Source organism: Pelodiscus sinensis, chromosome 3, assembly GCF_052426305.1.
Source record: "Pelodiscus sinensis isolate ZL-2025 chromosome 3, ASM5242630v1, whole genome shotgun sequence".
In the NCBI taxonomy this organism is placed as follows: Eukaryota; Metazoa; Chordata; order Testudines; family Trionychidae; genus Pelodiscus; species Pelodiscus sinensis.
The window spans coordinates 180,339,136-180,627,493 of record NC_143054.1 but is presented as its reverse complement, the minus strand read 5'-3'; the positions used below and the strand labels follow the sequence as shown (position 1 = coordinate 180,627,493).

General features: G+C 42.1%; 2 protein-coding genes across 15 annotated transcripts; one reads left to right on the top strand and one right to left on the bottom strand.

Moving 5' to 3' along the window:
- Nucleotides 1-53,884: 53,884 nt before the first annotated feature.
- Nucleotides 53,885-133,517, top strand: FANCL (FA complementation group L). 3 transcript variants are annotated; one of them, XM_089777519.1, is made up of 15 exons: nucleotides 53,889-54,372; nucleotides 57,152-57,210; nucleotides 58,411-58,471; nucleotides 62,413-62,469; nucleotides 65,796-65,893; nucleotides 77,910-78,006; nucleotides 99,842-99,910; nucleotides 114,107-114,257; nucleotides 117,022-117,105; nucleotides 119,365-119,410; nucleotides 119,494-119,575; nucleotides 127,371-127,474; nucleotides 131,556-131,672; nucleotides 132,252-132,323; nucleotides 132,726-133,517. In XM_089777519.1, exons 1-15 carry the CDS (start codon nucleotides 54,280-54,282, stop codon nucleotides 132,736-132,738), a joined length of 1,203 nt encoding a protein of 400 aa, XP_089633645.1. In that variant the 5' UTR covers nucleotides 53,889-54,279; the 3' UTR covers nucleotides 132,739-133,517. The 3 variants fall into 3 exon arrangements, with proteins under 3 accessions (XP_089633646.1, XP_089633645.1, XP_075781638.1); XM_089777520.1 differs by lacking the exon at nucleotides 99,842-99,910 and having other exon boundaries at nucleotides 53,885-54,372; XM_075925523.2 differs by lacking the exon at nucleotides 127,371-127,474 and having other exon boundaries at nucleotides 54,095-54,372.
- VRK2 (VRK serine/threonine kinase 2) lies at nucleotides 132,675-229,354 on the bottom strand. 12 transcript variants are annotated; one of them, XM_075925512.2, is made up of 15 exons: nucleotides 228,965-229,353; nucleotides 227,865-228,005; nucleotides 226,453-226,518; nucleotides 215,251-215,306; nucleotides 214,670-214,739; nucleotides 213,767-213,854; nucleotides 213,505-213,613; nucleotides 210,028-210,120; nucleotides 184,667-184,799; nucleotides 173,348-173,468; nucleotides 166,987-167,045; nucleotides 153,452-153,633; nucleotides 137,627-137,794; nucleotides 136,719-136,811; nucleotides 132,675-133,073 (listed from the first exon to the last, which is right to left on the bottom strand). In XM_075925512.2, the coding sequence occupies exons 2-15, from the start codon at nucleotides 227,998-228,000 to the stop codon at nucleotides 132,831-132,833; spliced, it is 1,617 nt and encodes a 538-aa protein (XP_075781627.2). In that variant the 5' UTR covers nucleotides 228,001-228,005; nucleotides 228,965-229,353; the 3' UTR covers nucleotides 132,675-132,830. The 12 variants fall into 12 exon arrangements, with proteins under 12 accessions (XP_075781627.2, XP_025039975.3, XP_075781629.2 ...); XM_025184190.3 differs by having other exon boundaries at nucleotides 229,062-229,353; XM_075925519.2 differs by having other exon boundaries at nucleotides 132,936-133,073; nucleotides 136,719-136,792; nucleotides 229,062-229,354.
- Between the last annotated feature and the right edge of the window lie 59,004 nt (nucleotides 229,355-288,358).

Genomic DNA, 288,358 nt, shown 5'->3' with positions numbered 1-288,358 from the left:
GCGGGCTGGCGAGTTATGGTGGACGCCCCGCCAGCCAAACTGGACAGCATAGGCGTTTGTGTCCTTAGGGCCCTGGGCTGGGGTCCGTGAGAGGGGGTGGGCCCGGACCCCCCTCTCCCTGTGGTCGGAACGGGGCCGGCCCCACCTTGGGGGCCAGCGAAGCCCCAACCTAGGGGAGGACCTACGAACCTCTGTTAGGACAGACTCGGACGCCGGAGGGCGCTCAAAAAGGGGTGTAGGAAGCACGGGACCGGGGGAGGAGGGGTGACGTGGTGCCAACGGGGCACCCTATAGACTCGTTTACAGGAACATAGAACACTGAAACTGGAAGGAAGCTCAAGAGGTCATGAAGTTCAGTCTCTTGCACTCATGGCAGGACCAAACACCACCTTCTAAATCAGGGGTTGGCAATCTATGGCTTGCGAGCCAAATTGGCTCACTAGGGAGCCATATATGGTTCTATTGGTGCTCTTGCTCAGCCCTCCTCATCAACTCCACCTGCAGCAGGGAGCCAGCATTGGTGCTACAGACGTAAGGCTCCCTGCAAGATTAGGGTGACAGCGCCAGTTTCATGTGGGGGGCAAAGGAGAGAAAGCCCTGAGCCTCCCCACTGGATCCGGCATGCGGGGAACAAGCAGAGCCAATTATGGTTCCGTGTGCTGCCGTTTTCCTTCCCATGTCTGGGGGGACAGACTCACAGGGACACACTTCTCTACACTTCCCTTTTACTTCCATTGGCCAGAATCCAGCAAATGGGAGCAGCGGGAGGGGATGTTACAGGGTGCCCGCAATGCATTGTACAAGCAAATAAGTGCTCCCCACCCTCTCATGCCCAGACCCTGCATCTCCACCCCCTCACTCAACCCCTGCTGAGACTCCAGACCCACAACCCATTCCTGACTCCTCCCTCTTGGCCAGGCATCCTGCCCCTATCCCATTCCTGCCCTCTCCCCCCAGCCAAACACTCTGCCCCCAGCCTGCTCCTGCACCCTCCCTTGCTCCTGACTCCTCCTTCCTGGACAGATACCCTACCCCCAGCCTGCTCCTGCACCTTACCTGCCATCCAGGCCCTGCGCTCTCACCACCTCCTACATTCCACCTCTCTGGCCCGAAAAAGTTTCCCCACTCCTGCTATAAATAAAAAGAATGTTGAAACCGTTTGTGTTGGACATAATATTTTACTTTATTTAAAAATGAAGCCTGGCCAACAAGCCCCCGGGTGGGGCCCAGCCCCCATCTGGCCACAGTATCATAACACTCCTGCACCCCCTCACACACACCAAACTTGAGCCCATCATACACCTGAACTCCCTACCCTGAGCCCTTCATACCCCCACATCCCCAAACTAGTGCAGCCCCACATCCCTGTCCCCTGCCACAACACTCCTGCCCCCCCCACACCATAATCTTGTGCCCTGAGTCTATCATACACCCAACCTCCTGCCCTGAGCCCCTCTTACTCCACAACCCAGACTCTTGCACCCTCATCCCCAGTTTCCTGCCATAAGATTGACAGAAGACAAGCCTGAATGCATGCATGAAGCTGAATTTGACCAGTTATGATGTAAACATTAAAGCTACTCTCTGGGAACAGCCATGCTTCTTTTTCCACACTGCCCACTCTGCTATGGTGGCTATATGACAGCTATGTCTCCTGTACTTGGGGAAATCCTTCAAAAGCTGGCAGAATCTGATTACTAGGCCTCTTTGTGCCATCAGAGCTGTGGAAAAATCCCCTACTGCAGGGCAGGTTCTTGGCTAAAGTGTCTGTCTGGTGATTAATCCCATCAAGCATTTGCATACCTCTGTAACACCTTTTTAAAATTTTACTCAAGTTATAAACTATTCTTTCCATACCCAACCTAGCTTGTGGCTATCTATCTGTTCAGATCTGTCACTTAGAACTGGTATTCTTCAATGTATTTGAGGACTGTAACATATTCTATACTGAAATAACTTTGTTTTACCCGATAGCTGGAACAAATCAGTTGTCCTCTATTTTTTTAATTTGGTCCAAAGGAGGTTGCAACTTCAGGAATTGTTGCCAGCAAACTCTTTGCTTTGTCTACACCCACAAAAGCAGATTATTGTTCCACATGTCAGATTATCAGATTTGTTGGGTATCGTGATCTAGCCTCCATATAAACTTTTCCCCCCTACTAGAACCTGTGAAGCCTGTTTGAACTTTGTGGGTTTTGTTTTTGGTATAACATTTAGTTTTGCATCATATATTTCTGTTTTCTTCTACCACAAAACTCTTTTCTTTGTCTCTGGGATCAGCGACGTAACATATTAATGCAATTGTCTGAGTGCAGGCACAGTTTTATCTATCCTCTGGCAACCAATATGCTTTCTGTCTGTTGTGTTTCAGAATATGGGACAAATGATTTTATTATATTGCAAATACTCAAATCTACAGTTCTATTTCAAATTAATTTTCTCTTTTGTCTGTAGTTGCATCTTGGAACATTTCCTTATGCACTATAAAATGTTAATAGCAAAATTTAGTGTGACTTTATGACTGCCGTGTCATTTTTTTCTCAGCTTGATCAGCTCTTTCAAATGGCATCATTATGATAAAAGTTGTTTACAGTAATAAAGCAGGAATAGTTTCAATAAAATAGTAGGTGCTTTTACACTTAAAGAGTATCTGGCATTTTAGAATGCGGTAGCTCCTCATTTTGTGGGTGCAGAATCGTAAGTAAGTCCACAACATAAAGGAGTTAATGCATATAATCACAAGATTGCCCCCCACAGGATCTGAAGGCATGGGAAAAGACAACAAAAATACATTATTAAAATGAAGAAAAGAGAGAGAGAGATTGTACATATTGGTGATATACAGGAAAATAACCATGCACTGAAGCCCAGAATTTTAGAGAAACTGAATTATGCAACATCATTCTTCACTGATAAACTTCTACAGATTATCAATTTCTAAAAAGAATGTAGTGACATTTTAAGGTACATTTATAAACATTTTACTAATGTTACATGATTAATAGCAATTACTAAAATATGAATTATTGCAGAGGTGCTCTAATGTGGTGGGAACACATGGATGATTTTTCAAAAAAACATTTAAAATTATATTCTAGCCACCAATCACAAAGCATTAATAAACTGGAGCATATACTATTATTTAGAAACCATCATGCTCCACTAAATTTTAGAGGAGATAATTTAGCAATAGGAAAAAAAGTAATGTTGTAGATTTACATGAACTTTACCCAGGTGAAAGAACAATGGAAAGTACATAACATAAAGTGATGAAGCAAGCCCTATCAATTTAATGGGAATGCCCAGACCTTGCAGAATCAGGATCTTAACATGAATAGAGTGTTTACTGGAAAAGTGTTGGGTGAAATTCATGTTACATTGTAGTAAATAAGATTACCAAGAAAGTAACCAGAATCCATTTATCATAGGTGAGAAAAAAAGGTTGCTGACCTTTGATTAAGACACTGAGCTGAGACTCTGAGATCTGGAATCAATTGTTGGCTCTGTCACAGACTTCCCTGTGATCTTGGGCAAGTCTCTGAGGCCATAATTCAGGAAACTGCTTGAATCATCCCTATTTAGGATGCATTGACTTTATTGGGAGTCAAGCACATGATAACAGAGTGGTTTTCAAAGTTGGGTCTGAGGCCTGCCCGGGTAAGCCGCTGGTGGGCCTGCAATACTTTGTTTATTTAAGTGTCAGCTCTGTGTCTATGAGCAATTCCCACAGTTCCCTTTGGCTGCTAACAGCAAACCGCAGCCAATGGGAGCTGTGAGGCTCTGTGGCTACAGACACTTAGATAAACAAATTGTTGCAGGCCCATCATTGGCTTACCCAGGTGGGCCCAAGAATCAGCTTTGAAAACCACTGTGGTAATGTGCTGTTCTGGACTGAGGTTTTCCTAAATCAGGGCCTTATTTTCCCCGTCAGTTAAAAGGGATAATAATAGGGTTGCCAGATGGTTTCAACAAAAATACCAGACACACTTGACATTACATCACAATCTACATTACATCTTATTTAGAACATTTGTTTCCCGAACAGAAAGCTCAAATACTGGACTGTCAGGTTCAAAACTGGACCCCTGGCAGCCCTAGATAATAACACTTCTATTCTTTGTTTATCTTCTCAGATTGTAAACTCTTCAAAGCAGGAAGTGTTTCTTACTACCGATATGTGTTGTTCCAAGTATTGTGGAACTGTGCTGTCTGCTGGGGCATTCTAATATGAAAGTAAATAGTAAGAATAATGGGCCATAGTTACACTTTTCAGGGACTGGTGCTCCTGCAATTAATGAGTGGGAAGCTGATTTAGCAGGTTTAGTGAAGAACCACTAAATCAATGGCAGAGTGCTCTCTGGTTGACTTCAGTACTCCACCAGAACATGAGAAGCAGGATAAGTTAATGGGACAACATCTACCATTGATGAAGCATGATATAGATACTGTACTAATTCAGCCTAACTTACATTGTCTCCAGCTACATTATTCAGTGACCTAATTAGCATAACTTAGGTCAGCTTACCCCAGTAGTATAGACAATCCCTAAGTAAGAAAAGTCACAGCATAGGCGAAAAATGCCACCCAGCTACATTTGAACAAGGGTCAGTCAAGTGAAAACTCTCTTACTTTTTTAATTATCTTGGTAATAATTTATTAGCAAACACTTCAACTAGCACAGGTGCAGGTAAATCTTGAATTTTGCTTACCTATAGTGTGTACAATAAAATCTACCAACTCCTCTGTATCAGTTTGAAAGCTGTAGTTTAAGACTGCAGGTGTCTGATAGAAAACTGAAAACTTGATTGATTTATATGACACTGTTTTAACAGAAAGTTCCATAAAATAAGTCAAAAATAGTTTGACATCCTAGAAGACAACCTTAGATTAAGAAATGTCAGGTTTCTGGAGCACAGAAAGAAGAGACCATGATATATTTTTTCAATGGATAGCAAAGGTGGGGGAGATGGATGCCTATAAACTTCCCTTACAAATGTGTTGTAACACAGTGTATCCTTGGAAAGGCCAATCAAGTAACTCATTATAGGATACTTGTGCAATGTTGCAACTCTTGGAATGAGGAGAAAAAATCTGAAACTGGCACATAAATCTGAGTCAAGCTGTTAGGGCTGAAGAATTTTCTTTTATCTGGATTACCCTGCTGTTCTTATTTGATGTTGAAATGTGTTTATAACCATTAAACTGGGAATAAGAAATATAAGCCAATATTATGTGGTGCCACATCCACCTAGGATGAAAACTCATTGTGGAAATCAAACTGTTGTCTTTCTCTTCCACATGCTGGATAAAAGGCAAACTGTTCCTAGAAGGTGAAAAACATGTCTTTGGAGGACATTGACATATACAGTATGAAACTCCTATCTTTTTTATTCAAACATACCTTTCTTAAAAGTTAGTTGCATGTTTCTTTTTGTAAATTAATTTTTATTAGGGCCGTCAAGCAATTAAAAAAATTTAATCGTGATTAATTGTGCAGTTAATCGCGTGCACTGCCCCTATGAAACGCAGTGGCAGCATTTCAAAGGGACAGCGCCGCGGGATCCTGGGATCAGCTGGAGTCCCCAGCTGACTCTGGCTCGGAGCAGCGCTGCCCCTTGGAAAGGCCGCTCTGGCATTTCCAAGGGGCAATGCTGTGGAAGCCCGGGATCAGCTGGAGTCCTTCAGCTGATCCCAGGCTCCTAATACATTGCCCCTTTGAAGCGCCAGAGTAGTGCTTCAAAGGGGAGTGCAGCATTAATGCTTGTGATTAACTAGTTAAAAAAATTAACACGTTAATCCTTCCCTGCGTTAATCGCAGGCATTAACGCACATCAATTGACAGTCCTAATTTGTATTACCTTTTGTATTACATTTACATTATGTTTTATTAAACAAATGATCAGCTTGATTCTTCTGTCACACCAGTCTTATTTAAGTGTGACGTAACTGTCTTCACTAATTTTTTACGGCAGTGTTAAGTTTTGTAGCTCAGGCCGGGCCTGATGGGAGTAAACACATGGAAGGAGGCCTTGTTTTTTGAGGGATAGAATTTCAGAGGCAAACAGATCATTAGATTGAAATAAATACTTCAGCAGCCTAAAAAGACAAGCTAAGATAAGAGGCCCGGGGGTCAACTCAGGATAGCTGTGCTGTAAACTTAATAAAGGATATCTGGATGATGAAATCTGGAGACAAACTGAGGTTTTTTGGTATCCCAGAAAACCAGAAGTAGTGTTCTCCCAGAACTAGACTACATGTTTTGGATAAGCAAAGTGAAAAAGCCTTTGGAGGAGAGTCAACACCTCAGGCTACATACTAGGTAATAAATATATTGCACCTTACACATAGACAAGGACAGTAATATGCCTTGTGTTAATAATAACAGATTATTAAAGCTGTCAACTATCTCCCCCCCCCCCCCAACATTAATATTATTTGTTTATTTTTTCCTACTTACTGTCCAGGCCTAGCATGTAGCAGAGGCGGTCTGCTTGCAACTCAATGACTGCAGGTGACCTTAATAGAGACTGTCTGCTTGTGGCTCCTGACTGGCTGAAGAAGGCAGCAGGATGATATTTGAGCACAATAGCAGTCTAGTGGCCACTTAACATATTACTGGTCTGCAGCTGTGCTGGGTTCTGTACCTGCCTCCTCTGTCCCCAACCTACTCCTGATTAGGGTTGCTAGATGGTTTCAACAAAAATACCGGACTCACTTGACATTACATCACAATCTACATTACATCTTATTTAGAAAATACCGGATATTTATATTTTCTCATTTATATTTTCTCAATTTGTTTCCCAAACAGAAAGCTCAAATACTGGACTGTCCAGTTCAAAACCGGACCCTGGCAATCCTACTTCTGATCCCAGCTCCTTCCTGACATCTGACTCCCAGTTCAGACCCTCAGTGCTAACTTGAGACTGTGACTCTTTGATTAGGTTTTGTATCTGATTCCCAGCTACAGTCAGTAGCTTTGCTCCTAAAGGGTATGTCTACACTACAAACTTAATTCGAACTAGCGGAGCGCTTAATTCGAACTAGGTAAACCTCATTCCACGAGGACTAACGCCTAGTTCGAATTAAGTAATACGAATTAAGGGCTGTGTAGCCACTTAATTCGAACTAGTGGGAGGCTAGCCCTCCTCAGCTTGCCCTGGTAGCCACTCTGGCCAACACCAGGGAAACTCTTCTGCCCCCCTCCCGGCCCCGGAGCCCTTAAAGGGGCACTGGCTGGCTACGGTGCTCGTGCCAGGTGCAAGTCTGCCAGCACCCAGCCAGCAGATCCTGCACCTGGCACGGCTCGAGCCAGCCACCCACTGCCACCCAGCCCTCCGCCTCTTCCCGGGACTAGGCTGGCGGCTCCCGGGAGCCTGCCTGGGTCCGCAAGAGGCGGGCGCCCGCGTGGTCTAGTGCAGAGATCGTGGACTTCATCCACGACCTCCGCACTAGGCACAGGAAAGTGACCATCTAGGGCAGGAGAGCTGCCAGCCTGGCCACCCAGGAGCAGGTTTGCATGAAAATCAAGGTGGTCCAGTGAGACCCCCGATCCTGAGCCTTGAGCTTAGAACGTCCGTACTGGGTCAGACCAAAGGTCCATCTAGCCCAATAGCCTGTCTGCAGACAGCGGCCAACACTAGGTACCCTGGAGGGGATGGACCGAAGACAATGACCAAGCCATTTGTCTCGTGCTATCCATCTCCAGCCTTCCACAAACAGAGGCCAGGGACACCATTTGTACCCCCTGGCTAATACCACTCCATGGACCCAACCTCCATGACTTTATCTCACTTCTCTTTCAACTCTGTTCTAGTTCTAGCCTTCACAGCCTCCTGCATCAAGGAGTTCCACAGGCTGACTATTTGCTTTGTGAAGAAGAACTTTCTGTTATTAGTTTGAAGCCTGCTACCCATTCATTTCATTTGGTGTCCTCTAGTCCTTGTATTATGGGAACTAATGAATAACTTTTCTTTATGCACCCTCTCCAAACCATTCATGCTTTTATAGACCTCTATTATATCCCCCCCTCAGTCTCCTCTTTTCTAAGCTGAGAAGTCCCAGTCTCTTTAGCCTCTCTTCATATGGGACCTGTTCCAAACCCCTGATCATTTTAGTTGCCCTCCCCTCTCCCACCTCCTTTTCCCAGTCTCCCCGAGTTTTGTTCAATAAAGACAGTTTCTATTTTTGAACACATGTGTCCTTTATTTTGTACATCAGGAAGGGGGGCTAGGGAGGGGTAAGTGGAAGGAGGTGAGGGAGGAATGGGGTACGAGCCCCCGATGGGGAGGACTGGGGTGGCTATGCGGGCTCCTTAGGGTGGAAGCTCTCCTGCAGCCCCCCGATTGACCCCTCTCCCCGGATGACAGCCTGCAGCAAGTGCAGCCGGGCTGATGGCTGAGTTCTGTGATGTGCCGAGTGTGGGCATTCAGGGCACTCCAAGCCAGGTCTGCTTTGCTGTCCCTCATCGAGTTAGACAAGCGAGCAGGGAACCCCTGAGAACTGTCTGTCCGGGGTGGGGGTCGGGTCCCTTTAAGCACAGCCCTCGGCTAGCCTGAGACAGCAGCTCCACGCTCTGAGTCCTAATCTGATGCCCTGCCAGCACTGCTTCTGGCCATCCTTAACCCCGGTTCAGGGTCCACTCAATGTGGACATGCTAGTTCGAATTAGCAAAACGCTAATTCGAACTAGTTTTTAGGTCTAGATGCACTAGTTCGAATTAACTAATTCGAATTAAGTTAGTTCGAATTAGTGCTGTAGTGTAGACATACCCTATCACTCTCTGACTGGACTCATTTCTAACTGGTAGGCCACATTCTTGCTCCAACAATTAGGCCAGATCACCCATGACTTGGATACTGATATTTACTCCAGCCTGGAGCATGAACCTAGAATAGTCTGTGCATTGTCAGTTTCATATGCCAGTTCTCCTACAGTAATGCTTTGTTGCAACCTTTAGGCTGCAAAGACAGTAGGGAATGTTTCAAAATATATATTTGTTAAAGTTCTGGTTTCACTGAAAGTATTCAAAGATATTTTTTCCTATAAATATTGGTTCAGTGATTTACTACCATTTACTACCCAATGCCCCAATCCTGAAGAGGGAATTAAGTGGGTGGAAGGACCGTGCATTCAAGATATGTCCTGCAGAAGCCAGTGAGGCTGTGCATCAGTGCAGATATGTGCCCACACAGTGTTTATGCACAAAGTCCTCCAGGTGTCTTCTGCTGGAAATATCACCCACCTGCCATTCCTTGTTCTCTTGCAACAGGGATTGCACAGTGGCAGATAAGCTGAAATGTACGGATTGGGAATTTTTTTCACGATTTTTTTGGTAGAAAATGCCAGTCTGATTTAACTGAGGGTTTCTTTCCCACTGGGAAGTTTTCTCGGTCCCCGGCTGGAATTTTTGGTCATACAGAAGGAGGAGCTGACTTTTAAAACAATGTTTTTAAAATTAATATAGAATTACAGTAAAAACAAAAGCATATATTACACATTTAAAAAAAACACCCTTCCCATTCTGAAAAATACTAAGCGCATTTCCAGTAGCAAACCACTAAGCAAACTATAATATCTAAACCCTAAATGAAGGCATAAAAACACTAAAAACCCAATGAACAACCTCAGTGCAAAATAATTTACAGCATCTACTTTTCAAAATGTCCATTTTTGTTTGTCCCACAAAAAACTTCGCAAGATCTGTTTGTAAACGTATATTTAATTGTAAAAACAAACATGTAGGAGAAAATCAAGGAACAATTATTGAAAAATACCCTAAAGGAAAATAAATATTGGCTGTAATCTGGAAGAAAAAAGAAACATGAAAAACAAACTCCTTCATGTCATAAAAAGGACATGACCCAGACACCTTCTGAGTCAAATGATAAACAAACACGTTCATGGCAATAGCTAAATGAAGAATTGTCCTTTGGAGATCACCTATCCTCTTCACTACTGTTTGTATACAGTTTGACAAGCTAGATGACTGAAATCCATCACCAGAAGCTGTCTTCAACTTACTGTACTGAAATAATCAAGTGTTCGAAAATCACAATCTTTACCACAACAATATACAATAACTTATGGGCCTATCCATTTAAAGTAAATTCAGAAGACCCACTGAAGATGATCAGGCTGCCAGAGTTGTCAACTTCCCACTACACAGTAGGAGCAACAGGCAAGAAAATAAACTCGTATTAAGAGAATCAAGAATGGCTCACTCAAAGAGGCAACTGACAGTCTGGCAATAGTGCTCCTAGGAAGGGCTGATTCCACCTCTGATAAATTCAGAGAAACCCAACCAATGGAAGAAAAATCAGTCTCGACATCCAAGATACCAACTGACACCCATGTCTAAAATCAATACATGAACAAGTTTTGTTACACCTTGTATGACAATAAGAAATGAGACAAGTTTCCAAGAAACAAGACTAGGGATCCCCATGGCAGGTTTATAAACAAGGGGTTCAACAAACAGCTCTGGGAACTCTAGCTGCCTATACCACAATTCCAGCTTTAAAAGTCTTCAAGCATTAAAAAGGCTTTGATAAAACTGGCACTCAAAATAAGGCACCCAGTATCTAACGAAAAAAGTTCCCATTCAAACCCTCTACCCAGTGAAGAAAAGCAAAGGCCAGTTGCTTTCAAGGAACAAGCTCAGCCAGCAACAGCTGCTGCAGAGACTGAAAAGTGGCAGTTCTCCTCAAAAGATCAATGATACCTTGATTCCCTTCCACAATGGGCAGATTCAAAATACGTTGCCTCAGCCAATGATGGCCTCCTTAGAAAAAGTCTAAAAGAACCAAGAACCTTCTGAATGTTGTATTAAAGGAGGGCAGGGCAAGGGAATCCAAAACAATACATTTGTGCCACAACAAAGGGGAAATTAAATTATTAATGAATTAGAAGATGTACCTGGCATTGCTCAGGTCCTTAATGATTATTTTTTTAATAAAATGAAAATGTACATGCTTCATTTAAATTATTGCTCTGGGGTGGGGCTGGGAATGAGAGGTTTAGTATGTGGGCTGCCGAAGGGAGAGATGGCCACTCCAGCCCTTTGTTACAACAGCTTGGAACCACTTGAGAAGCACCTCTCCATGGCCACTGCAGTTCCAGCAGGCACAGCCAGGGAAGGGTGCAGGTCCCCCAGCTGGGACAGGACCAGGTTCATCTGCCCCCTGCTCTCCCCAGCAGAGTGAGGAATGCAGCAAAATGTGCACATTCCCCTCGCTCCCTGACAAAGGGGAACAGCCGGCAATGTCCTTGTACGAATTGGTGGGGAGGAGCTTCAGCTCTCCCTGCCCATCCTAAAGGATGCCTGGGAGGCTCCAAGTAGTCCCAGATGGTGATTCTGTCTCTTTTCTGTGTGGCTTTCTGAGGGTATGTCTACACTTGCACCATAGTTCGAACTAGGGATGCAAATGTAGGCATTTGAAATAGTCAATGAAGCAGGGATTTAAATATCCCGTGCTTCATTAGCATGATCTAACCGGCACGTTACTCCGATCAACAGCTGTTCCGAAAGTGAAAGTGTGCACCGGGACGCGTTAGTTCAAACCAAACCTCTTGGTTCAAACTAACGTTACCCCTTGCTTCAAACTAACATTACTCCTCATTAAAGATAGTGATTTTAATAGCAGATGCAGAGAGGGCACTATAGAGACAAAAGCACTCCTGCATTGCACTTCCCTTCACAGCTACCTGCTCAACAAGACTAAGTGTGGCAACAACACAACAGCTTTGCTCATATGGGATGCAAACGTCACATACCTTTTAAACTAGTCACCTTCCCCCTAGCTAGAAAACACTCCTCCACAGAGGCAAAATGTGGAGACAAAATCCACAACTGTTGGCCATGGCTTAAACCCTCCAAATCCACAAAACTGTGGTCTCCCTGTCTCCCTTGGCTGACCAGACATCAGACAAAAGTCTTCAAAGACATACTGAAATTAAACCCACCACAACCACAAAGCTAAATATACAAAAAACAAAATCCCATTTTCCCAACAGAAAGAAATCAAAGCACATTCACTTTCAGACTCACTTTCAAAGTCTGTGTGGCTGTGTCTACATTGCACCCCTTTTCCGGAAAAGGGATGCAGATTAGACACTTTGGAATAGCAAAATCCGCGGGGGATTTAAATATCCCCGCAGTATTTGCATTAACATGGCTGCCGCTTTTTTCCGGCTTGGGGATAAGTCGGAGAAAAGCGGCAGTCTAGACGTGATTCTCCGGAAAATAAACCCTTTTCTGGAGGATCTTTTATTCCTACTTTCAAGTAAAAGTAGGAATAAAAGATCCTCCGGAAAAGGGTTTATTTTCTGGAGAATCACGTCTAGACTGCCGCTTTTCTCCGGCTTATCCCCAAGCCGGAAAAAAGCGGCAGCCATGTTAATGCAAATACTGCGGGGGATATTTAAATCCCCCGCGGATTTTGCTATTCCAAAGTGTCTAATCTGCATCCCTTTTCCGGAAAAGGGCTGCAGTGAGACACAGCCTCTGTGTGTGTGTGTGTGTGTGTGTGTGTGTGTGTGTGTGTGTGTGAGAGAGAGAGAGAGAGAGAGAGAGTGTGTGTGTGTGTGTGTGTGTGTGTGTGTGTGTGTGTGTGAGAGAGAGAGAGAGAGAGAGAGAGAGAGAGAGAGAGAGAGAGAGAGATTCAAGTACATATTCTGAATTTCTCCTGTTGGAACTTTTCCACCAGGTTATTAGCTATTCTTGGATAGGCCTCTTTTTTTTATGAAAAAATTTTGGGGAGCAGGGAAATTTTGTGAAATCTCAAAAAATGTTGTGGGACAGGAATCCATTTCCTCCCCAACTCTAGAAGAGACATTATTACCTAGGGTAGGTCTATTCTACAAGGGTATTTTGAACTAAGTTATTTCAGAATAATAATTCCTTATATAACGATTTTGAAATAGCATGTCCATAATACAGGGAAGCCTCAAAATTAGTCTGAGGCAGGCTCCCCTAATGTGGGTGGATGTGCTACCTTGATTTGGAGCCCCAAGAAGCACTGGGGAGTAATTAATCTGAATGGCCCTTTGGAGGAGCTATTTCAAAACAGCAGTAGTGGAGCATCCACACTACTGCTATTTCAAAATGGCAATGAAATAAAGGTTAATTTTTTTGAAATAAGAAGACTGTTATTTATAAATCATTTCAAAATAATGAGCTTGCTGTGTGGAAGCTCCCTTATTATTTAAAAAAAACCATGAGTTATTTTGAAATAACACTGTAGTGTAGACAGGCCCCTACTGTGGTATTTGTAATCAGACTTAGGAGTTGTACAAAGGGGAACATATTGCTGAGAGCAACTCTTCCCTTGCTCATCCTGTCACATTCCCTGTTCACATTCTCCATCCCCAATGTGGACTTGAAGCAGTTTGTGGTCTATGAAAAATTTTACATAGCTGCTTTTTCCAAGATATTTTCTATCCTCTCCACTGTACAGAGGGTGGAGCGAAAGAGCATATCTGATTAATCCTTTTCACACTTGAAAGCTGTGCAAGTTTATTACAGGATGACGCTATAATGAATAGCTCATGTTAAAATACTCTTTGATATGAAGAAATGTATTTAAAAGTTAGCCTGCAATACAGGGTAAGAGGAGAGCTAGAATATTTGAATAAGTCCTTTGAAGCCTGCAGTTGCCTGAGTTCATTGTCATCCAATGCTCTACTCCAAGATGACTAGAGCTGCTCCAGGCTTTGCAAACTTATTTCAATCATAGGTGAGTTGCTATCACATTGAAGTGTCCATTAAAACTTCAAAGGATAAGCTTGATCTGAGTTTTACTTGTTACAATGTAGAACACTTACTACAGGGAGATTTATTAAACTTTTCTCATTTTATGGGCTGAGTGTAAGGTCATGTACCATATTAAGGGTTTTGACCAGCAGTAAAGAGCTCAGATTTTCATATTTTACTGTTAATGAACTTGGAACTACATAAAATGGCAACCACCTTCAATTCAATCCAGTTGTGCCTAAGCACAGCATCACTTGTACTCCACTGATGTTTCCATACACAATAGGTACTATGGGCTAAATCTGGGGCTAGTTTAGAAGGCATTTTAAGAAGGTTGGCAATGTAACATGGGTGCTCTTAAGAAGAACTGAGCAAGATACATAAGCTAAGATGATAAGGCATCTTATGGTACAATAAATGACATGGAAATAGCCTCAATATGCATGAGAAGTAGGAAGCATGGGACTGATTCTCCTCTCATTCACACGGGAATAAACCAGTGTAAGTGAGAGGAGAACAGACCTCTTAAGACCAAAAAGGGGTATGCCAATATAGACAAGACAATTATTGAGGTTAGAGCATGTAGGGACAAAGTAAGAAAGGCTAAAAGTCATGTAGAGTTGAACCTTGCAAAGGGAATTAAAACCAATAGTAAAAGGTTTTATAGCCATATATATAGGAAAAAAACAAAAAAACAAGTGGGACTACTAATCTCTGAGGATGGAGTGGAGGTTAAGGATAATCTAGGCATGGCCCAATATCTAAAAAAATACTTTGTTTCAGTCTTTAATGAGGCTAATGAAGAGCTTAGGGATAATGGCAACATAACAAATGGGAATAAGGATATGGAGGTAGATATTACCATATCCGAGGTAAAAGCCAAACTCGAACAGCTTAATGGGAGTAAATTGGGGGGCAGATAATCTTCATTCAAGAATATTAAAAGAACTGGCACATGAAATTGCAAGTCCATTAGCAAAAAATTTTAATAAATCTCTAAACTCAGAGGTTGTACCATTTGACTGGAGAATTGCTAATATAGTTCCTATTTTTAAGAAAGAGAAAAAAAGTGATCCGGGTAACTACAGGCCTGTTAGTTTGACATCTGTAGTATGCAAGGTCTTGGAAAAAATTTTGAAGGAGAAAGTAGTTAGGGACATTGAGGTTAATGGCAATTGGGACAAATTACAACACGGTTTTACAGAAGGTAGATCATGCCAAACCAACCTGATCTCCTTCTTTGAGAAATTATTGGTTAAATTGGAAAAGATGGGGATCGATATGAAAATTGAGAGGTGGATAAGCAACTGGTTAAAGGGGAGACTACAGTGGGTCATACTGAAAGGTGAACTGTCAGGTTGGAGGGAGGTTATTAGCAGAGTTCCTCAGGAATCAGTTTTGGGACCAATCTTATTTAATCTTTTTATTACTGACCTCGGCACCAAAAGTGGGAGTGTGCTAATAAAGTTGGGAGGTATTTCCAATTCAGAAAAGGATCGGGATGTCATACAGGAAGATCTGGATGATCTTATAAATTGGAGTGATAGCAATAAGATGAAATTTAATAGTGAGAAGTGTAAGGTTATGCATTTAGGGATTAACAACAAAAATTTTAGTTATAAGTTGGGGACACATAAGTTGGAAGTAACAGAAAAAGAGAAGGACCTCAGAGTCCTGGTTGATCACAGGATGACTATGAGCCACCATTGTGACATGGCTGTGAAAAAAGCTAATACAGTCTTGGGATTCATTAGGCAAAGTATTTCCAGTAGAAATAAGGAGGTGTTAGTGCCGTTATACAAGGCATTGGTGAGACCTCATTTGGAATACTGTGTGCAGTTCTGGTCTCCCATGTTTAAGAAGGATGAATTCAAACTGGAACAGGTACAAAGAAGGGCCACTAGGATGATCCGAGGAATGGAAAGCCTGTCTTATGAAAGGAGACTCAAGGAGCTTGGTTTGTTTACATTAACTAAAAGAAGGGTGAGGGGAGACATGATTGCTCTCTTTAAATATATTAGAGGGATAAATACCAGGGAGGGAGAGGAATTATTTAAGCTTAATACCGATGTGGACACAAGAACAAATGGATATAAACTGGCTATTAGGAAGTTTAGACTTGAAATTAGACGAAGGTTTCTAACCAATAGGAGTAAAGTTCTGGAACAGCCTTCCAAGGGAAGTAGTGGGGGCAAAAGACCTATCTGGCTTCAAAATTAAGCTAGATGGGTTTATGAAGGGGATGGTTTGATGGGATAACATGATCTTGGCAACTAATTGACCTTTCACTATAAGTGGTAAATAGGCCAATGGTGGGATGATAGGAGTTCCTATAGAGAACTTTTTCCTGGGTGTTTGGCTGGTGAGTCTTGCCCACATGCTCAGGCTTCAGCTGATCACCATATTTGGGGTTGGGAAGGAATTTTCCTCCAGGGTAGATTGGCAGAGGCCTTGGAGGTTTTTCGCCTTCCTCTGTAGCATGGGGCACGGCTCACTTGCTGGAGGATTCTCTGCATCTTGGGGTCCTTAAACCATTTGAGGACTTCAACATCTGAGATATAGGTGAGAGGATTATTCTAGGAGAGGGTGGATGAGATTCTATGGCCTGCATTGTGCAGTGGGTCAGACTAGAAGACAATAATGGTCCCTTCTGACCTTAAAGTCTATGAGTCTATAATAAGCTTGCTTCACATGCACACAGCCTAGCAACTCAGCTTAATAACAAAGTCCCTGTTTAAACTGTGAGGACTGTTGATACCTCAGTTACTGTACTACTAACTATGGTCAGTGAGATCACCAACTAGCACAGGGCCTTTGTGATGATGAGGCTAATAAAATAACAACAACAGATACTTTCCAATTAAAAAGCACCTTCCCGCTGAAGTATTCAAAGCATTTTACAAGCATTACTAAATAATTAAGCCTTATAACATAATTGTAAAATTTAATTAAAATCCCCAATACACAAATGGGGAAACTGAAGTGGAAAGAGATTAAGTGACTTGCCCAAATTCATACAGTTAATCAGATGCAAAAGTGAGAATGTACCTCAGATTTCCTGGCTCCCAGGCAAGTTCTATAACCAGAAAACTGTTCTGGTTTTGCATTAAACATGTGCCTGATACAGTATGGAGCTAACATGGTAAAATAGAACATTGCAGAGTCAACTAGTCACCCTAGCCCAGCAGGTCACAAAAGAACTAGGTCAAAACTGAAAACTGGTGATCAGAACAAAGCCACAATACAGTGGGCATCTGCCTCTGCAAGGATCAGGTGGCAATGGAAGGATGAAAAGACAAAAGCTGGTAAGAAAATCATACTTGGCCATATGAAATCAAACAAGTGCCACACCACTGCTCTACCATCAGATTCAAAGCATGATGTTAGATTTCAGTGCTCTACTACTGACAGTTGCCGTTTCAGTCTCTTGGTTACATTCTGCTGCGTGTCACACCAATGTAAATCTGCAGAAACTCCGTTGAGACAGTGGAGACCAATCAAAGACTGGAAAGCCAGCATTTTTAAATATTTCATTCATGGGTTTAGATGCACAATTTGGAATTGCAAGGGCCTGATTCTTATGGTGCTGCACACATGCAGCTCCCATTGACTTTAGATGGAATTGTTATTGTTTAGCATATCTGGAAACTATATCTCTAATCTGATGGACACTTATTAAAATTTGGGTCTAATACATAATCAAGTGGACCGAGTTACTCTTGATTTATACTCATCCAAAGGTTATTGAAATGGGCATCAGGGAGAAAGGCTTCTGCTCTTTTTGGTTTCTTTATATTGTATAGAAAACATGTTAGGGTAGGGATATGTATCTTCAGCTAGCTAGATAGCTAGATGGTATGTTTAAAAATGTTGGCTCTCCAGTCTTTGATAATTGTGGTCTTCAATGTCTCAATGGAGCTACTGCACATTTACATCAGTACAACACACAAATATACAATAATTTGTTTGACCTTTGACGTCATATTACAAGTATGCTGTCATTCTTGTTAGTTAGCCCTTTTATATAATTTGAGCCACTACTATACTCAGGGCGGCTTATTTTTACTTGATTGTAAGAAACATCTACCAAAATATATATAATTTAGGGAGCCAAGTTTGCAGAATTTAGTCAATGTGTAATCTAAAATTCTGATTTACAAGAGTGTAGCTAAGAATAGAATTATAGCAGTTCCTTTACATACACTATTTTTTCACTGGTTGAATACTGTAGTTTCTTCTTCTTCTTCTTCTTCTTCTTCTTCTTCTTCTTCTTCTTCTTCTTCTTCTTCTTCTGTAAAGAACAATGTTTTGTCTATGTGCCTGAAATTTTTTTTTGTTTTGGTTCACTTCAGCCTTCAAGTTCTTGTAACAGTTTTGTGTATTTAATATACAGAGAGTGTTAATATCATGGACATTTTTATAACAACATTACAACATACACTGTTCTCTCCAGCTTTTTATGATCATCTAGGCTTCTGCATTAAACTACTATAGCTTGTAAAGTTTACAGCAGAATTTGAAAGTGAAGCTTCACGAAGTGCCTTTTAAACTGTGTTGTATACTGTTATATATTTCTTTCAAAATAGACTAAAATGTAGGAAACTCTCATGTGATAATTTCTAGCATCCTATCTAAACAAGAGCATAGCATTATCATTCCACTAGACAAACAATAAAGGAGAAAAAATAGTAGTGCAATGGAAAAACTAAATTCATGTTTTTTATTTGAAAGTCAAACAATTACTTGTTTTTAAGAAAAAAGGTGAAAGATCTACATTGTTAGTTTAATAGAGGTGGCATTTCAGATTCTTCTATAGACTAATACAGACAAGCTAGAAAAATAAAAGCTGAAGAAAGCCAGGGCACATCCTTTATGTAATGCAGACCTATGCCAGAAAATAGAGCCAAATAGTAGATCATTTTCCATTAAAACAGACTAATTAATTACTGTAGACTGCAGATATATTATTTCTCAGTCTGAGACTCTCCGCATCATAGTTTTAATATCAGTTTAATACAAGGGGCAGCATTTTTCTAACTCTATAACCAAACATATAAAAGCAGCAACGTCTGGATTTGTCTTTTACCCTTAAAAATACAGAATTACACTGAAAAAGTGATTTACATAGATGATACAAGCTGTACTCCATGTTATCAGAAAATAATACCATTGTATCACACAGAGCCAACTCAAGTTGTCATTTCTGGTTACTATTATTTCTTAGGTAATAAACGACCATCAGTTATTGTGAGCTGATGTGACATGGCAGTGTAAAACCATATTCTAGGTTGTGGTGACCAAGATAATAACATGTGTCACCACTCTACTAAATCTGTGAAAATCCCTTGGAATTCGTATTTGTTAAACCCTACATTCACCACAATAGCCAATGAAGAAGCCCCAACAAGATGCAATGCAGTATAAATTGCTCTCGTGGCTTCATGCAACAGTAGTCTAGTCAGCCTTAAACAAGCTAAGAAAAACTTCACTTGAAGAAACACTAATGAGGATTTTTCAAAAATTCCAGTATATAAAGCCAAGCTTACCAGGAGCAGCTCTTCAGCTGTGTTTCTTATGTATTTTTATATTGTTAAAAAATTCATGAAGGGCCTACCAGCGTACATCCAGTTGTGGCTTACTTCATATGTAGAACCCAAATCTAAACTTATTTTCATCTTGTTACCAATTAAACTGAACTCCAACACAATGTAAACATTATTTTCTTAAACAATTGCTATCCCATACTAAAAGCACATACATACTGGTACTGCTGCATGACATTTGTATTAATATTTTCCATTTTCAATTTCTTTTCCATACTCCTAAACCTTCTTGTCATTTATTGCTGAACTTCCTCTTATTTTGCAATATCCTTTTGAGACAGAGTGACCACTAATGCACCAGATGAGGTTGAACCATTGTTGGTTTTTTCAATAAAGACATTATGTTTTCTGTATTATTCTTCATCCCATTCCCCCTGCATCCTAAAAAAATTTGACCTCAGCTGCACATTGAGCAGAGGTCTTCATTGAGTTGTCAACAGTGGTGCCTATGTCCTTTTCCTGAGCTGAGATAATTAATTTGGAACCCAGTGAGGTCTATAAATAGATTAAAAAATTCTCTTCAAAGTGCATTAATTTGCATATATCAACACTGAATTTCATCTGCCATGAAGTTGCTCATTCACCTAGCTTGTTTATTTCCTTCTGATGTTGCATATAACCCTCCCTGGACTTGATTAACCTGAATAATTTTGTGTCAACTGCAAATTTTACTACATCAGTGTTCATCCCATTTTCCAGATCATTAGTAAATAAATAATACCAATCTTATTACAGAACATGTGGCACTTCAGAGTTGAACTTTTGCCAGGGTGAAAATAGATTGTTTATTCTTAATATTTATTTTCTGTTTTTTAGCTAAAGTCATCTGTAACAATACTTGGATGAAATTATGCTCCATTTGGGAATTTCGCCAGGGGCCTAAATCTCTTACTTCTTGGCTTAGTTTCTTTAGTATCTTCTTGTGGGAAACCTTGTCAAAGACAATATGTATATCTCAACTTCTGTCAAGTGATTCTTCTTTATCCCACACTTTATTTATGTATTTGCTGAATTCTAGTAGATTAAAGAAGCATGATTTTTTTCAGAAGCTATATTGATGTGTGCCTACCATATAAACCATATATACTGTGATTTTATTTTAAATAGTTTTAAACTGCTTATCTAGTATATGGGTAAGTCTTAAGAGTCTTTTCAAATATATAGGTACAACTTTTGCCATCTTCTAATCCTATGACATAGTAGTTGTTTTCAGCATAACAATTTGTTTCACGACTTTTTTCTTGACACCTCAGCCTCTGAAAGCTCTTTGTCTTTGTTCCAGAAAAGAGCAAGTCAGGGGTAGAAATCTCCAAAACATCTTTTGGCTATGTCTACACTGCATGCAAGTTCTTGCGCAAATAAATTTACAGTAAAGCATCAGAAAAGAGGGCTTTTTGTGCAAGAGTTATTCCTCTCCCCACGAGGAATAAGCTATCTTATGCAAGAGCTCTTGCTCAAGAAAGCAGTGTGGATGGGCAACAGGATGTGCAAGAAACTCTTTTGCTAAAATGGTCATCAGAGATTTCTTGCGCAAGAGAGCGTCCACACTGCCATGAACGCTCTTGCACAAAAGCATATCTCTTGTGCAAAAGCACATGGCAGTGTGGATACACTCTTGTGTAAGACCTTTTGCGCAAGAAACCTGCAGTATAGATGTAGCCCTTCTGTATCAAAACTGATGAAAAAAGCAATTTAGCTTCTTAGCCATGTCCTTATCTTTCTTAATTGCTCCTGTTAGCCCCTGTTAATCCACCGGACTTGCCAATTCTTTTGCAGGCTTCTTGTTTCTGATCTAAAGCATGTCTTGTTTGTTTCTATACCTGTAGCTATTTGCTCTCTAAAATCCACCTTAGCACTTCTAATTTTCTTCTTACACAGCGCATGCTGCAGTTTATGCTTCTTTTATTGTCTTTACTAATTTAGATCCTGACAGTTATTTATTTTAATTATAAGCATCCAAATCTTGACCTTTTTAAAGTTTCCCTGCTAGTAGATGTGACTGTAGTTTGGCTGATTTGCCAGAGTTCATTTATGTGTAGTTTGGATATTTCAATATAGGAGGGGCTATGTGTTTTTAAATGTTGCTCCTCCATTGGTCAGGAGAATCAATTATGCCTTAAGTACACTTTAGCATTTTCATGGGAAAAAGAGTTGTTGATCTGCTACACATATTAGCCTTTGGTTAATCATGGCAACAATGAAAACTATGCTTCCAATCTTTTCTTTTTCTCTGGATGCCCTATATTTGAAGGCATATGGTTTTCTTCTTATTCAATTAAGATCCCTGAGTAAGTTAAATGAATTTATTCATGTAAATGTCAAAGCAGAATTTTGAGAAGTCTTCCCAATTGATTGCTAGCTTAAAGCATGCAGCAGCTGATCTTCTAGTGATCTGCAGCACACCAGCTAGCCATCTTACTGGTCATCCTGTGCTACAACGACCTCCTGTCATTCCTTCCACAAGAACTTTCTCAAGTTATATGTGTCTCTACATCTAATGAGACCAAGGTATGCAAGCTTGAGTCTAAGTACCTTAGGCACTGCTAAGATGATCTTAATGAGAATCAGGTCAACATGACTCCAACTAGCCTACACAAGACATAGTAAACAACCACAGTACTTCTGCATTTATCCCTCCAAACCTCTATCTCTACCTGACCTGGTGTGTCTGAATTATCTGACTGTCCCCTGAAGATGAGGCTCTGTTTTTGGACAGAACTCCAAGTACTATCTCCTCCACTTCCTGGTGAGAAGGTGATGAAGGGAACATGGTGGAAAAGCCAATTGACAATGTTGGAACCCCCCACATCTCCCTCTTTTTATGACCAAATGAGTCAAGAGGCTTAATTTTATATCCCCAAAGCTCAAAGATAGTTTGGTTTGAATGAGAAAAGTTTGGCAGGGAACAGTGATGGTTCACTCATCCCTATTGATAACCAACTAGCCAACAACAGCACAAGAATTTACATGAGAAATATATCCACTCTTTTCGTGTCACTAACAATTTTCTCCAAAAACTGGTAGATAGAGCTCCATGGGTACAATCTGTTTGTGCACAATTTTACATATTATATTTTTTTCACTCTAGTACTAGTAACCTTATATACAATACTTGCTTATTCAGATCTCCTCCAACAGATCTTAGGATAGTTTGTTTAGCTCTTTTAACCAAATACTAGATGTTTGATGGAGAAATGTACTTGGAAGCTATGAATATCTCAAAGAAAAATACACTCATATTTTCCTAAATTTGCAATCAGACCTCTAAGATAAATTAATATTCAATGTCATTCTTTTAAGTTTCTTATTATTTTCCCAGCAATAAGGTCTTTTGTTTACTATATGCAAGATCAATGTCTCTGTCTAGTAATTATATATTATCCATATAACACAGTTTAGAGGGGATTTTCCTCATGCCTCAGTGATTTCTGGATCCTCAGAAAAAGCTGTGAATTGCAGCATGCTGAATCAAAATATATTTACAGTGTATCAGACGTATGATGACTAGGTCTTTGGTGGACTACCTGTTTTTTGCAAGTTCATTGGTGAAAAATGCTGATGAATGTATATCACAAATCAAGTTGAACAATTAATACTTCGACTGTTCAAAACCCATTAGCTTAGAAGTTAGATGAATTCAGACTGGATATAAGACTGCATTTTTTAACACTGAGAGCAATTTACCAATGGTCATGGTGAATTTTTCATCACTGTCAGTTGTTGAATTAAGTGTGGATTTTTTAAAGATATGCTCTAGTTCAAAAGGAATTATTTCAGGGAAGTTCTATGGTCTGTGTATATAGGAGATCAGACTAGATTATCACAATCTAGTGAACAAGATAATTAAGTTGAAAAAATATTTTGGGCTAAATCCTACTAATTTTATTCATACAAGACTAGCTTTGATAAATTCCCATTGGACTTTTCATAGGCTAGATAGCTATCTACACAAATGTGACCTTGAGTATCTTCACTGAATTCAGCTGAATTACTCTGGAATTACATTAGTATTACTGAGTGCAGGATTATCATGCATGTAAGTAAAGTGAACAAGTTTTAGAACAAAGTGTTAATAATCTGTGATCATAGTTCTACTATCAGTAGGTACAACTACACTAAAGTTTAGAGTAGCACTGTAACAATCTCAATTACATCTGCAGTCAATTACCTACTCCACAAATTCAACTAAACTAGTCGGCTATATGATTACAGAGAGGAAAATAATATTAACTCAATATTCTGTCTGCAACAGGGGAAAATTAAAACATCTCTTAGCATGCTTCTAACTTCGGAGGAAATTTCTTCCTGATGATTAGCTTAAGCACTGAAGCATCAGAATCATTAGCACTTGCAATTTTACTTTAGTTAGTTTTACTTTTAGAGAAAACATGAGTGTGTAAATATCTGCACATCTCAACTATTCTTAGGCCTTATGATTTTATGTTAGTAAAAATAGTGAGTGAATGTGTGAATATTAGTGTGTTAAGGAGAACAAAAAACACAGATCTGAATAATTAAAAGTTTGGTAAACCTTTGGAAGCTTGATAATCTTAACTTTGTGACTATCTCCTTACTCAGTAACAAAGTCATTGGTCCAAATGTAATTATATGTTTTGGAAAGTTTAGATTCAGATCCCGTATTTACAGCTTGGGCTTCTTCCTTCTGTATGTAGTTAGACCTGGGATTCAGGCTCAGCCTATCTCAGGGGAACAGGACAACTACAAAGTTTAGATGTGATGGGAATTTTGGTGATCTATGTATCTTATGAAGGAGAGAGAAAAGAAAATGTGGTCATTTTGCTGATAAAGCTGAAATAAGATTTCATTCTCTTGTCTCTATGTAGTTAAATTCCCAAGAATCCAATTTTGTTGGTGAGAACATGACAAATGGTTTAATAATGACTATTATTAAAGATAATTGGTAATGTCTGATTTATTTTTCTAGCAAATTCATTAAAATAAGTTATTAAAACCTTATGTTCTCTTGTAAAGACTGTCTTTGTCTGTAACACAAATATGTCATTTCCAAGAACAGCCAGATAAGTCTGTTACTGTAGTGGTATTTGAAAATAATATTGGAAAGAATTCCCAGCTAATTATTTAACATTAAATATGCTTTTTTCTCATCTTTGGAAATATCAGTATTAAGAATAGGAAGATGAGACCTCTAGTTTCTATTTAAGTAAAATGAGGGACATCTTGAAAGTAGAACATCTAAGATAGGAGGAATGTTTAGGAGTAAGAGAGACATGTGCTAGCAGAGCCAACATTATTAAGGTATATCAGATGTTTTTGGTGATAAAAAATTGTCTGTAAAGTGAAATGGGCCATACCTCATTCATTTTATTTCAAAGATAAGATGGAACTTTAAAACCTACCTGGCTCCTTGATGCAAGGACATGCCACACGAGATAATCTCCAGCATGTTACAGTTGGCAATCAGATCTTTCACCCTTTTCTTCTCCAGGCATTACAGAAAATATTAAATCACTTCGGTGTCCATTCAAACTTTTGATCCTAAAAACAGTGTAGGACACTATCATTATCTTCAGGAGAACCATTTGTAGATCTTCAGTAGGCATTACTAATTTAATCTTTTTGCTAGAGAAAAAATGACTGATTTTCTAGATCAATATTTGATTGAATATGTTTGAAATGTTGGCAGATAAAGGACCCTTTTTCTGGTCCAAAGACTTTTTTGAACCACAGAGATATATTGTTCTAGCTCCCCTGGGATCTAAGTGGAAGGAGGTCTCAAAGATCTGTAAGAAACATACCTGCTGTTCCTTGTGTTCTTCCAGCACTTTCTAAAAGGTTCAGATGAGAAGAAAAGAAGATCAAGAACCAAAATGTCTTTATATCATTTTTAATCTTTCTTTATGCTTCTCTCAAATAAAAATAATCGTTTATAACACCAGTTTACGAAACTCCTGTACTAATATTATGTTAGGGGAGAAAAAGTGTGAAGACTAGTCCTTCAGATTTGTTTTAAGAAGATGCTCCAGCAACTATTTCAAAGCATTTGAATGTGTTCCCCCTTTCTTTGCATTAATTAAAGTGGTGTCAATGTATCATCATGTTGAAAGAGATCCATGAAAGCATGAGACCGAGGGTGGAAAAGCTGATATAATGGACATATATATTAGAACTTTAGAATTAAAGTTGTTCAGTTATGCTAGAAAATTGCAGAACTTTAAAATAATTATTTCACAAAAATAATGTAAGAATATATTCTATGATTCTTAAAGACACACCAATGAAAAATATAGAGCTATGAGATATCAACTCGCCTATACCGTATTAAGCCATAGTGCACATACACTACATTGCAGCAGTGGTATTCTTGCTGTTCAAATTAAGGTATCTTTAAATCTTCAGGAATTTTATTAACCATAAACAATTTTAGATTGAGACCTGACATGAAATCCTGAACTGAAATGTGACATAATACAGCACAAACTATATTAGATTAGACATTTTTATAATGCACAATTTAAAATATTTATTGATTTGCTATACTTTTATGTGGTCAAAATGAATAAGGATTATTTTTTAAAAAAATTGAGAAATGCTTGATGCATTCTGTCATACTTAGAGTTTTATTTTAGAAAAAAAGTATTTACAGCTTGTTGGCTGATGTTTATGCACTGTTTTTCAATAAAAAATACTCAGAAAGTGTGTGGGATCATCTTAACTTTATAGACTACAGCTACTACATGAAACTACTACAGTTTTTATAGTCAATTATCTGTCATCCTTGTAAGATGTACATTGTTACACTGGATTACTCTAAAAATCTGTTTTTTATAAGTACTTTGATTTAAATTAGCCAATACTTGAGTAATGTAAGTAACTTGCTTATTTTTTACTTGAAAAGTAGTTAAAATGTACTTCTATGAGCTATGTATTTGTAAGCCACTCAGGGTACATCTACACAGCAGGGCTAAAGTCGAATTAAGCTATGCAACTTCAGCTACGTCAATTGCGTAGTTTAAGTCGAAATAGCTTAATTTGGCTTTTGGAGCTGTTTACACAGAGGAAGTCAAAGGAAGAACACTTTTCCTTCAACTTCCCTTACGCCTTGTGAAATGAGGGTTACCATGAGCTACAGTAAGAAGTCCTCCAGCTCCACATTATTTCGGAATAAAGGTTTGTAGCGTAAACACACATTTTGTTATTTCAGAATAATATCAGTCATAAAACAGGTTGTTGTTTTGGGGTTTTTTTTACTTTTATATGTTGTTTTGTTTTTGTTTCAGTGAACTTGAAAGAGACTTTAAAGAACAGTGGTAAGGCAACTATATTTCTGCCTTGTTGATATAATGGGAAACAGAAAAAATCACTAACACTTTTCTATCAATCATTTTATTTCAAGTGTTGCTAGAATAATGCCAATGTCCATTCTTGCATATAAATTGAGTGTTGAAAGCTTGTTACATCTTGGGAAAAAATTAAAAGTATGCCACCAAACACTTCTGCAAGATGCACAAATTGCTAGATTATTTCAGAAACATCTCATGCAGTTACTGTCCCAGACACTGCTAACTGAAACCAGAAGCACCCAGCAGTGATGTTGGATAGGCAATAGACTCTGCAAGGATCAAAATAAGCCAAACAAAATCTATGTTTTGTACCTGCTTCCAATGTTTGGAAAGCGCTGTTAATGAAAAACGAGCTTGATGTACCCATCACACATTTTTGGATTACTGTTCAGCACCATTAATCTGAAACCTAATGAAACAGAGACCACCTACAGTGGAGGGATATTGTGTCCATCTGACAAACTGCATCCAATTTACTAACTGCATCCAATTTAATAACACAAGCTGCCACTGGTCATATGATTTTTCTGTTTCTGATTGGTCATACATTAAACATTAGTAACAGGATAGTGCCATTCTACTATAGTTCTCTGGCCAGAGTTATAGTACTGCACAGTACTCTGTAATTATGTGACAGTGATATCAGGTAATAAACAGTTTTCCTCCCACCATGGACACAAAATTGTAGGAATCATGGCTTCTCAAGACTTTAGTTATGGAATTAGAAACAAATAATTTGCTGGTCATGGTGTATATTGAATCTTTCAAGTTCATTTAAGGGTAACTTTACAAACTTGATTTATATATGTCACAACAAAACATTGCAGGACAAGATAAACTAATACATACATTGCACAATGAACAACTTAAATTCCAATCTGTATTGCCCAATGGGATATTTTTAAAGAAAAATGTTGACTCTCCAAGCGGAAGATGCTTTTGTTTCTGTGCATGTTTTAGCTAGTAGCTAATGTCAGAGATTCCACTGCAGTGTTCACTTGTACTATATGTCATGCTGATGGAGAAGTAAAATAGAAAGAAATCATGTTAGATATTAGTGATTCTTTTGTGATTGGTGGATATGATTATTGGATTTTCCTGCTCAGGCTCTCTCACTGTCCTCATCACAGCCTGCAGCTTATTAAAAATCAGTGCTGTCAAAGTTTTACTGGCATAACAATCAGTGCTCACTTTACAACTGTTCACAAGTCAATTCGCTAGTCACCTGTCAGATTATGGAATAAATGTAAAGTTTTTTTTAATGAATTTTAAGGTTCATGAGTTTGCTTCATCACTTGTCCACTTATATGTTCATGCTCATCAATTATGCTTAGCAGGTGTTGGTCTGCTATGAGTTTCGAAATGTTTGGCTTCATACTGACAGGAGGACTGGGAAAGAGGGAATGGGTTTTACTGTATTCTGTAAATTATTCCACAACTGTAAAATGGCTTTCCAGCTGACATTCAAGGTACTAGTATGTATTAAACCACAATTTCCCACCCCATTTTAATAATATACCAATGTATGAAAAGAAATTCAGTCAAGGATGATGTTCCATTATTAATTCCCTGGAGTTGTGCCTGTGTATTGTGATATATATTATACAATGTATACCAAGAATCCTATTGTTACAAATGTTCACTGAAAACATAAATATTGGCATTGAAATGCCTTCAGTGATCTCTCCTATAAATGCATACAATACGTGGAGAATTTGTTTTTTATTCACAGAATAAACTGCACTGGTCCATCATGAAAATAGGTACAGGTTGAACCTCTCTAGTCTAGAACTCTCTGATCCAAAAACATCCATCATCCAGAATGATTTTAGTTAGCTGGCTGTCCACTTATGGGTGTGACCAAGTTTCCCATGCCCCATAAAATTTGTTTACACCCACCAGTCCTATTTCTAAGTGTTATGTGCTGTTATTTAGCTCTAATTTACCCCCCAAATGTCCTATAACAGCCCAATAAGCAGTGGAAGTGTTGGTAATGCTGATAGATAGTATTGACCTTCCATGGTCCAGAAAATTCTCTTGTTCACAATCAGTCAGATCCCAAGGGTGCCGGACTAAAGAGGTTCAACTTGTACTGCAAATAGATTAGATTTGCTGTGTTTTAAAATGCATATTACTCACATGATAAACTGTATAAACTGCCAAAATTATGGTCTGTTATAAATATGTATTTTCTCAATTTTTATAGACATGAACATGATAAAAGAAGCATTGCTTTGAAGTGGATTATTATGATTTAATCATAATATAGAGCCTAAGGACAATACTATATCAACACAGAGTATAAAGGATATAATACTCAAAATATTTTCCCCAGCCTTTTCTAGTTTCTGCTGCTTCTGCAATCTCCATGATCCAAATCTTTCTGAAGTCAATGGAAAGATTCCAATTAACTTGAGTAGGCTTTGGATTAGGCTCTAGATAGCCAAAACAGCAATTTTGGATCATACTGTGCAGTACTGCTGAGGGAGAGGGGAAAGGAAAACACAATGGCTCCCTAGCAGCCCCTATATTCTGTTTAGACACAGCATGGAAATGTGTGCAAGGAGCTGCCCTGCAGGAATCCAGGAGCTACTTAGGAAGCAGCTAAAATGTATGATTTCACAAAAAATTCATGCAGGTGTTCTGGATACCATTATATTCTGGTAAGTGCATTTATTAGTAGCACAGGTTGTATTATAAAAACCCATTTTAAGATATTCTGTGATAACTCTCCTGCACTAAGCTTTGTTTCAGACTGATGCTTGAATATCAAGCCAAAGCCCAAAAGCAAATTTGTTTTCAGATGTTTCCAAAAAAGGTCAGATCAGCTGTTTCAAATACATACAAATTCAGAAATGTAAACTTACCATTTAAGATGCTCTTTATGTTTGTGTAACTCATAAAAAACCTAAGCTTTAATAAATAAAAAGTACTAGAAGACTTACTTGGCATTGCTCAAGTCCTTCAGGGCAGAGGGCTGGTAGCATGGGGGGTGCAGGAGTCAGGGCAGGAGTTGAGGAACTCAGGATGGGAGGTTTGGGGCGGGATCAGGGCAGGGAGGTGGGGAGATGCAAGATTCAGGGTAGGGGATGAGGGGCTCAGGCCAAGAGGCTCAAGGCTGGGGCTGGGAGGGGTTCATTGGGGCCACCCACTGTGTTGAGAATGGTGCTGCATCTTCCAGCCCACACCCTCTCCTGGGGGAGGGCTGGGGCTCTGATGCCTGGCCCAGGCCACCAGTGCTGGAGGGGGTACCAGGGAGCTGAGGCTGTCATGGTTGGTTCTGGCTACATGTCGTCAGCCTCCCATGATTCACTTAAGTCCTCCCTTCTTCCCTCCCTGCTTGATAGCAATGGCAAACAATGGTTCATGCCCCTTTTCCCTGGTTATCCATACAGAAGCCATAGCATGGCACGCGTGGATCCCCCTCAGCTGCAAACTGTTGTGGCTTTGTGCATTGTGCTGCAGTTTGTCCAGAGCCTAGCCAGGGTCCTCCTGTGTGAGAGAAAATGAGGAAGTCACACACACAGATGTACAGGAACACACTGAATGGAGTAATTAGCATATGTTGGCAGCAATCAGTCATGCTGACACAGTGGAACACCGATTCTGGTCACAGGATACAAGCACAGACCAATGGAACTGCATAGCTATGCAGTTACAGGATGAGGACCAGTGGCTGCAATGTAAAGCCACTTTCATGGAACTTTGTGAATTGTTGTTCCCTGCCCTGAAGTGCAGCAATACCAAAATGAAACCAGCGATGACAGTTGAGAACTGAGTGGAGATAGTTCCGTGGAAGCTTGCAACAACCAGACTGCTTCCAGGCAGTCAGGAATCAGTCTGGAGTGGGTAAATCTACAGTTGGGTGGCGGGGAGGGATTTGCAATAATCTAAGTAGCCAAAGCAATCAGTACCTTTCTGCTAGTAAGGATAGTAACTATGGGGCACTTGCAGGACATAATGGATGGCTCCCTAACTGGGGTGGGGCAATAGATGAAATGCACATCTTTATCTTCATACCAGACTACTTTGCCAAAGAATATATAAAATCCAAGGGGTACTTCTAAATGTTGTTGCAGACACTGGTTGATCACAAGAGCTGTTTCAATGACATCTACATGGGATGGTTGGGAAAGGTGCATGACATGCGCATCTTTAGGAACTCCACTCTCTTCAGAAACCTGCAAGACAGATTTTTCTTCACAGAGCAGAAAATTACTATTGGAGACATTGAACTTACCAATCGTTATCCTTAAAAATCCAACCTACCCCTTGCTCCCCTGACTCGTGAAGCCATACACAGGTGGCCTGGACAGCAGTAAGGAGCTCAACTTCAGGCTGAGCAAGTGCAGAATGGTGCAGGATGTGCCTTTGAAAACCAGTATAATGAATGACCAGATTACAGGTGTTGCTCTTACCAAGCTATTTCCTGTTGTATAGGTACTGCCTTGTAAACCAACCTGCCTCCCCCAAACACAGTTGGCCCAATGAATAAAGATCCTGTTGTTCTGAAATCATGATTTTTTATTTAGGAAGCACAGGGAACACAGACATAAAATAGAAAAGAAGTTGTAGATCTGACAGGGGGAGCACAAGGACACGTGGCATTATTATAATCGCCCTGCATAGCAAATCAAATTGCTCTGGGGCCCAGCAATTCAAAGGAGGCCAGGTCTCATTGCCACTGCTACCGCTACTCCGGCAGTGGCCGGAGACATAGGCCCTTTAAATTGCTGCCAGAGTAACATGCTGCATGATCCAGGTGGCCCTGAGGGCTGTGGGGCCTGGCACAGTGAGTTGGCTGGGGAGTGACACTGAGGGATGCCTTCCCACCCTGCCCCTTTCACCTGAGGCCCCACCCCTTCCAGGGACACAGAACCCTCTCCTCCCCCCCCCAACACAAACCTTGCCCAGGGGCCCGCAGAAGCTGTTGGCTCTCCTGCCATGGAGGATGGAATAAGGCAATTTCACCCAGAAACCTTATGAGAAAGACTGAAGAGTACCCCAATGAGAGCTTTGTAGAGATGTGCAGGGAGGATTTTTGCTCCATGTCCAGACACATTAACAGACATTTCTGGGGAACTTCTGATGTGTAGATGGACTGGCCCCCACTGTATCCCAATTGCTCAGGGCCCATCAAAGATGAAATCCAATTACATTTAACCGCAGTAGCAAGATTACAAATGTAAACTCTTTAGAGGGGCTCTCCATCAGGGTCTGGCAACAATAGGTCCTGGGCAGGGATTCATTCTAAAGTTAGTAAAAAGTCTTGCCTACCAGTGAGATCCTTTGCTTGCCTGATGAACGTTCTCCTCCTCTTCCTCTATCCTCATCTACAATGTCTTCCTCGTTGTTGCCAGAGGCTGCCTGAAGAGTCACTTGGGAGGTATCCATGGATAGTTTGGGAACAATGGTTGAGTCACTCCCAAAATCCTATGCAGCTGCTCATAGAAATGGCATGTTTGAGGCTCTGACCTGGACCAACTGTTTGCATTCTTTGTCTTCTCGTATACTTGCCTGAGCCCCTTTATTTTCACGCGGCACTGCTTGGTGTCCCTGAAGTAGCCTTTTTCCACCATAGCCAAAGTACATGCCACATTCATGCTGCACTTGTTCAGTGTGTTTTTGAACCATTCCTTAATGCTGTCAAAGTTCCCAGTGTGGCTTCATGAGCCACAGCATTAAGGGGTAGGATGGAGTCTCCCTGGATCACAATGGGAATTGCGATTTCCCCCACCGTGATCTTCTTGCCTGGGAAAAAAGACTCTGCTTGCCACTTCCTGAACAGGCCAGTGTTCTGAAAGATGCGTGTGTCATGCACCTTTCTGTCCCATCCTGCATTAATGTCAGTGAAATGCCCACAGTGACCCAAAGTGCCTGGAGATGGATGGTTTTGCACAGATGAGCTTCTTTAACTGTGGAGGGGCGATAGATGGAATGTATATTCCAATTCTGGCACCGGACCACCTAGCCCCTGAGTACGTTAACCGAAAGTGGTAACATGGGAGGAGGCTAAGTGCTCTGGGGCCAGAATTGGAATATGCAAGCCATCTATAGCCCCTCCACAATTAGGGAAGCCCATCTGTGCAATGCCATTCACAATTTCATGCACATTGCCTAGAATCACAGTCTTTTGGAGCAGGATGCAATTGATGGCCCTGCACATTTCCATCAACACTAGTCCAACGGCTGATGTTGCCATTCCAAACTGATTGGCGACTGACAGGTAGCTGTCTGGAGTAGCCAACTTACACATTGCAATCACCACATGCTTCTCCACCGGCAGGGCAGCTATCATTCTCGTGTCTTTGTGCCACAGAGTGGGAAGCGAGCTCATCATACAGTCCCATGAAAGTGGCTTTCCTCATCAGAAAGTTCTGCACCCACTGCTAGTCATCCCAAACTTACATGACAATGTGATCCCATCACTCAGTGCTTGATTCTTGAGCCCAAAAGCGGCGTTCCACTGTGGTCACTGTGCTATAAGAACTCTCATGTCATACACATATGATGCATGGCAAGTGCAGTTTGTGACTCCTCCTCATCACTTTGCAGCATAAGGAATAACTCGACTGCCATTCATGATGTGTGAGACCTATTAGCATTTTCTTCAACAGTTCAGGATCTGTTCCTACAGACCCAAGAAGGCAGAGTGTGCAGCACAAAAGTCATTGAAAGATGGTGGATGGCCAACAAAAGCACAGGGATTGCCAGGATTCAAAGTGATGTACCACAGGGCATCCTCCTACAAGCCTTATCAGCAGAAGAGGAATAGGTACTCTGTGGAATAGCTGCCCACAGTGCACCACTCCAAATGCTGCTGGAAGTGCCACAAGTGTGGTCACACTACTGCACTGGCAGGTCTCAGTGTGGCCACACAACAGTGGTTTCACTGCTGTGCTGTGAGCAGAGCTGTAACTGAATAGCACTGGTGTAAAACCAATGATGGACTTTGAAATCAGAACCTGAAGTAATATGGAAACTCATGGTAGTAAGTACGTCCTTGATAGAATTTGCAGGACTGGCCCCAATATTTTAAACTTAAAATCAATTATTTTACCTTGAACATATTCTTACACCGCAAGAATCTGAGGAATATTGTTTATGGTTCAGCTATGCAGATGGTGTTTGGGCTGCTACCTTCTAAGTGTGCGCGTGTGTGTCATTTTATTTATCATGTTACTTTCTTTCTTATCATTGTGATATAGAAGAGCTGAGATTGGCTGTCCTTTGCAAACAAGAATTATTATATTTGTTGTCAATGGCCAACATGAGGTTTTGACATAAACTTACATGTGTTTATATAAAAATTGGATTCTGATAATGTACTGTAATGGAAATTTACAAGTCTAAAGTAATGATGCACAGATCATGAGGGAGGGGCTTTTTCCTATGGTATTTGAGACATTTCCCTTTTAAATGCTGCTAAGTGTGAAATTAGTGTTGTCCCGCAAAGTACATGAAATTAATTGTCACAGTTTGGGGGCTAATTATATAAAAATTGATATTAAAACAATATTACTGGATTGAGTTTTGCAGTTCATATTTAGTTTTCAAATTACTTGAATTGAAAGGCAGTGGTATGAAATAATTAAAAAAAACATTAAAAGTTGCTAAAGCAAATTAAGGTATACTAGTCCTTTGAAAGACAAATGATCTAAATGCTGTAAAAATATTTCTAACATTTTAAAAATATCAAATGTTAGGATGACATATGTTGAATATACTTTTTTTTATAGGTGAGAGCTTTTTTTAAAGAAATGTCTTTTCAGCTATATTTAAGTTTTTGCAATATGAGAATCGCTATATTACCGTAGAGAGGCTACTAGAGGCAGTGTGTACTAACATCTAAGATGTAACAGGTGAATATACCATGTAATCATGGTCTCTGTCATGAGAATGAAGCCAGAAAATAAAAAATCGGTCTTTTTATCATCATTCCAGCATGTCTAGTTTTTATTTCATAATACCAAAAGCCAACAGAAAACAAAGCAGACAAAGGCACTAGAATTCACTTGAGAAAGGCACATTATCTTTACAGGAACCAGCAAGGTAAAACAACTGACCAATGTGTTACACAGAAGTGTAATAAAACTAAAAACTTTGGACCTGAATAGTTAACAGACTAATTAGTAGAGATGGCCAACATTTTCAAAACAAAAGGATTTTCATCACAAAATGGATTTGTTTTAATTTATTATTTTGGGGGAATAACGCACCTTTTCCAAAATTATTTGTTTTTAAATTTATTTTATTTTTATTAGTGTGCAGCAAATGTTATGGAAATAGTTAAATTTCTCTTTTAATAAACACAAACAAATAGTAAACAAAGACAGTAATTTCAATAACTTTCAATTAAAATGGGATACAATTTGATTAAAAAGTAGGAGAATGGGTGTTTTGAACTCTTCAGCTTAGAAACAAATGAGAAATTTCAAATAGTTTGACTGGAATTTATTTTGCATTTTTTAACCTGCTGCAATGATTAGAGACTAAATTAATATGCTGTGTTAATAAAAATCAGCTCATCATAATGATGCTGAAATGGATTTAATGCAGCAAAGAATAGTGAATATTTGTAAAAGTAATTAAAAATGATGTGCAAATTGAAGGGTTAACAAGCAGTAAAAGAACTAAATTGCAACTAAGTAAAAATGTATATTATAGGTTGAACCTGTCTAGTTCAGAACTCTCTCATCCGGAAACCTCTATTATCCAGAATGACTTTAGTTAGCTGGATGTCTACTTTTCTTGCGTGTGGCCAAATTTTCCACGGTCCCATAAAGTTTGTTTACAGTAACCAGGCCTTACGCTCAGTGTTTTGTACTGTTATTTAGCTCTAATTTACCCCTAAATGTCCTCTAATATCCAAGTAAGCAGTGGAAGTGTTGATAATGTTGCTACAAAATATTGACCTGTAGTCCAGAACATTCTCTCATTTGGAAGTGGTCAGGTCCCAAGTTTGCTGGACCAGAGAGGTTCAACCTGTACTTCATTGGGAAAATTAGAGGTTAAAGAGACCAGTTTTGCTTGTAACCGATGTAGAGACAATCACAACCTTAAATATTCAAAAAACATGAATAAGACCTCAAATGTTTATGAAATTGGAGTTTTTTCTATTTATCTTTTAGTGTTAGAGATTTAGAATTAAAAAGTCTCAGAGGGGTAGCCATATTAGCCTGTAACTTTAAAAACAATGAGTACTCCTGCAGCACCTTAGAGACTAGCAAAAATATATATACTAACATGAGCTTTTGTGGGCAAAAACCACTTAATCGGATGATCATGAAGTTTTGCCCACAAAAGGTCATGATACTATGTACAGTAAAACTCCAATGGTCCAGCATCTGATGGTCCGGCACGCCTGATGGTCCGGCACTATCAGGAACCCGGAAGTGCTCCGGGCAGACGGAACATTGGAGCTGCTCTGCCCCTAGCTTCCCCGATTCAGCCGCTGCTAAAACTGAGCAGCAGCTGAATCAGGGACGCCTAGGGCAGAGCAGCTGGGGTGCTGCCGGGTTGGTCCCGTAGCGCTGCCCCTCGGGGCTGCAGGACCCAATCCAGCAGCACCCCAGCTGTCCCCAACTCAGCCGCTGCTGAAACTGACCAGCGGCTGACTCCAGGAAGCCCAAGGCAGAGCTGCTCTGCCCCGGGCTTCCTGGAATCAGCCCCTGATCAGTTTCAGCAGCGGCTGACTTGGGGACACCTGGGGTAGAGCAGCTGGGGTGCTGCCGGGTTGGTCCAGTAGCGCCGCTCCTCGGTGCTGCGGGACCAACCCGGCAGCCCCCCAGCTACTCTGCCCCAGGCTTCCTGATTCAGCCGCTGCTGAAACTGACCAGCGGCTGACTCCGGGAATCCCAGGGCAGAGCAGCTCTGCCTCGGGCTTCCTGGAGTCAGCCGCTGATCAGTATCAGCAGCGGCTGACTTGGGGACACCTGGGGCAGAGCAGCTGGGGTGCTGCCAGGTTGGTCCAGTAGCGCCGAGGAGTGGCGCTGCGGGACCAACCCGGCAGCACCCAGCTGCTCTGCCCCAGGCGTCCCCAAGAGCAGCTGGGGTACTTCCGGGTTGGTCTCGCCGCGCCAAGGGTCGGCGCTACTGGACCAACCCAGCAGCACTCCAACTGCTCTGCTGCAGGTGTCCCCGATTCCGCCGCTGCTGAAACTGACCAGCAGCGGCTGAATCAGGGACTCCTGAGGCAGAGCCGGACTATCGGAAGGGGGGGCTATGAGGGGTCTGGGGTGGCATCCCTCCCCACCCCAGACTCCTCATAGCCCCCCCTTCCGATAGTCCAGCAAATCTGATAATCCGGCACCCCCTGGGTCCTAAAGGTGCCGGATTATCTGAAGTTTACTGTATGCATATATTTTGTTAAGTCTCTAAGGTGCCACCAGACTACTCATTGTTTTCAAACTATTATCCACCACCATGAAACTCCTATTTTTTTTGTCTTTTTCATTATTTAGTTAGAAACATTTTTTTTAGGCTCATTTTACTATAGTAGTATCACATCTGCATTTTCTACAGTATGCCGTTTAATCACATTGGGTTATAAAGTGAAACTCTCGCTACTTATTATAATATCCAGTGAAACCCATACATTTGGTCTTTTAGTGTTCCTGATTCATCAACTTATATTTGTTCATCAACATTTTAACAGCCACTCTTAAAAATGTGATTTAGTCGGTAGTTTTCTAAATACCATTTAGTTTTGTTATTCTTTTAAAAAATTTGTGTTTCTCCATATATCTTTCATTCTCTTATTACTGCACCTGAAAATAATTATCTATATTCAGATATACAGAACCAAATCCTTAGGAGTACATCTACACAGCAAGGCTAAAGCCAAAATAAACTACGCAGCTTCAGCTACATCAATTGTGTAGCTTAAGTTGAAATAGCTTAACTCGGCTTTTGGCACTGTCTACACAGTTGAAGTTGAAGGAAGAAAACTCTTCCTTTGACTTTCCTTACTCCTCAAAAAATGAGGGTTACAGGAGTTGGAATAAGATGTCCTCCAGCTTGACATTATTTTGACACGATGTGAAATAACTGTTTGTTGTGTAGAAGCGGACTATGTTATTTTGTAATAATGTCAGTTTCTCCGAAATAACACTGCGCTGTAGATGTACCCTAAGTTGTGTTAACTCAACTGCCCCTATTTATACGACATAAAGCTCTGACTCACAATTTTAAAAATACTTAATTCGTAGATTCGTAAGGTTTTTAAGATCACAGGAACTACTAGATCACTTAGGCTAGGTCTACACTGCAAAGATAAATCAGAAAAAGAAAAGCAATTTGCGGTATGCAAAATGTGTATCTTTTTCCATTTTACTGTCGAAAGAGGCTTTTCCAATAATTGGCACATCTACAGAGCACCAAATTATGGAAAAAAGTGCTCTTTTGACACATCACTTCTTCCTTTTAAAACGAGGTTTACAGGGACGGCGAAAGAGCATGTCAGCTTTTTTGAAAATTTTTCCGAAAAAGTGGACATGTTCCTCGGGGGAAGCATTTGCAAGCACTGCAGTCTAGACATAGCCTTAGTCTGTCTTCCAGCATATCGGAGGGCATCAAATTTTACCCAGTTAAGCCTGTACACTGAGTCCAGTAACTTTTGTATTGTAAAAGCATCTTCCAGTCTTGATTTGAAGCCATAAAGAGATGGAGGAACTAACACTCCCACTGGGAGTATGTTTCAGTTGTTAATTATGCCACTGATAAAAACTAGTGCCTTTTTTTCTAAGTGGAAAAATGTTGTTAGATACCAGGACGTTTTTAAAAATTTTGATACACATTGTGGATTAAAATGTACATATTAAATACACTAATATGAAATAAGAATGCCCAAATAGACCAAAAAACTAGCAGTCAAGGCTCCTGGTTCCAATTCCTGGCCCTAAAATTGACTTTCTCTGTACACGTAGACCGACTTAAATTAGGAACCTACAGCCATATTTAAATGACCAAGTAAGTGGTTTGATTTTCAAAATTACTGGGCATCAATAGCTGTTGAGATTTGATTCATTTGATTTATTTATTCATTTAAGCACATTCTTTACTTTGAACATGTAAGTCCATACTTATTCAGTAAAGCACATAACAACATGCTTAACATTGCTACCAGATCCAAAGATGGAGATCAATGGGAATTTCTCTGTTAACTTCAAGAGACTTTGAATTAGGAAAGTAAAATCCTGTTTAATCGGTTAATCAGTTAGATGTTACTTTTAATTGGTTAACTAAGATCCTGTGGGTGGGAGAGCCGCTCCAGAGTGGTGCAGAGGATCTGGCTGGGCTGCAGCAGCCCCCTACTCATGCTGTGGTGGGGGCTGGGGGCCTGTTCCAGCCCAGCCACGCCAGAGACTGTTCTGGCCAGGTCAGGCCAAGCCCACTGTTGGTAGGAGCTGCTTGGGCTGGACCTGCCACACCGTACCATGGGCAGGGAGCTTCTCCAGTATGCAGTACCGTGGGCCCAGCTGGCCTGCAGCAGTCTGTAGCATGATGGGCATGGCTGGGTCGCAGCTCCTCTCCTGCACCATGGGCCACCAGTTACCAGTAAACATCACTCAGTAAGGGTGATGCTTATCCTGTTAACTAGTTAAATCCCTACTTTGAATCAAGACATGGGCCCAGAATGAGAAAAGAACATAATTAAATGCAGGTGTAGTGGGGTGGTCATTTATTGATCATCCTCTTGTGGCCAGGATTTCCTTTTTCCTTCCTCTTTTAGCACCTCTTGTGGGTACCTTGAGAACTGCACACAGCTTTCATGGTGGACAATACCAACTCAGATTAGGGCTGGTTTCATAACACAAATAATTCTTAATAATTGTAGAGCCACAAAATAAAATCTATCACCATACAACAGCCCATACTTAGCTTTGATACAAAAGAACAGAAGTACATCTTGGAAGGCAACCCTCTCTAAAGCAAATTATTTAAAAAGAAACAAACACTAAAATATAGTTTGTTCTTTTATTTAAGAACTAATTTTGGCTGACTATTCCTTTCCTCTGAGATGCAAAAGCAAAAAACCTCAGCTATATTTAGCAAAATGGCTTTAATGAATAGGAAAACGGCAGCATCTAATCCTTTTTTTTTGTGAATCCTGCACTTTATGAGTAAATTCTGTAGGAAACTGTGTAAATGGAACATAATTATTTTTAAAATAGAAGCCTTTGTTATTAGTTGCATAACTGTCATGTGTACATAAAGCACCCTGCTGTATAGACAAAGGACTGGAAAAGTTACCTGGAGAGTTTCTGCTATTGAAAGAATAAAAATTGAAGCAGTGGGCTGAACTTTTGGTTCACAGACTTAAATACTGAATGTTAAACCTGGCTGAAAGAAAATCACTTTAGTCTGATAACCGGATTACTTAGAACAAAAATAGAGAAAATTAAGAACTGAAGAGCAGAAAATTAAGGTGGAATGCAATTTAAAGAGTAAGTAGATGATGCAGGCTTTCATTTTCATCCCCCCCAGTGTCCATCTAATTAAAATGATAATCAAAATGAAAGATTCTAAACTTAGTAAATATCTTTAGCTAATGATTTTGTCTTTTTAATCATCTTCACATTCAAGACTTTATTTTATTCATTTAGGGCTTTACAATACAAAATTGTTTTTCCTCTAGTAAAATCCTCCTCTTAATTTTTTATGTTTCCTTTTATATTGTATTATGTATTTGTATTTTGTCTAATTTCTGTACATGGTCTCTACTTTTACAGTCTAGGCTCCTATTCCTCCTTAATTACTTGAAACTATTATAAAGTTATAAATAAAAAGGACTTTAGTTTCAATATTGTGAAAAAAATTTTTATTGTAATATACAGTTATAATACCACATCTATTGGATTTAAAAGGTAGTGGACACAAATGCTCTAGCTCATTTATAGACATGTATAAAACATATTATATTACTAACACTTTAATCATATTCAACTCTGAAGTTTATATGGAATATTTCTACTTAAAGTAGGGATTTTACCTCTTTGTTTAGTGTGAAAATACAGTGCATCTTCCCCAGATTTATAGAATAGAATCTGTGAGTAAAGGCTGAATTTTCTAAGTATTTTCAAGTAAATCTGTTAAATAGTTCATGAGTTTAATTAAAATGGCACTTTAAAATACCATCTTGCAGTGTCACACCTTTTTATTTTTTAACCACCAGAATTTGAAGATTTCCCATCCAAAATCTGGGTCTCTTTCACATATCAGCCCATATTTACATTTTAAAAATATAGTTATTTTACTCTATCATGAAGTTCACAAATTAATATAGTCAGTGCCACATTGATGCTCCAGGATCTAACTGGTTAGTATATCAGTTAGTTACTGGTTTCTAGCTTTCATGGGTATAAAGAAAACCTTAAAAATGTGAACTGCTGCTCATTCCTATGACCCTATGTTCTTGCTACATGCTGGTCATTCCTTTTGCCCACATCAAACACTGTATTTTTATATAATAATTTGTATTACTTTGACAACATTGATTCACAATGATTTACCACTATAATTTTAAGGTCACCATAACCTAGCTAATCACAGAATTATATTTTAGCACAGTATCAGTAAAATTTCTGTATGGTAAAATAGCTTACTTCAATTTCATATTGATCTGTCTGACCATGAACCTGAATTATGTAATATGATTTGTGCTCTTGAGCTTTAAAATGTAATACTATTAACTTTCTAAAAAAAAGTTCTCTGATTCATATACTTTCTGCCAATTCAAATGATGTCTCCAACTCTGATTCAGTTGCTTTGATTATACTCTGGACAAATGCTACTCATGATTTTTGAACTTTCACAGAATCAGTTACTTTTCCTCACCTGTAAAAATTCCTCTTATATTTTGCTCCTTTTTTTCCAGTGATTAGAAAATGGTATTCAAAAGTTTGGTAGTCATTGTAGGTAAACTAATAAGCAATACATTCCACACTGCAGTTATTTTAAATTAAATGTTTAGATTTAAAAATGCGTATGCAAAAGTGCAAATGCAAAATGATCAGTACCTATGTACACATAGGAGATATGCAGATACCTTTGCATAAAGACAATTCCAACATGAGTGTTTGCAATCAATGTTTTGTGTACAAAAGTCCATGTGCAATATAAAATTGTAGGTTTAAAGAATAAATGTTACAATAACCTATGTACCTTAAGGATTTATATTGCTACCTGTCACCACATCATCTAATTTTACTTTCCACATAAAATCAATTGGCAATAGAGAAGTCTCTAGTCAACTTCACTTATTATCTTATTCTTTTCTTTTCTGAGTTAAAAGAATTCTGCAGAGGATTTTGGTTTTTTTGCTTGAATTATTAGCTTGGGTTTGGTGTTTTAGGGGTCAAGGGTACAGAAGAAATAGGTCTTAATGTTGTGAGTTTACTCTTCTTATGGAGGAAAGGTTTTGTCGAAGAGGAAGGTTTTGTAGCATTTCCTTAATCTCATCAGATGCCACATATGTCTAATCTTGTTTAGTAGCTGTAGCAATATTTCCAGGCAAGTACACAAATGTGTAACTGTTTGGTGCAATGTGATTACATATATTGGAAAGGATTCAAGTATCTGATACAGAATTATCATATTCATTTAGACACACATAGGGACAAAACCATAGTGAATTCAGTATAAGATCCAAAACTGATGATACAGTTTGTCAGAATTTGATATACTGCTGTAAACCCAAACATCTCCATTAAAATTAGTTGAAATAAGATTGCTTTACACTTGTGTGAGGTCAGATTTTGGTCTAATATCTTCTTTTGGACTCTCAGAACACCACACACCCATGGATTCTGAAAGGCAACTTTCAGCTGGCACTTTGGAAGATCTCCAAGACGTTGTGTTATACAAAGTTTGAAAGGGATTAACTGCATACTCTTGAGCCTTTCAAATCAGTACAACATATGGATGGGCCTGGTCTTCCTGAATTGCCAGTGTCTGTTAAGAGAACATTTATATAATTCACAAAGCAGTAAATTGGGCTTTAGAGCTCCTGTCTTCTTTATGTCAAGAAGCTAATGTGTATGGATACATCAGTGTTCATACAGCAGCCACTTCACAGTGGGTCATCTGACAAATAAAAGGGATTTTTAGGTGCCAACATCCTTTTGCATACATCTGCATAGATAAATGTAGGTTGGCAGAACTCCATAAACCAAAGTATTAGAAATTCTAAAATGCTAAAAATATAATAAGATTATAGTGAACTTTAGGACAGACGAGATTGTCAGCTAATTTATCAATGTGCTTACTTTTGTTGCTGATAACTCTTACATCCTCTTTACTATATATTTTAGAAATGTGTGTCTGTCCGTCCATCTGCGAATGTGCTTGTTCAATAACTCCTCCTAAGCTTCCGCTTATTGTAACTTAAAACCAGGTAAAGATGTGGTTGTACCAGAACAATGGGATGTGCCTGGAATTTGACTGTTTCTCAAATAATGGAAAGGGAGGTGTCTGGCAGGAGGGACAGTTATACTGCAGAATAACCACTGGATGGGCAGTAAGGGTACAGAGATCAGGATCGGGACAGCTATAACCCCATTGGCCAGTTGGGGGAGGAACAGAGAAAGGGACAGCTTGTTACTATATATTTTAGAGAATTTGTCTGTGTGTCCATCTGTCCCCCAGCCAAGGGACATATACAACCTCTCCCAGCTGTAGTGTGAAAATACAGTGGAACTGAGCTCCACTATGCCTGATCTTTTCTGAATTAGACTCTGGATGAAAGCTAGAACAGGCCCCTTAGTGCTCTAATTTCCACCGGGACAAGATGGTGAAGGATCATGGAGCTATATCTAGTTCCTTAAGGCCTATACTCTCTACAGTGCTTGAGTTGTGGACATCTGATCACATCATCTAGAGAATCAGGGTCCAAGAAAACAAAACTGCTTACTTAAAAAAACAGGGCTTACCTTTTATATTTTTTGTCTAAGTCTTAAATAGTAGTTATAGTCTGTCCTGATGAAGCCTGAATAGTGTGGCTTTTGAGAGAGATGTTCCTAATTGATTCTGGGCTTCATTAAAAAAAACCAACATTAAACTCCCAGAATGTCAAAACACTCTTTTAATATTATTTAATTACATTCCATTTAAAAATGCTTTAGACTCTTCAGAATTAACTAGGGTAGAGTTTTATAAACTGGAGCTTTGGCCCTCATCTAGACTAGGTCAAATTTATAAGCAGAGCATCCACACTACCAAGCCCATTATTTTGAAAAAATGGACTGGTTATTTTGAAGTCCGTACTCCTGCTTTCCTTGGGGAACAACGCTACGTGAAATCTGAAATAGTTATTTTGAAATAGCGTTAGTGTGAATGCTCCAGTGATGTTAATTTGAAATAACTGGCCTCCAGAGGTGCCTCTCAGCTGCAGCTCTGGCTGCTCTGGCCTACCTGGCATCTCCACTGCTCCCCTTCTCCTGTGGAGCTTAAAACTCCTGGCAGCAGGAGAAGGGCTTGTGCCACATGGAGAGTTGTGAGAGCCCTATGCAACACAGCAGCAAGCGAGGTAGCCATGATTGACTCCAATGCTCCCTCAGAGCCTCCCACAGCTGCCAACATTCCTTCTGCTCCCTTGGCTGCACCTGGCCAGGGATGCAGGAGACCTGCAGCCTGGACTAGTGCAGAGACCCTGGACTTCATCGAGGTCTGAGGGAAGGAGACCAACCTCCAGGAACTCCACACCAGAAAGAGAAATGCAGAGTTCTATGGCTGGGATTGCTGCCAGCCTGGCCAAGTAAGGCCACGCCCAGACACTTGACCAGTACTAGATGAAAATAAAAGAGCTCCGGCAGGCCTATCACAAGGCCAGTGAGCAAAGCAGATGCTCCGGGGCAGCACTGCACAGCTTCCGTTATTATGACCAGCTAGATGCCATACAGGGGAGAGGATGGGGATTGGTCACGTCCCCCACCATTGTTGTGGAGTCCAGCCAGGACATGCCTGGTGTCAGCCTCCAGGAGGGTGGAGTGGCAGCCAATGTTGAGGAAGAGGAGAAGGAGGAGGAAGCAAGCCAGGTGACCATGCCCACCAGACAGAACCTGCTCCTCACCCTGGAGCTGTCCCTTCCCTCCCCCCAGGATGTCTCTGAGGCTTCGGACAAACCTGGGGAAGGCACTTCAGGTGAGTTCTATAACTTTCCCTACATACAGATGAGGGCAGGTAATGGGCTGCCAGGGGCTGCACGCTCCTCTCTTGGCCTACTCAGGCCAGAGGACTCAGCAGATCTCGGGCTCCAGTGTGGCATTTCCATGGAACCCAGGATCAGCAGAGGAGTACCCAGCTGACCCCGGGCTCCCGGGATCAGCTGTGCAGCGCTGCCTCTTTGGAATGCTGAGGCAGTATTCAACGGGGCCTCGGCATTTCAAAGGGGGCAGTGCTGCTCAGCTGATCTTGGGCTCAGCTGTGGGGTGCTGCATGCCTGGAACCCAGGAGAAGCTGGGTGCTCCCCAGCTGATTCCAGGTTCCAGAGCGGCATTTCTGTGGAACCCAGGAGAAGCTGTGGATTCCCCAGCTGATCCTGGGCACTGTGCAGCACTTCAGCCCAGAACGCAGGAGCAGCTGGGAACTCAGCGTTCAAAACAGCAGTGCTGCACAGCTGATCCTGGGCTCAGCTGTGCGAAGCTGCCTCTTTCAAATGCACCCTCTTCCCCCCCCCTTTTCTGCCTCTATCTGATAGAGGCTGCCACCATGAAGGGGATGATGCACTCGTTGAGGTCCAGAGGGTGAGGAGACTTCCCTTCAAGGGGTCAAACACACATTCCACCATCATGCGGCACCTGCTCATCCTGGAGTTGAAATGCTCCTTGCTGGGGTCCAGATTATATATGGCTTCATGAGCCAGAGGAGCAAAGGGTAGACTGTGTCACTCAGGATGATGATGGGCATGTCCACTTTGATGGTGTGGTTGGGGGGAAAAAGTGCTGGCATGCATCTTTCGGAACAGGCAGGAGTTCTGGAAGATGCGGTCGTTATGTGCCTTTCCCTACCACCTGATGTTGATGTTGGTGAAGCTTCCCTTGTGATCCATAAGGATCTGCAGCACCAAGGAGAGGTTCCCCTTTTTGTTGATGTAGTCCGAAGCCCAGTAGTTGGGGGACAGGATGGGGTTGTGTGTGCCATCTATGTCCCCCGCCACACAGTTGGGGAACCTATGGTGGTAAAGCCATCCACGATGCTGTTCACGTTCTCCAGAATGATGACACTCCATTGATGGCCTTCACTACCTGCAGGAGCACAGCTCTGGCTGTTGTTTGCCCACACTGACAAAGTAGTAGCAGTCAGGCATGGTTAGCTTCCAGAAGGCGATGGCTATGCTACTTGGGAATGCTGGGTCACATGCAAGAGTTCTGTCACCTGGTCAGGGGCGAGCCACTTGCAGAGCTCGAGGAAGGTGGCCTTCCGCATGCAGAAGTTCTGCAGCCAGTTCTGGTTGTCACATCTCTGCATGATGAGGTCCCCCCAGTCAGAGGTGAAGCGGCATTCTGTGGAGTCCAGGGGATTGAGGGGCATGTACAGCGGCAGTAGCAGCAAGACCTGGGTGAGCAGGACCTGCGGGCCACACTAGGGTCCATCCTGCAGGTCCTGATCCTCGTCCTGCTGAAGCAACATGTGGGCAGTCTACAAGTACTGCACCATGAGGCACAGCATGAGGCCTGTAAGCCTGGCACTGCTTTGAAGCAGCTCTGGCTCCATGCTGTGAGTGCTGAGGCATTTGCAACGGCAACCAGAGCATGAGAAGGCACATGCCCACTGCATCCTTTTTATTTCCCATGAGGTGGGAGGCAGTGGAGGAGTGGCGTGTGAGAGGCGGCCATAGAGAGGAGCCCCTGAAAGCACGTGTCACAGCTTGCCTGACCAAGCAGCCACAAGAAGTACCTGCCCTCCTGGTGCCCTTAACAGGGTGCTTCTGGGGGCTCTAAGTCTGAGCCAGGCTCCAATCAGTGTGGACATGCTATTTCAGAATAACTCATTAATTTTGATGCTTTCCCGTAGTGCAGACACGCTATTTCAATTTTGTTAAATCAGGAGTTATGATGTTGATTTTACTTGTTTCAAAATAATTTACTAGCATAGACATTCCCTTATAGAAGGGCTGGCCAAAATACAGCTGGGGGGCCAGATCTGGGCCGCCTAGCCACCGGATCCCAGCTCGCAGCCCACCCTGCTGGTGCCCTGAGGCACATGCAGCTGCCAGGGTTTAAAACACAGTCCCTGCGGTTCTCTGCTCTGCAGGGAGAGGGAGGCTTCTCGCGATCTCTCCGCCTCCAGCCTAATCCTCAGCTCCTATTGGCCAGAATCCACTGGCCAATAAGAACTGACCTCAGTCAATCTCTCAGCTCCTATTGGCTGGAAATAGCCAGCCAATCGGAGCTGAGAGATTGGCCTGAGAGACTGGGGCAGCGCAACCTCCTCTCCCACCCAGAATTGAGAGCCATGTGGAGGGAGCAGCTTGTATTTTCAAGAGGGGTGGGGCTGCAGCAGGCAGGGAGCCCAGCCTGCATTGAGGGTGCGTCAGCCTGCTGGCTACGAGACACTTAGGTAAACTCCTCCCAGCCAGTGCCTGCCTCTGGCATCCAAACTCCCTCCCGCAGATCACCATCCAAACCGTCTGCACCCCTTGCCCCAGGTGACAACTCTCTCCCAGACCCTGTACCCCCTCTTATACCCCTCCCCCAGCCAAGCCAGAAACCTCTCCTGCACCCACACTCCTAACCGTACACTCCAATCTCCTGAGGTCACAACCCCCTGCTCCCTCCAAATACCCTCCCAGATTCCACAGTTTCCTGCACCATAGTCCCTTACCCCATGCGCCCTTCTGCACCCAGCCTCCAACCTAGACCCTGCACCCCCTCCACAGAAAAGTGCAGTCTTTGACCACTTTTCAAAATCTTAGTGCCCCCCCCATCAAATATTAATGCCCCCCCCCTGCTTTGAAGAGGGCTTTCTGGTCACATGCTGCTGTCTCTTGTCCTTGTTTTTAGTTCTTGCATTACATTAAATACAGCTAAAAAGAAAAGGGCACTTGAGAAAGATCAGCAAGATGATACTGGGTTCTGATTAAGTTCAGAAGTAACAATGTTTATAATTTTGCATTATTTTAATTGTTCATTCTATTTTCTGTTTGTAACTTTATGTTGGAGCTACTAATACAGGGAGATTAATGTTACATTTCTACCTTTCTGTCTTCCATAAAATTATTTTATTACATTTTACTTCCATGTTGACCTTTTTTTAGTTACTGAATGGTTTTCAAATTAATCCCAATTTTTTAAAACATATTCAGTGAAGGTAAATGTTTACTGAAAAGTTTTGATGAGTATTTCCCACTCTAGTAGCTGTTTAAGAACTATTCCCTTTGAGTGTCGGGTATTTATATTGTGTACTTTGTCACCCAAGTCACAAAATATTGTCTCTGCTCTTTAACTAAATGAATGCAAGATTTAACTGGGTAAATGATGAATTACAAACTTTCATCATGACTTTTCAGATAAATAATTTATTTGGGATAAAATCTGTGAATTTTTTATGGGAACCAAACATCTGAATGAAAACAGAGTCATTATAAATAACATAACATCACAAGTCTAAGCAAACTGAACTCAATTCTGTGATTCTCAATCATATGTATGTAAATTTTTTTACTGTTTTTTGACGGGCTCTACTTCAGACAAACCGTATTTTTGCACAATACTACATCTTTTTATGATAATCACAAGACAAATAATACAGCAACACATACTATCACTGAAACAAATCTTTTCCCAGCAACAAACATCTAAAGAATCCTTGAAAGAATTAGATTCTTTGCAACCATCAGTCCTTTGGTTCCCAGTGCTGGGGCCCATATTTGCAAAAATGAAGTAACTTTGGCCTCTTGTTGGAATATTTTCGGAATCATAATGATTAAATATGGAAAAATTCATCTCGCTGACAATGAAGAATAAATTTACTTATAGTATATTGCTAGTGTTTTGTTCAGCCTTGTTTTAAAACTCCCAACTAATATCAGTTCTTATGTTAAGTCAAATTCAATGGGTAATTTCCCCTCATATTTGTCACAACTACTTAACACTGTATAGTTTTTACAGGTCTTGATTTACCAAAGCATTTAAGCATGTGCTAAACTATAAGCACATCTTGAAATCCTATTAACTTCAATGAGGCTTAATCAAATGCTTAACTTTACTGCATTGTAGAGCATAAATTAAACCTTTTGGCTATCAATTTAGTAGAGGAAATTAGATACCTCAAAAATTTCTGTACCAGAAATGAAAGATGTTGCTTTGGGACAGTGAAACTGCAGCTTATTCACTGAATTTTTTCAGTGGATGCACTAGCTTTCTTTTCAAGAGTAGAGCATCATGGATTGCAGTCTGAGCCAGTTAACATATCTGGGTGGTCACTTAGCCCTGGTCTACATAAGAGAGTTATTTTGAAATAACTCCCTTTGGAGCATCCACACCACCAAGCACATTATTTCAAAGTAATGGGCTGGTTATTTTGAAATAACAACTCCTGCTTTCCACAAGGAATGCTTATTTGGAAATAGTGTAGATGCTCCACTGCTTATATTTTGAAATAATTACTCCCCAGAGTCATTCAAAGTAAACACTTCCCAGTGTTTACTGAGGCTCTAAGTCAAGGTAGTGTGTCCACATTAAGGAGCCTGCCTTGAACTAAGTTAGAGGCTTCCCTGTAGTGTGGACACGCTAATTTGAAATAGTTATTTCGGGAGTTATTATTTTGCAATAAGTTGTTTTGAAACAATTCCCTAGTGTAGACATACCCTTAGGCTTTTCGTTACATTAATACATGAGAATATTTAATTAGATGAAAGGGTGATCTGTGGTTGTCAGACTGGCTCCCAATGCTTATTTTTCTTTAAGAATAATTTTCTTTCATATCACTTTTGGTTTATTTAATGGAAATTGTGATCTTTATGCCAAATCAACAAGTATGACGTGCGTTATCCTAATTCAGCATGTTTCAAGCCAGTACTCAAAAATAAATTGTATTTATCAAGAAACTTGAGGCTTTAAACTGTAAGGTTTAGAAAATTATGTTTATAATATTGGTCATCAGAGTATACATTTCTTAGAAATTGATTCATTTAAGTTTTTTACTATTAGAGTATTGTATTTTGTGAGTTTTATACAAAGACTATTCGTGATTAGAGACATATTATTTGACATCTGCTATAACCCTGGAGATTGAAAGAATCTGGCCAAAAAGAAGGATGGGGCTTCTTTAGTTTTGTATGAGATGCTATTAATGCTAATACCAACTCTGATAAGGTACACAGGTACCAAGTAATTAAATAAGGTAATTATTAGTGTAACATACACATTGAAAGAAAACAGTTCAAGAGAAAAATGTTTTGATCCAAAGCACATTTTATTTATTAATTAAGGATGCAATTTACTGTGAAGCATCAGATTAACTATTTGAGGTGAGACATTATGTAATGAGATGCTCATAAACATATGCAAACAGAAAGCATCTGGCACAAAGTAAGTTAAAGACAGTATTACATCAATTGTTGGGGGGTCAAAAAGCACATTGATACTTGAAATGGTGAGTAAAATCTCACATTTTCAAGGATCCTCTGAGGCTAGGAAACTGAATAGTCTAAAGCTGTGATGGACCGGGCTGAGTCTGGGCACTGCTGAGGGCATCCGCTCAGGACTAATTGCTCAAACTCGGGGCTCTCTATAGCCCCCAGACTGGAGACCTTCCCCCAAATAGGCCACAAACCAATCCCACATAGCGCTTCAGCTGCCTGCCTGGCCAGCCAGAATCCTCACGAGCAAAACCCCTCCAACACCCCAGCAATATCCGTGCCCAGATGGCCCCGGGTCTCATGCACAGGTTAGGGGTTTTGGGTTTTAGGACCCAATCTCACCTTCCCCGAACAAGTTCTGTCTGATTCCAAGAAACCAGCCACAGATCCCAGGTCAATTTACACTCTGGACCTTACCCACAAGATCACGCTAAGCCAATCCTTTAGAATCTAAAATCTAAAGGTTTATTACTAAAAGAAAGAAAAGCATGAGAGTAAGGTTATTAAAGTATCATATGTTATATGCATCAAATCTCCCAGTTCTCGATGCAGGCTCACAGCAGAGGTTATAACTGTTGACTTAAAAGTCCTTGGTGTACATCCTATGTCAGGATGGGTCCACAGTTCTTTCTGGCTCGTTGATCCCTGCAATGCTGCATCTGGGATGAAGAGCTGAGCTGAGCACCCAATGGAGGATGCCACATGGCCCCTATATACTTCCTTCCTCATCTCTTCTTGGCTGCAGCAAGTCACCTGGCCAGTGGCCTATCCCTGTGTTCCCTGCTGGTAGCTGTTAGGTATCAGTTACCTTCCTTGAGGTGTGTCCCTGGCCTATAGAGGGCTATTGTTCCATAGAGACTTACTCATTAGCATGTCTATGGGCTGAGCATTCCTTGTCTATTGCTCAGCCACAAACAGAGAAGTTTCCAGTATTGACACAGAATACATATTCATAATTCTACACCCAGATACTATTCAAGTATATGGATAGCATATACAGAACCAGTAGAAGGAAAGCTTTCGTTTAATACCTTACATGGCCCCCTTTGATATTTGATATTTTTGGGGCCAACACCCCCCCATGGGTGCAGCAGTGATCTGGCTGCTCCCCTCAAAATCCAGTGATGTGACAAAAGCAAATAAGCATCCTCTTGTAGAAAATGCAACTGCTACTTCTGTTCATACGCAACATGACCAATAAATTGAAGGACTGGTGATCTCTAATGACTTACCTATTTGCAAGTTAACCACCACCAAGATTAAATATAGGAAATCATAGACTGTTGTGAGCACCTATTGTAGAACTGACATAAAGTCTTATAGTAATTCTTAGGAACTAAGTTTTATCTCTCATTTAAAGTTAATCTAATATCCTTTTTGGGCACTGCTTCAATATTCCCTCAGTGAGTTAGGGGCAGAATGGGAGCAAAACACTAGAACCATGACATGGCTGTTCCCATCTCAAACCCAGAGTGCATATGTCCCAGTATTTGTTGTACAGGGGGAAAGGTTGGCTTTGTTGTTAAGGCACAAGACTGTGAGTGAAGAGATCTAAGTTCAATTCCTAGCTTTGCAACAGACCTCCTGAATGACCTAGAGCAAATCATTTTATCTCTGTCTTAATCTGAGAACTGTGCCTCAATTCTCCATCAATAAAATGGGAATAGTACTTCTTCTGCCTCTATCTTTGGACTATTTTGTTGGTTTAGACTGTAATTTTTTGGAAGGGGTGACTTCCTCATAGTTTGGACAGTGCCTAGTATAGTAACAGGTCCCATATGAGGAGAGGTTAAAGCGACTGGGACTCTTCAGTTTAGAAAAGAGGAGACTTGAGTGGGGATATGATAGAGTTATATAAAATCATGAGTGGTGTGGAGAGGGTGGATAAAGAGAAGTTATTTATTAGTTCCCATAACAGAAGAACTAGAGGACATCAAATGAAATTAATGGGGAGCAGGTTTAAAACTAATAAAAGAAAGTTCTTCTTCACACAGCGTGTAGTCAACCTGTGGAACTCCTTGCCAGAGGATGCTGTGAAAGCTAGGACTATAACAGAGTTTAAAGAGAAGCTAGATAATTTCATGGAGGTTAGGTCCATAAAAGGCTATTAGCCAGGGGATAGAATTGGTGTCCCTGGCCTCTGTTTGTCAGAGGCTGGAGAAGGATGGGATGAGACAAATCGCTTGATCATTGTCTTTGGTCCACCCTCTCTGGGGCACCTGGTGCTGGCCACTGTCCGCAGACAGGCTACTGGGCTAGATGGACCTTTGGTCTGACCCAGTACAGCCGTTCTTATGTTCTAACACTGTACTGCAGTATACTGTAATATAACATCAGAAAACTGTAAGGAGCTCTCCTAATCTATGGTCACGCCTCCCCCTTTTAGGTACCACTCTCCCAAGTGTACTGACTTCATCCTTCCCTTGCTACCTTTGCCTGCTACTGGTATTGGGGTAGTGAGAACCAGGGATGAAAGAAACTTAAATTTCTTACAGGTAATTGTCCTATCACAGCCTGGGTCCCTGCCTGCTTTTAAAACAGCTCCCTGCTGGCTTCTGTCCCAGCTCAGCCAGATCTCCTACAGAGAGCCCTGCAAGAGGGGACGCCCCGCCCCTCCCTTCCTGCAAAGCCTCCGTCCCTTATTATTGGGCCCCTGTCCCGCGGGCCCCCTGGCCTCCCCACACTTGGACCCCCAGCCGGCTGCAAAATCTGCAGCCGGTCTGTTTCCGGACCGCGCCCAGGGAACAGCTGTACACGCACGCTCGTGCTTCATGCTTTGCATTTCCCCACCCTCGTGTCCCGCCCCGATACAAAGTGGCGGGACTATCTCAGACCTATAGAGGGCAGGGAACCCCGATGGGCCAGCGTTTATTCCACCTTAATTCCGCGGCCCGTCGGGGACATCAGTTGGCGGCTCCTTCACGGGCATGTACTTGGCACGGTTTACCCCAATCCCGGACACCTGCCCCTTTTGCGGCGTGAGGGAGAACCTGGCGCATGCCTACCTTGAATGCGCCAGGTTGCAGCCCCTATTCCGGCTCCTCCAGAACCTCTTATTGAGGTTCTGGCTGCACTTTTCCCCTCACCTTTTTATTTACACACACCCAATCTGTGATCCCACAAAGCCGCGAGACCTCCTCGTCAACCTCCTCCTGGCCTTAGCGAAAGCTGCCATCTATAATAGCAGGAGGAGGATGTTAGACGGGGGGGGGGGGTTCTCTGCAACTGTGTGTGGGGGGTCTACTTCCGTTCTTCCCTCCTGTCACGAATCCGGGCAGAGTTCTTCTGGGCGGTGACCACTGGCTCCATCGACAGCTTTGAGGAGCAGTGGGCGCTGTCTGGGGTTCTCTGCTCGGTGTCCCCATCCGGTTCCCTTATTTTAAACCTGTGACCCGCACTCCTTGACCCTGTTGTCATTTTTTGTCCCCTGGATTGAGTTGAACATGGGTTCAGTGTCCCTCCCATAAGGTTGGGGAGGGGCTTTGCCCGCCCATCTTCCCAGGATTTCAAATAGGCCCAGCTCAGCCAAAGTTCTTGTCACAGCTGCGCACTCCGCACCCACTTACTTTCACTGCTGGTGAGGACTCTGCGAGCCCTTCCGGGCCAGGCAGCAGAGCTCAATAGCCGGGGAGTGGGGATCCACTGCTCGGCTCCGAGAGGCGGACAGCCCTGGCTGGGCGCTGCACTCAGCGCACGCTCCCAACTGCTGGCTAAACTGGGGCAGTGGCTCGAAGCTGCGCTGCCTGGCCCAGGGCTCTCACCTTCCCCCGGCAGCTGAGGCACGCAGAGCAGGGCAGAAGCTCTGAACTAAAGCCCAGCGCTACAGGTGGCACTTTCCCAAAGCCGTGCAGCGCTGAGCACTTGCGCGCGCCACCCCCGGCACAGCCACGCCCCCTCCACCCGCCCCACCGAACCCGGCGCCTTCGACCGGCGGCGGCGCATGCGCGTAACCCGTCGCGAGGCGGTGGCGCGTGGGATTCGATTCGAACCCGAGAGAGGGAGGCGCGCGCGGGGCGGGGGATGGCCGGCTCCGGGGCGCTACTGCGCCAGTGCCCGCTGCTCCTGCCTCAGAACCGCGAGGGGAGCGTCTACGAGGGGTTCGTCACCGCGCAGGTACCGGCAGCGCCGCCCCAAGGGAGTCAGCCTCTCCCTCCCCCCCCCACTAAGCGCGGGACGGAGTCTCCCCCCCCCTCCCCAAGTCAGCGGAGGTGCCAGGGCCCCACAATAGACTCTCGGGCCACTTCTTCCTTGTTGTCACTGCAGGTCCCGTACTTGACCCGAGTGAAGGTTGACGCGCGAAGCTGACGGCGTTCAGAATAAAGGGGAGAGACCCTGTCCCAGCCCTTCCTCCCACTTCCCCAGCCCGTCCCTCTCCCCCAGTAGCTTTTCCTAGCGGACGTAGGGCTTCCTGTTTCTGCCAAATCATTAGCCGGAGAAATGTGACTTCCAACTTGCCACTGCCCCTTTTAAAGTTAGTTACTTCTTGCTACTTTTCTGGTACCCTAATGAAAGAGTGACTCATCGTTATGTGACCCTTGGAAAGTTCAGGGTTACATTTGCTTTCTTGGAGTAGGGAGGATATTTTAAATGCAATAAAATTCTGAATTGTAATATATGATGAAAGTTAAGGTTATGGGGAGTATATTTTATCGTCGTTCTGTTTTTGAAAAAACATTTTTAGTTTGGAAAAAAGATTAAGGGGGACATGATAGCGGTTTTCAAATATCTTAAAGGGTGTCACAAGGAGGAAGGAGAAAATTTGTTCCTCTTGGTTTCTGAGGACAGAACAAGGAGTAATGGGCTTAAAGTGCAGCAAGGGAGGTTTAGATTGGACATTAGGAAAAAATTCCTAACTGTCAGGGTGGTCAAATATTGGAATAAATTGCCAAGGGAGGAGGTGGAATCTCCCTCTCTGGAGATATTTAAGAACAGGTTAGATAGACATCTGTCAGGGATGGTGTAGACAGAGCTTGGTCCTGCCTTGAGGGCAGGGGGCTGGACTCGATGACCTCTCGAGGTCCCTTCCAGTCCTATGATTCTATGAAACCACTGTAAGACAGTGTCTTTGGAATGTCCGTTTCTTGGAGCAATGTAAATACATAACTTAAAAAACAACATTAGGACACATTTTTTTCCCCCAGACATTATTTTTGTCTTTGCTGATGTTATGGCTGACCAGCTAGTGACTTAAATAAGCAATTAGAGAACCTTGTTTACCACAGAAACTGCAGTAGTTTAACTTAGATATGATGCACCTCTTTATTCAAACCAGTGTAACATTGTAGACTTGTCTTATGTCTTGATGACAAATCAAGATTTTAAGGTGGCCCGTAATTATCCTTTTATTAAAAATGAGCTATTCAGCATGGAAGTGTGTGTATGTTTTGTTTTGATTTAATCATGGCTATGTTCCTCATCTCCGATGCTTTCATAACTATAATTTCAAGTTATATAGATAGTTGCTTTCTTTGAAATGTGTATAATGTGGATTTTTTTGTATAAGGTAATGTAAAGCCTGATATTTCAAACACAGTACTGTGTTTAACTTTAATCACACTGAAATGACTAGAATAGTGATAGAAATGTAGCCGTGTTAGTCTGGGGTAGCTGAAGCAAAATGCAGGACAATGTAGCACTTTAAAGACTAACAAGATGGTTTATTAGATGATGAGCTTTCATGGGCCAGACCCACTTCTTCAGATCAAATAGTGGAAGAAAATAGTCACATAGTATTGTATCCTTTGGTATATATGGTTGTGACTATTTTCTTCCACTATTTGATCTGAGGAAGTGGGTCTGGCCCATGAAAGCTCATCATCTAATAAACCATCTTGTTAGTCTTTAAAGTGCTACATTGTCCTGAAATGACTAGGGCTGTGATGTCTTTATCAGATGGACTTCTATAGTTTGCAGAACAGTGTGTTCAGGTGCGCACACATCTGAGTGATTACTTATGAACTGGTTCCACTTTTTCATGAAGCTGTGTGTTAGCTGGGATACTTCAGAGGCATAGCAGCTATTTCTTCCTAACTGCACATTTCTTCATAAAACAAAATTTTAAGCTAAAATTTTAAAACCACTTGCATGCTAGATGACTTTCAGTTTTAGTCTTTGGAGTCTCTGGTGTATAATTGTACCGTTATTTAACTTAAGAGTTGTAGGGTGGTTTTAAAATAAAAATAAAGTGCCTGTAAGAATTTTGTATGAGACTACATGTCTCTTGGTCCGTGTCTTCACTTTTTGGAAGATCAGCGCTCGGGAGTTCAATTGAGTGGGTCTAGTAAAATTCAGCTTGTTAAATTGAATGCTGAGGGTCCCCTTGTTGACGCTGAAACTCTATTCCCAGCAAGAAGTAAGGGAAGTCGGTGGAGTGTTTCTCCCATCGACTTCCTGCTGTGAGGATGGTGCCAAACTCGGCTTAAGGTTTGTGGACTTCTGCTATGTTTATTACATAGCTGGAATTGCATACTTTAAGGCAAAATGTGTATGTCTACATTGCCATTTTATAGCCCCATAGCCGGAGCTCCAAGTCAACTGACGACAGCCCGCCACAGGTGTTTAATTGCAGTGTAGACACACCTTGAAAGTCTTCACTGTGTGAACTAAGAAAGTTTCAGAGTTCTCTTACCTAAAACTATCCTTTTCTCCCTCTTTCAATTTGTTCAGATGAAATATTGCACACTATACTTTACCTGGTTACAAACAAGAGTATGACACTTATCTGATTAAAGAAACAATGTTTGGAATAATGCAGTTTTTGATGCAGAAAAATGTCCATGTTAAGTTTATTTCTCCATTTTTTGTCATAGCAGCTTACTTTATGAGTTGTTTCTGTATTTCTCTAATTGCTATATCTGCAAACTTGAATCTTAACTAAACACTTATTTCCCAGGATAGAGACTTCCATATAAGGATACTATTACCATCAGATTTTCAGTTGAAAAATGCAAGGTGAGGTAATATTTCCTGATAAATACTTTTAACATTTTGTTCTGATGTACTATGGAGAGATGAGTGAGTGCGCATATATAAATACTAGTTTCACAGAGTAACGGTATATCTACGTAACAGCGCTAAAGTCAGAATAAACTACTCAACTTCAGCTACATCACTTAAGTAGCTTAAGTCGAAATAGCTTATTTCGGCTTTTGGCACTGTCTACATAGGAAGTCAAAGGAAGAACATTCTTCCTTTGATTTCCGTTACTCCTCGTAAAATACAGATTACCATGAGTCGGAGTAAGAAGTCCTCCAGCTCGAGATTATTTCGAAATAAAAACTTGTAGTGTAAATGTTCACTATGTTATTTTGGAATAACATGAGTTATTCCAAAATAATGCTGCTGTGTACATGTGCCCTAGCTGACTTCTGTGGGTTTTTTTCCCTCCTTGTCTAATGATTATGTGAAATTCCCATCCAAAGCATACTGTTTTCATTGAGTTGTAAGTACCTGAAAACAAGTGTGTTTAAGGATGGCAGTGATTTAACATTGATTTTATTGTAGAGTCTAGGAGCCCAAGTAGGGTTGCGTGTCGATTGTTCTAAGAGTTATACAGATATATCCAAGTCATAGACCTTGACCCAAAGAGCATTGAGTAAGATGAAAATCTTTTCAAATATGTTGCTTTGATCAGTATTTCAGATACTAATTTTCAGAAAATGTTAAAATTATTTTCTTATTTTAACTGTCACCAGATTATAATGCAATAACTAATTAACTCTTGTAAGCTCTTAATGCTTATAATTTTTTTGATACATACTTTTGTTGTCTTCTTCAGTATCCCAGCTAAAATGTGTGGCAGTTAACTCTGACATTTTCAAGATAGTGTGGTTTTTTTTAAATTATAGTGTCTATTATGAAGCTATATTAACTTACAAGAATTATGTTGTTGTTTTCAACCTAGAGTAGACAGGCTTATAGGTAAATGTCTACCTATTAATTTTTAAAGAGCTCTAGTTAGAGAAAGTGACATTTAAAAATAAATAACTCATTTTAGTATAAAAATTCAAAGTTGGAAAATATTTTTTCTTGATTTTGGGTGGGACGGGGCAAAAGAACTTAGCCTATAAATTATGATATGCACTTGTTTCATTTGCTGCTTCCTTGTTTTAAGATCACTTCAAGTTAAAACTTTGAAATTTGCATTTCTAGGATACAATGTAGCTGGCATCTAAAAAGAGTATTGCATGGATATCACCAGATTGTGAAACAGGTATAGTATATTATTTTTTTATCAAACAACTGTGAGCTTGAAATACAGGCAGTCCCCGGGTTACGTACAAGATAGGGACTGTAGGTTTGTTCTTAAGTTGAATCTGTATGTAAGTCGGAACTGGCATCAGCCGCTGCTGAAACTGATCAGTTTCAACAGCCGCTGAATCTGGACAGCAGTTCCACTTACATACAGATTCAAGATAAGAACACCAGGCGTCCCCAAGTCAGCTGCTGCTGAAACTGATCAGCAGCTGATTCCAGGAAGCCCAGGGCAGAGCAACTCTGCCTTGGGCTTCCTGTAGTCACCTGCTGGTCAGTTTCAGCAGCGGCTGACTTTGGGACGCCTGGGGCAGAGCAGCTTGGGTGCTGCTGGCTTGGTCCAGTAGCGCGGCTGCTCCTCGGAGCTACTGGACCAACCCAGCAGCACCCCAGCTGCTCTGCCCCAGGCATCCTGATTCAGCCGCTGCTGAAACTGATCAGCAGCTGAATCAGGACGCCTGGGGCAGAGCAGCTGGGGTGCTGCCGGGTTGGTCCAGTAGCGCCAAGAAGCGGTGCTGCGGGACCAACCGGCAGTGCCCCACCTGCTCTACCAGAGGCCCCCGGCTTTGCTCCACGTCTCCCTGGTCTGCTGGGGGGGGCACTAGCTGCGTTCCCCCCAGCAGACCAGGGAGACGTGGAGCAAAGCTGCGGAGGACCCGGGCCAAACCGTGGCGCTTCCAGATCAGCGCCGCGGTCCGGCCCGGGTCCTCCGGGGCTCTGCGCAGCGTCTCCCTGGTCTGCAGATCAGGGAGACGCTGAACAGAGCGGCGGAGCACCGGGGGCTGGACCCTCGCCACTTCAGCTGGAAGCGGCGAGGGTCCGGCCCCCGGTGCTCCGCCGCTCTGTTCAGCGTCTCCTTGATCTGCAGACCAGGGAGACGCTGCACAGAGCGGCGGAGCACCCGGCTGGACCCGCACCGCTTCCAGATCAGCTGGAAGCGGCGCGGGTCTGGCCCCGGGTGCTCCGCCGCTTTGTTCAGCGTCTCCCTGGTCTGCAGACCAGGGAGACGCTGCACAGAGCGGCGGAGCACCCGGCAGGACCCGCGCCGCTTCCAGCTGATCTGGAAGCGGCCGCGGGTCCAGCCCCCGGTGCTCCGCCGCTTTGCTCCCATCTCCCTGGTCTGCTGGCTCCGCCAGCAGACCAGGGAGACGGGGAGCAGCTTTTCTCACCCCGGAGAAGGCGGGCGGCGGGACCAGGCGTCCCGCTGCTCTAGTTCTCTGGGGCGAGAATCCCCGTTCGTAACTACGGATCCGACATAAGTCGGATCCGCGTAACTCGGGGACTGCCTGTATATGAATATTACATTTGAAAAGCTTGTACTCCTCCTCAACATACAAAAGTATTTAAGAAAACATTCTATTAACTGTACAGCAAAGTTGTATTGTTTTGTGGTGATTGGAGAATTACTTTTTAGCCTGAAAAGAGATAAGTGAAGATTTGTAAAAATAACTTTACCATTCTCCTGAAATTTTCAGTCTTTGCAAATTATTAAGTTGTACCAATGCTTTACATCAAAGCAGCTGCCATCTTATGAGGAGCTATTTTTTAAAAGCCCACTACCGAAAATGTTGTATTTTACCTCATTTTTTTTTCGTTCTGTTCTTTGGTACTATTCACAAGAACTTATCCTTATGGACTTTATGTACAGGTGGTATCTCCCTTAACCGGGAGTCTGGTCCGGCAGGGCCATGGATATTCCTCGACCACAGAGCCCAGGTATAGGAAGATTGGGCTGCAGGGGAGGAGCGGCGGGGAGGAAGGATGGCAACTCAGCCAGGTGCTTCATGTTGCGGGGGGACTCAGGGGACAGTGCAGCAGGGAGTTCTGGCCCCTGCGGCTGAGCAGTAGCGGCTGGGCTGGAGCTCTAGCTGGGGGCAGCAGAGCAGCATGGGCCATGATGGGAGGGACCTCCCCTGATCTGGCAAATCCCGTCACTCGGGACTGGTTAGGTCTTAAGGAGGAGGGAGGTCCAACCTGTAGAAGAAGGGTGATCAGAGCACAGAAAGTGAGAGGGCTACCCTGGCTACAAAACTGTGACAGCTACCTTCATTCCAAGATCCCATTAAGATTGTCAAAAAAGCTAGTATAGGGCTGTGTCTGCACTTTGGATCTTATAGTGGCACAGCTGTACCACTGCAACTGTACCACTGTAAGAGCTTGTGTATAGCTGCTCTATGACCATAGGAGAGATTTCTCCTTCAGCATAATTAAATCTACCCCAACAAGTAATGATAGCTGGTGTGAGATGCTTTGCTACTGGTATAGTGCTATCTACAACTGCACTTAAGTCAGTGAAACTTACATTGGTCAAGTGATGGCTTTTTCACATTCCTGATAGACAAAAAAAATTGCCAAAGAAAGTACTCATACATACATAGCATCAGCTAGCAAACAAAACTTACTTATTGCAGCCTGCTCTTTAGGAGCAGAGTTTGATGTATTACTCAGAGGAATGAAATTAGGGATTTAAAGTTTAAATGTTCTATTCCACCCAAATATGAGAGTGTAGCCGGCCAGAGTAAGTCTCAGGTCCGACACTGGGTTCCCAAAGTACAAAGGTATCTGTGAAACACAAGGGCTGTGTTTACACTGCACCCCTTTTCCGGAAAAGGGATGCAGATTAGACAAGTCGGAATTGCAAATGAAGCGGGGGATTTAAATATCCCCCGCTTCATTTGTATAAACATGGCTGCTGCTTTTTTCCGGCTCGGGGCTTTGCCGGAGAAAAGCGCCAGTCTAGACGGGATCTTTCGGAAAATAAAGCCTTTTCCGAAAGATCCCTTATTCCTGATTTTAAGAGGAATAAGGGATCTTTCGGAAAAGGCTTTATTTTCCGAAAGATCCCGTCTAGACTGGCGCTTTTCTCCGGCAAAGCCCCGAGCCGGAAAAAAGCGACAGCCATGTTTATACAAATGAAGCGGGGATATTTAAATCCCCCGCTTCATTTGTAATTCCGACTTGTCTAATGTGCATCCCTTTTCTGGAAAAGGGGTGCAGTGTAGACGCAGACAAGTAGTTTATTTCTTGACAGCTAACAGCTGTGTCCCATAAATGGAAGAACAATATAACAAAGAATCGGCATATCTTACGTCCCTTCCTGCAAGCCTGGGACCCCGGGTAGGCTGCGGACGAAGTGGGAGGTTGTCTCAGCTTCCGAGGCGCCGGTACTCAAAGCCTATCAGTGAAGTCCGATTTGCTAGGGTCTCAGGCAGCCTTAAATCCAATTTTCCCTGCCTTGTTTTGCAGTTTGGAAATTTCCAGGGTTTACTCATTACATGCTGAGGTAGGACTTAGCTGTTAGTTATCAATCTGGTTCTGATCTGGATCATCTTGTTCTTTGGCCTTGTTTACGTGATCAGTACGTTAGGGTAAACAGAATTGTTTATGCGTTCTTGCCCTTTACCCTTATCTTATATTTGTTCTTGCTATACTGGCAACAATGCTTACCTTAAGTGGCGTATGTTCCCAAAGACTTGCTTCTGGCTCGTCAGATAAAGGGAAAAGGGAAAGGGGGGAAAGAATGCAGGCCTTACTACCCCTAAACTAGCATGTACAAAGTTCTTCCACAATTGACCACTACAGGGAGGATGTGGTTTAAATTTAATTTTAGTTGAACGGAGAAGATTTTTAACGGGGCTGTGAATAAAAGACTGCGTGTTCTCATTGTTTGTCAGATTCAGTTAAATTATATGAAAAAATACTTACTTTATTCAGTAAAATTTCTGACCATGACATTGGTTTGTTCTGTTTTTTTAAAAATATAATTTAAATCTGTTTAATTTTTTTCCCTGTTTTACATTCTTTGATTTATTCTAATACCAGAAAATGGATAATGAAACTAAAATTGTTACCAAAGCATATTGGATAAAGGAAATAAAATTGATAATGTTTTCTCTCCAGAGATTGCAACACTGTTCTGACCTGGTCACTTTTATGGTGGAGCTTAAAACTATTTTGGTGAGTAGTATATTTCAAGGGAATCTTCAAGTAGTCTTAGTTTTCTCTTTCTTTTTGTTTGTCTGTTTTTAGAAAGCTATGAGAATTTGTTAGCTTTTTAAAGTTTTAAAATTCATCTTATTAGAATATTGCAATTTTAGTAGTACAGACAGCTAGTTGCTAAATATTTAGTAATTATAATATCTGATAATTACTCATTGGACTGTTTGAGTGAGCATTCTAGAAGTAATAATCCAGTGCTCAGTAAGTGACCTTGTTATTTTAAGCATCTTGATAGAAACTCATGGGCCATGGGCCATCTACAGTCTGAAATATATTAGCTGCTGCCGCTACCCCATGCTAAGGCCCCTCCTGTGCTCCTCTTCCCCTCACCTCCAGTAATCCCCGGGACCGGGTCCCTCGGGAGGCAGGGTACTATGGGGGGGAAGAGAGCAGGGCAGTGACTGGGTTTGGTGGTGGGTTCAGACATACCTTCTGCTGGGTTAGACTGCAAACATGCTCCAACCTGTAGATGGCTTGCGCACTGTGAGTTTGAGACACTGATACAGAAATTACTACCATGATTTTGTATGTTTGGGGTGGATGATACAGAGGATCATTCTCTTGATATCGTCTTCCAGAGCAGGAAGGGGGAGGTTCTACATTTATAAGCAAACTGAACTCTTCCACCCTTCAGCTATACTGGAGTAATGCATTCCACGTAACTTGATTTGGTAAGATGATACAAAATATAGTTGTCTTGTTTACAATCCAGTCTCTTGACTGCTATAGGTTTTTTACAGTATAGATACACCCTTTGGGAATGTTGACAGCTGTATCTACTACACTATTCCTGCTCTACCCCGACCCTCCAGAATCTTCCCATTGTTGCTGCTACGATGGCCTTGTCTGCATTACACAGCTTTGGACAAAAGAAAGCTTGTTGACAAGAAGTGATCACATTACAGTACTGCTGGCAAAACTCTCATACTTTACTGACAAATAAAACCATCTTGACAAGCTATAGACCCTTTTGTGGCAACAAAGTGTCACTGTGGACTCTGCATTCAGTAGGTTGCCATACCTGGTCTGTTCACTGTAGCACTGCTCACTGTTTTGAACTCTACTCCCCTATGTCCAGCTACACGGACATGTTTCCTTCCCCTTTGAGATTCCTCTGCATGAAGAACACACATAACTACTGGCTCCTAGCAGCATGCACTCTCTTGCCTGGACTACAGAGGAATGAATGGATCTCCTTGGTCTCTCAGGAGCCAATTGTTCAATCTATGTCAATTGTTCTGTCTCGGTCTTTGCCTGGCTGGACACCAGGGCAACTGTAGCCAGTTTCTTTTTGCTCTGTATGTAGCTTTTTGCATGTTGGTTACAAACTACTTCCTACACGCACAAAAAGGGCTGGTCGTCTTCTGTGAAACAGCATAATGCTAATAAATGTTTTATGAATATTCTGTAGATTGACTCAGCAGAGTCTTTCTTCATCCAAAGTAATAAACATTTAAATTGAGAATGTTGCAGCAAAATATATGGAAATATCAACCAGAACTTCTTATGTGGCTCCCTGCTCTTTAAAGCCATCCATTGATTTTATTTTATATCTCCTGGGGGGGAAATCTTTGTCAATGTCCTTGAGCGTCCAGATTTTTTCTTCATGAAGCCAAAATTTCACTTATTTTAACTAATGTAAATATAATCTATTAGTTAATGTTCTGTCTGTAAACTAATATGGAGGACTTTGTTTATTAAATGATTTTTCCATTCCTTTTTGTAGAATTTTGCTCCAGTATCTGTTTTAACGTTGCTGTTTCTAGCTCTTATTACAAAGAGACATCTAAAATAGAAATAGGTGCCTATTGCTGCGGATCCAGGAATTCTGTTGTACACTTCAGTTTTAGGTTGCTACAGATATGCTAATAAACACTACTTAAAAGACTTTTGGAAAATCTTTTGTTAGTATTGCGAAAAGGGGACTTTTAGCCAACTTAGAGCCAGAGTGAAAGAGTTATGAGATGATATCTTAACTGTAATAGGCAGTTTTATTAAGAAAATATGGCATTATGACTAAAGACTTTGGTTGCTGCTTTTAATTCACAATCACACATTATGGAATGTTGAATTAATAGCTCGAAAATTCCCACCATATGACTAACATATCTATTCCAAATTGGCCATAGTATACCTCCTCCAAAAAACAAAACCTGGGCCTCGTTTTTGATCCATTTTTGATATTCCCATTTAGAATATTTTAAATAGAGGCGAGGTAAAAATATTTTAAATAACTAAATTAAATAGTAGGGGCATTCTTTCTTTCATTTTCCCAAAGCCACTATTTAGCGCTCTTCATTTGAGTGGATATTTTGTCTTCCTAGCTGAGGTCTGTTTGAGTTAACTAGAGATATGGCTCTGGATTACCTGATGAAAACTTTTGTTTCAATCTGAACTGAAAGGAGTTTAGGCACAGAAACAAATTCTTGGGAAGGTGAACGGGACTTAATGCAATAAGATCTATGCAGTTCTATCATAGAAACTTCACCTGGTGCATCCGTAACTTTCCTGAAGGGTACTGTTTTCTGTACAAATCTGGTCTGCAACTTGGTTGCCTTGGTCTTCCTTCGAACTGGGTTTTTTCTGACTGTTCTGTAGCCAATTCCCATTCATGATTAAGGCCTCAAGTTATGTTTTCACATCTGCATTGATCTCCACTTCTGCCCCATACTCCCCACTCATCTTTCCTGGATTATCATTTCAGCCCTTGACTACTTTCATACATTGCGTGGTGCTATTCATCTATCTTCCTGAGAAGAGTCATTGAACGCCACTGATCAGCTGGCTTGGAAATAGTAAAAAAATAAAATTTGAAGTATACTAACTTAACATTTTAAACATGCTTCTAGGAAATTAGTAGCACTGTTCATGAGCACAACATGGAACATATGGTATGATTTTTTTTCTATGGCCCTTGACTTTGTTATCAGGGAAAATTGCTTGCTAGGACATTGGGAACAAGCACTTGACCAGCTCTTCCTCAGCTTTGTTTCCAAGCTGTGCACTTAACAGAACATTTTACATTTTGAAGTGTTATTTCAAACAAATTTAAAGCATACTTGATATTTACATGTAAAGACTACAGTGTCAATATCTGTTTTTAAAAATGTTAAGTAGTTAACCAAAATCCTTTTATTTGCTTCATTTAGAGGCTAAAACAAACAAATTTATAATTTAATTTTACTTAAACTTAATATTTTGAATGACTTGTATGACTGTGAATAGATTCAAAATACTGAATGGTGTACCATTTATAATGGCGTCTTTAAATATTCTTTTAACAGGAAGCTGCTCTAAAGAATGCACAAGAGCTGCATGTACCCCCGCCTCCAGAATACTACTCATCTCTTGTCAGAGATATAGAAACATTGGGTTGGGATAAGTATGTTTTGGTTTTCGTTACCTTTGGAATATCTATGCTGCTTTTGGATGAATGGACTCAGCATATCTGTTTTAAAAGTACCTTTGGTCAATTAATTTAATCTGTACAGGTCAAACAGTTTGATAGTGAAAATAACAATCTACTGCCTTTTGCTTTTCTAAAACTATTATTAACCAAAAGGCCCATCATGCTATTAAAAAAATGACCTGAAGGGTAAGATGCTACATATTACTATAAAGAAATCAATTTTTATGTGTGCTATAAACTGTCAGCATAGACAATATTTTTAATACAACTTCTTTCTCGTTTTCCCTCCTGCTTTTTCCCTAAGTTGTGTATCATTTGATCGTGACACTTTTCATTAAATAGTGGAAGATAAGTGATGTCACCATATCTGAGTTACATGTAATAGGTAAAGCTACTTTTGTGCCAGCAAATGTTTTATCCTTTCATAAAAGCCTCTATGACACACAGTTGTTCTATCAAACTAGCACATCAAAGTACATTACATTGTCTGAGAGGTGACTCTAACTCCTTTGCAGCCATGGAGGCTTCTGTACAGGGATGCATTGTGGTTCCACAGTGTAGAAGAGGAAGAGTGTGGTTTTGGGGGAGCCTGCGCTGGGCTGCAAACTGTCTGGGTCCATTCCAGCTCTTTCTGAGCCCTGAGTGTGGCAGATGTTCATATTGCTGTGACTAGAGATGGGGAATTCATACAAGCAAAATCAACATCATGGAACTTGGTCTCTTTATGAGCATCTGTTGCATATCAGTTATTTGGAAATGAGTTGGTCAAGTAGTATCCTATAAGGCAGTGTCTCCCAATTTTATTTGTCCACGGAACCCTTTTAAACTCGAAAGAATTTTGCAGAGCCCCTAAAAACAGTCTCATATATGGAGATGAAAAAGTAGACCACTGAGTGTGAGTACGGGGATTTACGGTGGTCTATAACAGGCGATTGCACCACTGACTGACTGCACACTCAGTACTGATAGTTGAAGCAAAATGCAGGACAATGTAGCACTTTAAAGACTAACAAGATGGTTTATTAGATGATGAGCTTTCGTGGGCCAGACCCACTTCCTCAGATCAAATAGTGGAAGAAAATAGTCACAACCATATATACCAAAGGATACAATTAAAAAAAATGAACACATATGAAAAGGACAAATCACATTTCAGAACAGGAGGGAGATGCGGGGGGGGGAGGGGGGGGGAGGAAGGAAGGTAAGTGTCTGTGAATTGATGATATTAGAGGTGGGGAGAGTGGGTACTGATAGTGACATCATCATCCCCACTCTGGCTAAGCTGGCATTACACAGGGACGCTTACCATGGCAAACACAAAAGAAAATTGTATTCAATAAAATTCATAAATGCTTAAATATTAATTTTTTAAATCATAAAATGTTATTGTAATGGAATTTTCTCACTGAATCCTTATTTTCACTTTATGGAACTCCGGGGTTCCAGGGAACACCATTTGGGAAACACTGTTATAAGATATTGATTCAGTTGTCAATCAGACCACCATTTTTTATAATATATTTTTAATGTAACTGTTCCAGACAGGGAGACAGCTGGGTATGCCTTATGTGAAAATAGCTTGCCAGATGAAGGAGGGGGCTCTAATCCTTGAGATGTTCCTGCTTACTGTGCATTTAGTAGCAGAGATGAAATGACGCAAGAACAAATGGATATAAATTGGCTATGAACAAGCTTGAAATTGGACAAAGTTTTCTAACCATTGGAAGAGTAAAGTTCTGGAACAGTGGTAGTTAAAAACCTAACATCCTTCAAGACAGAGCTTGATAAATTTTTGGAGGGGAGTGTCTGAGACCACCTGCAATTGCATGTGGCCTATCTGTGCTAATAGCAGATATCTTCAATGGCTGGAGATGGGACACTAGATAGAGGAGGGCTCTGAGTTACTATGATATTTTTTCACAGGTGTATGAATCTGGTGGGTCTTGCTGATATGTTTGGTCCAAATGACTGCCATACTTGGGGTCTGGAAGAAATTTGCTCCCAGGTCAGATTGGCCCAAAAAAACCCCCCCCTTTTTTTTAGCCTTCCTCTTCAGCATGGGACATGGGTTAGTTTCAGGTTTTAAATTAGTATAAACTGTGAATTCTTTGTAACTTGAAGTCTTTAAATTATAATTTGAAGACTACAGTAATGCATCCAGAAACTATAGGTCTACTACAGCAGTGAGTGGGCAAGGGTTTGTGGAAGAGATCAGAGTAGATCACTATGATGATCCCTTCTGGCCTTAAAGTATATTAATCTAATAGCATGTACACCACTTTAGATTTCAGGACTTTCAAGTTTAATAGGGAAATCAATGTTCCAGGTGGAAATACTGAAATCCATTTTTACATTATTTTCCCAAAAATTCAGACTATGAAAAGAAAACTGAAAATCTATGGATGATATGACTGGGGAGACTTGTGCAGAGATTTTAGTTTCTGCTATACCAAAAAGCCCTAACACGACCTATATACAAGAGGACAGTTTTCCAACTTGATTCCAACCCTTCCCACTGAACTTGGCAATAGGATCAATGTGGTGGCAGCTGCACATACAGTGACAGTGCTCTGTTGTTGCTGTCCACTTCATCTTGCTGTGGACTCAGAGGATCTGCAACTCAAGAGTGGCATGCTCACTCTGAATGGTGAATAGCCCAGCTGGTAGCAGTCAGCAGGAGTAAAGCATACTGCTGTGTCAGTGTTGTGGTCAGGAGGAGAGCTGAGCTAACCTAAGCCAAAAGTGGGTTTTTTCCTACTTAACATTTGTAATCTTGTCCCGTCAAGTTGGAGGACTTCACATCGCTCCCTTCAAGTGGAATGGAGAGGTGTATCTGTATCTGGCTACCTTATCAATGTGTTATGTGGACCTAGGAAGTATCCAAAAGCCTTCAAAAGCATGGCTCTTAGTGAACAACAGGAAAGACCAATTGCAGCTTTCACAAAACTCCCAATTTATTGTCCAAGACAACCCTTTTTTTGGAGGAGAAATGAAAGATACTTTACAAACTTCTCCTATGCTAAAAAACTGACTCGGCTCCTGGTCTTTGGTAGATACCTGGCAAACTTTTAGTTTACTTCTAGTCGGGAATGGCTGCAATTCAATATTTAAAGATTTTGGTCCAGATGTAGTGCTAGTATCTCCTAGTGAGTTCATTCTTAATATTATTTAACAGCTACCTGATATCGGCTCGAGAGAGACTGCTCGAGCATAGCTGGACCCCCATATATTAGTCCTGGGAGAATTCTGCAATTGTTGCATTTGGAGCCATAGCAAAATTGCAGAATTTCTTCAGGACTGATATATGAGAACATATTTGAACTCCTGTAAGACTTGAAGGTAGTGTAATCCACAGAGGAGATAGGGCATATGCCCTGTCTTGTTATGGTCCATAAAGTTCATTACTTAATTCCTGAAGATGCCTTTGCAGAAAAATGGTGTATAGATAATTGCTAAGAAGGCAGAAAACTTTCAGCATTGCTTTGGAGATTTACCCTTGTTAATGTTCTGGATAGAAGTGCTTATTCTATTTCTTAGGGTTCTACAGTGTTGGTTGTTCAGTGAGATGCATTAAGAACAAAGGGAATGTAGTCTGGCCAGTTTAGCTTTTCAGTGCATTGTAGGTTAGATGTTGAACCTATCTACATTCAAGTCCACTTGGAAAGCCAAGAGAAGTATTCTGTAAGGGAGGGATTCTCAAGTGCAAAGGTTGAGGTATCTTTATCTCAGAAGTGGGCTAAATGGCTTTATTTCTTTCACCTCTCAGCTACTAAGAGTGAAGCAATAGACCACAGTAATTATAATCATTTTCTCATTGAGCCTTAGGTCGTTTGTTCTCAAATTTGATTTAAATACGCCTGAAACCTCTTCCAACTCCTGCTCTCATACACACCCCTTGCCACATAGCATAATCAGGGACCTATTCTAAATCAATATCCAGGGTTGCCTGGCTTTTCATCTGGGATATTAGGAGGAAGGAACTAAAGTTACTTGTTCTAAGAAGGTTACAAACATCCCCTTGATCTCTTGGAGGAAATTTCAGAGTTATTTCTATGTATTGCTTGAAGTTTAGATACTGGTATTACAAGAGGCCCATATCAGGGCAAAATCAGTTGAAGCAAAGGATATTCTAGTGTCTTTAAAATATGTCTTGACACTGAGGCTCAAGGTCATTATTTCTGGGGAACATGAAAGGTCAATGTTTCTGGGAAACCTGAAACGTTACTGTTTCTGGGAAACATGAGTTGGCAACTGCAAGTGATTGCAATTTTAAGAAACCCATGAGAAACTCATAATCAGAAAAGGCTCCTGAGAATCACCAGTCATATCAGTCTTATTGTGATATGCAGATTCCGGTCATGATTTTTTATCCTAATACCATCTTTCATCTTCACATTTGGTAACGCTCTTCCTCTTTTCACTGAAACTATCTTTCCTATTCACCATCTCCTGGTGCAAAAGGGTTTCTGAAATTGGTATGCTTTCGGTGAAACGTCAGTTACATGTTTTAACAGACCTGTTGGTTCTGTAAACTAAAAGAGCTTTCATCCCCAATTGTCACTCTGATGAGGTGTATCAATCCCACAGTGGTGAGGCAGGGTTAAGGAGCTGGCAGGCCCACTGATGGAGTGGTGAGTAATAGGAGAAACTGCCCTAGGCCTGTTGTATTGCCACTGGAGCCCAGCATGGTGTGCTCTTGGAGGTTCTGAGGGCTGGCTACAGCAAGGAGGAAGAACACTGTGCATTCCAGGTGGCACAGAGGGCTAGCTGCCTCCCTTCCATTCTGCCTGAGGCCCTAACCCTTTTGGGAATGTGGGGCTGCACCCCTCCACCTTTTCCTGGAGCCTGGCAAGTCTGTCTTCCCCCCGACCTCTGCTGGGCACATTCTCAGTGGTGAGAGCATTCAAAAAAGAGCAGTTTAGCTCAGTATTGGCAGACCCAAAAGGAGAGCAGTTGTTTTTTCTGTATGAATCCAAATATACTGAGGAAGTAAAATGCATATAAGATGTTTACAGACCCTACAAAGTTGAAGATCCTACATTCAAAACCTGAAGTACAACTTTTCATGCATTACATGAAAAGAGCAATGATTTTTGTCGGTGTAGAAATAACATGCCTTATGAGGAGGTGTCTTAAGACTGCAACAGACCCTTTCATCTACACTTCTAAAACACTTTACCATAAAACCTCAGAATCACTAACACCAGAGTTACAAACTGACCAGTCAACCTCACCTCATTTTGAACCAGAAGTATGCAGTGAGGCAACAGCAGAGATCATCACCTTGCCGAAACAAAAACAAAATCAACTGCATTAAAAATCTGTGTTAAACATACACTACTAAAAAAGGGGAAAGTTTAAAACAAAAAAGGACCAAGTAAAGAAACTGTTTCTGTGCTTGCTTGATTTAAATTAAGATGGTTACAAACTGCACCTTCTCCTGCACAATAAAGTTTCAAAGCTATATTAAGTCAATGTTCAGTTGTAAACTTTAGAAAGAACAGCCAAAACATTTTGTTCAGCGTTATGAACATTTCACTTATAAATTAGCTTCATTCTTGAGGTGTCTTTCACTCTGAGGTTCTACTGTAGAATTGGTATCCTCATCCTTTCTTATCCACTGTTTGGTAGAAGGATGTACTGCCTAAGCCTTTTCCTTTTCAATTTTACAAGGGTAAAGTGAATCCTTTCTCTCCTCCTAGGGATGATTTACTGTTTTTATATCCCATTTTGAAGACTGTCTGACATAGAGAACACTGACAGAGAAAATTTACTTTACTGTCCCCCACAGCCACAGGGACTCCCAGGTTGGATTTAAAAAATGCTCCAGACATAGATGGCACGCAAGCCTTGAGTTTGAGACACCTGGTTATAGGCCATACTTGCACAATGGGGGCCTCTATCCTGGGAAGCAGTGACTCTGAAAAGATTTAGGGAGCATCAATAATCAACTGCATGTGAGTTCCCAGTGTAATGCTGTGGCCAAGAGGGTTCAGAATAAAGCCTCAAGAATGACTCAAGGATTAGGAAACATGCCTTACAGCGATGGAATCAAGAAACTTACTCCTTAGTTTAACAAAGTGAAGGTTAAGTCTTGATTGCTTCCAAATCTAAGTACCAACATGGGGAAAAAGCCAGCAAGCAAATGGTCTGGTAGCACTTTATAGACTACAAAATATGTAGATGGTATCATGAGTTTTCGTGGGCACAGCCCACTTCTTCATATGACCAGAGTTATGATTAGAAGATAAGGAAACTCGAAATAAATAGGAGAAGGGAAGGGGGTGGGGAAAGAAAGATGTTCTGTCGCCAATCCTCCTACCTCTATACATAAAGTATCAGGAGAAACGGTGCTAAAACTGAGTCGATAAAGATCAAAGTCAGTGGATGGATAAGGCAGGAAAAATACCATTCAGAAAGTAGTTAGCACCTTCAATGATAAAGGTTCCACCACCCCATATCTTAAGTCCATAATTAATTGAATTGAATTTGCATATGTATTGTAATTCCAAGCTTTCCCTGTGGATTTGGCTTGAGGAACTGGCCTGTGACAAGACCACCACCTTCAGATATGTGAGATTATGGTTAGGTAAACAGAAATGTTCTGCCACTGGCTTCTGAGTATTTTCTTTATGTATATCCAATTTGTATCCATTGATTCTTTCACGTAGAGAACGTCCAGTTTGACCAATATACATAGTAGAGGGGCACTGTTGTCATCGGATATACGTATGGTATCCTTCCTGCCTTATCCATCTACTGACTTTGATCTTTAATCATAACTCCGGTCATCTGAAGAAGTGGGCTGTGCCCACGAAAGCTCATGATACCATCTATATGTTTTCTTAGTCTATAAAGTGCTACCAGACCATTTGCTTACTCTATTTTTTTCTGTAATAGACTAACTCGGCTACCCCCTGAAACTCCTCAACATGGGAAAGTAATACTTAATAGGCTATTCAGTCTAGCAGAGAAAGCTATATCATGACCCTGTGCCTGGAAGTTGAAACTATACAAATTCAGACATGAAATGAGGCTTAAATTTTTAACAGTGAGGGTTACTAGCCATTGGAACAATTTAACAAGGGTCATGGTGCATTCTGGATCATGGACAATTTTCAGATTGGGATTAGCTGATTTTCGAAAAGATATCATCTAGAAATTATTTTAGTGAGTTCTATAGTCTGTTATTCAGGAGGTCAGACTAGATAAACACAGTGGTCCCTTCTGTACTTGACATCTATGAATCTATTGGCATCTCTCAAATTTCTCTGAATTTCAACCAGCTCCAATGCCTTCCAAACAACTGGCCTAAACATTTGACTGCTATGGCTAGGTGGAGTGATAGGGAGACAGAAGTGGGAGTCACTTACTTGCAGACTTTAGGTGCCACAGCCCCCCATGTTCCTGCTAATCCCCCAGAGTTGCTTAACTACATATTGAATAGGAAAGTGACCAGATGGAAACTTGCAGAACCACACATGAGCATTCTGTCAGAGGGAGAAAGCAGATATCCAATAGAAGACACTAGAACCATCCAAAAAATAGCTGTAGCTTCTTCCGGGCTCCAAAAAAAAAGTTGGCAACACTTTGTATCGACAATCTCAGAGCTATCTGAAATCTAATAATAGTATGGAGATGAAATCTTTATCCTCAATTAAGAGATCATCTGCCAGTGTAACTGGTGTTTCATATCTTGGTTGGTGCCAATATCGAAAAGAATTTAAGAGATGTGAGGCCACCAGATATTTAGAGTTGCTTTTCAGTAACCTTAACCAGAAAATACACATGAGATATAATCTGGCCAGGTAAAACTGTCAAATGGTAGTTTCATCAGGAGATGTCATACTTCCTTATGAGACACCAGTAAGGGGCAATTTCTATTGATAAAGGACCCAGTTCTTTTGTACAAATCTTTCATTGGTCAATAAGAACATAGTTTCTGATTGGAAACTTTATCTTGTGAATTGTAAGATGAAGTTGAGCCTGACTAGGTAAAATACAGACAAAGAAGGCATAGAATATTTTTTTAATGTAGAACAACAAAACAACCTTAGGACTCTTCAGTTTTGGGAAGTCTCAGACAATACATTTTGTCTTTTGTTCCCATGTATAATCACAAGTGTATCTAATTTGGGTAGAGAACCACATTTCTACAAGTTAACTCTCTGTGGTTGGTGGAATGTTACCCGAGAGAAACTCTGTCCTGGAACTGAGAGCTACCAGGTGGTTTTATTTTTTTTCAACTACTAAGACACTATATTTAAGACAGTGATGTGAAAACAGTCATGTGTTAAATCAACAAATAAGATGTTCAGTCCCAACACTTTTGCAAGGACTTAGTTCTATGGAACTGATACCTAGCTCATCAAGTGCACCTTACATTTGTACCCAGCAAGCACAGGTAATGCACTGAGAATACTGTGGGCACAGACTTCGGCGACAACATGACTAGTGGCTATGCTATGCTATGGAGATTGGACCAACATAGTTATGTTGGCATAAGTATGCTGCCTTAACATTGTAGCATAGATACAACTTATATTAACAGAAGGGTTTTTTTAACATTCGTATGAAAACATCAACTCTCTAAGTGAAGTTAGCTACATTGGTGGAAGCAGTCTTCCATCAACACAGCTGCTTCTATGCCTATTTCAACCAAACTTTTAAGTTTAGAACATGTCTGGGTCTGGAATCAAACCGATAGATCTTCTGTTTAGGAAAAGCCATTTCTCCACAGCCCTCTTGGACTATGTCCTCATTTCTGATTTGTAGCAGGGCTGTATACAAATAGTTAAGCTGAAAGCACCACAATCTCCCATCTTCTTCCTAATTCTTTGCAGTTTTCCACTGATCCTATTGGTGATCAAAAATATGCCGGAAGATAGTAATTGCTCCAGCATCTAGATCAGGGTTTCTCAATCTGGGTACATCTAGACTGTGGGGATTTAACTCCGCCATGTCCAAGGAATGCATTTGCTCTTTCGCAAAAAAAAAAAAAGCCGAAGAGCAAACGTGCTCTTTCGGGGAGCCCTTTGTACCTCGTTCTATGAGAAATAAGAGCTCCTTCGAAAGACAGGGCACCATCTAGAGTGGGCCAAATGGTGGAAAAGCCTCTTCCGGAAACTCAATTGGAAAAAGCTACATAAATTGCAGAGCGCAATTTGCATAGCTTTTTCCGAAAAAAAGTTATAGTGTAGACCTAGCCTCTAACTACTCTCTTCCAGCTAAGCAGTACACATCTACAGGCACTGTGACATCCTCAGTGCAATACAGGTAGTATATAGTGTGGGTGTAGTGCACAATGGTGAATAGGTTAAGAACCACGGGTATATACTGTTTTTCTATATGAATTTTGTGGGATCCTCAATAACTCCTACTGATGTCATTGCACCTGCTGACTCCCAATCGGTAACTTCCACTTCATAGCCTGGATCCTTGGACATTGACTTTCTGATTTGGCATGCTCTGAAGTGCAAAAGATTCTGCTGGAATTTGAAATTTCACTTCACTATGGGTAGTGTATAACAACTTGCCTTCAAGCTCTGCTTATCTGTTACAAATTAATCTATAATCCAGGTATATCTGTGTGCTCTTTCAGTCTGTCATTCACCAATGGACAGTTCTAGAGGTCAGAGTTCATTATTTTCTTCTTCCCAAGCTCTAAGGGGTAAGGATTTTCAGATTAGTCTTAGGTTCAGCAGTACATCATAGAAGATTAATGCCTTTGTTTTTCTGAGGATATTTTCCAGCATTTCAAACTGTTAAAATGATCCTTTGAATGTTTTTAAAATAAGTTTTTGCAAAGAGATATTGTCAATAAATTCTAGAATAAAAAAGTATGTGTGGAAAAGCAGGTGTTGGGTTTAAACTGAGTTATTTCCTCTTAGATAGTTTTATATTGTAGGTGCCTATAGGTATGTTACTCACATGATTTTTCTACCATAGCACCTTCTCTGAATACATTTTAAAATAAGGTAATTTTTGCAGCGCACCTTGTTTCAAACATCCATGATACTGAGTGGAAGGTCTTTCCAAGCTAAGGATATTGAACGCGATCATGCTACTGGCATAATATTGCTTATTTATAATAGTTTTATATATTTGTTTTAATTTTTGAAGGCACACTAAGGGTTGTTAAGTTATTAAAATTACCTTAACTTGATATTAACCGTTTTTTGGATTTACTGTAAGGATTCTAGTACTTTTAAAATAATACTTTGTCAAAGCAATGAAGATGTGTATCCTGTTGTAAGCCAGTGCGTTTGAGAGAATATCTACTTCTGTTTCCAATGAACAGTAAACCAGTTTGGGACCTTGTTCTGAAATATACAGGGCAACTGTCAATGTATGTTAATCTTAAATCTTAACTATCTTGACAGTGTCTCTCTAATTTTTTTCTTTACTTTTTTGCTATATAATGTGGTGATGCTTTGTGGCAGGCACCAGTTACACTACATATTGGGCATGACAGTATCCATTTTTCTCAAATATCCATTTCCTGATTTAACTATATGAAACCATGTTTTGTTTTTCTTAGCAACTGTAAGTGAAGGATGGATTTAGAACTTCTCAGTCCTCACTGTATAAAAACTTGCTATGGGAATCTGGGTGCAAAGTTTTTGAAACAAATGAGATTAATGATTTTCTTATTTTAAAGTGGAGATGTAGACTAGACCAAATTTATGCCTGGTTTAAATGAATGCAGATCCATTGACTTAAGCTTACTTACACCTTCTTATGCAAGTCCTGAATTCAACTCTTTAATTTCGTAGGGAAAAATGTATATTAGTGTCCAGTTGCCCAACAATAACATGGAGTCATTTGATCTAACACATGAAAATCAGTTATTAATGCTATCCTTTTTTCATATCTCCAATTTATACCATTTTTTCTATTTTTTCCCCCAGTATCTGTATATTTGATGTTGTGCTCTGTGGAGTACAAATGTTTTCCTCATTGTCTTTTCAAAATTTTCTTCTGCTTCTAATCCAATGTGTGTCCTTCAGTTAAGACCTATTTTTTTCCATTGTTCAGCTTCTCCTGAAATAGAGCCATTTTCCCAGTGTGCTAAGTCAGTGTCTGAACTAGCATGTAATGTTTTTTATTTAGAAAACTGTTAGGTCATCAGGTAGAAGCTACTTTTGAAGTCTAATGGGCCTTACTATCAGTCTCGGTGATAAGTTGTGCAACATTCTTAGACTGCTTTTTATCTTTACAAGAGAATGTTATTGTAAAAGCGTCAAAATATCCACATGCCCAGTTCACTAGTAAATATACAGGTAAGTTAAAACATTTTTGGTGATAGTTTAAACTACTCAGGGGACTATATTTCCAAAGAATGATGTATTTTAAAATGCATTGGTTTCTTTCATAGTAGGAAACTTAAATCTGTTGTATCTTAAACAAAATGCCTGTATTTCTTACATGTTTAAAATCATAGCAATTTTCAGTATGAACTAAATACTTGCCTTGGGCATATGTATAGTGTATAAAATTGTCATAACATTAAAAAGAATTGTGTATGATTAGTTTATATACCAATCTCAATTGAATTATCTAAAATAACAGTATTGGTGATAATAAAAGAGAAGTTTGTTAAAGAGAAAAGCAAACAAGATAAAAATCTCATACTGTAAAAAAACTGCATAAATGGATCAAGGAATTTGACAGAAAGTTTAATGTGTACATAAGTAGAGGCTGACAGGAACATGCTGTGTGTGTCAAAGGTTCCAGTGATGGAAAACTGAAACATAGTGCTCACTGACCACAGCATGAGCCTTGACACACATTGTAAATAACCCAGAGATATATGACTGCATTAAGCAGTAAACTGAAGTATTAACAGCAGTAAATCTGCAACAACTGAAGTGGCTGACATGCAGGACTTCCACTGATTAATATTTGTAACAGACTAATTAGGAATCTAACCAAGATTACGCATTATAATTCACTGTTATACTATATCAGAGTTTTCTTCTCCTTCCAGAGTCGTATATATAGATACTGGCCTTAATACCATCAAACTAAAAGGAGAAGACTCTTGTGGCCGACAGCATCTAATCACACTGAAGTTAAATGCAAAGGTGAATTGATTTGGAGGAAAATACTTTAAGAAAATGAAACCAAAATGAATGGATTCCTATTTTATATTGAAGTTGATGAACTGGTTTCTTTCCAGGTTTTTTGTGCTTGTCCTTTTATCTTCATATGGTTTGAATAGTAAATATTGTTCTGAAAACTTTAAGACCACCTAAACTCTTACTGCAAAACAGTATAAATATCTTTCGTTAGAAAGTTGTTCACCCTTTTCAAAATCCTTGGCTGTATCTAGACTGGCCAGTTTTTTCGGAAAATCAGCTGTTTTTCCGGAAAAACTTTCCAGCTGTCTACACTGGCCGCTTGAATTTCCGCAAAAAGCACTGATTTCTTACAGTAGGAAGTCAGTGCTTTTACTATGCTGCTCCCGTTCGGGCAAAAGTCCCTTTTGCGCAGAACTTTTGCGCAAAAGAGCCAGTGTAGACAGCTCAGATTTGTTTTCCACAAAAAAGCCCCAATCGCGAAAATGGCGATCGGGGCTTTTTTGCGGAAAAGCGCATCTAGATTGGCCACGGACGCTTTTCCACAAAAAGTGCTTTTAGGGAAAAGCGTCCATGCCAATCTAGATGCTCTGTTCCGAAAATGCTTTTAACGGAAAACTTTTCTGTTAAAAGCATTTCTGGAAAATCATGCCAGTCTAGATGTAGCCCTTCTGTTACAGGCTAAGAACTAGTGTCATTTGGGAAATCTTCATTTTTTGAGTGCTTGGTCATGTTCATTCCAGTGTAGGAGTGCATGTGCTGCATGCAGTGCTGCTGGAAAATTTTTCCTTCAGTTGTCTTCATCGGGACAGCTCTGGAATTGAACCCACATTGCATGGTATAGAGAGACCTGCCGCCCCACAGTGTCCTTGAGTTCCTTTTTATTTATCATGACAGTTGCTGTAACATACTCATCTCTTGTGTCTAAAAAGTCTTACTCTCAGTGGACTTTAAATAAATTGTAAATAATTATCATTAAGTAAGTATACTCCAGTTCAGTGTTTCTTAAAGTGTGAGGCAGTTGCAGGTGTGCCGCAGAGAACGGAGTTCAAAAGGGCAATGCCTGAACAGAGTTCAAAATGGCTGCCCTTAAAAGGGCAATGCTTGCTCTACTGATAAAAGGGCAAACTTTGTTTGTTTGTTTGTTTGTTTTGCTTAACCACTTATTTTTCCCGTCCTTTTTTGTTTGATTGCTTGCTCAACAAGTTTTTTCGGGGGGCTTTTTCTTTTTCGGTCAACAACTTTTCCCTTGGGAATGGCCGCTTTTAAAGGGGAAAGCCTTTTTTTTTTTTTTTTAAATCCTTGGTGTTCCCCATAAAAAAATAATTGTTTGGCATTCCTCAGTCTTAAAAAGTTTAAGAACACTGCTCTAGTTAGTGTTTCCTGCGTCACACTGAGCACTGAGATATGCCTTGGTCCTAGGGTTTCATACAGTGTGTGGTGTGCCACAAACTGGAGCTGGTGAATAAGTCACCTGATAGCTGTCTTAAGTGTTTGCAAGAGGTCCACCTTCAAGAATGGTGCAAGATCTTTCGGGTTTTCAAGCTCAGGACTAAAAAGAACGGGAATAACAGACAATTATATAAGAACGGCCTGGCCATTGATGGACCTAACTTCCATGAATTTAACTAGCTTCTTTTTGAACCCAGTTAAAGTCCTAGTCTCCACAACATCCTCTGGCAAGGAGTTCCATGGTTTGACTGTGCGCTGAGTGAAGAAAAACTTCCTTTTGTTTGTTTGAAACCTGCTGCCTATTAATTTCATTTGGTGACCCCTAGTTCTTTTACTGTGGGAATAAGTAAATAAATTTTCCTTATTCACTTTTTCCGTACCAGTCATGATTTTATAGACCTCTAACCCCTTAGTCTCCTCTTTTCTAAACTGAAAAGTCCAAGTCTTTTTTTAATTTCTCTTCATATGGGACCCGTTCCAAACCCCTAATAATTTTTGTTGCCCTTTTCTGAACCTTTTCCAATGCCAATATATATTTTTTGAGATGAGGCGACCACATCTGTACGTAGTATTCAGCATGTGGGCATACCATGGTTTTATATAGAGGCAATAAGATATTCTCCGTCTTACTCTCTATCCCTGTTTTAATGACTCCTAACATTCTATTTGCTTTTTTGACTGCTGCTGCACACTGAGAGCATGTTTTCAGAGAACTTTCAGAGAATGACTCCAAGATCTTTCTCTTGAGTAGTTGTAGCTAAATTTAGTCCCCATCATATTGTACATATAGTTGGGATTATTTTTTCCAATATGCATTCCTTTACATTTATCATCATTAAATTTCATTTACCATTTTGATGTCCAGTCACTTAGTTGGGTGAGATCTTTTTGAAGCTCTTCACAGTCTGCTTTGTCTTAACTATGTTGAGCAGTTTGGTATCATCTGCAAATTTTCCCACCTCACTGTTTACCCTTTCCTCTAAATCATTTATAAATAAGTTGAATAGGATTGGTCCCAGGACAGACCCTTTCGGGACCGCACTAGTTGTCTCTCTCCACTCTGAAAACTTACCATTTATTCTTACCCTTTGTTTCTTCTCTTTTAACCAGTTATTAATCCACAAAAGGACCTTCCCTCTTATCCCATGACAACTTACTTTATTTAAGAGCCTATGGTGAAGGACCTTGTCAGAGGCTTTCTGGAAATCTAAGTATACTATATCCACTGGATCCCCCTTGTCCACCTGTTTATTGACCCCCTAAAAGAACTCTAGCAGATTAGTAAGGCATGATTTACCTTTACAGAAACCATGGTGACTTTCTCCCAACAAATTATATCCATTCATGTGTCTAACTATTTTATTCTTCACTATAGTTTCAATTAATTTGCCTGGTACTGACATTAGACTTACCGGTCTGTGATTGCCAGGGTCACCTCTACAGCCCTTTTTAAATATTGGTGTCACCTTAGCTATCTTCCAATCATTAGGTACGGAAACCGATTTAAAGATAGGTTGCAAACCACAGTTAATAGTTCTACAATTTCCCATTTGAGTTCTTTCAGAACTCTTGGGTGAACGCCATCTGATCCCGGTGACTAGTTCTCTGTTCCACCTCGGAGCTTCTGTCAGAATTGGCTCTAAGTTCTTCTGACAGACATCTCAGAGGAAAGGTAAAGTGCCATTCTTCTGGCACTGTGAAAGGATTCTGCGCCAATAGCCTGGTGCGCCCATCACTGTTATCTATTACTGATGCACAGGAAACCAGAACGAGCTGCAGGCACCACTGATGATGGTGCCAAAAGGAGAAAAAAAAAAAAGAGGGAGAAAGACTTCCCGATCCTGAGACCTGCAAGCTATAGGGACTCAGAGTGCAAGCTGTGCTGGGCCACTATGAGGTACCAATATGGGCAAGGAGCTCAATGGCACCTTAGAAGGGTGCCATTGAGTCCAGTACCAATGAATTCCTTACCTAGGGAGAGCCATTGTGGCACATAGGCCCTGGCCGTTGCAGGGCCAATTGTTTGTTGCAGGTCCAGCACCATGGGATGCCTTGGCACCAAAACAGATGGCTTTGAAGGAAAGCCCATAATGATGGTATGGCACCGCTGTCCTTTGTGGCACACCTTTCTGGTGCCAGTCAGCACTCCACCACTATGGTTGCCCAGGAGTAAGTCCTCCAGCTTGGTTTCTGGTTCTTACCAGAGATGCCTGGCATAGGATAGGGGCTAAAAGAACAGATCTCTGTCCCAACCCTCATTTGCCCAGACATTTCCCCCTCTAGAGACTCGGCAGGGCCCAAAGAGACCTTTTGAGGATATGCATGAGGACAGTATACTAAGAAAGCCGCCTGATCCTATTTCCCATATGTCTCTGTACAGATTGTTCCACTCCTACAGGGCATGGACTTGCATTTCCATGGGTTGTTGGGGATTGCACATGGTGGCAGTGTGATATACCCTGCAATTCAGTTGTTTTCCATCCTTCTTCTCCTCCCTTCCTGTGCTCTTCGGAGACCCTTTTCATGAGAGACTTCTAGCTCAGGAGGTGCAGTTGCTTCTTAGGCATGAGGAATGAAGGAGGTTCCAACAGAGCTAAAGAACTGGTGGTTCCACTCCCCTGACTTTCTGATCCCAAAGACCAATGGTTACCTCAGACCAATCTTGGATCTGTGAAACTTCAACAGATTTATGAAAAAGCTGAAGTTTGCATGGTCTCTTTAGCCTCGATTATCCTCTCTCTGGATCCAGAAGACTGATATGCCACCCACCCTTGACTTAGTATGCTTATTTTCACATTGCTATATTTCAACGTCTCAGACAGTACATTATGTTTGTGGTCTACCAAAAATCTTATTCATAAACAGAGCTACACTTTAGTCTGTCAACAGCTCCCCAGGTATTCATGAAGTGCATGGTAGCCTTCCTGAGAAGGAGAGGGGTACAAATATACTCCTACCTGGACCACTGGCTGATCGAAGGTTGATCCAGAGATGAGATGGAGGTGAATGTCAACTAGGTACAGTCAGTGTTCTAGGATCTGAGACAATTGACAAATATGCAGAAATCAACTCTTTTTTTCCTCAGTTCGGAGAATAGAATTCATAAGGGTGATCCTTGGCTTGAACTGCGTCAGAGTGATTTTCCTGAAGAGTCACCTTATAACTGTAAAGACACTCATGTGAAATCTGAGGATTCACCCTCTCGCAACAGTGAGGAACTGCTTAAAATCTTCTGGAACTCTCATGTCTAATTCACCTTGTCTTGGCTGGCATTGGTATATATGCTAGACTGACACCATCTGAACAAGGTTATCTGTTGTCCACCATCAGTGATTTTTTTCTCCTCTATGGTAGTGGCTGGATTCAGAGATGTTGAGTGCAGGCATTCCCTTTTCAAGAATCACACTTATGATATCCCTGATCACGGATGCTTTAGAGATGGGTTGGGGAGCTCGCTGGGGACCCTCAGGACTAAGAATCTCTGGTCATCAGAGGAGTTAGAGCTTGTATAGCAATGTAAGAGACCTAAGGGCAGTACACGTAGCCTGCCAAGTGTTCCCACACCACCTGGAAGGCAGTTTGCATAGTGGTCCTCCCAGACAACATTACAACAAGGTTTTACGTAAATACGCAAGGGGAACCCTTTTCATTTCCACTATGTTAGGAGGCTCTGTTCTTATAGGACTTTGGTATTGCCCATTCCATTCACCTGGAAGCCTTGTAATTACTAAGTTTGCAAAATGAGTTCATGGACCATCTCAGCAAACCTTTTTCCAACCATCAGTAGTTTATTTGTCCAGATATCTTGAAATGGATCTATTTGTACCAAGGCACAACAGGAAGTACCCTCAGTTCTGTTCCTTCCTAGGACACAGTCCAGGTTCACTTACAGATTCTTTTTCCTTCATTGGATAGGATGACTCTTCTATAAAGTCTCTTCCACTCCTCTCGTTCACACCAAAACTTAAGGTCCAGCTTAACATCAGAAGGAATGGAATGCAACTGATGCTCATAGCTCTGGCCTGCTTATGGTTCACCACTCTGCTGGACCTCTCAGTGGACAGACCAGTCAGCCTGCCCACTGTTCCCAGACTTGATCTCTTGGAATTATGGTCACCTCTTCTACCTAAACCTCAAATTTCTTCACCTGAGAGCATTGAAACTCCATGGCTGAACGCGGAAGAGTGATCTTATTTAGCATTTGTTTGTGATGTGTACTTGGGGAGCATAAAGCTGTTGACTAAAGCCACTTGCTTGGCAAAATGGAAGAGATTCTGTCTAGTTGTTTTTGATGCATAAAGGTGTTTTACCTACTGAGTTCTCGCTGTATTTTGCCCTTGGATGAGTGGGTGGCTGATCAGTATTTTTAAACTCAATCTGTGGCCACTTCATGAAGAAGTTGGAACAACTATATTCACATGCATGGGATCTTAAATTAGTTCTGATGAGGTTGATGGGGCCCCTGTTTCAGTCATTGACAAGGTGCTCATTGCTCTGTCCTGGAAAGTGGCTTTCCTCATTGCCATCACCTCTGAGCTCCCATACACAATGTTCTTCAAGGACAAGTTGCAGCTGTGGCCACGCCCATCCTTTTTTCCAAAGGTGATCTCACAATTTCATAATAATCTGGACATTTCCCCCTCAGTTTTCTGTCCTAAGACATATGGAAGCAGGGAAAAAGAGAGGCTTCAGTCGCTGGATGAGAGACGTGCTTTCCATAGAGAGATTGTACCAAGCACTTTTAGAAAGATCACCAAATTGTTTATAGCCATTGTGGATGGGTGAAAGAGAGTCTAATCTTGGTCTAGGGAATCTCATCCTGGATCACGTTGTGTATTCTCACTTGTTATGACCTGACAAATGTACCAGCTCATCATTTAACAGCTTACTCTGAGAGCTCAGGTGTCATCAATGGCATTTGTGACACAGGTACCAATTTGGAATGTCCGCAGAGTGGCAACCTTGTCCTTGATCCACATGTTCACATCAGATTACCCATCAAGCCAGAGATGATGTGGTTTTTGGCCAAGTGGTGTTGCATTCAGCATATCAATGAACTCCAAGTTCTCACCTGCTTAACTACTTTGAAGTCCCCTACATTGGAATGGACATTAGCAAGCACTTTAAAAAAATGGTTCTGACTTTTCAGCAAGCGTTCTTCAAGATGTGTTGCTCATGTTCATTCCAGACCCCATTTATCTACCTCACTGTTGGAGCTGCTGGCAAAAACAAACTAAGGAGGCAGTGGGCGGCTGATTGATATTAGCCACCCACCTATATATTGTCATGAAGGCATGACTCCAAGGGACCCCAGATCTGATCTGATGGATACTATTGAGGGAAAATTTTTCTAGCAACTGGCTATGCAAACTGTGTGCACACCTACATTGGAATAGACGCAGGAGAAATGCATCTCAGAGGACAGTTATAGCCATTGTTTTTCATAATCACTCAGACTAAGCTTGTAATGGGTGTCAAAGAATGTTATGTTGAGTACTGTGTACAGATGTGGTCTCCTCACCTCAAAAAAAGATATTTTGGCCTTGGAAAGGGTTCAGAAAAGGGCAACTAAAATGATTAGGGGTTTGGAACGGGACCCATATGAGGAGAGGTTAAAGCGACTGAGACTTTTCAGTTTAGAAAAGAGGAGACTGAGGGGGGATATGATAGAGGTATATAAAATCATGAGTGGTGTGGAGAGGTACGATAAAGAAAAGTTATTTATTAGTTCCCTAAATAGAAGAACTAGAGGACACCAAATGAGATTAATGGGTAGCAGGTTTAAAACTAATAAAAGAAAGTTCTTCTTCTCACAGCGTGTAGTCAACCTGTGGAACTCCTTGCCAAAGGAGGCTGTGAAGGCTAGGACTATAATAGAGTTTAAAGAGAAGCTAGATAATTTCTTGGAGGTTAGGTCCATAAAAGGTTATTAGCCAGGGGACAGAATTGGTGTCCCTAGCCTCTGTTTGTCAGAGGCTGGAGAGGGATGGCAGGAGACAAATCGCTTGATCATTGTCTTCGGTCCACCCTCTCTGGGGCACCTGGTGCTGGCCACTGTCGGTAGACAGGATACTGGGCTAGATGGACCTTTGGTCTGACCCAGTACGGCCGTTCCTATGTTATGTTCTTATGTTATGTTACATAGTTTCTTCAGCCATTTACTGTGTAATGTGTGGAGATGAAAAGTAGATATGGCAGAGTATAGTGGTGTCTTTGGGTAAAAAACAATTCAAAGTTCCTAGGCTAAATAATTGGCCTGCTTTGACCATAGAGATTGCATGCAAATTCTATCTTGCATCATGAGCTTAGCTATAGATTTACCAAATAACTTAAATTGACTAGATTAAGTGTACACACACTCCCTTCTTTGGTATTCTTTAAGTATGACATTTTGATATTGAAGACCACATTTTAGCTCCTTTATTGGCAGGTGCACCTTATCTATGGTACTGTATGGTTACTTTGAAGATCAAGGGCATCATGTTAATTGCACTACTGAGTATCTGATTACTTTTATGCACTTTTTTTAATACAGAGGTTTTAAAATCTCTGAGACTTTTAGTAGTAAAAGGAAACTTTAGCATTTCAGTAGTTTCATTTGCTAGTAGCTGAAAACATAGTGTAATCACATCATATTATGCCAGTTGTCTATTGTAACTCGTAGTCATCAATCAAAACTTTTTCGGATGATTATAGTGGTGAAATGATCAATTGTGTTTGTCCTTTTAAAATGTGCCTGACATTTAAACTTGCCATAAAAGAAAATTAATATATAAAGCATAGTTGGTAACATAGGAATTTTGATTTTTCACTAGTACACATATTAAACGCATTGAAAAATAATGCTGATTAAGTTATTTAAGGAAAGCTTTGTGATAAACATTCACATAATCCTCTTTGAGAAATTATTTAAAAAATTCTGTTTAATTTTTGCTATGTTGTTTCAATTGGGTTAAAAGTTGTTTGCCTTGTATTTGTTCCTTGAGTACATACTCCCAGTTCTCTCCTGTGATCTATCAAAATGTTTTTAGCTGTCCAATCTTGTCCTGTTTGGAGAACACACGAAGAAATGATTTCATGAGCTCCATTTTGTGCTCATCCCCATTAAATATTGATTATGTAAATAACTGAATTAACTTACCATGTTGCAGAAGAAATTGTATAAAGTGTAAGATGAAAATCTTCCAACACTTCTCTTTCTTTCTGTCTGTCTGTCTGTCTCTCTCTCTCTCTCTCTCCCCTCCCCTCCCCTCCCCTCCCCTCCCCTCTCTCCACATCATAATCTTTGTTTGCACAAACTTTATTTGAATTAGCAATCTCTCTTTATACTCCATTTCCCTCAACTACTATTTTCTTTTGCTGTTTTCATTTGTAAGTACGATGGGTTACCCAAAAGGTGGTAACTAGATTGATGGACGTATTCTTTTGTCAATCCGAACTTTGTTCAGTGAGACTTAGGTGGCTTTAACTATTGTGCTCAGTGAGGTAGATTTTTCACACCCATGATGGACCTAATCAAACTGACCTAATTTTTCAGTGCAGACCAGACCTTATACTTTTTCAGGTTCAGAAACTGCTGCCTTTCTCAAATAAGAATTTGTTTGAAGGGTTGGAGTGGGGGTTTAGGATAGGAAATTGGAAAACATTTTCTTTTCTGAGGAGAAAAGGGAGAAAGGCAGAATGCAAATGAAACCAGACTTTTGCTGGTAAGAAAAATGATTTATTAAGAGCTTGGGGGCTCAGTTTAATTTAGCTTTGAAGACTTAACATAATTGCCAGTATGTGTTGGTTTTCTGTGTTGGGGATCTTTGGGCTCAGGGGGGGTCAGTAACACAGAGATCAGGATACTTAGAGAACTGTTCTCCTTCATCAATTGTAAATTGATATCTAAGTAATAGATTTTAAACAGCAGCAGAAAATAATTTTCAGAAGACCTAGAGTGTATACTTACATGAGTATTCAGTACTTGGGATTTTATGACATGAGAGTCATACAGGACTGAGCTGGATTACTTTAATAATCTTTAAAACAACTAGAAATTATACAATTTTGTGTCTGGTGTTTTTGGATTAAGATTAGAAGGGTGAAATTTTCAAGGGACGACTTCTAATGTAGATGGCTAAGGAGATGTGTATTAAATGTTTTTGCATAAGGTTACCAAGTGTCTTAGCAGAAATCCCTAAATATTTTCTTGTTCATCTGTTTTACAGTTAGGAAAAAGACCTCAAATTCATCCAAGCTCATTATCAGATAAACTGATGATTTCTAAAATATAATATCCTCTCCTGAAAAAACATTTTTAGTTAATATCTACAATAAACCAGATAGCCATTTAAGTAAATATATGACAAACTAGTTCACAGGATATTTTATGTTATTGAAAGGTAGAATGTTGAGAACGAAGTATATAAAGGCACTAGAACTGAACCTGTGGTTTCTATTTGGAAGATGGAGTATAGTTTACTAAAAAACTCTGCACCGAAACTTGTAATAAATAATTAGTATATGCTATATCCCTTTTTCTACCCCTTATCTCTCTTTTTGAAGGTTGCACTCCCCTTTGTCAGGAAGTCTTATGTATTTGCAAATCACTTACCTGGCACATGTTAGCACAAAGCTAGATCCTAATCTTGTGTTACAGAACTTGATCTGGTTCTGTTGAAATGATAGGCCTTATGTCCCTTATTTACCTTTCAGGCATCTGGGTACATTTAAAAAGTTCTAGATAACTAAATGTAGTCAGATGAGTCTTTTTTTTCTTTTTCTGACAATATTTGCTTTAGTTGATCTTACTCAAAACTTACTTAGTAATTTGCATATTTAATTTATATTTCAGAGATGCATTTCTGAGTACAAAACAGGCCTCTTCTGAATAAAGCATTGAAAATATTGGTTTGCTTTCTGTCAATTTTTATTTTCTGTTCTGTTATGGGCTGATGGGTGGATAACAGGAAGTAGATTATCTACTTGATGTTGCAAATCTTGAGAAATTCTGGAGTGTCAAAGCAAGGATTCTATCCTTAAGGCAGATTCTGATGGGGATTCTTTTGGCAGTACTTTGTGGTAGGTTGTTTGTGGCTCCAAATATATTTACATATTAATCATTAGGCAAATACTCAAACTCAGTTAAAGTTTTTCTAAATAGTAATTTAATTTGACTTGTAATATAAGGTGGTAGAGCTATCAAACATTTAAAAAGTTAATTGTGAGATTAAAATATGGCAATCACAGTTTTAATCACGCTGTCAATAGAATACCATTTATTTAAATATTTTGGATGTCTACATTTTAAAATCTGATTTCAGTTATATACCGAATACAAGTGCAAATGTTCACTTTATTTTTATTAAAAATATTTGCACTATAGAATAGATAAACCAAAATAAATAGTGGGTTTTTTTTAGTTCACCTCTTACAAGAACCCCATAAATATAAATAAACATGTTTGTCTTAGTGATTGGCTGAACAAGAAGTAGGACTGAGTAGACTTGAAAATTAAATGTTTATTGTTTGTGTGATTTTTAAAACCGTGATTAATCACAATTAATTTATCGTGAGTTAATTGTTTTGTGATTAACAGCCACATCCTCCGATGTGGTGATATCTAACTTGTATGTACTATTTATAAATGTAACTTAGTGTAATTGAATTTGTGTTCTTTCATTTTGACTAGTTCTATAGCTGCTGGATCCCTTTAATTTAATTTTATATAGCACCTCATCCTGAAAGATACCAACGTGTACTCCTAAGTGATGTTCATTGAAAACAATGGTTCTGTTTAGTAGAAGTGTAGAGGATAGCGGCTGATCATTTGTGGTACACAAAATGCAACCTGAAACTGAAAGGTGAGAAAAGTTTGCCATGACACATGGGCAAAAAATACCATGGGTGTGTGTTAGTTTAAGTTCTCATATAGTAAGTAGAAACCCAGTTTTTACCACTGCATCTGAAAGACCCCTGAAAAATGCATAGAATTAATTTTACTTACCTATAAAGGAGGAAGGGATCAATTAACTAATACTGCTGGGTGGTTTTTTGAGTGCTTGTTCATGTTCATTCCAATTAGGTGTATGTGCATGGATTCCAAAGATTTTTCCCTTAATAGTACCCGTTGGGTCAGCCAGGGAACCTCCTGGAGTGGCGCTGCTATGTTGGCGCATATATACCCCTGCTGGCCCTACACCGCCTCAGTTCCTTCTTACCACCCGTGATGGTAGCTGGGTGCTGACTACATTGTTAGTTCCTATCCTTAGTGCATGTACATAGTTCTTCTTTACCTTTTAAGTAGTTTAGCAATTAGTTTAGATTGTGCTGGTAGTTTAGATAAGACAAGGGAGTCATTGTCCCTCTTAGCCTCTTCCTGGCTGGGGAGGGGATGCCCCGGCCATAGGGGTTCAAGCTGTGTGTGAAGTGCCTGAAGCCTATGCCCTGTGACAACCTGTATGACTCTTGCTTAAAATGTCTGGGAGAGGGCCATTGTACAGAAAATTGCCACATTTGCAAGAGTTTCAAGTAGAGGACAAAGCGTTGGCATACCAGACGTTCCATTCCCAGCTGGAGGACAGGATGATTTCCATGTTGACTGACAACCATATTATATCAACAGACAGGTGGAGCTCAATCCTCTCCCCTTTGCAAGGAAGCCCTATGTCTGTGGGAGTTGTGTATCGCCCAGAATATCCATCTCAGGGTGAACTACCTTCCAGGGACTACCAATATTCTGGTGGACAAGCTCAGCAGGTCCATCAGACCACATATCATAGCAGAGTTTTTTTCTGGGAGTGGGGCTATCCCCATCTGAACCTGTTTGCCACATGAGGGAACACCCAGTGCCAAAGCTATTGCTTGTACATGGGCTAAGGGCAGGAGTCTCAAGGAGATGTCCTGCACATTCAGTGGTCTTAGGAGCTATTGTATGCATTCCCCCCATACATCTGATTCACAAGGTCCTACTCAACATCAGGAGGCTCGGGGCAATGCCCATTATGGTACGTACCTCGGCAGCACTGGTTTACCACTCTGTTAGACCTGGCAGTGGAAGATCCAGTGATACTGCTGCTGGTTCCAGACCTGATTGCTCAGGACCTAGGGGAAGGGAAGCTATGCCACCCAAACCTGTTGGCCCTCTACTCTTAGAACCTTCGTGGTTAACGGGGGCGGAACTCTTGGCCACGTGCTCACTGAAGCACCTATCATTGAAGATGGCATTCTTGATTTCAATCCCCTCATCCAAGAGAATTTCAGAGTTGAGTGCCCTTATATCAAAGCTTTATTTAAGGACTAGGTTAGGCAATGTCCCCATCCGGCTTTCCTCCCTAAGGTAGTCTCACATTTCATATGTCCCAAGACATTTACCTACTGGTTTTCTTCCCGAAACCCCACTCCACACCTAGGCTATGTTTAGACTGCAAGCCTCTTTCGAACGAGGCTCTTTCGAAAGATAAGCCTCTTTTCGAAAGATACTTTCGAAAGAGCCTCTTTCGAAAGAGAGCGTCTAGACTGCACGCGGCACTTTCGAAAAAGCAAGCCGCTTTTTCGAAAGAAAGCACCCAGTGAGTCTGGATGCTCTCTGTCGAAGAAGCCCTATTTACATTCAAGAACGCCTTCTTTCGAAAGAGCACTTTCGAAAGAAGGCATTCTTCCTCATGAAATGAGGTTTACCGCCGTCGAAAGAAAAGCTGCGTTCTTTCGATTTAATTTCGAAAGAACGCGGCTGCAGTCTAGACGCAGGTGAAGTTTTTTCGGAAAAAGGCTACTTTTTCCGAAAAAACCCCTGAGTCTGGACACAGCCCTAGAGAGCAGGCTCTACACTCTCTAGATGTTAGACGGGCACTAGCATTTTATATAGAAAGGACAAGAGAGTTCCATAGATCTCCACAACTTTTTATTTCCCTAGCAGAGAGGATGAAGGGTTCACCGGTATCAGCCCAATGCTTTTATCCTCCTGGGTCACTTCCTGCATTAGAGCTTGTTATGACTTTGCAAGTAGTCCTGCGCCCCTGCTGACGCCTCATTCCACGAGAGCACAGGCGTCGTCCCAGTGTTTATTCACACAGGTGCCCATTCTTGACACTTGTAGAGCAGCTACATGGTTCTCTGCACATGTTTTCTTAACACTACACAATTGTTCAGCAAGCCAGGGGAGATGCAGCCTTTGGGAGGGCTGTGCTGCAGTCTATTGTGAATTAGGTGTTGATAGGCCCCGACCCGACCTCCTAGGATACTGCTAGGGAGTCACCTAATTTTATTTTAACTTGTGGTCCCAAGATTGATGCTTAGTCCTCAGCATAGAAAACTTGTGTTGGCATAGTTCATCACTTCAGGTATTGTGATAAAATTTCTTACCCTTCTAGGACAGCAAATGTACTTTGAGGCAAGCAATGAAATATTTAATGAAAAATGTAATGTCAAATTGCTAGGATAAATGGCAAAATAGATTGCTTCTGCAGGTGAAAGAACCCTGCAAATATTTCTTGCCCAGTTGTTTCAGTTCCCTTTCCCCTTGTTCATTTTTTAATTTATCCTGAAGACATGACTGAGACTGAAACCAGTGTGATTAAAATGGAAAAAGGCAAAAGCTTATTGAAGCTATAAGTTTATTTTAAAAAGTGGAAATCCTGTAAGGAACTTATCTGACGTAGTTAAACAGAAAAGCTAATTGCAAATTTAAACAACAAAGGGATACATACTTTTTAATTTTTTAATAAAAAGTATAGCACAAATCTGTCAGTAGTCCACTAGACTGTAAGGAGAATCATCAAAGAGGATATAATTCTTCAAGTGTTCATGTGCATTCCAATCAGGTATGTGCACATGCCCAGTAGCTGGAAGACTCTTCTCCCCTAGCAATTAGCTGTATGGTTGGTCTGGTTGCCTGGAGTGGGGCTTTCATTGCACCTAATATAGAGACCTTCTGACCAGCCCCTTTCTCAGTTCTTTCTTACCGCTGGTGATGGTTAATTGGAACATCCCTATGCTCTTGTCTCAAAGTGCACTAGCAGTTAGTTTCATCATTTTTGTAATAAGTTGAGTAGTTAAATATGGCTCCTAGGGGGGAGCATCTCCTCTTTCGAGTCCCCGATACCAGAACGTGGCTAGATTGCTTGGCTTCAAAGCCTGTGGGAAGTGCATGCCCAAGAGCGATTCTCACGGGCCTTGAATCTTAAAGGACAGAGTTTAGTGTGTAAAGGGTATTTTGATGGAGGTGGATCTTCAACTACAGTCTGAGCATGCGTTCTTCAGATCCTGCACCAAGCACCTCATCTTCAGGTGCAGAGTACTTGGCACTATTGGTTTGCCGAGCGCTGAACAAGGAAGAGACTTCCCAGCACCGTGTGGGCATCGTTCGAGACCCCCAGGCAATGTGCAGGCACCGATTCCTATCCCCACTGTCTCAGAAAAAGAAAAGACCAGACAGGGATTGATCTCCCACCTCAAAACATGGGGAGTCAGCTACTGTGAGACCTGAACTGGACTACACCACTGCAGCCTCACCAATTCTGGAGGTCATGTAGACTCCCACCAGCACAAAGTTGGAGAATCTGAACCCCGCTCTGTCTCCACGTCAGAACAGGGAGTTACAATGTCCATTGATGCCAGAGGCATTCCATGTCATGCAGGAACTCCCACACATCATGGCGCTGTTCTCTTCACCCAAGGTGTAAGAGGTCGCTGATATGGATCGCTGCCCATCCTTCATCCTTTGGGAAGCCAGCAATGATGACCTACTCCTTGACACTGAGACACCATGATGTCATGCTGGGCTTACGCTCAGCAGCCTTGGTGCTCACAAAGCCCCAGCTAGGACCTTCAGTGCCCAGGAGTATGGCACTTCTATGGTCCTTGGTGTCAGATGCCTCAGAGTTGGAGTCCAAGACTATCAGTCCAGCAGGAGCAGGAAATCATCTTCATCTTAGGGCCGCTCTTCTCACCTGCCACCATGGCCTGTGCAGTGGTAGTCGGCGATGCAATGGCCTTTTTAAGCTCCCTTGGCTACCTCCGGGGTCATGGTCCTCCACTCCCCACTCCAAGTCAACATCGGTGGCTTTAGCTTCATTCACCCCAGCTTCTGCACTGCCTCCACCATCAGCCTTAATTCCAGCTTCCCTGCTGGTGGATACTGGTGCGCTGACTCTTGCACTGATGCAGACAAGGGCACTCTGATGATGATTCTGGCACAGTTGACGGGGTCTTCGGCACCAATTGTGGAAACTCTGGCACAGGTGATCCTGCTATCGACATTGAGGCCGACACAGTTGATTGCAGCACTTGAAGTGGTTCCTCCTTCGCTTTGTATTGATACTGAGAATACTGTCATGTCTATGGGAGTTGATTTCTTTCCATGTTTCCCCAGTACTAACTAATGATTTACCATTGGAGGGAGGGTGTGTGACGGCTTGCATGGGTGCGAACACCCCACCCTCCGCCCCCCCGGAGGGGAGGCGGGGGGGGGGGGGGTTCAGCGGACCCGCCATCTAGGGTCCCCCGTGGAGGGGCCCACAGTTTGAGTGCGATCACCCGGCCGCGAGCCCTGACCGGGGATCTGCGTACTCGCGTTCCCGACTCCTCTCTGGCAGCCCCAGGGTACTAGTCTGTCCGGGTGCTCGGGCGAGGGGACGGGGTCGCCCCCGGCAGCCTGTCCGTGGGCAAGGTCCTCGCCGGGGCGAAAGGAGGGTAAGGGCCTTGGCCCCTGGGGCCTTGAGGCCCCCTTCTCGCCTTCTACTGTACTTTGCGTTGTTCACCCCCGCGGGGGGGGGGGTGATGCGTGCTGGGGTTTCGAGGTGGGGAGGAGATGTGGGGGACCCGGGCGCGCCCTGTCCACCGGGTCCCAGCCCGGGGCCCTAAGTGGGGGAACAATAGCGACGTTCCTCCCACGACAGGTGGGGTCTATCCCCGTAACGCACCTGTCCACGGGCGCCAGAAGGACCCCGCCCCGGGCTCCTTCCACTCCCCGCTGCCCTCTGCCTCGTCGGGGGGGGCCCCGTAGTCGCTTACCCCGCCCGAAGCGTCGGTCTCGTCCCGCGGCCGTCGTGGGGGTTCGGGTTTGCTCCTCCTGCTCCTCCAACGAGGGGCGGGGCTCCCCCTGGCAGCTCTGGCGGCGGCAGCTCCTCCGAATGCCGCCCCTACCTGCTCCGCCCGGCCGCTTTTCAAGCGGCCCGGGCGAGGACGCTGGGGGCGTCAGTTCCGCCCCCTGGGCGTCCTGGCGCTCCCTGATGTCACGGCCGGGGCGTGCCGCCCCGACGCCAGACCTGCGCGGCTCAGCTCGAGCGGCGCGCCGTTCGGGCTCCCCGCACCTCGGGCGCTCCCGGCCCCTCCTTCCCTGACGCGGGGCTGGCCGCTCCTCCTCCGGCGGGGTCTCCCCCCGGGTCCGTTCTCCCCCGCTCCTGGGGCTGCCTGCCGGCCCGCCCGGCAGCCTGAAGGGGGCGCCGCCGGCTCCGGCTCTACTGCGGACCTGCGGGGGTCTGTCACAGGGTGGCCGTACAAAAGTCCCACTTCAGAGACCCTTCAGGAGTGGGTGGTAGGAAGCAACCATCCCTTGTGGGAATGTAATCCCCTAATGAAATGATAGTGGATACAGCAACTTCTCAGGATGGTTGCTCAGGGGCTAGGCATACAGGCAGAGGAAGTACCTGAGGATATAGACCCAATGGTTGACATCCTCACTCCTTTGGGTCCTACTCATGTTGCCCTTCCACTGATAAAGGCCATCTTGGAAATACAAAGTCACTGTAGAAAAACCTGGCCTCGGTGCCCCACACTAAGTACAATGAATGATGCTATTTTGTGTCATCTTGGGCCAATGAGCACCTTTATTCCCACCCTCCCCCTGATTTGCCAGTGGCTAATACAGCAAACCAGCAAGAATATCAGGGCTTCCAAGGTCCATCTTCCAAACAAAACAACAACAAAAACAAAAATAGGGACGCAAAGTGTCTCTACCTTTATGGGCTTAAAGTTTACTCCTTTGGTGGCTTGCAATTTCACAATTTGAACAAGCAGGACATCATAAGTGAATATTTCTACAATGCATCATCATTGATGGCAAAATTTACAGAATTGCTACTTCAAGATTCCTGAGCTGAATTTTCAGCTCTGGTGGAAGAAGGCAAGCTGATCTCCAGGGTGTCTCTACAAGTGACCCTGAATGCAACTAATGTGGCTACTTGTGTCATGGTCACAGTTATTGCCTTCAGAAGGGGCTCATGGTTACAGATTTTGGCCCTCCTGCGTGAGGTCCAACAAATAATTCAGGACCTCCCCTTTGAAAAACCATTGCTCTTATAAAACAAAAACAAAAAAATGCATAAGCAATTATACAGCCTTAAGGACCCGAGACTGACCCTAAAGTCCTTGGGTATCCACGCTGCTGTGACAGAGGAAATATTTTACTCCTTGCCCTCTCCCACACCATGCCAGTTGCAAAACTGACAGGATGGCCATCACAGACAAAGTGGAAGTGGTAGGAGAAACAGTCATCTGGCTAGGGCTCAGGCCAGCAAAAGCCTTTATTTGGACCATAAACAAGCCTTTTGGAGGTGCAATGGAGGACAGTGCAATAGTCCTGAAGCTGGATCCACTCCACCTTCTTGTCCTGACAGCCTCCTTTCTAATGTGAATGGTTCCATATTACATTGGACTGGTGGGGGCTTCGCACAGTTGTCCGCCTGCCATTCCACCCCACTTCCCTGTCCCTCTTCAGGAACCCTTCTCATGCACCTCTCTTTATCCAGGAGGTGCAGTTGCTCCTTGTTCAGGCCCACAGGGTGAGGGTTTTTACTTACAGTATTTCCTAATAGTGAAAGCCAGGAGTGGGCTCAGACCTGTTTTGCAGTTGCGTAAGCTTAACAAGTTCATATTGTAGATGTTACATATGGTCACCCTGGCCTCTCTTATTCCCTTACTGGCTCAGGCAGACTGGTTTGCTGCCCTTGATTTGAAAGACACTTATTTACATGTTGCCATTTATCCACCATACAGAAGGTATCTCAGGTTCATGGTAACAACAGTGCCCATTACTGATTTCCAGACTTGCTGTTCAGCCTATCGACAGCACAAAAAGTATTCACCAAACCTGTGGTGGTAGTCCGTACCTTGATGACTGGCTGATCGAGGGTTGCTCCAACCTAAGTTGATGCCCGCCTCATATTTATCATAGCCACCTTCAACAGTCTTGGTCTCTTCATAAACGATTCCAAATTCACTCTGTCCCATGTCCAGAGGATAGTTTGGGTGAATGATGCTAGACTCCAAACAGACCAGAGCATTCCTTCCAGAAACCAGCCTCCAGGCCCTGACTGAGATTATTCTTGGCTCAGGCAGTTCTCCATCACAACGGCAAGGAACTGCATGAAATAGCTGGGCCATACGACAGCGTGGACATTCGTGTTGCAATATGCCAAATCCTGACTCAGACCTCTTCAGTCTTAACTGGCATCTGTGTACGGATCAGGCAGGGAGTTTGGACAGGGTGGTAACCCTACTTCACTTGGTGCTCGATTCCATCCTATGGTGGCTGTATCTCCATGTGTTTGCTCAGGAGTCCCCTTTGCTGCCTGACAACCATCATTTTCTTCAGTGACAGATGCATCAAACTTTGGTTGGGGAGGTCATTTAGGGAATCTAAGAACTCAAGGATTCTGGGAACAGTTCCACTTGGTTCTCCACATCAGAGCTGAGGACCATCTGTCTGGCCTTTCTCATCTTCTGGTCCTACCTCGCAGGGCACTGTGCTTTGGTCATGATGGACAATACAACAGCAATGTTCTATATCAACCAACGGGGCTGTGTGCTCCTCTTCTCTGTGCCAGGAAGCCCTGTTGCTCTGGCACTTCTGAGTACAGCATTCCATACACCTGAAGGCATTGTATCTCCTGGGGTTACAGAACAGTCTCAGCAGGTCCTTCCACAGTCACGAGTGGATGCGCTTCATCCAGATGTTGTGAATTCAATTTTCCAAGGGTTAGGTCGTTCCCAGATAGACCTGTTCACCATAACAGAAAGTGCTACAATTCTGTTCTTTCCAGAACCACAGTCTGGGCTACATTGCAGATGCATTCAGCCTATATTGACAGGGGGATTGTCTCCTGTATGCTTTTTCTCCCATTCCACTCATGCACAAGGTGCTCCTTGAGATCCAGAGGGGCCAAGCCCAGGTCATTAACATAGCTCCAGCCTTGGCCTTCCAACATTGGTACACCTGCCTGCTGGACATGTTGGTGGAGACCCAGATTCTGCTCCCAGTCTTCCTGGATCTTCTGCACCATCCAAACATCAAGTCACTGCACCTCACAGTGTGGAAGCTCCATGGATGAACCCTTTGAAGTTTACATGCTCTCCTCCTGAGCAGCAGGAAACTCCCCATGAGAGCCACGTACCTTACCAAGTCAAAAAGATTTTTAATTTGGTCAGCACAGCATGGCTCGGTTCCCATACAAGCCCCAATACCTGTCATTCTGAACCACCTATTTCACCTTAAACAGCAAGGTCTCTTCCATGAGGTCCACTTAATTGCTCTATCAGCCTTCTATCCCGGCACAAATGGATGCTCAATTTTCATAACTGTTATTTTTTGAGGAGTGTTGTTCATGTGCGTTCTAAGTCCTTCCTTTCTGTCAGAGTAGCTACAAGAAGGAACTGAGGAGGGAGCAGGTCAGCAGTGCTCTGTATTGGGTGCCATAAAGGTACCATTCCAGGAGGCACCCAGACTGACCCTATGGCTAGCTGCTAGGGGGAAAATCTTACGGCTATTGTGAATGTGTATGCACATACACTTGATTGGAATGGAAATGAACAACACATCTAAAAGAACATTTATGAGAAGATGAGTAACTGTTTTATATTGCAGAGAGACAAAGTTTCTATATACTATTATTTATCATAGAGGTTAGAAAAGATCTGAAATTTGCAGATAATAAAGATAAGGTTTTCTGTCAAACTTCAGATGTTAGAAAAGGGGTTCTAACAAATTGATGATCAGACTTTCAGTAAGTCACCAGGATTAGTGATGAATTTATTGGGGAAGGTAGGAGGAGATTTATATCATCTTTATAAGGCTGAACTTAATTTCAACCAATCTCTTTTTTAATAGGTAAAATAATTAGGGTCTTAAAGAAAATTCTTATAAAATTAATACACAAGAGTCCTTTCTTTTAAAGTTTTGAGCAGCTATCCCAGTACCTCTAGTAGTTTCTGATACTGCCTGTAGTATACAAAGTGACTTGTGTAAGGGTAAGGTGAAGGAGGACAAACATGGTGTTTGGTATCATTGCTTCATTGGATGCAATGGTAGAAGCAATTAAACTTACAATTGCCTATCTCATGTGGGATTAGATAGGGGTCAGAGTATTGTCCTAAGAAAAAGCCCCATTGTACACTTGCTCATCATGATGAGGATACTTTTTCTTTCTTTTTTTTGGGGGGGGGGGTATATGTAATACTTGTATTTTCTCTGAAGGATTTGTACGGTGTGTTGGTAGAACTGGAAAGTTGGATTGAAACATGTAACTTTTTGGGTAATAAAGGTCATGTGATTTTTTTTTTATAGTAGGTGCCTTTAAAATGGGTGTATTTCTATGCAATTTTCCCCTTGTATTTGTATAGCATAATGCTTTCAAAAGCAACTGTGTAAAGAGCGATTAAGTAAAAAACTAAACTTTAAAACTAAACCAGATTTCATACTTCTGTATCTGTGGATTTTCATTCTGGATACTTTTTCTTCTCTTGTGATTTTTTTTTCCCCTTTTAATGTCAATTTTTTTTTTAAAACCACATTAATCCCACACCCAAGTTTGAGTTTTTGAAGCAATATACAGTTGCAATTCAGTTTCATTATGGGAACACTGTGAACATTTGACAATACTGACTTTCAAATATTGGTATCACAGCAAATGTTTGTGTTTGAAAGTTGAATTCTAGGCTTGGAATTGTTAAACATTCTAAATTTAGAAAATAACTTAGGAATGCAAAGGTAGCTAATTGGTCCTGTAGTAATATGAAAAAGTACTAATCCTCCTTTAAACAGGATGGAAAAAAGATGGGAAGAAGCATCCTTCCTGCATTTTTTATTCTCCTCATTTGTCCTTTTTTTAAAAGTGTATGTTTGAAACTTTACAAACTGATAGCTTTCTGGCTTCAGTAAAATCTGCTATGCTGAAGTTTTCTATAAATGAAGGTTTTTTTGTTTAATTACTAACTACTAACATTGTATTAGTGTCTAGGGAAAATAGTTAAAATATTTTCATTGAAAATCCAAAATCTCGTGGTATTTAAGGATCCCAAATTTCATTATCAAATTCTCTGATTTGATATCAGATTTTCTGCAAAAATGCATTAGTTTGACTGGTAAATCACATAAAAGGAGCAACAAATGATTAAAGTATTTTTTCTACAGTATCCTGCAGAACCACCAGATTGCTTTGTAGACTTCCCTGTTGAATTTGCTGTGTCTTGGATTCCACAGGTAAAATCTGTACGATATCTTTTCGTAATAATTTAAGAATATGTTTATTTACCAGCTTAAAGATCATGTTTATGATATGCATGTGTGTGGTAATGGCATATTTTAAAAGAAAACCAGGTCTGACTCTTGAATCCTCTTCCCGTTTGTTTTCTTTGGTACTTTTTCCTTAACACAAGCTTGGGAAATTACTATATTTAGTGCATTCATATTATACAACATTTACAGTTTTAAGTTAATTTGCTTTCATTGGATTACAACTTTTTAAATGTTTCTTCAACCTTGTAGACATACTGTTTGTACTAAGTCTCTACCTGATCTCTTACACCTTGGACTGCTGAGACTCCAAATATTTATGAATGATACTGACACTCTCTCTCTCGCTCTCCCTTTTTCTCTCTGTCTCTCTCTGATACCAGGGAAAGAAACTCCCTCTAACCTTGATGAATATTTTTAAAACACTGGATAAAACAAACAGCAATTCTTTATAATATATGTAACTTAATAAGAGCACCTAAGTGTTATACAGGATAGTAAGAGTAACAGTTTGTTTTCATTAAGAACCAAATGCCATTGCTTTCATTTTTTGTGGAATGCCTGATGTTTCTAAAGGGTTATTTCTTGCTTTGCTACTTTCAGTAGCAGTATGCAGTATGCTGGTACATTTCACATCAGTTACAGAGCCCTCCTAGAGAATGTTATCTACTTATATAAATCAGAATGCTTTTTTCCCCAAAAAAATATGTTTGTGGGTTGGAAACAGGATATAATCCTTCTCAGAAAAATATAAAATGACACATTCTTTTTCAGAATATATGGAATTAACCCTTGTAGGCTTAATTCATGCTCCAGCAAGTTGGTGATTTAGCATAGGAATTGTTGGGATATTGCCTGGAGCTGTATCCAGCAGTTTCTGGTGTGATTGAATATTGTGGTACCTAAGAAGAATAAAAAGAAAGACATACTGAATGTGACTTTTGCCCTACTTTAGATATTTTGGGTATTCAATATGCAGTTCTAATCCTGATATATTTTTAATTTTAACATGTGTAGGTCACCTTTCATAGAAATGGTGACAAGACTCTTAACTGAAGCAGTGGAAATGTCATTTGTTATAATACAAATATAAACTCCTGTTAAAGGGAATATAAATACATTTCAGGTAAATGTGGGGGAGGGGACATTTTTCTGTCATCTTTTGCTTATTTTAAGTTCTGTTAGTGCTCATGGACTTAAACTTGGAAGATCTTTATTTCCCTTTTTTTGAATAATAATAGCCATGGTTTTATGGAATCCATATTAAAAATGGGTAATTTTCCTTATGGTCCCTGTCTTCCTGCTGGGTTGATAATGTTTTGATGTATTTTTCTTTCTCTCTGATGAGAGGTCTGCTGCTGCTGCTTTGACATATTCATTTGGATGAATAATTATAACTTGCATAATGTCAAGCTGAAGATGGTAGGGTTTTGTGCGTCATGACAAGCCTAGTAGCCAGTGCAGGTGTCTCACAGCATGATCAGCAACAGCCAGTGTATTCTGGCTCAGAGGAGACATTTTAGAGTAGTCAGAAATCAGCACCAAGGGCAAGCTGCTGCTGCTACTACTGTTATATGTGCCAAATAAATGCAAAGTGCTTCTCAATGACAAGTGCAAGAGCATCTACTTATTTCAGTTTATATACTTTTTTCTAATTAACCAGATAAATTTGGTCTACACATTTTAGCATACACTTTAAGAATGTTTCTACAGTTATTAGGAATTTGTATTGTTGTGCCTTCATATTAGATTACTATTCCTATATTGACCACTATCCATAGGATTAATTCATGAAGGTTGTAAAATGGAAATTGACTAATGAGGTCATGCCGCTAACAGTGAAACATGTAGGAATGTATATTGTGTGAATGGCATTCTATAGAATTTTGAAAGAAATAGTTCACCATATTAAAAGAATATTGATCATCATTTGGTATTTCTAGTATAGGAGATTTATAGAACTTAACTTTCTATATATCTATCAGATAAATGAATCCCTAACACTATACAAAAACATGAATGGTTGACAATATTTTTCTAAAGATATAAGCATGTTATCTCAATTTTAGATTTAATTTTGGTAGGTGTGTATGGGCAGAGGGGAGATATTCATCTTCAGTAAATAAGAGGGAGTAACAAATTGCAGATGAAATAGATCATTTAATCCCTTCCATTACCAATAAAGAATTGTTCATTACTTTTTTTTTTTTTTTTTCAAGTTTAGTCCTGTCTACTATGTTGGGGAGACTCTACCACATCTATGATACATTTTGAAGAGTTTGTTTGTAGATTTGTTTGTGCAAAATAAAATCATACTTCAGGATTACCTACAGATACCAAATTTTTCATAAACAACCCTACTACTTAAATTAGCTGAATGCACTACTTTTTATACTGGAATATGCTAGGTGAAAAGTTTTAAATGATTATTTTTGTTTTTCATCAGAAAAGTCATGAGAGTTCATAAAAATATTTGCTAACAAAATTAAAATCAAGTCACCTGTTCAACTGTCATTTTAGTGCAAAGAAAATTTTTACAAATTAATTTTACAAAGTAATTCAGATTAGTTACTGAAAGAGTAATAGAAGCTGTATGAGTTTTTTATTCAAATTTACTATGTATGGTAATTCAATAAAAATTAATAATGTTTGAAGTTGAAATCCTACAAATTTAAAACTGTTCTTTTACCTCCCTTTTGCAAGCACATGTAATAGATTTTTTAAAATAAATATATTTAATTTCTTGAACTTTCCTATGTGTAATCTACGCAAAATGACTTTGCCTGGTTAACAGCGGGCCTCACCTGCTAGCATATTATGTTTTCTCTGATATTCAACTGAAACATGTTCTTGATATTTATCTTTTAGTGGAGTTTTGAGTATTCTGTCTTCTAGTTCCACAATTAATATTTTGCATCAGGGCACTGCAACTGTTGAAGCCATCCAGAAAACAGTACATGTTTGGTAAAAACATACATCAGTAGTTGTGTCCCCAAAAACTTTCATTTCATTCTATTTAAAATATCATGGAAAACCTATAAAAGCAAAGATCTCTTCAGAGTTAATGTAGCATCATTTTCTTAACTGATGATTGTTTCAGCAGAATTTCACTCTTGGGAGACTCAGCTCTCTGGAGGGTTGAGTATTTGAATACTGAAAGAATTATACTCAAAATAAGAATCTCACTGGGCTCTTATGTTGAAAGAGAGTAACAAGTATGTACATGTTTCAGCAGAGCTTTATATATCAGCTCAACATATTTCAGAGATAGAGCTATTACTTAAGCATGCTTTAGCACTTGAGAAATGGCTTGTGGGATCTAGTACTGGAGTACTCATTTGGCCATACTCATTTGTAATCTGTTCCGATAGTATACATTGGATTTGTCCCTCCTGATGATAGAGTAGGTTCTGTGACCAACTTGGACTCAGCCCCTCTCCCCTAGCCCAGACATCAGTCTCCAAGCACTCTTTGCTTCCTGTTTGACCTCTGCTGCTTGGTCTCCAGAGAGCCTCATCAGAGAAGAGTATAGGAGGTAACAACAATGTGTAGTTGTATTAGAAGGTCTTCATAAAAAAGAACTGGGTCACCTTAGAGACTGTGATCCTGAGACCTTGGGTCCCAAGGGAGTTCCATGGAGGCTCCAAACTGCTCCTGTATCAGGAGTTCTTTGAAGTTCTTCAAAACACCATGGCTACGTCTACACTGGCCCCTTCTCCGGAAGAGGCATGCTAATTTTGAACTTTGGAATAGGGAAATCCGCGGGGGATTTAAATAAATATGGCCACCGCTTTTTTTCCGGCTTGGGGAAAAGCCGGAAAAGAGCGTCTAGACTGGCGCGATCCTCCAGAATAAAGCCCTTTTCCGGAGGATCTCTTATTCCTATGCAAGTAGGAATAAGAGATCCTCCGGAAAAGGGCTTTATTCCGGAGGATCGCGCCAGTCTAGACGCTCTTTTCCGGCTTTTCCCCAAGCCGGGAAAAAAGTGGCGGCCATGTTTATTTAAATCCCACGGGGGATATTTAAATCCCCCGCGGATTTCCCTATTCCAAAGTTCAAAATTAGCATGCCTCTTCCGGAGAAGGGGCCAGTGTAGACGTAGCCCATGGGTAGAGTCCTACAAATCTGCAGATATCTGCTTTATACCCACAGGTATCCACATCCACCAATGCAGATATCTGTGGCTCATTTTTGCAGATACATATACAGATGTGGATACAAAGTTTGTATCCAGAACCATGCAAATCCACAGATATCCAATTTATATCTCTGGGTATTTGCAGATGCGGATGCAGATATCCACAGCTCATATTTGCAGATGCCAACACAAATTTTGTACCTGTGTCATGGGCATTGCTTACATTTTAGTACCCAAACCAACGTCAGGCACTGTTGAAGCATGAGAGACTTAGTAGATACTCCAATCATATTATTACATGGAAGCCTTTTTCATCTTGGTTCTGGTATGTGAGTAGCAAGACATCTGCAACAACAGAAGCTATCTACAGTCTCCAATCGTGGAGTCATCCAATTGACTTATGTTTCAACTCTCTGTGCCTTTGGATCCTGCTCCATTTTGGAGTTAGGACCTGCAAATTTGACTGTTCCCTCGGTACTAACTCATTTTCAGAAACAGCAAGACTGTAGATGTTCTAGACACTTGATCGAATCAAAAAAGTTGGAATGCCTCTTGTTGACGGGCACCAAGCAATTGTCCTTACCAACAGCTATTGTGTCACCGAGACCATATCTTTCTCTGGTAAGTCCTAACTTTACATTACTAACTTCACAGGACAGGCAATTGCATTTGTCTCAAGTGTCTGCTTCATCTTTTGACTATATCAAGAGTGTCCTTGAACTCCCAGATCTGTGTAGAAGAGATCCCCTGGTACAAAACTACATAAGGTATTCTTCCATTTTTCTGTTCCAACGGGGAATCTTAAGTCAGATGATTTCATGCTAGCATGACCAGCATTGGATGCCCCCAACTTTGCCTTATGATCTACCAGGCTGCCTTCTGCCAGTAACTTTTGAAGCCTCCCAGTTCCTTGTGTGGTGATCATTGAAGGAGACACTTCCTCATCTAATCACTCCTTCCTTAATAGCCTCAGAAGGAGACTTTGGAAGATGAGAGAGCTTGTACAGTCAAGAATATGATACCACAAACTAATATGTTGTCATTCTCATCAGCTTAGGTCATAATATGGCCTCCACCTTCTCTTGCTGATGGCTAAGCAGTTTCAAAAGTTGCTGAAACATATTATTGAATTGTTATAGATTCTGCTGTCAAGGTATAGGAGTCCCAACATAAGATTTTTGATATTTACCTCTATCGATTTAGAGCAGAATAGCTCTCTCAATGAACGAAGAAATAGTAGAACCTGTCAAAACTATTTGTCAAACTCAGCCACTTCTGCTACCTACTTGACAATGGGTTGACCAAAATATTATATCGGAAAAAAAATGAGAATTTTTCTTCTTTCACTGCCCAACAAATTCTTTGGTTGTAGAAGCTTTCAATGAGTGAGGTAGATAACATCAGACCAAGTGGACAATCCTATATCAAGTACCAGCCTGTTTTAACACAAGAGCTACTCATTGGCAACTCTAGAACTGTGAATCGCTAATTACCTAGCCCTGATGGCAAAGTGCAACTACGTTCATTACAATTTAGTAGCTTTATAACTTTCTACTGGAATATCAGGAGCAGTTCAAAGCCATCATCAGCGTGGGTTTTCTCTTGGTCAGAACCTCTCTGCAAGCTTTTCTAGACCTAGCTGACATGGCAGCCCGCTGATGCTTTACATAGAACATCTAGGCTACAACTGTCTTGCTATCCTATAGAAGTCCAAAATACTATAAAAGGGCTTTCCTTTCGATGGGCTAAAATTATTCTCAGAGTCCACAGATACATTTCTTTACCCTGGAAAAGATTCTAGGCCAACTCTCAGGTCTCCCAGTATTTATGCTCCTGAAAATATAAGAAAATCTAGCAGGTTGTGCACAATTCAGAGATCTTGTCCTTTCAGTTCTCTTCCTACCACAAGTCTATTCAGCCACTCAGTAAGAAACCTTAATATCAAAAGAAGAGACTTTCCATCACAACTGCCATCTCCAAGGGAAGAGCAGAATACTGATGGATTATTTTGGGGATGTTCTGAGTTCTCGGCTTAAACATTCTCACATTTTCTCCATCATCAACAGATGGTTTTTTTGAGGCAATACTATTGGATTAATTCGTTCAGAATACATCCATTGCCTTCCCATAAACACTTGCTGAGATAAAAAAGTTATCTATTTTCCACATATAGGGCTCATAGTTGCAGTTGCAATCTAGTACACAGGGGAAGGGTTTCGCTAAGAATGTTCAGGTTTGCAAAAAAAAAAAATGGAGATCTTTATTTGATCTTTGCTTCTGAACAGTCATGTAAAATCACAAAAATTCAGGATGGTCACTTCCTCAGCTGTAACTAAATTGTTAGATTTTAAGGATTCATTTAGCCCTTGATCTTTAGGATATATATTTTCATGACACAATTCACGTCTCCCACTGGAGGATTCTTGGTTTCATGGTTGGCCAGAGTCACTTTCCAGAGTCACTTTTAAAGTACTCCCTTTTGGTCTTTCCACTGCATCAAGAATATTCTCAAAAATCATGGTGGTAGTAGCTTACCGTTTGTATTCCCTGGAAATAATAATTTTCTCTTACCAAGATAATTGGGTGCTGAAGGAAAGATTGCAGAAATACAAAGGAGGACCTCATGATTAAGGCATATGAGTACCATCCTAGAGAATTGAATTATCACTCTTTCTGCCAAAATATCTGTGTGGTACTGGGCAAGTCACGAAAACAAAACTTTTCATAGGTAGTCACTTACTGCATTCTTCATTTTGTAAATGCCAATCTTGAGACACTTGAAATCTGGTTTGCAGCAGTGTTAAACACTCACAGCTGCAACTGATGTCACTGGGAGTTGTGCTTTGAGGGGGAAAACAAAGAAAGTTCTAGAAAATGCTGAAATTTCTGAAAAATCTTACCATAGACCTCTCAAATTGCTATCCAAATGAATGAACATTTTTTTACATTAAAGTTCTGTATAAAGATGTAAAGGACTAGTCGACTATCCAATAAGCAAGTGCTTATCGGATAGTCGACAGGATAGTTGACTAGTCACTTTCCCCTTCCCCTTGTTGCCTCTATCATGTAGAGGCAGAAAAGGGGGGGGTCCCAGGCTCTGTGCAGTGCATTTCAAAGGGGCAGCGCCATCCTATCGACTAATCAAATAGTCGATGCAAAATTGCATCACCTATTTGATTAGTGAATTATACTATACTTAACACCCTTAGTTCTGTGCCTCCATTAGTAAAATGGTAATTTAAATTGTCATAGGTGTAATGGGATGATACATTCAATAATATTTGTAAAGCACTGAGATACTATAATGAATGAAAAAGAATAATCACTGAAGAAAATACAGTAGTCGTGTAGTCAGAGCATGGTTTGAATGAGATGCAACAAATAAGGTATCGGAGGGCCATGCATTGGACAAGGATAAAATGAAATACTGAGGAATTGTTCATTTATCAGGCATCATCCATCCTGTTCATTGAATAAGGGCAGGGATTCTGTGCAAAAATAATTTAATTACATCATTGCATACTGTCATAATGTGTATGTATAATTTAGAAGGTGACCAAACGAAGTTTGCACAGTTAACCTTAATATGCCTTACTTTGGCATATTAACAACTTGTACCAATACTAATTATCAGTAATATTGTTGGAGTGCCCTGTAGTTATAAATAACATAGAAGGCTATATTTTTAACACACAAGTCTCAATTGCATTTTTTTCATGAGTTGTTTCTGAAGCATTTAACTTAAGTAGCATTTCTTATGTCTGTCCTGTATATTTTGCATGGTTGGAATGAAAAACAAAGAGGATGGAGAAACTAGTTTGATCAATTTAATTTTGAAAGTCTACCAGTGATATACAAGTTTAAGTGCCTGGATCATTTCACAGTATATTTATAACAGATTTTACAGAGTTCCATTCTGCAAAGATTCACCAAGAAACAGATAGGTTGGTTGTATTCTTCTTTGAGTGCTCAGCAGGTTAAACTTCTCTTATCATGAGTGGTCTCTGCACTTGGAAGTTGTTCCAGAAGTCTGGAGTTCCTTGAGTGGACCTATTCACTACCAGACAGAACAGAAAGCATCATTAGTTCTGCTCACAGCAAGGCCTTAGAGGCCCATTTTCTGATGCCGAACCTCCCTCACTCGACTTCGCAGCTTGGATGCTGCATGGTTGAATCCAGAGGAACAAATCTGGTACAGCAGGTTCTCTTGAAGAGCAGGAAGCCCTCCTCCAGAGCAACCTACCTGGCAAAGGGGAAGAGCTTCTCCTTCTGGGTAGCAGAGCAAAGTATCTCCCCAATCCAGTTGTCTGTGCAATCCATTCTTAATTATCTGCTTCAAATAAAGCAGCAGGACCTTGGTTTCTCTTCAGTCAAGGTTCACTTGGTGGCTCTATTTGTCTTCCACTCTCATATCCAAGGTAGATTGGTATTCTTTCATGACATGATTATTAGGCTCCTAAAGGGCCTTGAAAGACACTTTTTGCTGGTCTGGGACTCAGTCCCCCAAAGGGACCTAAACCTTGTCCTCTCCAGGATCAAGGGCCCACCCTTTGAGCCATTGGCTTGTTGTTTCCTTCCCACCTGTCATGAAAGGTCCTTATAGCTGTTACCTCAGCAAGATGAAATTCCAAGGTTAGAGCTCTTACTTCAGAGCCCCATACATTATTTTCTATGAGGACAAGGTCCAGCTGAAACTCCAACTTACCTGTCTGCTAAAGGTAGTATCACACTTCCATGTCAATCAAGATATTTTTCTCCTGTTAGTGTTCTGTCCAAAGCCTCACATCACCAACCAAGGATAGGCATCTGCATATACTGGCTTTCTACTGAGAGTCTACCAGGCCCTTCCTTAGATGTAATAGCTGACTGGATGAAAGGCCTCCTTGTGTCCTTAAAGAGGATTTCAATCTGGATCACCACCTGCATCCATATGTTATGAAATAGCACAGACTGTGACTTCTCTGATAATGAGGGATCAGTCAACAGCGGTGCAAGTGCCTTTGGCTGTTTTCCTGGTATAAGTCCCTATTCAGGGCTGCAATGCAATCCTCAGTGCACACATTCACATCTCATTTCATTCAGCAAGCCAGAAATAATGCTGGCTTTGGCAGAGTTGTGCTGCAAATGACACATCCACAAACTCCTAGCTGCCTCTGGTGGTACTACTTGAGTCACCTACAATGGAATGGAATGGACATCAGCAAGCACTTGAACAGAGAGTTGCCTTCTGTAACTGTTCTTCGAGACGTATTGCTCGTGACCATTCCATGATCCACTCTCCTTTCCCTCTGTGGGAGTCCCATCAAGAAGAAACAGAAGGAAGGGTGGAGCTGGCAGTGCCCCTTATACTGGTGCATACACATGACACTCCAGTGAGTTTTGGAGAGCTGGTCTCATATGCATATCACTGTGGGAAAAACTTCTGGCACCAGTGCATGCGGTGAGCACACACACCTATAATAGAATAGACATGAGCAACACATTTTGAAGGACAACAGTTATGGAGAGTGACCTTTTTTTTTTTTTTTTTTTAAAACCTCCATGAGCAGTGCCAACAAGGTGTCAGTAGCACTGTTTTAAAAGAACAATGGTCAGCAGTGATCAAAAATAAACTGGTTAATGAAGTATGAAGGAAAGATACATTTTTTTCCTGGTTGCATGACAAAGTAGTATGATGGATTTAAATAGCTATAGATGCAGATAAGCATACAGGAAAAGCCAGTTGTCAATATCAATGAAGCATGCAAATAAGATCAAATGAACAGAGCATTTAATAAAAAACAAAGGGGAGGAATTTAACTTATGTTTTTAAAAACCATCATTGAAAAATACAATTAGTATTAAAATTAATTGGATTTTAAAATTTATCTGTGGGTTGTAATCCCTTGATGTTTCTTTTTTCTATTGAAATCGTTTGAATTCCCCAAAGATAAAGATAGCAATGATTATTAGAGGATTTATCTGTGTCTGATGTAGGAAAATGTTAAAAAAAAAAAAACCCTCAAAATGGAAAGCAACTGTTGCAAGTACCAGAAAATTAGGCTATTAATTTAAGTGTCATCAGAGCACAAAAGATCACATTCTAGGACTGTATGAAAATTATTAAAATACTGGAAATAATAGTACTTAAGATGAAGATATTATACTCTAAGATCTGGTTAAGTGACTGACATTATTATATCACTTCAGGTATTATAAAAGTAACAAAATGCTTTTAAAGATAATAAGCGTTACATTTTGAGATTGGCAATATTCACACTTTTTTGCTTAAGTGCTTTCCTACTTTAACATAATTTAATAACAGCAGAAAAAAATCCAACATTTTATTTCCAAGCTATACCTTTTCTTTTTGCAATATTTTCTCAGATACAAAAACAAAGAAATGTCATGCTCTCAAGAAAAAAATTCAGTAACCACTATCATTTTTGCTTCCTTTTGTCCGGTTGACTGAGGGAGAAAAATGGTAGATAAAGCCTAAAATAAATAGAATTTGTATATTATATGATTCTATTTACTTTTGTAAATAGTGATCACTGTGTTTGTTTTGTTAATTTGATTTTTCTGAGACCACAATAATTTAACTATTTCCTGGCCAAAATGATGTGTGAGGTTTAAAATCATGTGTCCTTTGTTACAAAGAACATAACACATAATGTTCCTCACCCTCATTTAGGGACATCTTTAGCATCACTGAAGTTCTTTTTTACCATTTGCTCCGCTTGTTTCCCCCAGAAAGTCACATTTCATTTATCACTTCTATCCACATGTTTCCCAAATTTACCTTCAAATTATTCTCATCTCTTCAGTCTCAAAAGTACCACTGCTCTCTAAATTTGCGATGGCAGCTGGGTATCCAAGAGAAGGAAGTCTCTCAAACTGAATTATATGGGTAAATTTACATAGCAAAGAAAACCTGCAGCTGGCTCATGCCAGCTGACTTGTGCTCACTGGGCTATTTCATTGCAGTGTAGACTTTCAGGCTTGCACTGGAGCCTGGACTATGGGATCTTCCCATCCTGCACATTTGTAGAGCCTGGGTTTCAGTCCAAGCCCAGAAGGTTATACAGAAGTGCGTAGCTCACCACCCAAGGGCCCCAAGCCCAAGTCTGCTGGTTTTTATTTGCTGTTGTAGATATCTTTCCATCTTATTCCTTTCCAGTAGTGTCTCTCTAATGTCTTATACAGCTGTTTTTCCTGTCTCTTAGGCTTGCAAGCTTATGATTATCTTTGACTCTTCTTCCCTTCCTTCTTTCCCCATATCCAGTCACCATCTAGATTTCTTTGCTTACTCTTTCAGTGCAGACAAAATACATCTCTTACTTTCAATTGTTACTCCAAAATTTGTATCCATGTGTGGATAAACATTTCTCATATGGATTTTTGCAACCACCTGCTCTCTGACTGACCCATCTCTTTCCCTTAGGGTACGTCTAGACTACCGGGTTTTGTCGACAGAAGTTTTGTCGACAGTACCTGTCGACAAAACTACTGTCGACAAAGAGCGTCCAGACACATTGAGTTCTGTCGACAAAGCAAGCTGCTTTGTCGACAGAACCCTGTAGTCTAGACGCAACAGAAGGTGTTATGCCTCGTAAAATGAGGTATACCAGCGTCAACAAAACTGCTGAGTTCTGTCGACGTTATGTTGACAGAACTCAGCGGTAGTGTAGATGCTGGTATAGTTTTGTCGACAAAAGTCCACTTTTGTCGACAAAACTCAGTAGTCTAGACACACCCTTACATACCTATTATCTTAGTAGGGTCAACCAAAGTGGAGATACAGAGAAAAGCTTTTGCATTTATCTAGTACAGATAAATACTTTCATTAGAATAATTGTACTACTAGATGTAAAAAAATCAAACAAAACTCAAACCAAAGAAACTGCATTTTGTGTCTGTAGTCTTACTGGGTATGTCTACACTTGCAGCCTAATTCGAACTAGGGCTGCAAATGTAGGCCAGTGAGGTTTAATAGGTAGTTCGAACTAGGGCTTTATTTTGAATGCCCGTTTCATTGCTGCGTGTAGATGTGGGCAGTTACTTCGGGCTTGTAAATTTAAAAAATGGTGCCCGTCTGGAAAGATGCAAATCAAGCGCAGGATATTTAAATCCCAGGCTTGATTTGCAATTCCGAATGCCTACATTTTCAGCCCTAGTTCAAATTAGGCTGCAAGTGTAGACTTACCCACTCAGACTAGAAATAGAAAACTATTAAACTAATTAATTAATCAAATCCACAAAGAATTTTTTTTTCTAATGGACTGTTGATCAATTCTATAAAATCTTTATGAAGAAATAGTTCTTTTCATATCCAAATTTATTTTATAAAGTTGTCTAGGTTCAAAATAATGATGTTAAAATGTGTTTAATTTTGTAAATGTGTAACCACTGTAAATCCCTGTGAGCACTGGCTCCCACCTATTTCCCTCCCCCTCCCTTTTCCCTCCATCCTCCGCCCAGGCTTCTTGTGTATCAGAGGTGCAGGGTGCAGGAAGCTCCACAGGAGCTGGTACTTGGGAGGAGCCAGCTTTTAAGATGGTTCCCCATGCGTACTAAATCCCACTCACCCACTCTCTGCTGCCTTTGATACAGAGGCAGCAGGGACTTCTTGTAACAGTTTTTACTATGGTTGGGGAACATTTTCTGGGTCAGGGCCACTGACCTACAGAAAAATCAGTCAGAGACGGCACACAAATGAGAGGGAGAGGGAAACCCTCACTAATGTGGTCCCCAACTAAGGAGAAAGACCATCCCTACATTCCCCTTGAACACCAGAGCCTAGGGGGATGCAGCCTAATAGATTTTGTGAGCTTCAGTCACACGGTAGAGCAGCAGAGATGCTGGAGCTCCAGTGCCAACTCCCCAATGCTAGGGGAAAACCCTGAGCCTCAGGGGCCGTATCTAGTCAAGCTGTGGGCCACATCTGGCCCCAGAGCCCAATGAGTCTGGGCTAAACCGTTAATTGTATAAACGGCTATGCATTCACATCCCTAGTTTATAATTATCACAGCAATATCTATTTGACTGAAACAATGAAATATAAAATAGATATGTTGAAACTGCATATGCTATGTTGAAACTGCTGTTGTAATTTTTATTTACCAATAGAAAGAGTTTAAGAATTTAATTCTCTTAAAATCAACTAAAATTAAACTCAGATCTGTACATTTAATTTTCATTAGTCTTTAGAAATTAAATATTAAAACATTCATATTCTCATTGAAGGCTGGATTTTCTGGTCTGTTAAGAAGTGGAAATTGAATCTGCTATGCCCCTTCGCCAACTTTAATTTACCCCAATACTAGGCAACTAAGTATCACTCCTTTTCCCACAGACACAAACAATGGAGAATTGAGTCCTGAAACCATAGTAGTAGACAACACATTTTAAAAATAGATAAGTCCTTCTAAAAATCACATTTTTGGGATGGAAATTTTTTTAACATACAGTTGTTTCTGAGAAGCAGGATGCATATTATACTACATCTATCCACAGAAGACTGACTACTTACTATTTGATGCAGAATAAAATCTTTTGAAAAGTTTAGGTTGGAGTAGGAATCACTGCATAAGAGTCAAGAAGGCAAACTTGTAATTTATCAACAGCAGATTATGCTGAATTTTACTCCTCATTGAGAATGAAGTTGTTATGAATATGTAATAAAATACTTCCCGCCTTAACATTGATTCCTGAAATTAATATTATCTTTGAGAGTGGCTTCCATCTTCAATAATACTGTACTTTGGATACATCAGAATGTAACAAAATGTGTTAGAAAATTTAACCTTACCTTTGAATGCATTACTGTTATCAGTAGATAATATTTGTGTGGCCCATTAACAAATCAAAAAAGCCTTTTGAGTACTAACAGGAAAAATGTTAACCCTTGCACACTGCAGTATATTTTACAGCGGAGTATGTGCTAGATTTTAAAACTTCGAAATGCTATAGCTTTTAAAAATAATTCTTACACAGCACTCTACCAGTAGTAATACATAACTTGTTAAAATTTCCTTTTTTCATAGAGCTCCTTAATAGACATTTATAGTCAATTCTTGGCAGCATTAGAATCACTAAAAGAATTCTGGAATGCCATGGATGAAATTGATAAAATGACTTGGGTACTTGAGCCAGAAAACCCCACGCGGAGTGCTACAATGAGAAGAATTGCAATAGGTAGGAAAACAGTAGAAGAAATAAAGTATTTTTTAAAACAGAAGTGAAGTTGACTGTTTTGCTGTACTTAATAAAGAACAAGGAGTAGGAAAACAAACTGCTATTTGTTATACAAAACTAAACTGAGGCAGAATATTGAATTTGTTTGGGAGAAAGTATAATTTTACATTTTTAAAAAATATAAAACTGCTCGCTATGCTTGCTAACCCCCCCCCCCCCTTTCTCTGGGGGTAGGTATCTGGCTGAGGCGGAGGGTGCATGAGTGGGCTGGGGTGAGGTGTCTAGACAGTGGGGAGGGAGCAGTAATAGGGTGGAGGTGCAGGGTCTCCGTGGAAGGGTTGAGAGGGCTGGGGGTTAGGCCTGAGGTTTCCTGGCCCGGCATGGGAGAGAAGAGAGCACGCGACTTCCAGCCCCTTTCCCCCCCCCCCCCCCGGATGGGTGAGAGAGGGAGGAGACAGGGCAGTGGCAGGACGCAAAGTGTCGTGATTACATCACTCTGTCATCCTGTGGGAAAACATACATTTATTTATTTATTTATTTGCATAAATATATATGTAAATTTTATTTATACACACACATAATATGAATGAATTCTGATAAATCACAAATACAAGTACAGATCAATTCAAAACCAAGGACACATTTGTGATGATAATAATGCTATAAGTAGTAATTCAGTATAGGATTCTTAAATAGATTGTGTATGAAATGGATGTCTGTTTATAGAATACATGAAAAACTAGTTTACATTTAAAAATTATTCACCACTAATTATAATGAGAAATCTCAGGTAGCAGTGTTAATCTGTAACTTCAAGAAAAGTATAAGCATACTGTGAATATTTTAGTGTGAAACTGTCTTTGGAAGGATGGATATGGAATGGGAAATGTAGCTGTGGGAAAGGGGGGGGAAAAGGATAATTGACATGGGTAAAAAAGACAAAAACAGATATGGTAGCAGATAAAAGGCATAGAATAAACTATAACCATATGAAATAATATAAAATATACCTGAACTAAGATTAAAGCACCCTATTGCTCATCCGAATACATAGAATTACAGCTTAAATACATACAGGCAGTCCCCGGGTTACGTACAAGATAGGGACTGTAGGTTTGTTCTTAAGTTGAATCTGTATGTAAGTCGGAACTGGCGTCCAGATTCAGTCGCTGCTGAAACTGACCGCCAGTTCTGACTTATATACAGATTCAACTTAAGAACCCCAAGCTTCCCCAAGTCAGCTGCTGCTGAAACTGATGAGCGCTGATTTCAGGAAGCCTGGGGCAGAGCAACTCTGCCTTGGGCTTCCTGTAGTCAGCGCTGGTCAGTTTCAGCAGCGGCTGACTTGGGGACGCCTGGGGCAGAGCAGCTGGGGTGCTGCTGGGTTGCTCCAGTAGCACCGCTCCTCGGCGCTACTGGACCAACCCAGCAGCACCCCAGCTGCTCTGCCCCAGGCGTCCTGATTCAGCCACTGCTGAAACTGACCAGCAGCGGCTGAATCAGGACCTGGGGCAGAGCAGCTGGGGTGCTGCCGGGTTGGTCCAGTAGTGCCCAGAGCGGGTGCTGCAGGACCAATCCGCAGCGCCCCAGCTGCTCAGCTCCAGGGTCCAAAACAAAAGCCTGGTCTTCTGGGGGGGGGCACACTATCCGCGCCCCCCCCCCCCCAGCAGACCAGGGACACGGGGAGCAGAGCGGCAGCGGGGTGCCGCGCCTCTGAGGCTTTGCTCTGGAAAAGTCTCAGAGGCGCGGGAACACCCTCCCCCCCCCAGCGGCTGCGGCTTCAGTCCCGGTGCCTGTGGTCTGCTGGGGACCGTCCCCAGCAGACCACAGGCACCGGATCTCAAGCGGCAGCAGCGGCGGTTCCCGCGCTTCTGTGGCTTTGCTCTGGCAAAGCCTCAGAAGCGCGGGAACCCGCCCGGTGCCCCTGGTCTGCTGGAGACGGTCTCCAGCAGACCAGGGGCACCGGAGCAGCTTACGAACGGGGCTTTCTCGCCCCGGAGGTCACAGGTAGCAATCCGCTACCTCGACCTCCGGGGCGAGAAAGCCCCGTTCGTAAGTCGGATCCGCGTAAGTCGGGGACGGCCTGTAGTTTACCTTGGTTATTTAAAAAGTAAGCACATACCACTGTCCATGGTCAAAAATAGAGGAAAAAAATTACCTTTGGAATGAGGATTTGGATTAGTTTAGCATTTCTATAACTGTAGTGTTGCTCAGTTTCAGTCACAAGTGCCAGGAATTTCACCCCATCCATAAGTCTGGATGCCCACTCAGATTGTGACTTTATGCAAACAACTGTTGAACCAACATCTGAAGTGACAGGTCACACTTTTCCTTATTTGCAGCTCAGAGATTCTGGTGAATCTCCTTTTGTGCAGCCTGCTCATTTTCCTTCCAGTACAGTTGGACTGTCTCTCTTGCCTTACCTTGATTCCTGTACAGTGAAACATCTGCAGCTGGCTTGAGTCAAATGACTTGCGCTTCAGAGCTATAAACTGCAGTGTCAATGTTTGGTCTTTGGAGCTGGTACTCTTGCATCCTTTCCCCTGGTGGTTTTTCAACGGGAAGCTAAGACTTGTTCATACTGAGCTGAAAGTTATAGTCGTGAACACCATCAGTTCAAAATTCTAAGCCACATAGCTTACTTTAGCATTATAAAGCTGGTGTGCCCAAAACAACTCATTTGAAAAACAAACACTGTCTCTATTTGTGATTTATAAAGGAAAACTTTACGCCTTTCATTTACATGCATTCTCTCTCATTACAGGAAACAATGTCTCTGTAAACTTAGAGGTAGATCCCAGACATCCAACTACGCTTCCTGAGTGCTACTTTCTTGGAGCAGATCATGGTAAGGTATTTGTATACAAATGCATTTCTTACTCTTAGTCTGTTACGATATGCACCTATAATTGCTTCCAAGCTTTTAAGATAATCTTAATTTAGTGGTTTCAGGCTCATTCTTCTGTTTAAGCAAGTCAGTCTCTCTTGCTTATACTTACAGAAAACAATAAAAGTGAATTCATGGTATTGGGGTGGGGGTGTACAAATTAATAGGTTTGAAATGGCCTTTTGCATTATTGGCCAGGGGTCAGCTACGGCATTTTCCTTAAACATGCCTTTTCCTTTTGTGTTTTTAGTTTGGGATGATAGGGTCCAGTTGAGACCAGTATTATGTTTTGATATATATAAGCTTGTTCTCTCTCTCTGTTCTGTAGCCTAGGAAACCAGATAAGCATGGAGCTACTCTACTTTGTTGTGTCTCTTGCTTATCCTCATTGGCTCTGCATAACATCTTCAGGGTTGGATTCTTTGTAATCTCTGTAACCTGTTAGTTTGTAACATAGGAATGTTGATTTGATTGGAAGTTCTATAAATAATAATTAGGGGCAGGTATAATTGTATTCATTATTTGCTTATTAATATTCATTTTATGGGAGTTAACATTACTAAATAAGGCTTTTAGAAAAGTAGACATGTGAATTAACATACTAAAATAGATAAAAAGGTGTGATTAACACCGGGTTGTTGTATTCGGACATTATGTTGAATGTCCAAGGTAAACGTGTGTAGGCAATAAAGAGGTTCCATTTACCCCATCTGCTCCTGGGTCCCCTGTTTCTTCTCTAACACATTGCATGGTATTGTGCACTCCTAATATGTTTGACAAATTAAGATTAATTTAAAAATATAGTTGAGAGAAAAGTGACTAACTATTCATAACTTATTACTCCTGGGGACATTCTGTGTCAAAAAAAATTTGTTTGCATAATATTGTCGATAAATTCAGCAAATTTTATTTGCCAAAATAACAGAACATAATCCTATCAGTTTCAGTCATTTATTTCAAAACACCTTTTATCAAGCTTCAGAGGTGTTGCCAAGTTAGTCTGTAGCTGGAAAACTTAAAAACAACAAATTGTCTAGCAGCACCTTAAGGACTAACAAAACATGTAGATGGTATCATGAGCTTTCATGGGTACAAACCATTTCTTCAGCTGACTGGAATATTAAAAGTCCAGATCCAAGAATAAATAAGGAAAGGCAGGTAAAAAAAATAATGTATTGGATTGTTCAAGTTACAAGACGCTGATAAGAACAATTTGCACTTCTATAAGTACCCATTGTTTGGTTGATTGGTTAAGTCAGAGTTTCTCAAACTGGGTCCTGTTTCTCAAACTGGGGAGGGGCGGGGTCAGGAGCAATGTAGAGGGTGGTTGCAGCAACTGAGAGGGGGGTTGTGAGCAACTTACAGGAGGGTCACAGTATCACAAGTTTGAGAACCCCTGGGCTAAGTCATTAGGATGTGGAAGGTAGTGTGTGAGCCAGCCAATATCTTTATTCATTCCTCCCTGATAGGAATGGAAGTTAAGTTCCAACCCTTCCCTGTGAATTATGTCTCTAACAATACACACGTGTGTGTGCGTGTGCATGCAGGAGTAGAGTTAAGGAAACCCCTATGACAACCCAGTTCCTGTTACTCTGCCCCCCTCCTGTACACCCAGAGCCCAGCCACTGTGTCCCCCTCACCTAATATAGCCAAGTCCCCTCTCCCAAGAGCTCAGCTAAAGGGCCCCCCCACTTGTTCACATACCTGCACCTTCTCCCTAGTAGAGCCGTCTTTCCCCCCCAGAGGCCAGCTGTAGCTCACCCAGTCTAGACACCTGCTCTCTTATCACCCTAGAGCCCATGGATCCAGAGGAAGAAACAGCCTGCTGAACAACCCTAAACTTGCACAGAGGTTTCCTGCATGCCACTGTCTCCTTCCCTCAAGGCATTTTGGGAACTTCAGCTGCTTGGAACCCTATAGCTTCCTCCTCACAGCAGTGTGTTCTCTGTGCTCCTTGCCATGTCTTGAGAGGAAATCATACCTTTGGTGTATGATATCCCAAAACTTAGCACTATTATCATTATATATGGCTTTTCAAATCTGATAACTGAGGACCAAATTTGTAAATGTATTTAGGTGTCTAATGGGTTTTCAAATGAATAGGCACTTATCTGTGTATTTTGGTGTGTGCATGCCTTTTAAAAATCTAGTTAATGCTGAAATGTGGGAAAAATCTCTTCCTGTGAATAATGTTGTAAATATCTATGTATAATTTTGTAGCGGTAAATCCTTTGAGAACTAAGCTGAACAACAACATGCACTTGTGGTAAGTTTCTTCACTAATAATTTTAATTTAAAATCTACATTTCACAGTTCCATGCATTTAAGTCTCTTTCCTCTTACTTGCAGGGATCCTGATATCACCCTAATACAAAATTTGAAAGATGTTTTAGAAACTGATTTTCCATCTCGTGCTATGCTAGAAAAGACTGTAAGTGTTGCTTTTTGTTGATGCTCAGTTTTATTTCTGAATACTATAGATGGGGGAGGAGGAAAACAACATGCATTCAACCTGTCAGCCATTTTAATCTTGCCCTCGAGTTCCCACTGGGGAGCACGGTTGGGGGCTTCTCCTGCTCCACACAGGTCATGGTTCTATGCGGCTCCTGAAAGCAGCAGCATGTCCTGCCTCTGGCTCCTACGCATAGGGGCAGCCACAGGGCTTCATGCATTGTCCCCACCCCAAGCTAGAGATGTGAGTGGTTAACCGGTAAGCATCACCCTTACTGGCTTACTTAGTTATGGTTAACTAGCAGGGGCTGAAGCCCGCCCGCCTCCTCATTTTAACAGTTAAACATAATGTTAAGTGGTTAACTAATTAAATGGGACTTACATTCCTACTCCAAGTGCCACAGCTCTCATTGGCTGGGAACTGTGGCCAGTGATAGCTGAGACTGTCACCCGTGGACAGGACAGAACACAGAGCTATGCCTCCACATAGGAACAGGAGGAGGATCGGGAGCTACTTGAGATAAGCTCTGCCCAGAGCCTTGACATCTTCCTTCTCTCCTCCCTGGCCATGCTCCAGTCCCAACCCTGATCCCCTTCCTGTTGTCCAAACCCTTCAGTCTCAACCCAGAGCACCCTCCAGTATTTGAAATATCTCAGCCCCAGTCCAGAGCCTGCATCCCCTATCACATCCCAATCATAGGCGTGTACAGCACATTTCATTAGGATGTGCACCCAAAGAATTTTTTTAAAATGTACTTTGACCCCCATTAGCCACACCCCAACCCGTTAACCATGCCCCAGACCCCCATTGGCCACACCTCTAGAGGTAACACTGGGGGCACGATGGGCACATAACCAGAAGTAAAAGGTGTCATGTGACCCCCCCCCAAGGACTTTTCCCACCATCCTCCTACCAACAGGGATTAATTTGGCCCCCACCAAACCCCCCTCACACAACTATCCTGCAATTGCATTAACCCAATGTGTGTGACATTAACTTGGGGGCACAGAGGCTGGGGGAAGTGTTCCCTCAGTTTCCTCCCATGAGCAGAATGAATTTTGTCTTGTGCACCAGTACTGAGTTCATGTGGCTTGTTTGGATGTGCCATTGTAGCACCCAAGTTATTAATAAATATCTCATAAACCTTTACCTTTTCCCTCTGCTGCCAAGTCTCTTCCCCTTGCTCCATCAGCTCCCGTTGCCTGCTGCCCCCCAACCCCTCATCCTCTTCTACTGTCCTGACTTCTGCCCTTCTCACTGCCCTCAGCCCTCCTGAGACCAGCCCCCCTCCACCAGCCCTTCTCTCCCCCCTGTGCCCACTCCTCCAGTAGCCCCACTCTGATCATGTGAGTTACCCCTCCTCATCCCCTCTCTTAACACCTCCCTCTACACACCTGCCCTGCCTCTCTCTTCTGGTGCTGGTCCTCTCCTACAGGTGTCTGCCATTCTGCTTCACCCTCAGAATCCCGTGACACCTGCACCTTCCCTTAGCCCTGCATCCTCCTGGTGCTTCCCCCTTTCCCCCTGGTGCTCACCCCCTCACCACCATCTGCCCCCATTCCCCTCAAGCCCATGCCCTCACACATGCCTTGCTCCATCCCTGCCTTCCTCATGCCCACCCCTTCTTTCAAGCCTTTTCCCAGCACCTTTCCCTTCCCCCTCTAATCCCCAATGCCCTTCCCCTCTCCTCTCCCAGCATCACCCTTTCCCCCCTCCCACTGACACCTCCCCTCCTTCCCTTTTCCTCATTCTGCACTTGGCCCCCTGGCATTTGTCTCTCTTGCACCCTGCCCCTTGGTGTCTTCTCCTTTCTTCTCCTGACCTGCCCCCTCCCCTCAGCACAAGCCCCTTCTTCTCCTACCCCTTTCTCTTTTTTCTCCCTTCTCCTCCCATTCCCTCCCTTACCTTACCTTCGGCTTCTGCCTTTCTATTTGCGGGGCTGGAGTCAGAGCCAGCCCAAACTACAGGCTGGCTGGGCCCTAGCCCAGGGTGCCTAAGGGCTGCCGTGCCAGGCGGGGGCGCTCCCAGGCGCCTCAAGGGCGCCGCGCCGTGCCAGGCGGTGGCGCTCCTGGGCACCTCAAGGGGGCTGTGCCCTGCTGCCGGGCTGGGGCGCCCCCAGACGCCTCAGAGGTGCTGCGCAGTGCTGCCATGCTGGGCGAGGGCGTTCCCGGGCACCTCAGGTCCGCCATGCCGTGCTGCTGGGCTGCCAGGCTGGGTGGGGCCCAGGGCGCAAAAATGGCTCGGGCTAGCCATCCTGAGACATTAGGGTTTACCTGGGCACACCCGGCACACCCGTGTGCACGCCTATGATCCCAATCTCAATTTTAGGAGTATTCATGACCCTCAGTACAATTTCTATACCCTGATGTGGCCCTTGGGCCAAAAAGTTTAAGCTCCTCTGGTATAGGCTGATGAAAGTGCAGTTGTCACCTTATAACTGCCAACAAAAATAAGCATCAGATTTGATTGGATTAATGACTTCTAAACAAAGCTTCTGAATATCAAGCAACAACTGTTAGCTTATTAACAAACACTTAACATTTTCCTATGGTCTCCACAGTATTAAGGTGATTAACAAGGTGGATTTGATTTGATTAAATCACTAGTCAGGAAGACTCGATTTAATCATGGTTTTCTACATAAAAGTGCATTCTTGTTGCTTGTTGTAACCTTAGTGCATATTCTTCGCAACTGATAAGATGTAGGTTTCATTTTTAGAAGGTACACGCTTTACATTTTTAAATGGTGATTTATTTTGAAAATTTTACAGATTAGTTTTACAGCTATATAAGAAAATTAATGATTTTTTGATTATTTAATTTAACAAAGGTGATTGAAGTCATAGGAGACACACTATATCTAATTCAACAGGTTCATCATTAAAATTTGGAGGATTTTCAAATATTTCCCGTTCTTAAGAGGAGAATACCACCAAATATACATTTAATTTATTTAACTAAAATAACAATGTTATGTATTCTGGATTTTTTTTCTTCAACAGCAAACACAATAGTATAACAAAACAAGCATATTAATTTTTTAGTTTAGTTGAACATTCAGGTTTTAAAATCAGGTTTATTTTTGTTTACATTACGTTTAACTAAAATAAATTAAAAAAAACCCCTCCAAAATGAAATCAAATATATCATTCAGGTCAACATGAGAAACTTAAAATATTGGCTTCTATTGCTAACTCCGTCACCTTTATTGTCATTTTCCTGTTTGTTCATAGTCTAGAAAAGAAAATAAGCTTTCTTGCTTTTTCAGGCCCCAAACAATTTCTCAATTTGGAACGTATTAGTCCAAAGGAAGAAAATATTCTTTCTATACCAGAAGTAGTTACTGTTAGAAGTGAGATTATAACTTTAACAGTCTCTGAATGCAAGTGATTAAGTGATTTCCACCAGTTCACTGGTATGACTTTCTTTAAAACAACATCAGCAAACATATTTCTTGAATGGTTCACCCTTTTTGTAGTTGGAATTATGGAAGGATGATTGCTGGATGCCCAGGTCATAGCCAACTCCTCTTCTTCAGCAGTTAAGGTTTGACCCTGGTACCGAGTATTGAGAATATTTGAAGGAAAATTAACTGGAGATAGTGCTTGTCCCATGGGTTTTCTTTTGAATGCTTGTAATTTAACTCTGTCAATTGCATATTTCTTTTTTTTAAAAATCTCACTCAATTCCTTCCAAATTTCAACTGCCTCAGCAATAAAACAGCTATTTCCTTGTATTTTTTTCCCAAGGCTACAGATATAGGCTTCAGAGTACTCAGCGTGTGTTCAACATTTCCCTAAAGTCCATTGTTAAGAACTTTGACTGTGATAGTGCCATCTACTTTTTCACAGTTTTGTTCACAAATGGTCACCAGATTAAGCCAGTTCTTCATATAGTGCCTAAAACAGTCCACTACTGAGTTCCATTGCATATCTTGTAGAAGAGTTAGCTTTGCTCCTCCCACTTTTTTTCAGAGCAGCTGCTGCAAAAGTATTTTGCAATTTCAACGCTAGCTTTGATTTCTGGAACACTGAAGTCTTTGGCTCGTAGGTGCATCAAATGAGAACAGCAACCATATGTTATTAGCTTAGGACTCTCTTCTAAAAATTCCTTCTCATCTTGGATACATTTGCAGCATTGTCTGTTACCAAGCCGTATATTACACATTTGAATTTTTTTCAGTTTGTTGTTCCTTTTACTGCTACTTCTTGTAAATATTCTGCTACGTGTTCATGTCCTTATGTCTTGCTTACAGAAACAATTGATACACTTCTTCCTTCTGTTGTCACATAAGCACATACAACAAAATCATTGTAGACATCGTTCCAGCCACCAAAACTCGGGTTAACAATTTTACTCTCTAGCCTTTTTTTTTTTGTGCCACTGTGGCTATGTGACATACACGATGTGACTGAAATGCTATCGTTGGCAGATAACTTTGAAAATATAGAAAAGGGTGATCTTGAAAGTGGATAGTCTTCAGAATCCTGTCTGTTGAGGACAGTTAATTATTACTATACTGCTGATTTAGTATTATTCATTGCATTCACTGAGATGCAGTACTACTTTGAGGGTGAAGCTCTCTGCCTATTCCAGCTATTTATTTTTATCACAACTGCATCAAAAATGATAGTACCATAGAATAACAGCTATATTTTATGCTCAAACTTGAGAATTCAAGAATAGTCCAGAATGCAGGCAGGCAATCCTTAAGAAATAAGTATGAAATAAAGTTTACAAACCTGAAGATCCTGCATATTCAGAAGTGTTCCTTTCATTATTTTCAATGACGCTTCCTTCCTCCTGAGAAGGAATACATCTCGTGATGTTTCATTTGGACAGCCAGGCCTTGAATTTCTTTGTTGCCCTGTCTACATTTCCATGCATGCCTATCTTACCCACAGATATAGGAACATCATTAAAATATTCCCACACTGGGTCTCTTTTACGGCCTGCTGCCATTATAGGTTTTCCCTTCCAGTGAGAGGATAGTATGGTAGATTTCCAATCAATGAGGCTACACTCAGACCTCATGACTTCTGGAATATGCTACTCAAACAGTTTCACTTTTTTGTTTCTGCTGCCTAGATCTCCCTTCTCACATTTATCCCCAGACTTCTTCTTGTCCAGATCTATTCTGACTCAAATCTTCTATTTACTTTGCACTTTGAAAGAGGTAAGGGATTGATACTCAGTACATAAATTTGCTGAGAGACAATAGCATTGAGGTCTGTTGTTTCTCACTTCTATATATTATTTATTTATTTAAAAACATTTTTGTTAGCAAGCATCCTATCACTGGAGACACAAAACCAGAGTTTGAGAACTGCAAAACTAAGGATATCTTATGGTATCATCTAGACTGAGTCCCACAGGGTAGATACAAATATTAACCTAAATAATCTGTACAGAAGCCTCTGGAACATCATAAGATTTGATCCCTAATCCATGAACTATTAGAACTCATTTATAAAACTTTTCTTAAACATGAATACCGTATATACTCGAGTATAAGCCGACCCGACTATAAGCCGAGGCACCTAATTTTACCACAAAGAACTGGGAAAAAATATTGACTCGAGTATAAGCCTAGGGTAGGAAATGAGGCAGCTACTGGTAAATGTAAAAAATGAAGATAGATACCAATAAAATTACATGAATATTTATTTCAAAGAAAAACAATAACCTAGCTCTGTAAGTGGAAAAGGGGGTCAACAAAAACAATATGGTATCAAAAATACCGTAACTTTAAAAGTACAACAACCTTAGCTCAATAGATCTCACTGGACAATAAACTTTACATGCAGGGTTTTACCTTTTAGGACAAATTCAGTGCAAGTGCTTAAGATTTCTTGGTAGGGGAAATAAATAAATAAATAATGTTAAATATTAGAAGATCACAACACAGTCCTCAAAGTCCTCCCACCAATCCAATGAGCCCCTGAAGGGACCTTTCCCAGGCCAGAGCCCCTCTCGGCTGCTCCCCGAGCCTCCCTGCCGGCGGCCCCGGGGCGAGGCCGCTGGCTCCGAGCAGCACCTGCGGGCGCACCCGCAACCCAAGCGACCGGCAGAGGCTCCGAGCACCCCGCGCGACGGCCCCCGACACACGGAGCCCAGCCCGCTCCCGGCAGCGCCCCCCGCCCCGAGCGCCTCGGTTACCGGGGCCGGAGCTCCGGGCTCACGCGGCTAGACCCGGCCGGCGGCAGAGACGCGCTGAGCCCGCCCGCCTCAGTTCTCGAGACGCTGACTCGAGTATAAGCTGAGGGGGGCATTTTTCAGCACAAAAAATGTGCTGAAAAACTCGGCTTATACTCGAGTATATACGGTATATTGTCTCACACTATAGAATAGAATTTATAATCCCTATTTGATGATGAGATATCTTTGAGCTATAATGTATCTTAATTAAAAACCGTCATTAGATTGGTCTCAGAGGGGTAGCTGTGTTAGTTTGTAACTTTAGACACAATATCTTTAGATACGTTTTTCCTCTGAAAGCAGTTTATCAAAATACTAGATTTAAATAAAATCAGATTTAAAAAAAAATCATTTATTTTTATCTACCCTGGTGATTATTTACAGGCATCAACATTAAATGGGGAGGAAGTTCAAGAGTACTAGTAAGGTGGCAAATTGAATTATTCTGTTAGAGCGGGATGATTTTGAACCCTAATTATGTAGATAGATCAGCTTAGCAGGGACAAAAGGTTTTCCAGATAATAGTACAGTTTCTCTGAGTAGAGTACCCAAAGGAACAGTACTTAGTTCCTGTGCTGATGATCAAAGAACTTTTTGTCTGCATGTGTGCTGTTCCCTGCCTTCCACAAGGCTACTAAGCATATGTGGCAACGCCTCCTTAGTTTTTTCTTAGTTAGTCCTCTGTTGTGTTCTAGACAAGGTGAGAGCAAGATAGTCTATCCCATTCTGCTCCTTCCCACCCTCCTTTCCCATCCTCTGCAGAGATCCCACTCATGAGCAATTTCTCAAGCAGGAGGTGCAGTCTCTCCTTGCACTAGGAGCAATAGAGGAGGTTCCTCCAGAGTTTAGTGGTAATTGGCTTTACTCCCAATATTTCCTAATCCCAAAAGCCAAAGTGGGGCTTCAGCCCATACTGAACCTCAGCGGTCTCAACACTTTTATGAGAAAGACAAAGTTAAGAATGATAACTTGGCTTCCATCATCCCCTTCCTCAATCCTGGGGACTAGTACGCTGTCCTCTATCTAAAAGTCAAGTATTTTCATATATTGATCATTCCTGCTCACAAACAATTCCTCCAGTTTGTCCATGCCTCCTATCAGTTTGCAATGCTCCCATTTGGCCTATTTATGGGAGTTGTAGCTGCATAAACACCTGGACCTAATGCTTTCTGAATCTGGATGACTGGCTTATCAAGGGCCCATAAGAAAGTCAGGTGTTGGAACACATGGAATTGGTGTGAGCTGCATTCCTTGGATTGGGGCGCGCGTTGAACGAGGCCATGTCCACTGTTATCCCCAAGCAGTGGATAGAGTTTGTGGGCGCGTCTTTGGACATGACCTAAGCCGGGGCCTCTCACCTAAGGCCCAGGTTCATATCAGTAGAATGGCTGCACTTATCCCCTATCACGACAGCCAGAAATTATATGAAACTGTTGGGCTGCATGGCGGTACGCACATACATTGTGCAACATGCCAACTCAGGCTGGCCCCTCTACAGGCTTGGCTTGCTTGTATTCACAAATGTGCTCATCACCTTTCCTCCCCACATCATGGATTCCTTGACCTGCTTGCTGCAGGAGGAGGTAGTGTGGAGTGGAGTGCTGTTCACCATTGGTTCAGCTCGCGATGGATGCATTAGTGCTGGGCTGGGTAGTGCACATTGGCAACTTGAGGACACAAGGTATGTGGTCTCAGGGAGAGTTATTGTTGCACATTAATGTCAGGGAACTAAGGGCAATCCATCTAGCGTGCTAGATGTTCCTAGTCCATATGTACAAGGCAGGTGTGTTTCAATCCTGAGAGACAACACAGCAGTGGTATTTTATACAAATAAGGTGGTGCTCGTTCCTCTCCCTTATGCCAGGAAGCCCTGCTACTGTGGGAGCTTTGTGTTCAACATTCCATTCACATATCTTCTGGGAACCTCAGGATACGCTGGCAGACATTCTTTTTAAACTCACAAGTTCTCTCTCAGAGCAGACTAGGTTTAGGCATCTATTACACGTGGCATCTTTTATATGTTATCTGCACCTAGACCTCTTCACAATGAAAGGCAACAGGAAGTGTCTGCTGTTTTGCTCATTCCTAAATGATAGCCTAGGGCCCATAGGAAATGCATTTCAGGTACCCTAGGCATTGCACCTGCTATACACCTTTTCCCCTTTCATAGGAAATGCATTTCAGGTACCCTAGGCATTGCACCTGCTATACACCTTTTCCCCTTTCTCATACACAGAGTCCTCCTCAAGACGTGGCAAACTACAGGGCTGCTCTGATCCTGGCCCCTCCAGCATTGGTTCACCACTCTCCTGGAGCTCTTAGTAAAACCTTATTAAGGGCCCAAATGTAAAGTATTCTGTTGAGTAGGAAAGATAGAAAGTATGGCAAAAGACGGCCTTGACTTGACTAGGAGATCTTGCATGATCTAAAAATCAAAAAGGAGTCGTCAGAAGAAGTGGAAACTAGATAAAACTGTAAAGGATGAATATAAGCAAACAATACAGGTAAGCAGGGGCAAGATTAGAAAGGCAAAGGCGCAAAACAATCTCAAACTAGCTAAAGACATAAAGGGAAGGCATTCTATAAATATATTAGAAGCAAGAGGAAGACCAAAGAGAGGGTAGGGCACACTGATCAGTGAGGAGGGAGAAACAACAGGAAACTTGGAAATGGCAGAGGTGCTTAATGACTTCTTTGTTTTGGTCTTTACCAAGAAGTCTGATGATGAAATGCCTAACATAGTGAATGCTAATGGAAATGGGATAGGTTCAGAAGATAAAATAAATAAAGTTAAACATTATTTTAAGAGTTAGATGTCTGCAAGTCATCAGGGCCTGATGAAATGCATCCTCGAATACTCAAGGAGCTGATAGAGGAGGTATCTGAACTTTTAGCTATCATCTTTGAAAAATCATGGAAGATGGGAGAGATTCCAGAAGACTGGAAAAGGGGCAAATATAGTGTCCATCTATAAAAAGGGAAATAAGAACAATGCAGGAAACTACAGACCTATCAGTTTAACTTCTGTGCCAGGAAAGATAATGGAGCAAGTAATTAAGGAATTCATCTGCAAATATCTGGAAGATAATAGGCTGATAAGTAACAGTCAGCATGGATTTGTAAAGAACAGGTCATGTCAAACCAATCTGATAGCTTTCTTCGATAGAATAACAAGCTTTGTGGATAAGGGAGAAGTGGTAGATATGCTATATTTAGACTTTAGTAAGGCATTTGATATGGACTCATGATCTTCTTACCAATAAACTATGCAAATACAGCTTAGCTGGGCTACTATAAAGTGGGTGCATAACTGGCTGGATAACTGCTCTGAGAGTAGTTATTAACGGTTCACCATCCTGCTGGATGGGTATAACAAGTGGGTCTGTTTTGGGACTGGGACTCTTCAATATCTTCATCAATGATTTAGATATTGGCATAGAGAGTACGATTATTAAGTTGGCAGATGATACCAAGCTGGGAGGGGTTGCAACTGCTTTGGAGGATAGGGTCAAAATTCAAAATGATCTGGAAAAACTAGAGAAATGGTCTGAGGTAAATAGGATGAAGCTTAATAAGTACTCCACTTAGGAAGGAACAATCAGTTTCACACATATGGAAAGGGAAGTGATTGTCTAGGAAGGAGTACTGCAGAAGGAGATATAGAGGTCATAGTGGACCACAAGTTAAACATGAGTAAAAAATGCAGAAGCAGCAGCAGCAGACATGTTTCTTGGCTACATTAACAGGAGTGTTGTGAATAAGTACGTCTAGACTACATGCCTCTGGCGACAGAGGCATGTAGATTAGACTACTAGGCATAGGAAAATGAAGCGGCGATTTAAACAATCGCCGCTTCATTTATATTTACATGGCTGCCGCGCTGAGCCGATCAGCTGTTTGTCAGCTCAGCGCGGTAGTCTGGACGTGCGGGGGTCGACATCAAAGGCATTTGTTGACCACCCAGGTATGCCTCCTGGGATGAGGCATACCTGGGTGGTCGACGAATGCCTTTGATGTCGACCCCCGCGCGTCCAGGCTACCGCGCTGAGCCGACAAACAGCTGATCGGCTCAGCGCGGCAGCCATGTAAATGTAAATGAAGCGGCGATTGTTTAAATCGCCGCTTCATTTTCCTATGCCTAGTAGTCTAATCTACATGCCTCTGTCGCCAGAGGCATGTAGTCTAGACGTACCCATAGATGTGAGGAAAGAGCCTCATTAGTAGGGAAGGCAACTCTGAAGGAGGCAGAGGAATGTAGACTGTCCACCTGCTTGTAGTACAACATAGACACATCATGTCCTCCATGCCAAGTCCTGGATCATCTTAAAGTCATCTGCTATAGATGGTGGAGAGGGCATTACCATCTCATCTACTGACCATGATGAGAAGTGAGTAGGAGCTTTCACTTCTGGTTCCTCCCTTCTTCCTCAAGGAATTCAGAGGCCTTTAAGGCAGCATCTGAAGGACGGTACTTCCTCAACTGTCAGCATGTTATACTAGTGGTAATGGAGCCCTGTTGTCCTTTGGGCCAGCAAAGGGTCCCAGTACCACCCATAGTGCCTGCACCACTTTGCATTCTGGGTTATACTCCTGGTGCACGCTGGGACCAAAACTACAGTGGGTGGTTATGGGTTCATGGCATCAGTGTCCCATAATGCACTCTTCTACTCCCTCCTCCTTGATTGAAATCAATGAGAAAGTCTTTTCGTGCCCTTTTTGGCCCTAGTTGCCCATGTAGACACCATATCAGTGGGAGCATAGATCTACATCAAAACATTGTGATGGTGATGTCTATCTTGATGCACCTAATGGCATAGTTAGCATGGCATTCCAAGAAGAGGATGAAGAATCTCAGGGTCCCACACACATGCTGTGCAGGCAAGTCCTTGCATTGAGTGAAATGGAACCTCAGTTAGCATTCAAATCCTACTGACATAGTGGAATGCCGGTTCTGGTGCTGTGAAACAGGCACAGACTGGTGGAACCACGATGTGATGCAGATATGGGATGATCAGTAGTAGTTGCAAAATTTCCGAATGAACAAGGCCAGTTTTCATCAAACTTTGTGAATAGCTTTCCCCTGTCCTGAAGTGCAAGAATACCGAAAAGAGACCTGCTCTGTCTGACCATGGAGAAGCTACCAGTTAGCTGGGTATCAGTTTGGAGTAGGGAAATCTACAGTGGGTGCTATTGTTATGCAAATAGTCAAGGCAATCAATACCATTCTTCTCCGAAGGGTTGTGACTCTGGGAAACATGGAAACCATAGTGGATAGCTTTGTCAAGGTGGGGCAATAGATGGAACTTTCATCCTCTTCTTGGCCCCCAATCACCTTGCCATGGAATACATTAAACCGGAGTACTTCTTAATAGTGCTGCAGGCACTGGTGGATCACAAGGGCCATTTCACCAACACCAATGTGGGATGGTCGAGAAAGGTGAATGATAGGTGAATCTTTAGTAAGAAAGATCCTGAGGAAGCAATGGATGGATTGCCTTAGAGATGGTCTGCAGGTAGATCTTAATTTCACTTTACAAAGACAAAGATGATGGATGCTTGTACAACATGGCAGGATATAGAGTGGTGAGAAGATGATCACATCTGTTAGCTGAATTCTAATCTTGGAATAGGTAAAATGGATTTTTAATGGAAGAAATACATAATTTAAAAGTAATATTTCATTTTTTCCTCCTTTCAATTCCAAGAACTTATTTTGTACATTCATTAACTTGTCTGAAATCACTTTGTTTTGTATTTGTAAGGATTTCACTATGGACTGTGGTATCTGTTATGCTTATCGACTTGATGGTGCTCTTCCAGACCAAGTGTGTAGCGATTCCCGATGTGGGCAACCTTTCCACCAGGCTTGCTTGTTTGAGGTAAAATTTTTATTTATGACAAATCCACTTGGCTCTAATTCATGGATCCCAGATAACGGGCGACTGTATTTGTGTGACAATATTATGGACACAATAGAAATAAGCAGCTAGTTAGGTGTCTGGTAAAGCAGAACCACTAAGACTTCTTAATTACATGACCTTATTGCTACTTCCCTCGTGTTCTCTCCCATGACTCACTTATGTCTTAAATAATGTCTTAAGGAATACAAGGAACCTGCTTTATTGTGTGTGTACAAGGTCTAAATCAGTGAGTCTCCATCCAGATGGGCTTCTAGGTGCTACAAAACTAGAGTTATTTAATAATACTGCTCTGAAAATCTCAGAAGGAAGTGTGGAGGAAGTCAGAGAGGATCACTTTAGAGTACTTTCAGTATGTAAAGACAGTTAATCTTTGTAGGTAGATTATACAGAAAACAAATCCAGCTAAATTGCATGCTCCAATGCAGTATGAAACCACTACAAATCAGAGATTTATCAGATACTATGAAGAGCACTGTTTATTAACTTCAGACAGGTCATTGCTAAAATGGGCATAAAATTCATTCTCTTATCTTGCAGTGGTTACAAGGTCTTCCTTCTAGCAGACAGAGTTTTAATGTCATCTTTGGTGAATGTCCATATTGTAACAAGGTAAGGAAATATTTTGAAAGTCTAATGGAAATGTATAATTGAATAAAGTACATACAGTACTGGAGCTTAGGAAAAGTAGAAAAAATAAGACCAGCAGATAGTAAATGTTAATTTGATTAAAATCTTGTGAGTTTTATATTTTATTACACTGTAAAAATTAAAGGAAGGTGTTACTAAAAGATGTTACAATGTCTAGATATTAAACCTGTATCAGAATCCTTTATTATGAAAGATACAGGGTATTTAATTTTCCTACAATTTTTAATATTATTCTATGAAAGGACTGGTTTTGGAAAGCATGTGTAATTCTTAAAGTAAAAACAACCAAATAAAAATAGTTTAACCCACATGTAGCTTTGTACACTCCAGATGTTGACGTTTTTATTGAACATCTTTTTAAAGCCAATCTCAGTGAAAATGTCTATGAAGAAACTTTGAAAAAAAACCGTATACAACTCTGACCGAATGACACTTCACGTAAACTTGAAGACATTTTAAATGGTGACATCAAAGAAAACACAATGCAAGGAATATTAATATCAGAAGTACAAGTATGGCCATACTGTATCGATACCTCTCTTCAGTAAATGCAAGCTTTAAAGTTCTGGACACAGAAAAACTACTAAAATCTCTACTACGTTCTTGCAAAGATAGCGGAGAATATGTAAGCCTGTTTTGTTGTTGTTCCTTGTTATCTTCCCAGTAATCGGTTTGGGGACAGTGCCTGTGTAGTTGTCTTACGGGGTTTTCCTGCAAGGGGGAAAAATATACAAATGTTTCCAGTGTTAAACTGAGCGGAAATCTGAATCAGAATAACAAAGATTAAAATATTCTGTTGCACTAAATACCAAAGAACTACAATGAAAGAACAAATTCTGACAAGCTTTCAGCAAGCTTTCCGAGTAATATGCTGAGCTACTAGGAGTAGAGATTTAATGCCTCTAGGTTTTTCTGAACATTCTGTCAGGCAGCTAGCATTCAAAACTTGATTAAACATACAAATGCAGCAGTGGTCCTATCTACAAATTAATGTGTGTTTGGTTTTATAATGTAGGCTAAAGTCTTATGGGAAAAAATCATGTTTAATAGCAACATCTAAAATGTTCTAATACCTTTATCGTTGTCGTCAACATTGAAAATACATAAACATTTACAATGTTATTGCTAATAAACTACTATATACGCATTTTAAAATTGATTGTCAAATTTGTTGTTTATTTAGATTTCATTTCAAGTCTCCATAATACAGGCAGTCCCCGGGTTACGTACAAGATAGGGACTGTAGGTTTGTACTTAAGTTGAATTTGTACTTAAGTCGGAACTGGCGTCCAGATTCAGCTGCTGCTGAAACTGACCAGCGGCTGACTACAGGAAGCCCGAGGCAGAGTTTCTCTGCCCCGGGGCTTCCTGGAATCAGCCGCTGATCAGTTTCAACAGCAGCTGACTTGGGGACACCTGGGGCAACTCTGCCTCGGGCTTCCTGTAGTCAGCCGCTGGTCAGTTTCAGCAGCGGCTGACTTGGGGACGCCTGGGGCAGAGCAGCTGGGGTGCTGCCGGGTTGGTCCAGTAGTGCCGAGGAGCGGCGCTGCGGGACCAATCGGCAGCGCCCCAGCTGCTCTACCACAGGGTCTGCTGGGGGGGGGGGGAAGAGCACACTAGCTGCGCCCCCCAGCAGACCATGGAGACATGGGCGGCGGGACCGAGACGCCCTGCGGTGCCGCCGCCAGGGTCCTCCGCGGCTTTGCTCTGCATCTCCATGGTCTGCTGGGGGGGGCCCAGCAGACCAAGGAGATGCAGAGCAAAGCCGCGGAGGACGCGGGCGGCGGGACCATCCAGATGCCCAGAAGACCAGGGAGAGGCAGAGCAGCTTTTCTCACCCCGGAGGATGCGGGCGGCGGGACCGCGGCGCGTCCTCCGGGGCGAGAAAAGCCCCGTTCGTAAGTACGGATCCGACGTAAGTACGGATCCGCATAACTCGGGGATTCCTCATAGATGTAGATGGTTTTTAATTTCCAGAAGAATCAACTTTATGGCTCTTTTGTCCTGCTTTGATCTTCACCTCTGAACTGATTCCTGCACCCACAATCCCTAACACAAAGCTTTTTCTTCAAAGCATAGTTATGTTGCTTGTATTTTAGTCCTGTGCTTTCTTTTGACAATCACCTCCTTCCTTTAATGTTGTTACCTTCCCATGTCACCTTCCTTCTACAAATTCCCATCTTTAAATATTTCCTGTTCTTACTTCCATATGCCATCCCACTCTCATCTACATTAGTTTCTTTTGCTAAATCCATCCCACACGTCCTCTATCCTGGCATTGTAGTCCTTTGGATGAAAAATTTATAGCGGAGAAAATCAACATGGACCCTGAATTATCTGCCATTTTCCTTCCGAGTCTCCTTCCTAATTAGATATTCAAGTCCATCCATCTCAACCCATTTTTCACTACCAAAATATTAAAACTATCTCATGAAGTCTTCTTTTCCATGGTCTGCAATACAGATGCCATTCTACTTTGATGTTGTCAGCTGCCTTCATTCCTACTCTTTTGGTTTCCTTTCCCTGCTTGTATTTTTTCCTCTGCCTTCATACTTACCACTCTTTATTCTAAAAGCCCTTCTGCCCCTCTAGTTATCACCATTTTACTTCCAAGATCTTCAGCAAGCTTTGAACTTTTGGTTTTCTTAACAGCTCACTCTCCTCCCTCTACTACCTTCTCCTCCAACTGTTGTACTTCCCTCCACTCTTGAACTACATGGTTGTGTTTTTGTTTCCCTTTTCTTTCTTCTTTTCAGGTTGTATCTGTATTCATGGCTACCAAATTACACATACCACTCCTGTTATACTATTTCCATCCCTGATCAGTGTTAAGAATTCTGGTATTTTCCTATTTATTGCCCCCAAAAAACTAAATTGCAGAAACAGACCACCTTATCTATTCCACATGCCAGCCCTGGGGTTACAATGTCATAAATAACTCCACTTCTCACAATTAGGCTGCTGCTGAATTCTGTAACAAGTCAGTGTTTCCCAATATATGTGTGTCTCTCTCCATAACTCCTGCTACATACAACTCTTCACCTGTCTTAAATAAGTTTGATGGCTAGACTCCTGCAAACTCCTTTGTTCTGTCAAACTTGGCTTCCCATCTTCCACTCTGTTCAAAATACCACCAACAAACTCTTCTTCCTTTCCTGCTGTTGTTATAATCATGTTGTACTGGGTCCTCTCTGACACTTCATCATGTTAAGCCTCCTCATCTTCATAGCTGTGAGTGGACTATAATAAGTATATATAAAATCTTACTTTCCCAGCCATCTTTGACTTGAACCTGCAGCCTTTTTTTAACCTATGCCTGATATATCCTTCCTAATACCTATCACAGCCTCTCTCAAATGCACCAAAAAGCACTTCTTTAATCCCAATATAACTCTCCATCAATTTTCCAAATCAGTTATATAAAAGGAATTAGTAGGAAGCATACCATCCAACACAATATTCCTCCCATGGCCTTATTTTGTGTATTCCTTCTCCAACTTCCCTCCCCTTAATTCTTCAATTTGAATTTTTTAACACGCTGACATCCATATTCAACTTGATTCTCTTGTTACTGATGATGTGCTATGAATACCAAGGAACAGCTATAGAGGAAAAACCAGACTAAGAGTCATATTCCCCAATTACTTTTTCCTCCTATAGAAGAATGACTCAAAAATACTAATGGCAATCAAATATTATACAAAAGGCTGGTTGAGTCCATTCTTGTGCTTGTCACCTGATCCTCCTTAAGAGGTGGTTCTACTGCTCGTTCTCTCCTTCTGTCACCCCGGTGCACACATTCACAACTCCTCCCCTCCAACTATACAAAAATGTGCCCTTGCTTTCCAGCTAAGTGCAGCTTCTGGTATCTCCACAAGGAAAGGGAGAAGGGGGGGGGAGAGGAGAACATACATCCCCATATCTCTTTGCAGTACCATGATTTATAATGAAGATGGCACCATGGTACTGGCTGTTTGTGCTAATACATGTGATCAATGGCAGGGACCAGTCTCTATTATTCACAACAGAATGACTGACTACCTGACTGGAGAACCAAAAGCCGCTGTTTCCAATAAGAATCAGGTGCACAGGGGTCTAAGATCTGTGGGCAAGGAGGGATTTGCAGTGAAGCAGTTTGGGGATGGTCCAATTAGATATTTATATTCTAGCATCCAAAACAGAATTTCTTCATAAAAATAACATCTTAATTACTGTTTCCAACTCCTCCTCTGTATTCGCTCTTTATCAGGGAAGGTGATTAAAAAAAATCAGGAGTGTTTTTCAAGACTCAGGGAGGCTTTTTTAGTTTATCCTCCTTCCTATTAACTGGCCATTTATCAGAACTGTTCTGCTCACCACTTGCCTGACTGAAGCAGCCATGGGGCAATGTTGCTGTTTCCTCTTCAGTTTGCTGCCTTGTACTGGAGTCTCTATGCAGTAACCAGAAGACTGTTTGAAGCAAAGATTTTATACTTTTTTAAAAACTGCTTGTAAAGTTTCAAACTGGTGCTTCAGAAATGAGTTTGATTTTCTTATCTAGTAAGAAGGGCACAAACTGAATAAATAGTAATTGTTAAATTAACTTGAAACAAACGGGGAGGAGGGCGAGAAAAGTTTCTCTTACTAAAATTCATTCTTTTCTGAACTATTCCTACTCAAATTGCAAGGAAGCCTTTACAGAATGATTCTTTTCACTCTAGAAGTGTAAAGCTAACCAGTACCGATCCACTTTGGGGGACAGATTATTCAAATTGAAGCTAATGAGGACATTCAAACCTTAATATAATAGAGTAGCCAATGCTATTGAGCTTTGATCAGATAAATTCTGACATTGCCTGAAACCAAGATTTTTATTATTATTATTATTATTATGGGTTAATATTAAATGTAGCTATTGAAGACTGAGCTATTACCAAAGAGTGCTATTAGAGCAGTTTCCCCACTGTAAATTAGAGGAGAAAATTACTACTGTCTTGCAAATGTTTATTTTAATGACAAACACTACACAAGAATGTTATCATAGTACCATTCCTACTACCTGTGACTAGAGAAGAAATGTTCAGCACTAGAAATACAGCACTATTTTTGCACCTAATGCACAATGACGACAGATTATACCAAATTCTGGTGTTACTATGATTAAAATCTACCCTGCTATTTTCACAAATTTGTTGTGCCAATCTTTCATTGGAGAAAAACATGGGACTATTAAAGCAGAACTCTTTCCCCATATACCATATTTACTAGAACATCAAAACTCTCACCAGCAGTGGCTCATTATGCTGAAACTTCTTGTTTAATCCAATCGATTTCTCTTGGTTTTGTCTGTGTATTACCTGAATACCAGCTCTTTTCAGACAGTTATGTTCTTTATCATCTAGCTTGCTTTCATTTTGTTTATACTGTTTTGGTGAAATCTTTGGTAAATCAGCCTGTTAACATACAGTTAATAACATGATATGGTGAAAACATTCAACAATTCAAAATGAAAAATGCTTAAATATAGTACAAAGAATACAAAGGCGAACTTCAAAACCAGTCAGAAGATACTAAAAGTATGTAGAAAATAGTTGTCAAACCTTTCCCATCATCAGGACAAGACTAGTGCTTTTACTTACTAAAAGGAATTTTAACGGAAAAGTATATTTTAGAAATGTCTGTCTGTCCATCCGTCTGTGAGTCTGTCTGTTCAAGAACTCCTCCCTCAGTGGTAAGAGCTAGGACCACCAAATTTGGTATGCTAATTCCTTTTATAATAACTTAAACCAAGGTAAGAATTTGGTTGTGCCAAGACAATCAGATGTATCTGGATTTCGACTGTTTCTCATAAAATAGAAAGGGAGGGATCTGCTAGAGGGAGTTATTACTGGAGAATAACCAAAAGTGGGCAGCAAGGGGCTAGAGATGGGGATGGGGACAGCTGTAACCCCCTTGTGCCAGCAGAGATGGACAAAGGGACAGGTATCTACCATATTTTTTAGAGAGTTTGTGTGTCTGTCCCCCAACTGGAGACATGAACACACACCCTGGCTGTCCACACTGCAGTGGCCATGAACAACACTGTACATAGTGCTTCTCACCTGGCCTCAAGCTGTTGTTGGGACAAAAAGCTAGGGTTGTCCTCTTTCCCTGGGGCATCCTACATACTGAAACCCTCAGCCCTAACTCCACCCCAGAACAATGGCATAAAGGAAGAAAAACAAAACTTATTTGAGTTAAGGACCTGAGCAATGGCAGCTAAATCCTCTGATGTCAATAATTTAGAATTATGTATACATTTAACCTTTTCTGGGAAAGGAAACAGTCACAATTTAAATCCTTACATAAGTTTCCTAGTATTGCATTAAGCCTAATATAATGTTACTGTTTCAAATGAGATAATTACTCCTTTATTCAGGTAATCTAACCTTGGGGTGAGAGAGTTTATCTTTAGCTCCTCTTATAGCTTGTTAATATATATATTGGGAACTATAATCAGGAGTTCATACACATTTTTTCCTAGTCTTATACTCACTCTAAGGCTACGTCTACACTGGCCCCTCTTCCGTAAGGGGCATGTAAATTTCAGCAGTCGTCGTAGGGAAATCCGCGGGGGATTTAAATATCCCCCGCGGCATTTAAATAAAAATGTCCGCCGCTTTTTTCCGGCTTTTAAAAAAGCCGGAAAAGAGCGTCTTAGACTGGCCCCGATCCTCCGGAAAAAGTGCCCTTTTCCGGAGGCTCTTATTCTTACTTCGAAGAATAAGAGCCTCCGGAAAAGGGCACTTTTTCCGGAGGATCGGGGCCAGTCTAGACGCTCTTTTCCGGCTTTTTTAAAAGCCGGAAAAAAGCGGCGGACATTTTTATTTAAATGCCGCGGGGGATATTTAAATCCCCCGCGGATTTCCCTACGACGACTGCTGAAATTTACATGCCCCTTACGGAAGAGGGGCCAGTGTAGACGTAGCCTAAATGTCAAATGTGTTTGGCATTTGTAACTCTTAAGGTAAATGTATCCAAAATACACCCTGTAGGCCACATGCTATCCTTCAGCACTTCTGGCACTGAACAATTTCAGTAGTAACAGTCACTTGTGACCCTCTGCACAGCAGTTCTTGAGTATAGCAGTTACAAATTTAATGTTTCCTTTTGGTGGTGTTGATTAAATAGCTCAAGAATGATAATTACACAAAGAAATATTAAAGAAGAGTATTGTACCAAAGTAGATTATAGGAAAGCTACTTCATCAGCCCCAATCAAGAGCTGAAACACAAAACCTCTATTGTCAGTCTAATGCCAAAAAATTAGCAAGTATAATTTTCAAAAGTGCCTACAGTCCAGTTTTTGAAAGGTGCTAGGTGCTTAAAGGTGCAGAGAGGCACCTAGTATGAATTTTTTCAAAGATAATTAACTACTTTTTAAATGCGATGCTTAAACTCTGAAATTCAATAGGTTGCCAAATCCAATTTTCAAATGGGACTTAATTTGTCAAAACTATTACTATAGCTTTTATCCTGTTTGTGCATGTCAAGAAGAAAAATGAACTACTAGTATGTTACCTGAAATCTATCTGATGGGTACTCTATTTATACTTGGGCAATTCAACCATAACCCTAATAATTCAAGTACATATGAAAAAGCAAAACATCTGATGCTCAAAAATATAGTTAGCAAATAGACATGGATTCTGTCCCAGTTAGTCATTCTAAGAGGGGTGCATCTGTACAGTAGGGCTTAACTCGAAATAAGCTATGCAATTGACAGCTCAATTTGCATACCTTATTTCGAAATTGGGAGTGTCTACACAACACTTATTTCAAAACAGAGCACTCATCCTCTGACTTAGAATCATAGAATCCTAGGGCTGGAAGAGACCTCAGGAGGTCGAGTCCAGCCCCCTGCCCAAAGAAGACCCAATCCCAACTAAATCATCCCAGCCAAAGCTTTGTCAAGCAGAGACTTAAAAACCTCTAGGGACGAAGATTCCACCACCTCCCTAGGTAACCCATTCCAGTACTTCACTACCCTCCTAGTGAAATAGTTTTGCCTAATATCCAACATAGATTCTTTCCCCTCTCTCTCTCCCCCCACCCCCCCCTGTAACTTGAGACCATTGCTCCTTGTTGTGCCATCTATCACTACTGAGAACAGCCTCTGTCCATCTTTGGAAACTCCCTTCAGGAAATTGAAGGCTGCTATCAAATCCTTTCCCCACCCCCACTCTTCTCTTCTGCAGACTAAATAAGCCCAAATCCCTCAGCCTCTTCTCATAGGCCATGTCTTCCAGCCCCCTAATCATTTTGGTTGCCCTCCACTGGACCCTTTCCAGTGCGTCCACATCCTTTCTGTAGTGGGAGGGGGGGCCCAGAACTAGATGCAATACTCCAGATGTGGCCTCACCAGAGCCAAATAAAGGGGAATAATCACTTCTCTAGATCTGCTGGCAATGCTCCTCCTAATGCAACCTAATGTGCCATTAGCTTTCTTGGCTACAAGGGCACATTGACTCATATCCAGCTTCTCATACACTGTAATCTCCAAGTCCTTTTCTGCCGAACTACTTAGCCATTTAGTACCCAGCCTGTAACAATGCTTGGGATTCTTCCATCCCAACTGCAGGACTCTGCACTTGTCCTTGTTGAACACCTCATCAGATTTCTTTTGGCCCAAACCTCTAATCTGTCTAGTCACTATGGACCTTATCCCTGCCCTCCAACATATCTACCCTTCCCCCTAGCTAATGTCATCCGCAAACTTGCTGAGGGTGCAATCCAACCCCTCATCCAGGTCATTAATAAAGATATTGAACAAAACCGGCCCTAGAAACAATCCTTGGGGCACTCCACTTGAAACCAACCGCAAACTTGACATCGAGCTGTTGTGATCACTACCCAGCGGGCCTGACAATCTAGCCAGCTTTCTATCCACCTTACAGTCCATTCATCTAATCCATACTTCCTTAACTTGCTGGCAAGAATATTGTGGGAGAGTGTATCAAAAGCGTTGCTAAAGTCAAGATATATCACATCCACTGATTTCCCCATGTCGACACAGCCAGTTACCTCATCAAAGAAGCTAATCGGATTGGTCAGGCATGACTTGCCCTTGGTGAATCCATGTTGACTATTCCTGATCACTTTTCCCTCTTCCAAGTGCTTCAAAATGAGTTCCTTGAGGATCCCCTCCATGATTTTTCCAGGGACTGAGGTAAGGCTGACTGGTCTGTAGTTCCCTGGATTGTCCTCCTTTCCCTTTTTTAAAGATGGGCACTACATTTACCTTTTTCCAATCATCTGGGATCTCTGCCAATCTCCATGAGTTTTCAAAGATAATGAAAACTTCCCTTACTCCTCATACAATAAGGGTTACAGGAGTCGGCGTAAGAAGTCCTCCAGCTTGACAGTATTTCAACATTATTTCAAAATAACTGCCTGGTATGTAGACACGGACTAAGTTATTTTGAAATAACGTTGCTGTGTAGATATACCCAATGACAGAGATGGAGGAAATAGGAGGACAAGGTTAACATTAAAGAGTAAGGAGGCATGGAGTGAAGTATTTTGTCAGCTGATGACACTGTCTGTCTCATCTGACTTAGACAAGGAGGTTCAGTGCTCCAGCCAAAGTGTAGGTGAGAGCAAGTTGGATGAAATTTAATCCATACAAGATCAAGGTGTCGGGTGTTGTGGAGTGAGCAGCTAGAGATGGCAGATACAATATCAGTTCCTTTGAGTATGTTCATTCACCATTAGATTACTAGGGATAGCAAGTTAGGGGTGACTTTAGATGCCCACTTATCCTTTGACAGTTTTTACATCAGTAACCCAATTGTCTTACTGCCAACTGCAGCTCGCTAGGAGAGTATGATCTCTTAGATATGAACAGTCCACTTTTATTCATACTTATCTGAAGACTAGTCTCCTGAAATGTGTTCTCCCGTAAACATTCAGAGACTACAGCTGGTGCAGAATACAACTTATTAAGAATGGGACATCTTGCTGACAGTACATCATACTGGTGTTCTGACATCTCCACTAGCTGTCTATGGGTCTCCAGGTAGGGTTTGTTATTGGTTATGACCTCCTGTGACAAAACACATCTCCATATTCATACCCTATAGTGTAATAATTTTTTCATACCAAGTATACCTTGTAAGGTATCACTTGACCAGCACATTGAGTTTAATATTGTCCTGCTAAAATGGGTGACTAAAGATTTCCCTGCATTATGTTATTAACACATGTCCCAAACCTGACAGCCCTGTCCAAACAGAAATTGGCAACCAGGTGTCCCAAACAAAAGAATGTATGCTCTTCTTAATTTGCATTTAATCATGAATAGTCACCAAGCAGGAAGGGGGGGAACAAAGGAAGCTAACGCAGGTAAGAAAAAGCCATCTGCGAACATTCTTCTATAAAGACTTTTTGTCTTCTAATGCACAACTGGAAATGTTTTTTTCAAGAGGGATACCGAAACTATAAAAAGGAGGATTGCCCCAAGGGATCCCTATTTCTTCCTGCCCATCACATTCACTGCATCTGAAGAGACAAAGGACATAAGGGAGAGGTCCTAACGTGAGAGTTTGGGCAGTAATCTGCTGAAGCCTATGGTTATTTTTCTTGTAAATATTTCTGACTTTTATGCCTCATTATTTGTATTCAAAATCTCATAGTAATTAATAAACTGGTTTTACTATTATCTAATCCAGTGCGTTTACCTCAAATAATTATTCAGACACTTCAATATAAACTGGTATATTATTCCCTTAAAGGAAAAACAAAATACATGTACTGTCTAGAAGTCAACTGGGCGGTACAGGAAATATATTTCTGGGGAGGGATTTGGGACATGGGGGTGTATCAGGATCACCTTGCAATATAACCAAGGCTAGTGAGAGTCAGAGTCTAACTGAGGTATGGCTGGCAGGCTGCAATTACGCACAAACTCAGGATCTGGTTTGTATGGGGGAAGGCTGTTTGTGACCAGCTCAGGTGGGAGCTACTTCTGTAAGGCATGGGTAACACAGACTCCCACTGATCTGGACTATATACCCTGGTCACACCTATGAAGCCCCAAATGATATCCCCATGCTGTGCAATATAGCCACAGCTGCAATCAGAAATGATGTCTTAGCTAGACCACCTAATTAGGAAACCAGAGCTGGCAGCATGTTCTCTGTGTAGGCTCAAACCTCTGGAACTTGTTCCCAAACTTGTCTGAAATAACACAGAATTTGGTGACCATCTGGACATTCTGCAAAACACATGCATAAAGTGTTTTGGGTTTCTGCCCCCCCACCCCCACCCCCCAGGGAGGGCTGAGGGTATCCTTCCCATAATGAATGAGTTTCTGTAGGTGGCTGAATGGTTGAGTTTGTTAAAGAAATGATTAATGATAGTGGGATGTTATTTATTTATCTTGGTAATGATGTTAGGGCACACAGTCTTGGATAGGTGTCTATCTTAATGAAAAATGACAAATTATTCAACTGTAAGAGGAGTTTGAACAGCCTTAATGTAGATCCATGTTGGCTGGACCATATCCAGAAACTTCTAAAAAGTTCTCACTGCGGGGGGACTGTGCCAACTTTGAAGTCACAGAAATCTCCTAGTAAGGTTGTGGGTTGGGGCTGTGTCTCATTACATCCTTAGTTCCTTCCACATACCACAATCTACTATGCATCTCCAAGAGATGGGCATGGAGGATGAAGGTCAGTAATGACTGTCGTCCCTTATGAAATCCAATTACATATCAAGTTTTCTTTCTCCCAATACTGTCACTACCAATCCACTGCAGGTAGTTGACTTTTACCACAGCCCTATGGCACACCTCAGCAGCCAAGTCAGCTACATAACCTTTGGCACTAGGGATGTGACTCCTGTCAGTGCCAAGGAATCCCTCGAACAGCAATTACTGGCACTGGAGATTTGGACTGCATCTCTACTTGCATCCTTACCTCTTTTAAATACAGAGAGCCTAAGGAGATTTAATAACTTACGGAGTGTTGGTGTTTCCCCTGTCCCTTGCTTCTGAAAAAGAACAGCATAGAACAAAAATAACAGGTTCCTTGGCATTAGACTTCAAGACCTCTAGAGTCAGTACTGTGTAAAAGAAAATGTAACAGATTCTGGCTCCTGGTCCACTCTGGGTACACTCAAGTCCTCCACCATCACAGACTCATGATCTTTATGGACACAAAAACTTCAGGGGTAGCCAAGTTAGTCTGTACAGGATAAACTTAAACATCAAATGGTCTGGTAGCACTTTATAGACTAACAAAACATGTAGATGGTATCATGAGCTTTCACAGGCACAGCCCACTTCTTCAGATGACTGGAGGTTTGAGTTTAGGATGTGCAGACCCAAAATAAATAAATGGGGGGGGGGGGAGAGGGAGGAAGCAGGAAACAAGGAGCAAACCCTCTGCTCCTAGTTTCCTGCCCCCCTCTTTTTTTCCTCCCCCCCCCCCACTTCTCCCCTATTTATTTATTTTGGGTCTGCACATCCTACACTCAAAACTCCGGTTCACAGTCTAGTGGCTGTCAGTAAAAGCCTGCATCATCTTAGGCCTGCTGAATAAGTGCATAGTGGGATGTGAATGTGTGGACAGATAATCAGGGTGGTCACCCTAGAGATGTCCTGGATAGGCACCTGGGCCAGCAAATCTGCTGACGATGGGTCAAATGGGCAGTTATAATCGTCAGAGACGACACCTTTATCCAATCCTAGAAGCAGCAAATGCCGGAAGTGATCCAAGAAGAAATTCTTTGAGCATAGATGGGACAATCTTTCATGCTGTTGGCCACCACAACCAACCATAGCATTCACTTGTGAAATGGCTTGGTCCTTTCAATGTAGGTTAATACTCTCCTAATGTAAATGCAGCTTACGCTCCTCCTCCAACTTATGTGGCTTTGGGGGAGGGGGAAAGAGGCAAGTAAATATCCTAGCCTGCATGAAACTATAAGACTACCTTGGGTAAGAAAGCTGGGTGTGATCACAGTTGGATCACAGTTGAACGCGGGTGGCTCTTGTACATTTCAAAGGGAGAGGCTAAGCAGTCAGTACTGGAATGAGCGGGGATTGCTTCAGTCCCCACTCATGCTTCTTCCCTGCTGTGCCTCTGCCTCCCTGCCCCCCGACAGAGACAGTGTTGGGGGGGAGCCAGCTTTTAAGCTGCCCCCCCCCACCACTGTCGCCTCATCCCCCACCCCTTGCTGTCTCTCTCTGATAGAGGCAGCAGGGGACAGGGAGAAAGTTACTAGTTGAGTCCCTACTTGACGAAGCAACTGTTTGAGTCTCTAGTTGCTTACATCCCTAGTCTGAGCAGTAGCTGCAATGGTGCAGCCACTGAGAAGTTAAGAAGCATGCTGGGACCGGAGCTATAAAGATCACCTTTGCCCTGTCCTGCTTACATTCATAAGGACCCTATGGATGAGTGGAACTGGGGAGAAGGCATTTTGAGCAGAAAATGTAGCATTTCCTGTTCTGTCTGGAAGCAAACAGGTCCACCTGGACCGTCCCCCACTATTGGATGGAGGGACCACTCATAGTAAGACAAAAAGATCCTACGGAGGAAATCTACCAAAGCAATCCTGGCTCTGGGAAGATGTACAGCTATGAGTTGGATGTCATAATGGAGACAGAAGTCCCAGAGCCTCAGGGCTTCCTAGAAAAGGGAAAATTATCTGACTAATTTCTGTCAGGACCTGAACTGCCTTGCTTTTTATGTGAGGGTAGGAAGGCTTTTAGGCAAACTTCTCTAAGCTCCCTGACTGTGGGGCTATGTCTAGACTACACCTCTCTGTCGACAGAGAGATGTAGATTAGGCATGTCGAGATTGCTAATGAAGCAGGGATTTAAATATCCTGCACTTCATTAGCATAAACATGGCCACCGCTTTTTTTGAAATGGAGCTTTTTTGGAAAAAAAAAAAAGGTAGTCTAGACGCAGATCTGTCAAAAATAAACCCTTTTTCAAAAGATCCTGTATTCCTCAAAAAATGAGGTTTATAGGATCTTTCGAAAAAGGTTTACTTTTGAGAGATCCACATCTGGACTGCCTTTTTTTTTTTTTTTTTTTTGAAAAAGCTGCATTTCAGAAAAAAAGCGGCGGCCATGTTTATGCTAATGAAGCACGGGATATTTAAATCCCTGCTTCATTAGCAATTTCAGCGTGCCTAATCTACATCTGTCGACAGAGAGGTGTAGTCTAGACATAGCCAGGGTTGAGAACAACTGTAATTAGACCAATGACCTTACATCCTGAAATCATCCATGTAGGTTTCCCACCCCAGGTCTGATGCATTGGAGATGAGGGTAACCCATAGGGACAGAACCACAAAAAGAACACTTTCCAACACCAATGCAGGATTCTGCCACTAGGTGAGTGACGACAGTTGTAGTCTGGAACCCTGAGTGCATGGTCCATGCTTTGTCTGTTGGGGACACAGATCAACGCTCAAAAAGAACTAGCTAAATTCAGGGAGGTTTGGTCCATCAATACTTATTAGCCAGGATGTGTAGGAATGATCTTCCTAGCCTCTGTTTATCAGAGGCTGGAAATGGAAGACAGTAGAGAAATAACTTGATGATTATCTGTTCTGTTCCCTCCCTCTGAAGAATCTGACATAGGCCACTGTCAGAAGATAAGACACTAGGCTCGATGGACCTTTGGTCTGACCCTGTATGGTTGTTCTTATGCCAGCCATGCCTATAGGGCCATGAGGTGGAGATTTGCATGCAGGCCACCATGTAGCCCAAAATGGCAGGCACATGTTAGTGTTGGTGAGAGTGTAGGCTTGCATGCACAAGTAGTCTGCCGCATGGCTTGGAACTGAGCCTGAGAGAGGAAGGCTCTAGCCTTTGTAGAGTGCAGGCCCACTCTAATGAACTAGGGTTAAGGTTGACTTTTTCTCTTATTAATAGACCCAGCTCACAACTTCCATATTTCTGTTTTCCTGGGGCACAGTCATTTCCTTTGTTTTATGGAAGTGTTCGGATCTGATCCAGGACCAGCTCTTTATTAACCAGTCACTGACGTATGGGTAAATTTGAATGCCTCTGTACCTCAGGTAAGCAGCCACTGGTGCTATCTACTTTGTGAACACTTCCATAAAACAAAGGAAATGCTTGTGGCCTTAGGAAAATATAAATATGGAAGTGTGCATTCTTTAAGTTGAGAGAGGTGTACAACCCTCCTGGATACAAAGGGATGATGAAGGCCTTGCAAAACTTTAACTTCTTGAGAGATAATCCAGGTCCTTTTTACTTTTGATATTAGGTAGCAGAGTGAGTAAAAGCGTTTTTCTTGTCCCAAGGATCTCCTGCACTGCCCCCAGGTGCAGCAGGTTCTTAACCTCTTGGAAACGGAGTTGCTTATGAGAAGGATCCCCAAAGATGGACAAGGAAGGCATGTGAGAGGGAGGGTCATCCACGAACTACAGGTGTAACCTGAGGATATTACTTCAAGCACCCAACGGTCTGAGTTCAGCTGAGACTAGGCTGACTGAAAGGGCAGAAATAGCCGAGGAAAGAGGGTAGATCCAGTGAAGTGACTGAGAGGTCCTCCTCAAAATGTCTGCTTTCTGATCTGCAGAAGAGCCAGACTGAGCAGATGAATGGGAAGATGATATATGTCACCACTTACACCCCTTGTCTTCCTCCTATAGGAACTCTATCTGGGAGTTCCCCAGTACCTAGACTGAAGAAGCGGATGACAAAATGGCTTCCTGTTCCTGCTAATGAGGATGGAGGCCCAAAAAACAGACAGTGACCTGAGAGTCTTTAAGGCCATAGAGCTTTGAGTCTGTGAGCCTGAAGAATGGGAGGTCATGAATAGTGGCCTGCATCTCCTAGGACAATCCAAAAGACTGCAACCAGGAGCTGCATCTCATGGCCACCGCAGAGGCAAGTACTCTGGCTAGTGAATCAGTACCAGAATACCAGGCTATTTGAAGGGTCCGTTTTGCCACCACTGTGCCCTCATTCATTAAAGTGGTGAGCTAGTGGGTTCAGTCCTATAGGAAGGCTTCCCTGAATTTGTATAAATCTGCCAAATAAATAGAGAATCTTGGTATACAGTATTTGACCCACACATGGTCCACCAGTGATACCACTGGAGGATGTCAAACCTGATTACAGGTACGCAATACATCTTTTTCACCTTCGGGAAATGAACAGAATGGAAGAGGGGGTCTCCCACAGCCATTCAGCAATTTTAAGGACCCCGGGTGGACAGGCCGCAGGACCTGATGGAGGTGGATCTAATGCTGAAGAGGTTGGATGCTTCTGCAACCGCCTCAATTTGTAAGTTCAAACTCGCAGTCACCCTTTTAAAGAGGGCTTAGTGTTCCTTAAAGTGAGGGGCCTGTGTGGGAGGGACCTGCCACCATTTCATCCCAGGCTGATGACAATGACTGCACCCCCTGTAAAAGGGAAGATTCCCCCTCTCTCTCCACGGATGGCTCTTTAAGTTGCTGGAGTTCAGTGTGCTGCCCCCACATCTGATTTAGTACTGCATTCCTATTCCAGAGCTGGAGTTTGTTCAAGGTGGTCAAGGAAGACTGGTGGGAATATGGAGCTGGTGTTACTAGCACACCCCTGGAGTTCTAGTATGGCTACTGTGTGGGCTGTTGTCTGTGCTGCCACATTGTCATTACCAATGAGTTATGCTTGGTCTCGTGAGTTGGCATCAAATCACCCATCCTTGCTGAGGGGCTGAACTCCTGGTCTCACTCGGACCGCTGCCCTTCCTGCCTATGTGGAGCCATCTTATGTCTGCCAACCCTGGTTGGTGACCAGCAAGGTGAGGGTGATGAACGGCACCTGCCTGATGAATAGTACCAAGGGGAAGGAGACCAGTTCCATGACAGAGAGCAACCTCCTCCTTCCCCAGGTGAGGATTGATTTCTGGGAGATGGTAACGTGGGCAATGGCAAGCTTGCTGATAGGTGGTATGAGGACAGACACCTCAACTCTGGTGCCTCATGCCCTGTAGAGGAACAGCACATGAGGAACGTGGACCTTCTGATCCAAGACCTAGGATGTGGGGTCAGGGTCCTATGCTGCAGAGATGGAGACAAAGTTATCTCTAAGCTCCGCAGCAGCATGGTCCTGCAGCTGCTAATGAGCCCCATACAGACAAGGGCTCAGGGCTCCATGCACACAGCTGCCTCGTTGGGGGAGGGACACTTCACCCTTGGCTATAGCAGCAGCTCCCTGCTGGGGACAGAGCATTGGGTCTCTTTCAGCCAGCAGGGACACATCCCCTCCCTGTGCCTGTAGGACGGTCCCATGAATAAGTCCTACCCTCAGGTGCTGGGGTCTTAACTCTTCAGACAGCATCTGCAATGCTTATCAGTCTACTTGTTCTTTAGCCACAGAGGATGTTTCGGGCAATGAGAGCCCTAGGAGAGTCTGGGAACATTAGGGGACCCTTGAGTTGGACACCCAGCTGGGCTGGGTGGTTCCATCCACCATGGTACCCCCATGAAGCAGAAGGGCAGACCCATGCCTGGCACTGGTTCCCCCTCCGCCCCAAACCCCTTTCCCTTCCTGAGATGAGGGACCCTTTTTTCTGCTTTTTGGGCACCAGCAAGGAGGAGCAATACTAGGTGGCAATACTAGGTGGCACTTGGTATCAACAGTGTGCTCTGCACTTCTGCCATGGTGCTTGGGGTGGGATCTGAGTGAGAGGGCTCTCTTGCAGGATGAAGTGCCGCTACCATGAGGAGGGCCTTCAAATGAGTATCCTGCTCCTTTTGGATGGCAGGGTGAAAGATTTTACAGCTTGTCCTTTCTATAGGACTCTCTTAAGCACTTCAAACAGCTGCCATGGGGGTCATTAATAGGAATCAGCCTGCTGCATGATGAATATGGTTTCAAGCAGAAACTGACTACCAAACTAACCTAACATTTAATTTAATTTAATGGTTAAGTACCTAAAACTATATGCAATGGCTATAAAGAACTGCTAATGCTTTCGTGACGCAAGACAAGGCACTCCAACCAACCATCGGGGCGGTAACAAGGAACTAAGGGCATAGGGTCAGTGATCTCTAATACAGGCAGTCCCCGGGTTACGTACAAGATAGGGACTGTAGGTTTGTTCTTAAGTTGAATTTGTATGTAAGTCGGAACTGGTACATATTGTAGGGGAAACTCTAGCCAAACATTTCTCCAGAGCTCAGTTTTATTCTCCTGCACCTCACTTCCCTCAGTCCTTTATTCTCAAGCTGAGGTGTCTGCTGAGAAAAGCCGCTCTGCGTCTCCCTGGTCTGCTGGGGGGGGGGGCACTAGCTTCGCGTCTCCCTGGTCTGCTGGGGGGAAGCAGCTAGCGCGGGGTTGCCTCACCCCGTTTGTAAGTAGGGATCCGATGTAAGTCAGATCCATGTAACCCGGGGACTGCCTGTATACTGATGCATGAGCGTGGCACTCAAGGGGACGCTACAACCAACTCTATGGATACTGCTAGGGGAAAAGTCTCTGACAATTGTATACATGGGTGTGCACCCACCTAAGATGAAAAAGACATGAGAAAGCAAAGAAAAATAAAGTTCCTGGGTTTACATAATTTTTCAGTGAATTGGCTTACTTTAATCTTTTCCCTAAAGTATATCTCGCTAGAGAAATACCCTTGAGGAAAGAAAAGTTCTAGTTTGAGGTGGCACAAGTATGCATATTTTTTCAAAAAGGCAAGGCAGGAAATATTTTAAATCCATCTGAAAATTTAAGTGATGACAGGTACTAAGATTAAGTGTTCTGCAAACAGCATAATCCTGTCTCTGACGGAGCTACTGACCACTCAAATAATTCTGCCGGTGTTCAAGGAGCAGAAGCATTGATAATTGACACTTGTCACTAATGGACTTGGAATGGGGGTTCTATTCAGCAAATAGCAAGAGCTGGAGAAACTCTTCAATCTCTCATAATGAGAACAAGTTTAGCAACATCTTTCATGCTACTTTAATATCCAAGTTTTGGGCTAAGTATAAAGTTGAATAGTAGATTTTTGTACATTCAGCTGAAAGGAAAAGTTAAAAATAAAACCTGAAATCCCTTACACAGCCCAGTTGCTTAAATTTGCAAAGCAAATCTTTGTGCATCTAGGTATCTGGCTGTTCATTTTTTTTTACAGTAACAAAATTACATTTACAGAAAAACTGCTGAGTTATAACAAACTGAATTAACAATGGGAACAAAACTTGAGAAATACTGCATTAAAATACTTTCTCAGAGTGGTTTAAAATCTTACATTGCTTTGGTTTCACCTCATATACAAAGTTTCACTAAGATAACATTTTTTGATGTTTATATATTTGATTTTCCTCTGACCCATTATTCTTCTTACTGCAGTTAATTATTGAATGTCAGCTTGAAGCTGACAGGACAAAGCATAAGCTTCACATCATTGCTTCAGCTTCCTTTTTATGAAGAAAAGGGGTTTATGTTTTGCTGTGCACACAAATGAAAAGAATGCATAAAGAACCATAGTTTGGCTTTACTAGTCAATGTCTAATATGTAAAAATCTCAGAGTATGGTGAAGCAAAGATCTAAACATAGATCAGTAAAGGAGATGCCTTTTTAAAAAAACTTATTTCAATTAAATTTTAAAACCTATAAAAACTATAACAATAAAATAAGCTTTTCAAATTAGTGTGAATTAAGTGGTCACCATTATTGCAAGCGAAATACTGTCACTGAAATAGCTTCTTGTTTTGTTGTAAAATGATAAAAACACAAAAGTCAATAAAACTGCTAAAATAAGTCTCTGTAATTACCAAGATCAAAATACAGTGGCTTTTTATTAAACATGAACTTTTGTTCTGCCTTCTGCAATACGTAAATAGTGCTGACAATTGGTTTGTCAGCCACTTGCTACAATAAAATGTAATTGTATCATGAGAGAAAGGTGACAATCAGGAGATCATGAAAAAATTACATATTCTCACTGGTAGTTAATTAGCCATGCAAAACCCCCTCAAACAGATATTCTCGTCTATTAGGAATGATTACTATGCAGGCCTACAGATGTCAATACCACAGTCATTCAAATACTTCTTTCCCTACTAATTGAAGGTTGTAAAGCTCTGGTGCCAAGGTTTTGCTTCCAAAGAGCTAATTTATGACTAGAAGGATATTTTATGTCTTCAGTTGCAGCAGCTACAAAACTCAGCAAATCAGAACCATCTGTGCACTGATACTTGAATCACCATTCATCTAGCAGCCTATCAGTCACATTAGTTTGCATCCTGCATTCTTGGCTCATGTACACTTGCGATGGTCCAAAGTTCACAAGAAATATTAAAAATGAATGAAACTCTGACCCTACCTTATTGCACATGCATCAGAGAAGAAATGGGACTTTTGCATATGGGTCATTTCAAGGCAGAGATATCGTGGGCCTGACATTTCATATAAGGTCCAGTAAGGCTTCTAATTACATCAGTCTAAGTTTATTAAACTTAAGGTTTTATTGACTGTAGAATTTCAGATTTAAAATACAGGGGAGAAATATATATAACCATGATAGCTGTCAACTTTAAATCTGTGTGCTAAAAAGAGCATTATCCAGCACTACATACAAATAAACTACTTAAATCCCAGGATGAAATATCCCCTTCAGAATGGTGACTGTAGGAATACAATGACAAAGGACCCTCCCCCCCCCCCCCCCACACACCAAAAAAAAAAACCCAAACTGGACGACAGAAAATGAATTAAATGTTTTCACTCATCGAAACAACTTTGCTTTTAATCTGGCTAGAAAGAAAAACCTGGCATTCAAGTTTGTCTTCAAGATGTTAGTGAACAAAGTCCTTGACTTCTCCATTATCCTGAAAGTAAATGATTCTCCACAGACATACTACTTTGAAGTGAGAGGTTGTAGGTCAAAAGGACTCATGACAGTTTTTCTTCCTTAAGCGTTGTCATCCCACTTTTTTCCAAAGCCAGGGGAAACAGGAATTAACAAATACAATGCATTTAAAGCCAAACAGTTGCTGTACTAGTCTCACTTGGAGATCTTAAACGACTTCCTCTTGTGCAAAAGAAAAAAAAATACAAGTTTCACAAAATAAGTGCAGACTGCAAAGGATTATGTTACTTACTTTCAGATCTTTAGAAGCACACAGATTTAGAGCACATCCAGCAGTGGAAAATTCCAAAGGGCCGTCATAAAAAGTTTCACTTGATTCCAGTCCATCCACCAAGATTTTCTTTAGTACTTGATACTTTGGCTTTTCCTCATAAGTTAAATCATAAACACATGCCAAAAACTTGGCTATTTCACCTGTGGATTATATTTTAAAAATGAACTTTATCTGATGTGGACCTATACTTTAAGAAAGTTTTAAATCCAAAATGACAAAAATTGTGGGAATGACAATCAAGATACAACAGAATGAAAAGGCAACAGCCAACACACAGAACTATTGAAATACAAAGCTATTTCCTTCTTGGATTAGGAAAAGGAAAAAATCAGACGGATAAACTGCCCATGCCCTAAGCTGTTCATTAGGTTACAATTGTTACACAAAAATCATAATAAATACCAATAAAACTAATCCTAACTAATCCTTTTTACTCCAAAGACTATTTAGAAAGTAGAAGGATTTTCTTGATCTGTGGATCATAACATGACTTTTAAAATGATATTGCTATGTATATTCAATGCTGATTTGCAGATATTTTATCATTTGAATAGTTACTGGAAAAGCAAAATACTTTGATTTCAGGATCTTGACAATCTCTGTATTATATAAATATCCTAAAGTTACTAAATAGTGGTTGTTTTTGTTGGAAATAGATCTTAATAATGCAACCCAGCAACAGCATTATTTTATCACCACCACCACCAATTATCTTTGGAGGTACAGGCAGTCCCCAGGTTACATGGATCCGACTTACATCGGATCCCTACTTACAAACGGGGTGAGGCAACCCCACACTAGCTGCTTCCCCCCCAGCAGACCAGGGAGACGTGAAGCTAGTGCCCCCCCCCAGCAGACCAGGGAGACACGGAGCGGCTTTTCTCAGCAGACACCTCAGCCTGAGAATAAAGGACTAAGGGAAGTGAGGTGTGGGAGAATAAAACTGAGCTCTGGAGAAATGTTTGACTAGAGTTTCCCCTACAATATGTACCAGTTCCGACTTACATACAAATTCAACTTGAGAACAAACTTACAGTCCCTATCTTGTACGTAACCCGGGGACTGCCTGTATTGAGATGCCTTCAAAAACACTACACTTGGGTATTTATAAAAAACTTTTCTTGCAGTTAAGTTTAGTATAATCCTAAAATTAAACTACAGCATGTATTGACATTTATCTTTTCTGATCCCTAAAGTGAAACATGTTAAACTGGATCCACTGTGTGTGTACTATTCTACAGAAGGAGGAGACAGGAAAGCTAAGTTTTAAAATGCAGTATTTTATACTCCCTATTCCAATGACATAATATATGTATTAAGTATGGGAATTCTGTGGATAAAAAGAATAGCATGAGCAAATGCTTCATAACCACCCTACCCTACCACATCCCACAAAGGTCACTGGTTTGCCTTTATACCAAGAGATTCCTGTTTGGGTTACTTTTATACTGTTTCTGAAAATACATAACAAGCTAAGACTCACATTCATTCGCTGCTTCAAACGCGTAAAACGCTAAGCAATTCAACTTTTTATGAACCTGTTGCCTACATTTCCATACTAACTGCACCCATATTTCTTAACATACTCAGTGCTTCCTCACAACCTGCACTGCACGTGACTAAGATATTATAGGCAATTATTAGGCACAAGTTTGTCATACAAGGATAGAATTCTTATTTGACAATTTCCATTATTAAAGTAAAAAAAATTAAGTTCATAACATTTACATGAAGAAACTTTTTCCAGGTGGATCTTGTGCTAGCAGTTTGCATTTGCAGATTTCTCAGAGTAGCAGTTCTCAAACTTTTCTGCTCCACAACCCTCATCTGATAACAAAAATTACTAGAGAGGCTCAGGAGTGAGGACTGAAACTTGAGCCCGTATGATCCCCACTACTGTCAAAGACAAAGGGAACAATGCTGAAGGCAAAGGGCTTTAGCCCTAAGTGGAGGGCTTGTAACATGAAGCCCCGCAGTGAGGCTTCATCTTCAGCCTTGGTCCACAGCAAATCTAAGCCTGCCCTTGCAACCCCATTTTAATGGAGTCAGAGTCGACTATGGGGTCCCAACCACAGTTTGAGAACCCTTGTTGTAGAGGTTAGAATAGCTTTGACAGAGGTATTAGTCATTGCAGCATGAACAAACTATTTCATGTTGAATTCAACAGTTCAGGCTAATGGCCTGATTTGTCACTGGCACTCAACCTGGCCTCCAATTTTGCACCTATAATGAATTGAGCATCAGTAAGTTCCAACTGGAATTGGTAGAATTCAGATGAGTACCCAACTGGTATACACTGCAAAGGAGTTAAATCTGAGCCTCTGTTAAATCTGGGTCTCTGCACCCATAAATTTGCAGTATATTGTTGAAAATTAAGCCCTTATTTTCTGCTTGATTTTTGTTTTATAGAATAATGAGGGAAGCAAGAGCAGATTTTAAACCATTCCATCATTTGTAAAGCTATTTCTATCACCTTAACGTAAACCAAGAAAATCTTCCTGTCGAAGCAGGACATCTACATGGCTAGAGAGGCTGATTTGGTCCTAATTCTAGGATTATCCAGTGGGTGTGCACAAATGCTGTACATATCCTCACTATCTTACTTTTTTCATAAGCAAACCTAGAAGATACAATTTTTACAGAAATATCTGTAAATTAAGGACCTGATCCAGCACAATGGTTGAATTCAGTGGATTTTGGATAATAGTCTAAGTTAGTACAATATATACTGGAATACAGAGAATTAAAAATACTAATTGTTACTAATTAAATAATCAAATCTCTGGAATACATGCACCTTGAAATATAGTGGATCTGATTTTTCTGCTAAGTTACACTGCTGTAAAGAAAGAGTAACTGCTGAACTATGAGTTATGCTATACTAGGAAGAGGTAAATCAGCCTCAATTCATGCAATTCCACTAGCTTTACTAAGTACATGCATTTTTCTCTCTAAATGTACTAATATTTATATATTAAAGTGCATTGTACTTTCTGTAATAGGAATTTCCTGTATTTTTACTGCAGTAACTGCAAAGAGCATGTGTGTGAAAGTTGGCTAAGAGCACAAATCCTAAATTTCTCCACAGACACAATGTTGTACTTATAATGAAACACTAAGAAATGTAGATGTAAAAGAAACATTCATAAATGTGCATGTTAAACTCAAAACATGTTTGGTTTCTAGATTTTTAAAGAAAAGGCCAGAGAAATGAAGCGAGAAAGCAGCAAGTAAACACTAGACACTGCAACAGAACCACTGGTAGCATTCCACTCAGAAAAAGCACTTCAGATACCTGGGTTTAATTTTCTGTTCTGCCGAAGACTTGTATGTGACTTCAGATAAGTCACTTAGGCCTAGCTCCACAAAGGTGTTTAGTCTTTTAACTTCCATTTATTTCAGTGGAAGTTAGGAGCTTAAATGTCAGAAAGTGGATGGCCATGTTTAGTGGTTAGAGCAGTTTTAGTCAGTCCTAATGATCAATCTGGGGACCTGAGCCAGGGGTCAGTGCAGGACTTAAGAGGAGGTTTAGAATGTGGCTGGAGCAGGCACAGGCTGGGGCTAAAATAGTCTAATCCAGTGGTCCCCAACGTGGTGTCCGTAGGCACCATGGCGCCCGCCGGGGCATTTATGTGCGCCCGCCTAGTGACCAGGGCCGGCCCGAGCCATTCTTGCACCCCGGCCCCCGGCACATGCGCAGTACCAGCCCCGGGCACATGCGCGGTACCAGCCCCGGGCACATGCAGCGCATGCGCGGTACCACCCCCAGGCACGCAGCGCATGCGCAGCCCCCACCCTGGGCGCGCTGCACATGCGCAGCCCTGCTCCTGGGTGCCCGGCAGCCCCGAAAGGTTGGGGACCACTGGTAATCAGAACTATCAAGCAGCAAGAGATTCTCCTGACAAGATAGTGACATTGAGCAAGCAAGTGGCTGTTCTTAGTGTGAGCCTATATACCTGTCTTTGGGGTCACTGTCTTAGAACTGAGGATTGCCTGGGCCCCGGTTGATTAACGTAGAGCACTCAGTTGATATCAGGCTCAGGAATGACTCATCAGGCATAGCAACACTAATCAGGCTGAGATGATTCACTGCATTATTGCCCCTGCCCCAAATGATGCCTACCAGAGGTCTTCAGGCTAGGTTTATTTGGTGCAACTGATGGAATCCTCAAAGCTCACTGTGTGTATCCCACAAAATCAACTGGGTCGCAACTCTACCAATCAACAAGATACATGAACTTTCCTTGAAGAATTTTGGCACCCAAGATCTGCACAGAATCATACGGTTAGAAGACTAGTTCTGTCACAGTTTTCTTAGTTTTGTTCTGTGAGTTGTTGGGAACGCCACAAAGATGGAGTACGTATTGGGGAATATACTACTGTGACAACACTATTCTGATCGCAAGGCATCCACTTTGACAATGATGCGTTTAGCCAGGTCAGACTGCATCAAGATGAGTAGTGATGTAAATGTTTCCTTTAATAGGTTAAACGCAGATTAGGCGTCCCCCGTCCAAAGCATTTGGGTAATTGGGTTCACTACCTTCAAAAAGTCCTTGATTAATCTTCAGTTAACAGTCCTTGATTAATCTTCTAACAGTCAAACCCCAGAAAGCACTGGATATAGTGGTCATTCCTTGGGGCTGCCCAGTCTACAATCGTGGAAACTCTTTGGAGCTCCATATCGATTCTATCTGGGGAAATGACATAGCCAAAGAAGAAGTAATCAGAACAGTGATCAAACTCCTCATTTTTCAATTTTTCTATATACCCTGCATATTTGGATGTACTAGATGGTCAGGAAGGTTTTGACTTGAGATGAAAAAGTCATCTAGGTGGATCACCATGAACACATCTAAAAAATCCCTGAAAATGTAATTGAGAAAGTGCCAAAGGACCAAAAGGCATAAACAGAAATTCAAAATGGCCATATTGGTTGCAAACAGTTTTCCATTCCTCACCTTCCCAAATACAGACTAACTATAAACTCCATGAAGATCAAGCTCGGTAAATACCTTGGCAGAACTGATTCTTTCCCACATCTCATTGATGAAAGGCAAAATAAACAAGATTCTATTCAAGGCACACAAACTCAGGTACCAGTGGGAGATGTGGATGGATAGATGAAGTTCTTTGTGCAACTCACATCAAGGCATTCTTGTAGGACTCTGAATTCTGAGTCTCATAAGAGGAAGTTACTCACCTTAGTTCAGTAATGATGGTTCTTCAAGATGTGTCCCCCTTTGGGTGCTCCACTGTTGGTGTTGGGTTGTCCCGGTGCTGCAGATCGGAGTTTTCATGAGCAGTAGTCGGTTATACCGCACATGCACAGCTCGCGCCATTCACGCCCTTTTGATCATGCGTACGGTCTGGCCTCCCGCCAGTTCCTCAAGTCTACCCCAGTTTCTGAAAAACATAATAGGAGACTCTGAAGCGAGGAGGATGGGTAATGGAGTACCTACGGGGACACACATCTCGAAAAACCATTGTTACTACACCAAGATGAGTAACTTCTTCAAGTGATGTCCTCATGGGTCCTCCACTGTTGGTGACTGTGTAGCGGTACTCAAGAGTAAGTGGAAGGTGAGCCTCGGAGTCATGGTTTGACAGCGGTCGATAGAATTGTGGGAGGCCACAGTAGTATCATACGCTTGAGCCTGCGAAATAGCATAGTGCTTCATAAAGGTGTCAATGGTGGATCAGGTAGCCACTCTGCAAATGTCCTTGAAGGGGGACTCTCATGAAGAAAAGCTGTAGATGTCGCGACTGCTCTTGTAGATTGTGTCCTACTTGTCTCAGGAAGTGGCTTATTTCTTAAGGTATAGCATTTTGTAATGCAGGAGACTATAAGCTTGGAGATACATTGCGATGACAGAGGGTCCCCTTTAGTATGCTCCGCTGTGGAGATTAGCAAGCGCTCAGATTTACAGAAAGATTGAGTTCTGTCTATATAGAACACAAGAGCTCTGCGCACATCCAGAGAATGAAACATCGCATTAAATGTGGTTTAGGGTAAAAGGAAGGCAGGACGATTGGTTTGTTTATATGGAAGCCTGAACATACTTTTGGGATGAGGAGGGATGTGGACACAATATCATGTTATTATTAAAAATGGTATATGATGGTACTGCCATTAAGGCTACTAGCTCCCCCAATCTGTGGGCAGAAATGATTGCCAATAGAAAAACTATCTTCAATGTCATCATCAATAGTGAACAGGTAGCTAAGGGCTTAAAGGGGGCTTGGGAAAGAGTGTCCAGCACCATTTCCAAGTTCCACGATGGGGGTGGTAATCTGTGTGGTGGGTATAGGTTGGAGAGACCTTTTATGAATCTTTTTGTTATGGGATGTGTGAAGATTGAACAACTGTCTATTGGTTGACGAAAATCAGTAACAGCTGCCAAATGAACAAGATGAAATCTAGAATTTTTTGTAAGGGTGCTGTGCCAGGGTCCAAATCTTTGTTGGAAAACCACAACAGGAATTTATGCCATTTTTTTAGATAAGTGGAGCGGGTAGATTTCTTTCTGCTGTGCAAAAGACTTGGTTTGAACACTGCAGTTCCTCCTCATGGAACCAACAATGAGCCATGCTGTCAGGCATTGGAGCTGTGGCTGTGGGTGGAATAAGGTTCTGTTGTTTTGTGTTAAGAGGTCGTGATGAATTGGAAGGAGACAGGATGGCTGAGGAGACATCAGATACAGATAGGGGAACCACATCTGTTGTGCCCAAAATGGGGCTATAAGAATAACTGTTACCTCGTCTCTTTTGATCTTCTCCAACACTTTGGGAATGAGTGGAGTAGGAGGGAATGCATATAAAAGGGGGCCTTTCCAGTTGAGGAGAAAGGGTCCCCTAGAGATCCCAGTCCAATGCCAGCTCTGGAACAGTAATGCCGACATTTCTTGTTTTTGTAGGAAGCAAACAGGTCTATTTTCAGATGACCACATAGATGAAAGATGGATTGGAGAACCCAAGGATGGAACTCCCATTCGTGGTCTGGGCAAAGTGTCTGCTGAGGGTGTCTGCTGTTTTGTTCTTGATGCTTGGTAGGTATGCAGTTACCAGGATGATTTTGTTTCGTATGCACCAGTTCCATATATGAACTGCTTCAGTGCACAGAGAATGGGACTGAGCACCCCCTTGATTATTTATATAGTACACTATTATGTTGTCAGTCAATATTCTGATAGTGTTGCCCCAAATGTGTGTAACGAAATGCTTGCATGCATTGAAGACTGCCCAGAGTTCTAATAAACTGATATGTAATGTAGTCTCTGGAGTAGTCCATCTCCCTTGTATTGATGTGGTACCCATGTGGGCTCCCCACCCAATGAGGGAAGCGTCAGTAGTTATGTGTGTGGTGGGTTGATCTCGGTGAAATGGGTCGCCATTTGAGAGATCTTAAGACATTGAGAGGAGGAGATACCAGTCTATGCACTTGTTGCCTGAGGTGGGTGTAAACAGAAGCAAGCCAATGCTGAAGGCATTGAAAGTGCAGGCTTGTGTGGTTGACCACATAGGTTGTAGCAGCCATATGACCCATGAGCTAAAGGCAGGTAAGTATTGGGACCGTGTGATTGGTCGTGAGAACAGTGATGAGGTCCTGGATCGCTTGAAAACTCTGTAATGGTAGTTATGCCCTTGCCGAGATAGTCTAGTTGGGTGCCTATAAACTCTAGGGTTTGTGTCAGTTGTAATGTTGATTTCTGTACATTAATATAAGAGCCAAAAGCTCGAATGTTTGCCTGGTTGTTGATATCATTCCGCATGTCTCTGCTTCGGATGGGCCTTTCACTAAGCAATCATCTAGGTAAGGAAAGAAAATCATGGCTCGTCTGTGAAGATAGGCTGCAACGACAGCCAGTGTCTTTGAAAACACTCTGGGTACGGAAGGAAGGCCAAAAGGTATCACTCTGTATTGATAATGATCTGATCCTACCATGAAATGTAGGAATCATCTGTAAGCGAGGTATATAGTTATGTGAAAATAGGCATCCTGCAGGTTGAGGGCTGCAAACCTGTCTCTCTTGTCCCATGCAAGTCCATGCACTTGCGGTATTTTTCTGCAGTGTTCTTATATTGCGGGAATTTGGATCTGTGTTGGGCAGCATCAACAACTAATGAGCGCAGTTGTGGATGGAAGAACAAAAAGTCGGCTCCTTTTGGAGGAACAAAGTACTTCTTGTCAGCCCGTTTACTGGTTGGTGGTATTGAAGCTGGAGCCTGCCAGATCTCGTCAGCAGGCTCCATAATCTCTATGGAGATTGCGATCTTTGCTTGGTGCGAGGGCTGCAGGTTTTTGAGAAGCCAGTGTTGTTTCTCTGGTACCTCAGTTAATTGAATATTTTGTGTTGCAGCTGTCCTCTTAAAGAGATCCTGAAATTTTTTCAGGTCATCTGAAAGAGATTGGTTGCCAGGTATAACTGCCTCAACGGGAGATGATGAGGACTGATCCGTTGGTGAGACATCTGGTGGGTGTTCCTCAGGATCAGATAGTTGACCCTCATCTGATTCTGACTGTTGCGCCGTATGTGGAGCAGTGGGAGGTGTGACTGCTATGTGCTGTCTACGTGATGACTGAGGAGAAACACAACAAGCTGGGTGGCTGTGGAAACAGGTATGACCGCAATCTGAGTGTTGATGGTGATGCCAAGCACAGGTACGGTGAGGATATTAGTGGTAGTATGTTGGGATGTGCCGCCTGTAGTCAGACCACACAGGGGAAGCATATCTAGATGAGTCTACTCTTGTAATGGGTGTGATAATGCACCGAGAAGTGTGGAGATCATGGGGAATTTGGGGAGCCTCTTGAAGAAGGAGAAGGCGAATGAAAGGTATATCTTCTATAGGGGGATGGTGAGAGATGATATCTGGACTTATGGCGCCTGGTTTGGTCCCGTAAGGCATGACCCTTGTCATCCCCTCTTCAGTGGGGTGAATGCAGAGAACAGTGCCGGAGAGAAAGTTAAAGGCTCTGGACTTATCTGTCTTCCCAAATCATATTTTTGGTTTGCTTTCTTCGGTGCCAACAGGCTGGACGGTGCCGACATTGGCTCATGAAGTGCTTTTGCTGGTGCCGACATCTGAGCCGATGGTGATGAAGCCGAGGTTGATGGTGCCAAGGTTGGCAGTGCCGTTGTTACATGCACCGGGGTCAGCAGTGCTGAGATTGACAGTGCTGTGGTCATCGGTGCTGTGCTGATTGGCAGGCCAGTGCAATCGTTGACGGCACCAATGTAGATTTTTGCCAGGATTTTGGCTCTGAGACCAATTTATGCCTGGATGTCATAGTACTTGATGTCCCAGGTTTGTCACCCACACTTACACAGGCCATGAGGGCCGGTGACAAGGAACAGGCTGGTGAGGCTCTTTTTTGAGCCAGAGCTGACTGTGAAGAAACAGCTTTTCTTTTCTCAGCCCTGCGTGATTGCGGAGTGGAGACTTGCTGTGCTAGCTCCACGGGCTGCAACGCCTTGTCAAAAAGGAACATTTTTAGACTCATTTTTAGCCAGCGCGCGGCAGATACCGACCGCAGGAACTTTCCCCGTGGCTGGGAAGCCGAGCCACGGCCAGCCCGGCTCCTGGCACGCACCCGCCAAGGGCGGGCACGAGGGTTGCCGGGCCGGACGAGGTGGGAGCGCGCGCACTGACGCCGGAGGGGAGGCGTGCTGGCAGTGCGTCATCTCCGGCGGGCCGTTTGAAAAGGGCCCGCTGGCAGCGTGGGGGGGGGGCACCTCGGAGGCCGGCTCCCGAAGGGTTTGGGGCCGGGCGCGGGGAGATGCCGCCCCAGGAAGCCCGGAACCCCGACGCAGACCCCCAGAGACGGGAGGCCGAGGACCCCCCCAGCCGCGGGCTACCGACGGTTCCAGACCCTGCTACGAAGGGCGGACTTCTCCTTCGCCGAGCGGCTGAGACACGGTAGTCTACGGGGACCTCACGGGAAGGGCAACAGGATACGTGGGGGGGAGGAAGCAGCCCAGGGCGGGGCCCTTCTGGTGGCCGTGGGTGGACGTGTTTTGAGGGGACACTCCACGTCTACCGCACAGGGAGCAAGTAGACCCCTGTGCTTAGGGCCCCGAGCTGGGACCCGGTGGAGAGGGTGGGCCTGGGTCCCCCTCCCCTCCCGCCACCATATGGAGTTGAGAGGTGCTCCAGCGCCGGTGAGCGGGAACCTCCAGCTAAGACCGCGGGGGGAAAACCCGCACAAAGGGGCTGGCGACCCCTGGGTCCGCAGATCCCCCAGACTCGGCTGAGTAGGGTGATCGCACCCAAAGACGCAAATCCGGATTAGACTCCGGGATCAACAGGCCAGAATTTGACGATGGGGTCCGCTGAACCCCCCTTCCGGGTGGAAGGGGATGATCACACCCCTTGACGCGGTCACACCCTACATGCCCTAACAGTAGACACATTTCTAAGGCACGTGCGCCTCACTGAGGCACTTAATGCAGTCGTCATGACTGTCCGAAGCTGGCATCGCATCTTGGCATGTGGCGCACTTCTTAAAGCCAGGAGAGCCTGACATAGCAGTTAGCAGTAGCTACTAAGACAAAACTTTTTTAAAAAAAACTATGACTGTGAACTATAACTAACTATAACAACTACAACTAACTATAAGTATGAATTAAAATAAACTTTGATTCCTGACTGGGTTTGTCTGAGGAGAGAAGGCTTGCTCGGTCTGCGACTGCAGGCGGCGAAGAAGGAACTGGCGGGAGCCGAACCGAGCGTGTGATCAAATCAGCACGAACGGCTCAAGGCACGAACTGCACATGTGTTATTCAGCTGACCACTCCTCATGAAAACTCCGGTATGTGGTGCTGGGATGGCCCGACACCAACAGTGGAGCACCCATGGGGACATCACTTGAAGAAAAAGGAGTAAATCCATCCAAATGGAATTTTAGCCTTTAGCCAAACCAATGGGACAATTGTTGTGTCTATGTGGTTGTTAAATACTATCATTCCTTTTATCAAATAAATCAGCAAAGTCTTGCTATTTAGAGAGATGAATAATTTGCTGGGCCAGAAAGCAATGGACTTCTCAGTGCTGGTTCTTGTTTCCTTGACCCCTTACTTAGCAAGACCCAATTGTTGGTAGTGCAGCATCTTCCATAAGATGTGTGGACCATGCCTTGAGAGCCAGGAATACCAAACATTATAAGAAAGTTTGGCAACTTAAACTGTAAAATCTCTAGAAAATCTTGGATTTCAACCTGAAGGGGCATGCTGCTATTGACCATTTATACTTCCTGTGCACTGGAACTTGATTAGCCTTAGCAAATTCAGCATCCAAGAAACTGCTAGCAGTAACACAATCCACTTGCGGAGGCTGGATGTACTTCACCTCAGGTACAATTGGAACACAGAGAGTTGGAGCAAGATCTGTGGATGCAGTGGATGAGAATCTGAGGCTGACAAAATACATGTGAGCAGAAGAGGGGGCCCTCACTAGAAAACTTTGATCTAAGGAACAGTCTTTTAAAACTACCAAGCAGCAGGGGATACTACCCAGGTAAACCACTGGTGGGCCGCAAGATGCTTTCTTTATCTGAGCATCCATAGGCATGAAGCCTCACAGCCAAGGGGAACTACTAGAGTGAGAGTTTTGTTTTGTTTTTTAACCTTCTGCTACCCAGAAACATTTTTAGTACTGGCATGAAGGCCCTGGTCATTTCTTTTGCTCTGTAAGCAAAGGGGACCCTAAACAGAGCTGGGAGGTATGGAAATGATTAGCACCAATGATAATCATCATCCAGTCTCTGTGTCTGCATGGAAGTGCCTCCATTCAAGTCGGGGGAGGGGAGAAGGGGGAAGAGTTTTAGAAGACAGGCAACGTCTGCATTTCCTATGGTGTTTCCCAGCCGGAAATGATTAGCACCAGAACGTTTCCAAGCCGGAAAAAAGTGGCAGCCATGTTTATGCAAATGAAGCGGGGGGGGATTTAAATCCCCACTTCATTTGCAATTGCGATGTGTCTAATTTGCATCCCTTTTACGGAAAAGGGATGCAGTCTACACACAGCCCTTATGAACAAGCTTCCATACACCCCTGAGGCAGTTTGTTCTGCTATCCCACTATTCTTACCATTAGATTATATTTCAGGAAAAACCTTCTAAATCATGAAAAAGAAGGAACATTAACAACTATGGGAAAACTTGAAGGAAAAAAAAAAAGCATTTCCTGAGTGGCTGGCTTTGACGGACGAACAGACAGATGGAGGGACACACAGAGGAATGCTGTAAATTGAGGTGTGCGTCGATGCACTCGTAGAAATAGAACTAGAAGAACTTTATTTGGGGGGTAAGCCAATATCCCGTGTTTATTGTGAAGGCAGAATTAATTTACTGTTCTTATCTACTAAACTTATCCCCCACACATACACAGTCTCACACACACTTCTACAGATGGGCTATAATTACCAGCCTCAGTTGCTCATGCTATTCCACTGGCCAGGTGGTCTAGACATGAATGGGAGGAGCCAGATTGTGTCAGTGCACACCAATGCTCCTGGAGGATGACTGTAGAACTGAAAGACCTAATTCTATAGTTTTGCATCTTCTTCTTATATGTTTTAGTAATCCATAAATCTCGTCCTGTCCTCACTTCCCCAGAGAACTGTATGACAATGAGTCATCAATTAACGGCAGATGGAACTTTTGATCTTTTTCTTGATGGGGCATTTGTCTCTCTTTCTTGGGCGGGTTCTTTTGCAGGGCTCGCCTACATTGTTCTTTGGCTATCAACGTGGTGCTTGCAACTGGTCACCTAGACAGGATGGCTTCAGAGACTTGAACCCTTTACATACATCTTCACATTCACACTTTTAATTAGATTTAAACAGACAGACCTCTAACTTTAAACAAACAGAGTTAAGGCAGTAAAAGTATGAAATGGGGTTTTAGTTACAATATATAAAAAAGTTACAGAAAACTTACAACAGATTCTTCAATGGCAATTCTTAACAGGTCAATAACAAATTAATCCAAATACCATTTATGAAAACTGGGCTGCAATTCATGAGGTTTGCATAATGCCATGTTGGTAGAAATAATTCATTAAAAGGCCAATTTCACTCTTCAGCCCTACAGCGTGAGCTACTCAGAAGTTACTGTTTGGTCTGCTCTTCCCTACCTGTCAGATACTGATGGTCAATTCCAAGCTTATTCTGATCTCTGGTCAAATATTTATATAGATGGCCACAATCCTGCAAAGTTTAGCATGTGGGTTTAGCTTCAAAGAGGTACCACGCAGGTGGACTGCTGTGCCCACACACTACAATTTGAAGAATCAGAACCATACTGGGAAAATGCTGCATTAACCATGCTTGCTTTAGGTAGAGTGGAATTTATAATTTAATTTAAAATATTAATTTTAAGGTTAATTTTGTTTACTTTGTTCTTCCTGTCTTCTTGCCCAGCGGTTGTAAAAACAGATTAAAACAAATTGATAAAACATACAGAATGCAATATATGGTCTAATCATGCTTACCACAACTGCTTCCAGTAGGAGCCCACTTCATCACTGAATCTGGGAGCTCATCCATAAGTCTGAAACAATACAGGAACGCAACAGGTTAAATGTGACTTTTTAGGAGATGATCCTTCACTTGGAATTCTGGATACAGTAAAACCCAATTCCAACAAGAGGGGCTCTCAAGGACAATTAACATGTCAAAATTCTCTTCGAATAAAATCTCTTACAAAAACACTTCTTTTAACCACCTGGAGACTGGACATTTAAGCAAACTCAGAATTCTAACTGGAGAAGCCACTTCATTTCAAGCCTCTTTGCAGGAGCTTATACATATCTGGGAGTAAATAAGTATACCCTGAGCTGAAATTTCTCACTTTGCTCTCATTCCAAAGATTAATTTTGTGTTTTGAAAGTTGGGAATAGTTTTGTCTTGCTGTTTCTCAAATCACTTAGCACCAGATCCTTTCTAGCCCTAATGCAGGGGAAAAGAGACAGCTGTGTGAGGGCTGCCAAGCTTACAGCTGTGAGCATGATGGGGAAAAGCAAGGACTGTGCCTCAGATGCTCCTTGTACCAAATGAGGGGCTACAGCCCTGCCCCTTCTAGATGTTGGTAGAGCGAATCCGATGGAAAGGGAAGGGAAATGAAACTGGCACTATCTTAATCAATTGGTTTAATTAGGTGAGTCAGGAGTGTGATAAATCCACATATCTGAGCAGCATTATTAAGCCAACCTCAAGAATTCTTCTGTAGACTTAGCTACCGCCACCTGGGGAGGCTGAGTACCTACACTGACTACAGAACCCCTCTTATCAGCATAGGTAGTTTCTATACTAAAGCACTATGTGCTGCACAGCTGTGTTCCTCTAGCATTTTAAGCATAAACATCCCACATAAAGAATGGAAAGTGATGGTCTAGGAAGGAGTACTGCAGAAAGGGATCTAGGGATCATAATGGACCACAAGCTAAATATGAGTCAACAGTGTGACATTGTTGCAAAAAAGAAAACATGATTCTGGGATGCATAAACAGGAGTGTCATGAGCAACACACGAGAAGTCATTCTTCCACTCTACTCTGCGCTAATTAGGCCTCAATTGGAGTGTTGTGTCCAGTTCTGAGCATCACATTTCAAGAAAGATGTGGCGAAATTGGAGAAGGTCCAGAGAAGAGCAACAAGAATGATTAAAGGTCTAGAGAACATGACCTATGAAGGAAGATTGAAAGACTTGGACTTGTTCAGTTTGGAAAGGAGAAGACTGAGAGGGGAAATGATAGCAGTTTTCAGCTATCTAAAAGGGTGTCACAAGGAGGAGGGAGAAAAATTGTTCTCCTTCGCCTCTGAGAATAGGACAAGAAGGAGCTTAAACTGCAGCAAGGGAGGTTTAGGTTGGACATTAGGAAAAACTTCTTGTCAGGGTGGCTAAACACTGGAATAAGTTGCCTGGGGAGGTTGTGGAATCTCTATTTCTGGAGATCATTAAGAGCAGGTTAGACAGACATCTATCAGGGATGGTCTAGACGGTACTGGGTCCTGCCGTGAGGGCAGAGGATTGCACTCGATCTCTTGAGGTCCCTTCCAGTTCTAGTGTTCTATAATTCTATGAACATAGTTTAAGCTAGCAGTTCTCAAACTGTGGGTCAGGACCCAAAAGTGGGTTGTAATCCCATTTTAATGGGGTTTTCAGGGCTGGCGCTAGACTTACTGTGGTCAGGGGCTGAATTCTTTGGGCTTTAGTTTTAACACCCCATCTGAGGAAATGGGGCTTAGGGTTCGGTCCCTTTCCTCAGGATAGTGTTGTAATTTTTGTTGTCAAAAGGGAATTGCGGTGCAGTGAGGTTTGAGAAACCCTGGTTTAATCCAACCTAATTTTCTAGTGTAGATCAAACCTGAGTGAATTCTGCCTCACTACTCCTCCTGGGGTGGTGCTGCTATGAACTGCTCCTTGCTCTGGCTGAGCCAACAGCTCAGTTTAGCCCTTAATGTTTTAAAAGGCTAGAACTACAAGTAAAAACCTTTTATTACTATGGGAGCCAGTTAATTGTTTGGGGCCACAGCACCAAGCCCCAGTAACTGGGTTGGGGGAATCCACAGATGCAGGGGAATCCCATCAGTGTAGTAACACAGTTACTACTACGAGGCACCCGCACAGTCACTATTACTGTGAGGATTATGTGCACTGCGGCAGACAGTAGTCCAGGGAGTTACAACAGAGCTAAGCCTTGTAGAACAGGTGCATGTCTCACCTGAAATTGCCCTTGTACTTCAAAATCCTGACTCTCCTTTGTTTGGAAGGAACCACATGGGAACTGCCAGAGCCGCAGGTACAGATTTGCCCCTAAATTCATAAAAGCAAAACACAAGGGCTTTGCTCAGAAGCCAGGTCTACACTAGACCCAGCAGCTAGGTACACAACTCCAGCTATGTATTCCTTAAGCCAACCTTGGCAGCATCCCCACAATGGGTTTGCTCTCATCAGCTTTCCTAACTCCTCATAAGCGCAAGAGTACTGGATTCCGGTGGGGGTGCCCGCTGAGTTCAATTTAGCGAGTCTTAACTAGACTCACTAAATCAAACTCCAGAAGATTGATCACGGCATCGATCTTCCACAGAGTGAAGACATGGCCAGAGAATCTAAAAGAGGATAAACCCATCAGATCCTCATCCAATTGAATGGTTTTGTATGGAATGGTTTCACATGAGCCATAACAACAAGCTAGGATCCTGTTATGAGCCTGTACAGGTGTGGAATGGGCATGTGGATCTGTGAAGCACTGGATGAACTGGCTACATCATGCCCCAAGATCAAGGTGGGCAATAATTTTGGAAGGGAGGGGGCCACCTCACAAATTTCAGAAGTGGCTGCGAGCCTTGGGTAGAAGGGACGTGGCCTCTAGCGGAAGTAGCGGAGTTGAGAACTACCCTGCTGGGTACAGTGACCTTATTTTCTGAACCAGCTGCAGCTAGCAAGAACACTTTCATTTAAATTATGAAACAGACTAAGCGTTTTAACTTTCTCATGTTAGTTTATCAAATTTCATTTTAAATAAAGTAAAATATTATGTCCAGCATAAAAGGTTTCAATGTTTTCTGTATTTATGGGAGGGGTGTGGAACCCTTTTTGGATCTGGGGTCACTGACCCACAAAAATATTAGTTGGGGACCACACAAATGAGAAGCAAAAAAACTTCTCAGAACCCCCACAACGCTCATTGATATGGCCCCAACAGACATCTCACTCCTCTGGTGCCCCAACCTCATGGGCTGAGGGGAAGGGAAAGGGGAAACTGAGATTCAGGGCTTCCCATAGACCAAATTTATTTTGGGGGGGTTCTGGAGTTAGTGGATTTTAAGGATGTCCTTAGGCTCTGGGGTAGGAACAAAAATGAGGGGCACCGTGCACAAGACAGGGCTGCCAGCAAATAGGATAGGGATGGGGTGTAGGATCTGGGAGGGAGCTAGGGTACGGAAGCAGGCTGTGAGTAGGGTGTCTGGCCAGATGGAGGATGCAAGAACAAGGGAGGGTGTCAGAGCAAGTTGGGGTGCTGGGTCTTGGGGAGGGTGGTCTAGGCATGAGGGGGAACGTTACCTGGCTTCGCGCCCCCTTGCGGCAATGGCTGCAGCCACACTATCCCGGTCACCCCGTAAGGAGGTCCTGCCGCCACGGCCACCACGAAGGCTGGAGGTGCCACTGCTGTGGCCACGTGGCCAGGGGCCAGCCAATGGCCTGGAGGCACCCCTACCGCATCCAGGCGGCCCGGCGCTGGCCCCAGGGGTGCCCCAGACCCGCGTGGCCACAGAAGCAGTGCCTCTGAGGCTGGCCCCAGGCTGCGGTAGCGGCACCTCCAGGGCTGGCCCTGTTGAGGAACCTCAACACTAGCACTGCCTCCTCTCCAGTGGCAATGCGGGGGCGGGGGGGATGGAGAGGCAGGGCTGAGCTCCCCCCTGCCCCGGTGGGGCCTGTAATTAGGAGGTGGGCCTGCACCTGCCTCGTGGACCAGATCAGAGCCCAAGGCAAGCCAGATCTGGCCCGCTAAGAGGCTTTTGCTCACTCCTGCCCAAGTCCTACCCCCCCCATGCCAGTAAAGACAGGCACTGTACAGCTGAGTACCACAACATGCAGATGGGAGGGTCCCATAGGGCCTGTCCTTTAAGACTGTCAGGAACTTCCAGCCCATTTAGTGGCAATTGGGAGGGAGGATTTTGTTAGCTACCTCTTTAACAAAACAGCATGTGTTTAAAAAAATGAACTTTCCAAACAGCATACATCATTCTTTCACTTTATCAATGTAATGGATGCAGTAGCAGTTTCAATGGATGGCACCTACCCCATGGTTCATTAAAAGAAGAAAACTCAGATCTGACTACAAAGCATCAGAAATCAGAGCTCCAGAACTAACTTAAGGGAAATTCGGTGTGTGTTTGTTTAAATGTGGTTAATTTCCCAAAACTTACACTTGGAAATTCTATGGCTTCTAGCTGATTCCCTCTGCTTAATCTCCCTCATGAGGCTGCCACGGGAGTAGTTTCCATTTGATTAACTATTCTTTTATTTCAGTCACTTAGTGTTTTGCAGTTTTTTGTAATTAGAGGTAGTGATTAGAATATTTTTATATTACACTGGAGTTTTCCTTTTTGATGTTTTCAGGCGCTTTTTTTGTGAGCATATAACTCAAGACCAGTTTAGTTTTAAAAGTTCATAGTTTGGTGAAAAGCACAAACCATGCCAAGGCTGAGTGACCCTGGTGGAAGAAAAGGGAGGACCAACAACTGAAACAGCCCTCTGTTTCATCTATTTAAAGCAGCAAACTCAGCACCAGGCCTGAACACAAGATAGGTGCCAGGGAGGAGAAATCCCTTCCCCAGGCCATGGATGCAGAAGTTACCTCAGTTACTGAACTAGATGAAGCACTTACTTCTCTGCCCACCTTTATAGCCACAACATAACTATCCCTACTCCCCTGAATCAGAGCTAGCGTTACAGTTTTCCTAAATGACTAGAGAAATGAGGGGAAGGGAAGAGAATGGAACTATCTGTATGGCAGCAGAATCCTAAATCTTGCCTTTGCATCTTGTACATCAACTGTACTCCTGCATGCCGGTCCCCAAAGCAAAGCCACCCTGATTTCACTGCAAAAGATCTATGAGCAGAGAAGGGAGCTGGATTTGTTCATTGCACACCCATCAGCTTGCAGGTAACTGGATATCTACTTGTGCATACATGCAACTTCTCTGGTCTACTACAACATTACCTGGGCATCAAAAACATTCAGACAATTAAGGGAGCTACCTCAGTAAGTGTTTCATAACAAGGGACACAATAGTAATTAAAATAAAATGGCATTTTTACCAAATGAAGTTGTACCATATTTTATGTCTTTCCTCCTAAGAAATCTTTTGGCTGGCAGTCTGGAAAATGCAAGTGCTCAAAGGGTTAACTGTAAGTGACGAATTAGTGAAGCAGCTTGATCAATGAAATTGATTTAGAAGAATTGTGTAAGTGTTAGTTTGGGTACTATACCGATCAGAACTTCTAAAGCAGAAATATTAAACATAACATACGATGTCAACATTTACAGATGCAGTCTGTATTATCCGCAGTCTGCAGGCTAACCTTTTTCTCTGTTGAGAGCTGATGCCATACTGAATTTGCAGATTGATTTCTGTGGCTCGGCTATCCCTATTGTGCACCTCTGTTGTGACTTGTCCTACTTAAAAGTTTGCTGCTTTCTCCATTTGTGATGTTACATCTATGGAAAACTAATGTTCAGCATATGCTTGTACTGAAGAACAGAATATATTGTACTACATGCAATTAACTCTCTCAAGTCCCATCAGTGAGAGCACTGAAAAATGGTAATACACTCAGTTACTTTCATATGATCTAATTAACCATACTAGGCGGGAGTGCAGGGAAATTAAACAGATAAAGTTGTTCTACTTAGTATTTTAATGTTTATATTGTTCTGAAAGCCTAAACCAAAAGATTTCATTCTTTTTTTAAAAAATCTATACGCAACTGAAAGGAAAAGAAACAATGAAACAAACCAAAAGTAAGGATAGCTTGTTCAAATTTTCATCTCTGCCTCTGTGAGGCCGTTACAAAGGTTCAGTGTACAGCAAGCATACTGATACACAGGGTTTGTAAATGCAACTTCCTAGAATTAAGAGAATTCCAAAAATCAGAGATTTGTGTACATCGAAATCTCACATCTGCATGCACATAGATGTATTCAGATGTCTGGACACTCCCAGAGGGGAACATTTTTAGTTTTTAAGTCAGGCAATATTCCACAAGATGTGAACTCCCTCTGAAGTTCACTTTTAGATCTGTATTGGTAAATGATTATTTGAAATTATTATTATTATTATTTACTTTGTTTTAGCAGCCTGGACAGCCACAGGATTCTTCAGGTTCTGTTCCCATGGTAGTTCCCCACATAACCACTGCAGCATGCAGTAGCCAAGGATTTCAAGGTCACTTCTTCTGGATGGGGCTAAAGGAGTAAGAGAGAGGGACATGAAGAATATGAACTGTAAGAAATAGAAAAGCATTGACTGAACTACTGTTGATGAAATATGAAAAAGCCAAATGGGCAAAGTGTTTTGTTTGTTCAGCTGTAATAGAACTAAAACGCCCAGGATTTTGGCCTCAGTCCACAGACAGGCAGTGACTTTTTGCTGCTGAAAGTAAGGGTCAGTTTCCTCACCTCCTCCAACTTCATCCTTCCTTAGTCTGGCCTGTCACATGAACTTGATCCCCATGGCCTCTGACATGATCCAGACAGCCCATAACCCAGTACCAACACTTTCTCAAAGAGCCAAGCAGTAAAACAAAGAAATAAATGTCTGCTGCTAAATTGCTAACACATGTTCCAGGAAGTCCATGGGGTCCACATTGGTCATGCAGAGACCCTTTGAGTGCAGACTAAACACTGATGGCCTTTCCTGTTCTACTACAGAAGCATGTGAAGTTGGAAGATATGACAAAACTGCCATCTAGTGTACATTTACACACCAGATAGGTCTGCTTATGTGTGCCACGAACATTTGTTTAAAGAGAGAGTTGTAGCACAGGCTAAAATACACTGGCTCTTTAATATATCATTCATACATTTATCACAGTGTTGCTTGCCAATAAGAAAAGCACTGAGCTATTTCACAAACACCAAGCTCCCCCCCTCCAAATGAAAAAGCTGACTTTTATGTGAAAACACATACTAATTTTGTTTCTTCACTACTGGTTACAAAAAATACACATCTTATACACAGGGAAACAGACAGTTCTTGAATTCATTCAAAGATTGACTGTTCCCAGGGAAAAAACCCATTGCGATATAATCTAAGAACTATCATTGTCGACTGCTATTTTAAGTAATGTATATTTAAAGAAGAGTTTAAGCAAAGAGGGGCAGATGATCCGTCATTTTGTGTGTGAAACTAAAGCATATCCTATAGTTCACAATACAATATGATAGATAGGCAGAAGTATATGAAAATAAACTGTTAATCAATTAAAATGATTGGGGGAAAAAACCCAGCAAGACCTTTTGAAAATAAATTGCATATTTTCCCAAATTCATTTGAAAACGCCATGAGAACCTGAAGGAGAATGTTTATATTTGCATGGTACTCCATGTCTAAAGTAGAGACACAGACAGACTAGTAGTAGAGTATGTGGCTATTAATCCAGCTGTAGACAGGTATCATATTTTATGAGCTTTCATTAAATACATTCCAAAAAGTTACTCCACAAACTTATCTTTTAATTTAAAGAGTCATCTTTTTAAAAAACACAGTGCCAACTCTTCATAGCTATTTCTTGTTACCATACATATTGTTATGAAAGCATAAAGCAAGATTAGTTCTTACACATTCTCTATCTTTACCACTGTTAGGCGATGGGATTATTAAAGGTTCTTCAATCTTAACAGAAAGCTATGATATCCCTTGGGTATTATTTATTTTCTGCACTAGATTCAACAATGTCCTAATGCAGGACTTGGCTCTCCTATTAAAATAAAAACAATCTCTACCACTTGCTGTTCTTTAGCGATTTCTTCAGTCATAAATCTCCTGTTAACTGTGGAATGATTCCATTCATACACATGTGTTCACAACTCCTTTTTCCATTATGGCAATTCCAGATTACAACCATATAAACCAGCATTTTTTGATGGCAGATCCTCTAATTTTCACAAAATGCTATTCTGGCACATGTTTGTGTAATTCAGGTCACATACAACCAGCCTTTTGAGAAAAATTGTCAGAATTACAATGGAATACTTTTTTCACTCAGGGAATAATTGATATGAAGCTGTAAGTAATGGCAATTCATTTAGATTTCAGAAGCTAACCTAACATAACTGCTCTTCAGATTAAATAGTCCTTAGAGAGTAAAATTTATTCCATTGTTGTAGTTTGACCATGTCTAATTACTCTGAATTCACATTTTAGACCATTCACCTATTTTTCGATCTGCTACTTCCTTTGTGTAGCAAAGTCATGTTGTGAGTAGGCAGTGTGTGTAAAGAGATTTACTGATGTGTTAAACTACACATTGGAACAATTAAAAAGCAAGTAAAAATTATTATAAAGAGATGCTAGATTACCAAAGCTGTTTATGTATCTTCATGTTTGCAAGCCAATCTTAATACACAAATAGATTTACATGTATATTTTAGAGTCATACAAAAGTATCAACATTTTGTTACCTACTTCTTTGTGTACCGTTCTATGATTTCTCCCTACTCTTTCATCAGTTCATTATTAGATATCTTCTTGAAATGAATATATTTATATCATCATCATAATCATCTTTAAAATATATATATTTGGCTAATAATTACTCTACTCCTTAATGACACAGCCATGTAGTTTATGGTAATAACAAGTTGAATAAGTTACAAATGTAAACTGTCTACAAAAAATCCCAATTTTTATCGCAACTATATTTTTAAATCAGAAAAATAAGTATGGTAATAAAAATCTAAGATGAGATTATTAGAGTCCTTGATGATTTAAACAATAAATCTGGTCTTAAAGAATCTTAATGCTTGCTTTATTTTAAAATTTTGACACTTAAAATACAGCAATTCCACTTGATAATTTGTCACTTTTATAAGACTATATTTTGAAAAGAGTCCTTACTTTGAAGCAAATTATATTTGATTTCTCCATAGACTAAGAATTCCTATTCTTTTTTTAAATAGACATTTGAAATTTGATTTTCCATTAGCAACTATAATACTACCATGTTATAGTTTTTAGACCAATACTAAATTCTATATGATGGAAACATTTTAGAAGTAATATATTCCACAATACTTCACAATTTAACTATTTTCACTTGAACATTTAAGGCCTGATTCTATACTCACTTCTGCCAAGATAAATCAGAAGCTATTCCACTTAAGTCACTGGAGTAACACCCACAATAATTAAATCAAAGTTAAGCCTTTAGAATATATTCTCAACATGTAGGAATGGATAAAGATATCTGCTAACCAGAATTCACATGTGGAACTCTCCAGCAATATAAAATGGGCAATTTCCACTATGGCCCTTATTTTGCTATTTTTCCAGGTGCTCAGAATGAGTTAGAAGGCTGATGAATGACAGACATAATGTGGGTTTTTTTATGATACTTTCACTAGTATTACAGGTAGGACCTCCCTGGTCCAGCATCCTCGGGACCTAAGTGGTCCCAAACAAGGGAATTTGGTGGATCAGAGGAAATCTCCTGCCACCAGTTCTCTAGCCTGCTGTCGCCCCTGCTTCTGGCCCCAGCCAGACCCCCCTGTCTCCAGCTGGCCAAGCCACCAGCCCTCCTGCTACCAGGCTCCCAGACAGACAGCTGGACTGCCCCCTACCACAAGGTGCTACGGGGCTCGCGGCCATGCTACCGGCTCCCTGCCACAGGGCGACCACCCCCTGCTTCACGGCTCCTGACCATGATGTTGGTCCACCTCATGCTGCGCTGCTGGCCCACCCCACTGCCATGGGCTTCCTACATCACTGGCCCTTCTGCCCTGAAGTTTTCTGGTCCAGGAACATCTGTGATCCTACCAGACCACAGATGTTGCTGGACTAGGAAGTCCCAGTTTAGGGAAGTGTACACTGTATCACATTATAATTTTATCATTAGTCTTTATTTAGATTGTAAGCTCTTCAGGGCGTGGATTGTTTTATACATTTGTACAAGTGTCTCACACAATGGGACCACCAATCTGAGGTTCTAGGGGCTACCATAATATAAATAGTAATAGTGTTCTTTCATAACACAAAAAGAGGGGAAAAAGTGTGTCAAACTGACTGTGGAGTTAGAAATATAATTTTAAAAATATATTACCCTACAGAGTTATATCTTATGAGACGAGTGTTGTCATCTGTTGGGCACCATAAAGTAACAGAACAGTTCAACTTAGGGCTGAGAATAAGACAAAGAAGATAAACGAGACTGAAATATGAGACTTGACAAAATTAATGGCTGACATATTTCCAAGAAACATAATGAAGTACTACCTCATAGAGGGTATGGTCAGCCTGAGGAATTTACTGCAGCAGGAGGGCAAAGTCAAATATAGTGCATTTAAAAAAAAAAAAGTCTGGATAGCTTTAAAAAACACGTGAAGGCAGTGTACACAAATTTAGGAGAGAGTTATTCACAGAACTGTGTGAACAGCAGATTTTTTCAGTTTGCTAGTAGTTTGGGGAGGGGATGGAGGAAGCATTCTAGGTCAACCTGACACTAAAATTTTTCAGCAAATCAATTTGGATAGAACAGAACAAAACACTGTTTCAATTTAGGACATTTAACCTTTTTTTAAAAAAAAATAAAAGTATAGGAAATTTTAGAAACAAAGGGCTAGTTTTGTAAAATTAGGGTAGAGGTGATCCGACTATATTGACAGCCCAAAGGTTAAGGCCCTGATTTGGGAGGGGGGCCACCCAGCTGCAGTCCCAGTTCCATTCAATAATTATTTATAGAAAGTGGAATGGATTCCAAATAAAAAACAGAGACCCCCATTCCAACTAGTGTATCCTATAGCCTGGTGTTCAGGGAACTAACCTAACTCAGGGAAACATGGAGTGAAGTCTTTGATCTAGAACAGAAATTTGAACCTTGATCACTCACATCCCATCCAAGTGTCCGACTCAACAGACTTGTGTGTAAGGTTCAGAGAAGAGCAACAAAAATGATTAAATACCTAGAAAACATGAGCAATGAGGAAAGACTAAAAGAATTGTGTTTGTTTAGTTTAGAAAAGAGAAGACTGAGAGGGGACATGATAGCAGTTTTCAAGTATCTAAAAGGGTATTACAAGGAGGAGAGAGAAAAATTATTGTCCTTGACCTCTGAGGATAGGACAGGAAGCAATGGGCTTAAATTGCAGCAGGGGAGGTTTAGGTTGGACATTTGGAAAAAGTTCTGAACTGTCAGGGTGGTTAAACACTGGAATCAATTGCCTGGGAGCGAGTTGTGGAATCTCCATGACTGGAGATATTTAAGAGCAGGTTAGACAGACACCTGTCAGGGATGATCTCTAGACGGTGCTTGGTCCTGCCATGAGAGCAGTGAACCGGACTCAATGACCTCTCAAGGTCCCTTCCAGTTCTATCATTCTATGAAAAAAAGGGTGGTATCAAAACTGACAGAGCAAGTTTACAGATCCCAAAATACTTCCTTTTAAACTAGACATCTTTCAAAAGAACAGCTCATTTTCATTTAAAAATGGCCAGTGATGGGGACTCTAACACTATCATTGGTAAATTGTTCCAATTATTAATTACTTACACTGTTTAAAAAAATCAGGCCTTATTTTCAAAGTTTGCTAGCCTCAGCTTCCAGCCATTCAACCTTGTTCCCTACGTATATACTTATATACTTTGTTCAAGTCACCCCTTAACCTTCTCTTTGTTAAACTAAGACTGAGTGCCTTGAGTCTGTCACTAAAAATGTTTTCTAGTCCTTTTTAATCTTGTGGCTCTGAACCCTCCATTTTATCAACATCCTTCGTGAACTGTGGGTAGAAGAACTGGACACAGTATCTGTTAGTCACACAATTGCCAAATACAGCAGTAAAATAACCTCTTTACCCCTACTCAATATTTTCCCTGTTTATGCATCCAAGGATTGCGGGATCATCAGTCTGAATATAACAAATCCAATGATAATAGACAAGAACAGGAGAATGAGAGGGTAACAAGAAAGAAGAAAGTCTCCGAGAGGGTAACCATGTTAGTCTGTAACTAAGCATCTGAGGAAGTGGGTTTTGCCCACTAAAGTTCATGATACTATATATGTTAGTCTCTAAGGTGCTACAGGATTACTTGTTTTTAAGAAAGAATAAAAGAATTGAGAGAATTTAGTTTGGGGTTTTGGTAATCATTGATTCCTGCTAGGCATGGAGCTTAGAGGAGCTGAAGTGCCTTTGCATTTGTGGGCCTATTGGTCCTTTCAAGGTGTTAATCTCTTGAAATGCCAACTTTAGGGCTCCTTTTCCTCCTCCCTGCCCAAGCCTCAGTTAATTCCACAGTTTTCTCTCACTTAAGCTAATCTGACTTCCTGCTCCCTGGCCTCTTTGATGTTCCTCAGCAGTCTACCCAATGCTGGGTAATTCAGAATAACTTCTACTCTCCTGTCTTGCTTATACCTCATTTCATCCCCCTTGCATTTTCTAATCATTTCATCTTGCTTCTTCCTTTGACTCCTGCTCCCACACTTGGCTGCACACTGTTTTCTGAGTGTTTGCTATACCTATAATGACATTCTTCTGTGCCTATCACATTCACTCTTACACTGGTAGTCCCTCCTTGAAATCAACTCCTGGGTTCCCTGCTATAGCTCAATCTCTTCTTACAAATATTAAACTTTACTTGATTCACTTGCTATACTATGCTCCACATCTTTTATTTGAATCTCACTGCCCCTTCCCCTACACCTTGTTTCATGTTCTATGTTTGTCTTATTGAGAATGAAAGCTCTTTGAGGCAGGGTCCATATGTTATGTCTTTTAATCTCTTAAATGCTATCCAAAGCTATAGCGATTACTCATATTATAAACACACCACATGTGTTTTTGTTAAACTACATAAGAACTATTGAAAGTTATAGCGGCAAACACATGCACATAGCGCACAGAATTATATACGTATGTTTACACGTAAGGCACTATACCTTTGATAACACTTATTCAAATGATTACTAAAAAATAAATCATCATCATCACAAACTTAAAAACTGCTTGAAAAAGTACACTCCAAGGAAAGTGCATCAGAAGTGCCAGAATTTTTAGTGGAAACAATAGTGAAACCTACAGTGTTGGCTTCAGGTTTGTGGATAGCATATAAAATTTCCCCACTGCCCATCAATAGTCCGATGACATGAACTGCATCTCACTTATGATGAAGTGCACATAGACGACATGTACCTCCTCATACCGAGGGAAAGGAGACACGGGGTGTGTCTAGACTACTGAGTTTTGTCGACAAAAGTGGACTTTTGTCGACAAAACTATACCAGCGTCTACACTACCGCTGAGTTCTGTCGACATAACGTCTACACTACCGCAGAGTTCTGTCGACAGAAGGTGTTATTGCCTGTAGGGTTGCGTCTAGACTACAGGGTTCTGTCGACAAAGCAGCTTGCTTTGTCGACAGAACTCCATGTGTCTGGACGCTCTTTGTTGACAGAAGTTTTGTCGACAGATACTGTCGACAAAACTTCTGTCGACAAAACCTGGTAGTCTAAACGTACCCACAATGTAAAGGAGAGGACACGCGACCATCCCATGTATTTTCTCTGGGAGGAACTTTCAGCCCCAGCTCACTATGCTAGGGCAGCCAATCCTTCCAACTCCTGGGAAAGATGGGGCCAGAGGACTGGGGAGAGCACATGCCTCTGGGCATGGTCAAAGCCAGCACTGTCCTGGGGAGACTCACAGCACCAGTGTCCCCCTGGAGTTCATGGACCCCTCAATAGGGTATTTCCCCTACCTCTGGTTGAGTTGAGGTCAAGGAACCTGCTCTCAGCATGTTCCCCAGTTGTCCCTAACCAGACACTTTCCCTGCCCCATAAGAGTTACTCACAACTTGCCGGAGGGGGGAAGGGAGAGGTCTGTCCTTCTCCCACTGCCCCCCCAGCACATTCGGCGACTCTCCCTGGCAGCTGGGGAGTAGAAGGGAGCCGCTTCTTGTGCCAATTGAAGCTGGTTGCTCTGGATCACTGTGGAGCACAGCAGTTACCTAGGAAAGTAGTATGCCCCCTGCCAGGGACAAGTGAGTAGGCTACAAACCTGCCGGGAGGTAAGGAGGCCTCTGGCTCCCCTCGCCCCTAACCCCAACTACCACGCCCAGGTGAGGAGCGGAGAGGGCAGGCCACTGGCATACATTAAGGAAAAGTTTTGTTAAACTAATAACATATTTAGAGATGTGTCTCTGCCACTATAACAAAAAGGGAAAGTAATTAATATTAATTATGGAAAGTGTTGGCTTGAAATAGGAACAAGAGAATCATCCTGAAATTCACTGCACACACGACTATAGAGTGGAGGGAATTTAACTTAAGACAGTTCACACTCTTATGTTCATCAATGATGGCAAATTAAAACTGGTCTTACATACTCAATGCACAGGTCTAGAGCATTTAAAAAAAGCTCAATATGTTAAGCACAGTACATCTCCAGAGAAATTAAGTATTGACTGCATGCCTCAGTGAGTAGAAAATCTACAAAAATCTATATGATGCATTGATCCAAATATTACTTTTTAACAATTCTATCTGTTATTTTTAAAACATGCATTTGACGCAGATATAATTCTCCTTAATTATCAAGCAACAAAAATATAATTCTATTTATACAGCATAGACTTTCAATATGATTCACTCAAATTCTATGCCTTTGAATAATGACAAATTTAATTTGGGGAATAATCTCCAGTTTTAAAAAACCCATCTTATAACCGTTCTTTCTTACAACACCAGAGCAAACAAGCACCCAAGAAGACCGAAGTCTATTAAGTTAATGTAGAAACTAACTCAGAAGCTCAAATGAAAATTAAGCACAGAGCAATTCATGTCCCATCCTGAATGATACTGACGTGGAGGGCAGATCTTAGGTTCACAGAGGAATGTCATAAAAATGAAGACTAGTAATTTTACTGTGGAAGGTTTGGAATTCAATACTACATAACTTCCAGGACCTCAGTCTGTTTCCCAGTGGATAACATTATAACAGCCATCACAACTGGGAAGTTTAGCAAAGAGTGAAGGGAATGAATGTGCATGAGGCTAGATTGCTTTCCCTATCCTACTTGTCATAGCAATGTTCATTTAAGTTAGTGGGAAGCTTACAATGAAACTGTGTGGTACTTTGCTTTGTGGAAAGGAGTAATCAGTGTCAAAAACTGTCAAAAGGCACTTTCAAAATCCACAAATTCATACTTTTTTAAAGTGAAAGCCAGACATCTCAATTAAACCACCGCATACTTAAAATCAAACACTGATTGTCTCAAATCGGGCACCCAAAATTAGTGGACACTAATTCTGGCCTTAATCTCTCTCTGCTTCAACTCTGATTTTAAAAAAGGGGTAACTCTTCCGTATTTCACAGTCATGTTGGGCAAATATTCATTTCTTTAAAGTTTGTGAATCATTCAGATTCTAAGGAATGTAATAATTTCTTATTCAGAGCAGGGTCTGAAATGTGTGCAGGATGTATGGCATGGGACCACACACTTAACAAGGAAAATAAAAAGAAATACTGCACAGCTGCCCATTCAGTAAGCAGCATTGATTCAGTGCACTGAATGAGTCTGGGGGCCCTGCTGAAAAACTAGCATGTGATCATGTAGTTAAAGACGATGTCATGACACGAGTGCAAGGGGTCTGAATTAAGGGTGCACAGACAACCATATATTTAGCATTTCCCGTCTTTCAAGCAGGGATGTGAAAGATAAGCATAACCCTCAGCTGGGAGCAGAGGGTGGGCCCAGAAGCAGCAGCAGGAGTGGGGGAGGGCTGCCAGCTCCCAGCTCTCGCAGGCTGGGAGTTGGCAGCCTCATGTAGGGGAGGGGAAAGCCGGAAGTGGCAGCAGGGGCAGTCCAGTCCAAGCTGCTTCCCACAGCTCCCCTTGGCTGCAAACAGCAAACCAGAGCCAATGGGAGCCACGAGGCTCCATGGCTGCAGACCCGGTAAGTAAACACACTGGAGAGGCCAGTTAGCAAGTTTCTCAGAGTGGTTTCGTGGACCACTTTGAGAAACACTGATCTAATCACACAGCTCACACTGTCTATGCACATAATAGAGTTAGATCTTTCATTACTGGGTGTGTCGGGAAGGGACTAGAGCATATGCCCTCTTCACCACAGAATGTTTTCAGCAGGTGAAGCTGTGCAATTGTCTGAGCGGGATATAGTTGACAGCCTTATTTCATTTTTCCTAATGGCCAGTGTTAAACGATTGCAGGTTTTAACAGCACTGGCAAATTATCAAGACCTTCTACATTACATGGTCAATGGTCCTTTTAATAGAAAAAGCAATAATATACAGTTGTTTGTGCCAACTAAAACTCATTAGAAAGTATTAGTTTAAGGTAACAGTTCAACAGCAGCTATTAACAAGCACAAATTTCTACAGTTATCATTTGTGATACTGTGGTCCTAGCACAGCTAGAAACAGAAAGCCAGTCCAGTCTTTCAGGTACATAAAATTTGAGGGGAAGGGAATACTTATGAAAAATATTGTTTTGCATCAAGAGTCAAAGTTTTTCAATAATCACCATTTTTCACTAGCATAACATTAGAATTGACTTTTTGTCTTGCTGACATAGCAACTAAGAAAGTTGTGTTGCATTGACCATATTGATTGTGAACAATGCAGCCATCAGTGGGACTTTGCAACATATATTTTCAATATTGACCTTCCACTCCCTTTTTCCATGGCTCTGTAGGCCTGCTATTGAATTTAGACTGCAGTGTAATAAACAGCTAAGGTTTAATTAATGGTAAATGAATACAAGACATAGGTTATGACTTTAACTAATTAGGGAATTGTTGAATTAAGTCTGCTTTGGAATGCAAGGCAGTACAATCAATATCCAATAAAAGGACTATGTATGTAATTTACCTGCAAATGTGTTTCCAATACCATCAAACTGAGTTTAAATAAGTAAGATATATGAAAGGCTACTGGAAAAGATTTCAAAAAGTTAACACTTTGTAGCTTTAGAAGAGGATTCTCACTTTGCAGGAGGATGTCTTGAAATGGTCTTTTACACAGACTGGAAAAAAAGCATAGATCAGCATAAAGGCATCTTTATCTGGACATAGAAATTCTTCTTGGTTTATGTGAACATGCCAAACATCTCCCCCATCTCTACAGTCTGGCACATTAACAAAACAAACCACTGTACAATAGTATTATCAATATAAACTAATGACCAAGCTAAAATGCAAGATTATTTTGTAGCGTCCTCCACCATCTTCCAGCCTACCCCATCCATTATTCTCTTGATGTTAACACATTCCCCTTTCCCTGGCACATGTAGCAACATTCCCTGTTGTGACAGGTCACCACATAAATTCTTTTTCTTGGCCATCACTAATACTCACCACTGCTCCATAGCGTACACCAGTTTACACAGCCTGATTACTTATTCTGTAGTCACTCTTCTGAAGTAATAGAAAAACCTACCTACTCCCTTGTGAGCATCTAAGCTGGTAAACTCCAGAGTCCCATTATGGCCCTTTTTAGGATTTTCCTTATACTTTTTGTGCTTCCCTTCGGGACAATATCTGTAGGAAAGTCCATAATCTACAAGATATACCTGGAAGACATGAACAGACAAATGAATAATACTTTTGTCCTTTGAAAAATATAACCTTTATAATTAAGTCTTAAGAAACTGATAGGTTAAGAACAGACTTAAATCTACATTTTATTAAACCAAATCATGCCTCTGGATAAAATATGTATAAGTGGGTGTTGTAACAGCTCCCCTCCCTATTGAAATACTTCTACCATGCTCTTATCTTATTTCAGACTCAACAGAATTTGTCTTTATTTTTGTTCTTAAGCTCTCTTCTCTACAGGTGGGCATCTAATCATAAACCACAATATGTCTTATCTGTCCTCATGCTGCCAATGGAACCCCTTTCTCTCTTTACTAAACACACCACATCAGATATTTCAATAATTAAGATTATTATAGAAGTTCACTATTGCAAGCGCTATCTATAAAAGTGTGGCAAAAAGAGTAAAAGTCACCTACTGTCTTTAAAACATAAAATCTCAGTTTGCATATAGAATTTACCATAGATATTAGACTGGTAGTAGCCACATCATTACTATTATCACTGCTGGTAACTCAGTACTGGAAACAGTTTTTTAAACAGAATGTAGAAAATTTAAGAAAAAGACAGAAAGCCATCAGAAAAAAATGTTTCTTGGTTACACCGAAACATTTACATTGAAAATATTGTAAAAGTTTTACGAGCACAGAATCAAACTTTGTTTAGAGTTACATTTGTGCAGATCCAGTGGGGTTCAATGGTGTTGCATCAGTTTTAACAAAGAACAGATTTTGGTCCCCAATGAACTCCAAGAAGAATGCATTTACTATGACACATTTATCTTCACAGACAGGGCTAGCACATTTTTCAAGATTTTTGGCTATCTGTACCCAAGTATCCCAAGAGAGTATATATCCCCATGGGGCTGAATACTGTACCTGGCGTGTATTTTTTAATTTTCTTAACCCTTAGCCATGTGAATAAACATTAATTATAGAAATGATTGAAGATACAATTACTACAGCAAGCTTCACATTTTAAAACAATTTAATTAAGTAGCATTTTTAATGTTAGACCTGCAGACAGAGAGTCAAGAGAACTGTGTTCTATTCCCAACTCTGTTATAGTCAGTGTCACTCTGAGCAAGTAATCTGACTTCACTGTACCTCAGTTTCCCTCCATCTTGTAATGCAGGTAGGACTACAGAAAATGCCTACTTGTGGAACACCGTTTTCATGTGTTTGTCTAACCTTTGCCCTTTACCTATTACTAGAAATCGTCAACCTAAATTACGTTTTGTAAATATTCAAGAGCGCTTCTTATTGTGCAACATGCTGCAAGTTCATAGAAGAAAGGTAGTACAGTCCAGATCCAAAGCCCACTGAAGTCTATGCACACATTCTCTAAATAGGTATTATAATGTAAGAATATAAGAAACTACAGTAAACTTCCGATAATCTGGCACCTTTAGGATCCAGGGGGTGCCGGATTATCAGATATGCCCGAGTACCGGAAGGGGGGCTATGAGCGGCGCTGCGGGACCAACTCAGCAGCACTCCAGCTGCTCTGCCCCTGGCTTCCCCAAGTCAGCTGCTGGTCAGTTTCAGCAGCAGCGGACTTGGGGAAGCCGGGGGTAGAGCAGCTCCAATTGTCCGGCTGGCCGGAGCACTTCCGGGGTCCAGTTGGTGTCAGACTATCAGGAGTACCGGACCACTGGATGCCGGACAATTGGAGTTTTACTGTAATTTTCTTACCACATAACCTTTAGTAACTTTTGCTTTCACTTTAGTTTTAGTAAGAAAAAGTTTATCTGGTAAACAGTGCCAGCAGAAGAGATTTCTGTGCTTTTAATTATATCACTGTTGGTGGGTTTCTCTCCTTCCCACTTTCCTCCCCAGGAAAACACACCACCACTATTTTGTAACACATTCTGTTAAATTACTGATTCCTGTTTGTCCTCCAGGCAGCTTCAGATTTTGGGCTGCTGGTGTCATGGTTTTACGGTTTCTGCTGCACGATCTGTGCTTATTTGGAGCGTGTAAGCTGGGATGCAGCACTCTCTTCCTGCAGGGTGATGGCTTTTAAGATTTCTGATTATGTTTTTCACCTGACAGACTATACAAACTGTGATACAAGATTAAAGACTGTAGGCATCATTAGGAAATCTGGGACAAGGCACAAGCTTTGCTGGGCTGACCCACTTAATTTTTTCCCCTGTGTTCTCCAGTGTATTCTAGATGCTCTGGTACCCGCCCTAATCAAGCCTGAAGTCAATAATGCACTGAGTTAGCATGGCAGAGAACTCATTTGAACTACAGGCAGTCCCCGGGTTACATGGATCCGACTTACATCAGATCCCTACTTACAAACGGGGTGAGGCAACCCCACACTAGCTGCTTCCCCCCAGCAAACCAGGGAGACGCGAAGCTAGTGCCCCCCCCAGCAGACCAGGGAGACGCAGAGCGGCTTTTCCCAGCAGACACCTCAGCTTGAGAATAAAGGACTGAGGGAAGTGAGGTGTGGGAGAATAAAACTGAGCTCTGGAGAAATGTTTGGCTAGAGTTTCCCCTACAATATGTACCAATTCCGACTTACATACAAATTCAACTTAAGAACAAACCTACAGTCCCTATCTTGTACGTAACCCGGGGACTGCCTGTACTGTATTATCAAGCTCAGTGCTATGGAAGGGAGCCTTGCACACATGGTGTGGTCTGTGGTGCAGAGGTAGGTGAGGGGTGGTCTTCCCTGGATAAGTAGGAGCATTTTGATTTTGCATAACTATAGGGGATAATTGGGCAGGTTCAGATGAAATGACACCAAACTGAACCAGACCCCTAAAAAGCATGGCCAACTTTCATATTAAATTTAATTGGTTAATGTCATGTTAGAAAAGCAACAGATCCATACGAGTCAAGAACATCAGGACATTCCCACAATTCCTGCTCAGCTGGAACCACAGGGTATACCTCGACTGCCATTAAGCACACAGCTGGCCTATGTCATTGACTCCAGCTTGCAGGGCTCAGGCTGCAGGGCCATAAAACTGTGGCACATGGGATCAGGGTTAGGCTGGAGCCCAAGTTCTTGGACCCTGCAAGGGGGATATAGTCCCAAAGCCCGGCTCCAGCACAAACCCGAACATCTACACCACCATTGTACAAGCCCAAGCCCCACAAATCAGCTGACACAGGCCAGCTGGTGTATGTAATTACTATGTAGAGATACCCACAGGGTGCTGATGAACTCATAAGTAAGTCTGTTCTAAAAAAAACAAACAAATGTTTTTGAAAAGTATCTGACCATTGGGATCTTTAATAAACCCAACATTTAGGTTCACTCAGTAGTGTGGTTCCAAGGCAAGTTCTAAATGACTTCTGGGAGGAGGCTTCCACCCCTTTCTTTGGGTCACTTCAAAAGCTTTCACTATCCACAGGTTTCTCAAGGATCATGGGACTGATCCTGTACCTGTGAAGTTGATAGAAAGTTCATTTTTTAAGCTTTTTCAGCTTACAAGGGTGTCTTTATGATTCTTTACATACACCACTGGCTTTTTTTTTCATTGTAGAAAAGGGAGGAACCACTGACTATAATGAAGAAAGAAAAATAAATACTGAAGTTCAACATTAGTCCATACCACGGCATAAAACAAGTTTTATCTGATCACTGTTTTAACATTACAAGAACCAAAGAAACAGGAGCAGACTGTAGGAAATGAGAAAAAGACAAGTAGGACAGAATGTAAAACAGAAGAAACACTATGGAAAGCTACGAAGTTGTCCCTAAAAAAGCAAGGGATTACATTTGGTTGGTTTTGTTTAATTTTGTTTGTTTGTTTTTCACAGAATTATGCACTGGACCCCACAGTTCTTAGCAGTCCCTATTATGGATTATGGGTCAGATTTTCAAAGTTTGTCACTTAATTTCATGCATACCTAAGTATGCCTCTCTTTCACACACAAATAAGGCCAGTTATGTGTCCAACAGATCTACGTGATCATTTGTATGCATGAACACCTCAACATAGTGCTTATATTTAATTATTTTAAACAAGTGTTAAACAAAAATATAACCCAGGAGACTTATTTCACCCTAGAGCAATTTTTTTGGATATTCCACAGCACTCTCTTTTAGACTAATGATGGCATATACCAATCCCATTTTGGGCTGAATGGATTAATAAGAACCTATAGGCCTTTCCCTCCTACACCCACTAAAGGGGTCAAGCCTGAAAGGAAGAGTCAAAAGGGCTAACCCTGGGCTGCCCTGCCCTGGCCCTGCACTACCTCCAAAAGTAGCTGGCATGTGCAGCAATGGCTCCATCTCTCCCTGTGCTGCCCCTCCTCTACAGAACACAGGCCATGGCTCTCCATTACTGATCAAAGGAAGCAGAAGGAGCAGTGTCTGCAGGCAAGGACAGTATGTGGAGACCCCCTGCTCTGACTTTTCAGGATTCTCACTCAATGAGAGAACTCTGTCTAGAGTCAAGGAGTAGAGTAGACACCTGATAGGACAGAGTCTCCCTGAAGGAAGGTAGGCTTGCAGGGAGGAGCCACCCTCCTGCTGAAAACTGTCCTGCAGCAGATCCAATTGGGTGGCAGAAAGTGCTAAGAAGCTCTGCAGTGAGTCATGGGCAGAGGTTTGGAGAGGGAGCAGCTGAAATCCTCTGACCCAGGGAAGATTATGTGGGAAAAGGCCAAGACAAGGTAAAGTAGGAAGTGGCCCAGGGAGGCAGTAAAGGATTTGCACAGCCAGCACCTGACTGCTTATTAAAGGGTCTCTGGAGAGGGAGAGCTAGGATTTCCCCACCACCAAGGAAAGTGGAGAGGAAACACTTCCTGACAAGGTATAAGGATTTCTGAAATCCCTGATCCCTGGGATATAGTCTAGTAAGTCAGGACTTGGACTAAGTTGAAGGACTGCTAGTTGCTAGTCTACTGATTTACCCCCAAAGGTGTCGGACTGTATGCATCCTGACCGGAGGGCGGAGTCGCAAGAAGCAGCAGAATGCTGCCAGCCAGGGTGGCTGTCAGTAGAAGGCTCTCAAGGAGACTACAGACTCATTGCAGTGCTTCCTAGCACTTTCTGTCACCGAGATGGTTCTGCTGGAGGAGAGGTTTCAGCAAGAATGTGGCTGCTCCCTGACAGACTATCTTCCTTCAGGGAGGCTCTGTCCCACCAGCTGGCCTAGAGTTACCCCTTTAGACTAACACACCCAGCCACTAGAGGGTACACACTTCAAAGACTCCCTGGGTGCATCTACACAGCACCCTAAACTTGAAATAAGATATGCAATTTGCACTACGCAAATTGCGTATCTAATCTCGAATCTATTTTGAAATAGCTTTTTTTGAAATTAGGCGTGTTTACACAGCCCCAAATTTCAAAATAGCATGCTATTTTGAATCATCCCTTAGCCCTAGTGCAACAAGGTTTAACAGAATGGCAAAATAGCGCACCCATTATTTTGAAAAATATTTTGAAATAACAGGCAGCTTGTGTAGATGCCATGCAGTAGACGTACCCCATGACATTTTTATATTTTAGATGCATACATCTGGTGCGAGTTATTGTGCTCATGATGATGCCCAGATTTCCTGATTTGTTTTCATTTGGCTCCATGATATTAGCACCATAAGTGTACATGGTACTGTATTAGTAAGGGAGCTATCCCAAACGTGATCAATGTGAGGTCATAAGTTGGAACACTATTGTAAAACAATCCATACTGAAAAGGGACCTGGTGTACGGTCCCTGTGTTAAACTACGGAGACCAGAGAGGGAGCTCTCACAGCAGCTATGGGGAAGTGTGAAGTAGCTCGGCAGAACAACCCACCCAGGCCAAAGAAAAAAGGATGTGTGTCCTTTGCTTTTTGTGCTCACCACTTCTGCCCCTTACTTCAATACCTGGGTTCAGTGTCTGTCAGAGTGCTCTGCTTGGCTGGAATGGTGTGGAACGTACAGTGCTCATGAAGGTGCTCTGCATAGCTGGAACGGTGTAGAATTACACACGGGGGGGGGGGTAGAGGAGTGGGTTAGAAGTCAAAGAGAAAGCCCAAATGAAAAGTCTGACTGGAGCTGGGAAAAAGGAGAGTATAACAAGAAACAAGCGTTGAGATGTAGACAAAGACAGAACTGTAGAGAGCCTTGAAGGGTAGTGGAAGGATGAATAGCAAAGAAAGAAATCAGAGCAATCAGAGAAGGGGAAGGAAGGAAACAGTCAGAACAGCAGGTCAGGAAGGTAGTCTTGGCAGCAAAGTTCTAGAGGCATGAGAAAGGAGAGCTGGAAGAGATCAGGAAGAAAGAGGCTGAGGAGTGGTAAGACTACAGGGGAAGTGTTGTGTTGCAGAATATAATTTTTAGGACAGGGTTAACACAGGGTTTACTAAACTATAGGTCTTAATTAACTGTAGTTGATAAAAGGAGACAAAAATGTCATCTCGACTTGTATACACTTTTATATAAACAGCCAAGCGCTAGCTGGCCTCAAAGGAATTTTGTGAATTGAGTTTCATTCGAGTGTAATGACCCTCAAGTACTCATGAGGTCACTGGTGTACATAACAATGAACTAAGAATTCCTAGAAACAGAAAGAAATGCCTGAACACAGCCATCAGATACTTCTTAGATTGAACAAACTGATGTCTCTGGGTATTAAGAGAGGTACCCAGTAAAACCAGTAGCATCTTCATGATCCTAGATGTTCTGGGAGTCCCTGCTCTAGGGGATGACCTCGCCTCCTCAAGGGGGAAATCTTTGCTATATCCAGAACACAAGTGGACCAAAAGTTTCAGAGGGGTAGCCGAGTTAGTCTGTAATAGGAAAAACTTAAAAAACAACAAATAGTCTAGAAGCACCTTAAAGACTAACCAAACACAACACACTTGCCCACGAAAGCTCATTTACATGTTTGGTTAGTCTTTAAGGTACAAGTAGACCAGTAAGAATGTCAAAACATTGCTATCAAATCAGCGGAGTATGAAGTAATTTTGGGGTAGGTGGTTTAAATTCTCTACTCCTCTTCGTTGTATGTCACTTTACCTCCATTCTATTTCCCATCTCTTTTATCTTGGCTTCTGTATAAATCCAATCAAATTGTACTTTTGGAATTAAATGAACTCCATGATATCAAAGCTATAACGAACTAGACCAACCAAGATAGTGCACACAGGCTTGCCCCAATGTGGGAAGAAGACTGGTGGAAGGAATCATGCCAAACTCTGATCACCCAAGATCAGGGAAGCAAGTACAAGTTCAAAGGTTACAACTCAAATTTTTACAGCAGACCTGTTTGTGCACTGTATCTTTGCCTGTAACACATGGATTAAGTAAGCAACAGAGACGGACATTTCCTTTTTCTGTCATCTGTTTTATGAGTTTGTGGTGTTTTTGTGTTAAGAGTAGGGATAATCTTAACAACTCAAGGCAAGTCAAAATGCAACAGAGGATTAATTTCTTCCCCTTCCCACAGAAACAACGAGAAGTCCTGTAGCACCTTAGGCATGTCTATATAAGGAAATAATTTTGAAATTACTAAATTATACTTACAGACTCCTGATTTAACAAACTTGAACCTTGCGTGCCTTCGCTATGGGGAGGCATCAGAATTAGTCCGAGGCAGGCTCCGTTAACATGGACACGCTACCTCACACTCAGAGCCCCAGGAAGCCCTCTGGGGAGCTGAGGGAGGCCTCCCAGAGGCCAACTGGTCAAATTAGCAGCACCAAAATGTCCACACTAACGTTATTTCAAAATTCCAAATTTAGAATTAGTGATATTCCTGATGAAAAGCAGGAATACAAAGTTAGAATCCCACAGCTTATTATTCCAAAATAACAGGCTTGGTAGTGTGGACACATTGCTTACTAATTCAAACTTGGAGGGGGGGTTATTTCAGACTAAGGTCCTACTATAGGCCAGGACTTAGAGACTAAGGATGCGTCTAGACAACACCTTTCTGTCGGAATAAGCTACACAATTTGAGTTACGCAAATTGCTTAGCCTATTCCAAGTCTAAATCGAAAGAGCTTATTTTGAAATTTGGCGATACCAAATTTCAAAATAAGGCACTATTTTGACAAATCCCTTAGCCACTCGTGGAACGAGGGTTACAGGGATGCCAGAATAGCATGCCCGCTATTTCAGGAAATAGTAGATGCTTTTAAAGATGCAGAGTTGCTATTTTCGGGATACTGCCAATATCCTGAAAGATCAACGCAGTCTAGACGTACCCTAACAAAAATATATATAGTCTCATGAGCTTTCGTGGGCATCCGATGAAGTGGGGTATGCCCACGAAAGCTCATGATACTATATATATATTTTTGATAGTCTCTAAGTGTATGACTACGCTGCATTTCTCTTTTGAGAGAGGAATGCAAATGTAGCCGAGCAAAATTGCAAATGAAGCGTGGATTTGAATTTCCTGCGCTTCATTTGCATATTCACGTCCAGCCGCTATTTCAAAATACCCTATTTCGAGATTAAAAGTGCCATGTATACGCGGTTATTTTGAAAGAAACCTCTTCTTTCAAAATAACCCTTACTCCTAAAAAAATAAGGTTTAACGATTATTTCGAAAGAAGGGTTTTCTTTCAAAATAACCGTGTCTACACGGCTTTTTTTTATCTCGAAACAGGGTATTTCGAAATAGCGGCTGGATGCGATTATGCAAATGAAGTGCAGGAAATTCAAATCCGCGCTTCATTTGCAATTTTTCTCAGCTGTATTTTCATTCCTCTCTCGAAAGAGGAATGCAGTGTAGACATACTCTAAGGTGCCACAGGACTGCTCATTGTTTTTAAAGTTACTGTAAGTAACACAGCTACCCCTCTAAGGCCCTCCCACAGTCTGCACCATATATTGCCAGTACCAAAAATCAAACACTTATCTCTGAAAGATTTAATCCACTATAAATGAAAGGTAAGGGAACTTTTCCAGAATCAATAACCACTGTGAAATCCAAATATTTTAAATTTTATGTTATTAATTCCTGCACACTTAATCAATATATAAAAAGATTTCTGTAACACAATCTACAATTAACTTTTTAATACCGTAACACTAATGTGAGAGTTCTAATAGTATTTTTAAGCCATAGACTCTATCGTTACCAGAGAGGGGAAATATTTTGGAGAAATAATTGATTAGGTAGGCTCTCAAAAGTACTGCCAACTCTAAGCATTCAAAACTACAAAACAACCAAAAGTAATGAGACTGGCTGGGGGGAGGGGAGAAGTGTATTTATTTGCCATCTTGTGTTAGAATCTTTAAGGATAATGTTCATAAGGTTTCTTCTGCATCCACCTGGGCTAGAAACTTTTTAAAAAAATGTATTTATCAAAGCTAAGATTCTCAAGTAAATCCTAATTCCAGCAGATGGGACTTTAAGAGAAAAAAAAATATTGAGAGACTTGCAATACAATCGTGAGAGTTGGCAACACTGCAGATGTGAAATGTATGGATGCCTGCCCTAGTAATCCATAAAAATAATGACAGAAATAAAGTGTTTTAAACAGACATCCTCCCAAGGCTTGTTTTACTTAAATCAATCTCTCTTTGATTTTAAAGCATTTGTTTAATAGCAGTCAATCAGCTGTCCCTTTTAATAGCACCAGGATTTGAGGAGGTTAATTGATTCAGTTTTGTCATTTGGGGTCTATATTAATAATGCTCACTCTGCATTACCATCTAAAAAGCTATTGCCATGTAGTGATTGTTTTTAGGATATTGAAATAGTGTTTTGTTCTCTGTTTAAATGTATTAGACTGATCACTACAAGTTTCACGATTCTATGGCCAACTAAGTTCTTCCCTCAGCACTTCCCTCAGCACAATGCTTTGTCAGTCATTATGTAGGCTCCATGTTAAGAAACATATTGACTACAGAACTGCTCTTTTGACATGTAACTCATTGAATGGCCTTGCTCTCTCCTACTGCATGGAGCTGCAGCAAGTTGCTCTTTGAGGTTAGTAGATTCTGATCTTCTGGCCATCTCTAAACATCATTTGGAAGTTACTAAGTGACAGAACCTTTGTTTTATTGATTTCTCTCCCTTGCGAGAACAAATAAGAAACATGGATATGACTTTTAAAAATTATTTGTCTTATTGTTCATTTTAAAAAGTGGATTATGAATTTTGTTGGTCAAAGTGCTAGTTTGTATTTTACCAGGATGCTTTAAAAGAAAAGCATTGCAAAAATGCAAGCTCTAGTGTAATGACCTTTTAAAATAAAAAAGGGAAAGATTCCCATTAAGAATACTATAATGCAGAATAGCAAAAATTTCCAAAATGGAATGTAGGGAATGCAAAAGAATCAGACTAGGTTTTATTAGTACAAAGTTATATATTAAAAAGGTTCTCATAGTACTGTAATAAGCTAAAGGATAAATTTGAGGAACTTGTGTAAGTAGACTGACATGCCATATATGCATGCACAAATCCTAATAACTGCATATTCAACAACAAAATGTAAATTATAAATGTAAATGTACATTTGGTGTTCTGAAAACCTAGACCTGTCTATATCTCTGAAACTCAATGTGGAATAAGAAAAAGCAGTTACCTTTTTCATAACTGGTGTTCTTCGAGATGGGTTGCTCATGACCATTCTATTGTAAATGTGTATACTCACTACATGCACTGATGCTAGAAGTTCTTCCCTCAGTGGATCCATGGGGGATGGCTCTGTTGCCCTCTGGAATGGTGCGCATATCCTGCAGTATAAGGGGGCAGCCAGCTCCCCCACTCAGGGTATGTCTACATTACAGAGTTTTGTAGAGAAAATGGCAGTTTTTCTGACAAAACTTGAGGACATTGCAATTGTGTTCTTCCACAAGAAAACTGAAAGAACAAAGGGGTTTTTCCAGCATTGGTAATCCTCATTCTACAAGGAAGAAGCCTTTTTGTGAACGAGCTCATTCGCAAAAAGGTGTGTGTGGACAGGGAAGAGGGAGTTCTTTCAGAAAAAGAGGAAAGAGGAAAAAGCACAGGTGCACTGGTGGCCACTCCATCCATAGTAATCACAGCTTATATGCAAGAGAACGTCCATTCAGTCTGGATGCTTTCTTTCATCGAAAAAGTAGATTTTTTTTGGATGCACTTTTAAATGCTCTCTTTCAGAAGAAGTTTTTCAGAAGATCTCTTCCGAAAAAAGCTTCTTCCAAAAGAAGCCTGTAGTCTAGAGGTAGCCTCATAGTTCCTTCTTGCTGGAAACTGCAACGGTGGGGAAGAAGGGTGGGTCATGGAATGGAAAAAAACAAAACATTTCAAACAACATCTATTGTGAAAAAAGGTAACTGACTTTTCTTCTCTGATTGCTAGCTGATGTCCAGTCCTGTGTAGGGGACTCCCAAGCAGTACCACTGGAGGCAGAAAGGCGTTCAACTGCAACACAGCTCTGCTGAAACCAGCATAATGGCTGGCCTGCTGAGTAATAGCGTAATGATTCCCAAACGTCTATGTCACAACTCTGCCTATGTCCTGGACAAGGGACTTGTATCAAGAAAGTTGCTGAAGATGCTTGCATCCATGTCAAATGCACCCTCCCTTTTGCTAACTCATAGGTGGTAACCCGAGCTGAAATTCTCTGAGAGGACACTGGAAGACCCTTCATCCTGTTGGCTACCACAACAGTCAACCTGCAGAAGGGCTGGATGTGCCTCTCCCTGATTATTCCCATGAGGTTTGAGACAGAACCTGGGAGAGGAACTTCCTAGCTGAGGTGGAAGTGCGACTCCACCTTTGGTAGGAAAGCTGGATGGGATCACAGCTGAAGCTTGTCTTTGTAGAACGGGGGCGCTGAGATCAGAGCTCTAATCTCAGAGACTTACCTCACTATTGATGTAATGACTACAAGAACTGCAACCTTCCACAATAGGTGGGAAAGAGAACAGAAGCCAAAGGTTCAGAGGGCGGGCTTGTGAGCCTGGAAAGGACCAGGTTGATGTCCTCCTAAGGAACTGGGTCCTTGTCAGGCAGGGTCTTTCAAGGCCTTTCAGGAATTTAACCATCATGTTGTGTGAAAAAAAACAACCTACCTGGGATTCAAAGGTGAAAAGCTGATATGGCAAAACCCTGATGTTTTAAGCGAAGCAGATAATCTAGAATACACTGCAGAGATGACTCAGTTGGGAAGGTATTCTCCTCTCCCACTCAGCAGGAGAACCAGATGTACTTTGCCAGGTAAGTGGTTCCTGTTGAGGGCTTTCTGCTCTCCACACTTGTAACATCACAATGCTGTGAAGAATCTGACCTGAACAGCCTTTTATGAGCCAATCGTCAGGTATGTAAAGATTTGAATGCCTCAACATCTGAGATAGGATGACATTAATGACATGCACTTTGTGAATGCCGTGGCTAAGCAGCAGGGAAGCACTGAAACTTGATAGTCCACTGACCTGAACCATGAAGCACAAGAACTTCCTGGCTGTGTCTAGACTGGCCAGTTTTTCTGGAAAATCAGCCGCTTTTCCGGAAAAACTTGCCAGCTGTCTACACTGGCCGCTTGAATTTCTGCAAAAGCACTGACTTCCTACTGTAAGAAATCAGTGCTTCTTGCGGAAATACTATGCTACTCCCGTTCGGGCAAAAGTCCCTTTTGCGCAAAACGTTTGCACAAAAGGGCCAGTGTAGACAGCTGAGATTTGTTTTCTGCAAAAAAGCCCCGATCGTGAAAATGGCGATCGGGGCTTTTTTGCGGAAAAGCGCGTCTAGATTGGCCATGGACGCTTTTCCGCAAAAAGTGCTTTTGCGGAAAAGCATCCGTGCCAATCTAGACACTCTTTTCCGAAAATGCTTTTAACGGAAAACTTTTCCATTAAAAGCATTTCCGGAAAATCATTCAAATCTAGACGTAGCCCCTGAGACGGGGGGAAATCAAAATGTGAAAGTGTGCCTCCTTCAAATGGAGGGCAGCGAAACACTCTCCAAGATCTGGAAAAGGAATGATGGAGACTAGGGTAACCAACAGAACTTCAACTTCTTGAGGTATTTATTGAGGAGCTGCACATCTGAATGGGGGGCAGGCCACCTTTATGATAAAAATAAAATAGAGGGAGTAAAACCTTTTTCCCCTTCAATACTCTGGAACTTCCTCCACTGCTCCCCACCCATAGGAGGCTTTGCATTCCCTGAATGAGCAGATGTTTTAGAGAAGGATTCCTGAAGAAGGACATAGAAGAGAGGAACAAAGGGCAAAGAAATAAACTGAAGGCAATGTTATATGCACCCAGGCAGGGAGAAAAGTAGATAAATGATTGGAAAAGAATTTTACTGGATCCAGGACACATGTTGGAAGTTCATGCTCAGGACAACCTCAAAATGCTTGCTTGTTGCCAGAACTTCAGTGGGCCGAAGGAGCAGGCTGACCATCACTTGTGGCTCTACCATCACTTGTGGCCCCTCCTCTTGCTTCACGGAGAGGATTAGATTCCAAATTCTATTGAGTTGTAGCAAATTAAACTGCGTCCTTGCCAGTCCTGGTGTACTTTCAGGCCACATAATGTAGTGTCTGTCTCTTCTGAAAACTGGTCCAGACTGTTGAATGGGAGATCCTGGACGGAATGCTGGACCTCCACTGATGGCCTAAGCTAGGACATATGCCTCACTGAAATGGTCAAAGCCATGGTCTGGGCTACGGAGTCCACAGCATCCAAGGCAACCTGGAGGGCTGGTCTGACCATGCTCTTGTCGAAGACAGCTCAGAACTTCTTTCCTGGGGTCTTCCGGCAATCAGTCTGAAAACTTAGATGTCGACTGGCACACAGACTGAGCAAGGTTTGATGGTTAGCCACCCTCAGATGAACACTCAAAGTAGAATAAATGTTATGATCAAATAGACTGAGCCTCTTTGCCTCCTTATTTATAGGCATCAAAGCTCATTAACCCTGTCCTGTCTATAGCGCTCATTAGCTGCTGGCGAGGTTGGGGCAGGGTAAGTATACAAATACTCATATCCTTTAGCAGCAGGAACAAAGTATTTTCTTTCTGCATGTTTGGAGATGGGGGGTGAGAGCAGGGAGTCTGCCACCGAGCCTTAGTTATTTTGCCACCCAACTGTGAACTGGCAGTGCTGTTTTAGCCAACACAGCAGCACTCAGCACATCAAACAGCAAGTCCAAGAGTTCTGCCAGATGATTGGTTTGCAGCCCCAGGTTAGCAGTGACCCTCTAACAGTCCCTGGTAGGCTTTTACATCATAATAGAGGACCATCTGGAAGGGCCCTGTTGATGCCTCAACTGATGAAGACAACAACAAGGTGGTTTCAGGTGGACCTGCAAGCTCCTCTGTGCCTGCTACCCATGTCTCCATGGGGGTTGGCTGGCCCTGTGGAGCCTGCTCTAATTCTACTTCCGAGTAAGAGGGAGGGTGGGTGGGAGACTGTGGCTAACTGTCTATCTGATGCCCCTGAGACCAACCAGTGAGGGGTGGGGAAACCCCCAAGAGTTTGAAAGTTGCCACCGGTCTCAGGGCCATGGTGCCACTGGCAGCTTGGCTGGTAATGCCGAAGGCCCTGGTAAGTGGCCTTAGCCTGACAGCAGATCTTCCTCCTCACTGGTCAATCCCAACAAGGGAGAGGATTCCCTGGGGGACCAGGACAGTACCACAACTACCCGTCTGCACCAGATCTCCCAGCCTTGACCACGGACCTGCCATGAGGACATGCACAAGGGTGATGGCTCTCAATCCTGCATCTCCAGTTACCTGCATGAGCACCTGACAGATTTGCAGCGGTACCCCAGTGATCTACACATTGCAATTAAAGAGTGTTGCCACTCTGCAGATCTGGAGCAGAAATGGGAGCGGGAGGATCGACATTCTGAAAATTGCCTGTGCTCCTGTGGTGATCCAGCACTTCCACAACTACTGACAGGATCCCGGAGACCGACATCCAGATCCTCCGGAACAGTACTTTATACTGGGAGACTGGCTTGGACACTCTCACCATCAAGGCTCTGGGGACCAGCACATCTCCTCAAGTCTGTGTCCAACCACCAGCAATCAAAGCCCATTGCTTGAAGAGCTTTACCTAGAGCCTGGAGACCAATACCGGGAGCTCTAACAGGTAAGCATACCCACATCTTGGTGTTAGTGGTGCTGCTCAGGAGGGGCACTCCCCTCAAAGGGAGAGATGCTGCACAGATGGGGAACGCCAGAAGGGGCCCTTGTTAGGCTTGCCAGGGTAGGTAACAACAGGTGGGACAACATGTCCTTAGTGGTGTGAAAAGACTCCAGTTTGTACTGCACCCTCAGGTGCAAAATGTCTTTGCTAGGTCTTAAGGCAGGTTCCACGGCTCATCTATTGCTGGAGCCTAGCCACCAACTAGAAGGGAAGAGCTGCCCTGTGCAGGTCTATGCTCTCCTACAGCTCCCTCCTTCCAGGGTTCTAAAAGAATGTCTCCTTCCAGCCTTTTTCTGTTTCAGCCAGTTAGGGCTGTTAAAAAACATTTATTTAGGTAAACGTGTAACTGCTCAATTTTCCAGTGGTTTCACGTTTATACATGGGGAGACATGGCTCCCATAGAGCCACCTGTCCTTCCCCCTCACTGCTGCCTCTGTATCATGATATAGAGGCAGCAGCGCCCAGGCTCATCAGTTGATGGTGTGCACGAGTACATGTTCACATCCCTAGCACTGGTTGGATCTGAACCAAGTCCATGGTGCTTGGCACAAGAGTCCCATATCACTGCCCATGACGCTGGTACAAGGGCAGATTTCATAAGCAGTTCTTGGAGATGAATGTCCATTCCTTCTTGGTACTGTATATGGCTTGAAGCTTTTACAAATGCGACATCTGTCGCTTGTGTGCTCTTCACCCACGCATTTAAGACTTCTATGGCGGTCACTGATTGGCATGGGGTTTTGCAGCAGTCAGAGGGTTTGAAGCCTGGAGACTGGGGCTTGCCCATTCCCAGGCTAAGTACCATATGGGACTAGCTAATCTATTACTAACACTAAGGCAGTATAAGTTAAACTACTTAAATTAATATATATGACTAAACCACTACTATGGTGAGGTAGGAAAAGAAGCCTGTCAAAGCAAGGAGATGTACCAGTGCTGCCACTGGCAGTAAGAAGAAACTGAGGATGGGGCTAGCAGGCAGCACCCCTTATACCGCGGCATATGTACATCACTTCAGAGGGTGCCAAAGCCAGACCCCTACGGATATTAGGGTACGTCTACACTAGCTCATTAGTTCGAGCTAGGTAGGGTAATGAGGGCAAGCAGAGTTGCAAATGAAGCCCGGGATTTAAATATCCCTGGCTTCATTTGCATGTTTTCAGGCACCGCCATTTTTAAATCCCCCTTAGTCCGAACTCCATGCCCGCGGCTACACGCGGCACGGAGTAGGTAGTTCGAATTAAAGATCCTAATTCGAACTACCATTACTCCTCATTCCATGAGGGGTAACGGTAGTTCGAATTAGGATCTTTAATTCGAACTACCTACTCCGTGCCGCATGTAGCCGCAGGCACAGAGTTCAGACTAAGGGGGATTTTAAAATGGCGGCGCCCGGGAACATGCAAATGAAGTCCAGGATATTTAAATCCCAGGCTTCATTTGCAACTCCGCTTGCCCTCATTACCCTACCTAGCTCGAACTAACGAGCTAGTGTAGACGTACCCTTACTGAGGGAAAAACCTCTTGCATGGGCATATATAGTGAACATGCTTACCTACAATAGAATAGGCATGAGCAAGCACTCAAAGAAGAAAATAAACTTAACAATTTTTTTTAAAAAAAAGGTATCAAGGCTCCTAACATTACAGTCTTGCCTAATGTGATTTTTAAATAAATTTGCTTTAGACATAAGTGATAATGCAGTTTGACTAATATTGATAAAACTAGATTAATATGGTTTTTTTTTAACTTGAACCTTAAATTTGTGACACATTAACATATTAGTTTTATTCCTTTTGGTGTCTACTCCTGATTTGCCATTACCGTAGCACTTAATAACCTTGTATTTCAGTTCCATCAATTTAGATACAGAGATAACATCATCTACCTTTTTAACACACTTAAAAGGTTGGATGAAACTCCACCCTCATCATAAAAGAGCTAGAGTTAAATTCCACATGAACAGTGCTGGAAAAGGATTATCAAAGAAAGAATAATACAGTACAATGAATGATGTTACAAAACATGCTACACAGGGTGAAATATCACTGTCTTCCTTTTTTGTCAATGGAGCTGACATATAAAACCTCACAATATATTGCTTTGTTAGTTGGATAATAAATTTGGATCACCAGCATATTAGAAAGCTGACTTAATTAGGCCAAAGAACTCAATATGCTATTGTTAGTACAAAAAACAATAAACTACAGTGTAAAACACAAGGTCTGAGCCTGCGAGGCCCCTGACTACTGAATTCTCGCTGACATCAGTTCAAGTGGTGGAAGCAGGCAGCTTTCAGGATCAGGCTGATGGTGATGATTCCATGTGAAGGATTATTTAGTTATGTAATGTATGTACTGCTACTCATTTGAAAATGTTAGACATAATACCATCGAGATGTTACTCTCTGTTTCTCCCACACCAAAAACTGCACTGTATAAATATTTTAAGATATAGAGAAAATTACCTATGGAAGATCCCTTCACATTTGAATGAGCAATAGTCCAATGGCTAGCAAATATTCCAGGCCATCTGTCAGATATAGTAAACATTACCTTAAAATATAATTATAAAACCCAATCAATATAAATACACCCAGATTCAGTAGATGTAAATTATTACACCAAATTATTACAGTGGTTCCACTGAAGTCAATGTACACCATTGAGGATCTGAGCCTATGACTCAAAGGGTGGATAAAAATCAGTTTTTAAATAAAAAAATATTTTTTTTATTTAAATCTGATGTTATTTAAATTGGATGTTTTATTTTGTAAATCAATAAAATACTAAATTTCACATTTAAAAATAACAGTTACAATTAAATCTCATGACAAAAATGCTGCACATACACTTACTGTATCATAAAAATGAATTAATGGTGCTAGTCTGATCAGCCTAACTATTAGCTCTTGCTTCTTAAAAATTCTAGGCTTTCAATTTCTGTTGTTCAGCAGCCTAAAAAAGTAACATGAGCAAAGAAAGACATGCCGGACAGGATTGTTTTTGTTCAGCAACAAAAATGATTAGGGGTTTGGAACGGGTCCCATATGAATAAAGCTTTAAAAGACTTGGACTTTTCAGCTTAGAAAAGAGGAGACGAAGGGGGATGGGGAATATGATAGAAGTCTATAAAATCATGACTGCTATGGAAAAAGTGAATAAGGAAAAGTTATTTACTTATTTCCACAATATAAGAACTAGAGGTCACCAAAGGAAATTAACAGGCAGCAAGTTTAAAACAAACAAAAGGAAGTTTTTCTTCACTCAGCGCACAACCTGCGGAACTCCTTGCCAGAGGATGTGGTAAAGGCTAGAACTTTAACAGGGTTCAAAAAAGAGCTAGATAGATTTTGAAATTTCTTTTGTGCAACACTAATATTGAAGTAGTGTGCGGATGTGTACCATCAATACACACAAAACACATGCACACACACACATATTTTAAACAGTCTATATGTGTGACAGAAAATATCAAAACAAGGGATAGTTAACAAGGAGCAATGCTTACAATATTTCATCAAACATATCAAATCAAACATAACATGTATTAATTAGTTTCAATATTTAAAAAGGGCTCCAGAGGCAATCCTGGCAATTACAGACCAGTAAGTCTAACTTCAGTACCGGGCAAATTAGTCGAAACAATAGTAAAGAATAAAATTGTGAGGTATGTAGAAGAATATAATTTGTTGGGCAAAAGTCAACATGGTTTCTGTAAAGGGAAATCATGTCTTACCAATCTATTAGAGTTCTTTGAAGGGGTTAACAAACATGCAGACAACGGGGATCCAGTAGATATAGTATACTAGATTTTCAGAAAGCCTTTGACAAGGTCCCTCACCAAAGGCTCTTGTGTAAATTACATTGCCATGGGATAAGAGGGAAGGGCTTTCTTGGATTGAGAACTGGTTAAAAGACAGGAAACAAATGGTAGGAATAAATGGTAAATTATCAGAATGGAGAGGGGTAACTAGTGGTGTCCCCCAAGGGTCAGTCCTGGGACCAATCCTGTTCAACATAGTCATAAATGATCTGGAGAAAGGGGTAAGCAGTGAGGTGGTAAAGTTTGCGGATGATACCAAACTATTTAGGATAGTCAAGACAGAAGCAGACTGTACGGGACTCCAAAAAGATCTCATCAAACTGAGTGATCGGGCAACAAAATGGCAAATTAAATTTAATGTGGATTTGTGTAAAGTAATGCACATAGGGAAAAATAACCCCAACTATACATACAGAATGATGGGGGCTAATTTGGCTATGACAAATCAGGAAAGAGATCTTGGAGTTATCGTGGACAGTTCTCTGAAAACTTCCACACAGTGTGCAGCGGAGGTAAAAAAGGCAAATAGGATTCTAGGAATTATTAAGAAAAGGATAGAAAATAAGACCCAGAATATCATACTGCCTCTGTATAAAACTATGGTACGCCCACATCTTCAATACCGTGTACAGCTGTAGTCTCCTCACCTCAAAAAAGATATTTTGGCCTTGGAAAGGGTTCAGAAAAGGGCAACTACAATGATTAGGGGTTTGGAACAGGTTCCATATGAAGAGAGGTTAAAGCGACTGGGACTTTTCAGTTTAGAAAAGAGGAGATTGAGGGGGGATATGATAGAGGTATATAAAATCATGAGTGATGTGGAGAGGGCGAATAAAGAAAAGTTATTTATTAGTTCCCATAATAGAAGAACTAGAGGACACCAAATGAAATTAATGGGTAGCAGGTTTAAAACTAATAATAGAAAGTTCTCCGTCACACAGCACGTAGTCAACCTATGGAACTCCTTGTCAGAGGAGGCTGTGAAGGCTAGGACTATAACAGTTTAAAGAGAAGCTAGATAATTTCATGTAGGTTAGGTCCATAAAAGGCTATTAGCCAGAGGATAGAAATGGTGTCACTGGCCTCTGTTTGTCAGAGGCTAGAGAAGGATGGCAGGAGACAAATCGCTTGATCATTGTCTTCAGTCCACCCTCTCTGGGGCACTTGGTGCTGGCCACTGTCGACAGACAGGCTACTGGGCTAGATGGACCTTTGTTCTGACCAGTACGGCCGTTCTTATGTTCTTATGTAACAAAAGATTTTTTTTTAAAATCATTAAGATCAGAGTTGTATATATCTGCAACCCTCCAAAAAAATCTGTTAAAAGGATCTTTTTCTTTCTGACCTTAAGCCATTAACACCTATGTGAACTTTGTTTGAAATGTAATCATGCAAATATCCTAGCACACACACACACTCCATACAGCCTTCTTTCCCACCACCCACCTCCCTCCAACCCTCCAGACAGAGAAGACTGCAGCAAGTGAATCAGGCTCCTCCTTCCCCCACCATCCACTCACTGCACAGATGACGGCACCCACCCACTTCCTCTCCCTCACCTCTCCCTGTGCAATCTGCTCCCCCCAGCCTAGGTTGGGCCTGGGATAAAATCCTGCTTCTCAGACTAGCAGGCACCATCAGTCTATCCTGTCCTAAATCTCAGATAAAGCACAAACAAATTACCCACACCTTCCCACCTCACAGCACAAACTCCCCAACCCCGTCCTCCATCTCACCCCAATGCTAGCACCCACCCACCTCCTCTTTCCTCCACCAACCCCATGCAGTCAGCCCCTTATTTCCCCCTTTCCAGGAGGCTTGAGAGTGCAGACTTCCTGCCTCTTTCTCCTGGTGCAGACAGGACTCTCCAAATTTCCCTCCCCTCTGACTCCACCTCAACCAATCACTCCCTTCTTTGCTCTCTCCCCCTCTCCCCGCCACCCCTCCAGCCACTTATTGTCTCCACTGTTTACCTGTTCTGGGAGCTGCTCTATTTGAAACATGAGAAGCTCCATCTGGCTGCTTGTTTAGTGAGACAATGCCCCACCTACCACCACACAGCTGAGCTCCCTCCTGTGTGGGAATTTCCAACTTCTTAATGGAGCTCAGAAAACAGCTGTGGGGTCATGCAGCTGCCCAGCTTACAGGGAGCTTAGGCTGGGAGGAAAGTGCAGGGGTTAGAATGAAGGGGACACTGTGCAGAAGTAAGGTGCAAAGGAAGCACAATGCAGGGTTAGAATCATAGAACTGGAAGGGACATCAAGAAGCCATCAAGTCCAGTCCTCTGCCTTCATGGCAGGACCAAGCACTGTCTAGATCATCCCTGACAGCTGTCTGTCTAACCTGCTCTTAAATATCTCCAGCAATGAAGACTCCACAGCCTCCTTAGGCAAAGTGGTAAAGGGTGCACATGATGGGGGTGCAGGGGTAGGAGAGCTCATGGATGCAGAAACAATGGGATTAAGGCTGGGTGGGAGTGAGACTGGGTGCCAAGCTGGGTGGTTTTCAGGGTGCATGTGTGCAGGATCATGCACCTTGTTAATTATCCCTTGTTTTAGTATTTTCACACACACACACACACACACACACACACAAAGGACGTTAAGGACTAGTTGATTCCCACCCCTCCCTTGCTGCCTCTAGAACAGGGGGTACTTCAAAGCGGCAGTGCCACATGGAGCCCGTACCCTTTAAGTGTCAGCACCGCATGGAGCCCGGGATCAGCTCTGTGCAGTGCTGACCCTTTGGAATGCTGCCACGGAGTTTCAAAGCACCAGCGCCACATGGAGCCTCGGATCAGATGGGTACATCCTAATCTGACCCCGGGTTCTGGGAAAATGCCACACAGAACATGGGAACTCAGCCTTTCCAAGGGAACCCTGTTCTATCCTTGTTTTCTCAAAGAACAGATGTGCCAGTAAGTTCAATGGAGCTTATGCAAAAATAAGTACGCTCTAAGTACAACCAGCATTAGTTTTCTTGGTAATTTGATTTAAAACTATGATTTTTTTAGGTGATTTAAAATAAATTATTTAAATTGCCTTAATTTAAATCAACCCACCCATCTAATAAATTTGATTCTTTTTAACTCCTTCTTTATTACAAGCACTCCAAGCCTCTCCATTTGCTTGGGAATTTACAAATACAGAAAACTTCCGATAATCCGGCACCTTTAGGACCCAGGGGATGCCAGATTATCAGATATGCCGGAGTACCGGAAGGGGGGCTATGAGGAGTCTGGAGGTGGGGGGGAGAGTGTCGGCGGGGAACTGCGCAGTGTGGGAGAGGGCGGCATTACGGGACCAATGCAGCAGCACCCCAGCTGCTCTGCCCCCGGCTTCCCCAAGTCAGCCGCTGGTCAGTTTCAGCAGAGGCTAACTTGGGGAAGCTGGGGGCAGAGCAGCTGGGGTGCTGCTGGGTTTGTCCCGCAGCGCCGACCCTCACTGATCAGCGGCTGACTTGGGGAAGCCAGGGGCAGAGCAGCTCCAATTGTCCGGCTGGCCGGAGCACTTCCGGGTTCCAGTTGGTGCCGGACTATCAGGAGTGCCGGACCACTGGATGCTGGACAATTGGAGTTTTATTGTAAAATGTGATCCCTGTTCCACATCTCTCAAGTACAGGCAAGCATTTTAAGTCCCTTTCTCCCTTACATTTGTAAAACAGAAGTTAAAATATTTTCTATAGGTAACTTAAAATGTACGTGCTTCTATATGAGAAAAAAGTCATTTAATGCAACTAGATCTGTCAGCAACAAACATTCATTCTAAGGGTGTGTCTAGACTACCTAGTTTTGTCGACAAAAGTGGACTTTTGTCGACAAAACAATACCAGCGTCTACACTACCGCGGAGTTCTGTCGACATAACGTCGACAGAACTCCGCGGTTTTGTCGACGCTGGTATACCTCATTTTACGAGGCATAACACTTTCTGTCGACAGAACTCTGTCGACAGAAGGTGTTATTGCCTGTAACACTGCGTCCAGACTACGGAGTTCTGTCGACAAAGCGGCTTGCTTTGTCGACAGAACTCCATGTGTCTGGACGCAAATTGTCGACGGAAGTTTTGTCGACAGTATCTGTCGACAAAACTTCCGTCGACAAAACGCGGTAGTCTAGACGTACCCTAAGTTAAATAGCTAAAATTATGTTTTTGTTGGTACATATTAAATTAAACTAAACTTTCATTCAAGCTTCTGTCCATTGACCCAGTCATCTTATTTTGAATTAGAGTGAATTTAGTATTCGTGAAAGAAAAGGATTAATACCAAACAGCATGAGGCATGGAATCACAAACCAAACCTCAGTCTGGTTAAGATAACTAATCAAAGTCTAAGCGATTCAAAATCTTTGTAATCACTGAAGTGACTCAACAACACTAAGTGTCCTCAACACAAATAAAATCAACGCATCCTAGCATTATCCTAATAAAACATGGAAAGCTAAGATGAAAACCAATCTGTGTTGTGTTAATAAGCTTAGGTAGCAGTTAAATTGTTTCTCTAAAACTGTCTGGTGTAAATTATTTCACCAAATTATTAGATTCATTAGTCTGATAAATACTATAAACCGACAATGAACTATTACAGGAGTCTACAAGAAGTTGTTTCAATTATCCATGATAACTTTTAAGACATATATTTAAAAAAAGCTGAAAAACTAAACATATGAGCCAAATACTTCTGAATGCTGAAATACAGAAAGGGAACTGGGAAATAAGAAGCTTTTGAAGTGGCTTTTGCGTTGTTCAATGGCAAAAATCTCCAAATGTAGTGAAATAACCCTTTGGCAACATCTGTCACAGAAGACAATGTCTTAGAAGTTGGAAGAAAATCAAATTGTCCATGAGAGCTGGTTGAATATTTTTCAGGGGAAAAAGTTCACATACAAATGGCCTTCATTCAAAAATGAAAGTTTGTCAAAAACAGTCAATGTTGACAAAAAAAAATTCCCTTACTCTTTTGGTAAGTTTTCCAATTTTGTTATACAAGACACGATCAAAATGGCTATCATTTTTGTTTAAAAATAAAAAAATATGAAAAACAAAAATTAACCCATTTCAAACACTATGGGTGTGTCTAAACTACATGGCCCCATCGATGGAGCCATGTAGATTAGGCTGATCAGCAAAGGGAAATGAAGCCGCGATTTAAATAATCACGGCTTCATTTAAATTTAAATGGCTGCCACGCTGAGCCAACAAACAGCTGATCAGCTGTTTGTTGGCTCAGTGCGCTAGTCTGGACGCTCCCGCGCCGACCTGAAAGCCCTTTATCGACCTCCCCTTTATTCCTCGTAGGATGAGGCTTACTGGGGAGGTCGATAAAGGGCTTTCATGTCGGCAGGGGAGCGTCCAGACTAGCGCGCTAAGCTGAAAAACAGCTGATCAGCTGTTTGTCGGCTCAGTGCGGCAGCCATTTAAATTTAAATGAAGCCGCGATTATTTAAATCGTGGCTTCATTTCCCTTTGCCAAACAAACAAATCTACATGGCTCTGTCGACGGAGCCATGTAGTTTAGACGTACCCTATGAAATGAAAACAATTTTAAAAATTTCAATGTTTCTTGAAAATGGGTTTTCACTTAATAGTTGTCTTTCCATGAGCACCAGCTCCCGCCTGTCCCCCCGCCCATGCACTACTTCCTCTGTAGTGTAACCGTGAAGGTTAAACGATGAGCCAGGCTCATCGGTTAACTGTTTAAACATATATACTATCATATCCATATTTCTAACAGCACAGAACACTGAAAGCCAGGACTGGTAGCTATAAACAAACATTATGGAACCATGGGAAACCCATGAGAAGTGAACATCCAGGCCATGGTTGTTGCTGGACCGGAACATGCTAAATTAGCTAAATTAGTGGTAACATGAACAGGACAGAAAAATAAAAGCCACACAATCGTGATTATAGTATTACCGGAAAGCCAGGAATATCTTCAGAAATTGAATACAGTGGTCCAAATCTTTGACCCTTGTAAGGTTCCTTTGCACCAGGTGGCATAGCACAGATGAGCCATTAGGCTCCTCAAAATTACTCTATGGGCCATTTTCACCCTTTGAGCTACACGATCAGGGTACCTGAAAGGTGATTTAGCAATGCCTATCCTTGCTTCTTTTCTTAAGTGCACTGAGCATAAGCTGAAGAGAACTGAAGATCTAGCCCAAAGACACACACTTGATAAGGTGGGGTCCATACTATAAATTCTCTTCCTTTAATATATGGACACAATGCAAAAAGTAGATAGAACAGAAAGAATGCCAAAAGTGAAAGTGTTATAGCAACAGTAACAATAGGTGTAACAAATTCTGTGTTTACCTCATGTGGATTTGTGTAGCCCAGAAGTAGATTTGCTGCTTTAATGTCACCATGGACATACTCATTTTCGTGCATATATTCCAAGGCATCCAACTAGGAAAGAAGGCCGAAAGAGAATGTTTAATTATTATTATTCTCGCTATCACTTACTCAATGAGCCTCAACTACCATAAAATGGGTTAGAACGCAAGGCAGCATAAAGCAAAGCCAAGACTCCAGCTATTTCCTGCCCATTCTGTCCACTCCTATAATGCAAGCAGCTGGTACAGATTTAAGGGTGTGCCAGGTGGGCCACATTTTATCCCTATATATCTACCTTATACATGTTTGAAAATTCTATCATCTCTTTAAATGTGATTTACGGGTCTTTTCTCTTATGATCTAATAATGAAACAAATATAATACTGGAAGGGCTGGGGGAATTCCTATCTGCAAAGAGATAATATATCTTATTCTGAGAGTTCACAAGATATTGAACCATAAGGGTATGTCTAGATTACATGCCTCTGTCTTCAGAGGCATGTAAATTAGTCTACCCGACATAGTCAATGAAGCCGGGATTTAAATATCCTCAGCTTCATTAAAATAAAAATGGCCGCCGCGCTGTACCAGCTCAACTGATCATTGGCACAGCACGGCAGTCAAGACGCGGATCGGTCGACAGGGAATGCCTTTGTCGACTGCTCCCTTATGCCTCGTGAAACGAGGTTTACAGGAGCAGTTGACAAAGGTGTTCCCTGTCGACTGATCCGCGTCTTGACTGCTGTGCCGTGCCGACGATCAGCTGAGCCGGCACAGCTCGGTGGCCATTTTTATTTTAATGAAGCCAGGGATATTTAGATCCTGGCTTCATTGACTATGTTGGGTAGTCTAATTTACATGCCTCTGGCGACAAAGGCATGTAGTCTAGACATACTCTAAGATTGTTAATAGGCCCATGACTAATTACAGGCAGGACCTCCCTGATCCAGCACCTCATGACCTTACCAGTCCTGGATGAGGGATTTTACCGGAGCGGGGAGGTCATTTCTAGCCCCCCTGCCAACAGACCCGCTAACCCAGCTACCCACCTCTTGCCTGCCCTGATGCCCTGCCAACCCACCTGAGCATCCACTGATGCTGTAGCTCCCAGCCCCACCTGAAAGCTGCACACCAGGGGTCCAGGACCCGCCAGGCAGCCATATGCCGGAGCCAGGCAGCCGCACACCAGGGCTCTGGGCAGTGCCAGGCAGCCGCTACCGCTGCCACAGCTCCCTGCCCCACTGAGTCACCACCATCACAGTTCCTAGACCCTGGGCCAGCCCCGCCATCAGCTTGATGGCGGGCAGCTCATTGCTCTGCCATCTCCACAGCTGCTGCTGCTGACCCTGCCCCAGGACTCTCTGGTCCTGCAAAATCCGTGCCAGACCATGGATGTTACAGGATCAGAGTTCCAGTTTAGAGCGTTTCAAACTGTATTACTCACCCTGTACCCCTTAGGAGGGGTATTTTCATATTTTATTAGAAGAGAAACATGTTTTCAGTGGACTGATTTACACAAAGAAAAAAAGGGCTGTTTGAGAGACACCCCAAATTTTGGAATGCTAAACCCACCAGTCCATTAGTGAAAAGGGATTAGTGACAGAATACAGTCAAGATAGTAAAGGGGCAGTATGCATTAATTTATGGATATAAAAGGCCCACACAAGAATACCTTTTGCAATAGTGACCCTGGGCTATACCAAACGTGTTCCCTGGGTACTGCTTACACACCCGCCTGTGGTTGGGAAGGGGAGGGACTGAGAGCACCTATACTATACAAATGGCTTGGATTCCCAGGGGTTTGTTATAGCAAGGGTACACTATTCTCTCTCAAATCAAATGACATTCCCAAACAACACATTTTGTACTCTGCTACCTTAAAAGAATTTGAAAATGAGGATGCTATATGTACAATCCTATAGGTTTATTGTGGCCTGAACAATGATGAAGTTGTCAAATTAGACTAAACGGTCTTCAGCATAACAAAGATGGCAGTGCGGAAAGGTCAAAATTGTCAAATGTACACGACTAATATGAGGCACCTTCAAAATCTCTGAAAATAAGGCCACTTAATTTGTTTGTCTACATTTGAACATTTTGTTTTATGTTCTGTTAGTGAGTCTGATCGAAAGCCCACTGAAGTCAACAGTTTTTCTATTTACATCAATGGGCTCAGGCCCCTGGACATCTAGGGTGCATCTACACTGCACCGTTATTTTGAGGTAACTAGCGTTAATTCAAAATAACAATGCAAGCATCGACACAGCTATTCCATTATTTTGAAATAATTTTGTAGTAACAAACAGTTTATTCCGAGATTAAATCTGTAAACCTCATTCTACGAGGAATAACGCCTTTTCCTAAATAGCTATTTCAAAATAAGGTGTGTGTAGAAGCTTTACTGCTGTTATTTTGAAATAGCCCCTCACAGGGCCATTCTAAGTTATTTCCCCCCAGTGCTACTGGGGCTCTGAATTGAGATAGTACCTCTATAGTAAGGAAGCCTGCCTCGGACTAATTTTGAGGTTTCCCTGCAATGTAGATGTGCTATTTCGAAATTAGCTATTCTGTAATAACTATTTCTGAATAGCTTATTTCCAAAGAAGCTTGCAGTGTAGACATACTCTTCTGTACAGAGGATCTAGTTCAGGAGCATGGAAGAGATGGCCCACGGGCCAGATCCAGCCTAATATGCTTTTTATATGACCTGTGGTCCGCCTGGCTGGGAGCCTAGGCAGGCTCTCTGCCTGCTGCAGCTCCACACTCCTCAAAACAGCTGTCTGCTCCCTCTAGGCACCGCACACCAAGGGGCAGGAAGGGGAGATGGAACCAACCAACCGAAGCTGCAATGATTGGCCAGGGGTCAGAGACAGCTCATGAAGTCTGCCCTCCCCAGCGCATGGCACAGAGAGGCACATGGAGGGAGTACCCAGCCATTTTGAGCAATCTAGAACTGTGACAGGCAGAGAGCCTTCCTCGGGATCCTGCTGGGCTACTGACCAGGAACTGCCTACTTAAGAGCTTCCTGGCTAGAGCCTACCTCTGGCACCCCAGCATCTCCTGCACCCCAATCTTGTGCCTCAGGTCACAACCACCTCCTTCATCCAAACTCCCAAGCAGACCCCACACGCTCTCCTGCATCCCAAACTCCTATCACAACCTCACTTCTGTACCCAATTTCCATCCCCTCCATAGAAAAGTGCAGACCTTGCCCACTTATCAAAATCATGGAGTGCCCCCTCAAAAAATTATTGCCCATCCCGGTCTAGTTTCTGTCCCTATTCATATAATTTAATTTTAATAGGAAAATTAAGACTCTGATTTAGGCTGATAGTTAAGTGCCTTTGCTTCACACTGAGTTGGGACCTAAATAGATTTCAGCATTTCAAGGAATAGATACATTAGGAGAGTTCAATACACTAAAAACAGGACCATTTCCTTCTCCTCTACACTTACCATTCGGGCCCCAAGTTGCAGAACTGTTTCTTTTTTAAACCGGTGTCCATGCCTGTCCAAGATTATTTGCAGATCTGTCCCTAATCTCTCCATCACCATGAATCTATAACTATTAGAAAATACACAAGTAAGGAATCCTTGTGAGGAATGGGATACAGATGGCTTTACATCAACAAGCTCAAAATATCCTTCATTTCATTGAACACAGATCTTCAGGCAACTATGTGATCAACAACGTTGACTAAATTGACCTTGCTATTACCTTTTTCCATTGTATTCAGCCAAGCCTGATCCCCAGAACACTGGAATACTTAAAAATCTTATTTGTCTGAGCGTCATCCACTTTTTGACTGTCAAAATAATAATACATAAAAGAAAATTTAAGGTAGTTTGAGAATCCACAGTTTAACCCTAGTAATTTAACTATTAGAATCTTTGTTGTTAAAATGAAAACACACACGTTACTATTTTTATATAACAGCCCAATTAAAAAATTCATCAATTAATCTTTTGTAAAAGAAAAGCTCTGTGTTCCTTCAATATATATCTCTGAGTCATAATACTAAAAAAAGAAATCCAATCAGTGGCTGAGAAAAACTAGTTTATTTAAAAACTTTACTTTTAAAATTTATCTTCTTGGATAAACAGTAGATCAACGGAGTATGCAATTAGGCCTCAATCAAGCAGAACATTTAAGTGCATGTTCAATTTTACTCACTTGAAGTCACTGGGATTGCTCCTATGAGTAAAGAGTTTGCAGGTTCAGTGCCTAAATTACTACTAAATCTTGTAAACACTTAAGCAATATAAGTAACTTTATTCTTAGAACAGTTATAGGCAGTACTACCCCGTAGCCTTTGCAACACCTCTGCTTATACTATAAATATGGATTATGGAGAGAGGGTAGTTTTCCCTCAGATGTCTGTGCACATCAAAGGACATAATTTGTCAACCTACCTACCTATGTCCTGATTCCATTTTCACTTACACCAGTGAGAACCAAGATGAGCACTATTTAAGTCAATGGCATTACAGTGATATAAATCTAGTGTAAACTAGACCAGAATCAGTCTCAGTGGGCTTCATATAAAAGCTTCAAGAAATCAATTACTCTAAATGAAAAAAGTACCATATTATTTATTTTTGTTTTGCTGATATTACTTACTGTGCTCTTGTTTTGCAGCTCTCTGGTAAAACTTCAGTTCAGAAAACAAAGGTCCATTTTCAAGATATTCCTAAAGAGGACCAAATAAATTTGCTGTGATAAAGTGAGTAGGGAGGGGAGTGTAGAGTTACTAAATAGTCGATTGGAAGTCCAATCGGGTTAAAATCCACATACAAAAAGATATACTATGACATCTGAAAAATTATTTCAAACAATATATAGGATATAGTTTATGTAAAAAAAACAATAACAAGCTGTTCACTGCAAATGCCCAAAAGAAAACCTGTAATACAGACTAACACAAGTATTATTTAGGAAATTAAATTAATACATTTTACTTCACTGTATATTCTTAAATATGCAGTCTTATTTTTTTCCCCCATTGTAATGTCCATGATTAGCAATGTAAGCAAACTTTAAGGAATCTCAAAGTATTCCTCCAGCAGACAAATTATGCTATGATGGAAGCAAGGCACACACAAAAAACATGCAATGAAACTCAATGCTCAAAATAAGAATAAATAGATAATGCTAAAAATATTAGCACTTTAAATAATTCAGAAGTGAAATACGAACATTACCAATTTAATTACATGCACAGCATCATCTTCTACAGGAATATGAACATGAGAAGAAGCTGTAAAATCAAAGAGATGGTGATGAAACTTCCCCATAGTTACTACAATTGCAACTAAAGAGCAAAACATAGAGTCATGGTCAAAACAAAAAAAAGTGGGGGCAGGGAGGAAATTTTTCAAACTGTTAGAAATGTTTTCCTTTTGAAATGTTTACCGAATTTCAAACTTAAAAGAAACTTCCGTCTATTTTGATCATTCTTGTATGTATTAGGAGACCCTCAGATTTACAAAAAGACCGGTCAGCTAGACACCTAATTTGAAATCAGATCAATGCTATCAGGCAGCAACAAAGACAAAAACAAGAGCAAATACAACACAGTACTGTGTTAAATGTAAACTACTAAAAAAAGGGAAAATTTTAGACAAAGATCTGACAAGAGAGAAAGGAAATGGTTTCTGTGCCTGTTTCATTTAAGATGGCTAAAAGCAGCATTTTTATTCAACATAATATAATTTCTAAGCTGTATTAAGTCAATGTTTAGTTATACACTTTGGAAAGAAGAACCATAACGTTTTAGTTAGAGTTACAAACACTTCAGAGTTATGAACAACCTCCATTCCAAAGGGGTTTGTAATTTTGAGGTTCTACTGTATTCTCAGGGGAATGTTTCAATCCAATCTTAACTACAGACCCACTAGATCACCTCTACTACACACACTCCAAACTTTGGTGCAACTATGTTAGATTACAACAGACTAATCCATTTTCTATTTGCTAAACCATTTGGCTACGTCTAGAATACATCCCTTTTTCGGAAAAGGGATGTAAATTAGACGTATCGCAATTGCTAATGAAGCGGGGATTTAAATCTCCCGCGCTTCATTCGCATAAAAATGGCTGCCGCTTTTTTTTCGGCACGGAGCTTTGTCGGAGAAAAGCGCCAGTCTAGATGCTGATCTTTCGAAAAATAAAGGCTTTTCTGAAAGATCCCTTATCCCTCTTGAAATAAGGGATAAGGGATCTTTCGGAAAAGGCTTTATTTTTCGAAAGATCAGCGTCTAGACTGGCGCTTTCCTCCGACAAAGCTCCGTGCCGAAAAAAGCGGCAGCCATTTTTATGCTAATGAAGCACGGGAGATTTAAATCCCCGCTTCATTAGCAATTGCGATACGTCTAATTTACATCCCTTTTCCGAAAAAGGGATGTAGTCTAGATGTAGCCTTCATGTCAGTTGTGTCTCCATGTATGTTTCCTGTCAATCTGCTATTGTCGTAAGGAGACTCTACTAGAGTTATGCCCTATGTCATGCCACGATATGGGATTGTCCGCTTTCCCTATTTCAATCTGGCCTGAGCCTTGATTCCTACCCTGGAATTACTTATTTCGTTTGGTCCGAGTTTGGCAAGTGCAAATAAAACCCATCCTAAGGGGCGATCAGGGATTCTGCATATTAGTGCAAGAAAATTCAAGGCAGTAGTTGAACACATTTGCCAGTTACAGGTTATAAAACAGAATGTCTTTATACAAAAGGATTCTGTTTTTTTCTGATCCATGTCATTGAAACAGAGTAATAAATTTATGGAGGGGATTGTATGCTGAAATTGCTTAAAATTACTTATAGCCCCACCCACAACTTCTATTAGCAGATAACTCCAACGGCTGGAGATAGTAAATCAAAGGGGGAGGTCTCCGGGTTATTGCAGAGAATTTTTCCCCTGGTGCCCCATTGTGGATAGCATCCACATGCAAAACATATCCATATTGATACAACTGTGCCATCAATTGCTATTAACCAAGGTGGTCTGGCATGCAACCACATGCTCTGGGTGTCCCTAAACCTCTTGGGGATGCCTGGAGCAGATCAGCTGGGGTGCTGCCGGGTTGGTCCCACAGCGCCAAGGGGTGGCACTATGGGACCAACCCGGCAGCACCCCAGCTGCTCTGCCCCAGGCGTCACCAATTCAGCCGCTGCTGAAACTGACCAGCGGCTGATTCCAGGAAGCCTGGGGCAGAGCAGCTCTGCCCCGGGCTTCCTGGAGTCAGCCGCTGATCAGTTTCAGCAGCGGCTGACCTGGGGACGCTCCTTGGCACTACAGGACCAACCCAGCAGCATCCCAGCTGCTTTGCCCCAGGCGTCCCGGATTCAGCCACTGCTGAAATTGACCGGCGGCTGATTCTGGTCAGTTGCTGGTCAGTTTCAGCAGCGGCTGAATCAGGGATGCCTGGGGCAGAGCAGCTGAGGTGCTGCCGAGTTGGTCCCCAAGTCAGCCGCTGCTGAAACTGATCAGCGGCTGACTCCAGGAGGCCCGGGGCAGAGCTGCTCTGCCCCAAGCTTCCTGGAATCAGCCGCTGGTCAGTTTCAGCAGCTGAATCGGGGACGCCTGGGGCAGAGGAGCTGGGGTGCTACGGGGTTGGTCCCGTAGCGCCGCCCCTCGGCGCTGCAGGACCAACCCGGCAGCACCCCAGCTGCTCTTTCCCAGGCATCCCCAAGAGTAGCTGGGGTGCTGCCCGGTTGGTCTTGCAGCGCCGAGGGGCGGCGCTACTGGACCAACCCAGCAGCACCCCAGATGCTCTGCCACAGGCATCCCAATTCAGCCGCTGCTGAAACTGACCAGCAGAGGCTAAATCGGGGACACCTGGGGCAGAGACAGACTTTCGGAAGGGCAGGCTATGAGGGATCTGGGGTGGCATCCCCACCACCCCGCCCCAGACCTCTCATAGCCCCCCTTCCGATAGTTCGGCATATCTGATAATCCGGCACCCCTTGGGTCCTAAAGGTGCCGGATTATCGGAAGTTTACTGTACCATCTCCCTTTTTCTTAGTCTGCAACTGGAAAAACCTGACAAACAACGAATAGTCTTGCAGCACCTTAGAGACTAACACAGCTACCCCTCTGAAATACTGAAGGTTAGGATACTGAGTTAGAAGGGCCATTGGTTTCACTCAATGGTTATTCCTACATTCTTATACTGAGGGTCAAACTGATATTCCTGGGGTCAGAAAGGAATTTTCCCCTAGGTCAGATTTACGGAAACCCAGGAGGGCGAGGGGAGAGAGAGGGAGAGTTGAATTGAGGACTTCAGTAACTTGGGCAAAGGTTATGGGCCTATTACAGAAGTAGGTGGTAAGGTTCTGTGGCTTGCAATGTACAGGAGGTCAGAATAAATTATTACATAGAATTACTTAACAGATTGGAAGGGTTCCGAAGGTTTAACAAACAACCTGATTACATACTCTTCTGTGAGTTTATCTCCTAGGTAATTACTCTATACTCATAATTAGCCATGTGCTAGGCTCATTCTATATGGTAACACAGAGCTATCCATATTACAATCAGGTAAGTGCTAAACTATGGGATAATAAGCAGAGACCCTGTAGGAGTGCAATGCTGGAATGTAGGAACACTCTGATGATATACACCAGGCACACTATATGGGTATACTTCGTAAGCAAAGGTATTCTAAAATAGTATGGCAAATGTGTACTTCTGTGTACTTCAAATGGTATGCATGCACTTCTGTGTACTTCAAATGGTATGCATGCACATTTTAACTACATTAATTACAAGAAAAGAAGAATATGCTGTATTCCAAGAATTATTATTGAAATTTATCATTACATGTCTAGAACTCTTTCCTTCAATTCTTTGGAAAGCTGAGTTATACTGAAGTAAAATAGAGAATAGAACTTATCGTATCACCATTATGGTCTGTGGCCCTGATGTTCCAAAATAAAGGGCATGCATTATGCAATGTAAAATAAGAAAATGACACTCAGTGGCAACTGGCAATTCTATATTTCTCTTACTGCAGCTTTCTGTATTATATACTTGAGTGATGGACTCTAAAAGTAGTTAACTAAATAAAAAATCATAAGGATTAGCTAAGCTAAGCTTTTTTTCTAGCAACAAACAGCTTTGGAATTTACTTGCCAAATCACAGTTATACTAAAAAGCATAGAAAAATAATGCATTGCAAAGTGAATTATTTAAGTTTCTAACCAGCTGATCCACTTAGGCATATCCACATCTTCATCTACATCATTTTCTCCCAATAAGCAATTTTCCTTATGTTTCATTCTTGGTCTGCATCTTCTTGCACTGCTTACTACACTTGACACATTTCATTTTTTTACCTAAAGAACAAATTTCTTCAAAATATTCCCAAATAGGATCCCTCTTAGGTGCAAAAGTCATGACAATTTATCTATGGCAAAATCATGGGGAAATATAAGAAGCTCTGTGTGTGCTGAATAATATCTTCCCCTTTTAATTTCCAGTCCACTCCACTCCTCCTTTCTATGCTGCCTCCATCCTATATATAGTCTCTCTATCTTTAAAACTCCTCTGCCTTCCTTAGCTAAGGTCCCCCCCACCACATAAGCACAGAACAAAAACAATCCTATTCTGCTTGTGTCTTTCTTTGCACATGTTACTTCTTAGTCTGTTGAGAAACTGTGGTGTTTTAGATGCTGCTTGTAATTAGTAGAACTGGGAGCACTGGCTGTTGGGAGTTTGGAAGCACAGGAAACATTAAGGAGGAGGGAGATTAGCCAGGGTTGAGTGAGAGCTACAGAGGGGTGCAGCAGCTTTGTAAAGAGGTTTCACTTTTGGTAAATAAAGTCAAATTTGATTCTTTTTTAAATAATCGATTTTTATGCACCCTATTTAGAATGTAAAAAATACAAGTTGAAATAAGGTCTACATTCTTCACCATAATCTCCAACTTCTGAGCTTAGGCAATGCAGAAAACAAGTTACATCAAATTAACTTGTGTCCAGAATTTTCTAGCTTTGCCCAGCCATGACAAGCAGGGCTAAGGTCTCAGTATCAGCCTTAAGTATGAATTCATGGCATCTGTTGACTTGCAGTACAACCTTTAATTAATCAGTCTGTTTAAATACGAGATTGTAACAACAGAATTTCTGGACGAATTGTGATTCCCTAGGACTGAATGGCAGAACTGCATTCTGGGTGACAAAGAAACATGCCAGTTTTATATGCCAGTTCAAATGTGCCAGCTTTAGTTTTAGCAGTTTGTGGCAATCATGTTTGGAATATCGTGGAGTATTCACAATGGTTCTCATAAAATCAGTTTGTAGATACAATTTACACAGTAGAAAAGAAAAGCAGTGTTATTTGGCAGTGAGAAGAACTATCCCTGTTCCTGTCCACAGCTGGTCTCTCTGCTGCTGCTGGATATTTGGGAAATATAAGCTTATTTTGGAAGCATAAATAAGCTCAAGTAGCTTTTATTACCTTTTGCATACTTTTTCAGAGGATATGAAAATGTATAGTGATATTGTCCTCTCAGTTCTGTTTACATAGAGATAAAACAAAATCCATGATTCAAAAATTAACAAGGTACTCAAAAGCTGTGGCTAAGAACTGCAAGTTAGTTTATGTAAAAGTAATGGCTAGAACAAGTGAAATCATGGTCCAACAGAAGTAGATGAAAATTTAGCCATTTACTTCAACAGGGCCAGGATTTCACCCACTATGTTTAACAAAGGAAGTTTTGATTTATCTAAACATTCTGAAGAATCATTTTCAGAATACTGGTTTGATAATAAATAAAAATAATCAACAGTGGCAATCATTAAAAATAATAAATATTTACCATCTACAGTCATATATTATGGCATTACCTATCAGAAGTACAGAGCATATTGATGTAAATACCAAGCAGAAACAATTTTTAAAGTTTTAGTATAGCTCTTTGTATTTTTCCCCTCTTGTTTTCTTTCAATATCTCACGGAATTTTCATTTCAGTCCTTAAAGCGCTTATTTACATGCTAAGTTTCCTGAGGAAGGACTTCTCTATTTTATCCTATGAACTACCATTTCCTGGCTAGACTAATTTCTAAGAAGCCTTCAGACATGGTCTCTTGTGAGTTTTCCTCCAGCTTCCTTTGTGATTTAGGGTTCCATTAAGCAAATATTATATACACAGGCCTTTACAGTGGATTTGGCTACCAAAGCACATGGGTAAGCAATTCAGCAGAAAACAGCTCTACTGCATAACTGTTTTGTGGGCATCTGCAAATGCTTCCAGTACAATCAAGTTCTGGTGAAAATTTAATTATAATTTCTGTCATCTTATCATGAAACTTTAATACTAATTCACCAGAGCCAAAATTTTGCCTTCCAGAGCTATGAAAGATGCTGTCTGATTTTCAAAGTTACTCTAGCTGTGAGCTGGAGTAGGTGTGACATTTCCTTTAACCTCAGGAACAAAAGCTGTTTCAGCATTCTTAGATGGGAGCCCAGGCCTTTAACTCTTAAACTTGATGCACACACTGGGTTCTGGAATGACTGCACTCTTGCTCATCTGCAAGCCTGACACTACTACCACTCAGATGGTACCTATGCCAATTTCAATAAGGCATAGGCCAATCAAAAATGGGTGTAGAGGGGCATCTTGCATACTGCAGCAAATGCCATATCCTAGGGCAGAAGTTCCTCCTGTTATCATGCAATTTCAATTCAGGAACACATGCTTATCCTCATGAGATCACACTGCATCTATAGATGCTTATGGCCATCAAAGAATGCCTTTCTGTTGGTTCTCCTCCTTCTTCCTCCATCTCCTTCCTTTGTGTACATTTCTCTCATGATTTGCTACGAATGCAACATATCCCTGGTAATCTTCATCATAAGAATCTCAATAGTACAGAGCCATGTTCCTGATAAGCAGGCGCTTATGAGGTTACTCAAGAGATTCAAATGCCACCCAGCTGATTAGCAGAATGCCGACAGCTAGGTTTTTTGTTTCTACTAGTGAACATTCACAAATGCCTCGGTACACATACAATTATTCTGCACATGGATGGAAAAAAATAGAGGAAACATTAATACAGAGTATATCTTTAGCAAATCATATTGTAGGTAACCTATAGCTAGATCTCTTTTCTATCCATATCTTAACACATACAAAAAAAAGTTATACCTAGAGTAACACCTGACCTCCTACTCCTAACTACCATCTAGACAGGGACCAGAAATCTCTATGCCTTCACATCTCATCTTGGGATTGTCTAATGAATATATGCAATGGAAATACAAGCACTGGCAATGGTGGGGAAGGACATTTCTAGGCTGTACACGGATGGTGAAATGCAAAGCAGATTTAAGAGTGATGTTGGAACCTTAACTGAGTATTATGTAATGTTTTTGCATTTACATTTTCAGGCCTGTTTATTAATGGATTCATTGTGATAGAAAACAGAGAATGATTTATCTAAACACCTGCATCAATCACTAGCTGTGATAAGGAGGATAAATGAGTGTCTGGTATTGTTTCTCACTTGTAACCTTCTAAACTCTTGTTTACTTCTCCTATGTACTGCCACTATTCCCTGAAGGGCTTTAAACTGGGCACTGAATCGTGGAAATGCTATATTGTTCCCTGTTTGCTTTGCTTTTCTCCCCCTTGTCAAACAGGTAAGTAAGTAGGAGTTATATCATGGTAAGCCATTAGTTGAGTGTAACAGAAGAAAAGCTCTAATATGGAACAGAATAGGTAGGACAGGTTCGTGAACCATAGCACTCTTTCTTTGGCAGAAGCAGTAGTTTGAAACTGATTCAGAAAAAACACTTCTCGCCATTTTCAAATCACTTCCAGCAATGCTATTCAGGAGCATAAGGGGGAGTCATACTTCTGGTAAGCCTGCTGCTGTTGAGGAGATCTATAGAGACAGATGTGAAAAGAGGAAGAAGGAAGACAAAGAAGGAAGAGAAAATGCAGAACAATGAGGACTCTTGAAAACGAAGGCAAAACTATATAAAAGGGAGAGCATCATGGGCACACACAGGCACTTTTCTATATAGAAAATTTTAGGTGCCATATTCCTGAAAAGACTGAATCCAAGAGCACCACTGAATCTAAGGGCCCAGAGTCAGCAAATAGCTTTCCCTTCCTTTATTTAGTGAACAAAGCCTTCAAAGAAATGCATCTTTGGTAAATATATTTTGCAGAAGCACTGTAAAATTTTTCAAGTACATTGTTAAAGCTTAATGGAGTATGGCATACATTAATGGGAAATTAAGCTGTAACAATACACATCAAAAAGTTTATACCACTGCTATAAAACTGATTAAAAGATACAGCCAGCAAAGTTAACCTTCATTTTTGTAAAACAGCTGTGCTGTTCACATTTTGTAGATATTCAAGCCTAGTATATTTCACTCTGTTGCCCATTTTGTTCATTTCTCTAGGATTTCTTCTGGATTATTCCTCCTTCAAGTTAAGCAGTCACTCCTCAAAATACAGCAACATATATATGAACAGAACTCAAAGGGGGGGGGGGAGGGGAACCTCCCAGTACCACAGGATTACCTAAATGAGAACTAGTTATTTCTAAGGAACTGACCATGTGAAGGGCTCAGATCTCCTGACCACCACTAAATGAGAATGAAGAGTGATCAAATCTCTGCAGAATCAGGTCCCAAATGAGCTGCTGTATGGTGTTATTTCAGCCAGAATGGCTGTCATCTTCTTATGTATTTTAGGAATATACATCTGTCTGTACATCTGTGAGTCCATTTGTTCAAGAACTCCTCCTAAACAGTAAGAGCTAGGACCACCAAATTTGGTATGCAGCTTCCTCTTATCATAACTTAAAGCAAGGTCAAGGTTTAGTAGTGACTGGATAATGGGATATGCATGGAGTTCAATTGTTTCTCATAAAATGTAAAGAGAGGGATCTGGTAGGAGGGAGTTATCCTGCAGAATGACCACAGGGGGCAGCAAGGGGACAGAGATGGGGACCCAGCTATAAACCCACTGGGCCAGCAGGGGTAAAGGATGGAGAAAGGGACAGCTATAGATATCAGAGAGTTTGTCTGTATGTCTGTTTGTCTATCTGTCCCCCAGCTAGGGGACATGCACCCCTCCCCCGGCTGTGCCCAGTGCAACGACCAGGGACAGGCACTTTTCACCTGGCCCCAAGCTGCTACGGTCAGAGAGGGCTGTCGTTGTCCTCTCTCCTAAGGATGCCTGCATATTGAACCCTTCATCCCTAAGCCCACACTAGAACAAGGATTTAAATGAAGAAAAACAAAACTTATCTGAGTTAGGGATCCAAACAACACTGAGTAAAATCTAGAGATGAATATGAGAAATAAGCTTCCTTGTTTTTCACCTTTCTTTATAGCAAAATCAATCTTTGCTGATAATTCTGATCCATTTCCTATTTCAGCTGAGTTATGTACTGCTGAATCAATTTGCTATGTTCCTCTTTCTAATTTCTGTGTTACAAGGGGAACTAAGCCTCCATCTTGGTACCATATCTAGTACTGGGTTTCCTTTCTGAGAGAAAACAGAGGTCATGGAATAAACAACAACCACTTTTCCAAAGAGTCTAACAAACAGCTGGATTTTTTTCCCTGCTACGCTTATCAGGAACATAAAATAGAAATATACAAGGGTCCTAGATTGCAACATCATTCCATCTTATTCCTCTGGCTGCTCTCTGCTTCAGCATGCTGGGATTCAAATGGCAATATACTACAATAGTTGAAGCTGTCTGTAGCCAGAAAGCCAATAAAATATATGTGAAACATGTACCAATCTCTATGTGATATACCATCTATAAGGTCTTGCACGGTTTTCCAGTAATAGGAAAATACCCTACTACATTTGGTACACAATTCTCAATCTAAAGAAAAAAATTGATTACTTCCACTGAATGATTCTTCTTCACTGATGCATCAGATGTTCTAAACATGCACCCTATGAGAATAATCTACAGTGTAGGTTTCGGTGGAGAAATATATTATTACAACACACAAAACAATGTTCCCACTTCAGTTTCCCCTCATCAGTGCATCACAGTCCCATGAATCATTCTCACTTCTCTGTGGGAACCTTAGTACATTCCTATTTCACACAAACCCCCAACAAATAATCCCTGACTAGCAATTGCAGGAGACACCTTGACTTCATTCCATCAGGTGAGGGTATATTTTCTCACAGCAACACTTCCTATATATGCTCTGGAGTAGACACAAGATCTCTTCAAGGCAACTGACTGATGTTTAAGAGGTCATAAAAGATATCATGAACATCAAAAGAAAAACGTAAATATAAACTGTTCTGTCCTTCGCCTCTTCAGTGATTGCACGTTTCTGAGGGGCCTTGGTTATTGATCTCATCCTAGGAAGACTATGAATAGAATTCCATAGATTGGAATGAGACAGAGATATGGGATCTAGAGATTTTTTCCCCCCCTTTCTTGGCCTTGTGCAATAGATGTTAATCAAGCATCTCCCAAAAGAGTATATTAAGATCAATATTAAAACAGAATATTATTGGATTCTGGAGGATTAGAGAAGAGTTTGCCTGCTTCTTCTTTTACTAACTGAAACAAAGGACTAGAGTAAAACATGTCTTAATGTGAATGAAATCGGGTATCTTTTGCAAAAGCATCAAGCACGTACAGCGCCCCAGGCGGAACACACGATCGGCGCCCCCACCTGCACGGCTGTCAATGGGGTGACATCATCATCGGGCGCCCTATGCGCCCGGTGATGTCATCATTGGGTGCCGTTGAAGGCGGCGTCCTAGGCGACGGCCAAGTCGACCTATAGTCAAAGGCCGCCCCTGAGGACATATCAGTTCGTCTCTGTATGCGTGAATGACTGCCAAGCAATACAGGACTGAATGTATGGAGAGAAATCAGAAGCAGTGATATTTAGTTTCTTAATGTAATCACCTTTCTCTCCTCTATGGAGCCACACAGTGGAATGGATTCCATTCTAGAAAGCAAGACATCTTGGTTAATAGCAATCTTTTTCAGTACCATTGCTGATGGTACAGTAGAGTTTTAGGGCATCCATTTTATTTAGAGCACTAACAAACCAGACCTTAGGTAGAACCAGTCTCCAAGAAAAAAAAATGGGCTGTCACAACTTTACACAGTCACTATCCAGCTCTGTGCTTCACCACACCAAACACATGAAAAAATATGGAGGAATTCAGTTCAGTCACACCTGTTCCTAAGCAGTATAGCACATACCTGGAACAAGGTCATTGCCAAACACATGGAACAAAAAACAAACAAACAAAAAAACCAAGACAGACACTACTGCATCTATCATCAAGAAAACAGTGGCATATACAAATGAATATATATACATATGGCTGAACAGAATGTAACACACACCCATAAGTCCTCTATAGAAAGTAAATACTTGTACAATCACCAAGGCTCCAATCCTGCAATTCACTCCATGTGGGAAAACGTCTGTGCCTCTGTTTCCAGTGTAGTGCTGCAAGGGCAAACAGGATCCACTCATGCAGGAGAAGTTGCAGTTAAAATAATAAAGGAACTGAGAAATAAGACATTGGGAATAGGGTGCTTGCTCTAATGAAAATTTGGCTTGTTACAGTGGTCTAGAAACTATGCAACAATGGAAGCTTGGCTATCTCCAAACATATTAGCATGTCGTCTTCTGACAAAGCCATCTGTAGGAGCTAAATGTTAGAGCACAAACAGAAAAAGCAGAAAACAGAAAATAGTAAAAAAAATAAAAGTGGCACAAAAAATAGATGCCAAAAAAGTGCAATTACACTTTCCATGACAAATGGGAAAAAATTCAAAAGATACAGCAGATCTTTGTATGTGCAATACACATTCCATCAATATATTGAAGTGGCTTGATCAGCAGGATTTGAATATTAATACCCCAAGTCTGGAAACAGTCGTTAACATACCGCTATCTAACTTAAGAAGAGCATGTTTGCCTTTAGGGATGATGGGTTGTACTGATGTTGCTATTCAAGATTAATTCTTCACTGCTGTCTCAGTACAAGCTTAACACAGTTCCTGACAGATTTTCATTGTAGACTAATTCTCATGTTTTTTCTGCATGTGTGTGGGATAGGAAAGTCCATCATGCTGCCTTGTTAAAAGATTTTTCTCTTTTATAGAGACCAGCAGTAATAATTTACATTTATATATAAATGATCCCAAAGTGTTTTACAATTATTTATCAGAATCACTTATTCTCCATTGAAAAGCAGCTACCTCTGGATAGAATATTGCATCTGTCGAAGAGCATGCAGCTATACCATGCGATTTTGTACAAGTGAAGAATGCCATTTTCAGCTGAAACTGCTGGGAAAAGCATGGCTTTAATTCGTACATAGAACCAAAGTTAATTTTACTCTTGCTATAAAATGTGTAATTAATTCTCTAATGACCAAAAGCTCTGTATCTTGATTTTATATCTCAGCTGAAAGATGCCACTTTAAACAACCAACACCCCCAACCATACTGACTCAAGAGTTACGGACACATACTGAATCACCAAATCCTGTAGCACTTAGTATTGGTGTTCCTTGGCAATCTTCTACTCAAGTACTGACCCATATGTGCCCAAGTGCTCTACAGTTTATACAAACAGTACTCTGAACAATCCAGGAAAGAATCATATAATTCCTTCAGTAAAACATCTCAATAACCTGGGTATTCAGCTGAGTGCTGTTAAGCCATTCTGGCGCACCTCATTGTTTCTTTAGAGAATTACAAACACGTTTTAGTCTAACCATTTTGTTTTAAAGGACAAAATCAAACAAAAAGTCACAAACATTGTAATTAATGCTCATGATTTACCTAAATAGATTAATCCAAATCCTCCCTGGCCAATGATATTGCCCAGTCTCCACTCTTTTCCTTCAGTGTCTTTCATTATCATTCCTTTGGGAAGGGGAACAGGGAGCTTGCTTTTTCCACGCCCTTTAGGAGGCATCACACCTATAAAGAAAAGAAAATGAATCCATTATGAAAGACAATGGAACCTTCTAATACTCTGTTTCAACAGGCAAATCATTGTTTAGTGTCCCGATTCTTATGACCTAGCATCTGGGCAATACCGTATCCCTGTGCAAAAAGGATATGATGCTACCAAATCAGAGTGGTAGTGTTTTATCCCAGTTTAAGGTGAACGTAAATAACTACACGAGGCAAGTCAGACAATGAGGGGAGTAGTCTCATTTATTTACTGTCTGGGAGAGACAAAGGGGGGGAAGAAAAGTTGAACATGCAACCTGGCATAAGTCCACAGTACTTAAACTGCATGCTGGTTAGTTTAGAAATATGCACCATTGTAACCATCGATGGCTATGGCTAGGGAACAAGGCTGAGACCGCACTCCGTTCTTTAGGAAGTTCAGAGAGTAGAGAAGCATAAGCAGGAATGGCTTGGGGGGAGGGGGGCTAAATGTCAGGTTTGAAATCCCAAGACCCTATTCTGGGCACCACGCGTGAAAAAGGCTGGCAGGCCCCTTATCTCTGCGAGCCACAAGAGCTGGGCAACTCGGGGCACGTCACAGCGAAGTGGCCTTTCACACACCACGCCCCCGAGCCGTCGCGGGGGATTTCCCAGGCATCGCTCCCACAGCACGTTACACGGGTAGCCGGGGCTCTCTGCCCTACGCGCTCCACGTCCCTGGCGCCTTTTCCGGGGGGGGCACTTTGGCCAGGGCGGGTCTTTTCAGTCCCGCGGGCGCAGGGAGCGGCGCTGCAGAGGCGACCGGCTGAAACCCAAGGAGGTGGCATCCCGCCCGCCTGCCCAGTGTGCCTAGCGCCCTCTGTGCTCCCGGGGCTTTCCCGACAACTCCCCGGGCCCCGCCGCCGCAGCCTTGCCCAGGCCGCCCCGCGCTGCCGGCAGCGCCCCACGCACCCCAGGCTCCTCCTCCCCCTCCCTCCTTGCACCTCGCGGCCGGCTCCTTCTCCAGGGCGCCGCCGCCGCCGCCTGGTCCCACACTCGGGCCAGGCCGCTCTGAGCCGCGCAGCGCCCCGCGACACTGACCGGCCTGCGCTCCCGCCCTGCTCGCGTCCCCGGGCCGGCCGGGCAGCAGCAGGAGCTCAGGGCCCGGCCGCCACCGGGAGGCGAGCGACAGCAGAAGGCGCGTGAAGAGCCGGCTGCCCGGGCCGAAGCCGGCTGCTGCTGTGCTGGGCGCGGCTCAGGGAGGGCGGGCACTGCGCCTGTGTCGGGTGACCCCAGTGTGCGGCCCGCCCAGGCGGCTGGCGCTGCGGGGAGGCTGGACGTGCATGGGGAAAGAGGAGACGCGGCTCCGCTCCGCGCGCCAGGGTGCCCGTCTGCGAGGCGTTAAAGGGGCTTGAGTGACAGATAACGGGTGTCGTGCATCTAGGTGGGCGTCGGAGTGGGCAGACGCGCGCTCTGAACATGCCCCACCTCAGCCTTCTCCAGGGCCCGTTTTTCCCACAGGAGAGGAGAGGTTTTCCTTTGGGTTCTTTCTTGCAGGATGCTGGAACTACCCTACTGCTGGCTTCAAGTGGCTGCCTTCATAAACGGGACTTGTTCAGTGGCTTTCAACTCCCCCACTATAAACATTGTTCCACCCGCACTGAAAGTGTGGTGCCCAAAGCTGGACCCAGTTATTCACAGGGCTCGACAAATAATGTAATCTACTCACCCGTGGCGAGGTTACACCCCGGAAGAGCCGGCGCACTCTGCGCTTGCACAGAGCACAGAACCACGTCGCTGGCGAGCGGGGCTCGCTGCTGCTTGGCAAGCCCTGCTGTCATTGACCTTTAGCTGTACCCAGGGGCTATGTCTACACTTGTTAGGAGAATAGGGGACCTCAAAGGGAAAAAGGCCGAGGAGGTATGGAGAGACTGAACTTCCTTAGAACCCCTAGCTCACAGACAATCCTGCCCACCTATTTCCCTTGCAGCCGCTCTCGCAAGATAAAAGTATATAGTTTGGCTTGCACATTTCTACTTGGTGGGAAGCCATAAAATACTGTCAAGGATTATTAGGTTAAAAGGTCGAGTCACATTGCTGCTTTTGCTGCATGTGCTCAAAGTGTGCAATAAGAGGAAGCTAGGTAGATGTATCCTGGTTGTGTAATCAGACTGCTTGTAGCGCAAAAGTAGGCCATTTACTTCATGGTATAAAAGTGTGCTGTATGCTTAATTTGGTGTGCCTTTCCCTCTGGCATAAGTCGAGGGGAGCACCTGCTCAGCTGACCGACAAATAAAGGGCTTGGCGTTTATCCTTTTGTCTTCCGTGCCTCCTTGGGGTAATTGACTAGCTCCAGGGGGAAACGAGCCTGTTTGGCTAACACACTGGCAGCTTCTTGTGCAAGAACATCTTGCACAAGGGTTCTTGTGCAAGAATACGTCCACACTGCCATGTGCTTTTGCACAAAAGCATCCATGGCAGTGTGGACGCTCTCTTGCTCAAGAAAGCTCTGATGGCCATTTTAGCCATAGGGTGTTCTTGCGCAAGAAACCACTGCTATACATCCACACTGTCCTCTTGTGCAAGAGCTCTTGCGCAAGAGAGCTTACACCTGTTAGAAAAGAGCGTAGCTCTTGTGCAAGAAGCCCTCTCCTACCATGCTTTACTGTAAATCTTGCGCAAGAGCGGGTGGGCAGTGTGGATGCTCTGTGGAAGAACAGCCGTTCTTGCGCAATAACCCACCAGTGTAGACATAGCCAGAGAGTACAGGTGCATAACTAGAAGAACCACATTTGCTCTCAGACCTCCCAGGTTCACCCCAGGTGTGAAGTTCCCCAGCTTGGCATGCGATAGCAGAGATCAGGACTGTAGTCTGACACACTCAGCATGGGTTTGATCTTGAGTCGTCCAAAGCCAATGCTCTGTTCTTTCTTGCCCTCAGCAGCACAGCATAGCAGCCCATAACCTGTTCCAGGTGCAGATTTTAGAGATAGTTCCTTTAAAAGGCAAAGTTTAATTCTGTCTCACTTATCACAGAAGTGGGGAATAGCTATGCCAGAGCAGAAATGCTGCTGCTTCCACCTACAGAAGATCATGACATTGAAAACACTAAACTTCTCCCTAACCAAGGGATGAAAAGATCCGGATAAAGGTAGCAGACTGGGAGACAGGAGACCTGGGTCTAATTTCTTACTTTGTCAATGGCCAGCTGTGTGATCTTTGGCAAATCACTTCAGTTTCCTCATTTGTGCAATGCATGCGTGTCCTAGCTCTGTAAAGTCCTTTGTAGTCTACTATTGAAATGGGCTCTATATATTAAGTATTGTTGTACTTAATATTAAGAAGACAAGACCATTGTTCAGTTCCGTGCTCCACCATAGATTTCCTATTTGAGAAGGTTACTTTAGTATCTCTGCTCTTCAGTTTTCCATCTGTTAAATGGGATTAAAAGCACTGCCCTCCTTCACAGGGGCATTGGAAGGATAAATGCATTAAAGATTGTGAGGTGCTCAAATACAGCAATAATGGTGGGGGTAGAAAAGTACCTCAGAGTACCCTCTGCCTCCAAAACAAAAGGGCTACATGTAGACTGGCATGATTTTACGGAAATGCTTTTAACGGAAGTTTTCCGTTAAAAGCATTTTTGGAACAGAGCGTCTAGATTGGCACGGACACTTTTCCGCAAAAGCACTTTTTGCAGAAAAGCGTCCGTGGCCAACGCGCTTTTCCGCAAAAAAGTCCCGATCGCCATTTTCACAATAGGGGCTTTTTTGCGGAAAACAAATCTCAGCTGTCTACACTGGCCCTTTTGCGCAAAAGTTTTGCGCAAAAGGGACTTTTGCCCGAACGGGAGCAGCATAGTATTTCCTCAAAAAGCACTGATTTCTTACAGTAGGAAGTCAGTGCTTTTGCGGAAATTCAAGCGGCCAGTGTAGACAGCTGGCAAGTTTTTCTGGAAAAGCGGCTGATTTTCCGGAAAAAATGGCCAGTCTAGACACAGCCAAGGAGTGACAGGGAAAAAATCCTTCCAGTTCTTTACTACATGAAACTTCCCGCTGGTCTATGCCTCTGCAAAGATCAGTGGATTCCTAGTGTGAACTGAATGAGACTATGTCAATGAGCCAAGTGAATTCCCCAGATCTATCATGTTGGGAGACAGCAGCAGCCACATTAATAAAGCAGGTCCACTGACAGGGTGGGCAAAGGGGGCAACTGCCCCAGGGTGTGGGGATACAAAATGGCCTGAGGCTCCCAGGTGCTGCTGCTGTGTCCTAGGCTCCACCACCACTCCACCCCTTTCACCCATCACCATCTCAACTCTTCCTGACCTCCCTCTTCTCTGCCCCTTCCCCCTGCCTCTTTTGTGGCCTGCATGCTTCTGAAAAGCTGATTGTGGTGAGTGGGATGCATTGGGAGAGAGGGGGAGGCACTGATCCAGAGGGCTGCTAGAAGGTGCTAAGCCCCAGCTAATTTTTTTGCTGGGTGCTCCAGCCTCAGAGCGCCCACAGGGTTGGCCACTTTGGTGACAACAGTAATCTGAGACTGCATAGAGGAATAGCAGGTGAAATTATGTTACACACTTCTGTCAGTGCAATGTCTTCTCAATGCTCTTTCCTTCTCTCTCAACTACATAGGATGTTGTGGTTTTTGAATGACTTGCATTTAAGAGCAAAGGATAGAAACTTAGAAGACTGATGATGGAAAGCTCAGTCCAAACACATTGGTCTTCACAGGCCCTTTAAGAGCTAGGAAAGCCTGGTACATACAAATGGTTTAAATTTCCCTTGGCCTCAAACCCCTTACCTTATTTCTATGCCAAATTCATCTTGGCTGGAACATAGAATGAGACCCTTCCTATCTATTTAAACATGAAACTTATGAAACCAATATTAACACATTAAAGTGCCCGATTCTTTTGGGATCACGTATTCCCTGCCCTCAGAAACCCTGGGTAGGCACGGAAGCCAGGGTGAGAGGAAGAAACATTGAATAATACTGATGTCATAAATGCAAAAACTTCCTAGAAATGTCATAGTTGGTAAATGTAACTATTCACGTACACTGTAAGGAATTCTTACTTCAATGATGTCTAAGGTAGATAGAAAGTGTGACACACACAAGTATTTTTCAAATGGAATAGGAGAAGTATCCTTGTAGAAACCAAAGAGTAGCAGTGAAATTAATATAACATGGAAAAAAATCTTTTTACATTTGAACACGGTGGAATTATAGGTTTTCCCAAGAAACAAAATTTGTGGTTGTGTTGCTGATTTTTTCCTTTTATGGGAAAAAAAAGAAAACTGGGGGGTGATTTCCTTTCACGTCTGTGGAACTAATGACAAATTTATGAGCATCATGAAACCAGTGAATTAGTGGAAAGCTGGGGTTGAATGTAAAACGTTGAACTCCAAAAATATTTGTAAACTCTCCTAAGGTTTTAACTCATGAACAAGCATATTTTCATAAAATGAAAAAAGAGGTTCATGTAGCTCTGGAAAAGAAAAGCTGTATTTAAAATAGTAATTGGAAACCAACAGCAAAAGTGAAACTAGAAGTAAAGACACAAGGATCTGGTTCATTGCTAAAGACGACACTGGCATAGGCAGCCCGCACTATGTACATTCAAGTCAGACTGCATAGACTCTTGAGTCCGTCATTTAGCCACAAAGAGGCTTGCATAGTTGTATATGTAACTGAGGTTTAGGAACTTCATTGGTTTTACATGAAAAGCTTGCTATATAATTTTCTTATAAAACTGAAAGACACTGAAGATTCACGGATACAACTCCATCCAAAGCCAAGATAATTTGAAATCACTCCCATTTTTGGTATCTTGTAAACATTTATTTGACTTATCCAATTTAAGATTAAAGTGCAGTATAAAGAATAGAAATACTTACAAGACAGAGAAGCGTTCCCAATGTTACCGGTTTTTCTTTTTAAACAGGGAACGGGGCTGAGTTTGGATTTAAATGAGACGTATGACTGAAGCTGATTTTAAATAGAGAACAGGACTGATTTTAAGCAAGTTTTTATGTGTTTATCTTTTGGTGGTGCTAAAATAGACCATTCACTACAGCACAATTGTGCATTAGTAAAATTTTTACGACAGAATGTATCCTGATTAATAGCACTACAAGACATACAAGGTCTCATTGAAATGTCATGTTCTTGGACATACCAGCCTATCCCTGAAATGTCACTATGTTCATTTCAGATTCAACCGTGACTGAATAGCTATTGCCATACTGCACCATAATCGTGGTGTCTTAAAGAAGTGCATTCTATGATGCTTCTCCAAAGAGTGAGAGATTTTCACCAATGTGTTTACTGGATAAGGAAAAAATAGGTAAAGACTAAAAATAAGCATATGTATATTTACAAATAGAGAACTGAAAACATAAAAACAAGGATTTTATCTAGTAGTAGTTCTGCTCAAATGGGAAGCTAATGTAAAGGTACACACACAGTAAGTGGTTCTTTGCTGTCTTACGGAGGAGGAGGAGGCAACAGCAAAGAAAAGATTCTTCATCTGGTGCACTAGACTGCAGACAGCCCACTCTTCGACTGCAAGGATCATCATCCCATTAGCAAGCTCCCACATTGGTAGTATCCTGCCTCCCAAGAAATTTGAGGCTCCTTCCTCCCAGCCCCCCGTCAGGTGAAGGGCCTTTACTCCTTTTCCTCTCTACTGTTGTCTCACGCTTTGTTTACACTACAGGATTCTTGCACAAGAAGCTTTTTGCAGAAGTGATCTTCCGCAAAAACTTCTTGGGCCAGAGCACGTCCACACTTCAAAAGTGCATCACAAAAGCATTGTGGCTTTTGCTCAAGAGAGCGTCCAGACTTCATGGACGTGCTCTCAAAAGAAAGCTCTGATTGCTATTTACAGAATAGCCACCAGAACACCTATGCTTTTTTCAATTGGCTCTTTTTGCACAAAACTCCCCTGTTGCCTGTTCAACCACACAAGAAAGGTATTCTTCTTTCTTATTCCTCATAGAAAGAATACCTACACCGCAAAAACCCTTCTGTTCTTTTGATTTACTGTAAATTTACTTGTGCAAAAATGCACTTGAGGTGAACTCTCTGCGGGTTTTTGCACAAAAACAACTGTTTTTGCGCAAAAACCCTGTAGTGTAGACGTAGCCTCAGAGAGTGAACAGCCAACTGTTCAAAGAAGGTTGGTGGTGACTGGGTGCCTAACATAGTGAATGCTAGTGGAAATGGGGTAGGTTTAGAAGTTAAAATAGGAAAAGAACAAGTTAAAAATTACTTAGTAAAGTTATACATCTTTAGGTCACCAGGGTCTGATGAAATGCATCTTAGAATACTCAAGGAACTGATAGAGGAGGTATCTGAGCCAATAGCCGTCATCTTTTAAAAAGTCATGGAAGTTGGGAGAGATTCCAGAAGACTGGAAAGGGGGAAATATAGTGTGCATCTATAAAAAGGGAAATAAGAACAATGCATGAAACTACAAACCAGTCGGCTTAATTTTTGTACCAGGAAAGATAATGAGCAAATAATGAAGGAATCCATTGCAAACACCTGGAAGATAATAAGGTGATAAATAACAGTAAGTAACAATCAGCATGGATTTGCAAAGAACAAATCATACCAAACCAACCTGATAACTTTCTTTGACAGGATAACATCTTGTGGTAAGGGGGAAGCAGTACATGTGGTATACCTAGACTTTATAAATAAATTAGGGGTCTGTGCTTTCTGATCGCTAATCTTCCTCTGGGCCAAGGAGGGACCAGGACTGAGGCCTTCCCTCCTTATCGCCCCTCCCCCCACCAGGGAAGGCCTGGAGTGGCACCAGCTCTCCCCCCGGCTTTTAGGCTCTCCCCTCCTCCCTGCCCCTGGTCGCTCTGAACATGCCCCACCTCAGCCTTCTCAAGGACCCATTTCCCCCCCCACCTTTCTGCAGGACAGGAGAGGTTTTCATTTGGGTTCTTTCTTACAGTGTGCAGGATACTGGAACTACCCCATTACTGCCTTCAAGTGGTTGCCTTCATAAACAGGGATTGTTCTGTGGTTTTCAGCTCCCCCACTATAAAAATTGTTCCACCAGCACTGAAAGTGTATCTTTAAAAAGAGATAAACTTCAGTGGCGATCTAGGTATACTTAATAGTGCCTTGAGACAAGAGCATGGACTAGATGACCTTTTGAGGTCCCTTCTAGCAGTATATTTGTTTGATTCTCTGAGAAAGAGTATCTGAATTGGGACCTGCACTAGAAAGTATTGTTAAACCATACACATAGAAATGTTGGTGATGCCCTAATCAACATATTTCCAACACTCCTGACAAAAGATTTTATTATGTGTTTTAAATTGTCTATTGTAGTATTTTTCCATCTGCGTGGAATGGCCAAACAGTGGCATGCATCCCAGAAGATAGCTTTTCAGTATTACATCTTAGGGATGATCCAACAAACCAATGTTTGGATATTTGCTTTTGGGAGTCCTCATCTATTTAGACCACAAATATGGGTGTCATTCAACAATCCCCACAGCATGTTACCCTCTTTAGGCTTATCTGCCCAGTCTGATGCAAGGGTGAGTGGCTCTCTACAGTTCTTCTGTAGGGCCGGTGCTGGGATAATCATTCTTGTATAACCAGGGGGGAAATGGTGGTCTTTAGATTTTGTGGCAAGAAGGGACAATCATGATCATCTAGTCTTACCTTTTTCACTTTGCAGGCCACCAAATCTCTCCCACTCACTCTTGAAATAGACCCCTAACCTCTGGCTGAGTTACTGAAGCATGATTTAAAGACTTCAAGTTACAGAGAACCCACCATTTACATAAGTTTAAAACCACAAGTGGTCGATGCCTCATGCTGCAGAGGAAAGTGAACCCCCCTAAGGTCTTATAAAAAGCACAGGACTATGAATCAAACAACAAGGCTGACAGCCCTAGAGGCCCCTCTGGGCAAGGCAGGAGCGGGGCCCGCTCCACAGTCCCAGAAAGGCTGGGGCCTCTGGTGGAAGGAGTACTCTAGCAGTGTTTAAAGGGCCCATAGCTCCCAGCCATTATTGCTGCTACTAAAGCTAGGCCCTGGGGCAGTTGCCTTTTCCCTTCCCTCCCCTCTTTGCCCCCACTCTCCAGGCAGTAGGCCGGGAGTCAAAAAATATTTTGTTTGCTACTCTGTCATAATCTTCCTGTCTGACCTTGGGCAAGTCACATCATTTTTCTGTGCCACATTTTCCCTTCTACAAAATGAGAATGTTAATATCCACCCCACAGAACATTCAGTAATTCATGTTTTTTTTTAATTTTTAATAAATCAGCTCCTTTGACTGGGTTGGCTGCAAAGGAACAACCCGGAACTAGACTGCTGGTTCTAAAGGCATAAACATTTACCAATTGAAGTAGAGGACCCAGGTAAACTTTTTGAAGACACCAGAGTAATATATGAGCCAACGTCCCGTTGACTTTCAAACTTCCATGGAAGTTAGGTGGCTGGGCACTTTCAAAAATGTGACTTAGGCTCATATGTCAGTTACAAACTTTTAAAATTGTATGCCTGATTAGCTCAGAGACAGTAATATCCTCAGAAACCTCTGTTCATGGTATAGCTACTCAGAGGTGACAAAGAGCCACGTTTATAAAGTGTTTTGACATTCTCAGGGAGCAATCGCTATATATAAATGTAACACCTCTACCCTGCTTCTATATTTGTTTCTCACTTTGTTTTAAAGTACTGCACATTACAACTTAGATCAATTTTCCATTTATTTCAGTCCTTTCTTTCTTAAAATACTTGCTCAAACCTAAGCTGAGAATAAAAGATTTCAGTCAATTATCTGAAATCTTGCAGTTTTACACACAAAGCCCCTTAACTTTGCTGCAGTATGTGAACAATTTATAACTTCTCACTCTGTTACATTGTAACACCTTTGTGGTATTTAACACTGACATTTTAGCTCTTCCTCTTTTAATGCTGCCTTTCTCCCCCTTCACCACACTTCTACTGCTGCTTAAAATATCATGGCTAGATTTACACTAGAGACATCTCTGTATAAAGAACAACAATGTATCAAGTTTCTGCTGAGAAATGTATTCATGTTCGCACACAGCACTTTTCATGAACTGCTGTGCGCTTACTCAGTTGATGCTATGCTCACTTGGCAGGTTCTCAGAACTTCTCAGGTAATTACTTTTCAGGGTATCAAGGGACCTACAACATTCAGGGGGCATGTCGCTCATCTCAGTCATTGTCTGGGTGCATTGACACCCATTTTAAAGGCTCTGACATTGCTCTGTGTGACTGGCCCAGTGATTGAGATCACATAATTACAATAATTAGCAAGCTCACCTCAGGATATTATCAAAGTGACCCACCCAAACCCAAGTCCATATGGTTTGGTATAGCTAATGAGTCAGTTAATGTGCTATGTCCAGGAGTAATGGATATTCAATATGGATGGTATGGAGGCATAATTTACCAACTTTCTGACTGATTAAGGTTCTTCAAGTAGACAATTTTAGCATTTTGCAACTTGCAATGAGTACAAAGTATTAAAGGCTTTTATATGCTAAACAAAGCAGAAGAAGGCAGCTGAGATAGCTAAAAGACAGACAAGAAAGCAGGCCTCTCTTCAAACAAAATTTAAAAATTGGGGATTTCAGGGCTTTCATCTTCCTAATGATAACTGCAAACGAATCAGTTTAAAAGCTCTATTAACATGCAAGAGTTGGCAACAGCAGCATATGCACTTCTCATTAGTTCTGAGCAGCCTGAGTGAATGAATGACAATTGGTCTGCCATTCACCAGATCAGCAAAGGAGCCATATCAAGAAGGGTGTAGTCTCATCTAGCTGAACTATGGAACTGTTTTAAAGATAACCACTGAGATGTTTATACTTCCCAATTTACCTGTAAGAGGGTCAGTTTGTTAATATGAGATATATAAAATAATTAACAAAAATGGAGAAATTATTGTGTGTGTAAAATCAGTTGTGTATCCTGAAGGAGCTGGAACAGGGGATTAACACATTGAGGTCAAGGCAAGGAAGAGAGGGAAGGAGGGAAAGAATGGTGTTCTCCCTTTTTTTCAGACGTCTAGGGTGTGATCATCCCCACATCAGTTTAACAGATGTATAACTTAATTTGAATTACGTTACTCCCGATTTACATCATTATAACCGAGGAGAATCAGGTCCTTTGTGTATACTGTATTTTGTGAATATTTGCACGTGCCTTTCTAGTGTACTTACATATATATATAAACTACACATTGGCATGGGAAAACATATTTTCTTTAGGCCTGTTCATTAATGGCAGTTAATTCACAATTCATTAAATAAAAATAATTGTGGTTAAAAAAATCAATCATGACTAATCACAGCTTTAATCACACTTTTAAACAATAGGATACCAATTGAAATTTATTAAATATTTTTGGATGTTGTTCTACATTTTTAACTATATTGATTTCAATTGTAATAGAAAACAAAGAGTACAGTAATCACTTTATATTATTATTTTTATTATGATAACTATTTGCACTGTAAAAATGATAAAAGAAATAGTATTTTTCAATTCACCTCATACAAGTACTGTAATGCAATCTCTTTATTGTGAAAGTGCAACTTACAAATATAGATTTTTTAAATTATACAACTGTATTAAAAAAAAGCAATATAAAACTTTAGAGCCTAAAAGTCTACTCAGTCCTGCTACTTGTTCTGCCAGTTGCTAAAACAAACTACTTTTTTTTACATATTCAGAAGAAAATGCTGCTCACTTCTTATTTACAATGTCACCTAAAAGTGAGAAGTGTCATTTATATGGGACTTTTTAGCTGGTATTACATATTTAAGTGCCAGATATGCTAAATGTCCCTTCATGCTTCAGCCACTATTCCAGAGTAGGGATATAAGCAACTAATTGACTATCCAGTAAGCAAAAACTCATCAGATAGTCAACTAGTTCCTCAACTAGTTGCTCCCCCTTCTTGCTGCCTCTTGCAGCAAAGGCAGCAAGGGGGGGAGGAGGAGCCGGTACCGGAGGGGAGCCGGTTTAAAAGCTGCTTTTCCCCAGCACCATCTCCACAAGGGGCAGGGGAGTAGCGGAGACCAGGCACGAGCCAGGAATCAGCTGATTCCCAACTCGCGTCCAGTTCCAGATGCTGTGATTCTGCTTTTTAAGTGTATTAAGAGTCTGCCAGCTCTTAATAAATTTAAAAATCAGAAGCTGAGGGGGGGGGGGGGGACCCAGCACAAGCCAGCCCAGCTGATTCCAGGCTCGTGCCAGGTTCCCCCTGCTGCACTTTAGCTCTTTAAGTGTATTAAGAGCCAAGAGGCTCTTAATACATTTAAAGGGCTATTGAGCAGCGACAGGGACCTGGCGTTAGCCAGGAATCAGATGGCCTGGCTCATACTGGGTCCTCTCCTCCTCCCAATCCTCCTCCCTCCCTCCTCCCCCCCCCCCCCCCCGGGCTATGCACCAGCCCTTTAAATATATGGCTCTTAATAGCTTTAAAAGACTAATAGATTTAAAAGGCAGAGCCACAGCGAGGTTAGCTGCCAGGACCGGAAGCTAACCCCACTGCAACTCCCCTGCTTATCGACTAGTCTATAGAAAATCCATCTACTAGTCGATTAGTTGATTAAACTAAATTTAACATCCCTTTTCTAGAGGATGTGTCCATGCTGATGATTCTCATTGCAGAAAATATACATTAATTAAATTTGTGACTGAACTCCTGGGGGAGTATTATTATACCTCCAGTTGTGTTTTACCTGCATTTTGAGTCTGACATATAATTCATATTATAGTTGTCTTGGAAGATGAGTCAGCACATATTGTTTATTTTTAAGAGCACTTTCACTGCAGATGTGACAAAACACAAAGAAGGTACCAATGTCAGATTTCTAAAGATAGCTACAACACTCTACTCAAGGTTTAAGAATCTCAGAAGCCTTCCAAAATCTGAGAGGCATGAGGTGTGAAACATGTTTTCAGAAGTCTTTAAAGAACAACACTCTCAGGTGGAAATACAGACTATGAATCTTCTGCTGGTGGTATTTGGCTCAGAAGATGAAAATGAAAATGCACTGTTCCTCATTTCTGTTGTTTATTTCTGAGCAGAATCCATCATCAATGCAGATGCATGTCCTCTGGAAAGTTGGTTGAAGCATGAGGGGTCATATGAATCTTTTGCACTTCTGGCATTCAAATATCTTGTGAGTCCAGCTACAACAGGACCATGCAAAGGCCTACTTTCACTTTTCAAGTGAAATAGGGAACAAGAAATTGGGCAATATTTTCTCTTGCAAGTATGAACAAACTTATTTGTCTAAAAAAACCCACCTTTAAAAACAGCAAATAATCCTGGAGCGCCTTAGAGACTAACAAAAAAATGTAGATGATATCATGTGCTTTGTGGGCACAACCAACTTCTTTCATCTGAAGAAGTGGGTTGTGCCTATGAAAGTTCATGATATCATCTAAGTTTTTTGTTAATTTCTAAAGTGTTGCAGGACTATTCACTGTTTTTAAAGTTTTTTCAGTTACTGACTAACAAGCTACTAATCTGAAACTTTTATTTTTCTGCGTGATTGGCTGAATAAGAAATAAGACTGAGTGGACTTGTAGGCTCTAAAGTTATACTTTTTTATTTTTAATGAAGTTATTTTAGTACATAATTCTATATTTATAAGTTCAACTTTCATGGCTAGCACTACAGTACTTGTGTACTCTTTTTACAGTGCAAATATTTGAATGAAAAATAAAGTGAGCACTGCATATTTTCATTCTGTGTTGTAACTGAAATCAATATATTTGAAAATGCAGAAAACATCCAGAATATTTAAATAAATGGTATTCTATTATTATGTAACAGTGCAATTAATCATATAATTAATCATGATTATTTTAAATCACTTGACAGCCCTTATTTTTTCTTATTCATTCAATTTCAAAAATATTCAAAATTATAACATAAAGCTGTTATTGTCATGGGGCAGGGCATCTTTTATTGCATCTGCCGGGAAGGGTTGTTGTCTAATGGTTAGAACAACAGGCTGGTGATTGGGAGTTATTTTTCCTGTGGGAATAATTCTAGGTGTCTTAATTCTGGTTCTTCCACTGACTAATTATGACCTTACACAAGTCACTTCCTAGTTATCTCATTTTTTTCTATTTGATGGGCAATAGGGGGACTTGCTTTAAGTCACTTTAAGATCCCCAGATGAGAGTTATTATTTGGGATTATTACTATTCCTGTTATCTGGTTGGTTGGTGTTGTAACCTTATAATGGAAAGTTCGATGAATTAGAACTAGTTCCTCATATAAGCAGTTAAAAGTATGTTGTTCCCCATTGGCATCCATTGCCCATTATAAGCTAGGAGTGAAACTAAATATAATATAAATTACTGGAAAGCAAGAGGCACATTTCTAAACTTCCATGATGTCCAAGCAATATCTATCATAACAGTTATTTCAAAGGATTGCCAACAAAGGAAATGAAGGAACAGCAAGAGTAGCAGTAATAGCATACCGCTATTCTGGGTCTGCAAGAAGCAATGGCTTCCAATTTTCCTATATAGCATTATTACTTGCAGAGAGTTTTAGGGTCATGAGGAAGAATTTGTCAAAGTGCTCAGAAAGAAAGGTATGTGCACTCACTGAGATCTTTTCATTTCCCATATTATCCATCTATTTGAAAGACAAAACACATCTGTTTGAGCATCCATTGTTCACATATCAATGCTACTTTTATATATCAACTTAATTATTGTGATGGGATCTATTAAATATGACTCATTTTACTTCAAGATTGATTTTTTTCTCTGACCTCAGAATAAATATTGATCTTCATGATCATTAAATGAAGTGAAAGGGTCATTATATTAACAGCATATTAATAAAAAGTAGCCCTGACCATGCAATATTAATATATTTGCATTGTTATTTCTTGGCTCTCATCCAGAACGAAAGAAGTTAGACTCCATCTCCTCTTCTTCCACGAGAAATTAGGAAACTCCTGCACATTAATGAAAGTTCAGTCCACTTTCATTATGGTGAACATTTAAAAACTAGCTATGTAGTGGTAAATAGCCTTGGTAATATGTCCAGCTTGCAGTGTCCCGGTTTCCAGAATGCACATGAATACAGTACACAAGTTGATAATTCAGGAATCAATCCTGTTACTGACTGTACAGATCAGTGCACCCACATCGAGTCAGAAGCAGGAGAGGAGTAGTGAAGATTTTGTTGTGATAAAAGGTAATACAGATTTAACCTCTCTAGTCCAGCACCCTCAAGATCTGACTGGTGCCGAACCAGAGAATTTGCCGAACCATGAGCAGTAAATATTGTCTAGCAGCATTACCAACACTTCCACTGCTTACTGGGCTCTTAGAAGACATGTATGTGTAAATTAGAGCTAAATAACAGCACAAAACACTGAGTGCGAGGATGAGTGGTCATAAACAAACTTTATGGGACCATGGGAAACTTGGCCACAACCATGATAAATGGACATCTGGTTAACTAAATTCATGCCGGACCATGGATTTTACTGGACTGGAGAGTGCCGGACTAGAGAGGTTCAACCAGTAGTAGCGAATAGTTTGCTTTCTTTAGTAGTTCATTTTTAATAGTATCCTTAATGATTTAGTACAAAAACACTAATTTACTCAATCAACTGTCACACCACTCTGTGCTAGGACATAGTGATTTTTTTTTTTTTTTAGCACAGGGCATCCCCGCTATAAGTCACCCTGGTATACATCCATTCCACACTAAAGTCATTGATGCTTGTAGGAACTGATGTGTTTTAAGTGCTCCCATTCCCTGCTCTTAAGTTGTGCCAAAAATATTGCGTAAATGGAAGTCAGCCACATGAAAAAAATTCCCTGTTTTAAGTTGTTTCACTATAAATCCAAGTTTTTTGGAACATATCTTGGACTTCCAGCAAAGATGGCCTGTACAGCAAATCTTGGAAACCAAATTTTAGAGCTACAGTTCCAATGAACAAGATAGGAATATTTAAAAATGTTCCTGCAAGAGTAGCTGAATGTTACTTCCTTATGACAAGCAAGAACAAAAGAGTCACAAATCTGAGGTAGCATTTAAATAATACTGCATAGTGGTAACCAGATAATGAAGTGCCCACTTTAAAAGAGAATGAAAGCTTGTTTGCCTGCACTGTGTCACGAGGTGAGAGTGAAGAAGATCTGGCCAAATTTGTACCTTTATCTCAGTCACTATTTTACTTAGATTCTACCTTTATTATGGAATCCTGGATTTCTGTTTCTGATAATCTTCCAATGGGAATTCTGCAATGCAGTCTTTTAAATTGCATAAGTATGTAATCCTGGACCTGACAATTGATTTCCCATATAAAACAATTCAGGAAGTGTTGGATGCTTTTATCCAATTCTGTTTTGGCAAGCTCAGTTAGCTCATCAAAATGGAGTTAGTCTAAATAATGTGACCCTTTGGCTCCACAGTGGCATATGGGATAGAAAAGGCCTCTAAAACTGAACCAGGTAGGGGATCATAGGGAAGTGGTTCTCAAATAATTGTTTCCCCCAAGAACCATAAAAAAGTATACTGTATAGCCCTTCTGCAAATCAACTGCTGGGAATTGACACATGGAAGATATTATGTTAAAAGGACATTGGGAGGAGAATTATTTTTCCTTGAGGTAAAGTAATAGAGCTACTTTGATTGTCCCTTGACATTTTAGATCCCATAAAGGTCCCTTCATATGAACAATGATGTATATGTTTGGGTGGGAGGAAGTTATATGTTTAGTGTGTGTGAGGGGCTTTTTGGCATCATGTCTACACTAGGAAATTATTTTGAAATAACTTCCTGCTGTGTAGACATGGACTAAGTTATTTTGAAATAACACTAGTTATTTCAAAATAATGTTGCTGTGTAGACATACTCTGAGGATGCAGGCTGAGACTTGGAAGCAACCTGCTCCTAAATTTTTCAGGCTCTGCAGGATGTCAAAATACAGGATTATGTAGCACTTTAAAAACTAACAAGATGGTTTTTTAGGTGATGAGCTTTCGTTGGCCAGACCCACTTCCTCAGATCAAATAGTGGAAGAAAATTGTCACAACCATATATACCAAAAGATACAATTTTAAAAAAATGAACACATATGAAAAGGACAAATCAAATTTCAGAACAGAAGGAGGATGGGGGGGAATGTAAATGTCTGTGAGCTAATGTTATTAGAGGTGATAATTGGGGAAGCTATCTTTGTAATGGGTAAGATAATTAGATTGTTTATTCAGACTCAGGTGTAAAGTGTCGAATTTAAGCATGAATAACAGTTCAGAGGATTCTCTTTCAAGTGTGGTCTTAAAAGGCTTTTGAAGCAGGATGCAGGTAATTAAGTCGTTGCGACAATGTCCCTTCTGGTTGAAATGGCAAGAAACTGTTTTTTCTTTGTGATCCTGTCTAATATCTGTTTTGTGGGCATTGATCCTTTGGCGAAGTGTCTGAGACGTTTGTCCAATGTACATAGCAGTCGGACACTTTCGGCATATGATAGCATAAATTATATTTCTGGATGTCAACAATTTTCTTCCACTATCTGAGGAAGTGGGTCTGGCCCACGAGAGCTCATCACCTAATAAACCATCTTGTTAGTCTTTTAAGTGCTACATAGTCCTGTATTTTGTTTCAGCTACACCAGACTTACACGGCTACATTTCTATCACTATTCAGGATATCAAGGCCTTCAGTCACCTCACTGGACCCGTAAACCTCCTCCACCCTGAGGGATAAAGGAGACAAGAACTGAGGCTGTTTTGAATCACTCTCTTTCCCCCCTCCCCCCCGTGGGTCTTTTACACAGGAAAGGGATAAGTCAGCCCAATAATGTCACTATCAAAGTCAGTTGTGATGTAATTAAATTATGAACAGAGATTATTGGCAACATAGTGTTCAGATACATAAATGTAATAGCATTTAAGTAAATTCCAGGGGTCAGATTCTACATTGGGGGCTTCTTGAAATAACTAAGAGGAAAATTTGGTCTTTGTTTATTTAACTAAACATTTTAAAGAAAACATGACTTTTAAGTTTTGTTTTTCATTGACAATCTCTAAATTTATATATATTTTAATTTGTATATTGGAAATATTACCAGGTTGGGATATTACTCCAATCACTGGGTTGTGTATATACACAATATGCTGCATGTAATATTAACATATTTCATCTGTTTATCTGCCTTTCTCTCTCACACACACACACGCACACACACACATTTGTGTATATAGCTATGTGTGTAATATTTGATGAGAATGTATGTAGTGCTTGAAGAAATTGATTGCCTACTGTGTTTATTTATCCTATACAAATTCTACATTAAATGACATTCATTTTAGAACTATCAAAGAGGCAAGTGTAAGTCCATCCTTTGAATTCCTATTCGTAATTTTATTACTTATTACTTTGTAATGAATTCTGTACTACAGCAGGTGTCAAATCATATCTGTTGTTTTGCAATCGAGTATGAATGGAAGATGTATTGCTATTGCAAATGAATCTAATATGAATCTAATGAGCAGTAATGAGCAACTGTTTTGTCATTATTGAGGCAACCACTGTGATGCTAATAAACTCTCATTTCTGCTCTTTAGAAAAAGCACTGACCAGGATTTATAACATGGCCTTAATGTCCCACAAAGCCCGAGGCAAAAAAGAGAAGTGAAACCCCTAAACTGAGCATAATTTAGTCATTTTCTATATGGCAGTCTTATTTTCTCTTATTAAAATGAACCTGTTTTATGCCTTTCAAGCATTCATATATTTGAAAGGAAAATATGAAGAATGAGTTCCTATTAAAGGAGCATAAAGTTAAGAAGATGGACATTCTGCCTTAATTTTCTTTAATGTAAATACAATAATTCCATACTTCCACACTTGACAGTTCTTTTGTAGTATTAAAGCCAACTATGTGCAACTCTTTAAAAACAGTCACTTTAAAAGTAACAGCCCATTAAATCAATAAAAATTCTAATATGTTTGGGAAGGGAAATATCTCAACACACTATTAATTAAAGGTCTGATTTTGTTGTTCTTGGATTACAGAGAAGCCCACTAAAGAAACAATTTTTTGACAGAATAATACTGATAACTCACTTCATAAACAATATGTAACTGAGTTCTGACTTGTGTGCTGCATCTCTCCTTTCCAAGTATAAATAATACATACAGACAGTGATACATAAAACTATGTAAAAGAGACAGCTGGGTGCACATTATTGTAGAGCACAGAAAACAAACCACAACCGCTTCCTGAAATCTAAGTACTATGCTTCCATCAAAAAATAATACTTCTGTGTGCGCAGTCTTCCTGGAGTCATCTATGCAATAAAGCTAGACTCACCAGCATAGAGATTCATTTTAGTATCTCATTCTGAGGTCTGAATTGTTCTGTGTTGGGTACAGCTGTTTGTTTTACTACAGTATGCTGCATAGACGCTTTAACTACTGAATGGAGAGTATAGTGCTGGGATTTAAGGTACAATGTACACACAATAGTATAATCACAAGTGCAGGTGCCAGGGGAAGGAAATGGAGATTTTGTAGCAGGGTTGTCCTTTGGATTTTTGGGGCCCTATTCAGTGCTATTAAACAGGTTCTCTTATATGTGATGGCAGCCGAGGGTGGGGATGATTTTTTTAAAGATGTGATTTTATAATCTTAAATAACACACCAATGAAATAATCAGTAAAACAAATTTTAAACTAAGATCCCAAGAGTAGACAACACAGTAAATTCTGAAACTGACAGCAAAATGGCTTCATTATCACTTGAAATGCTCTTTCAGGGTTCTTCTAATAGGTCTAGAAGGCTTTTTGACTTTTAAGTTAGCTAGATCCTTTCTGGAGGAAGCAGAGCCACAGAACAGGGATAAGAAGAGGCAGGTGGATGGATGTTAAGACCCAGTTGTGTCCCCAAATTTCTGGGTGTCCTACACAACTGCATATTCTGTGTATGAGAATGGACCACTCTGACTTGTAGCTGCTACCTCCCAGTATTGTAAATCAAGATATCAATGGGCTATATGAAAACCATAAGCTGTTCCTGCTATGTTAAAGTACTAAGGCAGGGGTGGCCAACCCGTTAGAGACAAAGAGCCAAAATAGCAGTGGATAGAGTGCGAAGAGCCACGTAAAGGCTGGGGAAGGGGAGTTGATGAGAAAAAAAAAGAAAAACCGTGCCGGGGGGAAATAGGTGCCAGTACACCGTCCCAGGGCATACCATCACAAAAAAAGCACTGGGAAGGGGTGAGAGGAGCAAGCTCTGGGAGGGAATTTGGGAGCAGGAGGAAGTAGAGAAAAGGATGCTGGCTCAGGGAGGGGACTCCAGGCTGGAAAGTGTTGGGGTCAGGTAGAGGGTTGGGGTGCTAACCAAGGCACAGGCTTTTGGCTATGAGGGTGCAGGAGTTTGGGCTGGGGTGCATGAGGGGCTCAGAGCAGGGAGGCTGGGAGTATGATGGGCTCAGGACACAGATTTGCAGTGTGTGGATGGTGCATGAGTGTTGTGGCAGAAGACTGGGGATGTGAGGGTGCCGGAATTTGGGGATGTGAGAGGCTCAGGACAGGGGGTTCCAGTGTATGATAGGCTCAGGTTTGAGGTCTGGGGGAGTGCAGGAGTGTTATGATGCTGCGGCCAGATGGGGACTTGGCCCCAATTTGGGGCTTGTTGGCCAGGCTTCATTTTTAAATAAAATATGTCAAACACAAAATGTTTCAGCGTTGTCTTTATTTATGAGAGGGGCAGGAAACCTGTTCTGAGTCAGGGGTCACAGAAAAGTCAGTCGGGGCCTCACAAGTGAGATGCAAAAGAAAACTTCTTCAAAACCCGCCAAGCCTCATTAATGTGGCCCCAACTGTGCTGGTGGGGGCAGGGGACAGGCTTCTGCGTGAGGGTATTCGTGGGCATGGGGATCTGGCCAGAGGGAGGGGACAGAGAAAGCTGGGGCCAGTATCTGGGGATCCTGGGTCTCAGGAAGTCACTGGCTGTGCTAATGCTATTTTAAGCAAATTCCAGCCCACTGACCAGTTGATTGCTGAAGAGCAGGTTCATCTGCTGATCTGCTGGTTCACTTCCTTGCTGCATGTCTACACTTTGGAATAAATGACCCAGGGCATGGCCACAGGTGGCCAGGGTCAACTAACAGGCTCAGGGACATTCAACTTGGACTGGAGCCAAGGCTTTGGGACACCTACCCCCATAAAGGCCATAGCTCGGGCTCCAACCTGAGCCTAAACATCTACATTGAGAATTTACAATCCAGGAACATGAATCAGATGATGTAGGCCAGCTGCATGTGTTTAACACCCGAGAGATCACGCTGTTAAAGCAGGGCATTAAGAACTAAGAATATAAAAATCTATTCCTAGCTCTGCCACTGACAAACTGTAATCCAGAGCAAGTCATTATGTCAAACTGTACCTTAGATTCATCATCAGTAAAATGGGATTAGGTTTATCCACCTCACAGGTGTGCGATGTGGTTTAGTCTAATAACATCTGTAAAGCACAACAAAGATTGAGAGCAAAAGCATTATTAATCTAGAAGTCACCAGAGTGCACTGAAGGTACCTGACAGATGGGATCTTAAGAGCCCCATGACTTCTGAGATTAAATATTGCTCCATTTAAATCTGTGGGAACTTGACTTCAGTGGAGCCAGGATTTTATCCTTACCATACAGAAGGATCCCATGGAAATGTTTTTGAGGCACATATTCCCAATTCAAGATGAACTCTATTTCTCCCACAGCGGAGGCCCAAATGTATCCCGCTCTGATGGGGCAACTGACCTGCACTGGCCCTTTAAGAGTTAAAACCCAGCCCTGGGAGAGGGCTGGAGTGGTGGAGTTGTGAAGTTAGCAGCTGTGGCAGGTCTTAGCCAATGAGGTCCCAGCTGAGGGCAGTGTAAGTAAAGGCTCCTGGAGGGAAGGAAACACTCAGACTCACTCTTGCTGTGGGAAAGGTGGGATCTAGCTGCCAGGGAAGCGAGAATCTTCCTGACTTAGAGCAGGGCTGGGGAAAGGCAGACAGAGCTGGAGAAGCACTTGCCAGGCTGCAGGGCCTGAAGCAAGGCCTGAGAGTATTAGGGCTGCAGGGGCATAGCCAGGGTAGGCAAAGACATCAGGTCCGCACCCCTTTCCCAGTGATGAGTGGCCATTTCAGACTGCAGGTTGCCCCCGAGGCAGGGGCTAGATGAAGACTGGCATTAGAGTCACTGAGGCAAGGTGGGCATAGGAGCTTAGGTTCCCAGAGGAGGAGGAGGACCCCAGAGCGTGGGGGCACCGTGGTAGGCCAGTACCAAAGTGGGGAGGATGCCACAATCTGGGAGAGATGTGGGTCCTAACCCAGAGGTGGAGGAAAAAAAGGTAACAGTGGGTGAGACATGAGCTGAAAGGGGGTGCTGCAGAGCTAATTCCCAAAGCAACCAGCAGGAGGTGCTCGTGGCGGTGAGTGGTTGCCCCCTGAGACCCTTTCTCCCTTTTTCTTAAAGTGAGCACATTATGCATGGAGGGGGAAGCAAAAAATGATCTCAGTGGCCCTCCCCAAAGCCATCTTAAAACAAAAAAAGGGAGACAGATTTGTGGAGTCAGCAGGAAGGCAAAACAAGGGAAAGTAAAAGGAGTTGTGAGAAGCATACGAGGCACGCAGAGGGAACAAGATTCAACCAAGGTCACACAGACGTCCATTGGAGAGATTGGAATGGAAACTTGGCCTCCTCCCACTCCTGCACAGAGCTCACTGAAGTGCACTTGTCTCTCCATGTTGAACAGGAAAACCTGCAGGTTACGAATCAATCGTCATGATTTCATATGTCTTTGCTGAGTATCTTTGCTGATATGTCTTATAATGTTTTTGACCTATTAGACGTTGGCTGGTACCAGCCCAGGAAGTACATAATAACTGTATTAGAGATCCAAGAATTTTTGTAAAACACTCATATAAGTTCTAGAAATGCATCTAATCTTATTGAAGGTCTCTGGGGTGACCACGGAGCTAACCTCGGCAGATACCTATGTTATGTATTGGAGGTATCTATTAACACATTATAAAATATCGTAACAGTGTGTTTAATTTTGATAACTATGATTTCCTGCTATTTAAAAGCCTTTCAAAAGTGAGTGGTACTACTAGATAGACTATACTAGAGTTTACATTTCTTTCTGTTTACTCTGATCTCCACGTAAATATTATATGTATAATGGTAGCAACCAGAAGTCCAACCGGGACTGGGACCTGCCATTCAAGACTCTGTAAAAAGAGTACACTGTTACCTATCTCTTACAGAGCCTCTAATCACAAGAACCAAAACTCTTTTGAGGCAGGGATAATCTTTTAGTTTTGTTTTTGCAGCCAACAATAGAGTCTTATTCTAAGACTGGGGCTCCTAATTCTAATTCAGGTCTAGCCACCTATTCGTATTTATACTACATCTATTGGCCATGGCATTTGAACGCCATCCATAACACAGTCTTTACTCCCATACTTAAGCTGCAATTCTATAAAAAGTTCTGCAAGGGTCAGTCTATCCAGAGCAACTTACAAAGGGTCACATGCACCTAAATACAAATATCCATATCTAAAGCATGTGACATTATTTTTCCATTTTAACCACAGATATGCAGTATCATATTCTGCATTATGTTTTTTAATCATTCACAACCATGCAATCTATTGCATTTTTTTAATCAACGGGATATTATAGATATGATTTTGTTTAAGTAATAATGACCAAGATGCAGCTAACATTTGGACTGTAGAATTTAATGCCAGAGGCCACTAAAAACTTCTTTCAGCATAACTGTGTTGATCAGGGGCATGAAGGGATGTGATTCCTGGTTGGCACAAGCCCCAGGCTGGACACAGTTTTATCAGCAAATAGTGTTTTTGCTCATGGGGCCTGGAATAAACGATCCTGAAAAGTGCAGTTTTGTTGGTATAAGCTTTGTCCGCACAAGAACTGATGTGCCAGTCTACTAGTACAGTGGTACTGGTAAAGCACACCTAGTGAAGACATGACCTAGAGGTGCTCAAGCTGAAGATCATATTTACTCTTATAAATGTTGGTAACTTAGGAAAATGAATTAATGACAGCTCCGGAGCCACCTTTTCATGTGTTGTGTTGAAGAGTAAAAAGTTGAATGGCATGTTGTTCTAGAAACAATAATTGGTTTACAATGCTGGTCTTGTTTTACTTAAAGGAACAGAACAGTAGTAACCAATAGGAAAACAGGACTTCATTTTGAACAGTCAGGTGCTGCAGGATTGGGACCACATTTCATAAAGCTGTCACAGTATTGAGAGATGGTAACAGTATTTTAAGTGATTCAGTGCATCTCAGATTTAAATACAGAGCTCTGGGCCAATTATGCCCCAACTAGGGCACCTAGACACTGCTCTGGAAACATGCAGGGGCTATGGAGAATCACAAGTAGCAGAGGGTGACTTCCTGTGTGACAGGAGCTGCAGAGGGCTAATATAAGTGTCCCTACATAATCCACCCTTTCAGCTCAATGTGTGGAGCTACTGCAGGTGCAGGATGAAAAGTGACTGAGCCTGGGATAGGCTGCGGAGAGGTGCAATTTACAGAGCTACAAAGATATTGGGCTATTCTGCAGTTCATACAGAGCCCTGAAAGATATCTGTAAGTTAGATCAGCCTCTTCGGCTCATTTGACTTAAGCTGGGGGCTGCACGGCCGGGGTAGTAGCCACCTATGACCTTTCCCCCTTAGCTGCATAGAATCTGTTTCAATTAATGTCTTGCTGGGACATGAAGGGTGATAAATTCAGTCTAAAATTAAAACATTGGAACTTAAGTAACTGGAAATTCAGCTGAGCTCATTAGATTTTTTCTGTTTGTATCGGAGGATAGAACAACTCCGTTGCCTTATGTAAGTATGCATGTCCCTGACACTGTCATTATATCACTACAGTGACATGCTATAGTTGAGTAGTTCATCAAATTGAGCCTTTGTGGGGAAAAGACTGGCACTGGAGGTTATGTCATGAAGTCCCTTAAGGATGCAAATAGCACTTACAGGAATCCAGAGACATGTCTTCCTTTTTGCCTACATAAGACCTCCAGTCTTCATATACTACAGCTTTAATGCAACAACTATTCTGCACAAATGTTGGTGACCTGCAGCAGCTTTGTTTATACACATACCAATCCCAGACTATCCCGGGAGATGCCACCTCTCCTTGCTCCTGTCTCGGTTTGCTCTCTTCTTTACCCTACCTCATCTTGCTACATGCCAACAGCAAATTAATCCATTGGTTCCAACAGTTTCCCTTGGCCCTTGCCCTTAAAGCAGGCGTGGACAATCATTGTTGACGGGGGGCCACACTCTTTCCATGATCTCTGGCCAAGATTTTGGAAAGTGGTTGAGGGCCACATTCTTCCTGGATATTAATGGAGGAAATGTGGGTTCTGGGATGGAGGTTGGGTGCAGAAGGGAGCTTGGGGTAAGGGATTGGGGTGTCGGAGGGAGACTGGAGTCTGGGAGGGAGTTGGGATGAAGCAGGCGGTTGTGACCTAGGGCAGGAAACTGGAATGCAGGGGTTTGGGGCGTGACCTAGGGTAGGAGGGGATTGTGATCTGGGGCAGGAGATTGGGGTGCCAGATCTGGGAGGGGGTATGGGTGTAAGAAGGGGACAGAGTGTTTGGGTATGTTGAGTGGGGGGCAGAGACTTGGGGCAGGAAAGGGCTGGGGTGCCAGAAGCAGGCTGTGGCCAAGAGACTTACTTGCCAGCTACCAAACTAGCTTGCCTGCCTGCAGAGCTTAAAATGTTTCCCAGCCAGCCTGCCTGCTTGCTGGGCCATGTGCATCATGAATAACTGAGCCCAGGAGAACTGGCATGATTCTTCTTAGCTGCCTGTTATTTCAACAAGCAGCTCCCATTGTCTGGTTTATGCCAGAAACCGGTCAATGGGAATGTGCTGGAGGAGGAGCGGCTCCTAAAACTTTCCCCCTCCCCTACAGTTTTAAAACAGAAACGGAGCCCTGCCAACTGCATTTCTGCACGGCTCACGGGGCTGTGGAGCAAGCTGGGGAGCCTACCTGGGGCTCCCCGCTGCCTCCACGGGCTGGATCCAGTGGCTTGGGGGGCTGGGTGCAGCCTGCAGACCCTATTTTGCCCAGGTCTGCCTTAAATGCACATTACTCTGGGCTCTATTATTTTTCTGTGTGTGGTGGGTTATGCTCCATGCAAGGATGCAGTCCAGCCCTCCTCAAACCTGCCATGTCCACCCAGCCTGCCTCTTCCCACTGTAGAACTTTAAGTTTTGGGAAATGGTGCCAGGGAAGCAGATCTTGTCTTATCTCTTCTGGTGGGGAGATCTGTGTGGGGAGGAGACTCACAGTTCAGCAAGGGAAGCCTGGTTCCCTGTTATTGGCAGAAAAAGGTGGCTGCTTTCTTTTCATAACTTGTTGTCAAATTGACTTGATTTAATCCATCAAACTATCATAAGCAATGTGTGGACCATATAATATCCATAGTTGTATGCTATGTGGTAGTTGTATGCACTGTGTAGCTATAGCATCCTGTGTTAATGGAGGGTTACCATCTCACACTCCTTCTGTGTTAGGGTAGAGGTGGCCTTCCAGTTCAAGAGTGAAGGATATCTGAATCCAAATGAAAGATACAATATATGCATAAAGAAGATGGAGTTACACTCCATATGCTCAGAAAATCCATATAGAAGCTGCTTATACATTTGTTTACAAGATATGTAAAAAGGCAATAAGTCAGCCAAGGAGAACATGCCAGTAAAGAAGTTAAATTTGCAATGGACAAGCCATATTGCAGGAAAGACTACATTTATAGGATGTAATATAGGTCAATGGATGATATGGACAGCAAGTCAGTGACCATGTGGTAGCATTTACAGTAGTGTTTCTTAAACTGTGTTCCGTGGCACACCGGTGTGTCGAGAGGCAGTCGGAGGTGTGCTGTGGAGAACAGAATTCAAAATGGCCGCCCTTAATGGGGCAGGCGATTTTTTTTTTCTGCTCAATAACTTTCCCCCAACCCTTTTTTCCTCGATAACTTCCGCCCACCAACCCTATCCCCCCCACACACACACTTTGTTTGTATTTTTGTATTATGTGGTGTTCCTCATAAAAAAATATTGTTTGGTGTTCCTCAGTCTTATAAAGAAACACTGATTTACAGTATCTTGCTGTCAGCTATGGCTCAAAATAAGGATGACTGGAAATTCTCAGGTGCCAAACCTTGTGATTTAGGAGATCAGATTACATTCAGGAGGCACTTTGAGCTTAAACACCCTGAATCCATGAAACTTGCTAACACTTTAGCCATATAATCTATGAAATTTTTGTGTGTTCACTAAATGTGTCTGGACCCCAGGTTATCACAACAGTTCTATTTAAAGTGAACAGTGGTCCACACCTCAGAAATATGTGCTTATTTTTTCTTACTTGTAGGTACATTAGAAATGCTTACTTTTCATGCCTGACCCCTGCCCATACATTCCCCCCACCTTGGTGGCTTCCTCCCCCCCACCCTCACTCAGGGTATGTCTACACTACAAAGTTAATTCGAACTAACGGACGTTAGTTTGATTTAACTTTGATAGGCGTTACACTAGCGCTCCACTAGTTCGAACTTAATTCGAACTAGCGGAGCACTTAGTTCAAACTAGGTAAACCTCATTGTACGAGGACTAAGCCTAGTTCGAACTTACTAGTTTGAATTAAGGGGCGCGTAGCCCCTTAATTCGAACTAGTGGGAGGCTAGCCCTCCCCAGCTTTCCCTGGTGGCCACTCTGGCCAACACCAGGGAAACTCTATTGCCCCCGTCCCGGCCCTGGACCCCTTAAAGGGGCACGGGCTGGCTACGGTGCCCGTGCCAGGTGCAAGCCTGCCAGCACCCAGCCAGCAGACCCTGCACCTGGCATGGCTCGAGCCAGCCACCCGATGCCCCCCAGCCCTTCCCCTCTTCCCAGGACCAGGCTGGCGGCTCCTGGGAGCTTGCCCAGGACCGCAAGAGGCGGGCCCCCGCCTGGTCCAGTGCAGACATCGTGGACCTCGTCCGCGACCTCCGCACTAGGCACAGGAAAGCGGCAGTCTAGGGCAGGAGGGCTGCCAGCCTGGCCACCCAGGAGCAGGTGTGCATGAAAATCAAGGTGGTCCACTGAGCCCCCCGACCTTGAGCCTTGAGTTTACAATGGCCGTACTGGGTCAGACCAAAGGTCCATCTAGCCCAGCAGCCAACCCTAGGGACCCTGGAGGGGATGGACCAAAGACAGTGACCAAGCCATTTGTCTCGTGCCATCCCTCTCCAGCCTTCCACAAACTTCGGGCAGGGACACCAATCCTACCCCCTGGCTAATACCATTCTATGGACCCAACCTCCATGAATTGATCTCACTTCTCTTTAAACTCTGTTCTAGTTCTAGCCTTCAGAGCCTCCTGCAGCAAGGAGTTCCACAGGTTGACTATTTGCTTTGTGAAGAAGAACTTTCTGTTGTTAGTTTGAAGCCTGCTACCCATTCCTTTCCTTTGGTGTCCTCTAGTCCTTCTATTATGGGAACTAATGAAGAACTTTTCTTGATGCACCCTCTGCACCCCACTCATGCTTTTATAGACCTCTATCATATCCCCCCTCCATCTCCTCTTTTCTAAGCTGAAAAGTCCCAGTCTCTTTAGCCTCTCTTCATATGGGACCTGTTCCAAACCCCTCATCATTTTAGTTGCCCTCCCCCTCCCACCCTCTCTCTTCCCCTCTCCCACCTCCTTTTCCCAGTCTCCCCGAGTTTTGTTCAATAAAGAGAGATTCTATTTTTGAACACAATTGTCCTTTATTTTGTATATCAGGAAGGGGGGCTAGGGAGGGATAAGTGGAAGGAGGTGAGGGAGGAATGGGGTACGAGCCTCCGATGGGGAGGACAGGGGTGGCTCTGCGGGCTTCTGGGGGTGGAACCTCTCCTGCAGCCCCCCAATTACCCTCTCTCCCCAGATGGCAGCCTGCAGCAAGTTCAGCCGGTCTGATGGCCAAGTGCTGTGATGTACCCAGTGTGGGTACTCCGGGCAATCCAAGCCAGGACTGCTTTGCAAGCGGGGCACCCCTGAGAACAGTCTGTCCGGGGTGGGGGTCGGATCCCTTTAAGCACAGCCCTCGGCTAGCCTGAGGCAGCAGCTCCACGCTCTAAGTCCTCCTCTGATGCCCTGCCGGCACTGCTTCCGGCCATCCTTAACCCCGGTTCAGGGTCCACTCTGTGTGGACATGCTAGTTCGAATTCGCAAAACGCTAATTTGATCTAGTTTTTTAGTCTGGATGCGTTAGTTCGAATTAACTAATTCGAACTAAGTTAGTTCGAATTAACGCTGTAGTGTAGACATACCCTCAGTTTCACTGGGCTGGGGAGGAGGGTTGGGATGTAGGAGGGGTGAGATTTCCAGCTGGGAGTCTGGATTCTGGGATGGAGCCAGGTTTGGAGATACAAGACGGGGTGCCAAGCTGGAGATGGGGCTCAGGGTTTTGAAGTGCAGGAGACTGAGACGCAGAAAGGGGTGAAGGCTCTGGGGTGGGAGTGTGGGCTTTGGGTGGAGCCTGGGATGAGAGGTTTCAGGTGCATGAGGGGGGTCTGGATTTGGGGGACAGGGTTGGACTGAAGCAGGGGAGCAGGCTTACATCAGGCAGCTCCCAGTCAACAGAACAGTGAGGCTAAGGCAGGCTCCCTGTCTGTCCTGGCTCCACACTGCACCCTGGAAGGGGCCTGCATCTCCAAGTGATAGGGAGGGGAAGAAGAGTGAGGAGGCTCCGCGTGCTGCTCTTGCCCACAGGCAGAGGCGTAGCGAGGAGGGAGCAGAGGGGGGCAGTTGCCCCTGGGAGCCATGCTAGGGGGGGCACTGGGCTGGGCTGTGGGGGGAGGGGAGGTGTGGGGCGCTGGGCTCAGCTGAGCTGCAGGAGGAGGGAGGTGCTGGGAACCTTGGGCTGGACTCAAGGGGAGGGAGAGAGGCAGGGAATCAGCGCTGAGCTCAGCAGGTTTGTGCAGTTTGCGGGCAGGTGCAAGGAAACTGAGCTCAGCTGGGTTGCAAGAGTGAAGAGGAGTACTGAGCTGAGCTGAGCTGGGCTGGGCTGCGGGGGAGGAGGGGCGAGGCTCGGAGCTCAGCTTGGCTGCAGGGGGAGGGAGGAGCCGGGATCCCCGAGCTAGACTCAAGGGGAGAGAGAGAGAGAGAGAGAGAGGGCGGAGCAAGAAATCAGGGCTGGGCTCAGCAGTTTTGTGGGGCTTGGGGAGAGGTGCAGGGAAACGGGGCTCAGCTGTGCTGTGAGGGGCTGCAGGGAACTGGTGCTGCACTCCCTGGGATTGTGGGGGATGGTTTTGGAGGAGGTGCAGGGAACCAGCAGGGGTGGACAGCTCAGTTGGGTTGCAGGGGATGGAGGCACAAAGAAGCCTAGTGGGGAGGGGGCAGCACCAGGAGCTGTGAAATGACCTCCCCTGGTCCAAAAAATCCTTCATCTGAGATCAGTCAGGTCCAGAGGGTGCCAGACCAGGGAGGTCCAACTCCTACCCAGGTCCCCTCCTTGCACCCTCCCTCCTAGCCAGACACCCTACTCCCAGTCTGCTCCTGCTCCCTCCCCCGGCCAGCCACCCTACATCCAGCCTGCTTCGGTACCCTACTTCCCACCCAGACCTTGCAAACTCACCCCCTTCCTCCGCCCCCACCTCCCTCCCAGATCCTGCACTCTGTCCCTGTCTCGCTCATTGGCAGCCCTCTCACACACACTGAACCCCTTATTTTTGTCCCCACTTTAGAACCTAAGGGGTCCATACAATTCCTCAGAAAAGCAACTCTAGCCTATGGAAAGCCCTGAACCTCAGTCCTCCCTATCCCTTTCCCTCGCTCCTGGAATGCCAGAGGAGTGAGGTGTCTCAGTTGGGGGCCATCTAAGTGAGGGTTGGAGCTTTGGGAGGAGTTTTTTAGTTTCTCACTTGTGCGGTCCCTATCTGATTATTCTGTGGGTCAGTGGCCCTGATCCAAAAACGTTTGCCTACCCTTGCCATAAGTAAAGAAAACATTGAAACCTTTTGTATTGGACATAAATTAATATTTTACTTTATTTAAAATGAAGTTTGATAAACTAACATGAGAAAGTTAAAATACTTAATCTGTTTAATAATTGAAATTAAACCATTCTCCCCAGCTACAGCACTAGCAAAATGGCTTGGGCGTAATTGTGTAATTAAAGGTGGGTTTCCATTCGCAACTGGTTGTCTGTAGAAAGGTTTATATTGAGACACATGGTCCATGGGACAAAAAGCTTGAGAACCACTGCAGTAGAAGCACCTATAGGTCACCCACATCTTCCAGTCATAGCAGAGATTTGGGATTAACGTGGCTTTCTAAACTAAAAGTCTTATACATGTTTGGACATTGTGATTGTGAATGTCTGGCGAGGCAGTCTGCCAAGGGCAAGGCTGGCCTTGAATCTTGATATCTATGGCTTCAGTTGAGTGGCTTGTGTGAAATTTGGAAGAGCAGCTCAGAGAGACCTCTCTCCTTTACTTAAGGATAGAATCTCACAGCAGCCTGAAGGAAAAAGTCCTCGTGGCAGACAGAAAGCCACGCTTGCAGTGTATCCTCAGCCTTAGGCTACTTATTGCTTCAAGTGCCTTCAAGAAAGTGTGGGTTATTCTCCTGTTGTGTGAGTTTTATTTACAAGTTTTTTTCTGAGTGTTATTTTAACGGGTAAATTAATCTCTTACATTCACTGATATAGCAAAGGGGGGGGGGGGTAATTGCCCTTCTGCTCCCCCTATCATATCTCTGCTCACCTGCTCCTCCTCCGCCCACCACCGCATGCTGAAGCCTCCTCCCTGCCTCTGCACCCCTAGCCCGACCCTCCTCCCTCTTCAACAGTGAGATAGTGCCTGCCCCAAACTGGAGGGGGTGGGGAAGACGCAGTACAAGCTCCCCCCCTCCTCCCAGGGTCAGGCTCAGCTGTGCACCAGGTTTGGAGTCCTGTCATGTGGTGGCAGGGTAGGGGTGCAAATTTTGCTTTTGCCCCCGGGCGCATAACACCCTCGCTACGCCTCTGCCCACAGGCACTGCCCCCCAGCTCCCATTGTCTGGAAATGGCCAATGGGAGAGCAGAGCTGGTGCTCAGGATAGGGGCAGTATACTCCATGACCCCCTTGTCTAGGAGCTGGACCTATGGCCACTTCCAGGGCACAGCACAGTGCTGGGACAGGTAGGGAGTATCTTGCCTTATCCCTGCAGAACCACTGAGTAGACTTCTAACCGGCCATCCAGTGGTGCTGACCAGAGCCAGCAGGGACTCTTTTAGACCAGGCGTTTCAGCTGAAAACCAGACAGCTGGTCACCCTGTATGCAGCAGTTTCACAGTGCCTTTAAAAGTCTCTTTCTTGTCATTTAAATGCACATGGGAAGATACTAATTCTAGTCCCTTGGGGTGTGTCTAGACTACATGGCTCCGTCCCATGGGGTATGTTTCTTCTCCCCAGTTCCTGAATAGTACAGGCAGTCCCCGGGTTACATGGATCTGACTTACATCGGATCCCTACTTACAAACAGGGTGAGGCAACCCCGCACTAACTGCTTCCCCCAGCAGACCAGGAAGATGTGAAGCTAGCACCCCCCCCCCCCCGCCCAGTAGACCAGGGAGACGTGGAGCGGCTTTTCTCAGCAGACACCTCAGCTTGAGAATAAAGGACTGAGGGAAGTGAGGTGTGGGAGAATAAAACTGAGCTCTGGAGAAATGTTTGGCTAGAGTTTCCCCTACAATATGTACCAGTTCCGACTTACATACAGATTCAACTTAAGAACAAACTTACAGTCCCTATCTTGTACGTAACCCAGGGACTGCCTGTATTCTGAAAATTAAGCTTTATTCTGGAAAAGAAAACATGAATCAATCCCCAACCCACTCCCTGAGGTTCTTGCTATATTTCTTGATTCTTCGGTATTCTGTTTCTTTCTTTGGCTAATATGAGGCTTTATTTCAAGTACCTCAAAACTTTAAGGATATGCTTTAGCATATTGATTCTTCCTTCTATTTTTTTCAGTAACACGCTTTATTTCACTTCTTGGGTTCTAGTTTCCAGCTATATCTCCGGTCATCTTGATCAAAGAAATTAAAGGGCCTCTATTAAGGCATCGCCTGGCCTTTCAATCCCTCTGAGAAAGACATGCATGTATATCTGGTATCATTCTATACTCAAAAAGTCGCCTGGCTCCTTTCAAACTCCTCTTCTCTTGTTTTCTCTCACCTCTAGAGAGCAATGGCTCTCAGGAACAGCTATTGCTTATGCATACACTCCTAATACAACTGTACTTGTGATTCCTGATCAGCTTCTCTAGGGACTAAACTACAGCCCTCGAAGGAATTAGATCCTTCATTGGAGCTCTATCATTTTGAGCACCATGCTGCCCTGGATGACACTGTGTTGTCAATGTTCGATGTTGTTATAATGTAGCAGTCAGAGAGAAAAATGGTCATTATAATTCTCAGTAAGACTAAACAGAATTTAGACAAGTGTCTAAATGTTAAAGGATGTTCTTCTCAACTGCCAGACTAAGGCATGTTGCGCAAAGCCATTAGATAAAGTGCAAAAATACCTCGGTTTTGAAATATTTGCTTGTACAGAAAGGATAACATGTATATCCTGATCAGTTGAGAGACAGTAAGAGGCACATTCTTGTGAAAAAATTGTAATGGGGGCGGGCTTAACCAAAGTGTTAATTTCTAACTAGGGCAAATATAAAATCATCTCCTCTCAATCCCTTCCTGTTGACCTCTGTGGTTTTGATTATATCTGTTTATGGGAGAATATTACAAATTTTGTCTATGCCAATAGCCCCAATGAGGAATACAGACTATGCTGCTTCAGACTTGCAATAGTGCTACTTATTTTGCTTCTGCCAATGGTCTAGCCCTCTGGAGAATCACCTGACATAGGAAAGTATGTTTACCAGGTATAATTCTTTTCTTCCAGCTATATATGATGTAACTGGTGCCTAACAAAAGACAGGTCATGTTACACTTACTTTGGTTCACTGATCTCTTTTGCAGTCTAAAGGGAACCAAGCAAAAGAAAATATAACATGTGCGTAAGAGCCCGGCTGTTAAAAGTTCATCGTCAGATTTGGATGGGCCATAAGAGAAAACAGATTATTCTGAACTGAATTTTGTTTTGAACTATTCACCACAGACACAGAAATATCAAAGTTGCTTTGCCTCAGAAATATTTATTTGGATGTGTGTGCATTCTTCATAATGTTTTATATTTTTTATTGAAGCAATGGCCATTTCTCCTGCTGTCTAATGTCTATATACTCTTTATGGGTATGTCTACACTAGCCCCCTAGATCGATCTAGGGAGGCTAATGAAATTGCAAATCAAGCCCGGGATTTAAATATCCCATGCTTGATTTGCATGCTCCCGGCCGGTCACCATTTTAGAAATTGACTAGCCCAAAGTAACTGCTCGTGTCTACACATGGCAGTGAAACGGGATTCCGGAATAAAGCCCCTAAATCGAATTAGGTGGTAAACCTCATTGCAGGAGGAATACCAGCTAATTCGAGTTAGGGCTTTAAATCAGAATCCCGTTTCACTGCTGCGTGTAGATGTGGCAGTTACTTTGGGCTAGTCAATTTCTCAAATGGTGACTGACCGGGAACATGCAAATCAAGTGCGGGATATTTAAATACCGGGCTTGATTTGCAATTTTGGTCACCCTCATTAGCCTCCCTAGATCGATCTAGGGGGCTAGTGTAGACGTACCCTATGTTATATCCAGTGGGAGCATGAGGCCAGTGCTACTTATGCATTGTTGCAAGGCACCTGTCTCATGAATATGCATCTGACAAGCTACCACAGTGTCATTAAAGAACACTATCACCTCTAGGTGTTGCCTCATTATGCTTTTCTCTCACTGTTCATTCAATACGCAGGTAACTCTATCTGAAGTGCTTTCATACTCACACTTTGGCATGATTTTAGGCTTAATCAGTGCAGTAATCCTGGCAGGAATGTAGCTTTACTTCTTCAGTCCTCAGCCAGTGTGAATCACTGTAACACCACTGACAACAATAGTGGGATACTGATTCACACCAGATGGAGATCTGGCTCCTGCATCTCCTTTACAAGGCATTATATTCTCATTTATATTTGCATCATGATATATATTTGCATAATATGCTATAACTCCCTACATCCTGCAACCCCCAGTATTTCCTCTCATGGGACCATGTTCACCCGGCTCAGTTTTGAGTGGAATATGTGATATCTTGATCTGTCCCTGATCCTCTCCTCAGCCAATGCCTTGGCTACTGGAGATCTCAAGGTAGGGAGTTGCTTCAGACGGTGCTGTTACTTCCTGAAATTTAGAACTAGTCATTCTTATCAGATCCACATGGGATGACAAGGGGAAGGAAGGTTAAGGGGAGCCAAAAGGTAAGTTTAGCTTTCTTCTTCCCATGCATCTCTTCCACTCAGCCCCCACCCCAAACATATAACATCCCTCCTTTTGTTGGGATTCTCTAGGCCTTGCACAGTAGCCTCTCCTGTTAGCTGGGTTTTCCAAACATAAAACTATGGTAACCAGTCTTTGTTTTCCAGGTGGTTTCAGGACTTAAATCTATGAGGACATAGTTTCTGTCTGATAAATGCTTGGTGCAAGCACAAGAGTACTTCCTCTCAAACATCTTTGTTGTTGTTTTAGTTTAAAGCATACATCTAAAATAACAATTGTCTAGTGTACCCCAGGTATTGTTACCCGAAGTCTGAGATGGTGTTTTGAGTGACCAGCAGCAGGTTTCTAGTGGCCAGCCTTCCTTCTAACCACTGGGGAGTTTGGTGTCAGTCTCCTCACTTGTTCAAAACCTCTCTGAACTTCTCCAAATTGTACAGATTAAATAATTTTTTTAATATATTGCGCAAAATAAAGCATATAACATATAGCATAATTAACTCCTAGTGGGCTAACAATTTCCTTACCTTCGGCAAAACAAAACTAACCCCTCAAAAAACCCTTCATAATTCTACTTTTCAGCAAAGCAATTCCCAGCAAAAGCTTGTGGTCATAGACACCAATGTCCAAGGTCAGCTGTTCCCACTCATTCCCACTCTCATGATTCTGTCACTTTATCTGTCCTTATTAGGAACCCTGCAGCTGTGCAGTTTTTTGTCTGTTTAGACAAAGGCCAAATTATTCCTGACTACATGGTCTCACTTCCAGTCAATGGGGGCTGATTGCACAAAATGGCTGCAGTTATATCAAGTTCAGTACTCTCATAACACTCCAACCTGATGGCCTGATAATTATTCCCTCTGTCTTCTTCTAGCACAGCTATCTGTCTCTATAGCAATCGACAGGGAGCAATATTAGAATGAACTCTGAAGTGGGGAAAAGAGAGAGAAAACAAACAAGAACAGAAGAGGGAGATTCATTTCCAAAAGCAAAAAGCCCTGTCCATCAGCTCCCTAATTGGACCAACAAAGAGTAAAGGCCAGAGAATGAGAGAAGAGAAAGTAGAACAATACATCATAAAAAATTAGGAACTGGGGGAAAGAAGAAGCAAGTGGAAAAGGAAACTCAGATAGACACAAAATTACGAAAAAGGGGAATAGAAGTACCTTCTTAAAGTTCCTGTAATTCGTATCATCCTCCCCATAGCTAGAAGAGATTGTGTGGGTGTGGGTATACAGGATTGCTCCCAGCATTTTTTCAGGATAGCAATAAAGGATTTTTTTAGGATCCTACATGGGGTTGACTTACCTGTGTAAATGAGTCTTCAATTACCAAGATGCAACACTTAAATGATTTTTTCTCTCTTTGGGTATGTCTACATTACAGCGATAATTCGAACTAACTTAGTTCGAATTAGTTAATTCGAACTCAGCTAATTCAAACTAACGCATCCAGACTAAAAAACTAGTTCGAATTAGCGTTTTGCGAATTCGAACTAGCATGTCCACATTAAGTGGACCCTGAAGTGGGGTTAAGGATGGCCGGAAGCAGTGCTGGCAGGGCATCAGATGAGGACTTAGAGTGTGGAGCTGCTGCCTCAGGCTAGCCGAGGGCTGTGCTTAAAGGGACCTGACCCCCACCCCGGACAGACAGTTCTCAGGGGTGCCCCGCTTGCAAAGCAGTCCTGGCTTGGATTGCCCTGAGTGCCCACACTGGGCACATCACAGCACTCGGCCATCAGACCGGCTGCACTTGCCGCAGGCTGCCATCTGGGGAGAAGGGGCAATTGGAGCTGCAGGAGAGCTTCCACCCCCAGAAGCCCGCAGAGCCAGCTCAATCCTCCCCATCGGGGGCTCGTACCCCATTCCTCCCTCACCTCCTTCCACTTACCCTTCCCTAGCCCCCCTTCCTGATGTACAAAATAAAGAAAACGTGTGGTCAAAAATAGAATCTCTCTTTATTGAACAAAACTCGGGGAGACTGGGAAAAGGAGGTGGGAGAGGGGAAGAGAGAGGGTGGGAGAGGGGAGGGCAACTAAAATGATCAGAGGTTTGGAAGAGGTCCCATATGAAGAGAGGCTAAAGAGACTGGGACTTTTCAGTTTAGAAAAGAGGAGACTGAGGGGGGATAGGATAGAGGTCTATAAAAGCATGAGTGGTATGGAGAGGGTGCATCAAGAAAAGTTCTTCATTAGTTCCCATAATAGAAGGACTAGAGGACACCAAAGGAAAGGAATGGAATGGGTAGCAGGCTTCAAACTAGTAACAGAAAGCTGTTCTTCACAAAGCAAAGAGTCAACCTGTGGAACTCCTTTCTGCAGGAGGCTGTGAAAGCTAGAACTAGAACAGAGTTTAAAGAGAAGTGAGATAAAGTGATGGAGGTTGGGTCCATGGAGTGGTATTAGCCAGGGGGTAGGAGTGGTGTACCTGCCCAAATTTTGTGGAAGGCTGGAGAGGGATGGCACGAGACAAATGGCTTGGTCACTGTCTTTGGTCCATCCCCTCCAGGGTCCCTAGGGTTGGCTGCTGTCGGCAGACAGGCTACTGGGCTAGATGGACCTTTGGTCTGACCCAGTATGGCCATTGTAAACTCAGGGCTCAGGGTCGCGGGTCTCAGTGGACCACCTTGATTTTCATGCACAACTGCTCCTGGGTGGCCAGGCTGGCAGGTCTCGTGCCCTAGACAGCCACTTTCCTGTGCCTAGTGTGGAGGTCGTGGACGAGGTCCACGATGTCCGCACTAGACCAGGCGGGTGCCCGCCTCTTGTGGTCCCGGGAAGAGGGGGAGGGCTGGGGGGCATCGGGTGGCTGGCTTGAGCCGTGCCAGGTGCAGGGTCTGCTAGCTGGGTGCTGGCAGGCTTGCACCTGGCACGGGCACCGTAGCCAGCCCGTGCCCCTTTAAGGGCTCAGGGGCCGGGAGGGGGGCAATAGAATTTCCCTGGTGTTGGCCAGAGTGGCCACCAGGGAAAGCTGGAGAGGGCTAGCCTCCCACTAGTTCGAATTAAGGGGCTGCACACCCCTTAATTCGAACTAGTAAGTTCGAACTAGGCTTAGTCCTCGTGGAATGAGGTTTACCTAGTTCGAACTAAGCACTCCACTAGTCCGAATTAAGTTCGAGCTAGCGAAGTGCTAGTGTAGCGCCTATCAAAGTTAATTCGAACTAACATCCATTAGTTCGAATTAACTTTGTAGTGTAGACATACACTTTGGGGGGGTCCGTCAGGATCCTGGGTTGGCATGGCACTTTGGACTATAACTAAGTAATTATTCTCCCAGAGTTGGGCTGATATACTCACTGAGGTCCATAGAATAGAGGAGAGGGAGAAAGTCTGGGCCTAACTAATGGAGTAAGCTCAAGAGACATTCTCTATTATAGATTTCAAGAGACTATTATAAACAAAAGACTAAAAATAATCTAGTTTTTGTCTTTTGGCATCAGTGCGGAAGACTCTAATTTTTAAAAAAATCAATGAATCACAATCTATTTTTAATATTTGGAGTGATTTCTCATTGATTTTTCCAGGAGCTTGGCAAACATATTTATTGGAGCAATGGACAAATAAATATTTGTTTCCTGCTTCTCTTTAAGTGAAAATATTACAATAAATGCACTACACATGCAAAACATCTGTCAAAACCTGACATTATCTCCTTTGTATAGTTCCGTGTTTTTTCATTAATTGATAGTAAAAAGAAAATATCAACAATCTTGTTCAAAATGCATAGTAATGATATAAATGCTAAGAGGGCATTGTTTACAAGAATGATCTTTATGTTGACATTTGAATAAACCATGGAACTCAGAATATGAAACAGAAGTGTTGAGATAAAGTGTTGAAAAGTCCAAAACTCGAGCTAGTGCATAATCATTCTATTGTACTTAGCTTTCGTGCTATTTGGGGGAAAAAAGTCCTATCCTATGCAGTACATATGAGCTAGTATGTTATGAATTGACCCATGTGACATACATTAGGATGCTCACATGTAAGATCATTCAAGGATTTTTAAGAGCTTTGGGTGAATAAAAGCAAACAGTTTGTAGTTTATGCATCAAACTACTGCTTTTAACAGAGCAACTCTTTTGCCTAAAATCAGGTTGAGAATATGCACAGTAGTAGAAAATGTTTAAAACCTCTTATCATTGTGAAGTAGGAAATAGTCAAAAGTAGAATACAGGCACATACAGTAAAGCAGGACTTTATTAGTGTGGTTACAGCATTAAAGATTTCTTCTTAGTTGTTCCTAATATTTAGTTAGTCAGGATCATTGCTTCAGTGATGGTAGGATAAAGGATGTACAATGACATAGTTAATGGATACATAGCAGGATTTTGAGATTCTAATGGAAAATAATGGAAAACATTGTGTAGAGTCTATTACCCTGCTGATACATGATGAGTCCCATGGTTTTTTATTACACCAAGGAGTGAGAGATCAAAGGAACAGACTATCTAACCTGAGCACACTTGTCTAGTAGTTTTCAAGCACAGCCTTATCTAAATTAAAGCTGGATGAAGACCAGAACATTAGTTGCAACAGCAAATTACCTGTATTCTAATCTGGAAGAATTGCAGTTTAGTACATGTTTAGAACCTTAGAAAATTAACCCATTTATTAAGATACATGAATATACAAAAATGTATTTATTATCCAAACCCATATAAAATAATTTCCCCAATTATATACATATACATTGGTTTTCTTGATCACAAGATTGTTAATTTGCTTGATCACTAGAATAGAGTGCATCACTTAATGATGCAAATCAGTCAGTCAAGTCAGGAAAACCTGTTAAGTTCTCCCAAATATTTTATATTTAAAAAATAAATTATCTCAATACCTTCCAATCATTTCCCCATTCATATTATAGGACCCAATGCCTTTAAACTTAATTCCTCTTCTTCTTTTTCCCTATATGGAAATGACTGCAATGCAACTGTGGTCACACTGAAGTTAAGAACAAATCTTCCATTGACTTCAACAGAATCGGGATTCTGGTTCTAAAACGATGTTTCTAAAATGACTTAGCGGAACTTTTCTTTATTTTTGTTTGTGGCTCAGCACAGTAAGAAAAGAAAACATTTGCTACCAAGTGATGGATATGTATGAGGCTACATCTAGACTGCAGGCTTCTTTTGGAAGAAGCTTTTTTCAGTAGAGATCTTCCCAAAAAACTTCTTCCGAAAGAGAGTGTCCACATTGCAAAAGTACATCGAAAAAGCGATCTGCTTTTTTGAAAGAGAACATCCAGACTGAATGAACTCTGTCTGCATGTAAGCTGTGATTGCTATGGACGGAATGGCCACCAGGGCACCTGTGCTTTTTTCTCTTTCCTGTTCTTCTGAAAGAACTCCCTCTTCCCTGTCCACACACGCCTTTTTCCAAAAGAGCTCTTTCGCAAATGGCTTCTTCCTCGTAGAATGATGATTACCATTGCCAGAAAACCCCCTCTGTTCTTTCAATTTTCTTGTGGAAGAATGCAATTGCAGTGTCGATGTTCCTCAAGTTTTGTCAGAAAAACAGCCATTTTTCCAACAAAACTCTGTTGTGTAGATATACCCTGAATGGTTACCTTTTTCTGTTGCTCAGTCTACATCTGTACTACAGGTTTTTTCCACAAAAATGGCTGTTTTTGTGCAAAAACCCGTAGAGCGTCTACACCTCAAGCGTGTTTTTGTGCAAGAAAATTTACAGCGAATCAACAGAACAGAGGGGTTTTGTGACACTAAGCTGTGGGGAGAGGTAGATACGCTTAAGGGCAGAGATAGGGTCCAGAATGACTTAGACAAATTGGAGGATTGGGCCACAAGAAATCTGATGAGGTTCTACAAGGACAAGTGTAGAGTCCTGCACTTGGGATGGAAGAATCCCAAGCATAGTTACAAGCTGGGGACCAACCGGTTAAGTAGTAGTTCTGCAGAAAAGGACCTGGGGGTTACAGTGGATGAGAAGCTGGATATGAGTCAACAGTGTACCTTGTGCCTTGTAGCCAAGAAGGCTAATGGCATATTAGGTTGCATTAAGAGGAACATTGGCAGCAGATCCAGAGATGTCATTATTCCCCTTTATTCGGCTTTGGTTAGGCCACATCTGGGCTATGTCTAGACTGCAAGCCTCTTTCGAAAGAGGCTTTTTCGAAAGATACTTTAGAAAAAGCCTCTTTCGAAAAAGAGCGTCTAGAATCATAGAATCATAGAATCATAGGACTGGAAGGGACCTCGAGAGGTCATCGAGTCCAGCCCCCTGCCCTCAAGGCAGGATCAAGCTCCGTCTACACCATCCCTGACAGATGTCTATCTAACCTGTTCTTAAATATCTCCAGAGAGGGAGATTCCACCACCTCCCTTGGCAATTTATTCCAATATTTGACCACCCTGACAGTTAGGAATTTTTTCCTAATGTCCAATCTAAACCTCCCCTGCTGCACTTTAAGCCCATTACTCCTTGTCCTGTCCTCAGAAACCAAGAGGAACAAATTTTCTCCTTCCTCCTTGTGACACCCTTTTAGATATTTGAAAGCCGCTATCATGTCCCCCCTTAATCTTCTTTTTTCCAAACTAAACAAGCCCAGTTCATGAAGCCTGGCTTCATAGGTCATGTTCTCTAAACCTTTAATCATTCTTGTCGCTCTTCTCTGTACCCTTTCCAATTTCTCCACATCTTTCTTGAAATGTGGCGCCCAGAACTGGACACAGTACTCCAGCTGAGGCCTAACTAGTGCAGAGTAGAGCGGCAGAATGACTTCACGAGTTTTGCTTACAATACACCTGTTAATACAACCTAGAATCATATTTGCTTTTTTTGCAACAGCATCACACTGTTGACTCATATTCAACTTGTGGTCCACTATGACCCCTAGATCCCTTTCTGCCATGCTCCTTCCTAGACAGTCGCTTCCCATCTTGTATGTATGGAACTGATTGTTCCTTCCTAAGTGGAGCACTTTGCATTTCTCTCTATTAAACCTCATCCTGTTTACCTCCGACCATTTCTCTAACTTGCTAAGGTCATTCTGAATTATGTCCCTATCCTCCAAAGAAGTCGCAACCCCACCCAGTTTGGTATCATCTGCAAACTTAATAAGCGTACTCTCTATCCCAATATCTACATCATTGATGAAGATATTGAACAGTATGGGTCCCAAAACAGACCCTTGAGGAACTCCACTTGTTATCCCTTTCCAGCAGGATTTAGAACCGTTAACAACCACTCTCTGACTACGGTTATCCAGCCAATTATGCACCCACCTTATCGTGGCCCTATCTAAGTTATATTTGCCTAGTTTATCAATAAGAATATCATGCGAGACCGTATCAAATGCCTTACTAAAGTCTAGGTATATGACATCCACCGCTTCTCCCTTATCCACAAGGCTCGTTATCTTATCAAAGAAAGCTATCAGATTAGTTTGGCATGACTTGTTCTTCACAAACCCATGCTGGCTATTCCCTATCACTTTATTACCTTCCAAGTGTTTGCATATGATTTCCTTAATTACCTGCTCCATTATCTTCCCTGGGACAGACGTTAAACTGACCGGTCTATAGTTTCCTGGGTTGTTCTTATTCCCCTTTTTATAGATGGGCACAATATTTGCCCTTTTCCAGTCTTCTGGAATCTCCCCTGTCTGCCATGATTTTTCAAAGATCATAGCTAAAGGCTCAGATACCTCCTCTATCAGCTCCTTGAGTATCCTGGGATGCATTTCATCAGGACCTGGTGACTTGCTGACATCTAACTTTCCTAAGTGATTTTTAACTTGTTCTTTGTGTATCCTATCTTCTAAACTTACCCTCTCTCTGCTTGTATTCACTATGTTAGGCACACCTCCAGACTTCTCGGTGAAGACCGAAACAAAGAAGTAATTGAGCATCTCCGCCATTTCCAAGTTTCCTGTTACTGCTTCTCCCTCCTCACTAAGCAGTGGGCCTACCCTGTCCTTGGTCTTCCTCTTGCTTTTAATGTATTTATAAAAGGTCTTCTTGTTTCCCTTTATGCCTGTAGCTAATTTGATCTCATTTTGTGCCTTTGCCTTTCTAATCTTGCCCCTGCATTCCCGTGTTGCTTGCCTATATTCATCCTTTGTTATTTGTCCTAATTTCCATTTTTTATGAGACTCCTTTTTTATTTTGAGATCATGCAAGATCTCCTAGACTGCAAGCAGAACTTTCGAAAAAGCAAGCCGCTTTTTTGAAAGAGAGCACCCAGGGAGTCTGGATGCTCTCTTTCTAAAATGCCCTGTTTGCAGTCAAGAACGTCTTTTTTTGAAAGAGCACTTTCGAAAAAAGGCGTTCTTCATCCTGAAATTAGGTTTACCGCCGTCGAAAGAAAAGCCGTGTTCTTTCAATTTAATTTCGAAAGAACGCGGCTGCAGTCTAGATGCAGGTGAAGTTTTTTCGAAAAAAGGCTACTTTTTTCGAAAAAAACCCTGAGTCTGGACACAGCTCTGGAGTATTGTGTTCAGTTCTGGGCCCCCCACTACAAATAGGATGTGGACGCATTGGAGAGAGTCCAGCGGAGGGCAACCAAAATGATTAGGGGGCTGGAGCATATGACTTATGAGGAGAGGCTGAGGGACTTGGGTCTGTTTAGTCTGCAGAAGCGAAGAGTGAGGGGGGATTTGATAGCAGCCTTCAACTTCCTGAAGGGAAGTTCCAAAGAGGATGGAGAGAGGCTGTTCTCAGTAGTGACAGATGGCAGAACAAGGAGCAATGGTCTCAAGTTGTGGTGGGAGAGGTCCAGGTTGGATATTAGGAAAAACTATTTCACTAGGAGGGTAGTGAAGCACTGGAATGGGTTACCTAGGGAAGTAGTGGAGTCTCCATCCCTAGAGGTGTTTAAGTCTCGGCTTGACAAAGCCCTGGCCAGGTTGATTTAGTTGGAATTGGTCCTGCCTAGAGCAGGGGGCTGGACTTGATGACCTTCTGAGGTCTCTTCCAGTTCTATGATTCTATGATTCTATGGTATAAGTAGACTTCTTTCTACGAGGATTAACTCCTTTTTGCACAAGAACTCTTATGCAAAAAGGTGTGTGTGGACAGAAAACAGGGGGGTTTTTTTGCGCAAAAACAGCCTATCAGAAGAAGCAAAGGTGCCATGGTGGCCATTCTATTAACGGCAATCAGAGCTTTCTTGCAAGAGCTTTCTTGTCCATGCAGTCTGGACACTCTCTTGCACAAAAGCACATCGCTTTTCCAATGCGCATTTGCAGTGTGAATGTACTTGACTAATTTCAGCAGGAATACTTTCAGAGTAAGTGTTACTCAACATGGGTAAAGCTAGTAGAGTATTGCCCCCAGTGATAAAACACTAGAATCAGAGCCTGTCTTCGTAAGTTAGCAGCTTCTAAAATTGTTATATTCATTTTTGGTCTACACAGTTTAACAAAAGGTTTATGATCTATAATCCCTGTAAATTTTCTCCCATTCAGGAATGCATGGAATTTCCTATTTCCAAATAAGATACTTTGGAGTCTCTTTCTCTGCCATTTTTAAATTGAGCCAATTTATTGTTTTAAATTAAAGATCTGAAAACAATTTGCCTTTCAGTCCCATTGACATTTTATGCAATATAAAATCACTTGTGAAGTATTGGTGAATTGTCACAGACCAACAATTCTGATTTAAATAAAAATGTAGATAGCAAATATCTTCAGCATCTTGGTCTATTTAAATACCTAATTGCATTTGCAAGTCCAAAGCCAAAGTCTATCCTTGTTAAGGACTCTGTCATTGGATTTATTACCTGTATATCAAACTGCAGGCAAATTAGCTGGAAATTTCCATTTTAAAAAGCTACAGCTAAAAATCACCTCAGATTTGTAACATTCTTAGAAAGTTTACTTTGGATACTGCTTTACTTTCCTCTGGGAAAGGCTTTAAGATTTCCACCTCAATTTCATGAAATCAGGATGTCCAGGGTTATGGTAAAATTCAGTTTTGAAATGGTCAGATTCATAATTATAATTGTAAATCCCAATATATCAAAAATCATGTATCCAGCTCTCCAAATATAATGAACTTGAGATTATGAAAGTAATATTTTAAAATAGTTTGTCTTCCGGTTTTTAAACTGAGAGGGATCACATTTTCCAGTTTTTCTTCACAACCATGAAGGATACAATTTTTTTTAAATGAAAGCTGTGATTCTTAAGTAATTACATGACCCCAAGAGTTACAATTTTAAGAAAAACCCCAAATATTGAGAGATTCATGACAAAATTTTGAGAATTGGCAACACTGAAAAATGAAAAAGCTCAGCTACATTAGCAACAAAAAGTTAACGTACCTTCCTGATTAATGTATTATGTTGCCATTTTCTCAGTTTAACCTGTGAGAATAGATAGTATCTTGAGCTTTCGTGGGCAATAACCCACACGAAAGCTCATTCTACCATCTACATGTTTTGTTAGTCTATAAAGTGCTACCAGACCATTTGTTGTTTTTTCGGTTTACCTGTACAGACTAACTCAGCTGCCTCCTTAAGCTTCTGTAAGAACAGACAGTTCAGTTTCATGTTTTCTTTATTTTATAGATGTTTTTTCTTTCTGGTTATAGCACAGAGGCACAATGCAGCCACGTTTTCGATATTGCTTCTAGTGACATTTTTATGAATATGGGGAGTGAAGTGAGTGAGCTTTTGTCTCATTCAGTCTGTCTCTCCCATCTAACAATAATACATGAATAATGTTGCAAGACCTCAGTGTCACATTGTTTTGAATTGTTTGTATTTATGGTTGGAAGTGGGTACAGTTCTCTTGCTGACTCTAAAAACACTTCACTGACTCCTGGGCAGGGAGCAATTCCTTCCCTAATCTTCCTCTCAGAGTTACCTACTTCCTAGGTCAACTGCCCTGGTCTGGAAAGAGCCTCTCCCTCAAAGAGCTATATTGCCACACACGGGCACTGACAGCACAGTAACTTGATTGCAATAGTTCTACTTCCTGCCAAGGATGTTAGCATGCTCTCACCACTTGTGAGGTAGGTCAGTATCATTACCCACTTTACAGATGAGAAACTGAGTTGCCATATGACTCTTCCAAAGGCACAGAGCAAGTCTGTGGCAAAGGTAGGAACAGAATTCCCAGACCTTTGCATTAGTCGCCAGCATTCCTGTCTTCCCTAATTTGTCCCTGCAGTGGTCCCCTCCCCTCCACTGGTCCCACACTTTCTGCCATCTCTTTTTTCTTTCACCTTTGTGTCCTTATCATCCACCTGTCCCTTCTCCCCACTTTTCTGCCCCTTACCCCGGTGGCATGCAGTGACTTCAGCCCTGCCTCTCTAACCTCCGTGGGGTACACTCTCCCTCACACCAAAGCTGCCTCACTTACAAAAGGAATGGCTGAGGGCCTATTTTCCCCCATTTCCAGCCATAGGGTGTGTCTAGACTACATGCCTCCTTCGACGGAGGCATGTAGATTAGCCAGATCGGAAGAGGGAAATGAAGCCGCGATTAAAATAATCGCGGCTTCATTTAAATTTAAATGGCTGCCCCGATCTGCCGATCAGCTGTTTGTCGGCAGATCGGGGCAGTCTGGACGCAACGCGCCGACAAAGAAGCCTTTCTTCATCGGCACAGGTAAGCCTCGTGAAACCAGGTTTACCTGTGCCGATGAAGAAAGGCTTCTTTGTCGGCGCATCGCGTCCAGACTGCCCCGATCTGCCGACAAACAGCTGATCGGCAGATCGGGGCAGCCATTTAAATTTAAATGAAGCCGCGATTATTTTAATCGCGGCTTCATTTCCCTCTTCCGATCTGGCTAATCTACATGCCTCCGTCGAAGGAGGCATGTAGTCTAGACACACCCATACTATATTGCATGCAGATGTCAGATAAGGCAATGGAGGTGGCAACAAGCCTTAGTTGCCTTCTGGGACCATATTCAAATAGCTGGCAAAAGAGCTCAAGGGGAAATCTTGCTTACTGACACATCAACAGACAGAAATGAGGGCAGTGGCAGGGGGAACCAATGTGTGATCATCACTCCCAATGAGTGGCACTTGTCAGGTTGGTGCACACGCGCACGCACACACATTACGTTCAGTTGCTTGTTTCTATGGATTTTTTTTAAAGGGAAGAAAAACCAGCAGAAATATATTGCAACAAACCTCGGTGCCAACTCTGCCCACATATATACACCAGCAACACCATCACAGGACCTAACCAGATCAGCCATACTGTCACTGGTACATTCTCCTGCACATCCACCAACGTAATATATGCCATCATGTGCCAACAATGCCCCACTGCTATATACATCGGCCAAACAGGACAGTCCCTACGTAAAAGAATCAATGGACACAAATCTGATATTAGGAATGGCAACATACAAAAACCTGTAGGGGAACACTTCAATCTTCCTGGACACACAATTGCAGATCTAAAAGTAGCCATCCTGCAGCAAAAAAACTTCAGGACCAGACTTCAAAGAGAAACTGCTGAGCTACAGTTCATCTTTAAGTTTGACACAATCAACTCTGGATTAAACAAAGACTGTGAATGGCTTGCTAACTACAAAAGCAGCTTCTATTCTCTTGGAATTCACACCTCCAGATCAGCTGCTAGAAGTGGGCCTCATCCTCCTTGATTGGATCCACCTGGTCATCTCCAGCCTGATCCTGGCCTGCATATTTATTCCTGCCTCTGGAAATTTCCACTACATGCATCTGACGAAGTGGGTCTTTGCCCACGAAAGCTTATGCTCCTACACTTCAGTTAGTCTATAAGGTGCCACAGGACTCCTCATCGCTTTTGCAGATTCAGACTAACACGGCTACCCCTCTGATACTTGACAGAAATATATTGTTCATGCGTTTTGTAAAAGTCAGCTTTTTTGGGGGGCAAATCTGACCAGAGAATGACTTTTTGCAACAGACTGCTGTTTTCCTAAAAGAGCTTCCCAATTTGTACTATTGTGAGCAATCCTCCATATAACGTGTTCCTGTATTTGAACCAGGTTATGTTTGTTCCATTATGTGAGGAAACAGAGCTGCAGTGCCAGACATTCCATGAAACTTTTCTAAATCATCTTTGCCCAACTGCTAACTATGAAAGAGATCCCAGGCTTTCAGGATTTAATATCGGTTCAAAATTGAACAGTTGCTGAGAGCTCTCTGTGGTCTAGTCCCCATAACTACAGAAAGGTCTTATCTTAGTGCACCTCATGGGCACCACTTCACCCCTCCCCATAATGTTACAGGGGGTCTTCGTCTCTAACACTTGCTAGGGGCCACTTCCTTAGCTCTGGCTTATCTCAATCTGAGTTGTCTATGGGCTGACCCTGAAGCCATATCACTTAAAAAATTCACTCCCCTTGTAGGATGAAAAAAGGTCCAATTGTAAGGTAAATCCCCTTCTCCTTCTTTTGACTACTTAGTCCTTGCTATCTGCTCCACTGCAGGATAGTTGTTGGATATAAACTTGTTTCCCAGCATTCATTTCTAGTCCTTTACATTTATCAGAGCCACATATCTATGTCCCTAACATGGTCATTTTGCAAAGCTTGTTGTATTTTACAACTTTTCTAACTCAACTCGGATAACATTTTCCTTCTGTTTTTTTCTTTCTGATTCTTGAGAAGATGGTACATTCTTTTTAACTCTGGAAGGCTTTTATATTGCTTCACAATGGACTGTACAGTCACATATATTTCAGCCTGAAAACTTCATACCAAACTCAGTCCAGGAGCAAACATTGTCAGCATATTTTTTCATGTAAGTTTCCCAGGACACCAGATACTTTATTTACCCATGACCTATTTAGACTTAATTGTGTAGCAGATTATGGTCCAATGATGTTAGACTGGACTGACTGCTTTATCATAGCGAGGTCTCAATGAAATCTTTACTTTTTGTATTCTGTTTTAATGGGAATTTCTTCCAGTCTTGAATGAATCTGTTTCTAATACAGTTTCTGTACAATCAGGGAAATTGCAGCCCTTGCTATTAGTCTTCAATGGAGACTTGTTGTCATTTAATATGTTTATATAAGAGAAAAAAACGATTTTTCTCTGTGTTGAAGAATGTGCTGCTCACCCATGAACGGCAACTACAGCGCTATCTTTTCCACATCCTCGGGTTTCGCAGGGTTGCACTTTGTTTCACCTAGTTTTTTTTTTTTTTTTTGCAATTCCTTTGGAGGTGTCCAGTGCAAAGACTGTGAACCCTAACAAGCTCTCCCTGCATATCCCAGACATCCACAATCCAATCCACTAGTTCAGAGGAATGACTCACTCTGATGCTCCCAAGACGCGCACCTTAGACACTGTGTCCTTAGTTGTTTCAAACTGCTGCACTATTCTTTTAGGGTATGTCTACAGAGCAAAGTTATTTTGAAATAAGTTATTATTTCGAAATAACTTTACCAGTGCCTACACAGCCAAACTGCTATTTCAAAATTAAATAGAAATAGCGGAGGGCTTATTTCAAAATTGGTACACCTCATTCCATGAGGAATAGTGCCAATTTCAAAATTGCTATTTCGAAATAAGCACTGTGTAGATGCTTATTTCGAAATAAGGGGCCTCTAGCCCTTCCCACTCTGGGCACAATCAAGAACACTCCTCTCCCTACCTCCACCCCAGAGCCCTTAAAGGGGTTGACTCTGGCCACAGTGTCTGTGCCAGCTCCAAGCCTGCCAGCCCAGAGCCACCTGACTCAGTGGCCCCAGCATGAGGCAGGCAGCCAGTGCCAACCAGACCTCGAGGACCAGTCTGCCAGCTCCCAGGAGCTTGCCAGGGGCCAGAAAAGGTGGGCACCTGCCTGGTCCCGTGCGGAGATCAGGGACCTAATTCAGGTTTGGGGGATGCCTCCATTGTCTATGATCCTCCATTGTCCATTGTCCAGTGCCTCCATTGTCCATGATCTCCGCACTAAATGGAGGAACACAACAGTCTACAGGTGGATGGCTGCCAGCCTGGCCACCAAAGGCCACATGCTAACCCAGGAGCAGGTTCGCATGAAAATAAAGGAGCTGTGGCAGACGTATGCCAGGGCCACAGGGCGCAGCTCCTAACCAGGGGCAGACCCAGACCTGTGCCCCTATTTTGATGCTGTGGACCACATCCTGGAGGTAGGACGGTCCATGCCTCCAATGTGGTCATCGACCCTGGGGCAGAGCTTGCTGCCTCCTGATGCTCCAGCCCCTCCTGCCACCCCAGTTACCACTCCTCCTCCCACTCCTTCTCCCCCTCCCACTTCTTTCTTGCCACACTCCCAGGGACACTGAGGCCCCTACACCTGCGGTACTAGGAGATAGTTGGGCTGGCGAGATCCCCTACTCTGAGCCCTGAGCTTCTCCTCCCCTTTCCTCCCTTTGCCTTCCCCTTCCAGCTCCCTCCTCCCAGATTTCCCCCTCCCCTCTTCCACCCTCCCTCCTCCCCTTTCCTACCTTCTTTCCCCAGTCTCACCCCAGTTTCATTCCCCTCCCTCCCCCGTTTTGTTCAATAAAGAAGCTTTATCTTTTATTGTACAGCAGGAAGTGAGGTTAGGGAGGGGTAAGTGGAAGTACATGAGGGAGGAATGAGGCACAAGTCCCCACTGGGGCAGACAAGGGAGACTGTTACTGCCTGCAGAACGTGCTGCCAGGCTCACACCAATACATCCAGAAGAAGCACCAGAGTGCCCAGGGGCAGCTCCAGCTCCATGCTGCAGAGTGTTGTGGTGTCCTGAGTGAAGAGAACCAGAGCATGCAGACACAAAAATGCTTTGCTGTCCCTCAGCAAGGTAGGCAAGCAAGCAGGGAAACCTTAGAATGGGCTGTTCGGTGGGGGAGGGCAGGAGGTCCCTTTAAGCTAGCCTCAGGCAGCAGCCACACAAGGTTACTCATGACCTGATGCCCTGCCAGAACCGGTTCAAGACGGCCTTTAATGCGATTCAGCATCCTATCAGAGTGGACGCTCTATTTCGAAATAGCAAAATGCTATTTCGAAATGCATTTTGTGTCTAGACGCGTTATTTTGAAATAAGCTATTTCGAAATAATGCTGTAGTGTAGACTTCAGGGTATGTCTACACAGCAAAGACATACCATTATTTCAAAATAACTTCACTAGCATCTACGCAGTCAAACCACTATTTCAAAATTAATTTGAAATAGCGGAGTGCTTATTTCGATTTTGGTAAACCTCATTCCATGAGGAATAATGCCAAATTAGGACACTCATATTGAAATAGGGGGCCTCCAGCCTTCCCAGGGTGCCCTGGTGGCCACTCCAACCTCAACAAAGAACACGTCTCTCCCTCCCACCTCCGTGGAGCCCTTAAAGAGGTTGACTCTGGCTACAGTGCCTGTGCCAGCTCCAAGCCTGCCAGCCCAGAGCCAGGAGTCACTGCCCTTGACCCAGTGGCCTCAAAAAATGAGTCAGCAAGCCACTGGCAGCCAGTCCTCCACCACTCCCCAGCAGTAGTCTGCCAGCTCCCAGGAGCCTGCCACAGGGCCCAGAGAAGGCGGGCACCTTCCTGGTCCAGGTTGGAGATCATGGACCTTATTCAGGTTTGGGGGGGATTCCCCCAACGTTCATGATCTCCACACTAGACAGAGGAATGCAGCTGTCTATGGCAGTTTAGCTGCCAGACTGGCAACCACAGGCTACATGAGAACCCAGGAGCAGGTTTGCATGAAAATAAAGTTGGTCTGGCGAGACCTCCAACCCTGAGCCCTGAGCTTCCCCTTCCCCTTCCCCTTCTTCCACTTGCTTCCCCCTTCCATCTCCCTCCTCCCAGGTTTCCCCCTCCCCTCTCTCATCCTCTCCTCTTCTTTCCTGCCTCCTTTCCCCAGTCTCACCAGAGTTTCATCCAGTTTTGTTAAATAAAGAGAGTTTGTGTTCATGAAAATATGTGTATTTTATTTGACATCAAGAAGTGGGGTTAGGGAGGGGTAAGTGGAAGGACGTGAGGGAGGAATGAGGCACAAGCCACCAGGGGGCAGACCAGGGAGGCTCTTAGTGCTCCTCAGGGTGGAAGCTCTCCCGCAGGGCCTCCTGGATACTGACAGCCCCCTGATGGACCTCCCGGATGGCAGCCTGTAGAAAGTGTAGCCAGGCTCACAGCAATGAATTCACGAGAAGCACCAGAGAGCCCAGGGGCAGCTCTGGCTCCATGTTGCAGGGTGCTGTTGTGTCCCGAGTGAGGGCAACCAGAGTACGGCGTGACAAAATGCTTTGCTGTCCCTCATCGAGGTAGGCAAGCAAGCAGGAAAGCTGAGAACTGGCTGTCCGGGGGGGTCCGTTTAAGCACTAGCCTCAGATAACCTCAGGCAGCAGCCACACAAAGTAACTCCTGACCTGATGCTCTGCTGGATCTGGTTCTGGCCAGCCTTAAATGCGATTCAGCATCCACTCAGTGTGGAGGCGCTATTTCAAAATAGCAAAACGCTGTTTCGAAATGCATTTTGTGTGTAGACGTGTTATTTCGAAATAACTTATTTTGAATTAACTATTTGGAAATAAGATATTTTGAAATAATGCTGTAGTGTAGACATACCATTAGGGAATAGAATTTTAAATGCTTATTTAGAGCTTAGTGGACATGGCTACAGCTGGCCATGCCTTTGAGACTGAATTGCTGCAATGCTGTCTGAATGAGGCAACCCCAGAAGATCATTTAGAAATTGTTCTTTAGCAGCTTCCTTCCTTCTTAAAAGGAATAAGGTGCACTTTAATGTAAATATAGACTAGTCTGGGGAGGAGAAAAGCATTAATTTTATTATGCAAAACTGGCTGGGATGCATTTCCCCAAGTGTCTCTTTACAGCTTGGATTTTGCTGAAAAGGTCACAGATCTGGCATACAGTGTAGTTTCAGCAGAGGTTTGAGTTCCTTGCAAACACACCAGCAATGGGCTATGTGGGCTTATCGATTCCATTGCAAAAGTTTTAATAAAGTGCTGCTGTGTAAACAGCACCCTGATGTCTACACTGCTTTTTTTTTTTTTTTTTTTTTTTTTTTTTTTGCGGAATGGCAATGCAAACAAAGCACTGATTAGCATTTTCTCGTGCTGTATTTGCATAGTCTCTTCTGATCCATGTTTGTGCAAGAGGTTTTTGCACAAAAACATGCAGTGTTGACGTTTCCATTTTGCACAAAACTCCCAGAGTCATAAGGATCTTGTGAGAAAAGGGATTTTTGCACAAAACGGAAACGTCCAAACTGCATGATTTCTGCAAAAACCTCTTGTGCCAAAACGGATTGGAAGAGACTATGCAAATTAAGCACAAGAAAATGCTAATCAGCTCTTCATTTGCATTGCCCTTCTGCAAAACAAATGTAGTGTAGACATAGCCTGAGAGTGCAACATTTGGGAGCACTTTAAGCCTGGGTTTCTGATGCATTTCAAAGTGTGTTGCTGTATCTCATCTACAAAGCCCTATATTTTAGCGTGCTATTGTATAAAACCCTGAGGCTATGTCTACACACACGGCTTCTTGTGCAAGTATGACCGTTCTTGTGCAAGAATCTGCAGAGTGTCCACACTGCCCGCCCACTCTTGCACAAGTAAATTTACAGTACGGCGCGGTAAGAAAGGGCTCCTTGTGCAAGAGCTATGCTCTTTTTTAACAGGTGTAAGCCCTCTTGCGCAGGAGTTCTTGCACAAGAGGGCAGCGTGGATGCTTGGCAGGGATTTCTTACGCAAGAAAGCCCTATGGCTAAAATGGCCATCAGAGCTTTCTTGCGCAAGAGAGTGTCCACACTGCCATGGACGCTCTTGCACAAAAGCACAGCTCACACATGGCAGTGTGGACGTTTTCTTGCACAAGACTTCTTGAGCAAGAAGCCGCCAGTGTAGACATAGCCTGAGTGTAGCAGAGACTGCCCTTTTCTGCCAGATACTCTACCACAGCAGCCAATATCAGCTGGGGCACTGAAGCTCAGACAGTTGTCAGCAGGGTGTATTTAATGAGGGTCCCATAACTAAGAATCTCTCCCTTTTTGTTGGTACACAGGGTACTACCAGGCCTAGCTGACATCCTAGGCTGTAAAAAAATACATTGGCCTTAAGGGAGGGTAGGGAGTAAATGGGTGATGGGGTGGTAATTATGCCTGAAAGTGCAAGGGAGCTCAGTTACTGTGATGATTATATTAATACTCAGGTAAAACAAGTTTATGATTTGATAGTGGTTTATTTGTACAATTTTCATGCACACACAGCAGAGATGAATAAATGATTTAAAATCTAAATGAATGAAATGCAAACGGATGCCTGCTTTTTGATATCTTTCTGAAACTCTAATCAGTGTCTACCACTAAGACTCCACAGTGAGTGTTTTGCATGTTCTGTGGTCCCATAGTTCAGGGTTCCACTCACCCAAAACACACCAAGCTTCATCTAGGCACTTTCCCAAATATCCCATTTCTGCCACTTCTTAAAAAAATTATCTTGTGTTTCTGCATCCAGCTCATACTTCATTGTGATAGTTGGATAGAGAGCTGGTTGCACAGGTTTAGTGTATAGCATTCTGCATTGTTTGTTTTGGGAACACGGTATCAAGAACTGAACAACTTATTAATTCAGTTTCTACGGTGGCATTTGGCTTCAATTTTCAGGAGCTTTTCTCCAATCCTGCAGACTAAGGGGTAACCAGAGACTTGGATATAAAAATCATGCAGGTTTTGTAGACAAAAATTATGTCTGAAGTTTTGTAAATGCAAAAATAGAATCCCTCTTGGGAGTAGTAGTTGTCAATACTTCACAATTCTTTTCCTTGAGTTAAAAATAATGGAGCACATTCTTTCCTGTGAGCAATCCATCCCCTACCCTCCACACAAATCAGGTATGTGTGTGTGTACAAGTGCATTAAAGCTCAACTTTGCACTCCCCTGACATTAATGTCACTATGTGCCTAGCTGGTTCCTCTGCACTGAGCTGATACAGTCTCATGGGCTGTTTAATTATGCTACATATTAATAGCCTCCGAAGGTGTAAAATGAAGCTAGACATCATCTCAGCCTAGGTCCATCCCAGGATTGCTCTATTTTCCCTGCTACATCATTGGCAAGCAGGCACAAAAGAGACTGTATGAAATTCCATGATCACCCCTGGCAGTGCAGGGAGTCTTCTAGGACTGAGTATGTTTGTTTCAGGGCCAGATTGATAGAGTGCTCTAAATCTGCAGATATCTGCTTTATATCCATGGATATCTGCATCCATGGATGTGGATACAGATATCTGCAGCTCATTTCTGCAGATACAGATACAGATGCGGATACAAATTTTTGTATCTAGAACTCTATAAATTTGCAGATATCTTCTTTATATCCATGGATATCTGCTGATAGCTGCAGATCATTTTTGCAGATACAGATGCAGATATAAATTTTGTATCCATGCACGGCTATACAGATAACCCAGGGAGTGTGGAACAATGTGGCTGCACCACTCTGGAGAATCTGTATCATTACCTTTGATTTTTCTGTGCTATGCAACATCATAACTATAAGGGACTACTTTCCAGGCCATTTTATAGGAGCATTCAAGCTCTTTGCAGGTATTAAAATGGAGTTTGCAAGCGATACCACACAATCATGGTATTTCTGAAGATTTAGGGTTTGTCTATACAGTGAAGTAATTCACACGTCAGGGGTGCAATTTCTAAAATGCACAACTGGGGTACTCGTTAACTGATCCATTTAGACCCTGATGATGCTAACGTATTGCTGTTACAAACATTAGTGTGCTTTAGAAATATCATTGCCATATAGAGCATTATCCTACAATGTATCCTCTATCCAGACAAGCTGATAGAGATTTTATTTTTTGCAGATTTAATGAACTTTAATTTTTCTTAGAACAAGTCAGAGTGAAACCTTTTAAAAGCTCCCAACTAATGCAAGCAATATCCTCATAAAATTGTCCTGCTTGAGTATCTATGAATCAGATTGTGATTTCTTAACAAAATGCTTACATTTGATTAAAAAAAAAAAACAAGTCCAAGGAACAATATGGATGAAAAGAACAAGCATAACCAACCAACTCTTTCCAGCTGCTCTCAAACATAGTTCATCTGCATAATAATTCATTGAACATAAGTACAAGCTGCACCATTAATTGCAAAACTTTGTACTATTCCCAGGAACTTCTAGCTCACATGGACTCTAGTTAATCCCAATGTTGACTTTTTAAATTATTACTAGGAGTCCAAAATGATATCAGGACACTGCACAAACACACAGCTAGAGACATTTTCTGCCTCAAAGACCTAACCATTGAATAGACAAAACAGGTCATCACTGAATAGGGAAACAGAGGTAGAGAGAGGATGAGTGACTGGTCTAATGTCATATAAGAGGTCTGTGGCAGAGCTGGGAATAGAAATCAGATCTCCCACATCCCTATTCAGCTGTCAGATTTAATGGGCCACATTTCCTTCACTTGGAAACAAAAATGCTTAGTTACTGATTTAAACCTTAACACTTAATGTGAATCACACAGCTGATGCTACCTGCACTATGTTATCCGGATTGTCTTCATTCTGGCTTTAAATATCACAGAGCAATAGGAATTACCCAACTTGTTATGAAACACTTTTCCACAGCGTAGCCAATCTCACTCCCAGAAAACTTTTCCTGATTCTCTGGTCCCTGGTTTGGATTTTACAGTGGAAGTGTTCTCTAAAATAGCAGAATCCTGGTGGCATAAGGCTGCCATAATGGTGCCAATACCTCCCTTAGCTCCTGGCTACTCACACTACAGACGTGGGTGACACTCTGCTCATCTGTTCCTCAGATGCTAGAAAGACAGCCAATGCCATTATCAGCTAGTGTCACATAGAACATTGCTGTTTTCTAGATATTTCCCATTGGATGAATATTCATATTTCCTTCCTTTTTCTTACCTGTATGTTTTTCTAACCCTTCTGTGTATTATTTCTCTCCATAGCACATCTCAGTGTTAACTTAGGTTTCTATTGTGGCTGATGTGAACAGGCCCGTGATGGCAGTGCAGAATCATGCCCACTGGGCAGTCAGGGAAGTATGGCACAGCTGCACTCTTTGGCCATTTCTCTCCCATTTTGTGGAGAGAGGAGATTTTTCCTGGGAGTCCAATGCAAAACCTGCACACAAGTTCTTCAACAGGTAAGGAGGTGGACAGCCTCCCTACTTGCACACCTGGATAAGATGTCAGGCAAAATCTGGCCTTTGATATATATAATCAAAGCATTGTTTATCCTGTCTTGCTGATCATTAATACACGTCACACGTGAGCTGACCTAACACTGAACCTTGTGGCACCTCACAAGATACCTCCTGTTAGCCTGATATGTTGTCTCTATCGTCACCGTTCAGCTGTAGGCCTTTGGACAGTGTCTGTCACTGCCTCTGACAGTCCTTATAGCCTAGCAAATGTGACTTCATTTAGCAAGTAAGAACATATGGAAATTTTAGAAATACAGTAATATTAAGAAATGTCACTGAATTTCTTTCGTGCACTAATTCTGTCACTGTTTTAAAAACTCCATTAACTTTGTCTGGCATGATGTTATTTATAATTTTAGGCTGTTCATTGGTCAACATGTCCTATGTGATAGTAAATTCTTATTTGTGTATGTGGCTGGATGTGAGACTATAGATTCAGATTTACATAGCTAGTAACGTGAATTTTCACATATAAACGTAAGGTAGTATATGTATGGCACAGCACCGTGTACACACACATGCTCTTTAATTTGAGTTACTCCACTCCAATCTACACCTCCACATAACCTGTAACTGATCAGAAATGGTAATGAACCAATGGAAGGAAAGTGATAGCTATTCTGTTTACCCCAGTACGGTTCACCGTTCTAGAACAAAAGCTACATGTATTCCTACACTAATGAGAGTAAATATAAACTCAAGAAGATTGTGCAAATGAAAAATATAACTAATGTAAAAATAGGTAGATTTCAAAATTATCTGTAAACTGAATTCACAGCCACATTTTTGGTAAAATTGCTAAGCCTCAGTAACTTCATGATATTTTTTTCTTTTTGCTAGTTTTATAAATGTCTGCTCAGAAGCTTTCCTTAGCTTGAAAAGAACTGTGGAAGGAAAATACCCCTTGGCCTATTGGCCTGACACTGGAAACACAAATTTGAATATTACATCAAACAAGCTAACTTCTTACTGATCTGTCACTCTGGCAAGTTCTTTGTCTTTTAAATGTAGGTGTTTTGGGATGCAGAAAATTACCTTGTCTGCACTTTTCATGGCCATATGGTATTAAAAGACAGTAAAAATAGACAACTAACAAGGGAACATCTTTACAAGAGGGAAAAAAGCATTTAGACCAGCAGGAGATAATGTTCTCTCTCTTTCTCACACACACACAAACACACACATGACAGATATACACATACACATACACAAACCAGGATCAATGTTCTTGCAGGGATGAACTCCTGCTGAAGTAACATGTGAGGTCTAACAAAATACCTTCCTCAGTGGCCTCCATGCTCTTCAGGACAAGATGAACACATCCACCTAAAATTATGTTTTCTTTGCATCCTAACTGAAATAGCATTAAAGGGGGAAATGGGAATTCAGAGCTGCCAGCTACAGTATCTCTGCTATCAGTTCACCAATAAGGCCTAGTACAGACCCGCAGAGCCTTTGGATAAATTGTATTTTCCAAGGGTTAATTAAGCTGTCTCGAGCTTCTGCATGAAGGGGAACAAACTGGCACTTGCAGCGTTTTCTGAAACCTGCTGTCGACATTACAGTCCCTGCTGCTTTTAGCTGTATCGATCCGATGCCTGACCTGTGAAATCCTTGATGGCTGCTAACACTGGAAGCTTACTGGAGCTTTCCAAGGGAGCTTCAGGACAGCTTGTGTAGTCAAGTACAATTACCTGTCCCTCCAGGAGAGCCAATTAGTTCACAAAGAGCTGGAGCAGAACAAATGTTTTGTGTGTGATTTAGAATCTTTAAGAAAAGCTTTGTTCTGATTCTTTTGTTTCAAATTTTATTATTATTGTTCAACTCACGACAGTCCACAGTTCATTTCCTTACATTTCTTGTAAAGGATTTCTGAGAGATGAGAAAAGAGATTTACAGGTGGGTTTTTTCCCCCTGGTTATTTTAAATAATGAAACTGCTCACATACATTACATTGCAGGATCTGCTTTTAGGGGCATGAACTCAAAAACAGAATACTGAAGTTTGCAATGTTTCTGGACCCCCAAGTCCTAGAATTTTTTTTTTGTTTGTTTAAAATGATAACATTAGTTCTAAATTTTGAAACTTAATTTTCTGGATAAAAAGAAAGCAACTGTTACATGTGCAAATCACTTAAATGCAATGGGAGTCACACAAATTACCACGAATGTTACACTTCATATGTAGAATACTCATAACATTATTTAATGGTGTGAAAAAATGGGCCACAATCAGATCCCAGTTAACTGAAGAATCTACTAACTTGGCTCAAGATGTACAGATATTTCAGAGAACAGAAATTCTCTTGATAACAGATGCCCTCCTCTCAGATTAATGTGAATTAGTAACTAAAATACACAGTCAGTGTCTATTTATCACAGTGTCCTGAGTCCAAAATATCTAATGTTCTGGATATAAATCAGTCTTTAATAAAAACTGTTGTGAAAGAAGAATTTTAAATGGTTAGCTAAGGGTGGTAGACAATCTGAAATCAGTGATTATGGGCCTTGTATGTACTGCAGATCATGTTCTGATATTGAAAGTGGAATCTCAATATGGGTCATTTTAGGATCTTTACAAGGAAGGCTGATAGGAAACAGATCTCATTGGCTTTCATTTTAGTGCTCAGAGCTTGATGCATTAAATTAATTTTCCTCCCAGTCCTGCGGTCCATTGGCTTTGTGTTTCTGTTTGAAAAAATGGAAAGAACATAGGCCTTGTCATTCCAGGGTCACCAGTCTGCTCTAGACCACCTCTGATTCTGGCAACTAAAAATA

Bases quoted from the DNA above. Each gene is read 5' to 3' on its own strand.
- FANCL (XM_089777519.1), top strand. From the start codon at position 54,280: ATGGCCGGCTCCGGGGCGCTACTGCGCCAGTGCCCGCTGCTCCTGCCT. The intron at 117,106-119,364 runs GTAAGGTATTTG...ATAATTTTGTAG, and splicing joins CTTTCTTGGAGCAGATCATG to CGGTAAATCCTTTGAGAACT. The intron at 127,475-131,555 runs GTATGTGGTCTC...TGTATTTGTAAG, and splicing joins TGGCAACTTGAGGACACAAG to GATTTCACTATGGACTGTGG.
- VRK2 (XM_075925512.2), bottom strand. From the start codon at position 228,000: ATGCCTCCTAAAGGGCGTGGAAAAAGCAAGCTCCCTGTTCCCCTTCCC. The intron at 210,121-213,504 runs GTAAGTGTAGAG...CTTCTTTCCTAG, and splicing joins TGCAACTTGGGGCCCGAATG to TTGGATGCCTTGGAATATAT. The intron at 137,795-153,451 runs GTAAGTAACATA...GTATGTTAACAG, and splicing joins GTGCTTCTAAAGATCTGAAA to GCTGATTTACCAAAGATTTC.